General features: G+C 42.7%; 1 protein-coding gene across 1 annotated transcript; it reads left to right on the top strand.

Moving 5' to 3' along the window:
• The first annotated feature begins 19,630 nt into the window (after positions 1-19,630).
• Positions 19,631-129,583, top strand: LOC124545743 (hydroxyproline dehydrogenase-like). The gene is made up of 8 exons (XM_047124685.1): positions 19,631-19,815; positions 39,226-39,410; positions 63,513-63,636; positions 63,741-63,906; positions 79,121-79,272; positions 95,748-95,908; positions 116,134-116,327; positions 129,405-129,583. The coding sequence occupies exons 1-8, from the start codon at positions 19,648-19,650 to the stop codon at positions 129,581-129,583; spliced, it is 1,329 nt and encodes a 442-aa protein (XP_046980641.1). The 5' UTR covers positions 19,631-19,647.
• Positions 129,584-202,466: the final 72,883 nt, after the last annotated feature.

Here is a 202,466-nt window from a genome sequence, read left to right as displayed (position 1 = left end):
GGAGATTTAAACTAGCTATAAAGTGGGAGACTGAAGTGAATATGGCAGTTACCAGGAACAGCATTCATGTGATACTGTTTTACATGCATTATCTGAAAATTAGCTTCAGCATTTTGTCACATAGATGAAACATGATGGTAATGGCTTCGATCTCATGTTTACAAGCACGTATGAAATTTTTGGTTTGGTTAATGTACAATAAAGAATCAGTGGTCATGAGAACATATGGCATAGCTGTCTATGGGTGTCAATACAAATGTTAAGAACACTAGGAAGATATTTTTGTTTTGTGCATGTGAAAAGAAATGATTCCAGTTGCCTAAGCAGTCAACATGAAACATTCATCTCTGGTACTGAAATCATTGAGCACAAATGGATAAAATTCAAGGCTATTCACACAAGGATGGTGTTGATTGTGTCTTGCTCCTCATATGGTTTACATTTGATCAGAATTTCTTTGGATTTCCTGCCAGATTTCCAGGCATAATTTCTCTGTGAAATCTGTTATAATCATCTCGTATTGAAGTCTGTGCTAAGTATCAAGTATCTTATCTTGGAGATCCTGCAACCCTTTAAACATGGCATGCTTTCTTTTTTGGTTGCTTTTCCCACTGTGTCCTTGCACCACGAGAGCTCTATGCCATCTCTTATTAATTTACTTGGTATAAAACTGTCAGTGCCATCAACATTATTTCTTTGAAGCTATAGAGGCCTTGGGTGGGTGGCCTCTACAGTGGCAGAGTTGAGCTGAGACAGTGGGTTTACATCATGATGCTGACCACTGGTGGCTCAGGAAAACAGGAGCATTAACAGTAACATGTTTTTATTAGAAAACAAGGTACAACATTCAAAGCATTGTTCCATAGTAGTTGTGTCCTGTTGGCATGCACCAATAGCAATATGGATGGCAGTTTCTGATGCAATGGCTGACCAGTGGCCAGCTTGACATCAGCAGTGGAGCAGGACTGCCAACATAGTGTAAGTTCACCAACCTAATTTTCGCAGTCTCTTTTCCATCACTTCTTTAGTAACATGTCAGTCGGTCATCTTGAAGCTGATAATATTATTGAGTACTGGATGGTGCTTACTCAGTAATATACAGATCACCACAATTTTGATTTCACCTTCCCACACATTTATTGTCCGTGAAGTTCTGTTGTTGGGATGTTTGTCAGTTTTTCAACTTCATAAGATAAATAGCACAGCAATCACATTGCAGTTCACAGACAAACAAGAGCCAGTGGCATAGTTCATTGAATAAATTATAAAGTCGTTGAAGCACAAGTTAATAAAACACTGTCCAAGAATCAATGGTAGCTCTAAGCAATCACTAAACAAAGCAATTAAGTGTGGCACAGAACATACTTTATGTTTACACTAAACATTACAGTTCATGACAGTATTCTCTTCCAGTAATCCACAAGATAGGAGTACACTACAACAGTTTGCTTAGATCAGCCATTAATTAAAATCACCTCTTTCTCAACAATTACTCATTCCAATGACAATGATAGTTCAAGCCTCCTACCAACCACAACACAAGTCAGTCAAAATATTCATTAACTTGAGTTACAGAAAACATCAGCATCACTGAGTTTTTTTGGATGCTGATACAAGCATATTCGTGAACAAACTGTGCATAGCTGTCATATTGGCGAACACCAGGAGCAGACTCAACATAGGTTGTGACGTACCAATGGAGTGGTGGTGCTGGATTTTACAGGCATACATAATGACATTCCAACAAACAAAGTTTCATGCTTTTGCTACACACAAATATTTAAACAGAAAACTCAAGAGGTGAACCCCCAGTTAGTCATACAAGAGAACCGATAAAACAATTTTATCACACAATTTCTTTTAACACCACTTTTAAGATCAATGAGAAGATTAAGACAGCAATTAATGAACCAGCATGACATAAATGTACTTGGGGTCAACCTTTCAGATTATCTACTGGATTCACCTTCCTGCAGTTAGGATAAACAGTTTTAAAAGGGCCCACAGATAATCTTTATATAAAAAAAAGTCCAATCAACTAACATGCCAGACAGAAATTGCAAAAATCTCACTAGCAGTTAACAAGAAAGATTTAATTATTTATTTCAAGTTTCTGCTACCAGTCAAAGTTTCTGGTAGCAGAAACTTGAAATAAATAATTATCCCATACAGCCACGGTCCACAAACATAGCCATTATGGCTGAAAATAAGAAAGATTTAAATTCACACATTGGGTTCACCATCCCGCTTTTCAGAATGAATAATATTGAAATGGCCACAGGTAATCCTTACACAATAGGCAAGTCCATTACTACGTTGAAATGATAGCTCACATGTTAACATTACTCATATACAGATGTAGTTCCAAAATGTGAACACCACCTTTCTCAACAATAATCAAATGAATAACAGGATATTTCATACTCAATATAATGTAGCAAATATAGTTCTTGTCAGTATAAGCAGGTGCATCCAAAACCACATGGACTCAATACAATAACCACAATGTGCTCCAGTAACGTACTTCATTGCAACCAACTAAGTCATCCAATCATGTGAGCACTAAATGTGTCTTTTCAATCTGTTGAAGCCACCAAATCCACATAGACTAACAGTTGCAAACAGCCATCGCAACCAACATCACCTTTTTCTTATGTGGCTGTTTAGCGTTGGTCAGAGTCCACAACTTGACGAAAGGCAGTATGCAGCAGTTCCAACGGGGGCCTACATAAAATTTTTCATATCCACTCAATCCAGCAACAGCTTGAAACCTTCGGTTGACTGACCATGTGCCCTGACCAGTCCAATGGATCACCAGGGCATAGACTGCAGCCACTCTTCATCAGGCATCTCTGTCGCAGCGAGAAGTTTTCATCATACCCCTCTGGAAGTCTCTGCCCGCACTCTGCCACCAGCACAGATGTGACCAGTCCTGGAGTGCCCTCTCAGGCATTGTGGCCACTGGAGGCACCACTCAGTGGGAATTCAAGTGGCACCCTACTGGCACCGGAATCAAACCATCGCACCCTCCCCCCTCCTTAGACCACACATCCAGGTCATGCAGAAGGATGAAACTCGTACACTGGTATTAGTCACGTTGTCACGGCACTGTGGCATCATACTACCATCAAGATACTTTAAAGTTATTTCATAACCAAGGATATAAGATGAAGCATTTTTTAAAAAGCTTCACAGTGAGTATAACATTAAAGAAACTAGCTATTACTGGTGCATTACCATCTTCAAAAGGTTTAATTTGAAAAACATAGACCCTAATAATTCTCTAGGTCTGTGAGTTTTTAATGAGCAACGTGACAAGTGTTACAAAGCAAAGGATCTGGACAGGGCCCTCAAATCTGGGTAAGAGTTTCCCCACCACCCTATCTGCCTCCCAACTCACTGCCACAAAGTTTTTAATCCAAATCTTGTCACCCAGCCTTAATGAGACTGGCCTTCTCCCAGCATTATAGCGGCATCCTAACCTCTCATGTGTACCTCAAGATTTCTCTTGGCACACTTCCAGTTTGCCTGTATTCATGTGGAGGCAACTTTCTCTGGCAGTAGGTCATCCAATGCCCACAAATTAGATAATGGAGAATTGGGCTAAAACACAAACTTCATGGCCATCAGAGTTTGCTTGTGAGGCTCATGTATTAAAAGCATACCCCATCTGGGCCAGTAAGCTGCCCCACCGGGTATGGTCTGCATGATTGAGGCAATAATGGCCGCCCACAAGTTTCAGGTTACTCTCTTGGCAAATGACGGATTAGGGTAGTACGCCATTGTAGCAGTGTGACTACTTCCACTCTCAAAGTAGAAACTGCAGAAGGCCTCTGAAGTAAATTTAGGAGCATTGTCCATAACTAATTCACTACATATGCCCAAAGGTCCCAAATATCACCTGAAGGCATCTGATAGTAATCTGGGATGTCATACCATGCATCGGGATTAACCAACAAAAACACAAAAATGTGCACATGCATACAAGTGTGTAGTGGTTCCCACCTCGTGAGCACAGGAATGGCCCCACATGTACATCCTCTCCACAGGCTGATTCACCACATCAGATGTCAGGAACCCTGAGTGGGTGTTCAATACTGGTTTTCTAATGGCGCACTTCTACAACTTGCCACCAGAAACTTATCTCTTTATCCATAGACTTCCGAATAAAATGCTCCCTTATCTCCATTCTGGTCTTGAAAACGCCCAGATGATCACCCACCAGGCTTTCTTGAAAGTACTTAAAAACCAAAGGTACCAAATTCTTGGGAAAGACAATTTTATGGTCACTCCCTTGCACCATGTGACACAGAACATGCCCTTTCAGATAATATGGCTTATTTGAGTCACCTTTCCCAATTCTCTCCTTCAACTCTGGTAACTCTAGCTCAATATCCTGTAGTCAGTCAGTGTCTTTAAAGAGAAGCAGACAACCACTTAAGCTTGGACAAATTACATGAACTAAGCCATCTGATGCATTTGATCCACCTACTTCTTCAACCACGAGCCGATCTTGCTCATCTCAAAACATTCTGCTCAGACTGTCTGCAATGATATTCTCTGTGCCTCTGGGCCTTACTTTGCCTTACTTTGAACTGGAACACCGACATTCTCACTGCCCAACCAGCAATGCGCCTGGTATGCCTCGGTCTTGCCAACACTCAGCTAAGGGCCTGGTTATCCATTTCTAACATGAATTGACAGTGTTAAAGACAGATTCTAAATTTTTCAAATGTGAATAACACTGCCAGTGCCTCCAGCTCATACATGGAGTACTTCATTTCTAGTGAGGAGAGGGCACGTGAAGCGTACACAATATTGTGGCACTGCTCATTCTCCTCCTGCAAAAGAACAGCTGTGACACCTAACATCGAGGCATCAGCCAGCACGAAGAACTCGTTTTTAAGGTCAGGCATTGCCAAAATCAGAGTGCTCACCAAAATACTCTTCAGCACCTCAAATGTGGCTTCTTGGGATGGGTTCCACTCGAATTTTCTTCCTAAGATCATTTAAGGGAGCTGCTAACTGGGCAAAGTTAGGTATGAATTTCCCAAGAAGATTTAGCATCCTAATACACACATCAAAAAAATTTTGCATCACCCCGCTTCCCAGAACTCCTGAAGATAGTCGTTGACTGTGGATATAGTATCACAGACACAGTCCCTTTGACTGTTCAGAGATGTCACTAAACCTGCCCAAAGATGTAAACAGCCATGCATGAGAAGTGCCCCGACAGCCAATCAATTCTAGTCATTCCACCAGAAAGGAGGTACACGGCTCATGTTGTCTGTAGTTCAACCATGTCTAGATGGTCAATTCTGCAGTGCGATCATATCCACATTTTTACTTTGTGCCAGGAAGGGCTCTCAGCAAGGGAAGTGTCCAGGCGTCTCGGAGTGAACCAAAGTGATGTTGTTCGGACATGGATGAGATACAGAGAGACTGGAACTGTCGATTACATGCCTCGCTCAGGCCACCCAAGGGCTACTACAGCAGTGGATGACCACCACCTATGGCCTATGGATTATGGCTCAGAGGAACCCTGACAGCAACGCCACCATGTTGAATAATGCTTTTTGGGCAGGCACAGAATGTTGTGTTACGACTCAAACTGTGCACAGTAGGCTGCATGATGTGCAACTTCACTCTTGACATCCATGGCAAGGTCCATCTTTGCAACCACAACACCGTGCAGCGCGGTACAGATGGACCCAGCAACATGCCGAATGGACCACTCAGGATTGATATCATGTTCTCTCCGCCGATGAGTGTCGCATATGCCTTCAACCAGACAATCGTCAGAGACATGCTTGGAGGCAACCTGGAAAGGCTGAATGCCTTACACACACTGTCCAGAGAGTGTAGTAAGGTAGAGGTTCCCTGCTGTTTTGGGGGAGCATTATGTGGGGTTGACGTTCACCGCTGGTGATCATGGAAGGCGCTGTAACAGCTGTACGATACGTGAATGCCAACCTCTGACCAATAGTGCATCCATATCAGCAGCATATTGGTGAGGCATTCATCTTCATGGATGACAATTTGTGCCCCCATCATGCACATCTTGTGAATGACTTCTTTCAGGATTAAAACATCACTTGACTAGAGAGGCCAGCATGTTGTCCAGACATGAAGCCCCCCGAATATGCCTGGGATAGATTAAAAAGAGCTGTTTATGGATGACATGACCTACCAACCACTCTGAGGGATCTACCCTGAATCTCCGTTGAGGAGTGGGACTATCTGGACCACCAGTTCCTTGATGAAGTTGTGAATAGTATCCCACGAAAAATACAGGCATCCATCAATGCAAGAGGATGTGCTACTGTGTATTAGAGGTACCGGTGTGTAAAGCAATATGGACCACCACCCCTGAAGATCTCGCTGTATGGTGTTACAACAATCAATGTGTGGTTTTCATGAGCAATAAAAAGGGTGGAAATGATTATGTTGATCTCTATTCCAGTTTTCTATACAGGTTCCAGATGTCTCGGAACTGAGGCGATGGAAAACTTTTTTTTATGTGTATATAATGTACCACCCCTTTTGTATTCTTTGGAGGATGAAATGATGGATGGCCGTTGGTATGGCTTTGGTCTACCTTGCCCCCTAGGTTGACCTAAAAAGAAAATTTCAGGATGGGGAAACTTAGCTTTGGCAAGCTTAACTGTGAACCCGACCTTAAAACACTCCAAAACCTCTCTAATATGCTCAAGATGTTGTTTGAAATTCTTACTAATGATCACTAGGTCATCAAGGTAACGATAAATACATCTAAATTTTAACCCATAAAAAATATTATCTAAAATTCTAGACAGGACTGTGGCGCCGGTAGAAAGTCCAAACAGCACTGTTGAGATTCCAGTCAGTAATTTGGAACTGTCGATGACATGCCTCGCTAATGGAACCCGATAATAGGCCTGATTACGTGTGAGAGCTGTAAAAATCTTGGCATTCTTGTTGTTGTTGTTGCGGTCTTCAGTCCTGAGACTGGTTTGATGCAGCTCTCCATGCTACTCTATCCTGTGCAAGCTTCTTCATCTCCCAGTACCTACTGCAACCTACATCCTTCTGAATCTGCTTAGTGTATTCATCTCTTGGTCTCCCCCTATGATTTTTACCCTCCACGCTGCCCTCAAATACTAAATTGGTGATCCCTTGATGCCTCAGAACATGTCCTACCAACCGATCCCTTCTTCTGGTCAAGTTGTGCCACAAACTTCTCTTCTCCCCAATCCTATTCAATACTTCCTCATTAGTTATGTGATCTACCCATCTAATCTTCAGCATTCTTCTGTAGCACCACATTTCAAAAGCTTCTATTCTCTTCTTGTCCAAACTATTTACCGTCCATGTTTCACTTCCATACATGGCTACACTCCATACAAATACTTTCAGAAATAACTTCCTGACACTTAAATCTATACTCGATGTTAACAAATTTCTCTTCTTCAGAAACGCTTTCCTTGCCATTGCCAGTCTACATTTTATATCCTCTCTACTTTGTCCATCATCAGTTATTTTGCTCCCCAAATAGCAAAACTCCTTTACTACTTTAAGTGTCTCATTTCCTAATCTAATACCCTCAGCATCACCCGACTTAACTCAACTACATTCCATTATCCTCGTTTTGCTTTTGTTGATGTTCATCTTATATCCTCCCTTCAAGACACCATCCATTCTGTTCAACTGCTCTTCCAAGTCCTTTGCTGTCTCTGACAGAATTACAATGTCATCGGCGAACCTCAAAGTTTTTATTTCTTCTCCATGGATTTTAATACCTACTCCAATTCTTAAACCAGCGAAAACCCATATGCAGATCAACTAATGGTATTGACTGCAGAACTACCTTCTTATTCAAGGCTCTATAATCCACTACTGGGCATACCCCATCGTTTTCCTTAAGTACCACAAATATGGGGATGCATAGGTTGATGTAGACATCCTTACAACCCCCTCTATCAACATTTCGTCTATGCGTTTCTTGAGATACTTAATATGAGGTGGAGAGAGATGATATGGTGGGTGCCATACTGGTATGTTGTCAGTAACCTCAAGTTTGTTCTCCTCCCCTTTCACTGTACCCAAACGATCATCAATACATTGCCAAATTCATTACACAACTGGCATAACCCCACTGCCTGTTCAAGGGACAGATGTCTAAAATCACAACCATCCTTAACTCCCTCAATAGTAGCCACTCTAGACTGATTCTCGATACCACTTCCCTACCAGTGCTTACAAAATGGCCCTAAACCATATGACGCAGTATCTGATATAGTTGCAGGTCAGCTAAACCAAATATCTCCCCATGATCCTGCAGTACTAATAAAAAGTACAAGCACTGCTCAACATCCTCGCTACATTCCTTTTAGCAGGTTGGGGTGTTTATTGAAAAATCACTATCACAACTACTTAGCCCCTGCATTCTCGCAACTGTTTCCTTAACTGAGTCCTGCAACAGTTCACAGAGCACATCCATGGGCATGACATTGTGCAAATTCTGAACTCTATTATAATCTCTGCTAACACACACTGAATGCTGGTGATGACATCACTCACCTGGTCTGGCTGCAAGACCAGTGCGGTGACAGGCTTATTGACTACCTTCTTCATCCACTGTGCTAACTCAGCTGTGCTCCTGGCAGCATCGCCATTCCTAACAGCAATACAACTTTTTTAACCCTACTGAATGCAATTATGCACACCACCCACAATCCAGCACAACCACATTCTGCTACCAATGGTGCTGGGGTTTACAGGCATACATAATCACATTCCAATGAACAATATTTCATAGTTTTATTGAACAAGAATATTTAAACAGAAAACTCAAGAGGTGAACCCCCAGTTAGTCTTACAAGAGAATCAACAAAACAATTTTATCATATAATGTTTCTATTTTTTTTAATAACACCTTTTAAGATCAATGAGCAGGGAAAATTTGAATTTAAATCTTCATTCCCCTTTTACCCTTAATAAATAACCAAACAACTAATATTAAGACAGAGCTAATGAACCAGCATGACATAAACACAATTGGAATCAACCAAAACAACTTTCAAATTATCTACTGGGTTCATCTTCTTGCAGTGAGAATAAACAGTTTTAAAAGGGCCCACAGATAATCTTTACATTAAAAAACAAATTCAATCAATTAACATGACAGACAGAAATTGCACAAATCTCACTACCAATTAACAAGAAAGATTTAAATTTATGCACTAAGTTCACTGTCCTGCATTTCCATTACTACACTGAGTTGATAGCTCATATGTTAACATTACTCACATACAGCCCTCCTTCCAGAATGTGAATGACACCTTTTTCAACAATAATCAAATGAATAACAGGATATGCCACACTCAGCGTAATGTAACAAATATGGTCCTTGTCAAGGCAAGCATGAACATCCAAAACCATGTGGACTCAATACAATAACCACAATGTACACAAATAACATACTTCATTACAACCAACAAAGTTATTAAGTTGTATGAGCAGTAAAAAAAAACGTTTCTTTACAAGTTGTAACAGCCACACTAATCCACATAGGCTAACAGTTACAAATGGTCATCTCAACCAACATCACCCTTTTTTATGAGGCTGTTTAAGGTTGCTCAAGGTCCACAATTAGGCAAATGGCAATATGCAGCAGTTCCAGTGGTCCCCTTCATAGAATTCTTCATGTCCACCTATCCAACAAAGGCCCGTAGCCTCCGGTTGATGACCATGTGCTCCAACCAGTCCAATGTATCACCAGGGCAATGACTGCAGCCACTCTTCATCAGCCGTCTCTGTCACAGTGAGAAATTTTCATTGTCCCCATCCAGAAGGTTCTGCCCACATGCCACCAGCAGCATGGATACCACCAATCCCAGAGTTCCCTCTCAGTCATTGCAGCCACTGGAAGCACCACTCAGCAGGAATTCAAAGTGGCAGCCACTGGTGCCAGAATCAAACCACCACAAAGGTATTATTTGTTTGTTAGCTCCAGTGGAATTGGGTGCAGACTGATGGCTTTGGGTGATGTCTGACTAAAAAAAAATTAGAAAAGTTTATGGACACATTTTATGCATCTGCATTAGGAATACCCAACTTACAAATACAAAAGCCAATTGAAAATTACAGTAAATTATGCAAAAATCTTAATTAATCAATTAATGAAGCACATCATCATATGAATAAAATTTAGTTCTACAAATTATAATGGTGAACATCAGAATTTAACGAGCTTAGAGGCAAAATCTGCAATTGAAAATGTAGCTACTTCTGAAGGTGGATATTAATTATCTTGTAAATTAATTAGTTTCAAAGAATTTGAAATATGCTACTTGAAAGTTTAGTAGCCAATCTTTACAGCTAGTGATGTCACCATGCCTAGAAAGACATTCTACCTCACCAGGCTATTTTTATTATGTAATGAAGTGGAATTTTCATTTAGGTATAACTTTTAATTAACAGGTTTCCTAGTAGACTGAGTGCAATATTAGAATCAGCACATCAGAAATATTACACTGAATAATGAATCTAAGTGTTAAACAATTTTATTTATGTTTTGGAATATCAAAAACCTTCTACATGTATACTATTTGAATAATGTACAATAAAAACAAGCAAAGCAAAACAGATAAAAAGACAGTTATTAACAGGAGTTGAAATCATAACATGTGGAACAGCTCAACTTTCTATGTCACAGTGGGATACCTGTCGTACCACATGCACCATCTCAGTGCAACTCTGCAATTCAGGGCCAAAAGTGGCTGCAGATACGGAAGACCACCACAGTTCTTGTAGTAGAAGACAGCTTCCAGCAGTGATGTCCACCCTTGCAAGTGGAGGCATGCAATGTCAGTTTACCTGCATATACAGGCAGATGGGAGGCTGCATCACCCTGGGTTTATGAACACCTGCCCTCCACAACAGAAGTCCAACTGCACTGAAGTGAGCCTGAGGTGGCCACCAGTGGGACGGTTCCAAGCCCACAGGAGTGTGCTTACAAGCAGTAGACAGATCATCAGTGGTGTAGTCTGGGACTTGAGGTGGCAGCTTGCAAAACCATGTTGTTCTATCAGCTGGTTTGTACCTCAATTCTTAGTATGTTCTGCCAGATTGTGAATGTCTCTATTGAAAATGGTGGGTATTTATGCAGGTTCGGTGCCCAGTTGTTGTGCTGAGGAGGCATTGCCTCTGATCACAGACACCAAAACAGCGCAGAGAGTGGAGGTGTGGCAAATTGCCTGCCACTGCCATGGTCAGCCTGCAATTCTGTTGCATCATCAGTACTGCAAGCACTGACCCCTGGCACACAATGTGGAAATTGGCTGGGGATATCACTCCATCTGATGCAATGGAGTTTTGCTCTTCTCTGCATCCACTGGCATCTGCAGTCCATTAGTGAAGCAGCCACAGTGCTGCTATTTTACTTAATAGTGCTGAAAATTAGTGGCAGTGCTACAGTACCTCCCTCCCACAGTAGATCCAGTCCCTGTATCTTAGCTCTGGATAAATATGTAAAGACTCAGCACACAATTTCACACTGACAGTGATGTGGGGCGGGAGCCGCGCGAAGCATGGCAAGGCACCCCAGACGGCGCAGCTACATAAAATAAAATGTAATGTATTGAATATGTTTATTCACCTTCACAGTAGGTGCGGAAGTGTCCGTACTTCAGCACACGTGAGCACGTTTCAGGAGATTCATATATACCATTGTCAGTTCCTGTGTTGTGATGCTTGGATTTTCTGTCGACTAGTACCAGTTGTTCTGGAGATTTATGTGCTCAGACATATGGAACCACCCCTCGTCACTCATGATGAATCTTGGTGGGACCAAGACACTACTGGCAACTTCCCTCAACAGCTATGCATGGAAATGCACTCTCTTCTGCAGGTCAGGCTCCTTCAGCTGTTGCACAACACTTTTGCGGTACGGTTGTAATAACTTCAGTCCCCTTAAAACACCTCTGCAACTTCTCTCACTCACATGAACCTGTTCACTTAATCTCCTGGTTGACTTACGAGGACTTTTTGTCATTATCAAAATGGTTCAAATAGCTCTAAGGACTATGGGACTTAACATCTGAGGTCATCAGTCCCCTAGACCTTAGAACTACTTAAACCTAACTATCCTAAGGACATTACATACATCCATGCCAGAGGCAGGATTCGAACCTTCGACCGTAGTGGTCGCGCGGTTCCAGACTGAAGCACCTAGAACCACTTGGCCCCACCGACCGGCATTCTGTACTCCACAGGTAGACCAGTGTACTTGTAGTTCTGCCTCTCTTAACAAATTAGCCTTACCAAATCATTCTTAACAGTAAATGGTTCAACTTCATTAATCTATTATGTCTGGCATTTCTATTCAACTATCTGATGGCTTCTTTGCTCACCATTTTGGTACAACATTTGAAACTTAGTTTCTATGACCAAAGTTGCCCTTATGTTTTCACAGAAAACATACCCCTAAAATCGTGTTCACATATAAACCACATACAGTACTACCACAAAAAATACACTGAAAGGTAATTCTACTTACTTCCCTGCTGTAGTGCTAATCACAGACTGAATTCCTCTCATAGTACTAGGCTTTCCTGTAACCCCACTAACCCAAAGCAACTTTCCAATGTTATGCAAGATTACATCATGCAAATTACACCCTAGTGAGTTTATATGCAGTTCAACTGATTATTCCTTAACATAAAGGAGTCTTGTGATAGTATTTCAGTGCTAACAGCTTCCCCTGATTGAACAATTTCCCTTAGGTTACACCGTGTTTCACAGAAGGTCAGTTTTGGCATAATGCTTGACCCAAAACTCTAGCCCAAGTTGTGCAGTATCCTTCACGTAAGTTACATCTGTTTTGCACAGTGAACCATGGCTGCACTCTAAACAGCTCACTGTTTGCATCAGCAGCCTGTGCTGTCTGCCACTCCATGAGGCTGTGACCTAGTGTTTGTACTGCCATAACCTTCTGATCATCAGGCTCACATTCCTTGAAGGATTCTGCCATCTTGGAAAATGTAGCTACTTCTGAAGGTGGATATTAATAAATGTATCTGTATGTATTACTTTACTACTTGTAACATCTGCAAAACAATCAGCAACAATAAAAAGCTTCTGTGAATGCTCTGAATCTACAACAACATTACTGCCTGTAGTTCCACTCTGCATGACACAAAAATCATCATCACATGTACTTTCCTGTAGATCTGGCCCAGCCTCCCCAGCCTGGAAACAACACCCATTATCACACAATGGGGTAAATACTACTGCACTTAAATCACTCACGTTGTTATCTTCATACTTCTTTACTTTGGTATAGCTCAACTTGCTTCATCTAGTATGACAGCTACTTCAGCCTTCGTATTTTCACCAGATTCGGAACTGATTACTCTCTTTAACTTCTACAATATTACTGCTCTGTGCAACTTCTCTCTCCTTACTTTCTGCTTCCCTCTTCTTTCTTAATTTCCACAAAATCCTGTCATTCCTTACTGCTAGCAAATTGTGCTTCTTTCTAACTACCCAGTCATAAAATGTCTTCTGCTTCTCCTTCACATACTGTAGAGTAACTCTCCTGCATGAAGCTCTGTTTCTTTCTTCAGCCTTTATTTACGCATAGTCAGCTTGCAACCAAGCTACTTCAGCTGCTAAAATTCGTAATGTTTTATCCTGAATAGCCCTCTGAGGTGCTGTAAATGACATGATTAACCCTATACCAGCTATATGAACAACAAAAAATGATGAGAAAAAACAAAATGGTAACATTTAAATGTACTATTATCCTAACACTTCCCTCTATTTTTACATGTTTGCTTACCAAGCCATATTCAGCACTAAACAAACCACAAAATATGTTGTGTCTGTTCCCAACAGTGCAAACTAACATACATTTCCTACAATTCTTAGACTCTGGCAACATGAAAACTCTGTTCAATAAATATAACAAAACAGCAAACCAAAATAAAATTCTGAAAATGATACTTAACTTAAACAAGATCATTATACTTCTTACTGTACTGAGCTTCACTTCCTGAGCTGCTACACATACTTAACACCTTATACTCCTCCAGATAATGAGCCACCCCCTAACTCACATGTCAGTATAAGGGACAGTCAAATGAAAATAAGAGAGATGGAAAAATGTACATAAACTGTTAATTATTTCAAAAGGAATTGCCTTAGCTACTGACACATTTGTCCAACTGTGAAACAAGATGGTTAGTGCCTTTATGTAGAAATGTTTACAATTGCCTGTAGAACCATGATTGTACTCAGGCATGCACCTCTCTGTCCAAACAAACTGACAGCCATAAATGTTTTTCTCCAGGGCTCCAAAAACATGGAAATTGCTTGGGGGGAGATCAGGACCGTATAGAGGATGTGTAATGGCTTCCCAGTGAAATTTCTGCAGTGTACTCAAAAGAATCTTGGCAAAATGTGGGTGGTCCTGCATCAGTCTAAATAATAATAATAATAACCATAATATATTACCTCTGTCTTTTCTCATTCATATCAAAAATTTCCTGTTTAAAAATTTTTCTTGGATCTTTCATCATTTTTGCATTGAAACCCCCACATGCATAACTTATCACTTAGTCACATCATACATGTCATGATTTGCGTTTAAATGCTTCTGGTAAGGGGCAACTTATGACTAAGTGCCAGTGGAATCCAGTCTGAAAAAGAAGTATCTATCCTTTTCCAGTAATATTCAGTGTGTTCATTACACCTTTTTGGGCAAAATTTGTCCAAAAGACAAAGCTGCAAAATAAATATACACAGTCTTGTCACATTAATATGACCACCACCTACATTCAATGTCAATGTGTAATAACCACTCACAGATGGCAGGCGGCAGCACGAGCAGTGGAGGATATAGACTGAAGTGCCAAAGAAATTGGTATAGCCAGTGCTGTTTTTCTGGGGGAACGCTGAGGGATGCATACCCCCAAACTTTTTCGTCGACAAAGTAATTCTTTTACGATGCTGAGAACTTGGAAGAGTGCCAAAGATTTATTTCACGGATATAATTTTTGTATTTCATTTTTTCGTGTTGGTAATTGTAATATGAACGATACCAGTGCAGTTTTTGATGGGAAAAGCGATGTCATTGACTGTTTCAAGCATTTTGAAGCTGCAGCAACCGTTCTCGACAACTGAATCGCTGGCAGTCAGTTCGACAAGCATGTAGTGCCGTCGCCCGCTAATAGTGGGCGATGGTAGTACTAAACGGATATGTGTACACTCAAACACCAAGCTACCGACAGATGTCTCTACAGTCCCGCTACCATGATCCTTCGCGATTTCAAGCAAAAAACTTGGCTGCAGAATTTGCAAAGAAGTAGGAAGTTTAGGCATAGAAAGAAATAAACAAGGCATGAACATTACACAGCTTTGGGCTACAGTATCTGTGTCATCTTCAGGTGGTTCCAGAAAAGAAGAAATGGTTTCTTTGCGGGAAGTCAAATGAAGAGTCCGATACCTTTTTTTTTTTTTTTTTTTTTTTTTTTTTTTTTTTTTTTTTTTTTTTTTAGTTCGACATGTTGATGACGTCATGGCTGAAAGCAGATGGGCTGCATTATATCCAATATCGGAGTACCCTCAAACTTTTTTTTAGAAAAAAAGCACTGGGTATAGCCATGTGTATTCAAACACAGTGGTATGTAAACAGGCAGCACACAGCACTGCAGTCCATAAAAGACGAGTGTCTGGCACAGTTGTTACATTGGTTACTGCTGCTACAATGGGAGGTTATCAAGATTTAACTGAGTTTGAACATGGTGTTATAGTCAGTGCATGAGCGATGGAACAGAGCATATCCAAGGTAGTGATGAAGTGGAGATTTTCCCGTATGACCATTTTGCGAGTGTACTGTGAATATCAGAAATATGGTAAAACATCAAATCTCCAACATCACTGTGGCTGGACAAAAGATCCTGCTAGAACAGGACCAACAACGACTGAAGAGAACTGGGGCATTGAGATCAAAAAGGGGATATGTCACTCAACTGATGATCTGAGATACATTGAAAAAACTGTATAACTCTAAATAGTGTTATTCCCAAACCTTATAGTTAGTCCCACAGACTCGTGAGGAAGAATGCAATGTTATACTAACAATCTGTAATCATAGGATGAAGGCAACTAATAGAAAATGGTAATAGAAAATGACTGACATATCCCCTTTTTGATTTAAACAACAGTCATTGTACTGAAATGTTGTATAGTGAAACATGGTCATACACATGTAACATTGGAGAGTTAATTCCACATGTTTTACTTATTAAATAACCCCTTTTATATTGACAGAGATATATGTTCATAAATTTGTCACTCTTGGTCACTGTCCCAAACTTCACTTCCAGATTCATTGGCATTCTCTCCACTAGTCAGTTTATTAATGTCGCATTGCTTTAGAAGGCTATCAAAATACTCATGAGACTGCAAAGAGATAACATCAATCATGCGTGCAATATCCTTCAGTTTCTCAGGTTTCAGTGGAATGACGTCCATGTATGCTCTCGGCACATTATGGAAATGAGGGACTGTCCCAGCCTTAACCAGACGAAAGTCATATTTCACCATTCCACTGCTATTAGGTGAAACAGAGACAAATTTTTATTGGTCAGTGTACTCAAATTGTTTGTAACATGTAACAGCCCATTTTTCTCCTTTCACAGTTACAGACTTCTTAAAAAATGAATCTATATGTTTCTGATAGTCAAGAAATGTGTCCTGTGTGCATAGTTCAATATGCATGCTTTTCCTCGCTTTCTGTAGTACTGTGAACCATAGGTGGGGAATATACACTGTGTCCTGTTTCCTTTTCTGTAATTTCAGACTTGTTAAGTCCCTATCATAGGCATTGTAGGAATGCCCACGGGTTGCGAACATGCGGAAAACGTTAGAAAATTTACCACTATGAACTAAAGTGTACCAAAATTTAACCATTGCGTGACTCCTATTCTGTCCTAAGCAGGCATCTGAAAATCCATACAACGTTTTCACACTAGAGGCCACAGGTTTAGTTATGAAATCCATAAGGAGAGAAACCACTGCATTAGGACCCTTCTTAGCAGTTACTTCATCAACATATAAATTAAAGCTTTGTTATCAGAAAATCTATGAATACCAAATACAAATACCCATGGCTGCCGCAAATAGAACATATCAGTTATCAGTATGTGGGGAACAGGCATGTTCTGCATGAAATCGAATGTGATCATTTCTGATTTTCCCACCTCTTCTCCTTGTACAATTTTTTCACAACGTGCCCTTGACCTTCTTTTGTTTAATCACATTCTTCTTCCACAATTGGGGGCATCTTTTCTTCCTTCTAAATTCATGTAAATCGTCTTGGGACTCATCTGATGGTTCCATCGCCAAAGCCGTTTTGAAATCTCACAGCTGATTACTGCAAACCATTACAGTGCTGCCCTCACGCCTCACGTTCTTTTGTGCAATATAGGGACTTCTCTCTCTGACAAGTTCTCTTTCTGCACGAAACATAATTTCAACACTGGTTTTGACAGGGAAGAAAAAACTGAACAAGTCCCATTTTAGAACCAACACATGTGGAATCGTGTGAAAATACCAACTACAGTAATAACTCATACACCCCAAAAATGATGACAAGTCCCTTTTCTGATCTCAACGCCTCAATTGTTCAACATGACAGAAGTGCAGCCCTTCCACAAATTGCTCCAGATTTCAGTGCTGGGCCACCAACAGGTGGTAGCATGTGAACTATTCAATGAAACATCATCGATATGAGCTTTTGGAGCCAAAGACCCACTCATGTACCCTTGATGGCTGCATGACACAATGCTTTATGAATTGCATGGGCCTGTCAACACCAACATTAGACTGTTGGCAGGTTGGACGAGTCTTGTTTCAAATTTCATCAAGTGGGAGGATGTGTAGGGGTATGGAGGCAACCTCATGAATCCTGCTTGTCACCAGGGGACTGCTCAAGCTGGTAGAGGCTCTGTAATGATATGGGGCATGTGCAGTTGGAGTGATATGGGATCCCTGATAAGTCTAGATATGACTCTGACAGGTGAGTTTTATGTAAGCATCCTGTCTGATCACCTGCATTCATTCATGTCCATTGCACCTTCCAACGGACTTGTACAATTCCAGCAAGACAATGTGACACCCCACATGTCCAGGAACACTCTTGTGAGTTTAAACACATCTGCTCACCACCAGACTCCCCAGACATGAACATTACTGAGCATATCTGGGATGCCTTGCAACATGCAGTTCAGAAAAGAAACTCCACCCCCTTGTATTTTTATGGATTCATGGACAGTCCTGCAGGATTCATAGTTTCAATTCCCTCCAGCACTACTGCCACACCATTTTGCGGCACTTCTGTGTGCTCGCGGGGACCCTACACAATGTCAGGAGGGTGTACCAGTTCCTTTGGCTCTTCAGTGTATACAGTGTGTCAGGAGGGTGACATGGATCAGATTTTATGCTCCAACAGACAGGTGATCGTTGGTGTGTAGGGCGTGAAATTTTTGAAAGCCAAGGGTCCACAGGGGAAGAGAGAGTGTCATGGTCTGGGGGGTTGTTATCATGGTATTTCCTGCAGAATCTCATCATTCTGGAAGGCACCACAATGTATCAACGCGGGTATGCATCTATCCTTGAATACCACTTCCACCCAGATGCAGTTTGTTTTTCCTCAGAATGCTGATGCCTACCAGCAAGACAGTGCAACATGTCACACTGCTCACAGTGAACAAGCATGTTTCAAAGAACACCAGGACGAGTTTATTGTACTCCACTGGCCAACAAAGTTCCCAAATTGAAACTCAACTGAGAATATGTGGGGACACCTTGGTCAGGCAGTTCATGTCACAGACCCTCAACCAAGAAACCTAGCACAGCTGGCCATGGCAATGGAGTCAGCATGGCTCCACACCCCTGGCGGTACTTCCTGAGCCTCATTGACTCTCTTACTGCATGTCTCACAGTGGTCCACACTGCAAAAGGCGGTTGTTCAGGCTTTTTACATATGATCACAGTGTGACTGGACAGTATATCTGCACTTGAAACTTACTACTCATTAGCCACTCCATCTACAAACTATCTGAATATCTACATTCATGGACTGTAAAGTTCTGTTAGTTACATGGCAAGCAGCAGTGTTTGTTATAAATACGTGTGACAGGTAGTTGTCTACTGTAAATTTGAGTCGATATCTACAGATGCAAGAAAATATTTTCTTTGAAAAATATGATGGTAATCTAGTAAATATTGAGTTATTAATAGCAGGCAAATAGCAACTATATAGTAAAACTAAAAAGTAACAGTTTATTCCAAAATAGAAGCTTTCTTTCTAGTTTACTTGGTTAAATTTAGTTAGCACGAGCATGAGTAGCACTAAGCAGTAGGGTGATAGTTTACTGTTAATAGAGAATACAGATTATTAATATATACCTTGATTAAACAGATTATTAATGTATACCTTGGCTTGTTCCATATCCACAAAGGTTTTCCTTCATCATGGGGTCTATGGAACATGATGATTAAATGAATGAATGAATGAACTAATGAATGAATGAATAACAAATGAATGTAATCAGCTGATATTATAATTTTATTTTCAGCATACTGCACTCCGGGTAGAAGATGCATGTCAGTGGCAGATTATCACAGTTAGCCAAGCAGCTACTGGGGAAGCTTACTTTCGATGATCATCATGCTGTGTTCAGCCATAAGACTAACTGGGAACTCCTGCGAGCACTTAGTGTCCTGCTAGTGTGTGGTTCTGATCGACTGGTAGACAACAGTCTCCCGGTTTGTATATTGAACTTTTTATAAATCCTGTGTATGCTTTTAATATTCTGTAATTGAAGTTCAGCATAATTTGTGCATAGATGCACGAGAAAAAGCTGTTTCACTGATTTATCAAACTAACCTCTTATAAAAATGTGTAGACATAACAAGAACATAGAGGCTGATAAAACTGATCACCTTTGCCTGTGGCAATTTTAAGCTGAATGTTTGGGATGTGTGACTGTTTAATCAACTAAGGTGCTGTCATTAACTGTCTCTAAACTAGTATCTTATTGGAAATACAAGGTGTGCCAAGAAGTTTGAAGAATGGCACCCAGTAAATAAATTAAAAAGAAGAAGAGAAAATATCTTAATGCATCTTCAAAGTCATTTCTATTGACCAAATACATGTTTATCAATATTTGTAAGACTACTGGAAATTATCAGTGACTGCTTCTTTTGGAAGGGCTTGAAACATTGATTTGATATGTCTATAGAAGCCCATCAATATGTGATGCTGAAATGATGAGAACTTTCTGACATATTTGGTAAAAATTGATACTGAAGCTTTTCACCTCCCTTGATGATAATTTGCAGATGTATTGGTGAAATCTTCTGCAGTCTGCATTCCTGTTTACTTCTACTTGTTACTCAAACTGTGCAACATAACTTGAGAACAGATCTTCCACTTATTCAAATCTTTATTATATGGTGATATCAACACTGCTGTTGCTAAGTAGCAATTCACCCACCATCAACCTAATTTTTACCAGTAGCTGCTACAATAGCTCAGTGGTATCTATCATACTGCTTGTTAACAGTTGACCTGAATATGACTCATCAGCAACAGTTTCCTTTCTGTCTACAAAGCAAATAAATCAATCTTAAACATATTGTCTGACATGGCTTCTGTTTCACACACTTGGACCAACAGTGTATAACTCTCTGTATCTGGTTTTCTCAATTTGTAACCAAACTTGATGTTTAAGCATTGCCTCCTATATGAGTTAAATCAGTGTTCATCTTGGCACAACCTCAGTGTGTCCAGTACTAGAAGGCACTTCCCAAAATGCCTCTTGATGTGTAGGTGTTCACATGCCTCTTTAACACACATTGCCATTTAGATATCTGGCCACCCACTGAAATTTTATTTTAACTTTGTACGAAATTAATGTAGTAGACGGATCTTATGTACAAGTCCACCACTAAGGGAAAATAAGTCTTAATGTTGTTTATCAGAACATCATCCCATCAGCTGTTCAAAAGAATGTTACATGGTGTGTTGCAATGCAGCATAAATAACATTTGCCATTATGAATGAGCCTACAAGATGTTTTAAGACTTGCTTATGAAAGATCAGTACAGAAATTATGAATGCTTAGCATTTTAATTAACTGCAAATAGCAAAGCGCAATCAAAGCAATTTCAGTCTCCTGAACAAAAGTGTCATACACTGTCTTAGCTTCGAATGTTGGTCTTAAGACTGTGGGCAACAATTCCAAATGTCCTTGCATTCATTAACTGCTGTTATTTAATATGATAAGAGTTACATCTTTACAGACAGTATCACATGTACAGGATTAGACAGTCAACATAACACTGAACAGATTGACATCACTCATCAGTCATCACTTATCAGTCACCCAGTCTAAAGTGCTCTATTTCTTCACCAAACAATTTTATATAGTATCAATATTTTAACAAACAGGAGATTAACAGCTGGCATAAAAAGAGCTGAAATCTATATAAATAATACATCTCAAAATATTTTATAAAACTAAGAAAGCCAAGCTTGAGGAAGATCAGTTTGGGTTCCAGAGAGATGTAGGGATATGTGAGGCAATACTGACCCTACAACTTATCTTAGAAGATGTCCGACCCCGGTAGCTGCGTGGTCGGCGCGAGAGAATGTCAATCCTAAGGGCCTGGGTTCAATTCCTGGCTGAGTCGGAGATTTTCTCTGCTCAGCGACTGGGTGTTGTGTTGTCCTAATCATCAACATTTCATCCCCATCAACGTGCAAGTTGCCAAAGTGGTTTCATATTGAAAGACTTGCACCCGGCGAACTATCTACCCGATGAGAGGCCCTAGTCACACAACATTTACATCTTAGAAGATACGTTAACCCTTTTGTGATTGATGGGACACATATGTCCCACTAAAGTGATATACAGTTTTGAGGATTAGGATGTCTGTATCCCATATCTGTCTACTGCTACAATGTAGTAAGGAGCTTTCGAAAAAAAAAAACTATGGACCATTAGGTCCACATACGTAAGGCTGTGAGTGATTAAATTGGCTAGTGTATGTTTATAGCTAGCATACTGCATCTGTTTCACGAAAAACACATCAAATCATCATCTTCTCTGTATCAAGAAGGTCTGAAGTAACTAATTGTGTTTTTTATGATAATATACATTAGCCTGAAACATTATTACACTCCTTAGTGGTTCTGTTGGTTTGTACATAAACAGCAAGAGATTGGTATATGATATATCAAACCCACATCACAACATTTACTTGGTAAATTTGTGTGCAATGTTCACGTTTTTAACTGTCATGAGAGTAAATGAGTTTTGGCTTTGATTTGTAATACTTTCTCTATATTTTACATCCTGATAAAATCACTCTGCAAACAAAACTTTAAGTCTGAAAGTCCAAGATTCGTATGAAAGTATGGACCTAATTAGGTTCATAGAACACATGTCACACACCTCACTGATTTTAAGAATTGGTCGCCTCAAAATTATTTTGGTGGTGAAAGTGTATTATTGAACATAACGGAAGACAGTGGTGGCCCTATATTTTTCAAATATGTGTAAGAGAACTTTTACCCTTGTAAGGGTTACGCAATGTAAACTTGCATCCTTAACATCTGTACATTTAGACAAAGTCAGTGGGCAAGTGGCCGCTCCTTCAGCAGGGCCCAAGCAGGCACACGGGGGCAAACGCTTGCTGGTTATTGGGAGCTCCAACATTAGGCGGTTGATGAAGCCCCTTAGGGAAATAGTGTACAGGTCTGGAAAGAATTCAACGTCCACTCGGTTTGTCTGCCAGGGGGCCTCATCCACGATGTGGAGCCGGCCTTGCCTGCGGCTATCGAGCATAAGGGGTGCAGTCGTCTGCAAGTAGTTGCTCACGTCAGCACAGATGATGCCTGTCGCTTGGGTTCTGAGGCGGTCCTCACTTCATACAGGCGGCTGGCAGTTTTGGTGAAGACCACTGGCCTTGCACGCCGGGTGCAAGCAGAGCTCTCTATTTGCAGCATCGTTCCCAGAGTGGATTGGGGTCCTTTGGTTTGGAGCCGAGTGGAGGGTCTCAACCAGAGGCCTCGTCGACTCTGTGATTGTTTTGGCTGCAGATTTCTAGACATGCACTATTGGGTGGGGAATTGTCAGACAGCCCTAGATAGGTCAGGGGTGCACTACACAAAGGGAGCGGCTACTCGGTTAGTAGAGTACTTGTGGCGTGCACATGGGGTTTTTTTAGGCTAGGCAGTAGTGCGAGGTGTCCTGACGAACACTCACAAGTCGACATGCAGGCAGGGAAATCAGGACGCACTCAGTGTAAAGACACTTCATCTATCAAGATATTAGCAGTAAATTTTCAGAGTGTTTGGAATAAAGTTCCTGAATTTACTGCCCTCCAGGAAGCATGTGGCACGCAAATTATTCTCAGGACTGAGACCTGGCTGAACCCTGAGATAGGAAGTTCTGAAATATTTAGTGAGGATTGGAACGTGTATCAGAAAGACGTATTAGACACCGTAGGAGGTGGTGTCTTCATTGCAGTTGACAAAAATATTGTGTCTACTGACGTTGAAGAAGAGTGTGACTGTGAAGTTATCTGGACATGTTTAACAGGGCTAGGAGAAATAAAGTTAATTGTTGGGTGTTTTTACCGGCCACCAGGTTCCACTGTAACAGTTCCAGAATCATTCAAACGGAGTCTACACTCTGTATCGCAGAAGTACCTGGATCATGCTATATTAGTTGGAGGCGACTTCAACCTACCTAGTATAGACTGGGATGTGTATGGATTCATTACAGGTGGTACAGACAAGCCGTCGTGTGAATTACTTGTGAACACATTATCCGAAAACTGTCTTGAGCAGCTAAATTGACAGCCAATGCGTAATGGAAATATTTTAGATCTGGTAGCCACGAACAGACCAGACCTCATCGACGGTGTCAGTGTTGAGACAGGGATTAGTGATCATGATGTTGTCATTATGACTAGGGTTATGAAAGTTAGAAAGTCGGTCAAGAAGGCTAGGAGAGTATTCTTAATAGAAAGAGCAGATAAGCAGTTGTTAGCATCCCACTTAGTAAATGAATCGACTTCATTTACTTCCGGTACAATGGACGTGGAAGAATTATGGGCAAATTTTAAACACTTTGTAAATCACGTATTGGAGAAGTATGTGCCAAAAAAGTGGGTTACGGGCGGAAAAGACCCACCGTGGTTTAACAGCGCAATTCGGAGAATGCTCAGGAAGCAAAGACAGTTGCACTTGCGGTACAAGAAAGATTGGGAGAATGAGGACAGGCAAAAGTTAGTAGAGATTCGTGCTGCTGTAAAAAGAGTGATGCATGAAGCATACAACCACTACCACTGTCATACCTTGGCAAAAGATCTTGCTGAAAACCCAAGGAAATTCTGGTCTTACGTAAAATCGGTAAGTGCGTTGAAGGTTCCATCCAGTCACTCCCTGATCAGTCTGGCCTGGCAACAGAAGACAGCAAAACAAAAGCTGAAATTTTAAATTTAGCATTTGAGAAATCTTTCACGCAGGAGGATCGTACAAACATACTGCCGTTTGAGTCTCGTACACATTCCCGTATGGAGGACATAGTGGGGTTGTGAATCAGCTGAATGGGTTGAAAATAAATAAATCGCCAGGTCCACATGGGATTCTAATTCGGTTTTACAGAGAGTATTCTACTGCATTGGCTCCTTACTTAGCTTGCATTTATCGCGAATCTCTTGCCCAACGTAAAGTCCCAAGCAACTGGAAAAAAGCACAGGTGATGCCTGTATATAAAAAGGGTAGAAGGATCCTCTAAATTACAGCCCAATATCCTTAACATCGATTTGTTGCAGTATTCTCGAACATATTCTCAGTTCAAATATAATGAATTTCCTTGAGACAGAGACGTTGCAGTCCATGCATCAGCACGGCTTTAGAGAGCATTGCTCCTGTGAAATGCAACTCACCCTTTTTTCACATAATATCTTGTGAACCATGGATGAAGGGTATCAGACGGATGCCATATTCCTTGACTTCCGGAAAGCATTTGACTCGGTGCCCCTTCTGCAGACTCCTAAGTAAGGTACGAGCATATGGGATTGGTTCCCAAATATGTGAGTGGCTCGAAGACTTCTTAAGTAATAGAACCCAGTACATTGTCCTCAATGGTGAGTGTTCATCAGAAGTGAGGGTATCATCTGGAGTGCCCCAGGGAAGTGTGCTAGGTCCGCTGTTGTTTTCTATCTATATAAATGATCTTTTGGATAGGGTGAATAGCAATGTGCGGCTGTTTGCTGATGATGCTGTGGTGTACGGGGAGGTGTGACTGTAGGAGGATACAAGATGACTTGGACAGGATTTGTGATTGGTGTAGAGAATGGCAGCTAACTCTAAATATAGATAAATGTAAATTAATGCAGATGAATAGGAAAAAGAATCCCATAATGATTGAATACTCCATTAGTAATGTAGCGTTTGACACAGTCACGTCGATTAAATATTTGGGCGTAACATTACAGAGCAATATGAAGTGGGACAAGCATGTAATGGCAGCTGTGGGGAAGGCAGATAGTTGTCTTTGGTTCATTGGTAGAATTTTGGGAAGATGTCGTTAATCTGTAAAGGAGACCGCTTATAAAACACTAATACGACCTATTCCTGAGTACTGCTCGAGCGTTTGGGATCCCTATCAGGTCGGATTGAGGGAGGACATAGAAGCAATTCAGAGGCGGGCTGCTAGATTTGTTACTGGTAGGTTTGATCATCACGCAGGTGTTACGGGAATTCTTCAGGAACTCGGGTGGGAGTCTCTGGAGGAAAGGAGGCGTTCTTTTCGTGAATCGCTACTGAGGAAATTTAGAGAACCAGCATTTGAGGCTGACTGCAGTACAGTTTTACTGCCGCCAACTTATATTTCGCGGAAAGACCACAAAGATAAGATAAGAGAGATTAGGGCTCGTACAGAGGCATATAGGCAGTCATTTTTCCCTCATTCTGTTTGGGAGTGAAACAGGGAGAGAAGATGCTAGTTGTGGTACGAGGTACCCTCCGCCATGCACCGTATGGTGGATTGCGGAGTATGTATGTAGATGTAGATGTAGATGAAGTTTTAAGCAATGTTGACTGAAATATGCTCTGCAATTCTGGTGGTAGCAAGGATAAAATACAGGAAGAAAAAGGTTACCCACATCTTATAAAGAAACCAGACTGAAGTTATACAGGCGGAAGAACATGAACAGAAAATAGTTGTTAGAAGGGAGTGAGTAGGACTGTAATCCATTCCCAATGTTATTCAGTTTATACATTGAGCAAATAGCAAAGAAAACCAAGGAGAAGGGAGAAAAAACAAAAATATTGAGGTTCACCTATGATATTGTAACTGATGGCAGAGACAGCTAAGCACTTGGAAGAGCAGTTCAACATACCATCATGAAATAATATTATAAGAGGAACATCAACAAAATAGGCAATGCTGAGGGTATTAAGACTAGGAGATGAGACATCAAAAATAGTTGATGAATTTTGTTATTTGGGCAGCAAAATAACTGATGATGGCCAAAATAGAGACAATATAAAATGCAGACTGGCAACAGCAAGAAAACTATTTCTTTAAAAGAAAGATTTTTTTAGTATCTAATACAAATCCAAATGTCAGAAAGTCCTTCTTTAAGGTACAAGTGTGCAGTGTAGCCTTTCACAGAAGTGAAAAAGAACAACAAACAGTTCATACAAAAAGAGAATAGAAGCTTTTGAAATGTAGTGTTGCAGAAGAATGCCATAGATTAGATTTGTAGACTGAATAACTAATGAGGAGACGCTGAATCAAAATGAGCAGAAAAGAAACTGATGGCACAGCCGGACTAAAATAATGAATCCATTAACAGGCTTCATGCTTGTGCATCAAGAAATCAGCAACTGGTAAATGAAGGAAGTGTGGAACAAAAATTGTAGGCAGAGACTAACTCTTAATTATAATGGTAAGGTTCAAATGGATGTAGGCTGCAATAGTTATGCAGAGATGAAGAGACTTGCTCAGAACAGACTAGCATGAAGAGCTGCATCAAACTAGTCTTTCGATTGAAGACCACAGAAGGACAACAACAATAACAACAACATTATTTTATTGTTTAAAATTTTGTAAAATACAAGGTAACTTACAGTGCATCACTTTTAAGTGTTCAAACAGTAAAAATGTTATAAATGTTCAAATTGCAATTTACCCTGCAGCTGTAAATATACTTTGACATGACATACAAATATGGTTCTCAGGTTCGGCACTGGATAACATTGTGCAAATCCCACAATTTTTCATCAATATAATTGTACAACATCTTCAGGTGGTGGTAACTGCTGTTTTCAATGCTGCAAGATGTGATTGATGGTAACCACATGACAGCATTGAAATTTGTCAGGCTAGGAGCAGCAAATACACATGCATGAGAAAGCACCCAAAGTCGGACGAAAGCAGCACACAAAGCGCTCCCTGTCAGCAGCTGCAGAAAGGCCTTCTGCATGTGCACTGTGGGCAATGACTGTGTTCCTCAACACTTCTGAGGTTAAAAACTAAATTAAATCTCTACAGTGTGCTACATCCAATCATGAATCAGAGGTTCTTGTTTCTCCTATTTTAATTTAGTGGCAACCAGTGCTGACTTCCAGGCACAACTTACTTGAAAACCTGCATCCCTGTTGATAATACTGTCTGCTGTATGGATTAATTTGGCTTCCTTAAAAACCCTATCCAGAATGATGACACTGAGAATAAAATTGCTTCATGGTCAGGCAATGCGTTCTTGCATGGTCAACATGTATGCCCAATGTAAGATTCCACAGGTTGGCATGGGATCTTATATTCACCAGATTTTCTATCTCCAAGATTGTTTGTGACCAAACACAACAAATTCCTCCATTTTGATGGTGGATGAAAAACACTTGCTTAGAAAAGAAAACATGGAATATCTATCTGTCAGAATAACTGTTCGGTTGCAATAACTTTTATTAGGTGCTATTGGTATCTAGACCACATATCCTCTATGTACCAGAGAGCATGGGGCAGTAGTGCATTATGCAGGAGGGTGACAGCTTGTGACCTGCAAAAAATACTTTAGACCTTCTGAAGAATTCTATTCTGACTAATGTCATTGTGGGCCTGCTTCAACAGGCTGCAATTCCCTCACGACTGTATAGCCTACCAAGGAACCATAAATGAGTCACCTTATGGTAGATACTATGTCCCAAGGGACTGCAGACTTTTCTTCTAACCATGACATACAGGAATGGTAAGATGCCATCTTTTTCCCACTTCCATGATTTTCTTAATATTCGGATGGAGTGAGTTCAAATGCTGGAGAAAATGAGTAACGTCTTTGTTCAATGGGGCTACATTGCAAATGTATCATCTGTAAACCACCAGAAACAGGAAGGTTCAAGACTTGCCAATTGCAGTGCTTTTTCTTCAGAGTCCTCCATAAAACAGCTGACCTCCTTGGGAGGCAGAGAACTTCCCATGATGATACCACCCACTTGTTCAAAATACTGGTTATTAAATAAAATAAGCTGAGGAAAGTACACGGTTAAACAATGCCATAACATCTTTCTCAAACATACTGCTGATAAGCTCTAATGAGTTCTGTAGAGGTATTTTCATCGATAAAAATACTATATTAAAGCTAACCAAAAGATTTGTCAATTTTTGTTTAAATGCCTTAAGTCCCCTGAATTCTGGAGGTGATGGTCACATTTGCCTACAAAAGGTTCTAACAGCTAACTAAGATGTTTATCCAGGAAATAGATAGGATCTCAAATGTTGCTCACTACTGTACAAAGAGGAGACCCACCTTTATGAATCTTTGGTAGGCTGTATAGTCTTGGTGGAATTGCAGCCTGTTGGTGAAGGCCCTTGAGGACATCAGTCAGAATATAAATCTTCTTCAGAAGGCCTACAGTTTTTCTCTGAATCTCGCCAGTGGGATCTTCTCTTAGCTTCCAAGGTGCAGGGTTGTCAAGCAATGCCTTTATCCTGCCACTGCTCTCAGCTCATGAGAGAAGGACATTGACATTACTCTTGTCAGCAGGCAAAATAATGAGGCCTTTGTCTGCTCTCAAGTCTAGCAGAATCTGCCTTTCTGCTGAAGCGATACTACTCATTTTAGGCAGCTTCAGGTTAAATTTCAACTGGTGACCTTCCTGATCTCTTCTGCAATGTCACTAGGAAGTTTCAAAATTGCCTGTTCTGTCGCTGAATGAGTCTTCTCTTTGCCCATTAGGGAGCAACAGCAAAAACAATAACTTCCAATTCATGATCAGAAACAGTGTATTGCAGAGATTTAATTCAGCTTTTAACCTCAAAAGCATCCAGCAGCACAGTCTTTGCCCACAGCACACACGTGAAAGGACTCTCTGCAGCTTCTGGCAGTGGCTACTATGAATGTTACTTTCGTGAGTGCCTTCTCCCGCCAGCATATTTTCTGCCCCTAGCCTGATAAATTTCAATACCCCCATGGGATTATCAACAGTCACATACTGCAGCATTGACAACAGCAACTACAGCCTCCTGAAGATGTTGAACAATTGCATTGATGGAATATTGTGGGATTTGCACACTAGTATTTGGTGGTAAGCCCGAGAAATGTGCTTGCAACAAATCTGTTAGGGAAGCCTAAAAACTCATATTCTTTGACATATTCAATATCATTCAAAACAATGATCAAAGGATGAGTAAGTAAATAAATAAATCTATAGCAAATAGCACTAACAAGGAATACTGACTCTTTTTTTTTAAAAAAAAAAAAAGGGATGAATGGTCACAGATTCGTTTGACTCACAGAAGAGTGTCACAGAAATGGTGAAAAACCAGAATTGGCAAGCACTTTAATCTAGATAATCTAGATGTCAGCTGTGCCACATAACCCTGCTCACAAAGTTTCAAGAACAGATATTAACTAATGAATCTAGAGACACATCACCATGATTATCTGTCACTCCCGTATGATGTGTGATGAAAGGATTAGACTAATTACAGCATACACAGAGGCATTTGTGCAACTATTCCTAGATTGCTCCATATGCGAATGGAATGGAACGACACCTTAATATGCGCTGAAGTGGGAAGTACCTTCTACCAGGCAGTTCACACAGAATTGCAGAATATGGGTGTAAATTCTACTAAGACAAAGCAGACAAAGATTCATAGGCTCTTGACAAATCACATGACCTGGAGGAACACCAAAATTGTTTGTTCTAGTGTGTACTTTACTTGTAGGTGGAAATTTCTGACTGTATAATGGGCTTAACTAATATTCCCCCAATCTCAACACATATCAAAAGGAGCATAGTTTCATAATATATCTACACCTGCCAAGAGTCTGATGATTTAATGCTGAGGATACACTTGCTCTATAACCAATGGGGAAGACAGAACAAAAGCATGCAAAATCTCTTCTCTGGTTAGCAGACCATAAATGTCTACAATGAATGTAGGCAGGAACAATGTGACTGGAGACTTATCCCTCTCGGACAGTGTGATCCGCAATTTAGGCGGGAAGTGAGAGTGGTGAATAATTGGATCTTTGCATTTAGGAAAGTCAAAGCAAGAGTATCTGTGAATTCATTAATTGATTCACACACCATGTTCCAAAAATCCTAATATAAAGGAGAGCCGTCAGGGATATAGAATGAATCAAGTTATGCAACCAGAAGCAGATACTGCTGGCTACTTTTAAAAAGTACACTAAGAAAAATTAAAACCAGTCCTAAGCTACTCAAACTGATATTATGATAATTACCTCCATACTACTTAATATATGTGTGTTAGGAGAAAAACAGCTAGCTCTTCTGAAAAATCCACTGCTCCTCATCCTACACCACTGAGCTGCTGTTCTCATATAATACTTTAAATGCAACATTTATGCAACTTGACCCACTCTACTACCAGCTGTCAATGTACTGGTAATGTAGGTTTTACCTAATACAAATATTAGAATTTACGTTCCTGATTTCCAGTATTCTGAAACACTATCTGATCTAACTAGCAATATGCATCAAGAAAAAATATGATGCAGAATTGACCACTAGATGTCGCAAGAGGAGGAACTGATAATAGAAAAGAAGGCAGAAAACACTGTGTCATTTGTAGAGAAGCAGTAGCAGCAGAATGAGTCAGTCAGGAGAGCTCAATGATTTTAAACATGGACTAGTCACTGGATGTCACTTCAGTAGCAAATCCATCAGGAACATTTCAAACCTTCTAAAATTGCCCAAGTCAATGGTTAGTGATGTGATTGTGAAATAGAAATGCAAAGGAACAACCATAGCTAAACCTAGAATAGGCAGACCTCATGCACTGTTGGACAGGGGCCAATAAGCATAGTGGAGGATGGTTGTAAAAAAATCACATGGAATCAATGGAAGGAATCACTAGTTTTTTCCACTTTGCTACCAGCAGCCAGCTAACATAATGACTGTGTATAAGGAGTTGAAAAGAATTGGGTACAATGGTCGACAAGTTCCTCATCAGCCACTTATTTATGCGGTCAAGTGCTAAGTGAAATTTGAGGTGGCATAAAGTCTGACGTTACTGGACAGCAGATGACTGGACATGAGTGACTAGGAGTGATTAATCATGCTATACCCTGAGCCAGTCCAGTGGAAGGGAGTGGGTTTGACAAAAACCTGCATAACATCAGCTGCTATCATGTGTAATGCAAACAGATAAGTACAGAGAAGCTGGTGTCATGGTACAGGAGCATGGTCCCCATGTCATGCTTAAGAAAAAGCTAAATGCGGAAGAATATGAACACATTTTACAGTATTCTGCACTGCATACAGTAGAGGAACAATTAGGAGACAGTGATTTTATCAGCATGACACTGCACACTGTTATAAAGCAGCATCTGCAAGGCAATGGTTTGTGTACAATAACATTCCTGAAATGGATTGGTCTACCAAAGCTCCTGACCTGTACCCAATGAAACACTGTTGTGCAATGAGTTAGAACATCAGCTTCTTGCCTGACCCCAGTGCACATCATCACTACCTTCTCTTGTTTCAGTTCTTGAGAAAGAATAGTCCACCATTCCTCCATGACACTTCACTGAAGGTGTCCTCAGCAGTGTTCAAGCCATTATAAAGTGAAGAGTGGACACAACACAATACCATATATTAATGTACACTAATAGGTGTCCAGATACTTTCAGTCAGACAGTGTAACATGTAGGAGCAGCTAATGAGGTCTTATTTTACTTAGTTTTTAAATATTGGGGGATTTTCAATTTTCTGCAGATGTGATTGACTTTTGCATCAGAATATAAAATGCCATTTGAACCCTTGATAGTGATGAATGGCTTATCCAGAAATCAATTTTACTTCTTGTATTGTGATTGCAAATTGCTGAGTTCATCCTAAATTAACTTTTGTCATTAATCATAAATTCCATTAGGAAGTATATGTTTTGGCATGTAAGAGTAATAAACCCAAGGGCCATGAACAAGCCCAAACTCTTTGCCTCTGTATATGTCTGCTTGTGTTTGTATATGTGTGGATGGATATGTGTGTGTGTGCGCGAGTGTATACCCGTCCTTTTTTCCCCCTAAGGTAAGTCTTTCCGCTCCCGGGATTGGAATGACTCCTTACCCTCTCCCTTAAAACCCATATCCTTTCGTCTTTCCCTCTCCTTCCCTCTTTCCTGATGAGGCAACAGTTTGTTGCGAAAGCTTGAATTTTGTGTGTATGTTTGTGTTTGTTTGTGTGTTTATCGACATGCCAGCGCTTTCGTTTGGTAAGTCACATCATCTTTGTTTTTAGATATATTTTTCCCATGTGGAATGTTTCCCTCTATTAATTCAATACAAAGAGAGATATTTCTGAGCAGAAGCAGGCTTTTTGTTTAATTTATCCACATGCTGGTGCCACTTCAATTTATTATCCAGAAGCTGAGGAACTTCACACATGTGCCTGCTAATCACTGCTGCTGGTATATGTAAGTCTCTCCTTTTACCATGTACATGTGTCATCAGCACACATTACAGTTTATGCCAAGTCCTCCATGATGTAGGCAAATCATTTATATAGACCAAGAACAGGAGCAAGCCTAGGATCAAACCCTGCAGCACACCACATTTAATGTTTAACATTTTGGAAAATGGGTTAAAATGGTGTGTAATACCATATTCTACAAATACATCTACAAAACCTCCTGAAACATTGTTTTTCAGAGAATGAGAAAGTGAGTAAAATGTGGTTGCACTGTACTGGCAAATTGCCACCATGTTGATACACAAGTTCACTAACTTAATTCAAAATGTGTTGCACTGTGAAGTTAACATTAACTTACCTCCAAAACATGCTCTGCCAATGTTACAACCAAGGATAGCATCATTCAACGAAATTAAACTCCTAGTGCAAATCATTGTTTTACCCACCTACACCTCATTTGTTCAGTAGCTCAGTCATATTTGGTGCAGTTCTAGTGAACAACAATGTTCTTTTGATGTAAGATAGTATTTATATTTGCAAACACAGAGTATGGCTTTAGCAGCTGCCTGGAGTGGATGTGTTGTACTTCTAGCTGTGGAACACGTGAGCTTGTGTTTGTTTACATAGCGACTTAGTCCACGCGTGAGCATGCATTGAGGTCAAGGTTAATAAGTTCAGGAAATCGACATAATGTTTCAATGATCAACAACACTATGTGCAAGCATGTTTTGAACAAGACCAAACAGGGACTCAACATGCAGGATTAGGTGTTACAACTATTCACCTTTTCAAACTACCATGTGAGGTACCTACTGAGGCCATCTTAGTGGCTTTCTGTTCATGACCATAAGGCAGAATGGTGGACCCACTTTTGCATGTATTCTGTTCTTAATGGGGTGCATCAGATCACAACCAATCTGTGCAGCCATGTTCCATCTTATCTGACCATCAGCAGATGTCAGGTCATAATCATGTACAACAGACAGACGCACTCTTGTTATGGCTGTTGAAAAGAGGGGAACATCAGATCTGAATGTCTGCAGTGAGGGATAATGCAACTACCAACTAGAGGAGTGGTATTTCCCTCATCATCTATGGTACTTCCGAGCACATATGAGATGGTGCTTGAGTCGCCGCCACAGGCCACCTGGCAGCTCTCAGAATCATGTGAACAGCTGATGGGCAGTGTTCTGCTCCTTCCTGAACAGATTCCGGATGAGGTGACTGATTATGTGACTTCAGCCATGTTTCCAGTTTCGGTGGTTGTTCTGGCTGCACTCGTGGCCAATGCTGATATTGAACACGACTCCTTGATCGACTCTCTGGTTGTCCTGATGGCGGCCTTTCTGCCTGGCTGGCATGACTCCCTCCCATCTTTGGACATGGAAGGACAACTGCGTAAACAACACTCCCCTGAACGATGCAGGAGGTGCCATACGATGTTGGAATAGGTCTCGTAACCCCGGCCAAATGATACAATACCTGCTGAGGAAATCAATGTTTCAGCTTCTGAGAACTTGGACGATGACGTCTATTCATCTGTGGAATTGTGGCCCTCAATGGCTCTCGCATTGTTGGAATGGAATGTTCCTACTTTTGAAACCCCTACTGATGAAGGGATGATACCAGGCAATCTGGCAGTGTCAGCAGCCACTGAACATATGCATACCACTGCGACAGAGTCACCGTCGTCATGGAGCAAGAATTTTGAAGAAACAGCAGATCTCATACAGGAGTCTTCACCATTAGGGGGAGCAGCCTGCTGATGTCAACTTCTGTACTGTGTGAAGGGCAGCAGCAGACACTGGTGCCGAGTGCCCTCGCATCTTCACAGCAGTGACTTGCAGTGCCCCATGCTTGTAGGGCACGGTTCCATGCATACCGAATCATGACATTGAATGCTGACAGTGCTCATGCACCAGTTGAGATCCATCTTCTGAAAGAAATGATATTGGCTTCAGAACTAGGCATTACACTATTACAGGAGGTGCATTTAGCAGCGTTATCCCTGATAGCAGGATAGGAGTTCTATGTCTCTCACAGCGATCACCTTGGCTGTGGAGTGACAGTCTATGAATGTAAACACATCCTGATTGATGACATCATGTATCCCCAGTCTGCCAGGGATATGGCTTTTACGATTCACGCATGTCATTAACGCCTATGTGCCTTCTGGTAGTGGATGTCAGCATGAAAGAGCACGACTTTATGTGGCGGAGATTGCCCCACTGTTTTCAGGTCGACATGAACATATTCCCTTTCAAGGGGACTTTAAACGTATACTCGTCCGGAAAGATCGATACCCAAATTTTACTCCATGCCAGGAGTTGTGTCACATTGTTAGTGTTCTAGCCCTGGAATTACCTGGCAGGTGAGGTGCACAGATATCCTGGTCTTCATATTTCAAGCGAGTCATTTGGCTAGTCGGTTAGACTGCATTTATGTCTCTTATTGGCTGGTTGATGAGGTGCTCAATGTAGAGTGCTGGTCTGTGGTGTTCTCTGACCACTGCACATATATGAGTACATTGCTCCTTCCCTGTCAGGAAATTTGGAGGCGTCGAGCACCAACGAAACTCAACACTCAGCATCTGCAGGATCCTGACTGTCACCAACATATCACTGAGACATGGAAAAGATGGGAACAGCAGCTCCAATCCTACGCATCCATCATGGACTGGTGGCTGAAATATACCAAGCAGATACTCCGAAGCACATTCATCAGTTACGGCAGGGAGGCACCCGCTTGATTTAGGCACACTACTGACTTCTACTTCAGTGCTCTCCACGACCTTGATGGCCAGCCACCTTCCTCCAAAGTGATGGCCAGCCACCTTCCTCCAAAGTATAAACTGAATGCAGTGTGATTGAGGCAAAGCTACTGGCGATTACTTGATGGAAACTTCAGGGGGATGTGGAGAGCACCCGCAGACCTGATGTGGTGTGGCGAGAGAATCCCTCCATGCACAATATTGTGAACAATCACAGATAGTAGCCAAACTCATAGATCAGAGATCATCATGTGCAGTGGGTCACCTGCCAAGCAGACATAGTCGATTGCTTTGTTGAACATTATCATTAAGTCTACTGTGCCAATGATGGGGCCATCACGGACTACGATCCTGTTAGTGGACTTTCCATGCAACCTCACACTTGAATAAGGGATTGTTAATGCAACCTTTCACCTCCGAGGAGGTCACTACCACTATCTTCAGGGGTGCACTGTGCACGTCACCAGGCATAGATGGGGACCCTACTGAATTTGATCATACATTTTGTGGTCTCATGTCTACACAATGGATGGAGATGTGTAATGAATTGATCACATCTGCAGGTGTGATTCCTCCAGCTTTTGTCGGGGGCCTTATTGTTTCCATTCATAAACTGATGCCTGGAATTACTATGGATCACTATTGCCCTATCATCTTATTAAATAGTGATTACAAGATTATTGTGTGGTTATTGGTGGTACCCTGCAGACCCCTCTTACCACGTGTCCCCTCCACTGCACAAACTATGCCAGGTTGCACATTTAATGTCCAGACAGCAACCAGAGATTGTCATGACATGTTTGTACTGTAGAGAAGTGCAGACTTCATGCAGCGATGAATGCTGTAGATTTTGACAGTGCATTTGAAAGGGTGCACCATGTCCTCCTATATTCTCTTTTGGAACGGGTGGATTTCACTGCCTAATTCATCAGTGTCCTTCAGCGGCTCTTTAGTAGCACACATTCGTTGGTCCAGGTCAATGGGCATGTGGCAGATCCGATACAATTTCAATGGTCGATCTGACAAGGCTGCTCCCTGTCCATACCCCTTTATGCAGAGGTACTGGAGCCATTCATAAGCCTGCAGACAATCGAAGCTAAACTGAGCTGCTGTTTAAAGGCTACTCTTAGGAGGATGGTTCAGTATTCTACTGTAAGCCACCTTTCAATAATTTTTTCAGGGCAGCGGAAGCTGGGAGATTGGTCTTTAATTAGAGGTCAGTTGCACATCTCCAGTTTTGTATATTTTTAACAATTATATTTTGTATTTCTTATATCACTACAGCATACTTCAGTCTTTCTGGAAAAACACCTTGCCTCATCGAATGATCAGTCCTACCAGGCCAGCAAAAGATTTTAGTACTTTGGCCGAAATACTGTCATAGTCATATGAGTTACTACTTTTTAGTGGCCTAATCATTTTTATGATCTCTTTAAAAGATGAACTGGTAAAACTGATGTCTAGTGCAAGAGTATGCATTGCCTAAGTAAGTTTATTGGATCTGCTTCTGAGGTCAATGTTATTTGTCTTGTCAAGTTTATTCGTTTCTTGCCTAATAGTGCTCCAAACTGTTCTTGCCTTGTTCTTGGAAATCTGCATTTTCTGTGCACAGTACATGATTGTTGCCTTTTGAATTTTGGGATACGATTTTTCGTGCATTCTTGAGTCTTTAGTAGAGCTAGTCCTTTGCATTAAATAAAGCTCTCGGTTGCTGATGCAAAATATTTTGACCCCAACATGTTAGCCACTCTTTTCCATGACTGCCACTGTAAATATCTCATTGCTTCTAAAGCCAGGCCAGATTCATAGTGCTGTAAGAACATTTTTAGAAAAGAATTACATTTTTCATCTACTATATATCCTTGGCTAAACTTCTTCCCATTTTCCATCCTCTAAATTATCTCTGAACAGTTTAAATGAGGCAGCATTTATAGTTCTGTGAAATTTTACTTTTCCTTTCTTAGCTAAACCTGATTGATGGGGATGTTTTAATACTGCCCTTTGACAACCATAGTCAGATAACACAATTATTTTGGGGCTCACAGCTATTTCATTAAAGGCAGTTTGATTCAGGAATAAATTATCAGCTGCTGTTGCATACATGCTTCTGATCTTGTTGGGAATTTTACTGTGAGGCAAGTGCACTCATACCTGGGAACCGGGAACAAGGGGGAGCTGCAGTACCCCCCCCCCCCCCCCTCCCCCCCGTTTCCAGATCTCAGTGAACGAAAAATGTATTGCATGGTCAGGTGTTTTTCTTTCAAGAAAATGATTTGAAAGTCAGTATTATTCAGGTTTTTAATAGGTTTGTAACTAGAACTTTGCAGCTACTTACATGTGGAGTCAAACTATAGCTCAACATCAGCAATTTTAGGTGCCCTTGATCAAAAGTATCAGAAAAAAAATCTTCTGTGAAATTTACACATACAGTTACATCCTAGTTGTCTGTACTGTCTTATTAGTGCCTATTCTATCTGCCTAATGAAGTTTAAAACATTTCATGCTGGGGGCCTGCAGATTACCAGAACTTCCATCTTGTATATTTACAAGTCTGTTACTGAGGAACATCACTCAAACAGCTGTTCAGTGCACTGTTATCTGAGTCTACAGCTTTGGGCTTTATTCCACATTTTGTATCTAAAGCTGGTGCCCCATTCCTCAATTACACTACAGTAATGTAATACTAACTTACAATTATCTAGATGCATGTGTTCAATTTCTGTGACTTACAACAGATGTTTGTTACGCGTAGCATATGTGTAAAAATATCTTTCAAGAAGAGAGAGCAACTGACCATAAGAGTTGTAACTTTCAAGCCACCAACTATTAGTCAGAACACAAGAGCCTCACCAGCAAATATTAGGGCATACACAAGTAAAATATCTCTTCCTGCACCCACAGTGAAATACTACCAAGCATAACAGATATTGCAGAGTGGACATAACTGTGTCCACATAGTTGCTAATGACCGACGTTTGCATCTCAGTTGTATTATCAATGAGCACCAATTCTGATAACAAATCTGAGCAAGCCTCATTTTTTATTTGGTCTGGTTTTTACCCATTCTCCAGGTATTTGTTTTTCATTAAATTTTGTATTTCTTTTAATATATTCAAGTGTGTACCTCTGGTGCCCATAAACATAAAAGATATGTAGCCTTTCATAAGCCAGCCCATTATTTTTATCAGTGATTACAGTTAACACTTTACTTAACTTCAGTGTTTTAAGTTTTAGCTTCTCCATAGGATGGCAGAAAGAAAGTTCAGTACAACCTATCAGGAACTGAACTGAGATACAAGTTGCTGTGCATAGTAGAACAGTGGTTACCACAAATACTAGGTACCAGTAAATGATCATAATAATGTGATTTGATAGAGTTTCTTGACAAAACTGAGGTCTGTTAACATGATGTTAGAACACTAAAAATTATATATTGCAGCTGTTACGCTTGGCAGATCGACTGGGTCTCAGCAAACTGGTCTTGAAACCAACAGTGTATGCACAGTTTGTAGCAGGCAACACAGAGCAAGACCTTTCAAGAGCTGCAAGAGACCTGAAGGATCTCAACCTGAGGCTCATGGTGGCCCCCACTCTGGAAGAAGATAAAGGAGAGGCCAGTGACAAGTAAGCTGAATGCTCAAATCGTCGTAACTGCCGTCTGCTTCACGTCTGCTGTGTAGCGAGCTACCTTAATTTAAGTATTAACTGTATTTTTCTTACTTGTCACTTCTTCTTCCGTGTGTATTTGCTATTAGGAAGCTTTAATTGTCGGGTGCTATTAATAGTGTTCCATAGACTTCGTGTTTGTTTTGAATACAGTCAGAGAGAGTCCCTTTAGTCAGCCATAGTGCCAGTAGTGCTAGTGTCTGTTTTCAATACAGTCCGGAGACAGGTAGTGCTATTTTCATTGTTTTCTTCAAGAAGTGCCTAGCAACCACAGTTTAGTTAATAAACAGCAGCCTTTAGTGAATTAGCAGTCTAGTTAAAGGTTGATTAACTCTCTTCAGTAAATTGATTCCTTAGGATGGATAGGATGTGTGACTGCTGTGTACGGACGCAGGAGGAGCTGGCCACTGTTCGCGAACAGCTGAGCGTGTTGATGGCCGCGGTCAGCCGTCTTCAGGCTGCTGCCTCGGAGTGTAGCGGCAGTGGGGAGTCTGGTGCGTCGCAAGGTACACCCCAGGTGTTACATGCTTCACCCACTGTCCCTGCTGTCGAGATATCTTTGCGGGTACGGGGCGCGGTTGGGCCACCCTCTCCCCAAGGGGAGTGGCGGGTTCAGCGGCGTTCGCGGTGCACGAGGCGGAGGGTCAATGTGGAGGCTGGCCGTGTGGCATCGCCCGCTCTGCCTGTGAGTGGACATGTGGCTGCTCCTTCAGCAAGGTCCGAGCAGGCACACGGGGGGAGGGGTTTATTAGTTATTGGGAGCTCCAACGTTAGGCGGGTGATGGAGCCCCTTAGGGAAATAGCGGAAAGGTCGGGGAAGAAGGCCAGTGTTCACTCTGTCTGCTTGCCAGGGGGTCTCATCCGAGATGTGGAGGAGGCTCTGCCGGCGGCGATAGAGAGCACTGGGTGCACCCGACTGCAAATTGTTGCTCATGTCGGCACCAATGACTCCTGCCGTCTGGGTTTAGAGGTCATCCTCAGTTCGTACAGGCGGTTGGCGGAATTGGTGAAGGTGGAAAGCCTCGCTCGCGGGGTGAAATCAGAGCTAACTATTTGTAGTATCGTCCCCAGAACCGATCGCGGTCCTCTGGTTTGGAGCCGAGTGGAAGGCTTAAACCAGAGGCTCAGACGGTTCTGCGGAGATCTGGCGTGCAAATTTCTCGACCTCCGCTATCGGGTGGAGAAATGTAGGGTCCCCCTGAATAGGTCAGGCGTGCACTACACGCCGGAAGTGGCTACAAGGGTAGCGGAGTACGTGTGGAGTGCACATGGGGGTTTTTTAGGTTAGAGAATCCCCTCCCTAGGCCCGACAAGACACCTCCTGAGACGCAGCAAGGTAGGAGTAGGCAAAATGCAACAGGGAATAACAATATTAATGTGCTAATAGTAAACTGCAGGAGCGTCTACAGAAAGGTCCCAGAACTGCTCTCATTAATAAACGGTCACAACGCCCGTATAGTACTAGGGACAGAAAGTTGGCTGAAACCAGATGTAAATAGTAATGAAATCCTAAACTCAGATTGGAACGTATACCGCAGAGACAGGCTGGACAGTGAAGGGGGAGGCATGTTTATAGTGATAAGAAGTGCAATAGTATCGAAGGAAATTGACGGAGATCCGAAATGTGAAATGATTTGGGTGAAGGTCACGGTTAAAGCAGGCTCAGACATGGTAATTGGATGTCTCTATAGGCCCCCTGGCTCAGCAGCTGTTGTGGCTGAGCACCTGAAGGATAATTTGGAAAATATTTCAAGTAGATTTCCCCACCATGTTATAGTTCTGGGTGGAGATTTTAATTTACCGGATATAGACTGGGAGACTCAGACGTTCATAACGGGTGGCAGGGACAAAGAATCCAGTGAAATTTTTTTAAGTGCTTTATCTGAAAACTACCTTGAGCAGTTAAACAGAGAACCGACTCATGGCGATAACATATTAGACCTTCTGGTGACAAATAGACCCGAACTATTTGAAAAAGTTAACGCAGAACAGGGAATCAGCGATCATAAAGCAGTTACGGCATCGATGATTTCAGCCGTAAATAGGAATATTAAAAAGGGTAGGAAGATTTTTCTGTTTAGAAAAAGTGACAAAAAGCAGATTTCAGAGTACCTGTTGGCTCAACACAAAAGTTTTGTCTCAAGTACAGATAGTGTTGAGGATCAGTGGACAAAGTTCAAAACCGTCGTACATAATGCGTTAGATGAGTATGTGCCAAGCAAGATCGTAAGAGATGGAAAAGAGCCACCGTGGTACAACAACCGAGTTAGAAAACTGCTGCAGAAGCTAAGGGAACTTCACAGCAAACATAAACATAGCCAAAGCCTTGCAGACAAACAAAAATTACGCGAAGCGAACTGTAGTGTGAGGAGGGCTATGCGAGAGGCGTTCAATGAATTCGAAAGTAAAGTTCTATGTACTGACTTGGCAGAAAATCCTAAGAAATTTTGGTCTTATGTCAAAGTGGTAGGTGGATCAAAACAAAATGTCCAGACACTCTGTGATCAAAATGGTACTGAAACAAAGGATGACAGACTAAAGGCCGAAATACTAAATGTCTTTTTCCAAAGTTGTTTCACAGAGGAAGATTGCACTGTAGTTCCTTCTCTAGATTGTCGCACAGATGACAAAATGGTAGATATCGAAATAGACGACAGAGGGATAGAGAAACAATTAAAATCGCTCAAAAGAGGAAAGGCCTCTGGACCTGATGGAATACCAGTTCAATTTTACACAGAGTACGCGAAGGAACTTGCCCCCCTTCTTGCAGCGGTGTACCGTAGGTCTCTAGAAGAGCGTAGCGTTCCAAAGGATCGGAAAAGGGCACAGGTCATCGCCATTTTCAAGAAGGGACATCGAGCAGATGTGCAGAACTATAGACCTATATCTCTAACGTCGATCAGTTGTAGAATTTTGGAACACGTATTGTGTTCGAGTATAATGACTTTTCTGGAGACTAGAAATCTACTCTGTAGGAATCAGCATGGGTTTCGAAAAAGACGGTCATGTGAAACCCAGCTCGCGCTATTCGTCCACGAGACTCAGAGGGCCATAGATACGGGTTCACAGGTAGATGCCGTGTTTCTTGACTTCCGCAAGGCGTTCGATACAGTTCCCCACAGTCGTTTAATGAACAAAGTAAGAGCATATGGACTATCAGACCAATTGTGTGATTGGATTGAGGAGTTCCTAGATAACAGGACGCAGCATGTCATTCTCAATGGAGAGAAGTCTTCCGAAGTAAGAGTGATTTCAGGTGTGCCGCAGGGGAGTGTCATAGGACCGTTGCTATTCACAATATACATAAATGACCTTGTGGATGACATCGGAAGTTCACTGAGGCTTTTTGCAGATGATGCTGTGGTGTATCGAGAGGTTGTAACAATGGAAAATTGTACTGAAATGCAGGAGGATCTGCAGCGAATTGACGCATGGTGCAGGGAATGGCAATTGAATCTCAATGTAGACAAGTGTAATGTGCTGCGAATACACAGAAAGATAGATCCTTTATCATTTAGCTACAAAATAGCAGGTCAGCAACTGGAAGCAGTTAATACCATAAATTATCTGGGAGTACGTATTAGGAGTGATTTAAAATGGAATGATCATATAATGTTGATCGTCGGTAAAGCAGATGCCAGACTGAGATTCATTGGAAGAATCCTAAGGAAATGCAATCCGAAAAAAAAAGGAAGTAGGTTACAGTACGCTTGTTCGCCCACTGCTTGAATACTGCTCAGCAGTGTGGAATCCATACCAGATAGGGTTGATAGAAGATATAGAGAAGATCCAACGGAGAGCAGCGCGCTTCGTTACAGGCTCATTTAGTAATCGCGAAAGCGTTATGGAGATGATAGATAAATTCCAGTGGAAGACTCTGCAGGAGAGACGCTCAGTAGCTCGGTACGGGCTTTTGTCAAAGTTTCGAGAAGATACCTTCACCGAAGAGTCAAGCAGTATATTGCTCCCTCCTACGTATATCTCGCGAAGAGACCATGAGGATAAAATCAGAGAGATTAGAGACCACACAGAGGCATACAGACAATCCTTCTTTCCACAAACAATACAAGAATGGAATAGAAGGGAGAACCGATAGAGGTACTCAAGGTACCCTCCGCCAAACACCGTCAGGTGGCTTGCGGAGTATGGATGTAGATGTAGATGTAGATATCGGTGATGTGTTTCTCAAGGTGATAATGTGATTAATGTAATGAAATGAATAACATATAACTCATTTCCTTACAATGTCTTTTCTTAAATCCAAATTATTTCTCAACATACTCTCATTTTACTCCAATATGCACACTTCTCAACTAAGTAAGCCTAGCAAACTATACAATGTCCTAGGTCATGTATAATAACACTACGTTTCATACAGGACTTTTTTTTTTCGAGGTATTCTCTCAGCATATCATTCTAACCATCTCCACGCCTAGAATTGCTAAGGCATTTTAGTGCGGCAGCATTTGACAGAGAGATAACTGTAATTAACTTTGGTGTCGGAAAAAAATATCTCCCATTATTTGCCAGCAAGAGAAGGACACATGATGTGAAATGTTCCTGATGACCAGACCTTGCACTGTAGTTCTGGATTAAATCCTAAAGCTTCCAATAGTGTCCCACAGACTGAAGGCATATGTCAGTGTTGATGGAGATATTATCCTATGTAACCACTTGGTATTGTTTAAGATGAATAGGTCAGTGTTAGCACTGAGTTTCTACTCTCTTCCTTTGTTTCATTTACTCTTTCATAACAACATAAACACAACAGTACGTCGCACAAGCACTATTGTGGTCATTCAAAATATGAATTCCATATGACACAGATCCAAATTCTCTTCTTTGCAAGAGACCAGAGAAGGCCATGGCAAACCATCTCCACTAATACATTGTGCTATACAGCATTGCAAGTTTCCCACATTTCCCAACAACCATTATCAGATACAGATTTTGCATTAATAAGTAGTTGCTAAGGCAGAATCTTAAGTGTAAGGGCCATGAGACAACAGTTTCTAACAACAGTTTCTAGCTGTGAGACGTTTTCATCATGACAGTTCTACAAGAGTAACAAGATGTGAGGGCACTTTTCCTTGACAAATAGTCAATTTTTCATCCTTACAAGTAAAAAAGCTGAGTAATGAGGCTGAAATGGACTATTAATAATTTCTCCCATTTCTGTATAGTTCAGGTGGTGGAGAAGGAGTAGCAGTATCATCTGCCCTGATGACAGAGGTGACACATTTTGCCATGAGATCCATGAGGCATTGAAAGCACTGGGAGCCACATTTATCTATGAAATAGATGTCAGATCTTGATCCAATATGGGAAATATCAATATCTCTCAGTGTGATCCTCGATGTGCTCAATAGCTGGATTTGGATATCACACAAGCACCCTTATACCTGTTGAGTGATGCTCAAAACATTTTGGCACAGTTAGCAAGTGATGGGGGAGTGCACTGTCTTGCTTAAGATAAAGGCCACTTGGTGAATAAAGGCTCTTGGTGAACAAATAGATGCATATGGTTTGACAGTGGGTACTTGGTCCACCTCTGTAGTGCAGCGGTAGCGTTACCGCCTACCACGCAAGGGGGCCCGGGTTTGATTCCCCGCAGGGGACTGGCTGTTGTGTGTCCTTCACCATCATTTTCATCATCATTGGCACGCAAGTCGCCAAAGTGGGGTCAACTAAAAAGACTTGCAATATGACGGCCGCACCCTGAAGGGGATATCCCGGCCAATAAATGCCATATGATCATTTCATTTCAGTGAGTACTCATATTTTTTGCTAGTGAGAGACAATAGCAGACCCTGCAGGAGACTCACCTCACCTCGCTCCATATATAGACTGTTCACAACATTCTGAAAAAGCACTCCCAAGCTCTGGACTGGCTGAAGCCTGTGGTTGTCAGTAGGCTTTAGGCAACAAGCGTTTTGTGTCTGACTACTCCCCACTTCAATGAACTAACAATACAGTACCTGAGTGTCCTATAGCCCTTACGAGCACATGTGCAGTGCCAGAGCTGTGTGATGAAAGAGCAGATTGTTCACATCACATTGCCACTCTCCTCACAGATGTAAATGTGTACATTTTTCATACGGGGAGCTTGCTTTACCCTCTCCTGAAACCCCCTAGCAAACTTAGTCAGAATGTTGTGAACAAACTATAAACAAATTACACGATACAAGGACGTTCAGAAAGTAAGTGTATTATATTTTTATGTCTTTTTTTTTTTTTTTTTTTTTTTTTTTTTTTTTTTTTTTTTTTTTAGAAAAAGTATATTTTGAAAAAAAAGAATACAGGATATTGTTGATAAAGTTGGTGACTATTTTTCCACATAATTGCCATCCCATTCAACACATGTGGCGAAGTGAGCTGTAGCACCAGATTCCTTATGCCATCCACGTGCAACTCTCCCACCTGCTCCTTCCCCCACTTCACATTCCCCCACTTCACATTCCCCCACTTCACAACCTATTTCTGTACCTGCTCGTCGGTTGAAAATTTAATTCCACTCATGTGTGCCTTCTGGAGGTGAAAAGATGATAATCTGAAGATACCATATCAGTGGAATATAGGGGGATATACGGAGGGGGGGAGGGGTTCAAAACATCCCAACCAAATGAGTCCAAGAGTGCCTTGGGGACTAAGGCTGTATGAGGATGGGCATTTTCATGCAACAAGCACACTCTTTTAATCAGCCTTCCCTATTTTTGTTTTGAATATTCTTTTTGAATTTTTTAGGGTCTCAAAATATCACTGTGCATAGATGATCTCCCTGTGAGGCAAAAATTCGATCAAAATTATGCCTTTTTGGTCCCAAAATAATGAGACCACAACATTTTAGCTCAAAATTGTGCTTTCAAATTTTTTAGCAGAAGGGGAATTGGTACTACAGCACTGTGATAACTGTTTCAGGCATGTAATAAGCAAGCCAAGTATCATCTTCAGTCACATTAGAGCTCAAAAATATTCAACTTCCAGTGCCATAATCTGTACCACTTCAGGCAGCGGGGTTACCTTCATAGTCTCAGATGTTACTGAATTTAGAATAAAATTCACATGTAAGAAACATATATATTTTTTGTTTTCACCAAAACAATTCCTGCACTGAGATACAGGCCTCCAAAGATGACACTGTGAACACCATTTAGAAGATGTGAATTTCGGAAAATTTTTTAAACAGTTCAAGATATTTTGTTAGAGTTTTTTTTATTTGAAAGATAATTGCTTTATGATTACAATGGTATCCTCCACTGTCAAAGTTCTTTTACTGTTGCGTTTTGGATTTTTTTATAATTTACAGAAAATTTTTTTTTTTCAAAAATGCCAATCCAGAGAAGTTAGATTTTTTTCTGTTGATTAGTACCATGTAGTACCATATTCTCTGTAAAGGAGAGCTTCCACTTTTAAGTTGGTTAGGTTTTATTTTAAAAAATCATTTTTTTCCAACTTTCAATGGTGATGTATGTCTTCACTGAAGTTGTTTCTTACTAATTTCTTTGTTACAATGTTTATTTCTATTGTCTTTGTTGCAGTTACTTCTTATCACTTTCTTTGTTGCAGTTATTCCTTTTCACTTTCACTGTTGCAGATATTTCTTACACTTCGTTGTAGTTTCTTGTCAGTTTCTTTGTCGTGGTTCTTCACTGCAGGTTTCTGTATTGTTGTTGATCAGTGCTAGTTTGTTTACTGAAGAGGCTTCTACAAAATCTGAGATCACCCAGTGAGTTCTGTGTTTTCTTGAGGAATTTGCCAGTTAACACAGCTGCAGTGTGTTTTGTGAAAATGACTGTTTGAACCGTCTTCTAACTGGGGTCACAGGAGAGTGAAGTGTGCTCACTATTTGCATATCCATAAAAGAGTGATATATAAGACAAACGAAAAAATCAGACTATGTTGAGGTTGGGAATAAGTGTTCTCATTTGAAGACTCTGTTTCAAAGTAAAGATTTTTCCAGTGACGACTTTTTGTGCTCTAAATGTTTTGACAGAATAACAACAATGATAGTATTTGAACAAGGTGGTGCTTCCAATGGTGCAGATGATGCAGATTTTGCATCAATACAGGAAGAATTAAATACCCTGAATCAGTCAACTACAGAGGTAGGTGCCAGTCCTGTTAAGAAACTGTGGTCAGTGAAGTCTAGTCATGCGCTCTATGCATCAAGAAAGCACAGAGAAATTACTAACGCTATCGATGAATACGCCACAGCAAAACTGACCACACTATTTAAAGTAGAAATTCCATCTTCAGAAAAAAATGAACCAAAGCACTCTTGCACCTTTTGTCAGGAATTTATCACAAACATCAATTCAGCTGTTGAATATTGTGCATCCAACAGTGAAAAGGTGCAAGTTTTAACTATTATTCCAGAGACATTTGCACATAAAACGATTCTGAACCACATTCTATCAGTACCAAAGTACATGGTTGACAAATCAAGAAATGCGAGGTCTGTAAAAGGAGTCTTTGGAAGATCAGATCCCTGTTATAGTCATCCAGTAGAAGCAGCTCAAGTTCAAATAGTGCAGTCATTTTATCTGAAAGATAAATGGGACTGTCTTGCCAGAGTGCCAACATATAAGACACTATTACTGTAACAGTTGAAGGTCAAAAATTTGTGAAAGTGAGGAGGTACATGACTCGCAGTATTAAAGAAACTTTTGCAATGTATAAGAGCAACTATACAAGACAAAGTTTTATGCACTATGACCTAAGTGGGTAGTTCCACACCCACCTAGAGATGTACGTTTATGTGTGTACTGTGCGAATTTTGAACTTTGTGTGGTAACTTTGAAGAACTTACTGAAACACGTGACATATGACACCTTCGTTGGGCGTGTGAAGTCATTAGTAGTCTGTGGCGTAAAGTGAGAGACTTGTTTGTTTCAAGAATAATGAACTGTCATGGAATGGGAGGACTGTCTTTACAGACACTTGGCCTGGAAGACGTAGCAGATAACTCTGCAGAAATTACATATCTGACATGGGAGGAAAATAAACTAATAAGAAAACTGTTGCCTTTGACAGTTTCATTGATGAACTTGGTAAATGGTCAGTGAAAGCAGTAACACACCAGTGTCTGAAGAAATTGCAACAACAACACATAGCAGAAGTGAAAGGGTGTGTACAGGATGAAGAGCTATGTTGGATGCTTCACTGTGCTTTTGCTGAAAACTGGTCTGTAATTGTCCCACAAGAAGTACAAGGGTATCATTGGAGTAATGACCAGGTTTCAATTTTTACAGGAGTGACATATTTTCAAAACAAGACCACAAGTGTTGCACTTATAAGTGATGACACAAGACATGACAGCACATGCTTTGCTAGCAATGAGCAATATTCTTCAACTGTGAGCAGGGGCAGAGAAGATCACCATTATTTCTGTTGGTGCTCCTAGTCATTTTAAAAATCGTTATCAGCTGTTTGTATCGAGTAAGTCACTTGTACCAACTGATTGGGTACACAGTGATACTGGTCATGGGAAGGGGACTTGTGATGGTGGAGGAGGCCTGCTGATGCACCATGTTACGAAATACAGCTGCAGTTCAGAATACTGAGGATTTTACGAGAGTCGTGAAATCTTACACATCCACAGCCCTCTTTTGTCCAGAGAGGAAATCAAAGAATTCCATGAGCAGAAAAAAGAAGAATGGTCCAAATAAACTACTCCTGTGAAAAGAATTCAGAAGACACATTTTTGGACTCAAAGTGATGGACGAACTCATCTTGCATGCACCTTAAAGAGCAAGAAAGAAGAAATTTTGTTCGTTCAGCCAACACCTCAGAAACAGCAGGATAATATTCAGATTCACAACCTGAGGAGGAGGATATTTATGGCTTGTGTGCAGGGATCATAGACATCAGTTATGAGTTAAACAAAATTGTAGTGAACTTTAAGCTATCACATGGACCCCCTGCTGAGTATAGGTTTACAGCTGAAGGACAGCAACAACGCCATCAGTGCTCACTTCCTGTTCACAATGTACTGAAGATTGTAAGTGCTCCAGTTCCTATTGGTTCAACAGGAAGACGTCACTCTATATCAAAGGAAAATACTGAAGCAGTGGAACACATTTTTAGTTCATTGACTGGCTAATTTCAGTACAAAACAGAATGCACAGAAGTTGTATAAATTGAAGCCTTTAAGTCTTTGGACCTTTCACATACATTTTGCAACCATTTAATATGCTTGAAATATGAGTCTTTTACTCATCTTTCAAAACTAAAATTATGTTAAATAAGGCTAGGTTTTGATTTTTAAGAGCCTGTTATGTGATAATAAAACAGGTTTTATGAATGGCAAAAATTTCAATTGTTTATAAAACCTGTTCAATCTAAAAGTGGAAGCTCTCCTTCTCAGGGAATGTAGAATTACAGCAAAATTTCATGGATTGGCATTTTTGAAAAAAAAATTTCCATAAATTGTAAAAAAAGTTCAGAATGTTATGATAATAGAACTGTGGCAGATAAGTCCAAATGGAGGATTTCTTTGTAATCATAAAGCAATTATCTTTTAAATAAAAAAAACAACAAAATGCCTAGAACTGTTAGCATTTTAAAATTTTTTTCAAAATTCGCATCTTCAAATTGTACATGCAGTGTCATCTTTGGAGGGCTGCATCTCGGAGCAGAATTTTTTTTGGAGAAAACAAAAAAATACATGTTCCTTACTTAGTCCTTCATTTTAACATAGGCTAAATTCAATAACATCCAAGACTATGAAGGTAAGACTAAGAATTTTTCCTAGGTTGCCTGAATTGATATGGACTATGCCCAGTCCAAATCGCTCAAGAAATTCACAGGCACTACTAACCCAATTTTTCTTGTGCTGCTGTTTTGGATCCATTTTGCACACAGTCTGCAGTGTTCCTGCATTTCTGTGACAGTCTCATATAAGATAATTCTGGAGAGTTGTGGAAACTTTGCAGAAATTTCATCCACTGTCAACTAATAGTCTTCACGAACAGTTTCATCAATTTTTTCCACCAACTCATCAGTCAAAAATAAATAAATAAATAAATCAGTACATATGTTATTCCTACCATGAGTAGGATGCAGACCACAGCATGTAGCTCACACTTGATGGGATTTCTAACTGACATTTTTCATGCAACTGAACACTGCAATGTGAGTTTATGTACTACTGTGTTAATGCAATGCTCGCTCTGGTCAGGGGGTCCCTCTCTACCGCTCAGTGTTTCCAACCCTCAAAAAGCAATAATCGACAGCCCATTATGGTCACAGTACACTTACTTTATAAACATGCCTTGTAATACACCCACCATATGCTGAGTTGTGTCCTTGTTGGGAAATGTGGTGCCTCATCTACAGTGGTTTTCAGTGTACTGGTACTCTGCCATTGAGGGGTACCAGCATGTACTGTGATTCATCAGGCCAAGCTACATTTGTTCATGACTCTACGTCTACATCTGTACTTTGCAAATTACTGTGAAGTGAATGGCAGAAGGTACTTTCCATTGTATTACACACTATGGTTTAGTGTTGTTCCACTCACACACAGAGCACAAAAAAAATGACTGCTTAAATGCCTCTATGAGCACTGTAATTAGTCTACTAATGTCTATACCACCCCTATGAGAATGATACCTAAGAGATGTGAGCTCACAGCAAAAAATATTTGTCACCCCTTGAAAAAGCACACAGTTGCTTTGAAGTGCTGTAGGTTGTAAATAACATGTACCAAGCAGTCACAACATCCTCTGCTACTGACACAGATCAAATGTCAATGGTGTGGTGTGTATGTACCAGTCACTTGTACAGAATCAGCACAGTAAGGTTGGTTGCTTGAAGATTTGACGGAATGGCAGAACAGTGTTATTGCGGTTGGGTGTGTCCATGACCACACCATGAATGAAGTTGCCCGATTTGTTCATGTATCATTGCAGGTTGTCCAGTGTTCCCCCACAAACAACAGGGTACTACTCGCAGCCAAGTTACTGGGGGTAAGAATAATAGTCATAAAAAGATACAATTGGCACAGAACTGAGGCCAATGTCACACCTTGTCAATGGTAACTGGCTTCACACCAAACAGGAACTACTGTGGTCAACCAGTTTGTGAATTAACAGTGAGAAAAGAACTGCATGTAATGGCCATTTGGAGTCGGGCACCTTGCAAAAGACTACTGATCAAAGTGGCACATACAATTGCATGTACTGAATGGGTCAATAACACAGAAACTAGACAGTAGCTGACTGGAGGTGTGTTGTGTGGTTCCAATAGCTGTGGTTTTTCTTCTTTTCATATGAAGTAAGGCATAAGAGTGCACTTTCGTCCCAGTGAGGTATTTAACCTGTAGTGCGTGGAGGCTGTAGTTCGTTCCTGTACTGTTTTTTCATACCATGATTGGGGCCAGTCATTCAGGTTACCATGAACAAGAACTAGATTGATTGATTGGAGGATGTTGATTTCCACATTATCGATGACCGAGTGTTGTCCTTCCTTGTACACTTTTACATCTTCAAGATTAGCATGTTGTGTACACTCCCGTCTACTGAGATGACAAAACCTATGTTCAAATGGCTGCATGCATATGTTCCTGGTCTGATGAAGCACTGGTGGTTTCAGGTCAAGTTGAACCCATAACACTGATGGTTGTGGAAAACGCTGAGCACCTTCATTTTTGCACCGTTAACTGAGCAACGTAATCAACATTCAATCTTGTTAGCTGCATTTACATAGCAACTCGTTTTCGAGTTTGAATCATTGTGCAAAAGCTCTTCTAGAGGTCGTAACTTATATAAGAAACATGTAATCGATTAATGCGTCGCAGAAGCGACACAAAAGGTTGATGGCAAGTTGCTAGAAGGAACATGTACAGTCTCATGTTTGTAAATCGCATTAACGATTTCTACGCACACGGATCAACACTTTATTCGCAACGGTTACTTACTGTTAACGGCGCACAATACTATTACGTTGCTAAGGTTGGGATATAGCAGAAACATTCCGGAGCCACACGACATCAGCCGAATTCCGGGATCATAGGTAGGCTAAGTAAACGTGCGGCGACCTGTAGACCTACTGCTTATAACGTCTCCTACAGAATAAAATTTTTGAATCACTATGAATACATTGACGCTGATGAAGTACCAAGATGCTCCTACTCTTCTTTTTACTAAACTGGAAGTCTTAGGTATACACTGTTCAAATTTTTGCAGTCCCGCGAATTAACGGCGGGAACTGACAGTTGCCCACCATTGCACAGTCGCTAAAGCACGCTGATTGTCTCGAAACTGATAATAAATTATTACAGCTCAGGTTAAAAAGTAAAACACATCATGTTATAAATTATAAAATTTAGAACTCTGGATAAAAGAAAATTTCGTGACGCGCCCCGTAGAACTATGCCACACACTTATACATCACGACATACCGACAGGGAAAGCCGGATCTACGTTGAGTTTAGTGGTGGAAGTTGGAAATCTAACACTGCAACATACCGTCGCTGAGAATGAGCACAAAGGCGTATTTAACTGGATTAAATATCAAAGCAAGCATGAAAACTACTCTAGTGGTGTGAGTATGGTCTGCGTGTTATGTAGTATATTGGGTTCATTTGAGCGTCGTTGATCACAGTGTGAATTAATTTGTATTAACTGCGATTGAAGAAATGAAATTGGTTTCAGTGAGTTACCAGTTTTTTTGTTTATGTGATTGCCATGTCGATTGGTGTTGTTGGTTTGCTGTTTGTCGTGAGGTAAGGAGTTTATTTTGTGGCTCCTTTTGTTAGGTATGAATATGACAGTGAAATTTAACGGTTCGCGGTTGCATGCTGAGATGCGGGAGGACATGATGTCCCTCATAAAATTTTTTCAGGTGTTTGGACTGTTGACCGAAATAGTCAAGTACAGTGTTCGTAAAGAGAATATGCGGTTGGCGAGAGTTCCGGCGTCTCGGACCAGGGACTGCTACATGTGGCGGTGCCGAACGGATAACCTTTGGCGCTCCAATAGACGCAGTACCTGGTTCGAGAAGTGTAGGTTGTCCATGAGAGAGATTGTTTTGATAACTTATTATTTTTGTTATAGATCCTCCATCAGTTTTTGCCCGCAAAGTGAGTTGTTCTCGTATTGCGGAAACGTAGCGATTTTTTGACCTCCAAAAGGGCTTGGTCATTGGTTTTTGGGCCAAGGGTGGACTCATTAACATTACCAGATGCCAGGTTCGTTTTGTTTGCCGATGATACAAACATTGCAATAAATAGCAAATCAAGTGTAGTCTTAGAAAATCAGGTAATAAAATATTTTTGGACATTAATCACTGGTTCTTAGCCAATTCCTTGTCACTAAACTTTGAAAAAACACACTACATGCAGTTCAGAACTTGTAAGGGGTGTCCCACGAGTATATGCCTAACATATGATGACAAGCAGATAGAAGAAGTGGACAGTATTAAATTCTTGGGATGACAAAAATGGTTCAAATGGCTCTGAGCACTATGGGACTTAACATCTATGGTCATCAGTCCCCTAGAACTTAGAACTACTTAAACCTAACTAATCTAAGGACATCACACAACACCCAGTCATCACGAGGCAGAGAAAATCCCTGACCCCGCCGGGAATCGAAACCGGACGTGGGAAGCGAGAATGCTACCGCACGACCACGAGCTGCGGACTTGGGATTACAGCTTGATAACAAATTCAACTGGGAAAAGCACACCACAGAACTGCTGAAGCGTCTTAACAAATCTCTATTTGCAATGCGAATTGTGTCAGACATAGGGAACATAAAAATGAAAAAGCTGGCATACTACGCTTACTTTCATTCCATAGTGTGATATGGGATTATTTTTTGGGGTAATTCATCAAGCCAAGCTAAAGTTTTCCGGGCACAAAAACGTGCAGTAAGAGTTATATGTGGTGTGAACTCAAGAACATCCTGCTGAAGCCTGTTTGGGGAACTAGGGATACTAACTACTGCTTCCCAATATATTTATTCTTTAATGAAATATGTCATTAAAAATATATCGCTTTTTCAAACCAACAGCTCAATTCATGGAATCAATACTAGACATAAGAATAATCTTCACAAGGATTTAAAGTCACTTACAAGGGGAGGCCGCCAATTGTGAAATTCAGATTTGATTCATACTGCGCATAATAAAAGCTCATGGCCAGATGTGTAATGTGGCAAAGCACCAAGATGCACTTCTCAGCCGTTGTCGAGAAAATCGACAGTTAAAAGAAACAGTTGCGGTGAAATACTCTCAACGATAAATAATTTTCCAAAGCGTCGTGGCGCAGCGGTAAGCGCTCGGGTTTGAAATCCGAAGGTCGCCGGATCGAATCTCGCACCATACAACTTTTTTTTTAGTATTTGTTTTTTGTAATTCAGATGTGTATACATATATATATATATATATATATATATATATATATATATAATTATTTTTTTTTCAATCAGTTGCAACAATTATGCATATAATAAGTTGTTGAAAGTCGTTTGTCGTGGAAAAACTGGCGACTTCGAACATCATTATGTTTTCCGCAAACAAAGTTGTATTTCACAAATGTTATTAATTGTCTTCATAATGTTAACCACGTATAGTTAACGGAAGACGTAGAAACGATATTCCGAAACGAATACGTATAACGTAAGTCAAACGTTCGAATTAGAAATGAGACCCCACGAACACAAATTCGCTGTGGCAGGTATGAAATATAAACTCCGTTACTCGCTCGTTACACTTGAAGGACAGATGTTACATGGGCCGAAACGAGCCGCCGCATAACAGCGTAGTTGCCTGCTAACTTCGAAAGAAGGTAGATGCGGTCCCTAGCGCAACTTATAACATCGTCGAAAAGCAGTGCGGACGGGAGAGTTTTGGTACACCCTGTTAAAAAAACGGAAAAATGGAGGCGGTACAATTGGAGAGCGAGCCGCCTTCACCAACATGCATAAGCAATTCATTAATAGTTTGTTTATATATAATCGTAAAGAGTACTTCAGCGCAACGGTTTCTTTTAATTGTCGATTTTCTCGACAACGGCTGAGAAGTGCATCTTGGTGCTTTGCCACATTACACCTCTGGCCATGAGCTTTTATTATGTGCAGAATGAATCGAATCTGAATTTCACAATTGGCGGCCTCCCCTTGTTAGTCTTGTACAAAAAGGTGTGCATTATTCAGGAACGCACATTTTCAATAACTTGCCAGCAGCCATAAAAACCTTAACAACCAATGAAATTCAGTTTAAGAGAAGCCTATAGGATTTATTGGCGGCCAACCAACACCGACTAAATGGAAGGCCTCGGCGCTTATTCGTGACGTCACGTCAGCTAGGCACGACGAACGCCAGGTCCGTTGCAGGCAGAAACGCCTGGGCGTGCATATCACCGTAATCTCTTATTTTTGGACAAAATGTTTGGTATTGTTTTGGATTCTAAAGTTTTATTTAGATGAAAGATTTTCTTACTATCGTAAACCTACAAACGACGATCATAGTTCTGTATTACTGAATCCTGTCGAAACAAACGAAGATCAATATGAGAAGATGCTTTGCCCCATTGCAAGCTTCGGAAATTTTACATTCAAGTAACTATATTTACTTGATCCATTTTGTTGTCGAAACTTACCCCAACCCCCTTACGATGAACTCGTTTCTTTTATTTATTTATTTTCGTTTGACGTCGTCAGTGGAAATGTGAACTAATTTACACGTGTAAATGTCCAACTGTTGCCAGTCATTAGATTACAGTCGTTTTCAACGAAAGGAATTCTAAACAGGAAGCAAAATAGCTTCATACATCGAAAATACTGCTGAGCTTAAACTTTTTTAAACATGCACGTTAGAAAAGATAAATATTCCCCTCTTGCAACTGAAAGGAGAAACTTTATAAGATAAAAAAATTTTATTTGATGAAACAAGTATCTCTCTTTTGCCTCTTCTTCTGTCCCCCACCCCCTCCTCCAACGTGTACAATCGCAAGATATTTCATTAACATTCAGTGCTGCTCACCCCATAGTCAGCCAAGATACCTAAAGAAGAGCACAAATATGTTCACAGTTTCTTGTAAAAGCAACCCAGTACAAACGTAACTTCCTCAGATTTACAAATAAGGTAAAGGAGCACGAATTCTGTTGCTGCTGGACCATGAAGTTGTTTTTGTATGTCAATCCTTAAAACACGTGGAAATTTAAGTTCAGGAGTACACTATTTGTTAAGAAGTGTAATGAATTGCACAATTAATTGATTGCGGAATTCTCCCAGAACAATGTGTGTTGGTCAACTACCGCCAATAGTTTCACATTTTCCTGTGTCAGAGAGGGAGACACCACCATTATAAGTATGCCTGCAACAGACCTGGCGTTCGCCGTGCCTGGCTGAAGTGACGTCACGAACAAGCGCCGAGGCCTTCCTTTGAGTCGGTGTTGGGCCAACTCCGTTGACGAATTTCTCAGTCAGTAGAACCAAATGATTTGTATATATATATATATATATATATATATATATATATATATATATATACAATATAACTTCTAGACAATTTCAGTGCAGTAATGTGTTCATTGTAAAAAAGTGTGTGTGTGTGTGTGTGTGTGTGTGTGTGTGTGTGTGTGTGTGTGTAAGTACAATCTAACTTCTGCACCATTTCTGTGCAGTAATGTGTTCAATGTAAATAAGTATTATAGTAGTTGTATTACACGTTTATTACCTTATAAATAAATAAATAAACGTTTTTTATTTTAAATTCAGTGCATTAGTATTTGTAAAATGATTCTTTCATATAGTGTTCATTAAAAAATGACGATCATTCCACTTGGGACCTGTAGAATGGTACATTAGCTTATTTGTTTGAGTTGTAAATATTTGTCATGTATTGTCGTTTTTCTGACATGTTCCACACCCTGGAGGACCTCCTCACTACGGATCAATTGGAATGAAAGTAAATCTAATCTAATCTAATTTCCAAAATGGATAATTTAGTAAACTATGGTTAAAGTATGGCAAAATGATGCCATCCAAAACCAGCGCTGAGGCAACGTGGTGTACAATGGGTCATAGATGACAGGGGTGACTGACACCTGTGGAGAAGTGTACGGCTGAAGATACGTGCAACTGTTGAGCAACAGACCACCCAGATGAAGCAAAGGGCTACCAACAGTGTCTCGTTGACGACTGTTGCTGCGTATGGTTCTCTGCAGCAGGTGACTGGTTCATGCGCTCTTGCTGACTGGTGTTCATCAGCGACAAAGGCTGGAATTTGCACACCAATATCGCAACTGGCGTTCACAGAGTTGCGGCAGGTGGCCTTTTGAGATGAATTGCGTTTTATGCTCCAGTTGACAGATGGCCATTGGTGTGCACAGCCCTGCAACAATCGTCTGAAGGGCCCAGACTTGAGGATGGAGAGTTGTGGTCTCAGGAATGTTTTCGTTACATCTCCTGGGTGATCTCATCGTTCTGGAAGGAACAATGGATCGACACAAGTATACATCTATCTTTGGTGACCATGTCCACCCCTACGTGCAGTTTGTTCATCCTTGACATGAAGTCATCTACCAGCAGGACAATTCAAGAAGTCACACAACTCTTCAGTGTACGAGTATGGTTCTACCAGGTGTACCGGTATGAAATGAGCGCTAAGATACAAATGTGTCGGTAGGGAACATTAGTTGTGAATGAGCCTTAATTTTTTTTTTTTTTTTTTGTTTGGTTAGTATGACATCTGTCAAAGATATTTAATATACATCAAGTCATGGAACAAACAACATCATATGTTTTCATCGTGTTAACAATGTCGAATTTTGTACCAGAAAGTGATGATTTGCGGAAAGCATTAATTTTTTGTTTTCATCTAAAAAAAAAGTGCTGCAGAGTCGCATCGAATGCTTGTCGAGGCATATGGTAATCATGCTTTATCAGAAGCAACATGCAAAAGATGGTTTCAACGATTCAGAAATAATGATTTTGATGTAAGAAACGAAGAACGTGGAAGACCACCGAAAAAGTTCAAAGACGCCGAATAGCAAGCAATATTGGATGAAGATGATACTTTGAGTCAGAAGCAAATGGCAGCAATGCTAAATGTTGCACAACAAACAATTTTTGACCGTTTGAAAGCTGTGGGAAAGATACAAAAGTGTGGAAAATGGGTGCCACATGAATTGAATGAAAGACAGATGGAAAACCGAAAAACCATTTGTCAAAATTTGCTTCAAAGACATGGAAGAAAATCAATTTTGCATCGAACTGTGACAGGCGATGAAAAATGGATTTATTTTAAGAATCCTAAACGGGAAAAATCATGGGTTAATCCGGGACAACCATCAACATCGACTGCAAAACCAGATCGATTCGGCAAGAAGACAAAGCTCTGTGATTGGTGGGATCAGAAAGGTGTGGTGTATCATGAGCTTCTAAAACCCGGTGAAACTGTGAATACTAATCGCTACAGACAACAAATGATCAATCTGAACTATGCATTGATCGAAAAAAGACCAGAATGGGCCAGAAGACATGGCAAAGTAGTTTTTTTACACGACAATGCACCCGCACACAGGATACAATCAAAACACTTGGCTGGTAGCTGCTACCCCACCCGCCGTATTCACCAGACTTGGCCCCTTCCGACTATCATTTGTTTTCATCAATGGGACACGCATTGGCTGAGGAACGCTTCGATTCCTACGAAGAAGTCTAAAATTGGGTGTCTGACTGGTTTGCTTCAAAAGACGAACATTTATATTGGCGTGGTGTCCACAAATTGCCAGAAAGGTGGTCAAAATGTATAGAAATCAATGGTCAGTACCTTGAATAAAATGTTTTTAATTTTCAATTCAAAATTAGTGTTTCATTTTCACAAAAAAACGCTCATTTCATACCGGTACACCTGGTAAAAGCACCAGGATCAGTTTATCGGACTCCCCTGACCACCATAACCTAAATTTAAACCCAGTCGGGAATCTGTGGGACAACTTTGGCAGGGCTCTTTATGCCATGGATCCTCAACTGTGATATCTGGTGTAATTGGCCATGGCACTGGACGCAGCGAGGCTCGACATCCCTGTGTGTACCTCCAAGAGCCTCAATGACTTTCTTCTCGCACATCCGCACTGCGGATGATCGTTATTCAGCCTTTTGACAGGTGTTCATATTCATATGACTAACCATGTAGCTCCTAACGCAATGTTTGCTCAGGAACTGGTTGACATTGACCTCGATTCATTGACAGCAACAATTACTATTGAGTTTGAAATCCCAATGGCTGCAAATGGTACACCATTCCTCGTAGACACGTTGGACAATCCCTAATTGACACGCCAACAAATCGGACAACTTCATTCACGATGTGATCATGGGCAGTTCCAAACGTGATAGCTCATTCTTTCATGCCTCCATGTCAAGCGATCTTGCTGCGCTGATTCCATACAACCGAATGGCAGATACGCACCACTTCTCTGGCATGACCTACGCTCATATTGGTGGGTCACGTGACCTCATAATAACACTTCTACACCAATTGCATCACTCTAAGCCGACCAATGTGCGGTTTTAAGTTCAAAAATGGTTCAAATGGCTCTGAGCACTATGGGACTCAACTGCTGTGGTCATCAGTCCCCTAGAACTTAGAACTACTTAAACCTAACTAACCTAAGGACATCACACACATCCATGCCCGAGACAGGATTCGAACCTGCGACCGTAGCAGTCGCGCGGTTCCGGACTGCGCGCCTAGAACCGCGAGACCACCGCGGCCGGCACGGTTTTAAGTGGGTGGCTAAATTTTTTATCCCGTGAATTTAAATTTTTAATATACAAATTCTTTTCTGTGTATTCTTGTGGTATTTTTCTGAGGCAGAGGCAAGGCCGATAATCGCTGTTAACAGATGAGGAAACTTGGCGAGAGCCGGCCGAAGTGGCCGTGCGGTTAAAGGCGCTGCAGTCTGGAACCGCAAGACCGCTACGGTCGCAGGTTCGAATCCTGCCTCGGGCATGGATGTTTGTGACGTCCTTAGGTTAGTTAGGTTTAACTAGTTCTAAGTTCGCCGGCCGAAGTGGCCGTGCGGTTAAAGGCGCTGCAGTCTGGAACCGCAAGACCGCTGCGGTCGCAGGTTCGAATCCTGCCTCGGGCATGGATGTTTGTGATGTCCTTAGGTTAGTTAGGTTTAACTAGTTCTAAGTTCTAGGGGACTAATGACCTCAGCAGTTGAGTCCCATAGTGCTCAGAGCCATTTTTTTTTAGTTCTAAGTTCTAGGGGACTAATGACCTCAGCAGTTGAGTCCCATAGTACTCAGAGCCATTTGAACCATTTTTTGAAACTTGGCGAGAGGCGAATAGGTCTCGCGCTCTGGGGGGATTCCGTACAAACTTAATTATATGTTTCCATAACTCATTCATCCTGGAACTGAGAAACTCGAAGATTTTTGCCTACTGTCGGCATTGAGACTGGCAAGATTTTGGTTATGGGACTTCCAAGACATTTGAGAATGTTTTAATTTCAAGTTTGAAAACGGATAACGGAAAATATGATACTTTTTTCCTTGTGATATGATTGCAAATTAACAATTTCCAGATTTTTTACTTTACTTGTACTGTAAAACACTGCCCCTTCCAAGTTCCGTGATTCTAGGTGAATGGGAAGGACTGTATTGGCTTTAATGAGTGAGTATGCCAATATCACGTGACATAAATAGCCGTAGCTTTCCATTGCATTGAATTAGAAGATTAACCTTTTTATAGCACCAAGGGACAATGGACCTTAGAATGTGACATAAATTTCGGCTTGCTACCTCATCCTTTCCTGAGTAAAAGGGTTCTTGATAGACGGACAGACAGCCAGTCAGATAACAAATAACAACAACAAAAAAGTTTTCGTATGATATAGTTACAAATTAAGAGTTTTCGGATTTTTTCCCTTCTTCTACTGTGAAATTTACTTCTTCCAGATTTCATGGTTGTAGGTCAACGGTAAGTAATCTATAGGTCATGAGTCAGTTTGCGAATATCAAAATATGTTACGTAAATAGCTGTATCTGTTGACTGCTTTGGCTTAGAAGCTTAACTTTTTCATGGTGCCAAGGGGCTGTAGATCCTAGTATGTGACAAAAATTTCAACTTGATTCGTCTACCTGTTCCTGAGGAACAAGGTTTCTAACAGACAGACAGACAGATAGGGGGACTGCAAAGTCATCCTAAAAGGGTTCCACTTTTACTGACTGAGGCACTGAACACTAAAAATCTACCTGACCAAACGTATGCCGTACTCCGCACCACGCAGATCGTCAGCTAGATTGGGTGTAGATTCAAAGACTTACCGTTCGCTTTATAATATCAGTAAATATCTCGAAGTCTCACTACGGAACCTGTAAGAATCGGCGCCCTGGTATACTTGCAACATGCATGGCCGCCGCAAAGCAATCCACGTTGACCTATGTTATTACATTTGTGATACCCATGGAGCAATAATGACATAAAAATTCCAGCCATAGTTTCTCAGCAACTACTCAGCATCATTAAGTCAATTCCTTCAATATCTGTTAGGTTGTAACGTTTTCCGTCCTTTGATGTCCCAGACACGAAAAAGTAAAAGCTTGCAAAAATGTTCTTGGAAATGGAATACAACTTAGATATGAAGTTATTGATTCAGTTGTTGACATTTCAGATGGCTGACTATGATTTTGTATCGTGTAAATACCTCAGGGATTCATTTCCGTAAAGTGACCACAAGTTTCTGCACTGATAGCTTACTTAACTGATGGCAAAAGTAAGGTCACCTATTTTTTTTATAAGTACACAGACCTGTTTATTTCTATAATGGTTTACATCAGTTTACAGCTTGAACATTTAGCTATTTTTCGACATAATCACCATTTCTGTCGATGCATTTTTGTAGACTGTGGCAGTTTTTGTATGCCCATGTCATACCAACTCGACGCCATGCTGTTCAGAAAGTTATGAACCTCTTCTTTCACCTCGTCGTCGGAGCTGAATCGCATTCAGGCCAAATGTTCTTTCAACTTAGGGAACAGGTGATAGTCCCTGGGCGCCAAGTCAGGACTATAGGGTGGGTGGGTGATTATGTTCCACTGAAACTGTTGCAGGAGAGCAACGGTTTGCCGAGCGATGTGTGGGCGAGCGTTGTCATGGAGAATGTGTACGCCCTTGCACAACATTCCTCTTCTCCGGTTCTGAATTGCCCGTCTGAGTTTTTTCAGAGTCTCACAATACCTATCAGCGTTAATTGTGGTCCCAGTGGGCATAAAGTCGAGCAACAATACCCCTTTCCGATCCCAAAAACGGTTGTCATAACTTTACTGGCAGACTGTGTTTGAATTTTTGCGGCTTTGGCGAAGAAGGATGCCGCCACTGGCGTGACTGTTGCTTAGTTTCAGGTGTAAAATGGTATGCCCAGGTTTTGTCACCCGTTACAATTGAGTCCAGAAAGCTGTCCTGTTCGGCTGCAAGGCGGTGAAGAAATGCGCGGGAAGCATCAACTCGTTGCCGCATGTGGTCCTCAGTCAGGATACGTGGCACCTATATTGCGCAAACCTTCCGGTAGTTCAATGTTTCCGTTAAAGTTCTGTGAACGGTGCTTCGGGAAACCTCAGGAACCAACGTGCAGAGATCATCCAGGGTGATCCGCCGATCTTCACGCATGCTTTTTGTTCAACCCTCAACACCGTCTCCTCAGAAACTGACGGTCTCCCGCTCCTCTGTTCATCGTGAATTTCGGTCCGACCAGCTGCAAACTCTCTACACCACTTACGTACATTTTTGACGTCCATGAATGACTCACCATACACTTCCGTCAATTGGCGATGGATTTCAATCGGCGCAGTGGCCTTTGCCTTCAAAAACCGAATAACTGCGCGCAATTCGCATTTGGCGGTAACATCCAACGGGAGCTCCATTCTCAACGGCTGCCAAGCCAAGAATGAGCGCCTCAGCTGGGCGTGCGTATGTTTACACACAGCGCGTGAAGCACTCTTCATAACAGTGTGACCAACTGCCACACAAATAGAGTTCTGTACTTATAAAAAAATAGGAGACCTTACTTTTGGGATTACCCTCGTATCTTTTCACAGGCAGGAGAAGTATGATAGAAATTTAAGCGAACTGGTAAACTTGGCTGAAATGGTGTCAAAGCACGGTGGCCGAAACCCATGTCTGCAAACGAAGATAACATCCCTTCTCTCAGCCGACACTTTGGTAAGCACTTGCGATAAGCACAGACTTATATCGACGCTGCCACTCCTTGACTGGAGCACCGTTTGTTGTTCAAGTACCATTAAGTAACTTTCTCTTCACTGCAGGTCAGCTTAACGAGACAGTTCTACAGTGGAGACAGCAGCTGTACGTCAGTGGTCGAAAAAGTCGCAGCGGCGATATCCGACGATAGGAAATCTTGCGACATACAAGGCCTAACCGCAGAAGAGTCCAATAATCTTCGCCATGCTGTCCGAAGGCTATCCATTCTTGGTAAGGAAAAGAGAAGTTGCTTTCTCTCTCAATTAGTGATACCCAAAACAAAAGTGCTTCTAATGGCTCTGAGCACTATGGGACTTAACATCTGAGGTCATCAGTCCCCTAGACTTAGAACTACTTAAACCTAACTAATCTAAGGACATCACACAATCCATACCCGACGCAGGATTCGAACCTGCGACCGTAGCAGCAGCGCAGCTCCGGATTGAAGCGCCTAGAACTCCTCGGCCACAGCGCTCGGCTACGCAAAACAAAAAGCAAGACAAATAAAACATACAAGGATTAATTTTAACGTTTATGAAAGCTAGTAAAGTGTGAAAGAGGCAGGCATATTATGAGGAACGTTCAATATGTAATGCAAGGCATTTCTTTCTGAAAACAGGTTGGTTTCATTCAGAATACATCATATTATTCCCCACTGTTTTGGCTACAAAACTCCCATTTTTCAATATAATCTCCATTCAATGCGAAGGTCTTACACTGCCTTACTGGGTTCACCTGTATGCCTTCATGGTACCACTTTACTGGTCGACATCAGAGACAATGTCTTGCTGCATCAGTAACCTGCTCATCATCCATATATTACTTCCCACGGATTGCATTCTTCATTGACCGAGCGAGGTGGCGCAGTGGTTAGCACACTGGACTCGCATTCGGGAGGACGACGGTTCAATCCCGTCTCCGGCCATCCTGATTTAGGTTTTCCGTGATTTCCCTAAATCGCTTCAGGCAAATGCCGGGATGGTTCCTTTGAAAGGGCACGGCCGATTTCCTTCCCCATCCTTCCCTCACCCGAGCTTGCGCTCCGTCTCTAATGACCTCGTTGTCGACGGGACGTTAAACACTAATCTCCTCCTCCTCCTCATTCTTCATTGGGCCAAACAGTTGGAAGGTGCGAGATCCAGCCTGTATGTTGGATGAGGAAGAACAATCCAATGAAGTTTTGTGAGTTCTTTTCAGGTACTCAGACTTGTGTGAGGCCTTGCATTATCATGAAGGAGAAGTTAATTCGTATATTTGTGGCGACAAACACGCTGAAGTGGTTTCTTCAGTTTCCTGAGAGTGGCACGATGAACTTCAGAGATGATCCTCGCACCATGAGGGAGGACACCAAACAGAATAACCCCTTCGGAGTCCAGAAGACCGTCGTCAAGATTTTACCAGCTGAGGCTTTGAACTTTTCGTTTGGAGGAGAAATAGTATGACGCTATTCTATGGATTGCCGTTTTGTCTCCGGTTCGAAGCGATGAACCCATATTTCACTGCCTGTGACGATGTTCGACAAAAAATGTCAACGATCAGCCTGATAATGCGCAAGCAATTTCTCACAGAAGGTTCTTCATTGCGCTTTATGGTCTTCTGTTAGGCAGTGAGGGACCCAGAGGACAGACACCTTTGAATACTCCAATCAGTGGACGAATGTCTCACCACTACCAGAAGAGACATACAGTTGTGCAGCGAAGTGTTTGAGTGTGATCCATCCATCACCTCAAATGAGAGTATCCGCACATTCCAACATTGTAAAGCGTAGTTTGCACGAGGACATTAGGTTGCAGGCAACTGCGCTACCGGCCACTGCGCATGCGCGCCAGGCGCTTGCGCAACTCGTTGGTGAAACTAAACACTTTCGGCGTGTTCCAACTTTGGCGACACTATTTTTATTTATTTATTTATTTATTTATTTCGTATTCCATTAATCCGTGTTGTGATAAATCACAAGGATGTGGAATGAGTCATGATTACATACAACAGATATAATACACATATATAAAATGACAAAAATGTACCATAAGATTATGAATAAGTTTGTAGGTTAAAATCAAATCAAAGGTATAGCTCAAGTAATATAAAACAATACCTAAAAAGGAAATATAGTACATTTTCCAAATTAAACAAATAATACACATATATAAAATGACAAAAATGTACCATAAGATTATGAATAAGTTTGCAGGTTAAAATCAAATCAAAGGTATAGCTCAAGTAATATAAAACAATACCTAAAAAGGAAATATAGTACATTTTCCAAATTAAACAGTTAATGTGATCTATAGCAAACAAATTTTTATCAGTATAAAAAATCATTGCTTTATCTGTAGATACTCATCAAGAGAATAGAAGGAATTTACCATTAGGTATTCTCTCAATTTACATTTAAAAGTAGGTAAGACATTAATGTGATCTTTAATACCTGATGGAAGGGAGTTGAAAATTTTTGTGGCTGAATAATGAACACCTTTCTGAACAAGACTTAAATGTTTCAGATCCCTGTGTAGATCATTTTTAGACCTAGTATTATGATCATGACATTCACTATTAGTTTTAAAAAGAGATAGGTTGTTAGAAACAAAAATCATCAAAGAAAATATGAATTGAGAGGTAAGTGTTAATATTTGTAACTTATGAAACAGACTTCTGCAAGAATATCTTGAATGAACACCACTCATGATTCTAACAGCTCTCTTCTGTGCAGTAAATATTTTTTTGGCTAAAGGCTTGTTGCCCCAAAATATTATGCCATACGACATGATAGAATGAAAATAACCAAAGTAGGCAGCTTTAGTAGCGTCCTCATCACCAATGGGGGTGATTACACGCAGAGCATAAGTTGCCACACTGAGCCTTCTATGTAGGTCTAAGATATGCTCAGACCAGTTCAGCTTGCCATCAATTAGAATGCCCAAGAACTTAGATGATTCACAGTGTAGTATATTTTGGTTACCACAGTTTAAGTGGCATACTTCATTTTCTTGTTGAGATGTGTGAAATTGCATATACTGAGTTTTCTGAATGTTTAGAGTTAGTCCGTTAGTCCGTTAGTCAACGAGTACAGCATTACATTTATTTTCTAGGTCACTGTTAGTTCGACTTTCAAGCAGAATAGTGGTGTCATCGGCAAAAAGAGTAAATTTACACTCGGTGTCTGTGCAAAGTGGGAGATCATTGATGAAGATAAGGAAAAGCAAAGGTCCTAGGATGGACCCCTGAGGCACACCACACTTTAATGTGCCCCAATCAGAAGAAATGGGACTATCATTGGCACCATTAATTATCACCTTCTGTTTTCTGTTTTGCAGATATGATTCTATCCATCTACCAATGCTACCTCGCAAGCCATAAAAATTAGCCTCATGTAAGAGAATGTTGTGGTCCACACAGTCAAAGGCCTTAGACAAGTCACAAAAAATTCCAATAGGTGACATTTTATTATTTATTGACTCTAAAATTTCATTTGTGAGAGAAAAAATAGCCTGCTCAGTTGATCTACCTTTTTGGAAACCAAACTGGTTTCTGTTGAGTATGTTGTGGCTGTTAAGATGTTCTACAATTCTTGTATACATTAGTTTCTCTAATACTTTTGAGAAACTACTTAGTAGTGATATTGGACGGTAGTTAGATAAATTAGTTTTGTCACCCTTCTTGAAAAGTGGTTTCACAACGGCAAGCTTTAATCTCTCTGGGACAACACCTTGCTGGATAGACTCATTAAAAATGTGACACAGGACTTGACATATGTGGTCACTACAATGCTTCAGTATTTTTGGTGAAATGTTGTCAATACCAGTGGAATTTTTATTTTTTAAGGCCTTGATGGTATTTCTAACTTCAGTAATAGTAACTGGGGCAATACAAATTGGGTCATACGTGTTAGGGTTAGCTCTGTGTAATAAATGCGTAGCAGCATTTAAGGAACCGTTACAACCTACTTGTTCTGCTGCAGTTATGAAGTGATTGTTGAATATGTTGGAAACTGTTACAGGATTATGAATAACCTCATCCTTATAGCTTATCTCTGTGGTATTAACATTCTTGTTACTCTTGCCACACTCTCTCTTTATAACATTCCAAACTGCTTTTATTTTGTTCTCAGATTTATCAATTTCAGACTTAATATACAGGCTCTTGGATTTGTTTATCACCCTTTTTAAAATTTTACAATATAACTTAAAATGAGACCTTTCAAGGGGATCATCTGATACTCTTAGTGAGGCATGTAACTCCCTCTTAGTCCTGCAAGAAATTTTTATACCTCCAGTAATCCATGGTTTACTGGAAGAAACCTCATTGTTCTTTCTGACAGTTTTTTTTGGGAAAGCCATTTCAAATACAGATATAAATTCATTTAAAAAAAGGTTAAATTTATCATTAACATCTGATGTGCTGTACACTGGCTCCCAATCTATCTGTGACAAATAGTCGTTAAAGGCAGACACAGTTTCAGTGTTTATACATCTATAGGACCTATAGGTGTGGGAGATTTTATTGCACAAACTGATGTTATTTACTTTCAGAAGTTGTCCATCATGGTCAGACAGGCCATAAATTACTTTGCTCACACTAGCACTGTTGACTCTATTCTTGTCAATGAAAATATTATCTAGAAGGCTCTTGCAATTTTCTGTAACTCTAGTGGGCCAGGTAACCATCGCAGCCAAGTTGTAAGAATTCATTAAGTGGTCCAGGTCAGTTTTGAGGTTGTTATCAGTTAAGAAGTTGACATTAAAGTCACCTACAATTATTAAATTTCTAGTTTTAGAGAACAATTTGGTCAAAAGAGATTCTAACTTATTCATAAAGATGCAAAACTTCCCTGCTGGAGCTCTGTAAATTGCAAGCACAGTAAGTAACATGTCCTTTGCAGAAATTTCAGTCCCGCAAACTTCAAAATGTTGATCTACACAATACTTACTTAGATCTAAAGATTTATAAATGATTTTACTGTCTATATAAATTACAGCACCACCTTTCTCCTTACTTGTTCTGCAGTAATGGAGTTTGAGGTTATGTGTCTTCATAGAGTGTAGACAAACTGAAATAGGAAGTGGGGAACTGAGAATAATGTTCGCTCTTTGGATATCTATGTTTTGCATAAATGTTTGTGGGATTTCAGGGATGCTGATTACAAAAATAAACAACATATTGCTGTCGCTGAGACCGTCATGTACGATCATAACACAGATGATTTGACAATATCTGAGCAGCAGGGCAAAATATATTGAGTTAGGAGCACGTATACAACTGAATTAAGAAAACTACAAGCAATTCTAACTGTGGCAATGCTCTCGTCTACAAGATTAAAATCCCATCGTTTGAGCTGGCCAACTCTTTGTTAAGGAATATTGTTGACAGGAGGGAAGGCTATATAAATTCAAGAAGCTGCATTCTTTATTCAACATTCATTTATTTAAAGCGTCACATATGTTAGAATTTTGAAATATTGCCCCTGTACAGATCTATCTTCAAGAGAATAGTTTGCAAACCATTCTCTTCTTAATGCTGCCTGCTTCGAAAAATTATTATTGCTAATGTTAATAATTATTACTGTTAATGTTAATAATTATCATCACCAATCAAAACCATATATTATAGCATGCCGAGTGTCCTCGATTGTAATAATCGCAATATGATATGTAATTTAAATTCTGGCGACAGTACTTCATGCATTACAGTACCTTCATTCCTTATTGCATAATTAACTCTACTTAGAACAAACGTGAACAGTTCTGGTGACATTCTAAGATTATTAAAAGAGCTTATTGGAGCTTCTGTTAAAAATTATTCCAGCAAGTATGCTGAGCAACCGAGCTGACGTCATTTCTTCATCCAGTCACGAATCGAAACACGCTTCTTATTTTTCTTATGCAGCGATTCCACACAACAAGCTATATCTCCATCACAACTCGTGCAACGTGCTGCTGCCGAAACTTTCATTTCAGACACGACTCAGGGACCGACAAAACGACGAAACTGAGGTGTATACTGGTGTCGCCGTGTCGACATTCATATATGAAACCACTTGCGTGCAACTCATTCCACGTAACGAGTGGCGCAACCCAATGTCGTCGGGTAAACTAGGCTTAAGACGCACAACGGTGTGCGGCCGGCCGGCATATGAGAGATAGGACAGGTTTTTACGAATTTGTCGCGATGATTGCAGACACCTCGCCCATCGACTCATCGTGCTTTTGTTCACTGCCAGGTCTCTGTAGACATTCTACCAGCACCTATGAATATCTGCGATGCTCTGGTTTTCCGCCCAAAGAAACTCTGTGACTGCTCTCTGCTTGGAACGTACCTCCGTTACAGACGCCATTTTCAAAGCTACGTATAGTGTCGTCACCTATCGGAATTACGTGGAACTATCGCGGCTGGAGCGGGAACATTCCATGATGTCCCACAACAAATTCCGCATTTATTCATCCGAAATTGGCAGAGAAAAAAAAATGTGTTGCGTTACCTACTGATCGCCTCTCGTATATGAAACATACATTGCAGTCGAATTAAACCAGTTATTGCTGAGGGAATTCGATTAGTAAATGAGGCACTAGAAGTAATTGATGAGTTTTACTATTTGGACAGCAATTTAACAAACGATGGCCAAGACAGAAAAGATACAAAATGCACATTGCAATTGCAAGAATAGCATTTCTGAAAAAGACAAATCTACTAACACCGAAAATAAATGTAGGTGTTAAGAAGTCGTTTCTGATGTCTGGAGTGTAGCCTTGTACGGAAGCGAGACATAGGCAATAGACAGTTCAGATAAGAAGAAAATACACTACTGGCCATTAAAATTGCTACACCACGAAGATGAAATGCTACCTTGAACATTGGACGCTACATTTCAGATGTGTTACGACCCCTGGCTCTACCCTTCATTCGATCCCTGCGAAACCCTACATTTCAGCAGGATAACGCACGATCGCATGTTGCAGGTCCTGTACGGGCCTTTCTGGATACAGAAAATGTTCGACTGCTGCCCTAGCCAGCACATTCGCCAGATCTCTCACCAATTGAAAACGTCTGGTCAATGGTGGCTGAGCAACTGGTTCGTCACAATACGCCAGTCACTACTCTTGATGAACTGTGATATCATGTTGAATCTGCATGGGCAGCTGTACCTGTACATGCCATCCAAGCTCTGTTTGATTCAATGCCCGGGCGTATCAAGGCCGTTATTACAGCCAGAGGTGGTTGTTCTGGGTACTTATTTCTCAGGATCTTTGTAACCAAATTGCGTGAAAATGTAAAATCACATGTCAGTTCTAGTATAGTATATTTGTCCAATGAATACCCGTTTATCATCTGCATTTCTTTTTCGTGTAGCAATTTTAATGGCCAGTAGTGTAGAAACTGCTGGCACATGGCTCTAGCCGGCCGGGGTGGCCGAACGGTTCTAGGCGCTACAGTCTCGAACCGCGAGACCGCTACGGTCGCAGGTTCGAATCCTGCCTCGGGCATGGATGTGTGTGATGTCCTTAGGTTAGTTAGGTTTAAGTAGTTCTAAGTTCTAGGGGATTGATGACCACAGATATTAAGTCCCATTGTGCTCAGAGCCATTTGAACCTTTTGTAAAGTCAACGCACAAACAGAAAATGAAATTTTTGGTAAGTTCCTATGGGACCGAACTGCTGAGGTCATCGGTCCCTAGGCTTACACACTACTTAATCAAACTTAAACTAACTTACGCTAAGGACAACACACACACCCATGCCCAAGGGTGGGCTCCAGTCTCCGATGGGCGGATGGGCGGTGTGGGAGGGGGGGGGGGGGGGAGGGGGGGGCGCGAAGTGTAGCAAGGCGGCTTAGACGGCGCGGCTACATAAAATAAAATGTAATGTATTGAATATGATTATTCACCTTCACAGTAGGTGCGGAAGTGTCCTCCGCCCACTTCAGCACACATGTGAGCACGCCTCAGGAGATTCATATATACCCTTGTCAGTTCCTGTGTTGTGATTCTTGGATTTTCTGTCGACCAGTACCAGTTGTTCTGGAGATTTATGTACTCAGACATATGGAACCACCCCTCGTCACTCATGATGAGCCTTAGTGGGTGCAAGACACTACTGGCAACATTCCTCAATAGCCATGAACAGAAAAGCACTGTCTTCTGCAGGTCAGGCTCCTTCAACTGTTGAACAACACTTACGCGGTACGGTTTTAATAACTTTAGTCCCCTTAAAACACGTCTGCAACTTCTCTCACTCGCATGAACTTCTTGACTTAATCTCTTGGTTGACTTACGAGGACTTCCTGCCATTATCTCCTGCACCTGCCCTTTAATTCAGGTGGTCTGTTCCTGGAAGCATTTTGAACCGATCCTGTATGGCACCATTTTTCAATCAATTCCTATATGGTGCTTCTTGCTGGCACAGAACGTCCTGCAAACTTAGGCCTTTTCCTCAGCTGGTCTCGACAAGTTTCACTAGCTGTGGCTGCAGGTGTTTTACATAACAAAAAAGTTCCGCGCAGTGTTGGTACATGAGAGGAAATGATTACTTCGTGCGCGACTGCTTGGACGGCGTTGCTCGTTTTCCATTATTATTGACGCGCGTGGACATCCTGGAACATTATCATTGCGTAAGACGGGTCGGTTTTACGTGCCGCACCTTGTATTTCTGTTTCAACAATTTTTCATTGTTGTCGTAAGTGCATATTGACGCATTCTCAGCAGTGCTAGTTTGTAAGGTTTACATTTTATCAAGCAGTAATTTCTTCATTAGCTGGCAATACACTGAAACGCCAAAGAAACTAGTACAGGCATGCGTATCCAAATACAGAGATACGTAAACAGGCAGAATACGGCGCTGCGGTCGGCAACGCCTATATAAGACAACTGTCTGGCGCAGATGTTAGATTGGTTACTGCTGCTACAATGGCACGTTATCAGGATTTAAGTGAGTTTGAACGTGGTGTTATAGTCGGTCCACGAGCGATGGGACACAGCATCTCTGAGATAGCGATGAAGGGGGATTTTCCACTACGACCATTTCACGAGTGTACCGTGAATATCAGGAATCCGGCAAAGCATCAAATCTCCGACATGGCTGCGGCCGGAAAAAGATAATTCAAGAACGGGACTAACGACAACTGAAGAGAATCGTTCAACGTGACAGAAGTGCAAACCCTTCCGCAGACTGCTGCAGAATCCCGGGTCATCAACAAGTGGCAGCATGCGAACCATTGAAAGAAACATCATCGATATGTGCTTTCGGAGCCGAAGGTCCACTCGTGTACCCTTGAGGACTACATGACACAAAACTTTGCGCCTCGCCGGGGCCCTTCAACACCAACATTGGACTGTTGATGACTGGAAACTTGTTGCCTTGTCAGACGAGTCTCTTTTCAAATTGAATGGAGCAGATGGACGTGTAGGGGTACGGAGACAACCTCATTAATCCATGGACCCTGCATGTCAGCAGGGGCCGGCCGGAGTGGCCGAGCGGTTCTAGGCGCTACAGTCTGGAACCGCGCGACCGCTACGGTCGCAGGTTCGAGTCCTGTCTCGGGCATGGATGTGCGTGATGTCCTTAGGTTAGTTAGTTTAAGTAGTTCTAAGTTCTAGGGGACTGATGACCACAGCAGCTAAGTCCCATAGTGCTCAGAGCCATTTGAACCATTTTTTTGTCAGCAGGGGACTGTTCAAGCTGGTGGAGACTGTGTAATGGTGTGGGACGTGAGCAGTTGTAGTGATATGGGACCCCTGATACATATAGATACGTCTCTGGCAGGTGACACATACATTAGCATCCTGTCTGATCACTTGCATCCATTCATGTCCATTGTGCATTCCGACGGACTTGAGCAATTACAGCAGGACAATGCGACACCTCAAACGTCCAGAATTGATACAGAGTAGCTCCAGGATCACTCTTCTGAGTTTAAACGTTTCCGCTGGGCACCAAACTCTCCAGACATGAACGTTATTGAGCATATGCGAGATGCCTTGCAACGTGCTGTTCAGAAGAGATCTCCTCCCCCTCGTACTCTTATGCCTTTGTGGACAGCCCTGCAGGATTCATGGTGTCAGTTCCCTCCAGCACAACTTTAGACATTAGTCGAGTCCATGGCACGGCGTGCTGCGGCGCTTCTACGTGCTCGTGGTGGCCTACAAACAAGTGAGCATAACAGAATTACCTTTCCGGATCACCTTCGCACGTCTAAGCATAAAGTAGTAGACACGCTACAATATGGAAATTCTACAAGCTCCCAAAAGTTTAATATAGTGACAAACATACAAATTTACAGAAATAAAAAGAGATACCCAGATCACCTTGTTAATAACCAATTAGTCAGGTGAGCAATTTTTTTTTTAACATTTTCGATGCTGTATTGTAAGTATATGTAAGGAAATGTAAGAGATTGCAGGTTGCTAAGGTGGTTGGACTATTTATAAAGATCACACATACATACATATAGGCGCTTAGAACAGCCTTTAGGTGCCATGTCATTATCTCAAAACTTACAGGTAACCTATCACACGTGTAAATGTCTCGTTGTATAACGAATACACACATCAAAAAAAGTTTTGCATCATCTCGGTCCCGAGAGATCCGGACCTGTACAGAAAATTGGAATAGAGATCAACATAAACATCAATTCCGCCCTTTTTACTGCTCACGAAAGCCACACATTGCATGTTGTACCGCCATACAGCGAGTCCAGAGGTATGTATATGTGATTAGTGTTAACATTAATAAACGCATCATTATTTCAGTCCTACTCACGCAACTACACTGAAAACAAAGGGATTGTTTTCTGGCTACCAGTTTTTAAGTGGAAATTTGTGAACGGAGCAGAAGGAATTCTGCATGCGAAATGGTTTTTACACACATCAAAAAAAGTTTTGCATCTTTTCGGTACCGAGAGTTCCGGAGCCTGTACCGAAAATTGGAACAGAGATCAACATAAACATCATTCCATACAGCGAAATTTTCAGAGTGGTGCTGTACACACCGGTACCTCTGACACCCAGTAGCACGTCCTCTTGCATTGATGCATGCCTGTATTTGTCGTGGGATAATATCCACAAGTTCATCAAGGCACTGTTCGTCCAGATTGTCCCACTCCTCAACGGCGATTCAGCGTAGATCCCTCAGAGTGGTTGGTGGGTAACGTCGTCTGTAAACAGCCCTTTTCTATCTATCCCAGGCATGTTCCATAGGGTTCATGTCGGCAGAACATGCTGGCCACATTAGTCGAACGATGTCGTTATCCTGAAGGAAGTCATTCACAAGATGTGCATGATGGGGACGCGAATTGTTGTCCTTGAAGACGAATGTCTCGCCAATATGCTGCCGATATGGCTGCACTATCGGTCATAGGATGGCATTCATGTATTGTACAACCATTACGGCGCCTTCCGTGACAAGCAGCGGCGTACGTCGGCCCCACATTATGCCACCCCAAAATAGTAGGAAACCTCCACGTTGCTGCACTCGCTGTACAGTGTGTCGAAGGCGTTTAGCCTGACCAGGTTGCCTTCAAACCTATCTCCGACGATTGTCTGGTTGAAGGCATATGCGACACTCATCGATGAAGAGAGCGTGATGCAAATCGTTAGCGGTCCATTCAGCGTATTGCTGGGTCCATCTGTACCGCGCTGTATGGTGTCGTGGTTGCAAAGATGGCCTTGTCACGTACGTCGGGAGTGAAGTTGCGCATCATGCATCCTACTGCGCACAGTTTGAGTCGTAACACGATGTCCTGTTGCTGCACGAAAAGCATTATTCAACTTGGTGGCGTTGCTGCCAGGGTTCCTCTGACCCATAATCCATCAGCAGCGGTCATCCGCTGCAATAGTGGCCCTTGGGCGGCCTGAGCGAGGCATGTCATCGACAGTTCCTGTCTCTCTGTATCTCCTCCATGTCCGAACAACACCGCTTTGGTTCACTCCGAGACGCCTGGAGTTGAGAGCCCTTCCTGGCACGAAGTAACAATGCGGACGCGATCGGACCGCGGTATTGACCGTCTAGACATGGTTGAACTATAGACAACACGAGCCGTGTACCTCTTTCCTGGTGGAATGACTGGAACCGATCGGATGTCGGACCCCCTCCTTCTAATAGGCGCTGCTCATGCATGGTTGTTTACATCTTTGGGCGGATTTAGTGACATCTCTGAACAGTCAAAGGGACCGCGTCTGTAATACAATATCAACAGTCAACGTCTATCTTCAGGAGTCTGGGAACCGGGCTGATGCAAAACTTTTTGTGATGTATGTATATACTTTGCACCCAGCGGACAACGGATATCTGATATGACAGTCGTTTATTATTTGATCGTCTAGTGCATTAATTTGAAGCTTTATCATCATATTACCATGAGGGGCTGTGGCTGTAACAGGCTCCGTCTCATCTGTCAGACATAATGGTAATAAGGACCTAGGACTCAGTTCAGCTACTTCATCTTCGTCACTGCTATTTCCTTAAATGTCCCCGTTTATAATAGTTTGCTGACACACAACATGGATTGCAGAAATCCTTCTCGCGCTGTCATGACCTATTCACAAACATACACTCCTGGAAATGGAAAAAAGAACACATTGACACCGGTGTGTCAGACCCACCATACTTGCTCCGGACACTGCGAGAGGGCTGTACAAGCAATGATCACATGCACGGCACAGCGAACACACCAGGAACCGCGGTGTTGGCCGTCGAATGGCGCTAGCTGCGCAGCATTTGTGCACCGCCGCCGTCAGTATCAGCCAGTTTGCCGTGGCATACGGAGCTCCATCGCAGTCTTTAACACTGGTAGCATGCCGCGACAGCGTGGACGTGAACCCTATGTGCAGTTGACGGACTTTGAGCGAGGGCGTATAGTGGGCATGCGGGAGGCCGGGTGGACGTGCCGCCGAATTGCTCAACACGTGGGGCGTGAGGTCTCCACAGTACATCGATGTTGTCGCCAGTGGTCGGCGGAAGGTGCACGTGCCCGTCGACCTGGGACCGGACCGCAGCGACGCACGGATGCACGCCAAGACCGTAGGATCCTACGCAGTGCCGTAGGGGACCGCACCGCCACTTCCCAGCAAATTAGGGACACTGTTGCTCCTGGGGTATCGGCGAGGACCATTCGCAACCGTCTCCATGAAGCTGGGCTACGGTCCCGCACACCGTTAGGCCGTCTTCCGCTCACGCCCCAACATCGTGCAGCCCGCCTCCAGTGGTGTCGCGACAGGCGTGAATGGAGGGACGAATGGAGACGTGTCGTCTTCAGCGATGAGAGTCGCTTCTGCCTTGGTGCCAATGATGGTCGTATGCGTGTTTGGCGCCGTGCAGGTGAGCGCCACAATCAGGACTGCATACGACCGAGGCACACAGAGCCAACACCCGGCATCATGGTGTGGGGAGCGATCTCCTACACTGGCCGTACACCACTGGTGATCGTCGAGGGGACACTGAATAGTGCACGGTATATCCAAACCGTCATCGAACCCATCGTTCTACCATTCCTAGACCGGCAAGGGAACTTGCTGTTCCAACAGGACAATGCACGTCCGCATGTATCCCGTGCCACCCAACGTGCTCTAGAAGGTGTAAGTCAACTACCCTGGCCAGCAAGATCTCCGGATCTGTCCCCCATTGAGCATGTTTGGGACTGGATGAAGCGTCGTCTCACGCGGTCTGCACGTCCAGCACGAACGCTGGTCCAACTGAGGCGCCAGGTGGAAATGGCATGGCAAGCCGTTCCACAGGACTACATCCAGCATCTCTACGATCGTCTCCATGGGAGAATAGCAGCCTGCATTGCTGCGAAAGGTGGATATACACTGTACTAGTGCCGACATTGTGCATGCTCTGTTGCCTGTGTCTATGTGTCTGTGGTTCTGTCAGTGTGATCATGTGATGTGTCAATAAAGTTTCCCCTTCCTGGGACAATGAATTCACGGTGTTCTTATTTCAATTTCCAGGAGTGTATTTTCGGTTCATTTGTGCCTTTAATTTTATTGTAGTTGTCTACATTACTTTTTATAATACATACCATTTCCATTCGACTCTGTAGTAGACACCTCGCACCCAGTATGACTCGTATCTCAATTAGATTGTTCCTGAAGTAAGTTTACCTCTGTGTGGTTTTTCATGAGTGGTACTTTGCGGGACCCTTCCTAGGTCTGGCCGGCTTAGCATTCGCGCTCGCGCCATTGTGGTTTTCACTTTACTTCATGTTGCTTGGATAATTAAAGATATGGGTTACTTTTAAAAAATTTTTACTGTTACTGTAATTGCCTCACTGTGTCATAAGCAATCAGTATGTATGACTATATATTTTATATGGAGCATAAGCCCATGGTGATTTTAAAAGTAGGTCAGTTGGCATTCCGTTGTTATATCGGGCATTTTGAAAAATCCACCTTTACTTCTGGTGCACCGCTGTTCATTGCTTATAACCTCGGATGTGTTCATTTAGTGTGTACTACTTGCGGCACCCAATGGTGAGATGGCAACTTTATAGCAGATCTGCCGCCCCTATTTTAACACACCGCCCGTAGTGTAGTGCTGTGTGGCAAGCTTGAGAGTGTCTTGTTCGACGCCGATATGTATCGATGGCACGATGATGTCATTAACTATGTGCGTTTTCTCAGCTGTGTGTTTTTTATCGAGATATATATGTGTGAAGAGTGCCTTTTGTGCTTTGTAATGTAGCATGACACTTTTGTAAGACGTACGTGAAATTTTGTACTTTATATAATAAGTTAAATTAATCGAAGTCTTCCCTCCCCCCCCCCCCCCCCCACTCCTCATTATCTTCATGTTCTCTCCTTAGATCAAATGATGACAGCCGGCAGCATAAAACTGTTGAAACCGGTCATTTTGGAACAATGGAAGTTTCTATACTGCGATCGCGGCGTACGATGTGTGTTCCTCATTCTTCATTTCCAAATGTACTGATCCTTCCCACAGCACAACATGTATACTTTACACAGATATGAAGATGCCTGCACAGGATACACAGTGGCGTGGAGAGGTGCATCACAGCAGTAATTTGGCTGGAGACCACAACAAGCACGTTTTTATATTTTCTCCCTTTGTTATTTTAATATCCTGTGTGACATCTAAGAAACTGTTCTAGGGCTTGCCTTGTTGCTTGGTTTTACCCTTTCCTGCATTCATCTACTATATTATATTCCTTCCTCCTGTTTCAGTTGTTCATTGCATAATTATGCTTCAGAAACTCTCAATTACCTCTGGTGTTATTTTATACAGGTCTCATTTGCTAATTTTCCTATACCTTTTATTTGGCAGATTATAGGTCTGAATCTCGTTAACTTCCAGTTTTTTATAGTGTCACAGTTTTCACAAATAGTTGCGTAGCTAGTCAGAAAGGCATAATATTGCAAAGAATAGTTGTCTGGTGTGAAATTATGACTTTGATTTAACGGTTAAAATGTTATGACTTCATATGTAAACTACAATTCCAGGGAAAGCAGCTTCATCGAAATCCGTGCGGTTACTGGTTGATGCAGAGTACAGTTACGTCAATGGAGGCTGCAGTTTGATGACCCTTGCAATGATGACTGTTTTCAATCAGGTGTCACCAGTGATCGGATATACTTACCAGTGTTACTTTAAGGTATGTACTAAAACGAATCTAGTATGTAAATGGATTTCTTTTATTTCCATCAATGATCACAAAGCTTTTTGTCCTTAGACTACCAGTCCGGTCAGTAGTTTATTACCAATAGTAATAGAGCCAGTATGTCAGAACAGCGACCTAGTTTAAATCATATTTTAAATATGTGCGACGATGCTATGCTAATTTTGTGTATATTTTGTGACGATGCCACTATGGCTTTATTATTTTAGGACATGTTACAAGACAGATCTGAAGATGGTCATTGCTGACCGAAACTGGTAGTCTAAGCCCAAAAAATTTTGTGATCATTGGTGGAAAGAAATGAAAGTCGTTCTACACTTCCGGGATCATTACTTTAAACGGCGTCTATTTCGCAACTTGTGACATGTACATCTTTTTCAACATTTGAGAGAATAATCAGATGAGAAGGAAATGCATACCGTTACAGGACGTGGACAGTAGAATGCGAGTGTAGAAGTTGGTCCCGTTGCACCCATTGAATGATTCTGTACGGCGTAGAAATAGATTTTTGGGACACACTATAGTGGTGTGTACGTAAGATGGCTAGTGGTAGTGTGATGTGCAGTAGCAAGGGGCAGTGTGGTAGTGTACCACGTGACGCTCCAGCCAGTAGTGTCTATATGTCGCGTCTGTCTGTAGCGTGTGTTTGGGTTGCGCAGAAAATATTTAGCATTGACTTTTACGTTACTTCAGATATGTTGGAGGTTCTTAGCTCCTGCAGTATCCATTCTGGGTGGCCTGAAGGAAACATGACGTTAACAACAAGAGGGGGGGGGGGGGGGCAACAGTTTTCTGAGCAGAGGATTTTTTTCTACATCGACAAATCGCCATTCCAGCAGAACAATGACATAACTGTCAAAATGAAGACTTTACAGGAAAGGCAGAAAAGCAAACGACATTTTTTAAGAAGTTCGTAAAACAACGGCAAAATTATCTATGGAATTGGTAATTGACCTAATTGTGACACTAAGGTTCTCTACAAAATACAAAAATTATTTCCTTCAAACAGCATCTCACTCACGCCCTTGCAACCCTTTAAGTAATTGTGTCATTGTTCTTCCGACATTGTTATCGAATTTAACAAATACGACTAAAGAAGGTGTGTGGAAATTTTTGTTCACTCTTACAGTTTCATTGTTTTATTATCATTTTTATTATTGTCATCTTATAACTGACACAAAATAATATACTAAGTGAAATAATGAACTTCCAAATGACATAAAAGCAACAAATTACATTTATATGGAAAGAGAACTATAGAAGAAGGCCTTGTAATATTTAGGAATGATATTGCTGTTACTCAAATTGTTTAAATCTTTAATTTTGTTTCCTGAGAGGGTCATTTTGGTAGTATCAGCAGGTTTCAGATCCAAATTACTCCCCCCCCCCCCCCCTACATTCTCTGTTAAACGTCTCTGTCTCCCTTTGAATTGAACCTCCCACACTCAGACTGTTTGTAGCTGTTCTTATACTGAAACACATCACTTCCCTTTTCACATCGAAATAATTTAATTTCGGACACTTTGAAAATACTTCTGTCAACGTCCTTGGCCATGGAAAGAGCCATCCCATCATGCAAAGCTTTAATGTCATTTAAATCTGAAAAACCCATTTCTCTAAGATGTAGCGGATTTCCCTTCTTTTTTGCATTGATTGGGTTCATAAATTGGCCATGATTTCTCAGCACTCGTAACTGCTCTCTCTATGATGCTGTGAACTGCGTCTCCCTCCTTCTGGGTATGATCACGAATCAAATACTTGTGCGTAATGGACCAAATATCCAGCCTTTGTACTGTATACAAATACGTTGCAATCATGTATCTGAGATAGAAGAGAATGGACATTTTAATCGGTGTGACTTTTACAATAGAAACATTTTGTTACATGATTTCTGCGAATCACAGTCTGAGTTATGGTACTTACTTGTTTTTCTGTTGCCCCCCACAACTGTCGGAGTTAAATACGACATCCATACCGGGAAGGTTCTTGGATAACTCTTCAAGATATTGTAAGACACAAGTTGCTATTTCTAATTTAAAAAAAGCAGGTAGTTTTGTCGTTTCCAATCTCAGTGTCCTGCAACAAACAACAAACATAAGTAGAATAGACTTCGAGAGTAACAACAGATAGTGAAAAAAATGTATGTATGGACACTTGCTATGAAATTGTAACAGTTGAACCTCGACTTGTAGAAAAGGGCAGATGTGTGTCCCGTTGTTACCAGTAAGACAGCTTGTAAATCATAAACAGCCAGTTGTATCTTCTTATTTTGGGCCAACTCCTTATCCAAGTTTTTTTCTATGCGACTCAATTCTTTTTCTTCCTGATGTTCTTGAAATGCTTCTTATAGCTTTGCCTTGTCTTCATCTGTAGCGTTTTTGTAAGCTTCACCATGGTCACACTGATCCTTCTTTGGAACAAACAATCCTATGTTAAATTCGGTATTGAATATATGAGCGTAGGCGTCATAATTAGCAGCTGGCAGGTTAGCGGAAGATCGCTCTGAAGAGCAATTTCTGTGCATTTCTGCGATGGATAAGCCACCATCGATGAATACTCTTGTTGTGTCACTTCTTAAATAGTGACTCTCAACATGGGGAATTTAGTTTATGTGATTCCTAACTGACTCCAAGATTTCTGGATCAGTCTTACAGTGTTTTCCATAATTTCCTCTTTTGTCCACGGGTGATATCCCAGTTCCAGTCCGCTTTCTATAACAGTACAGATTTGCGTTTCGGTTATTCCCAAAGTGTTTATCAGAAATGTTTTGTACAAACAAATCTTCTGCTAATCTTTCACCAAGTAGAAAACGCAATTCTGCTTCATGCCGGCCGCAGTGGCCGTGCGGTTCTAGGCGCTACAGTCCGGAGCCGAGCGACCGCTCCGGTCGCAGGTTTCTAATCCTGCCTCGAGCATGGATGTGTGTGATGTCCTTGGGTTAGTTAGGTTTAATTAGTTCTAAGTTCTAGGCGACTGATGACCTCAGAAGTTAAGTCGCATAGTGCTCAGAGCCATTTGAACCTCGCAATTCGGCTTTCTAGGTTCTTGGGCAGTAATGCGACGATATTTGAGAATGAGCGTCTCATGCATGTATTTAGAAAATTCCATTGTCTTTGTACCGATCCCAGTGCCCAGTAATTCATGAACAGCTTACATCTATAGTCTTCTGTTACTTTCTTTGTACAAGAGAGGATACATTTATCAGTACACGGAGCACCCGTTTTCGAGCCTTGACAATTTTACCCCTACGTGATGTACAACTTTTCTCACTGTTTCTCAACGTTTTGGCTCTTACTCTGCCCCAGTTGCTAATATTTCGAATTCTTTTTTAGGCTTTTTAATGAGTGATTTTTCTTTAAGGACGACTGATTTTTCACTGGAATTAGACGATTCATCGCTGCTTGATGGATGATAATTGTCACTTGAGCCAGAGGACAAATCTGAACTGCTATCGGTATTGCTGCTCGGCAAAGAGGATGTTACTGGCACCCTTTTCAAAACTGATTTTGTCGCACTTGCCTTTCAACCACAACACATTTGAAGCTTCAGGCAACTGAGTTACCTTGGATTTATGTTTTGATGATGATGCCTGTGGTTCCACCTTGCTCACTTGCTTGTCTGTTATTTCACAGCGTGGGCTTGATAGTTGTTGCTCTATACTGCTCACCCGTGCTTGTGGTTTACTTATGGAACAGTTTACTTCTCTTGTCCGTTTGTTATCCTCCGCTAGCCCTTGAAGAGCAAGTTGCAAAATCTTTTTTGATGTGTTGCTCATTTTTACCCCTATAAAACGGAAATGAAATTGACCTAAATGTATTAAAAATCCATTTTGTTTACATTAACAATGACGCGAAGAACAGCTATGACAAAAAAGTTATTTAAAAGTTGAGGAAGCAATGAAGCTATGAAAAATTAGACGCAGAAGTTATTCAGACATCGGGAAAACAATGACACAATGTACAATTACATCGTTACAAGGATTTTAGTTGAAATGATTCTGAGTCCGCAGTATTCATAACGTGTCTTTATTTCACTGGATACATTACTACACTCACCAAATTGAAACACGCAACTAACAATTACGACTATGTTCTTCCCAACCCAAGTCACGACAATCGATATTTCCTCACAGACGCAGCTACCCTCTAGCGGCACTATGTGTAACTACAGGTCTGGCGATCTTTCACTGCATGCGCTACCTATTTCTGAGATGACTGGTACAATAACCTCGATTTGGTGAATTTTGCAGTTGTGGCATTGTTCTTACGGAACAGCGAAATACCGTTTCTGTCAGTTCTTCTTTCTAGCGTAAATTTTTCTGTAGGATTCTTTCATCGTATCGCCGTCTGCAATCTGTTTCTCCTACTTCTAGTTTTTTGTGGTTGTTACACACTTCAAGTCGCTATGGGCGCAACTTCTAAATTTGTTTCTGTTGTTCCTGTTTTCGGGGAGTGAACACTGTAATGAGTCCTTTCGCTTATTTGGGTGCAACATTTGTAAACTTGAGTGTCAGCTGCCTGTAATTGCACCAAACGTTGACCCTCGGCAAGTGTTTCTACATTTCGCAACTTACATTTATGCATTGATCACGTAAATTCCGTATATATAAGGGGTAGAAATGCAGATGTTTTTATATGTGGTACCTCAATATGTTCGCACGTCTGTGTGTCTGTTGCTTTTTCTCTGGGCCGAACAGTGCTACAAGCACGTCACCTACACAGTCATAACTACACAGTTAACTGGACTACATCTGTCAGTATAGAATAACCAGTTTGCGTCCACAATTCAACACCTGACCTGCTGCCCAGATGAAAGTATGAACTAATGGCTTGATGTTGCTACATCTACTTGGAGGTACTACCCAACCTAAAAACTCACGACCTGTAATTATCAGTCAGAAAATGACGTAAATACTGACGTAATCTTGTTCAGAACACAGCCCTCAGTCACTTAATCTGTTACACCCTGTATATACAGGATAAGTCGTCAGGCACTTTTTCTGTGGTGTTTTCGTTTTGGCTATGAGTTACTGGAGTCATAACAAACAAATACTGCTCTTGTCTCTCATGCGACTCCCAGTGCCCACGGAAATCGTCGGTCGGTTTGTGTGCTGTTACAAACAAAACGATTTTTAAAGCGGAAATTTGTGTTCCCTTCCAATAGAGCGGTCCCAGGTTAAATCTAGTACGATATTTGCTTTATCGCTGTGTATAAAGAGGGACATGCGAACGTAGAATTCCGCTTTAGAAATAATTTTGTTTGTAAGGCGAAACAGATTAATATTTTCTATCCACACTAGATGTCGCTTGAGACGTGATGAGCAGTATTTGTTTCGCTACACACTGAAAAAACGAAATTGCAGATATCTGCCGAAACACGAGAGAAAATGGATCTGACGACTGTAACGACAGGGAAAGAATAGTTTGCTACTCACCACTTGGAGGTGGTTAATTGGAGACAGGCCTAATGAAAAAGACTGATAAATTATTTAGGCATCTTTCCCAAAGCAGAAAATACATAAGCACAAGCTATAATATATCTGGCTTTACAGCCATCATTTCCCCATCTCCAGACGATCCAAGCCAAGGCTCGTTCCCGACTCCGTCTCCTCAAGCTCCTTTCCGGCCGCACGTGGGGTCTGGACCCCTCCACAATCCTCCACACCTATGAATCCCTCATCCGCCCTATCCTTTGTTACGCACATCCAGCCTGGATCTCCGCCCCCCCTACCTTCTATAAATCCCTCCAAATCCTTGAACGCCATGCTCTCCGCCTTGCCTATCGCATCCGTCTCCCCTCCCCCACGCGGATCCTGTATGATCTCATCCCCTTCCCCCACCTCCTCCTTTTCCTTGAAAGGATACGGATCCTGTACACCTCCCGTAAACTTGATCCTCCCCACCCGCTCATGTCCCCGATCCTCTCCCACCCCCGCCCGCTGCCGCGCCTGTATTCCCACGTCCCACCCGGTCTCCATCTCTCCACCCTCCTTACCCTCTCCCAAGGTGGCTTCCGCCAGCTCCCCCTCCCTGATGATGTCCTCGTCCCCTCCATCTACCCCTCTTATCAACTTTGATCCTCCCCCCCACCTCCTGTGTCCTCTCCTTTAGGCACCCTCCCTCCCTCCCTTCCCTTCCCTCCTCTTTCCTTTCCTCCCCCTCCCTCCTCCCCTCTCCACCGGGCTTCCCCTCCCCCTTCCTCCCTCCCCCTCTCTCCTTTGCCCATGGCATCTCTGCTCCCCCCTCTCCCATCTCCCATTCCCCTTCCCATTCCTCCTCCTCCACCTCCTCTCTTGGCAGGTCCCCGGACTTGTACACGCTCAGTGAACATTCGCGCGCCGGAGATCATCGCCGTCAGTGTTTCGTGTGTGTGCCTTCGTTTGTGTGTAGTGTTGTTCGCCGTCACGCCCCCACCGTTCACGTGCCGTCGCCATCATCCATGTTCTGTGCATCGTGTCGCCCAGTGTTAGTGATGTTTCTCGTCCAGCGTGAACGGCTACGTGTTTTTTCGATTTTTAGTGTCTACATTTTTTGCCCACCGTTTTTACTGTCTACTCTGTGCCACCTTTATGTACTACTTGTTGTAACTCTCAAGGCTGAAGAGCGGTGTATTGTGCTGCTGCCAGCCCGCCTTTGTATAAGGTGTTAAAATCACAATAAAGTAAAAAAAAAAAAAACAGCCATCATGTTGAGGTACAATAAGCTCCTCTTACAGAAGTTGAGAAGGCAGCAGTGGCAATACGATGTAATGCGCAGTTACCGACGACATTTGGTTTGTTCGATACGGTTATCGCGAGAAAGACCTTCTACATTGTGGTCCTTCTCTGCGACTGGCTGCTGCATTCAGAAGTTGCGCGCCAAATTTATAATCTTCTGTTATTAATATTAGGAAAACTGAACAGCGTATTTAGCTGCATTTCAGATTAAAGCATCTCTCAACAGCGTGCTATCATTCCATTATTTCACAAGTATTAATAACAGCAGAATGATAAACAACTGCTAAACGAAAAGGCAGACGAAGCACTTCAGTGATCTTCGGATCGTGCCTAACTTGGATGGTGGGCGAAGTGGTTCGGTTGTAAGATTAGAGCTGGTTGGGAAGCCTCGGAGGATAGTTGAGAAGAGTGAGACAGTAATTACGGAAATACGTAGTTCATTATTTTGTTGAAGAATGAAAATTATTTGTGATTATGAAGTGGAATGTAATTGTGCAGTTTCTCGTGTTCTGCCAATAAAAAGCAAATGGGATCCCATGTAAACAAACTAATTGGAAATTTAATTATTACATAATATCAATTCCTCGCTAAGAGTTTCTTACAGCCTCAAGATAACAGATTCACGACCTCGTTCTGTTTTCTGCGCAGGGGACAACTGCTGTAGAAACCTGCGGGTTGGTGGACAATTATTACAACTTACGCAATCCACTCAGGGCGGTGGAAGCAAATAGGCACTCGCGTGTACTGCAGTCTCAGTACAAATGAGATCAGTGATAACACAGAGGAGGTATGAAGGAGAGAAATTTTAAAGGGAAGGGGTTTATCATACGCGCGTGCGTATCTGCCTCTCTCCCTCATCCTCTCTTTTTCAGCTTGCCGCAACAAACTTTGTGTGGATGCCTAAATATTTTAGCAGTCTGTTTCAGTGTGCCCGTCCGTGACATCTATCCGATGAGTTGCAATGTATCCTTTCCTTTTTGCTGTTATTACATATTGGACTAATATATTAGTCCACTATGTAATATATATAATGTGTATTTGTGTTAGGCGTAATATAATTGGTTCTCGTATCTTGAAATGAGATACACGTCTTATACTGAATTTTTGATAATACAGAATGTTACGCGAAGGAAAACTATCTGTATGTTATCTTTGAACCCATTGTTTGTTGTTGTGGTCTTCAGTCCTGAGACTGGTTTGATGCAGCTCTCCATGCTACTCTATCCTGTGCAAGCTTTTTCATCTCCCAGTACCTACTGCAACCTACATCCTTCTGAATCTGCTTAGTGTATTCATCTCTTGGTCTCCCTCTACGATTTTTACCCTCCACGCTGCCCTCCAATACTAAATTGGTGATCCCTTGATGCCTCAGAACATGTCCTACCAACCGATCCCTTCTTCTGGTCAAGTTGTGCCACAAACTTCTCTTCTCCCCAATCCTATTCAATACTTCCTCATTAGTTATGTGATCTACCCATCTAATCTTCAGTATTCTTCTGTAGCACCACATTTCAAAAGCTTCTATTCTCTTCTTGTCCAAACTATTTATCGCCCATGTTTCACTTCCATACATGGCTACATTCCATACGAATACTTTCAGAAATGACTTCCTGACACTTAAATCAATACTGGATGTTAACAAATTTCTCTTCTTCAGAAACGCTTTCCTTGCCATTGCCAGCCTACATTTTATATCCTCTCTACTTCGACCATCATCAGTTATTTTGCTCCCCAAATAGCAAAACTCCTTTACTACTTTAAGTGCCTCATTTCCTAATCTAATTCCCTCAGCATCACCCGACTTAATTAGACTACATTCCATTATCCTTGTTTTGCTTTTGTTGATGTTCATCTTATACCCTCCTTTCAAGACACTGTCCATTCCGTTCAACTGCTCTTCCAAGTCCTTTGCTGTCTCTGACAGAATTACAATGTCATCGGCGAACCTCAAAGTTTTTATTTCTTCTCCATGAATTTTAATACCTACTCCGAATTTTTCTTTTGTTTCCTTTACTGCTTGCTCAATATACAGATTGAACAACATCGGGGAGAGGCTACAACCCTGTCTTACTCCCTTCCCAACCACTGCTTCCCTTTCATGTCCCTCGACTCTTATAACTGCCATCTGGTTTCTGTACAAATTGTAAATAGCCTTTCGTTCCCTGTATTTTACCCCTGCCACCTTTAGAATTTGAAAGAGAGTATTCCAGCCAACATTGTCAAAAGCTTTCTCTAAGTCTACAAATGCTAGAAACGTAGGTTTGTCTTTCCTTAATCTTTCTTCTAAGATAAGTCGTAAGGTCAGTATTGCCTCACGTGTTCCAGTGTTTCTACGGAATCCAAACTGATCTTCCCCGAGGTCGGCTTCTACTAGTTTTTCCATTCGTCTGTAAAGAATTCGCGTTAGTATTTTGCAGCTATGTCTTATTAAACTGATAGTTCGGTAATTTTCACATCTGTCAACACCTGCTTTCTTTGGGATTGGAATTATTATATTCTTCTTGAAGTCTGAGGGTATTTCGCCTGTTTCATACATCTTGCTCACCAGATGGTAGAGTTTTGTCAGGACTGGCTCTCCCAAGGCCGTCAGTAGTTCCAATGGAATGTTGTCTACTCCAGGGGCCTTGTTTCGACTCAGGCCTTTCAGTGCTCTGCCAAACTCTTCACGCAGTATCATATCTCCCATTTCATCTTCATCTACATCCTCTTCCATTTCCATAATATTGTCCTCAAGTACATCGCCCTTGTATAGAACCTCTATATACTCCTTCCACCTTTCTGCTTTCCCTTCTTTGCTTAGAACTGGGTTTCCAACTGAGCTCTTGGTATTCATACAAGTGGTTCTCTTATCTCCAAAGGTCTCTTTAATTTTCCTGTACGCAGTATCTATCTTACCCCTAGTGAGATAGGCCTCTACATCCTTACATTTGTCCTCTAGCCATCCATGTTTAGCCCTTTTCACTTCCTGTCGATCTCATTTTTAGACGTTTGTATTCCTTTTTGCCTGCTTCATTTACTGCATTTTTATATTTTCTCCTTTCATCAATTAAATTCAATATTTCTTCTGTTACCCAAGGACTGCTACTAGCCCTCGTCTTTTTACCTACTTGATCCTCTGCTGCCTTCGCTGCTTCATCCCTCAAGGCTACCCATTCTTCTTCTACTGTATTTCTTTCCCCCATTCCTGTCAATTGTTCCCTTATGCTCTCCCTGAAACTCTGTACAACCTCTGGTTCTTTCAGTTTATCCAGGTCCCATCTCCTTAAATTCCCACCTTTTTGCAGTTTCTTCAGTTTTAATCTACAGGTCATAACCAATAGATTGTGGTCAGAGTCCACATCTGGCCCCTGGAAATGTCTTACAATTTAAAACCTGGTTCCTAAATCTCTGTCTTACCATTATATAATCTATCTGACACCTTTTAGTATCTCCAGGGTTCTTCCATGTATACAACCTTCTTTCATGATTCTTAAACCAAGTGTTAGTTATGATTATGTTGTGCTCTGTGCAAAATTCTACCAGGCGGCTTCCTCTTTCATTTCTTAGCCCCAATCCATATTCACCTACTATGTTTCCTTCTCTCCCTTTTCCTACACTCGAATCCAGTCACCCATGACTATTAAATTTTCGTCTCCCTTCACAATCTGAATAATTTCTTTTATTTCATCATACATTTCTTCAATTTCTTCGTCATCTGCAGAGCCAGTTGGCATATAAACTTGTACTACTGTAGTAGGTGTGGGCTTCGTATCTATCTTGGCCACAATAATGCGTTCACTATGCTGTTTGTAGTAGCTTACCCGCATTCCTATTTTCCTATTCATTGTTAAACCTACTCCTGCATTACCCCTACTTGATTTTGTGTTTATAACCCCGTAGTCACCTGACCAGAAGTCTTGTTCCTCCTGCCACCGAACTTCACTAATTCCCACTATATCTAACTTCAACCTATCCATTTCCCTTTTTAAATTTTCTAACCTACCTGCCCGATTAAGGGATCTGACATTCCACGCTCCGATCCGTAGAACGCCAGTTTTCTTTCTCCTGATAACGACATCCTCTTGAGTAGTCCCCGCCCGGAGATCCGAATGGGGGACTATTTTACCTCCGGAATATTTTAACCAAGAGGACGCCATCATCATTTAATCATACAGTAAAGCTGCATGCCCTCGGGTAAAATTACGGCCGTAGTTTCCCCTTGCTTTCAGCCGTTCGCAGTACCAGCACAGCAAGGCCGTTTTGGTTATTGTTACAAGGCCAAATCAGTCTATCATCCAGACTGTTGCCCTTGCAACTACTGAAAAGGCTGCTGCCCCTCTTTAGGAACCACACGTATGTCTGGCCTCTCAACAGATACCCCTCCGTTGTGGTTGCACCTACGGTACGGCTATCTGTATCGCTGAGGCACGCAAGCCTCCCCACCAACGGCAAGGTCCATGGTTCATGGGGAGGGGGGGGGGGGGTTGAACCCATTATGAAATGAAAAAGGAACATTATCCGAAAAAACAAAGTTGCAATGTACCACAGCATAAAATGATGTGTTCAGTGCACTATTCAATAACGTGTAGGCCATCCACGAACACAGAGGCACTCTTGAATGCAAAGGGACCTGCTCAGTACCAACTCACTGCAGGCCCCCTGAGACATATTGTCCCACTCGTCAATGGCAGCAGTCCTGAGAGCTTCAATCGTTAATGTAGGATGTTGACGACTACAAATTGCTCCTTTGAGCAAGATCCATGTACACTCTATGCAGTCCATGTCCAGTGAATATGATGGCCAATCCTTTCTTCGGATCCAGCGTCCTGCCAGATACTGACACACACTGCGAGCACGATGAGGTCGGGTGTTATCATACTGGAGTGAACCCTTACCCTACAGCCTCTGTGAAATCACTGACTCTGGTCGGACAGTGTTGTTTTCATACACTGCTGCAGTCATGTTGCCTTCAATTGAAACGAGTGTGTGCGGCGGCCATACATGACACAGTATGTGAACAAAAGTATCTGGAAACTCCCAAAAGCATACGGTTGTCATTTTAGGTGCATTGTGCTGCTACCTACTGCCAGGTACTCCATATCAGCGACCTCAGTAGTCATTAGACATAGTGAGAGAGCAGAATGAGGAGCTCCACGGAACTCACGGATTTCGAACGTGGTCAGATCCCTAGGTCCACTGCTTCCGATGTGATAGTGAAGTGGAAACGTGAAGGGACACGTACAGCGCAAAATCGTACAGGCCGACCTCGTCTGTTGACTGACAGAGACTGCCGACAGTTGAAGAGGGTAAGAGGGTCGTAATGTGTAGTAGACAGACATCTGTCCAGACCATCACACAGGAACTTCAAAATGCATCAGGATCCACTGCAAGTACTGTGACAGATAGGCGGGAGGTGAGAAAACTTGGATTTCATGGACGAGCGGCTGCTCATAAGCCACGCATCACGCCGGTAAATGCCAAACGAAGCCTCGCTTGGTGTAAGGAGCGTAAACATTGGACGACTGGACAGTGGAAAAACGTTGTGTGGAGTGTCGAATCAAGGTACACAACGTGGCGATCCGATGGCAGGGTGTGGGTATGGCGAATGCCCGGTGAACGTCATCTGCCACCGTGTGTAGTGCCAACAGTAAAATTCGGAGGCGATGGTGTTATGGCGTGGGCGTGTTTTTTATGGAGGGGGCTAGCGCTCCTTGTTGTTTTGCGTGGTACTATCGCAGCACGGGCCTACATTAATGTTTTAAGCACCTTCTTGCTTCCCACTGTTGAAGAGCAATTCGGGGATGGCGAGTGCTTCTTTCAACACGATCCAGCACCTGTTCATAGTTCACGGCCTGTGGCGGAGTGGTTACACGACAATAACATCCCTGTAATGGACTGACCTGCACACAGTCCTGACTTGAATCCTACTGAACACCTCTGGGATGTTTTGGAACGCCGACTTCGTGCCAGGCCTCACCGACCAACATCGATACCTCTCCTCAGTGCGGCATCCGTAAAGAGTGGGCCGCCATTCCGCAAGAAACCTTCCAGCATCTGATTGAACATATGCCTGCGAGAGTGGAAGCTGTCATCAATAATAAGGGTTGGCCAACACCATATTGAATTCCAGCATTACTGATGGAGGGCGCCACGAACTTGCAAGTCATTTTCAGCCTGGTGTCCGGATACTTTTCATCACTTAGTGTATCTGGCCAGAATACGATTGAGCTACCGGATTGTTGGTGACGTTCCACAGTCACTGAGGGATGAATGCGTTCTCCTTTTCGCCTCCATATGCGAACAGAGTTGTCGGCAGGATGTAAACCTATTCGCACTTTGTGAACAGCGTTTTGGTAACCCCTGTGGCTTCTCGAAGCTCTTGGCGAAGAGCAGTCACTATCTTTGTATAGTGTCTCCGTGCAGATATCATTACGTACCGGTCCTGAGCTGCTGTCGCATCTAGGGCTTGCGTGATGCCGTTCTGATATTGAATGCGTTTCCTGGAACTTTTTCCACAGTCTGGAAACAACAATGTGAAAAATATTCGCAACGTCAACTTGTCTTATCTTTGTTCCATCAATGTGATGATTTTGATACAGTCTGGCATGGATGACCTGTTCCGAATTATTGTGCATCACTACGAGGGACGCGGACAACTGTGTATTCACAAGAACTCAGCCCTGGCGTACCGTCTTTATTTACAAGCTGTTCAAGTGGCTCTGAGCACTAAGGGACTTAACATCTGAGGTCATCAGCCTCCTAGACTTAGAACTACTTAAACCTTACTAACCTAAGGACATGACACACATCCATGCCCGAGGCAGGATTCGAACCTGCGGCCGTAGCAGCAGCGTGGTTTCGGACTGAAGCGCCTAGAACCGCTCGGCCACAGCGGCCGGCTTACAAGCCGTGGCTGTACGGCCCCTGATGAGGCAGAGTGGCATCGGCGAACGAGTTCGCGTTATGTGAAGGCCTTGCCGCCCCGGTTCCCGTAAGGTCACCGAAGTTATGCTGTGTAGGACATGGGCACTACTGCACAACAAGAGTGGTGCATTGTAAGAAGAGCGCCGGCCGGAGTGGCCAAGCGGTTCTAGGCACTACAGTCTGGAACCGCGCGACCGCTACGGTCACAGGTTCGAATCCTGCCTCGGGCATGGATGTGTGTGATGTCCTTAAGTTAGTTAAGTTTAAGTAGTTCTAAGTTCTAGGGGACTGATTACCTCAGCAGTTAAGTCCCATAGTGCTCACAGCCATTTGAACCATTTTATCAGAAGGGCGTCCATGTTCCGGGTTTATTGCAGACAGTTCTGCTGTGGTTTGGACAACATATACACTCCTGGAAATGGAAAAAAGAACACATTGACACCGGTGTGTCAGACCCACCATACTTGCTCCGGACACTGCGAGAGGGCTGTACAAGCAATGATCACACGCACGGCACAGCGGACACACCAGGAACCGCGGTGTTGGCCGTCGAATGGCGCTAGCTGCGCAGCATTTGTGAACCGCCGCCGTCAGTGTCAGCCAGTTTGCCGTGGCATACGGAGCTCCATCGCAGTCTTTAACACTGGTAGCATGCCGTGACAGCGTGGACGTGAACCGTATGTGCAGTTGACGGACTTTGAGCGAGGGCGTATAGTGGGCATGCGGGAGGCCGGGTGGACGTACCGCCGAATTGCTCAACACGTGGGGCGTGAGGTCTCCACAGTACATCGATGTTGTCGCCAGTGGTCGGCGGAAGGTGCACGTGCCCGTCGACCTGGGACCGGACCGCAGCGACGCACGGATGCACGCCAAGACCGTAGGATCCTACGCAGTGCCGTAGGGGACCGCACCGCCACTTCCCAGCAAATTAGGGACACTGTTGCTCCTGGGGTATCGGCGAGGACCATTCGCAACCGTCTCCATGAAGCTGGGCTACGGTCCCGCACACCGTTAGGCCGTCTTCCGCTCACGCCCCAACATCGTGCAGCCCGCCTCCAGTGGTGTCGCGACAGGCGTGAATGGTAGGGACGAATGGAGACGTGTCGTCTTCAGCGATGAGAGTCGCTTCTGCCTTGGTGCCAATGATGGTCGTATGCGTGTTTGGCGCCGTGCAGGTGAGCGCCACAATCAGGACTGCATACGACCGAGGCACACAGGGCCAACACCCGGCATCATGGTGTGGGGAGCGATCTCCTACACTGGCCGTACACCACTGGTGATCGTCGAGGGGACACTGAATAGTGCACGGTACATCCAAACCGTCATCGAACCCATCGTTCTACCATTCCTAGACCGGCAAGGGAACTTGCTGTTCCAACAGGACAATGCACGTCCGCATGTATCCCGTGCCACCCAACGTGCTCTAGAAGGTGTAAGTCAACTACCCTGGCCAGCAAGATCTCCGGATCTGTCCCCCATTGAGCATGTTTGGGACTGGATGAAGCGTCGTCTCACGTGGTCTGCACGTCCAGCACGAACGCTGGTCCAACTGAGGCGCCAGGTGGAAATGGCATGGCAAGCCGTTCCACAGGACTACATCCAGCATCTCTACGATCGTCTCCATGGGAGAATAGCAGCCTGCATTGCTGCGAAAGGTGGATATACACTGTACTAGTGCCGACATTGTGCATGCTCTGTTGCCTGTGTCTATGTGCCTGTGGTTCTGTCAGTGTGATCATGTGATGTATCTGACCCCAGGAATGTGTCAATAAAGTTTCCCCTTCCTGGGACAATGAATTCACGGTGTTCTTATTTCAATTTCCAGGAGTGTACATTACTGTGTATGTCAGACAGTGCAGCAACAGGAAACGTACTCCAAAGCTGATACACGCGAGACGGTATGAGACTGTATGACCTGTCGGCTAGTTAGAATGGTAAATAGCGGAAACTAATGATAAGTCCAATGCTGGATTTTCGGTGTACCAGTACCACTATTCTGGAACTCTTATTTCACAAGGATCGGAGGACATCACGTCGAACGGTCAAATACTAAGGGTGCGAAAGTAATTAGCCCATTGCTTTCGTGTCTCGTTATGTAAAAAAATCGACGAAAGAACGCCAAGAACTACTGTTACTGACATTCTCGCGTAAGTGAAAGACATCTTACCATATTTTCTCAGATAACGACAGAAAACTTTGAACATACCCTTAGTTATTCGTTCTTGCAGCAGAGGGCCCACCCATTTGCTTGGTCATTTTATTCTGCGCAGTTCCAAAAATTTCTACCACTGGAGTTCTGCGTCCATCTCGCAGCTGACTGAACAATAAAAGTGAAGAGCCCAGATCTGGCTGATCTCTGAAGTTGGCAGTCTTGTTGCTCTTAGTGCTTAGTGCTTAAGAGGCCATTTGCCCGATGTATCCCGATTCACGGCGAACCATAGAGAACAAGACATTTCTGTCGTCCGTACTACAGTTCTGCTATTGCTCCCGCCGTTTTCCATCTACTCTTACGCCTGAAGAAATTACTATCTGGTCAACATTTTAACAGTAGCTAAAAGGTACAGGCAGCTGTCACACAATAATTAAAATCAAAGGCAGCAGATTTCTAAGGCACCAAATTTTACTCCACGGTAATAAAAAATCTCATTACGTGCTGCGACTGTATAGAGAAACTGCCCAACGAGTGCTGTATAACGTTCGAATAAATCATTCTAGGCAGCTGTTTCTATTAACAGCACTAGGGAAACTTACGCTCTGGTTTACTCTAGTAACATGTCCGACCTGTTTCTCCCCACAATTTTCACATAAATCTTCTTCTTGTTGGAATTTAAAGGGCGCCTCTGACATGCTCTCACAAGAACTTAAAATACTGGAAGAGCTTGGAGCATGTTTTGCAGCAAAACTCGTCCGAGGCGCTTACTTGGAAAAGGAGAGGCAGCAACCTGTCCCATTAACCTGCGAATCATATGAGGCCACAGGAATCAATTACTGCAAGTAAGTACATTTTCCTTAGTACTCGATCTAATTTTTATATTGATACAGGCTGTAGTAGAATTATTTTTATTATTTTGTGCACACTGCTTTTGGGCACAGGGCTTCTGCAATTGTTGTTATTTTATATATATAATAAAGAGTTGATAATGGCGTATGGGTCGTATTCGATGTTGTTAATGAATACTTTTTAGTAAAACTGAATCTGCCTTTTGATACAATAAAAGAAACCGGACAAGTATAAGAAGAACAAGTGCACTGGGGGTTCTGCACAAACTTAATTACGTAAAATGTAAACTTTCACGGCCGGAATTGCCACAATCAATGAAATATTCCGGGCTATTATGCCGTGGTCGAAGGGATTTCACTTTAAAACCCGACATTTCGTCTCCACCTGCGGAGGACTTTCCAAGAAGGACCGGAGCTCTGTCGAATGTCCGATTCACACCCCGCTCGCTACTGACTACAGCAAAATTCCGCTTCCGCGAAGGTCCCGCGCAGTGGCGTGACGTCACTGGTTTTGAATACGCGATCGCAATTGGCCGTTGTCGACTGGTTGGAAGACTGATACACATCTTCTTCAGCACCTGAAACCAAATTCCATTCAATTTCACGCCCTCCTCCTTCCTACTGAAATTCCTGGCACGTTTCAAAGTCTCTATGGCGTCTCTGTACAGCCTTTCGTGGTATCCGCTTGTGGCTGCCAGTGCTTGAGTTTTATCAAAATGAATGTGTTGGCCTCCTGGCTGTAAAGCATGTTCCGCAACAGCTGATCTGTAAGTCTCCCCTCTCCTGCAATTGCCCTTGTGCTCTTCTAGTCGTTTTTTGACAGTTCTTTTTCAAGTACTCATGTACATCTCCCCACAGCTACACGGAATCCTATAAATTCCAGCTTTTCCCAGCGGTTGGCGAACATCTTTGGCCGATTTTAGATGGTCTTGTATCTTCCGTGTGGGTGTGTAAATTACCGCGATGTTCCGATTTTTCGAGACCTTTCCCACGCGGTCAGTCATGTCCTTAAAGAATGGCAGGAAAACTTTCGATTTCATCGGCGCTTGAGCATTACTATGAGTTCTACACGGTGGTCTTCACTGTCCTTTCAGCTCAACGAAGGAATAACCATCCTTAAGCTCTGAATACTACTGACAGCCTTGGGAGAGCCAGTCCTGACAAAACTCTACCACCTGGTGAGCAAGATGTATGAGACAGGCGAAATTCCCTCAGACTTCAAAAAGAATATAATCATTCCAATTCCAAAGAAAGCAGGTGTTGACAGATGTGAAAATTACCGAACTATCAGTTTAATAAGTCACAGCTGCAAAATACTAACGCGAATTCTTTACAGACGAATGGAAAAACTAATGGAGGGCGACCTCGGGGAAGATCAGTTTGGATTCCATAGAAATGTTGGAACACATGAGGCAGTACTGACCCTACGACTTATCTTAGAAGAAAGATTAAGGAAAGGCAAACCTACGTTTCTAGCATTTGTAGACTTAGAGAAAGCTTTTGACAATGTTGACTGGAATACTCTCTTTCAAATAATGAAGGTGGCAGGGGTAAAATAAAGGGAGCGGAAGGCTGTTTACCATTTGTACAGAAAGCAGATGGCAGTTATAAGAGTCGAGGGGCATGAAAGAGAAGCAGTGGTTGGGAAGGGAGTGAGACAGGGTTGTAGCCTCTCCCCGATGCTATTCAATCTGTATATTGAGCAAGCAGTAAAGGAAACACAAGAAAAGTTCGGAGTAGGTATTAAAATGCATGGAGAAGAAATAAAAACTTTGAGGTTCGCCGATGACATTGTAATTCTGTCAGAGACAGCAAAGGACTTGGAAGAGCAGTTGAACGGAATGGACAGTGTCTTGAAAGGAGGGTATACGATGAACATCAACAAAAGCAAAACGAGGATAATGGAATGTAGTCGAATTAATTCGGGTGATGCTGAGGGAATTAGATTAGGAAATGAGGCACTTAAAGTAGTAAAGGAGTTTTGCTATTTGGGGAGCAAAATGACTGATGATGGTCGAAGTAGAGAGGATATAAAATGTAGACTGCCAATGGCAAGGAAAGCGTTTCTGAAGAAGAGAAATTTGTTAACATCCAGTATTGATTTAAGTGTCAGGAAGTCGTTTCTCAAAGTATTTGTATGGAGTGTAGCCATCTATGGAAGTGAAACATGGACGATAAATAGTTTAGACAAGACGAGAATAGAAGCTTTTGAAATGTGGTGCTACAGAAGAATGCTGAAGATTAGATGGGTAGATCACATAACTAAGGAGGAGGTATTGAACAGAATTGGGGAGAAGAGGAGTTTGTGGCACAACTTGACTAGAAGAAGGGATCGGTTGGTAGGACATGTTCTGAGGCATCAAGGGATCACAAATTTAGTACTGGAGGGCAGCGTGGAGTGTAGAAACCGTAGAGGGAGACTAAGAGATGAATACACTAAGCAGATTCAGAAGGATGTAGGCTGCATTAAGTACTGGGAGATGAAGAAGCTTGCACGGGGTAGAGTATCATGGAGAGCTGCATCAAACCAGTCTCAGGACTGAAGACCACAACAACAACGCTATGTATTGCTGAGGTGTTTTAATTCTGCGTCAAGCAGCTCTGGTACACAGATTTTCCTTGCTCTATCCGACAACGTTTTTATGAAACTTAATTACGTTTACTAGTATCGCCTGTGGCCGAAATTAGACCAACTGTGTATATAGCACTCCGTCTTCAGGCCACATGTGGCCCATCGGTACCATCCGACCGCCGTATCATCCTCGGAGGAGGATGCGGATAGGAGGGGCGTGTGGTCACCACACCGCTCTCCCGATCGTCATGATGGTGTTCTTTGACCGGAGCCGCAACTAATCGGTCGAGTAGCTCCTCAATTGGCATTACGAGGCTGAGTGCACCCCGAAAAATGGCAACAGCGCATGGCAGCCTGGATGGTCACCCATCCAAGTGCAGGCCACGCCCGACAGCGCTGAACTTCGGTGATCTGACGGGAACCAGTGTATCCACTGCGACAAGGTCGTTGCCTAACTTTGTATATAATGTAACGAAATTCAGATTTTTATATAATTAATTGGAATTTATTCTTATGCATTTTCATAGTTCTTACATGAACACAGTGCGGATTTTTGGTTGTTACTCGAACGCTTTGAGGAAAAGAGAGTAAAGGACGAAGAGGAAGCAGGCGACTTTTAAAATTTGGGATTACGTCGGGGTGCACATTTAAATGTATCTTTCAAAACAGAATTGTTGTCAATGGCCACATTATTCCTGTTAATCTGTCAAGGACAAATTTCTCTCTCTAACTCTTCGTCTTCAATCCAACCCGTCAGCGCTCTTCTTCGAGGCATAACCCAAAGCAAATATCGTTTTCCGTATTTTGAGGGAAGCCATACCTATTCAAAATAAAGAAACTGCAAATCATGAACGTGCTTCAAATGTTGTGTTAATGGCAGCAAATGAATACAAATTTAGTTCCGTTTACCCTTACACAGAACTAACGAAGAAACGATTCCAGTAAACAATGTTAGGTACTCGTACAATCTATGTTGGCTCCGAAGGCTTCGTTACTATGGTGTTTTGTTTCCCACTGCTGACAACAACGGCCTAGCAGTTGTGTATTCGAGATGCGTTATTGCAGATAAGCCATCTGCAACATTTAAACATGAAAGTCCCTAGAATGAGACTTTACGAAACGTTGTTACTTTCACAGCTCGTTTCTACAATAGCACCAGATCGGTACGCGGGTTAGGAGTTGGTAGCAGAGCGAGAGAAAAGGGAAACTTTCATCATATGCGTTTTCTGATGTCTACTTTTCTTTGACCTCTCTCAGCGGTGCGTACACATTATTTCTTTGTTCACACCTATGGCTGTGAACCTTTCGAATTATGTAAGTTTCATTAGCTTCCTTGTATAATTAATGTTAAAAATTGGTACTTCAATTTTCGATGTTCAGGTGTTTAACATTATGACAGATAATTATTATTTCGTGTACTTTAGTGGCCAGGGGCAAGTCTTCCTATTGGATGCCACTTCAGCGACTTGCGTGTCCCCAACCTTCCCGAGTTATCTGACCTGGGAAAGTGGACCTATAATTTACTGTGAAATCGAACCCACGTGTTGCTTCTGGCGATTTCTCACATCGGTGAGAGGTGAAGGATAGGTTAAAACGAAGACTGGAGAATCTGTCGTCCGACCGAGGTTCGATCTCGCGAACTCACGGTTGACAGACAAATGTTTTACTGTTTTTTTCCCCTTCATTTTGTTTGTCATTGTCCTCTTCATTTGATCTGAGCGAACGTCACACGACACTCCTAGTTCATCGTTGAATACTTCTCTCAGTTTTTTTTTTCTTTTTTCTTTCTTTCTTTCTGGCCGAACAGGCTGAGCTATCGGGCCGGCTTAGACGGCCACGCGCGACACGCATGATCACTGAGTTTGCGAGTATCAAAACATGTGACGTATATAGCCGTATCGTTCGATTGCATCGACTTGAAAGCTTAAATTAGTTACACCTCCTCCAGGAGACCGTAGGATTTGACATAAATCTGAACTTGACGTACTTTAATAAGAATTACTTTTACATACTTTAGGAACGGATTGCTAAAGTCAAAACAATGAAAAAAACGTCCATACAAACTTACGCCCTAAAACCTTTAATTATAATCGCATATACACTCCTGGAAATGGAAAAAAGAACACATTGACACCGGTGTGTCAGACCCACCATACTTGCTCCGGACACTGCGAGAGGGCTATACAAGCAATGATCACATGCACGGCACAGCGAACACACCAGGAACCGCGCTGTTGGCCGTCGAATGGCGCTAGCTGCGCAGCATTTGTGCACCGCCGCCGTCAGTGTCAGCCAGTTTGCCGTGGCATACGGAGCTCCATCGCAGTCTTTAACACTGGTAGCATGCCGCGATAGCGTGGACGTGAACCGTATGTGCAGTTGACGGACTTTGAGCGAGGGCGTATAGTGGGCATGCGGGAGGCCGGGTGGACGTACCGCCGAATTGCTCAACACGTGGGGCGTGAGGTCTCCACAGTACATCAATGTTGTCGCCAGTGGTCGGCGGAAGGTGCACGTGCCCGTCGACCTGGGACCGGACCGCAGCGACGCACGGATGCGCGCCAAGACCGTAGGATCCTACGCAGTGCCGTAGGGGACCGCACCGCCGCTTCCCAGCAAATTAGGGACACTGTTGCTCCTGGGGTATCGGCGAGGACCATTCGCAACCGTCTCCATGAAGCTGGGCTACGGTCCCGCACACCGTTAGGCCGTCTTCCGCTCACGCCCCAACATCGTGCAGCCCGCCTCCAGTGGTGTCGCGACAGGCGTGAATGGTAGGGACGAATGGAGACGTGTCGTCTTCAGCGATGAGAGTCGCTTCTGCCTTGGTGCCAATGATGGTCGTATGCGTGTTTGGCGCCGTGCAGGTGAGCGCCACAATCAGGACTGCATACGACTGAGGCACACAGGGCCAACACCCGGCATCATGGTGTGGGGAGCGATCTCCTACACTGGCCGTACACCACTGGTGATCGTCGAGGGGACACTGAATAGTGCACGGTACATCCAAACCGTCATCGAACCCATCGTTCTACCATTCCTAGACCGGCAAGGGAACTTGCTGTTCCAACAGGACAATGCACGTCCGCATGTATCCCGTGCCACCCAACGTGCTCTAGAAGGTGTAAGTCAACTACCCTGGCCAGCAAGATCTCCGGATCTGTCCCCCATTGAGCATGTTTGGGACTGGATGAAGCGTCGTCTCACGCGGTCTGCACGTCCAGCACGAACGCTGGTCCAACTGAGGCGCCAGGTGGAAATGGCATGGCAAGCCGTTCCACAGGACTACATCCAGCATCTCTACGATCGTCTCCATGGGAGAATAGCAGCCTGCATTGCTGCGAAAGGTGGATATACACTGTACTAGTGCCGACATTGTGCATGCTCTGTTGCCTGTGTCTATGTGCCTGTGGTTCTGTCAGTGTGATCATGTGATGTATCTGACCCCAGGAATGTGTCAATAAAGTTTCCCCTTCCTGGGACAATGAATTCACGGTGTTCTTATTTCAATTTCCAGGAGTGTAGAAACAGATGTAAACGAGAGGAAACTTAATGTACATCCTGTGGTAGCTAATTTCGGCGAAATACCTCAAATAATAAACAGATAACTACAGGAAATCATCCAGCCTTGTAGCTTAAATAGTGAAGCAAACAGAGAGAGAATCTCTAAGCGTAATAAAAGCCTACAGGATCCCTTCGACGAGATACAACACTAAAAAACTAATAATATCCCAGAACATATAACTAAGACAGAACAACAAAGTAATGAGACCGCAAGCATAATACACTTCGTAAACTTGGATAATTAGACGCAGATCTTTAAATAAAAATATAAAAAACCTAGAAATAAATCTTCTCAAAAACATGTTTGATGAGTCTGCATAAGTGGAATTTGAAAGAACAGGAAATCTTAGAAATTATAACAGAATATTGAGAAATATTTCTGAGACTTTCCTGAAGAGATAATTGAAGTTTTACGGTCAAATTTTCAGGAAAAATTATGCCGGGATAGCCGCGCACCTCAGCACGCCGCTTCCGGGATTCGAGGAGGCGCGCCGGTCCCGATTCGAATCTACCGGGTGGTTTAATGACAAGTGCCTGTGTCAGCAAGCCTGAATGAGGTTTTCAGGCTGTTTCCTACACGCGAATATGTGAATACCGAGGTGGTACCAAGCGTCCCGCCTGTCGGTTGAACGACTGGCAAACATTTAGAAAACGTTCGCGCAATTTCACGCGGAGAACACTAGACCAAGGCAGATGGGGTATACAAATTCCGTCCTGGAAGGGGGAAAGGAGGGGGGGGGGGAACAGGAAGGGCATTTGGCCATCCTCTACCACTAACACTGCCAAATCGAAAAATTAACACCTGTAGGTACGAAACAAAGGTCAGTAAAAAGGTCAAATTTTCCAGAATGAATTGTCAAGCTGACCAGAACGATTGTCAGTTTATTCATCTCAAGGAATGTTACGAACAGTTGGCTGCTTGAATCTGAAAGAGGTCTCCAGGAAATTAGCATCACAGATGAAATGGGACAGGATAGACCTGTGTTCATAACACTTGGCGCGAATTATCAATGTTTTATTCACATCCACTTACATAGGGAAAAATGATCATTGTAACACAATAAGGAAAATAAATTCGCATGGAAATGCTTATGGGTTCGTTATCCCGGGCGCTGTTCGAGAGTGGAACGTTAGAGGAATTGTGTGAAAGTGGTTCGATAAATCTCTGCCAGGTATTTAAGTGTGAATCGCAGCATAGTCATGTAGATTTAGATGTAGACATCAATTTGGAGACAAACCGAGAATTGGAATCATAAGAGCATGGACATAAGAACGGATGTGAAACTTCAGATAAGATATGAAAGTACATATTTTAGAGAAGAAGAAATGAAACTCATAAGCTAAGCAAGTTTCTCGGTTGAAACTTTCTGGCAGATTAAAATTGTGTGCCGGGCCGAGACTCGAACTCGGGTCATTTGGTTTTCGCGGCCAAGTGCTTCACCGTCATTGTCTGGCACAAAGTTTTAACCTGCCAGGAAGTTTCTTATCAGCGCACATTTCGCTGCAGAGAGAAAATTTCATTCTGAGTTTCTCGGTTGTAAATATTCATGTAATAATAAATGTAAATATACTAATTCCTAATAAACGTTCAAAATGTACTCTTCATCCTTTCACACACGCAAGCGTTCGCACCCGCTCAAACACCGAAGGGTGTCATCGAATGCTTTCATAGATTTCCATGACACGTTGATGAGGCGGCGCCCCTGTGTTGTGGGCGTCTGCTGCATAAACCAACAGTTTAAGATGGCATCGCTTGTAATTATCCTATGGTTTGAGGTGGGAGGAATATGCAGGCAATGGAACTAGTCCATCCCTACACATCCATCTGCTATGGAAGATATCACACATTGCTTCTAGAAAAATGTGACTGAAATGTGTCAGTTTCATGACATCTGGATCAACTGCACAATGTATGCGCCCGCGCATTGTCGTGCAAAATGATGGATGGGTTGTGCAGAAAGTGTCACCGCTTCTTTCGCAAAGCTGGTCGCAGGTGTTGCTTCAAAAACGAACAGTAATACTGTGCACTGACGGTCTGCCGTGGAGGAACGTAATCCTTTAGGATAACACAATCATTTTGTTGACTGGAATACTCTCTTTCAAATTCTAAAGGTGGCAGGGGTAAAATACAGGGAGCGAAAGGCTATTTACAATTTGTACAGAAACCAGATGGCAGTTATAAGAGTCGAAGGACATGAAAGGGAAGCAGTGGTTGGGAAGGGAGTAAGACAGGGTTGTAGCCTCTCCCCGATGTTGTTCAATCTGTATATTGAGCAAGCAGTAAAGGAAACAAAAGAAAAATTCGAAGTAGGTATTAAAATTCATGGAGAAGAAATAAAAACGTTGAGGTTCGCCGATGACATTGTAATTCTGTCAGAGACAGCAAAGGACTTGGAAGAGCAGTTGAATGGAATGGACAGTGTCTTGAAAGGAGGATATAAGATGAACATCAACAAAAGCAAAACAAGGATAATGGAATGTAGTCTAATTAAGTCGGGTGATGCTGAGGGAATTAGATTAGGAAATGAGGCACTTAAAGTGGTAAAGGAGTTTTGCTATTTGGGGAGCAAAATAACTGATGATGGTCGAAGTAGAGAGGATATAAAATGTAGGCTGGCAATAGCAAGGAAAGCGTTTCTGAAGAAGAGAAATTTGTTAACATCCAGTATTGATTTAAGTGTCAGGAAGTCATTTCTGAAAGTATTCGTATGGAGTGTAGCCATGTATGGAAGTGAAACATGGACGATAAATAGTTTGGACAAGAAGAGAATAGAAGCTTTCGAAATGTGGTGCTACAGAAGAATGCTGAAGATTAGATGGGTAGATCACATAACTAATGAGGAAGTATTGAATAGGATTGGGGAGAAGAAAAGTTTGTGGCACAACTTGACCAGAAGAAGGGATCGGTTGGTAGGACATGTTCTGAGGCATCAAGGGATCACCAATTTAGTATTGGAGGGCAGCGTGGAGGGTAAAAATCGTAGATGGAGACCAAGAGATGAATACACTAAGCAGATTCAGAAGGATGTAGGTTGCAGTAGGTACTGGGAGATGAAAAAGCTTGCACAGGATAGAGTAGCATGGAGAGCTGGATCAAACCAGTCTCAGGACTGAAGACCACAACAACAAAACAGGGCTTTGACGCACTTTCGACTTTCGCGGCGACTCATAATGACGCCATTCGCTGGATTGGCGTTTCAGTTTTAGCTCATACGATGTGGCCCATGTCTCATCCAGTGTTACGATACGGCGTAAGAAAGCCTCTCCTTCGCGCTCATAGCGCTCCAATTGCGTCTGAGCAGCCTCGTAACGCATCCATTTCTACATTTCCGTCAAGGCATGCGGAACCCATAGTGATACAATTCTTCGCATGCCCAGGCGTTCCTTCAGGATTCGAAGCACAATCGTATGCTCTAATCCGGTATCGTGGGCAAGCTCACGAATCGTATGGCGTCGATCACTGTCTACTAACGCGGCAACAGCATGCACTTCTTCTTCAGAGACGCTAGGACGACCTGCCCGATGCATGTCCGCCACAGTTTGCCGACCTTCGTTGAAGGCTTTTATCCAACGTGCCACTGTTCTGTACGGCAAAGCCGATTCCCCGCACGCGTCTTGAAGACCTTGAGGACACTGTCGTGCTGTACGACCTCTGGCATTCAATCTTGATCCAACTCCGTTGTTCCTGTTTCGAAAACATAGTTACACCGTTACGTTAGATCGCTCGCTCACGAGAGACTGTTTTTCCTCGATTGTGCGCATGCCGGTGACGTGGGACGGGCGAGTCCATTTGCTCGGAGGTAAAGTAGGTATGTCAACAAAGTGTGCTATCAGCGACAATAGTAGTTTCCATTGCATAGAGTCTCCACAGCAGTGTTGCCACTATTTAAGTTCCAACTTACATATTCTTTCTACTGCAGAAACAACACTTCCAAAACCCCGTTCATAAAATTCATAAAACACCTATGAATTAAGGGGCAAATTAGTGGTCTGGCAAAAATGCGGCTTAGTTTGAAATTCCTCAGTAACGGAAAGTATTATAAAAATGTATTACTTCTTAAAATATATGCATGGAAAATGTGGCTGACAAGACACCCCGATGACACCCTGGATTTGTTGGACAAAGTCTATACGACCGATACAGAGCTCATTTGACATGGATGCTTCGTAAGAGCGAGTATAACTCACAGTATTCTGAATTTCCTTTAATTACTAGGTTTATAAACTCATGCTTCTCCAACGCAAACTACCTCAAACAAACAGACATAAACAGTCTAGATGGCTGGCACGCAAAATACAGCTACATTGAACGTAACTGTAGTATAGAAGACCTCCACATTCATTAAATGTACATGCCTTTGAGAGACTGTTACTTTTAAGAGATTGTTATGCGTCTGCAGAAAGGTACAGTCGATTTGAAGCCTGTGTTTGGGATGCCACTGATTGTCCGAACTCTGATATTTGTTTGCCTTACCTTCGGACTGCCGTCGTTGCTCCATGCTCCGACTGCATTTCCCGGTATCTTACCGGGCACAGGCACTTTCACGTTGCTCACCGGTCGCCACGTTTCAAACCAATGCTAAATAGTTTCGTTGGCCGCTGCCGAGACCTCTGTATTGTTTAAAACTGCGGCACATGGCGATGTGTTGTTTACTCTGAGAGATATACGGTAAATAATCGCCACACAATTAAGGAAACCAACCATCCAGCGATAATACACGCTAAAGGTACGTTTACACTGGGATACATGTATCGCGACATGTATGAGCGACATGTCAATTTGACATGTCGCGATACATCACCTCATACAAAAATTCACGGAACTTGTATGCGGACCCTCGAGCTCATACATGTCGCGTATACATTTTGTATATCGCTTTTTGGCCATATACGCGACATGTATGAGCGACATTTGAAGAACTCGCGCATGCGCAGTACTATCATTTCCTGTCGTCTTGTCGCCTGCCGCTTATTTCGACGATTAGCGCATGCGTAGTACCAGGCTCTTTGGCGGCTGTTTGAGTTTTGAAGGTGCCGACTGTCGTTTCGACGTTAATGTATCTGCATAAAATATCAAAAAGTGCCATATGCAACATTATTCTTCGTGTTTGCGAGGCCATTGTGCAAGTTTTATCCCAAGAAGTGAAGGTAAAAGTTTTATATATATCAGAGTATGTCATACATTAAATAATTTTTTCATGCATCTGGCACGTATATCAATGTTTTGCTGTTATTCCGGCGGCCTCGCGTGATAATGTTGACAACGGATGCCGACAATCGTGTGTGAGACGTCGGCATTAGCAATCGCGCGACAATGCAAATGTTTTGTCATGAAATCTTCGTTTTACGAGGAATCCCCAGTGGCTAAAAAACGGAGTGTTACTGGCAACTGATCCTCTGGTGGAATCGCTTCCCGAAAGTTTGTGTTGGTTTTGGACACAAGAAGAGCCACAAGTGATAACAAACCGCGGAAATCCTCCATACTCATCCTAACATAATTTCTAAAATATGGCGTTAATTCGCGAGAAACTCTCTGTGCCACCATCTACGCTTCCTCCGCTTTTTCTTCCTATCATCTTCCAAAAGAGCAAGTGTATCAGCACATAAAAATGTGAAAACTTCCAAATCGTCGTCGGAAGCTATCGCACAGTGATACATATCAACCAGTGTAAACGCACGCTCATACATGTATGAGGTTGATACTTGTCAACTCATACAAGTCGCGATACATGTCGCAAAGTCGTATATACATGTATCTCATACATGTGCCGATACAAATCGCAGTGTAAACGCACCTTAAGACATAAAAAAGCCGCATCACGAAGGAATTATCCGAATGGGACGGAAATCGATAGAAGTGATGTACATGTATAGACAAAGAATTTTAAGAAAAAGTGCACGTTTTATTCAAGAGGAAGAGCTTCACAAATTGAGCTGATTAATAAGGTCTTCCTCTGTCCCTTGCGCAAATGTGTATTCGGCTTGGCATTGATTGACAAATTCTATCCAGCTGACGCGTTAGTCAGATCGTCAAAATCCCGAGCTGATTATAGGGCTCTGCCCACAATGGTCCAAACGTTCTCTACTAAGGAGATATGCGGCGACCTTGCTGGCCAAGGCAGGATTTGACAAGCACGAAGACATTCTGCTGAAAATCTCGCCGTGTGAGAGCGGGCATTACTCGCTTAAATGTAACCCCGGATGGCATGCCATGAAGGGCAACAAAATGGAGCATAGAGTATTGTCTACGTACTGCTGTGCTGTAAGGGTGTCGCAGTTGACAACCAAAGAGGTCCCACTATGAAATTAAATGGTATCCCAGAGGGGACTGATGACCGTAGCTGTTAAGTCCCATAGTGCTCAGAGCCATTTGGTATCCCAGAACATCACTTCTGGTTGTCGGGCCATGTCTGTGGGCGACTCTCAGGTTGGTATTTATCAGAGCCGTCTCTAGACATGTCTTCGCTGGTCGTCTCTAGACATGTCTTCGCTGGTCGTCGGGGCTCAGTTCGAAGCGGGACTCATCTCTGAAGACAATTCTACTCCAGTCAGTGAGATTCCATGCCGAATGTGCCCGACACCAAAGCAAATGGGCTTGTTTGTATTCAGTGATCAGTGATAGTCAGCACCAGCAACGCTGAGTTCAGACCCCTTTTGTGAGTGGCATGTTAACGGTCAACACCAACTGCTCGACGGATCAATGATAATGATGAATCCAGGGCTGTGAGTGCCTCTCTCACGATTGCTCGGTCCTCTCGTTCTGCTGTCCCTCAGGGTGGACCGCTTCCTTCTTGATGCTGTACTCGATCCTGGGTCGCCCATTCCTGCCAGAACTGTCGAATTGCGGCATCGCTCCTATTCAAATGTCGAGCGATTCGCTATTAACTCCAACCGTGTTACGGCTTCTACATATTCCCTCTCAAATGCGGACATCTGTATAGCTATATTGCCCTTGCGCCTGTCTGCGAGGCATAGTTTCTGTGCGGCTGAGTGCACGCAGTGAAATTCGCGAAGACTTTATGCCGTGGTATCGACACGTCCCCTGTTTATCATCTTTGATAGCTGCGCGGTTAAATAGCTCTACAGCATAACACATGCATCCATCGGCTGCCAAAGTTTACAGTTTTGCATTTCCATCGATACTTGTATCATTATCAATTTGTGACCAATTTGCGTAACCGCTTCATGGTGCGTCGTTTTTATGTGCTTTAGTGTTGTAGGGTCGTACCTAGCTTGGGACGACCGAGGCGGTGCAGCTGAGGTTTTGTATTTACTTAAAATGTACATTGAGTTGTGTGCAGTATTTGTTATGCGCAATGATGCAGGGATGAATAGGTGTTGCAGGTATGGGTAAATTGGGGAAAAATTTTTAAGGTTATGTTTTGCTTCACCAAAATGTTGAAAATAAAATGCTGTTTTTAAGTTTTTCCTTATTTTAGTATTTGTATTCAAGTGAGAGGAGAGCGACAAGAGTAATGGTGTAATTTGGCGCTCATGTATGTCAGAGGAAAAGGAGTGGGGGACTGGCTGTGAAAGACGATGTGTGGGCGACGTTTTGTTGAAATGGGAATGTGATGAAGAGGGGTGGTTCTGTACGTGTGGTAGTGGACCCCAGTTTATATGTTGTACTTGCCTGGGTCCCCATGAATGTATTTAAGGCCCTGATGGCATGTTTCAATAAATTCCTCATAATATATGCTGGGAGAACTTATGACTTAACCATCAGCCAGCTGCAATTCCTGCCCAGATATTACTGTTCAACTGTTGCTGGCATCTACCCTGAGCTGTAGGAGGAGGATTTACACACACTCACAAAAGCCTTGGGAGTTCATGCAAATGCAGAAGCAATTGGAGAACATTATGAACATTTGTCATAATTTTCTGGCTTGATAACTTTGATCTTTATTTAATAACTGAAAAACGAGATTTCCAAATATGTTTTAATGCAGATTTTTTTCTTGCTTTAGTGCAAGAAATACACCTTGCCCTCCCTCATCCTTCCCCTCTCCACAGTTTCTAGAATAATTCCTGATATATTCCATACATTACCTGTCACATTCGTACGAAACCTGCTTTACTTGAGTGAATGTTCTTTCATTACCTGTTATAAAACGTATCATGTATTTGTTTTCCTGTAAAACAAAACGTACTTTGAATATGAAAATTCTTTATTAGTATTGTAAGCTAAGAATTAAAATTTAGCTATTGGTTCATTCTTTTTACGAGGGATCATAAATTGCTTACTGAATATATAAGGCTTTTACAAGTATAGTTTTTCAAGTTTATCGTTTTTACATCTATGCTGTTTGCTTGGGTGTAAATATTATAATAATAGCTGCAAAAATAGACGGTAATAACATTCAGGAAAAAAAAATTTTTGCAGCTTCAGTACTTTAGGAATGAAAAATGTAATGACAAAAATAAAGTTGGAATAAAATGATACCGAATATTAAGTGAGAGCCTTTTTGACAGAATGTTCCTCGGATAAGCCGATTGGAGCAGAACAGACAGAGAGAAAGAGTATTGCAGATTAACATCTTGTCCCTATTTTAGCCATTAGATATGTCATGTAGCTTAGTGGCAGAAAGGACATCGAATGTTTCGGTCGTGACCTGTTTAGGGAACAGACCTGGCAGTAACTTGAAGTGGTTTACGGATATCGCAACAGAACACGTCTAACTGCAGACTACATTATGGAAACGATCACTGCTAGACAATGTATAATTTATCTGTTACTGATGGAGCATATGTGAAATCATGAAACCTGTATGTGCCACTCTTGGATATTTTAACCATCAAGAGATTATGAATTTTCCAGTTTCGGCGAATACTGAACGGAAAACTAGCTGTGGTTTTCGTGCAGTATTCATAGACGAACTGGGAACATGCTTAAGCCTTTTGCTCAGTGCATTGTGGATGCACATGGCGAAACAGGAATTGTAACATATGACATTACACTCACAGTTAATTAAAAGGTTAGTTGGTTAGAAGGCGAGTAGGAAAGGCTGTATAGTTACTTGTTAGTTAATTTGAAGTTTTACATGTTTAATGTCGTAAAGTATATAAGTTTTTCACTTTTTCTTTTTTTACTTTCTTGTTTACGTTTTTTCCTCAAACCTCTACATCACTGACATAAGATCATAAAAATTATTAAATGTGGTGAACTTTCTAAAAGAAAAAATAATAAATCTCAGAATACTGAATCATAAAACGTCAAAGTGGAAATAACCAAGAAAATAGTAATACTAAGAAAAATTCAATGCAAGTATTCATTTTTTTCCAAAAGCATGAACAACAAAGAGGGAAGGTGCACAGTGCCGTAATTTCTGAGATTACATGTATAATGTGACTGAGGATTTTGTGTATTTTTATTGCGTTAAATGTAAATTTTTTGAATGGCTTTACAGTTAAGATTAATTTTAAATAGAACTATAGATTGTCCCCGTACTTCAGGACTCATCATTCGGCAGGAACACATGGAAACGTGAAGCAGAGTTACTATGTCCTGCACAAAACATAGCATCTTACTTTTTATTCAATTCGCAAACTATTCAGTGTAAAAATGTAGAATTGGGGTTAGTGTGTTTTGTTAGAGTTACACTACGTTTTCATTTCAGTTTTTTTGTAGCAAAAAATTATTAAGACAATGTACGGACGGTTAACGAACATGGGTTTTCTGTCGACGTTAGCGAATTTTCTACCATTTTATTGTTATTGAGTTTTGAAGAACGCATTATCTGAACGAAAGAATACATCACATTTTCATCTGCTCGAAACCAGAAATCGGTCGGAGTTTTCTGAAAAGAGATAATTTCAGCTAAATGTGATGCACAATGGTCAAATTTCGCGCACAGTACTAAGAGATCGCCTGTTTCGTTGTCTGATCATATCAGAAAGTAACCTATTTTCGCCGCGCTGCTCGTGTTGTAGTTGTGGATTTTGTGCTTTTGTATCATCTTATCCTTTATTTTGTTATTTTGCATTATTTTCATGGCAAACTGAATTGTATTATTTTTTCATTGAGTTTTCTTCCTTAAGCGATGCCAGATATCTGAAAAGGAAAAATGATTCACGTTTTACAATAACAGAATAGAGCTCATGCCTGTACTGTGCATAAGTAAGAACGTATGTTGATGAAGGTATTTTCATTGGATAACATATTTATGCAAAAAAGTCAGCTCTATTGCAGGAGAAAAATGCTGTTGTTTATGACGTTATGTGCTACGTAAAAACACAAGGCGTGAAGTAAACAGCTACTGGTTATAAATGTTGTTTGATGCGCCTGTGTTTTCGTTCTCCAAAAAGTCGTAATTCTTTAGCATAAAACATATTCCATAATTCTACAACAGATTGAAGTCAACGATGTAGGTCTATAATTATGTGCATCTGGCCTACAACTCTTCTTGAAAACGGCTATGGCCTACGCTTTTTTCCAGTCGCTAGGTACCCGTTGTTGTTCCAGCGAAAGAACTATGACAAACTCCCGCTAGAAGGGCAACAAGTACTTTCGCATAATCTTCATAGAATCTTACAGCTATTTCATCTGCTCCTGATACCTTTCCACTACTAAGCATTTATAGTTGCTTTTCTATTCTGTGATCGTATATCTCAAGTATCTACAATTCGTACGATGATTGGAAGGCGGGACCGTATTACCGTTTTCCACGGAGAAACAATTTCGGAATTTCTCTTCATTTCCTTCTGTTTCGCTACCTGTGCGGTCACTGGGTGACTGAATAGATGACTCTGAATCGCTTTTATGTAAGACTAAAACCTATTAGAGTTTTTAATCCGATCAGTCCAGATTCATTGAACGCTTCTCTAATTAGCCTCCTTATGTTCGTTTCCGCTTCGTTAAGCTTTTGTTTGTCTGCTCGGTTTAGACGTCTCTTGATTCTGTGATGCTCTCTTTGTTTACGTAGCAGTTTTGTAACACGTCTGTTAAACCACAGTAGGTCTTCTCCATTCCTTACGACATTGGTCAGAACACACTTGTGTAAAACATACTGAATGACGCTCCTGATTTTTTTTTACATTTCTGCACCATATCTTCGTCCTCAGGACTGAATATTTCTTGTTGACTATTCAGAGACTCTGCAGTTTGTATCTGTCACTCTTGTTTAACAAAAATATTTTCCTGCTTCTTAACATTCTTTGTAATACCCGTAGTCATTGTTGTTAGCGCAGCCATACGACCGCTGATATCTCTTTCTACGGTAACTGATTCGGTTAAGTTCAGGTCTGTCTGTAGATAGGAGATCTAAGATGTTTCCTTCTAAACTTGGTTCTCTAATTATCTGTTCGAAGTAATTTTCGGACAAGACGTTCAGAATAACAGACACGAATCGCTATCTCTGGCATCAGTTTTGATAGCATTTCTCTTCCAATCTATACATTGCAAGTTGAAGTCACCCCTTCTTACAGCAGTATGTTCAGGAAAGTTATTAACAATATTCTGCAAGTTCTCCCTGAAGTCCTCTACCACTGTATCTACTGACTCATGTGGTCTATAAAAGTATCGAAATACCACTTTTGACCGACCTTTGATTCTTATCTTCACCCAGATTACTCCACATTCTGAATCCTCGATAACCACATCAGATATTATCGAATTCCTTATTGAAGTCAATACGCCGCCACCACTGGCGACTAATCTATCCTCGCGATAAATATTCCAGCCTGAACTTAGGATTTCGTTGCTATTCACTTCCGGCTTCGATCAATTTTCTGTTCCTAACACTCTCTCTGCGTTATAACTTTTAATAGGCAACAGTTCTGGGACCTTCTCTTTTATTACTACCACATTAATCTTTTCTGTATCCGTTCTGCGAGGACGAGTATTCACTGAGAATGGAGGGTGTGATCACCATCTTCCCACACGACAACAACTGTATGCTGATCTCCAAATCTTTGAACATGGCGCGCTCAGCGATCAGCGTTATTGTGACACTACTCCTTCACCAAGTGCGTCTTTTTAGGGGTGCTTTTGGCCCTGACTTCATTTTTGTGGATGGCAGTGTGCGACCGCATCGAACTGCGCAGGTGGGGGAGGTCTTGGGACGGGAGGATATTCGGCGAATGGGCTGGTCTGCCCGTTCCCGAACCAAGCTCCCATCGAGCACGTGTGAGATACATTGGGGGATATACACTTCTGGCCATTAAAATTGCTACACCAAGAAGAAATGCAGATGATAAACGGGTATTCATTGCACAAATATGTTATACTAGAACTGACATGTGATTACATTTTCACGCAATTTGGATGAATAGATCCTGAGAAATCAGCACCCAGAACAACCACCTCTGGACGTAATAGCAGCCTTGGTACGACTGGGCATTGGGTCAAACAGAGCTTGGATGGCGTGTTCAGGTACAGCTGCCCATCCAGCTTCAACACGATTCCACAGTTCATCAAGAGTAGTGACTGGCGTATTGTGACGAGCCAGTTGCTCGGTCACCATTGACCATATGTTTTCAATTGGTGAGAGAGCTGGAGAATGTGCTGGCCAGGGCAGCAGTCGAACATTTACTGTATCCAGAAAGGCCCGTACAGGACCTGCAACATGCGGTCGTGCATTATCCTGCTAAAATGTAGGATTTCCCAGGGATCGAATGAGGGTAGAGCCACGGGTCGTAACACATCTGAAATGTAACGTCCACTGCTCAAAGTGCCGTCAATGCGAGCAAGAGGTGACCGAGACGTGTAACCAATGGCACCCCATACCATCACGCCGGATGATACGCCAGTATGGCGATGACGAATACACACTTCCAATGTGCGTTCACCGCGATGTCGCCAAACACGGATGCGACCATCATGATGTAAACAGAACCTGGATTCATCCGAAAAAAATTACGTTTTGCCATTGCGCACCCAGGTTCGTCGTTGAGAACACCATCGCAGGCGCTCCTGTCTGTGATGGAGCGTCAAGGGTAACCGCAGCCGTGGTCTCCGAGCTGATAGTCCACGCTGCTGCAAACGTCGTCGAACTGTTCGTGCAGATGGTTGTTACCTTGCAAACGTCCCCACCTGTTGACTCAGGGATCGAGGCGTGGCTTCACGATCCGTTACAGCCATGCGGATAACATGCCTCTCATCTCGACTGCTAGTGATACGAGGCCGTTGGGAACCAGCACGGCGTTCCGTATTACCCTCCTGAACCCATCGATTCGATATTCTGCTAACAGTCATTGGATCTCGACCAACGCGAGCAGCAATGTCGCGATACGATAAACCGCAATCGCGATAGGCTACAATCCGACCTTTATCAAAGTCGGAAACGTGATGGTATGCATTTCTCTTCCTTACACGAGGCATCACAACAACGTTTCACCAGGCAACGCCCGTCAACTGCTGTTTGTGTATGAGAAATCGGTTGGAAACTTTCCTCATGTCAGCACGTTGTAGGTGTCGCCACCGGCGCCAACCTTGTGTGAATGCTCTGAAAAGCTAATCATTTGCATATCACAGCATCTTCTTCCTGTCGGTTAAATTTCGCGTCTGTAGCAAGTCATCTTCGTGGTGTAGCCATTTTAATGGCCAGTAGTGTACTTCAGGACGTCCACATGCGCCAACGACCATCTAGCAGCTGTGAACCACGCTGGCGGAGGAATGGAACGGCCTGCTACAAGAACTTCTTGCCAAGAGTGTGGCCAGCATGGGACCAAGTTGCAGAGCATGTGTTGCGTCTATGGTCATCACGCACCATATTAAGTACTGCCTTTTGGAATGTCCAGGGTATCATAATGATTGCGCTGCCTTCAATGTAATCATTGTCTTTGAGTAAAAGTGTTATTTCTGCTCGTCTCATTATGTATTTCTTTGTTACCCTTTGTGCTATGTTGTTGCAGTTCTTTCTACTCGCAGACCAATTTTCATGCAAGTATGGTTCTTGGGAGTGACAGGTCAGGCGGAAGTTTCTGTCGCCCTTAAGGTTTGCACACCAGTGTAATTCCGCCGTAACTGACTTCAGACTAACGTAATTTTGAACAAACAGCGATTCCCGCATATTTTCTGCTGATATTTTTCTTTCTTGAGTTTTGGTGTGCTGGTACAGAACGATCTCATCCTGTATGTTCGCAGAGTGCTGGATCAGGCCCTGGACTACGTTGTTGAGAACCGGAAGAGACGCAGCTTTCTCGTGGTTGCGACCCACAACGAGAGCGCCATCCACCACGCTGTGGAGAAGCTGGGGCAGCTCGGAGTGCGACCTGACCAAGAGGACATAGCGTTCGCTCAGATCTACGGGATGGCCGAGCAGATATCCATACCACTCGGTAAATCCACTCCAACCATCGTGCTTTTTCGCCATAGCACACTTATCTCCAGAAGTACCTGAGCACATGTGACATACGAAGCTATTCCCTAGAGAGTGACTGACAACAGGACCGCGCCTACTCATCACCGATTTGTCCAAATTTATAGTACATGCCGGGCTTGGCCTGAAATGAAATGATAGAAGTACGGCCACTAGATGGTCAAGCGTCTAGAAAAAAAATAGGATTTTTGACGGGGGCCGAGCGAGAGATGATCCATTTTTGTTACCGTAGGTCCCAACCACCGTCTGGCGCTTCGAGAGAAGTAGGGAATACTAATTCGAGGATCGTATATTCGAGCCCCTCGTACTGCAAATAAACTGCAATAATGCTCACTATAGAAAGGAGGGGAAACTACAGCCGTAATTTTTTCGAGGGCATGTAGCTTCCCTGTATGGTTAAACGATGTTGGTGTCCTCTTGGATAAAATATTCCGGAGGTAAAGTAGTCCCCCAATCGGATCTCCGGGAGGGGACTACTCAGGAGGACGTTGTTATCAGTAGAAAGGAAACTGGCGTTCTACCGGTTGGAGCGTGGAATGTCAGATCCATCCCTTAATCGGGCAGGTAGGTTAGAAAATTTAAAAAGGGAAATGGATAGGTTAAAGTTAGATATAGTGGGATTTAGTGAAGTTCGGTGGCAGGAGGAACAAGACTTCTGATCAGGTGAATACCAGGGGTAATGCAGGATTAGATTTAATAATGAATAAATAAATAGGAATCCGGGTAAACGTACTACAAACAACGTAGTGAACGCATTATTGTGGCCAAAACAGATACGAAGCCCACACCTATCACAGTAGTACAAGTTTATATGCCAACTAGCTCCGCAGATGATGAAGAGATTGATGAAATGTATGACGAGATAAAAGACATTATTTAAATAGTGAAAGGAGACGAAAATTTAATAGTCATGGGTGACTGTAATTCGATAGTAGGAAAAGGAAGAGAAAGAAACGTAATAGGTGAATGGGGGTAAGGAATGAAAGAGGAAGCCGCCTGGTAGAATTTTGCACAGAGCATAACTTGGTTCAAGAATCATGAAAGAAGGTTGTATACATGGAAGAAACCTGGAGATACTGGAAGGCTTCAGATAAATTATATAATGGTAAGACAGAGATTTAGAAACCAGGTTTTAAATTGTAAGACATTTTCAGGGGCCAGATGTGGACTCTGACCACAATCTATTGGTTATGAACTGTAGATTAAAACTGAAGAAACTGCAAAAAGGTGGGAATTTAAGGAGATGGGATCTGGATCAACTGACAGAACCACAGGTTGTAGAGAGTTTCAGGGAGAGCATTAGGGAACGATTGACAAGAATGGGTGAAAGAAATACAGTAGAAGAAGAATGGGTAGATTTGAGAGATGAAATACTGAAGACAGCAGAGGATCAAGTAGGTAAAAATACGATGGCTAATAGAAATCCTTGGGTAACAGAAGAGATACTGAATTTAATTGATGAAAGGAGAAAATATAAAAATGCAGTAAGTGAAGCAGGCAAAAAGGAATACAAACGTCTCAAAAATGAGATCGACAGGAAGTGCAAAATGGCTAAGCAGGGATGGCTAGAGGTCAAATGTAAGGATGTAGAGGCTAATCTCATGAGGAGTAAGATAGATACTGCTTACAGGGAAATTAAAGAGACCTTTGGAGAAAAGAGAATCACTTGCATGAATATCAGATGGAAATCCAGTTCTAAGCAAAGAAGGGAAAGCAGAAAGGTGGAAGGAGTATACAGAGGGTCTATACAAGGGCGATGTTCCTGAGGACAATATTATGGAAATGGAAGAGGATGTAGATGAAGATGAAATGGGAGACATAATACTGCGTGAAGAGTTTGACAGAGCACTGAAACACCTAAGACGAAATAACATCCCGGGAGTAGACATCATTTCAATAGAACTACTGATAGCCTTGGGTGAGCCAGCCCTGACAAAACTCTACCATCTGGTGAGCAAGATGTATGAGACAGGCGAAATACCCTCAGACTTCAAGAAGAATATAATAATTCCAATCCCAAAGAAAGCAGGTGTTGACAGATGTGAAAATTACCGAAGTATCAGTTTAATAAGGCACGGCTGCAAAATACTAACACGAATTCTTTACAGACAAATGGAAAAACTGGTAGATGCCGACCTCGGGGAAGATCTGTTTGGATTCAATAGAAATGTTTGGACATGTGAGGCAATACTGACCCTACAACTTATCTTAGAAAATAGATTAAGGATAGGCAAACCCACGTTTCTAGTATTTGTAGACTTAGAGAAAGTTTTTGACAGTGTTGACTGGAATACTCTCTTTCACAACATGAAGGTGGCAGGGATAAAATATAGGGAACGAAAGGCTATTTACAAATTGTACAGAAACCAGATGGCCGTTAGAAGAGTCGAGGGGCATGAAAAGGAAGCTGTGGTTGGGAAGGGAGAGGGACAGGGTTGTAGTTTATCCCCGATGTTATTCAATCTGTATATTAAGCAAGCAGTAAAGGAAACAAAAGAAAAATTCGGAGTGAAATTAAAATCCATTGGGGAAGAAATAAAAACTTTGAGGTCTGTCCATTTCATTGTAATTCTATCAGAGGCAACAAAGGACCTGGACGAGCAATTGAATGTAATGGATAGTGTCTTGAAAGGAGAAGTATAAGATGAACATCAACAAAAGCAAAATGATGATAATGGAATGTAGCTTAATTAATTCAGGTGATGCTGAGGGAATTAGGTTAGGAAATGAGGCACTTAAAGTAGTAAAGGAGTTTTGCTATTTGGGGAGCAAAATAACTGACGATGGTCAAAGTAAAGAGGATATAAAATGTAGACTGGCAATGGCAAGGAAAGTATTTCTGAAGAAGAGAAATTTGTTAACATCGAGTATAGATTTAAGCGTCATGAAGTCGTTTCTGAAAGTATTTGTGTGGAGTGTAGCCATGTACGCAAGTGAAATGTGGACGATAAATAGACAAGAAGAGAATAGAAGCTTTCGAAATGTTGTGCGACATAAGAATGCTGAAAATCAGTTGGGTATATCACATAACTAATGAGGAGGTATTGAATAGAATTGGGGAGAAGAGGAATTTGTGGCACAACTTGACTAGAAGAAGGGATCGGTTGGTAGGAAGATATTCTGAGGCATCAAAGGATCACTAATTTAGTATTGGAGGGCAGCGTGGAGGGTAAAAATCGTAGAGGGAGACCAAGAGATGAATACACTAAACAGATTCAGAAGGACACAGGTTGCAGTAGATACAGGGAGATAAAGAAGCTTGCACAGGATAGAGTAGCATGGAGACTGCATCAAACCAGTCTCTGGACTGAAGACCACAATAACAACAACATCATATTGTATTTATTAATAGTCTCATAAAACGCACGAAAAGGAAAGGCAAGAAAAATTTGTGGTTGCAAGTATTTTTCCATGAAAGGATTGTACTTACAGCGCCGTCAAGGACTCTGTAAATAACTTTCCAAGAAGGGATTGTATTTAAAATGTCCTACCAGACAGATAAAGCCAATGGCCTTGCCGCAGTGGTTACACCAGTTTCCGTCAGATCACCGAAGTTAAGCGCTGGCAGGCAAGGCTAGCGCTTGGATGTGTGACCGTTCTGGTGTACTGTGCGCTGTTGCCAAGCGGGCTGCACTCGGCCCTCGTGACCCCAATTGAGGAGCTCTGACTGAAGCAGACAGCTGTCTCGAGAGCGGTGTGCTGACCACGTGCCCCTAGATATCCGCATCCAGCGACGCTTATAGGTTAGGATGACAAGGTGGTCGGTAGGTCCCCCTGGGCCTTCCGTGACCTGTTCGGACCGAGTTTAGTTTAGATCAAATAGGTAAATTCGAAAATTGTTCAGATGGCTCTGAGCACTATGGGACTTAACATCTGATGTCATCAGTCCCCTAGAAATTAGAACTACTAAAACCTAACTAACGTAAGGGCATCACACACATATATACCCGAGGCAGGATTCGAACCTGCGACCGTAGCGGTCGCGCGGTTCCAGACTGAAGCACCTAGAACCTCTCGGCCACACTGGCCGCCCAAATAGGTAAATCGACAATTCTCCTTAACTGGAGTCAATAGAAAAATCTTTTTATAGTCACTTACAATAAAGTATTTACGTTGTATCCTCTCCAGATTGCCAGTACCAATCGACTTATAACCGAGCCATGTACCACCGAGGGGCAAAAGAAGTTCTCGTGAAACGACGGGATATGAACCACTCGTATACAGCACAGTATACTCCAAATCTGAAACTTCCCCTTTATAATGTAAAGAATGACTGTGCTGGTAAAACTTCTACGTTACTTGATTTTCAGACTCCAGAGTGAAACTGAACGTACTGAGACAGTTTTCTCTTTACTTATTCTGATCATTTCTAAACTGACACACAATATTTTAGCGCAACGCAATCTGACTTTCAATGATCCCTACAAAAGAATAGCCCTGATCAACAATAACCTATGCCCTTCATGAATCACTTACCTCACATGAATCTTCGATACTCGAACTACTGCAATCCAGCGAGCGTCAATACTGCCAGCTAAATAAAAGATTATAACTACTGAAGGCAGTAACCACTGATAGACATAGTTAGCAAATGAGAGATTTTGATAGAGAACAAACAATGTATTTACCTTAATAGTGTTCAAAAGTCATTATATATATATATATATATATATATATATATATATATATATATATATATATAAATTCATGACATCCAGTTTAACAAATTTCCTTTTTCTGACGGACACACGTCCAGATCGTCCGCTCTCAAAACTCAGCCATCTCTCTCCCCACATCCACCACTGCTGGCGGCTCACCTCGAACGGCGCAACGCTACGCGCTGTTCACATCCAGTTGCCATCACTACAATAGCGAATATTCCAATAATGCCAACCAGCCACAGACTGCACACAGCACAGCCAGTGATTTTCATACAGAGCGCTACGTGACGTTACCAACATAAAAACCTAAACAGCCTACTTACATGTGTTATTCCAATAACAACAGTTTTTCGATGAAAGACTGTATTTTTTTAAGAGCCATCGATAGCTGGTGAAACGATAAGTGCTGTGGGTTGTGGAACAACATAAGTGAAGACATTACACGTTTATTTTTGTATCGACGACGTGTTTTTTCATAAGCTCTTGGACTTCTTCTTAGTTGCTCTCTGAATAAAACACTGTCTCAGATTTCTCTCGCAGTTGCGTCTGTACAACACGTTAGTGAGGTGACATTGCGCAAAGTCCGCTGCATTTTGGCAAAAGAAGAAAATTTTAACATGAGAGCAAGAGAAATGTAGGTTTTACTCAAAATTCGCTACTCTCGACGCATCTCTGAATGTTACAAATGGTTAATTATCCAGACGAAAATAAATCGCTGTTTTTTTTTCTCTAGTGGTATTCTTTTTAGATACTAACGAAAGTAGAGGTACTGTAGATCTTTTTTGAAAGACCGCCATGCAAGTGCCGGCCTCTGTGGCCGATCGGTTCTAGACGCTACAGTCCGGAACCGCGCTGCTGCTACGGTCGCAGGTTCGAATCCTGCCTGGGGCATGGATGTGTGTGATGTCCTTAGGTTAGTTAGGTTTAAGTAGTTCTAAGTCTAGGAGACTGATGATCTCCGATGTTAAATCCCATAGTGCTTAGAGCCATTTGAACCATCACCATGCAAGTGTAGCTGTGGACGGGCATCTCAGAACTCTGGCATCTGTCTCCCCACATCCACCACTGCTGGCGGCTCACCTCCAACTGCCCAACGCTATACGGGCTGTTCACATCCAACTGCCCAACACTCCACTGGCGAATAACTTCCAACAACGAGTCCAACCAGCCACAGTGCCGGGATGGTTCCTTTGAAAGGGCACGGCCGACTTCCTTCCCCACCCTTCCCTAATCCGATGAGACCGATGACCTCGCTGTTTGGTCTCTTCCCCCAAATAACCCAAACCAGCCACAAACTGCACACAGCACAGTCGGCGATTTTAATACAGAGTGATGCATCGCGCTACCAACATAAAAACCTAAACAGCCTACTTACAACCCTTTCTACAAAATTATTACCAACGGTCTACGTTACGCCTACCGACTCTTTTGGACTGAAGATGCAAAAACCAGTGGATGTGTTTGCGGCAAAGTATAGGAATGTCGTCTTTGTTCCACCAAAATCTGGAAAACTCACAAGTGTTATACAACAAAATTTTTGACTGATGTGATAAAGTCCCACGAACAGGAGAACAAATTTCCTCGTAACTAACTCGTGGGGAGGATACACAAATCCACAATCATACGATGAAATTTTTCGAGATGAAAAGTGATTCCCCTCAAATTCATTTCACTAGAGGAACCCCAAAATGTCAGTTGTTATGGTTATGTAAAGAATTATTCGAAAATACTCAAAACTGCTTTTATTTGAGCAAGAGAGAAAAAGAAATCACATCCCGAGAAGACTGCATCAAACTACGTTCCATTTACATCAGAAGCTGTACTCGCCAATATTTGGCATGGTTTGCTGCCAGACTGTACGATGAGAGAGAACCTTTTATGAATGTGAACAGTTTTTTCCCTCTTGAAACTTTAAAACAACCAGGTCTCTGTATAAATTTGACTTTTATAATGTGTGCAAGGCGCCGAGAAAATTATTGCTTTCCCCATTTTTACTACGACTGTCACCCCAGCTTTTGTAAAACATAAACTGTAAAATGAGAAAAGTTATTTTACAGATAAAATTTTCTTCGCCGCATTACGATCTGTTCCTGGAAATTTATTTGCCATGACACATTTTCGTATGCCTTTCCTTTTCAAGCCGGTTGCGGTGGCCGAGCGGTTCTAAGCACTTCAGTCCGGAACTACGCGATTGCTACGGTCGCAGGTTCGAATCCTGCCTCGGGCATGGACGTGTGTGATGTCCTTAGGTTAGTTAGGTTTAAGTAGTTCTACGTTCTAGGGGACTGATGACCTCAGATGTTAAGTCCCATAGTGCTCAGAGCCATTAGAACCATTTCCTTTTCAAGGATTTTATGAAAATATTAATTAATGCAATATACTGGACAATATTACGGCTTATTTACAGTGTAAGCAACGTAAAATATAAAAGGAAAATTGGTTTCGCCACGGTAACTCGGACCTGCGATCTTAAGTTTACCGTTCTCTACTCTTTCCGCTGCTTCAACCGCTGCCTCGAAACCACGCTGAGATAAATGACTCATCCCCCGCACGATCCGCACCGTAAATGCTATCTTTTTCCCAAACTCTTGGGCGCCTGGAAGTCCCACTTGTCATTGTCACATTCACTTCTGGTCAAGCCCTGCATATACCATAAATGCGGACGAAAGCGGTGATGACGAGTATGTGCGGTCCCTTTGTAAGTCTACGTTTTTCCCACAACTTGCAAACGGAGTTACACATCTCTCTCTCTCTCTCTCTCTCCTCTCCTCTCCTCTCCTCTCCTCTTTTTGAGCTTATTTAGAGTAGTTATCAATAACAAAAATGAATCGTCACTGACCATTCGCACGACAAAACTACACTGTTGCGTAATAAAATCGCAACATTGGGAAGTACAGCAAGTAACGAAAATTTGGCTATTGTGCCTATTCAGTATAGTAAAAAGAATGAACGCTCAACGTTTCAGTGATGTTTGGATGTAAAGGGTGCGAAATTTAGTAAGCAGAGCAGCCCTTTCTAGCAGCAACAGTGGCTCCAACCCAGCGGGCTGTAGAGTTAAACTGAACTCGGATCACAGATATGGGGACGACGTTCCACGCTGCAGCAAAGCTATCCCAGAGATCATCAGTCACAGCGGTGGGCGAGTGGTCGCGTGGCAGTATATCGCAACCCATGATAAGCTTTCCTCGGCTGACAGGTCTGGAGAACGTACTAGTCAGGCCAACGGCTGAACACCCTCTGCATGGAGGTAGGTCAGGACAGTATGAAGAACCTGTAGTTTTGCGTCGCTATGTTGAGAGATAAAGTCACGGAGAGCTTGACGAAGAGGCACAACCGTCGGGCTTAACACGTCTGAAATGGAAAGCCAGCTTTCCATGTTACTGGCTATGCGAACCAGAAGGGATCCTGTTGCGTATTCAACGGAACCACATACCATCAGGCTATATGGTGAACCTGTATGATGATGAATGCAACCTAGAAACGTGCGTTCTGGTCGGATCCTCCACACGCGAACATGTCCAACGTGATGCTACATGCAGAACCGGGATTCGTCTGGAATTAGGACGCGGTGCCACTCTTGCGTCGACTGTTGCCGTTGAATGCACAACTGTCAATGCGTCTATCTACCGCCGCATCAAAGGATAGTCATCGTGCTGACTGTCCATTGTGTTCCAGAGGTCGCATGTCCGTGTGGGTAATTGTGCCGCTGCAAACATGCACTTTTCTTGAAGCAAGATAAGCAACATGGCTGTACAGTCCTGAACGGCCAGGCAAGCAGTATGCCAGTCCTAGAAATCCGGTATGACGCTGATTGTGACCCTCCTTAACCCACAGATTCCATATTAGTTATTCAGTCGTCGGGTCGTGGTCAAATGAGCAGCAATAGCACAAGACAATATACTACAGCCCTAATAGGCCACGGCTGCTGTCGAATTCCGACGCATGCTGACAAATGTTTGTCCAAATTACATGATTCTCTCTCTCTCTCCTCTCCCTCTCCTCTCTCTGTGCATCTATCTCTCTCACACACATATACACTACTGAAATGTGATTTCTCAACAAGGAAGTAGATGCATAACGTCTTCTCGTGCACAGGATGAAAGTTATGTTACGCCTACCTACTCTGTGCGGCTGCTTTGAAATGCAAATTATATGCATATCCAACCATGTAGTACGCTTGATGCAAATTTGTCATTTGCCCTCATCGTGGTGAAGTTGCAGTTATAATTCCCAGCAATGAATAATAATGTAATGGTGCTCGACCTGCATATCAAATCCAGATGGAGGAAAGTATTCACCCATAAAGGAGACTATAGGGGTTGCAGCACAGTTCCTGATCATCAGATCTTAGTCTGCGCCCTGTGTAGTGGTGGTAAAATTGAACGTTCAGTTCAACTGAGAACATCGCGTCTCCAATCAGTAAAGGACGTAGTTGGGTCTGTCAAAATGTCATGAAGTGTCATTTCAAGCATAGGTTGTGCTCGCATTGTCACTTAACGACAAAGATGATTTGTCAACGCAATGAAATGGCGTACAGTGACCCCCATTTTGAGTCACAGACCACTGAAGACCTACTTCTTAACTGTCACCTGCTACCAACGCACCAGCTAGTGAACAGTATGGTTCAAATGGCTCTGAGCACTATGGGACTCAACTGCTGAGGTCATTAGTCCTCTAGAACTTAGAACTAGTTAAACCTAACTAACCTAAGGACATCACAAACATCCATGCCCGAGGCAGGATTCGAACCTGCGACCGTAGCGGTCTTGCGGTTCCAGACTGCAGCGCCTTTAACCGCACGGCCACTTCGGCCGGCCAGTGAACAGTACTTACATATTATAATTCGTAGGTACACCAAAGAGAACGCTGCGAAACTGTGCGGTCCCTTTTTGGAGACTGCTGAAAAGGCTATCTCGTCCCAGATAGTACACAACCGCCTCTTACAATTAATTTGACCTTGAACGTCCATTACGAACAACAGCATAACCTCTCCCCCTCAACCCACCGCAACAGCAGCGAGCTGAGGAGGTGAGGGAAGGAGGTACCCACCTCACTGCAACACTGCAAAACCCCACGTGCGTAGAATGTAACGACCTGCGCCAGAAACTGAGGCACACACCCTTGAGACGCAAGCGAAATGTCGTTATGGACTTTCACGCCTCGTTAAAAGTGACACTAGCAGAGTTGAAGCCGTCATAAAGACGAAAGAGGGGCACAACCCTATTAATGTCCAGTAACAAGTTATCGATACTTCTGATCACATAGCGTGCTTCCCCACGGCGCAGCTAAAATTACTTTTAAGTCTATAGACATGTTTCTATGCACGTCTGCTTCCATGCCATGAACAATCCAGTCACAAATGTCTTTGGATATCGCCATATGATCGTGTTTTAGTTAATAAGCATTGGTGTGGTTCTGAATGGTTACAAATTAAGTGCAGCTACTCGTAGCCGTCCAGCGTGTGCTGTTATAATCGTACGGCAGCGAAACTTGGTAGACACGCTAATGTGTTAATGCGGAACCTATTTATGTTGGAAAAAAATAGTTCCAGTTTTGGCCACCAGGAGCAAATTTGGCGCTGTACACAGTATGACATCCACGTCGCCATTTTAAAGCCATCGAACTGTATGGCTATCGAGAAGAGAAACCGTGCACTGTTTGTGAAACTGTCTTGTGTGAACGGCAGCAATTACAGTACTCTATTTGGAGTGTATCGTCGTGTGAAGGGTCTGAGGAGAGGCCTGATCTCTTTAAACGGTTTAAAGAAGATGATAACGAAATTCAAAAACACGGGTCAGTTTGTTGTCGCATGTGGAAGAGGAAGGCGTCCTATCCTGGTAGAAGTTACTGACGAGGTTCCCCTTGCTATTGACTGACCAAGCAGCAAGTACCCCAGGTAGTGTTAGCGCAGTGTCGCGAGAATTGTCCATCCCATGGTCAACAGTACGGAAAGTTTTGTTGTCTACATTACACTGGTACCCGTACAAGACCCAGAAGGTGCAGCAACTGAAACATCATGACCTGCAACAACATTCTGAACTTACTCTTCTGTTTCTGGCACGAATCGAAGTTGGTGACATGTGTGTGGCCAATATTCCATGGAGTGACGAGGCACATTTTGCACTACGGAGTGCAGAGAACAGACAGAACTGCCGAATATGGGGTCCAGTTAAACTTCGTGTTGTGCACGAGGAGCACTTTCACTCACTGTATGAGATTCACAAGCTCCTTTATTGCCTGTCCGTTCATCTTTAACAGAATACACCCACAGGGTCCGTCAGGTGTACCGCGACAACTGCACGTAATCGAGTCCATCTTGTACAGCCTATGATTCCTGCTTTGGAAGAGCGTGGTTACGTGGCAAGCACTGTTTTCATGCGAGATGGCCAGTCGCCCAATGAAAGATCTGCATAATGCAATATTCCATGAACGTGTTATCTCCAGAGCTTTTTCCTGATGCATTGCCTGCAAGACCACTTGACCTGAATCCATGTGACTTTTGGCTCTGATAATTTCTAAAAGTATGCGTTTACCGGTGACAAGTTCAGCCTCTACCTCATCTGATGGCTAGCGTGCAGAAACTCGTTGCTCAGATTCCAATGGAATCGCTGCGAGCAACTGTTGATCACGTCGTTTACGGTTGCGGCATCTCATCGTCATCTCCGGTGCTCATGTTGAACAAACCATGTAAGTGGCAGTTAGGAATACTACGAGGGTAGTCCCAAAAGTAAGGTCTCCTATTTTTTTATAAGTACAAAGACCTGGTCTACAATGGTTTACATCAGTTTACAGCTTGAACATTTAGCTATTTTTCGACATAATCAACATTTTTGTCGATTCATTTTTGTAGACGCTGTGGAAGTTTTTGTATGCCCATGTCATACCAACACGCCGCCATGCTGTTTGGAAAGTTATGGACCTCTTCTTTTACCTCGTCGTCGGAGCTGAATCGCTTTCCCGCCAAATGTTCTTTTAACCTAGGGAACAGGTCATAGACACTGGGTGCCAAGTCAGGACTATAGGGTGGGTGGGTGATTATGTTCCACTGGAACTGTTGCAGGAGAGCAACGGTTTGCCGAGCGATGTTTGGGTGAGCGTTGTCATGGAGAATGCGTACGCCCTTGCTCAACATTCCTCTTCTCCGGTTCTGAATTGCCCGTTTGAGTTTTTTCAGAGTCTCACAGTATCTGTCAGCGTTAATTGTAGTCCCAGTGGGCAAAAAATTGACCAACAATACCCCTTTCCGAACCCCAAGAACGGTCGTCATGACTTTACCGGCAAACTGTTTTTGTTTGAATTTCCACTGCTTTGGTGAAGAAGGATGCCGCTACTGGCGTGATTGTTGCTTGGTCTCAGGTGTAAACTGGTATTCCCAGGTTTCGTCACCCGTGACAACTGAGTCCAGAAAGTTGTCCTGTTGGGCTGCAAGGCGGCGAAGAAATGCGCGGGAAGCATCAACTTGTTGCCACATGTGGTCCTCAGTCAGCATGCGTGGCACTCATCTTGCGCACACCTTCTGGTCGTTCACTGTTTCCGTTAAAATTCTGTGAGCGGTGCTTCGGGAAACCTCAGGAACCAACGTGCAGAGATCATCCAGGGTGATCCGCCGATCTTCACGTGTGCTTTGCTCAACCTTCAACACTGTCTCCTCAGAAATTGACGGTCTCCCGCTTCTTTGTACGTCGTGAATTTCGGTCCGACCAGCTGCTAACTCTCTACACCACTTACGAACATTTTTGACATCCATGCACGACTCACCATACACTTCCGTCAATTGGCGATGGATTTCAATCGGCGCAGTGCCCTTTGCGTTCAAAAACCGAATAACTGCGCACAATTCGCACTTTGCGGTAACATCCAACGGGAGCTCCATTCTCAACGGCTGGCAAGCCAAGACGAGCGCCTCAGCACGACGTGCGCATGTTTACACGCAGAGCGTGAAGCACTCTTCATAACAGTGTGACCAACTGCCTCACAAACAGAGTTCTGTACTTATAAAAAAATAGGAGACCTTACTTTTGGGATTACCCTCGTATTTGTTTGATGCTGTTCACCTCCCATTCCTGATCCATTACATTTGGAAGCTTTTCTCTAGATCTTTGTAGCATTCGCAGCGCCAACTTTGCACCTGGTGGCCAAAATTGGAACTAATTTTTTTCCATTATAAATCAGTTCCGCATTTACGCATTAGCATATCTACCAAGCTTTGCTGTCATACTATAATTACAGCCGGCACTGGAACTCGATGAATAGCTGTACTTTAATGATAACCACCCAGTATGAGTTACACTCCTTTTGGAAATGTTTCTTGCTTCGACTTACGGAGATCGGCGGCAGGAACAAAACGGAATGAAGGCGGTGCGGTGTGTTCGCAGCCGCTGCGGGCTACACGGTGTACAAGTCGGTCCCCGTGGGCGGCCTGGGACAGGCGCTGCCCTACCTGGCTCGCCGCCTGGCGGAGAACCGATCCGTGCTGGCCGGCGCCCGCCACGAGCGCCAGCTGCTGCAGAGGGAGCTGCGACGTCGGCTCCGGCCTGCTGGCGCCACCCACTGACCGCAGCGGAACGTCGCCGCCGCCGCCGCCGCCTCTCGCACTTTTGCCTCTATTGCCTGTGAAACATGTGAATAAATACTTGCAATCGTAATGAAAGTACCCTGCCTGGAAAAAAAGTGAACCAACCAATCGGATGCCAATTTGATTTCGTACGCTTTCAAACCATAGGCGGGTACGCTAATGATCAGACTTTCCTGTCTGTGATAGGAAGAACGTCCACCAGGGTGTGTTAGTGCTGTTAGGGTTTAGTGTAATTACCCAGCAACCACAACACAGCATGCTGTTCTCAATGGAGAGACGTCTACAGACGTTAAAGTAACCTCTGGCGTGCCACAGGGGAGTCTTATGGGACCATTGCTTTTCACATTATATATAAATGACCTAGTAGATAGTGTCGGAAGTTCCATGCGCCTTATCGCGGATGATGCTGTAGTATACAGAAAAGTTGCAGCATTAGAAAATTGCAGCGAAATGCAGGAAGATCTGCAGCGGATAGGCACTTGGTGCAGGGAGTGGCAACTGACCCTTAACATAGACAAATGTAATGTATTGCGAATACATAGAAAGAAGACTCCTTTATTGTATGATTGTATGATAGCGGAACAAACACTGGTAGCAGTTACTTCTGTAAAATATCTGGGAGTATGCGTGCGGAACGATTTGCAGTGGAATGATCATATAAAATTAATTGTTGGCAAGGCGGGTTCCAGGTTGAGATTCATTGGGAGAGTCCTTAGAAAATGTAGTCCATCAACAAAGGAGGTGGCTTACAAAACACTCGTTCTTCCCATACAGAGGAGATAGAGAAGATCCAAAGAAGAGCGGCGCGTTTCGTCACAGGGTTATTTGGTAAGCGTGATAGCTTTACGGAGATGTTTAGCAAGCTCAAGTGGCAGACTTTGCAAGAGAGGCGCTGTGCATCGCGGTGTAGCTTGCTGTCCAGGTTTCGAGAGAGTGCGTTTCTGGATGAGGTATCGAATATATTGCTTCCCCCTACTTATACCTCCCGAGGAGATCACGAATGTAAAATTAGAGAGATTCGAGGGCGCACGGAGGCTTTCCGGTAGTCGTTCTTCCCGCGAACCATACGCGACTGAAACAGGAAAGGGAGGTAATGATAGTGGCACGTAAAGTGCCCTCCGCGACACACCGTTCGGTGACTTGCGGATTATGAATGTAGATGTAGATGTAGATGTAGGGTACAAACGGGGTGCGAACAGTGTCAGACGTTGAATGACCACTGTGAAGGACACAGAAGTAGCTCGTGCTCTCGTGAGACAGTGTTATCAGTACATGGCACAGTAGTTTGAGAGGGCCCTCTTTCTGGGTCTCCATTTGGCCAGCTGCTAGATTCGTGCAATTTCCAGATTTTGTGGGGCATTCAGACAGTCGCCGGGTGTTGGGCTGCATAGGAACCTCAGGTGAGGCGTAATCGACCTCAGGTTTGTTGTCCACATCTGACCATCATAATGGAGCCTTTCCATATAGTGCACCAAGCACATCGTAACCATTTCACATATTGTACGCTTGCCATCCGAGCCAAGTAATGGATAGCCTGCAACATTGGTCGGAGAGCAGACGGACTGGGGCATTACTATCCCACACTTAGCCTGCCGTTAACACAACACAAACGGCTGCGTGTGGAGTGATGCCATGGCTGGGAGCATGATCTGCTGATGAATGGCATCACTTTGTGTTCAGTGATGAGACGCGATCTAGCACTAACACGGATGACCATCTTCAGCGAGTATGACGGCGATCTGGAGAGATGTCACCTGGAGAAAGGTCACATTCTTCTACTATTGTGGAGTCCGCCTCGACAGCTGAGTAGTCAGCGCGACGGAATGCCATGCAAAGAGGCCCGGGTTCGATCCCCAGCTGGGTCGAAGAGTTTCTCCGCTCAGGGACTGGGTGTTGTGTGTCTTCATCATCATCATATCATCCCCATCGACACACAAATCGCCGGAGTGGCGTCATCTAAAAAGACTGACACCAGGCGACTGCTCTACCTGACGCGAGGCCCTAGCCACACGACATTTCATATCAATATTGTGGAAACGGACAGCGGTGTTCGACCAAGCGTCATGCTATGTGTAGGGAGCCATTAGGTACGACTTCAGATGGCTGGTAGTGACTCAGAGAAATCTCGTGGCACAATGATGTCACGGACATCCTGCGTCCTCGTGTGTTATCTCTCATGCAACAGTACTGTCATGCCATTTTTCAACAAGACATTGCTCGTCGACGCAAACCACGTGTGTCTATAGACTGTTTGCGTGACGATGAGATACTTCTTCGGACAGCAAGATCCTCAGATCTGTCCCCGATTGAACATTTGTGAGACCAGCTGGGATGGGGACTCTGTCCCAGTACCTGTACCCGGGACATCCCCAGTTATGGGTCTCCTTGCCTCAGGAGAGAATACGACACCTTTATGACACCCTTCCCAACCGAATCAGCGCATGAATACAGGACACAGCGGTGCATTGTTAAACTCATAAGTGGGCTCATACTGCCAAGGTCATTGTAGATTTAAATGGATTTTTGTAATCAGTGCAGTAACATCACATATCCTCTCAGCCCGTGAAGTTTCGTTTCGTCCCCTTTTCTATGAGCTTCACTTTTTTGTCATGCAGTGTACTATTTGTTTCATTTATTTTCTCTGCTTTCCTTACATTAGTGCACAAAAACAACTGATGCACATAAAGAAACTGGGTTTCTGTACGCCCAAAACTGACATGTTGGTCCTGCTGCGTAATATTATTCCAGTGTGGAGACTGTTTCATTTGTTGATAGTTGGTCCGTAAGAATTTACAGTAGTGCTATTTCATTATTGACAGCTGCACATAGCAATTATCGTTCTTGTATTTAAAATGAGTTTCATTAAATTTTTAAGATCAAGTCTTTCGCACAAACTTCATTCAGCAAACCCGTTGGGATGCTCAACAGGCATTGATATGTATTAAAAATCAGTTCACATGAAACATATAATGCTTTTGAAAAGCTTGTCACGGCACGATGTAGGCCGATGGTAGCCCAAAATTGAGTCATACATACTATCACAACAGTCTGTTTCATGAAACAAGTAACAAGAGTAGAATTATGCAAAAGAATGACTGTGTTATTGACTTTACTTAGATTAAAACTCATACAGCCACATACTGAAATGAACTGCCAAACTGGCTGGTCAAAAACACATCTGGATCTCGGAACGATATTAACTGTACCAAACGTTCCAAAACTTTTCTGAAGCAAATGTTCCGAAAAGCGTCTCTGGCAGAACGGGAGAAATTATAGTAAGACATTACAAATGGTACCATCATAAAACTATTTTCCAACAGTGCATTAAACACTAGCGATTAAGTAACGGGGTACGGAAAACAGAGATGTTACTGTTATTGATTTAGAATAACCAACGACGATAGGTGTCCGTCCACTGCAAGCAATCAAAATTTTAACAATCAGTTGCAAAGCGAAATACGAATTAATTGAGGGCAACAACTACTCTAAGAGGAATTACGCAGATTCAGTTCTCTGTTGTGTGCCTACAACAAAGCTCGTAATTTAGTGAACCAAGACATGGATCATCCTATGCAAGTAAACCACTAATTAAAACAGTACAGAACATCAAAAGGTCTTATAGTTGCAAATTAAATTACACTCAGAGTGAAACAGTAAAATTGCTTTACCATACAAATTCAATGACTGCTGTAAGGACTTGTACATTGTTCTCATTAAAAAGTAAATGAGCGTTCTGTGTGAACTGGGTAAGTAATGAACTCCAACGGTGCATACATATTCCCTCAAAAATTCATACTTGCAAGAAAAAGACAGCAGATGGCTTAGATGCCCCACACAGGCTGATTGTCACGGTCACAAAATGGCGGTGCACTGGTAGTGGTTCTGTACGGGTGAGGCAGAAAACTTCCAAGACCAAATCTTATCCCGCAAATCGTGTTAACGGTTCGGTTTGGCAAATGACGATCTGTAGATCAGATCTTTCGGGGTGACAGGTGTTACCTCTGCACCCCAAAACGCATTTAGACGCGTTCCACTATTCTTTTCACTCGATCGTAATTCTCGGTGGCGAACAGACATAGAATTCTTTTGATGGTGAGCATAATATCAAGACATAACTAATTAGGCATTGCCACTTTACCAGCTTTTCAGCCGCCTCTTTATTGGCTATAATTATGCTGCTTCTAACCCACGCTACATCTACTGCCTGATTTCGGTTTCTTCGTTTTATAAGCTCCTACATTATTTTAAGAATGAAGCGTCTTTCTGTCCTGGGCCAGGGTGAGTAACTTTAAACGCTTTTTTTCTGACAAAACTGATGAGAAAATTTTGATGTTATTGGTTACCATTTTTAGCAAAAAAAAAATTCAACTACATGACAACAACTGTTAGAATTTCAGAAGTTGCACTAGAAGTGACACTAGTTTGTTTTGTCTCAGTATTTTTCCTCCAAGAATAACATGGGAAACTTTTACGTGTGTGGTCCAGGACGAAATGACAAAAACCCGAAACTTCACTCGTTTCAATCGCATAGTTCCTTGTACTGTGTTAATTAAGAGTTAGATTGCATTTTAATAATGAAACCGAATAGTTTTGTCGCGACTGACTACCGTCTATTCTGGGAGCCTTGGTTTGACTTAGGCCAATTTAGTGCTCTGCCAAATTCTTTTAACAGTACCTTCTCTCTCATTTAATCACCTATTTCCACTTCTCTTTCTTCAAAATTGTCTTCATATTTGTTTTTCTTCTATAAATCGCCTGTGTGTTCCTTCCACATTTCAGTCTTCTCTTGTTTGTTTAGTACTGGCGTGCCATCTGTGCTCTTAAAATCCCACGTATGCTCCTTTTTTTCTATCCAAAGATCACTTTAATGATCCTATAGGCGGCATTTATCTTCCTTATAAGCATTCAGGCTTCTACAGCCTTCTATTACGTATTTAGCCATTTTTGGTTCACCATTTTGCACTTTGGCGTCTCATTTTTAGTCGTCTGTATTCTCATGTGCTGCATTTTTCTCCTTTTGTCAATTAATTTCAACATCTCATGTGTTCAAGGATGTCTGCTGGCCCTTTATTTTTGCCTGTTGGATCCTCTGCTGCCTTCATTATTTCTCTTTCAAAGCTACCCATTCGTTTAGTCAATCCCTTTCAAACCCTCACCGGCCTCTCATTCGTTGAACTTATCCAGGTCTTGTCTCGTTAATTTCATACCTCTGATATTTCTTCAGTTTTGACCTGCAGTTCATGGCCATTAAATTACGGAGAGTCCACTTCTGCCCCTACAAATTTTAATATTTTTTTTGTGTGGGATCTAAAATTTTCCAAACCTCTCTCACACCGGCCTGATTTAGCTTCACTGATCAGGATAGTAAAAACATGCGTATATTAAGGGAATTTTCATTCACAAAGCAGGCTTATCACATTCACACAGTTCAATACTGTTCTATTCTGATTAAATTGAGCTTAACTTAAATTCCATAAGGCAGTGAAGCAATTTCGAAGTCTCGGTGCGACGAAAATTGTCAGTCGATCTCCTGGAAACATTTGTAATAATTATTAACTTTCGGTGATCACATGGGGAAGACCAGAGATCTGCTGGTAAGACCGTGTTAGCCTATTTATTTGAAATAACTGGATATCTTCAGCATACAAAACGGCAGGTTCGTCCAGTGTAAATCAGACGTTCCCCACTGATCCCGTGCAACACAGCGTAGTAAGCAGATACTGTCAATAATAATCAGTTAAATAATACGCGAACACACTTACTTTAGTTTAGTTCATGTATTAAATTCCTTCTCACACAGAATCTCATCAAGATAGCGACTAGCTCAATAATACATACATATACATCCTCCTTCTTTCACGACTAATCGGCAAGAAGAAGTCCTTCATTCTTTTCATAAGAGAAAACATAGAGATCAGAGAAGCTATTCCATGGAGTAAATGGACGCTCCAAGGAATAATTGGGCTTGAAACTACTTTGCATTGATAATCGGTAAGATAAGAAAAGATATTTCGAGATATGTAGTGAGTTATACACTCCTGGAAATGGAAAAAAGAACACATTGACACCGGTGTGTCAGACCCACCATACTTGCTCCGGACACTGCGAGAGGGCTGTACAAGCAATGATCACACGCACGACACAGCGGACACACCAGGAACCGCGGTATTGGCCGTCGAATGGCGCTAGCTGCGCAGCATTTGTGCACCGCCGCCGTCAGTGTCAGCCAGTTTGCCGTGGCATACGGAGCTCCATCGCAGTCTTTAACACTGGTAGCATGCCGCGACAGCGTGGACGTGAACCGTATGTGCAGTTGACGGACTTTGAGTGAGGGCGTATAGTGGGCATGCGGGAGGCCGGGTGGACGTACCGCCGAATTGCTCAACACGTGGGGCGTGAGGTCTCCACAGTACATCGATGTTGTCGCCAGTGGTCGGCGGAAGGTGTACGTGCCCGTCGACCTGGGACCGGACCGCAGCGACGCACGGATGCACGCCAAGACCGTAGGATCCTACGCAGTGCCGTAGGGGACCGCACCGCCACTTCCCAGCAAATTACGGACACTGTTGCTCCTGGGGTATCGGCGAGGACCATTCGCAACCGTCTCCATGAAGCTGGGCTACGGTCCCGCACACCGTTAGGCCGTCTTCCGCTCACGCCCCAACATCGTGCAGCCCGCCTCCAGTGGTGTCGCGACAGGCGTGAATGGAGGGACGAATGGAGACGTGTCGTCTTCAGCGATGAGAGTCGCTTCTGCCTTGGTGCCAATGATGGTCGTATGCGTGTTTGGCGCCCTGCAGGTGAGCGCCACAATCAGGACGGCATACGACCGAGGCACACAGGGCCAACACCCGGCATCATGGTGTGGGGAGCGATCTCCTACACTGTCCGTACACCACTGGTGATCGTCGAGGGGACACTGAATAGTGCACGGTACATCCAAACCGTCATCGAACCCATCGTTCTACCATTCCTAGACCGGCAAGGGAACTTGCTGTTCCAACAGGACAATGCACGTCCGCATGTATCCCGTGCCACCCAACGTGCTCTAGAAGGTGTAAGTCAACTACCCTGGCCAGCAAGATCTCCGGATCTGTCCCCCATTGAGCATGTTTGGGACTGGATGAAGCGTCGTCTCACGCGGTCTGCACGTCCAGCACGAACTCTGGTCCAACTGAGGCGCCAGGTGGAAATGGCATGGCAAGCCGTTCCACAGGACTACATCCAGCATCTCTACGATCGTCTCCATGGGAGAATAGCAGCCTGCATTGCTGCGAAAGGTGGATATACACTGTACTAGTGCCGACATTGTGCATGCTCTGTTGCCTGTGTCTATGTGCCTGTGGTTCTGTCAGTGCGATCATGTGATGTATCTGACCCCAGGAATGTGTCAATAAAGTTTCCCCTTCCTGGGACAATGAATTCACGGTGTTTTTATTTCAATTTCCAGGAGTGTATAATTTATAAAATTTCTGAAAATATCGCGGAGAGACTGCTGCAAGAGACATTACAAAATGTTTTCGTTTTAAAATATGGCTCCGTAATCTTAGTCTTACCATTATATAACCTATCTAACACCTGCTAGTGTCTTTAGATCTCTTCCATATATAAAATCTCCTTTCGTATTACTGTTGATTTGATGAAAGAGTCTGAGAAAGCTTTAGTTTTGGTTTATGGTAACGATTTAATGGAACTTGGAGCAATTGAACTAGGATCTGATGACGGCTGAATCCGTCAGTGACGTAGAAACTGGAAAATTTCCTCATAAATCATTATATTATACACTGCAAGAAAAGAGTCTTGATGACTTTGTGACTTAGTTACAAAGGAGAAACATGTCAATGGATTGTTAAGAATCATATTCTGATGACACAAAAGGACTTGATGGAAAAAGGCTGCGTGGGAAACTTTAGGAGAAACAGAAATGGCTTTCAGGAGGTGGTTATCGTCCCTATTTTTAAAAAATGTTTTATTGTTATTTTCTTTTTTTAAGTTAGGTTCTACCATTCTTTGAATTTGATTTCTATGTTCGTTTCATAATATTTTCAGTGAATATTCATCCAGCTGTATCTGAGACAAGCGTAACATTATTTCTGGTAAGAACAATCATCTCTAAATACAGTTGGTAAGTAAAACATGGACCAAAGCCACCCGAAGTTAGGGTGAAACGGTTTCACAAATTTCGGGCTGTGCATTGCAAAGTTTATTTAAAAAATTCTAGGATAAAGGCGAAAGACCCAACTTCGAGCTCTGCTGCGACACAAAGTCTTAATCCGCCAAGAGGTTTCAGACCAGCACACACTCCGCTGAAAAGTGAAAACTCATTCAGAAAACAATCCCCTAGGCTCTGGCTAAGCTATGTCTTCGCAATACACTTTCTTACGTAAGTGCTAGTCCCGCAGGATATACGGGAGAACTTTTCTGAAGTTTCGAAGGAAAGACATGACAGGTACTGACAGAGGTACGGTTGTGAGGGTAAAATGTGGACTATGCTTGGTTTATTAACTCTTTGGTTAATACATACATTTTTAACGATATAAAAGTAATTGTTAAGCTGTATACCGACATTTTTAAAGGGCTCGTAAAATATTTTGTTAAAAAAACATATCTCAGTCGGTAGAGCACTTGCCTGCAAAAGGCAAAGAACCCAGGTTCGAGAACCGTTCTGGGACACAGTTTTAATCTGGCAGGAACTAAATTATTTTGTTCGTAAAATAATCAGGTCGTTCCTCATTATTTAGAAACATATCAATGAATTTTTAAAGGACGTCTTACTCGCCAAAATTCCAATTGATTGAGAACACCAATCACAAAAAGTTTATATATATATATATATATATATATATATATATATATATATATATATATATATATATATATATGTTCCTCAAACCAAGTAACCGATACAGAACTGAAATGTTAAAGAAATCGCAAAGAAACGACCAACCCGACCCTAATCTCGTGTTGCAGTGACGCTCTTAGCTGTCGTTTCCGCGTGTTACAGCCAAATTCTAGTGGCTCAGTTTTCAACCAGTAAACCCCCGTTTCGTTAGACTCGAACTGCCATGTTTAAAACAGCTCCATTCGTATGCATGCATATGAGTCACTCTGTTAAATATTTGACCCTAGGGAAAAGTTTAGAAAGCGTTTGAATTTATGTTTTAAGTTAGTTGGAAGTCACTAAGTGTTCCCATTACGAAAAACGCTGGTTGAATATAGTCTGGGAAATTTGTGCTCCATTTTAAGCAAAAGCTAATTTTTCACTCATCGCGTGAACTACGTATCATACAAAGTTATAATTTTGCAAGTGTGGTATATTAGGGTATCGTCTGCAAAATGAGTTGCAGATAGTGTGGGTAGTAAAGAAATTATAAATTAAAACCCCATGCCTGATGTTTTATTGCAAGGACAGCGAAAACGTAGTGAGCGATAAGTTTTTCTTTTTCCTCTTACCATTTTGTGAAGGTTGTCAGTGAGAAAAAGTTTCATCAAGGTTAAAATTTATGTTTAAAGTTTGTCGGAAGTCACTAGGTGCTCTCATTCTCAAATACTTGTCCATTAAACATGGGCTCCAATGTGCGTGCTTCAAGAGCTACGAACACTTCATCTTCGCTGCTGTGAAATGTCTCTTCTATTGAAAAATTGTTCATAGCTCTTCAGTTAAGCGTTTTAGAGCCCATATTTACTAGAATTTTTTGCTTCAAATGATCGTTCCTGTCAAACGTTTGAACATTGACCATTCCTCTTGGGACACCCTGTATAAAAGACAACTTTCAAGATCTAGCACAAATTCGTCTCAAGAACTATTTTCCGAGAGTATTTATTAAGGGTGTAGCCTTTTATGAAGGTTGAGTACAGTAAGTAGGTTCAAATGGATGCGGTTTACGCTGAGGTGACCAAATTCATGGGATACCTCCAAATATCGGGTCGGACCTCCCTTTGCCCGGCTCAGTAAGGCATCTCGACCTGGCATGGACTCAACGTCACTGAATTCCCCTGCTGAAATATTGAGCCATGAACCCTCTGTAGCTGTCAGTAACCGCGAAAGTGTTTCCGGTGCAGGATTTTGTGTACGAACTGATCTCTCGATTATGTACTATAAATGTTCGATGTGATTCATGTCGGTTGATCTGGGTGGCAAAATCATTTACTCGAAATGTCCAGAATGGCTCGGTGACACGGCGCATTACCATCCACAAAAATTCCATCATTGTTTGGGAACATGAATTCCATGAGTGGCTGCAAATGGCCTTCAAGTAGCCGAACATAACCATTCCTAGTCAACGTTCTGTTCAGTTGGACCAGAAGACCCAGTCCATTCCATGAAAATACAGCCCATGTATGGAGCCACCATCAGCTTGCACAGTGCCTTGTTGAGAACATAGCTCTGCCACACTCGAACCCTTCTATCAGTTCTCACCAGCTGAAATCGGGACTCATATGATCAGGCCACGATATTCCAGTCATCTAGGCTCCAACAGATATGGTTACGAGTCCAGGAGACGCGCTGCAGGCGATGTCGTGCTGTTAGCAAAGGTACTCGCGTCGGTCGTCTGCTGCCATAGCCCATTAACGCCAAGTTTCAACACGTTGTCATGACGTATACGTTTGTTGTACGCCCCACATTGATTTCTGCAGTTATTTCACGCAGTGTTGCTTGTCTGTTAACACTGACAATTCTGCACAATCGCCATTGCTCTCGGTCGTTAAATGAAAGCCGTCGCCAACTGCATCGTCCGTGGTGAGAGGTAATGCCTGAAATTTTGTATTCTTGGCACACTCTTGTCACTGTGGATCTCGGAATACTGAATTACCTAATGATTTCCGAAATGGAATGTCCTATGCATCTACGAGGGTAATCCCAAAAGTATGGTCTATAAGTACATAGACCTGTTTGTTTCTACAATGGTTTACATAAGTAAACAGCTTGAACATTTAGCTGTTTTTCGACATAAGCACCTTTTCTGTCGATGCATTTTTGTAGACGCTGTGACAGTTTTTGTATGCCCATGTCATACCAGCTCGCTGCCATCGTGTTCAGAAAGTTATGAACCTCTTCTTTCACCTCGTCGTCGGAGCTGAATCGCTTTCCGGCCAAAGTGGTATGCCCAGGTTTCGTCACCCGTGACAATTGAGTCCAGAAAGTTGTCCTGTTCGGCTGCAAAGCGGTGAAGAAATGCGCGGGAAGTATCAACTCGTTGCCGCATGTGGTCCTCAGTCAGCATGCGTGGCACCCATCTTATGCACACCTTCCGGTAGTTCAATTTCCGAAAAAATTCTGTGAGCGGTGCTTCGGGAAACCTCAGGAACCAACGTGCAGAGATCATCCAGGTTGACCCGCCGATCTTCACGCATGCTTTGCTCAACCTTCAACATTGTCTCAGAAATTGATGGTCTCCAGCTCCTTTGTTCGTCGTGAATTTCGATCCGACCAGCTGCTAACTCTCTACACCACTTACGAACATTTTTGACATCTATGTACGACTCGCCATACATTTCCGTCAATTGGCGATGGATTTTAATCGGCGCAGTGCCCTTTGCGTTCAAAAACCGAATAACTGCGAGTAATTCGCATTTGGCGGTAACATCCAACGGGTGCTCCATTCTCAACGGCTGCCGAGCCAAGACTGAGTGCCTCAGCGCGGCGTGCGCATGTTTACACACAGCGCGTGAAGCACTCTTCATAACAGTGTGACCAACTGCCACACAAACAGAGTTCTGTACTTATAAAGAAATAGGAGACCTTCCTTTGGGATTACACTCAAAGCTCTAACTATCATTCCGCGTTAAACGTCTGTTAGTTTCTGTCGCGCGGCTTTAATCACGTCGGATACCTTTCCTTATGGATCGCCTGAGTATAAATGACAGTTACCCCAATGCACTGTGCTTTTATACCCTCTGTACGCGATGCCATCTGTACATTTGATTATCGCTATCCCGCAGCTTTTGTCACTTCATTGTGTATTAGTTAAGCAGAGACGAAGAGACCTGTTCAGGATCGACTAGCATCGAGAGCTGTACCAAACCAGTCTGGTTTGAAAACAACAACAACACCATATCCATTGAGTTTTGGACATCGTCTAACACCTGACACAGCTGGTGCAGCTTCAGTCAATGGATCCTTTTGGTAGACGTCTGTGAGCAGATGTTTTGTTAGAGACTGAGAAGGCAGTGTCTGTATTTCATCCCAAAGCAAGACAACCCGACAAGCAAAAACAATGTCTCTCCCTGTGCGGAAATCATACGATTTGTATGTGACCACTACGGTATGTTGAAACTAGACATATGGAAGTTTGGGTTTAGGCACTAGTCATGCACAGACAGCCAAAGTGCTTAAGCTGACCACTCGCTTAAAGTGGGAAATCCGGGTTCGAGTCCAGGTCCGGAATACATTTTCATATACTATTAGTAAATCGTATAGCCGGTGTACACTCATATTTCCAGTTAGCGAATGTGCTCGATAATTTAATACGGCAATCATCAGCAGTGTCTGTTCCTTCGGATGTGTATGCATGTAAGTCCGAAGGAACATTACATCGAACTATGGAGACACTATAAAATACAGGCACTGTCCTACTGAGTTCGCTGACATTTTCCAACAGCTTTACAACCAAAGTAAAATGTATTTTGTAAGTAATGGTAATCACTTTGAAGGCCAGGAAAGGTATTTCGTTTGTAACCCTTGTTTTATTTATTTCCTGGGACCATTCACTGAACTTTTCAGACGCACCTTGTACATCACCTCTATTTTTCATAGTTCTCTGTTCTTACGACCAGATCTTTTGTGGATCTATGTTACATGCTCTGGATCATTGTTCTTCCTTTAAATCATGGATGTGTCTGCTCTCGGCTGGAGTTTAAATTTTCCAGGCAACTGAGTTACGACAATAAAGAAGTTTTTCTATGGTTCCTTTTGGTCTATTTTTACTTTCATTCTTGATGTTACATGGCACAAGTGAATCTGTTGGGTTCCCCTTCGTATTATGGATTAACTTTCTTGTTTTCTTAGACTTACACACAGCCCTTAAGGTCCCATTTGCAATCTAAAACTGCGTAATTCGAGAAATGAGATGATCGTCCATACGCTGAGTTACATACTTACAACTTCAGCTAAAGGTGAAGCTGCCCTAAACCTGCGGTTTAGTTGGAACACACATTGCTTTACTAGACATGGACTTAATGGGTATGGTAGCCATTATATTCATCAGACCTCGAAATTGAGTTATCAGTTACAGGTTGACCTAAACGTGGGCTCCAAAACACAGTGCATCTTAGTTTTTTCAACACATACAAATTAAAAACCTCATAAAAGATATTGTCAGTGAAGTCTCTAATTGAAATGGACGTAACAGATACTCCAGATACACTGACGGAGAAAAAATCGCAACACCAAAAGATAATTAATGTACAGTAATGAAATTTCGTGAATAGATTCGTCTAGGTAATATAATTAAGTGATTAACATTGGAAGATCATAAGTTAGTGTACGAGCGAGATAAGCCACTGCAAATTTGAAATGCTAGTAGTTTAATAACTGGAGTAATCGCCAGAACGTTGAAGGCAAGCATGTTTACGTGCATGCATTGTGTTGTACAGGTGCTGGATCTCAGTTTGTGGGATGGAGTTCCATGCCTGTTGCTTGCACTTGGTCGGTCAATGCAGGGACGATTAGTGCTGTTGGTAGATGACGCTGAAGTTGTCATCCGATGATGTCTCGTATGTGCTCGCTTGGAGACAGAGCTGGTGATCGAGTAGGCCAAGGCTATGTGTCGACACTCTGTAGAGCATGTTGGGCTACAACAGCAACTTGTGAGCGAGCGTTATCATGTTGGAAAATACCACCTGGAATGAAAGGTCCCGAGTTCGAGTCTCGGTCAGGCACACAGTTTTAATCTGCCAGTAAGTTACATATTAGCGCACACTCCGCTGCAGAGTGAGAATCTCATTCTGGAAACATCCCCTAGGCTGTGGCTAAGCCATGTCTCAGCAATATCCTTTCTTTCAGGAGTGCTAGTCCTGGAGAGTTTCTGTAAAGTTTGGAAGGTAGGAGACGAGTTACTGGCGGAAGTAAAGCTGTGAGGACGGGGCGTGAGTTGTGCTTGGGTAGCTCAGATGTTAGAGCGCTTGCCCGCGAAAGGCAAAGGTCCCGTGTTCGAGTCTCGGTCCGGCACACAGTTTTAATCTGCCAGGAAGTTTCATATCAGCGCACACTCCGCTGCAGAGTGAGAATCTCATTCTGGACCACCTGGAATGCTGTTCATGAATGGTAGTCCAACAGGTCGGAGCACCAGACTGACGTAACAATTTTTAATCAGGGTGCATGGGATAAACTTGAGAGTATTCCTGCTTTCATACGAAATCGTAGCCCTCGCCATAACGCCAGATGTACATAGGTCCAGTGAGTGTAGAACGCAAACAGGTTGGTAGCAGGCCTCAGCTGACTTCCTCTTCTAACAACACATGGCCATAAATGGCAAGGAGATTGTTTTCCCTCTCGACAGTGTCACGTGGCCGTCCGGAGTCCAGCCTTCTTGTGACTGTACAGTCTCATCACTACGGCTAGCAGCTACCAAGTACACTGGCTACACCTCTGTTAAGTTCCTCTGCAATATCGCAGAAGGAACATCCAACTCCTCGTTGGTATTACAAAACCTCGTTTAAACTCTGAGGTTGTTAATAATAGCGTCTTTCTCGCCTTAAAGGCATTCTTGACTAACATCAACTCGCCACGCCCCATCTCTAAGGTAAGTAAAGCTTAAGACCATATTGAAAACAAATCTGATTTGCATATCTTCTCTTGCGACGGGCGCGAAATTTTAACAGACATCATCTTTCAGATGTAGAAACACGCTTACCAACGTTCGTTTATGTCGCTCAACTCTTTGTTGGTATTGTGGTTTTTCTTCCATTAGTGTAAGACTGTTGGACCATGAGGACTATTTAATTTGTCGCGTACCACCCATATCTAGGAGGCATTACCCAAGCTATCTCGAAAGGCCTACAGCCACCTGGAAGTTATTATTAGTATATTAACTGTATCATTATTTTCGATTATACCCTTTTAAGAGAGCGATTGAACTTGAGTAGTCATGATTTCTTCTTCTTTCTTCGTTCTTCCCAAATTCTCTTCATACGTTCACTGAGTTCTCTCTTGTTTCCTTCCGACCATCTTTTTCCCGTTCTGTTCTCCGTGTGTTCTTGTTTCAGTGTGTGTTTCTTCAAGTTGTTTCTAAACTGTTCTCTAATGTTCATGTTGTCTTGTGTGATCCCCAGTTCTTTAATGTCTTCTTCTGTTTCAGTGATCCACTTTGTCTTGGTTTTGCTCTTGTTTACTATCTCAAAGAATTGCCTTGTGAGCCTGTTTGTATTCATCCTACTGATATGTCCATAAAATTGCACCCTTCTCTTTCTAATGGTGTCTGTTATTGTTTCTATGTCTTTGTAAATCTGTCTAGTTGGTGTCTTCATCCAAATTCCTTCTCGAAACACTGGTCCATATATTTTCCTCCGAATTTTTCTTTCTTGCTTTTCAGTCTCTGTGGTCTTCATATTACCATGAATCACTGTTGTTTCTGCAGCATAAAGGGCTTCTGGTAGGACTACTGTGTTGTAGTGCCTTAGTTTGACGCAGACAGAAATAGATTTCTTATTATAGTGATTCCAAGTGAGCTTATATGCTTTTTGTAATCTGGAGATTCTTTTATTGGCTACTGAGTTCAGTCCTGATAGTTGGATTATCTCTCCCACATATCTGAAGTGGGCAACTTGTGCCACTTTCCCGTACAGGGTAGTAATGGGGAGATTATCTACAGGGTTGTTTTCCATATACTGTGTTTTCTCATAGGAGAAAAAAATGGCTCAAATGGGTCTAAGCACTATGGGACTTAACATCTGAGGTCATCAGTCCCCTAGATTTAGAACTACTTAAACCTAACTAACCTAAGGACATCACACACATCCATGCCCGAGGCAGGATTCGAACCTGCGACCGTAGCAGCACCGCGGTACCGGACTGAAGCGCCTAGAACCGCTCGCTCGTAGGAGATTTGTAGCCCAGTTTTCTGTGAGATTTCGTGTAGTTTTTCCAATGCAAGTTTGGCTTCCCCTCTATTGTTCGTTAGAATGGCAAGATCGTCCGCGAAAGCCAGACGCTTCACCCTGATTCTCCGCTCTTTTTTAATCCCAAGCTGAATTCCTTTTATTTCTTTTCCGCATCCTCACAATTTTTTCCAGACCCATGTTAAATAGAAGGGGGGACATTCCATCTCCTTGGCGAACACCAGTATGGATATGAAATGCTTCTGATGATCTCCCATGAATTCACTGTATTATTATTATTATTATTATTATTATTATTATTATTAATCGTATGGCAGATACACATCACTCTAGAAATAAAAATACAGTATAAATATAATACAATACATAATTTACAAATGAACAGACATATTATTTATGTAATTTATCACATTTGCTACGAATTTTGAGAGTGTTCTTCGACAATGTGTGGGAATCCACGGATGTACTTTGCATGGTAGTCTTTCCCAAAATGTAGACTATGTCATCGCATCTGCTGTGGTTGGTCTGGATCCCGTCAAGCGTATTCTATGTCCTCCGGGACAGATCACGTAGCCATGGTTTGTTATTGGCATAGGGAAAGCTATGGAACTATGGTGAAGTATTATACTGAGAGGACAAATAAGATGGTGTAGCGATATGCACATATACGGATGGCGGTATTATCTCGTGCACGAGGTATAAAAGGGTAGTGCATTGGCGGAGCTGTCATTTGTACTCAAGTAATTCATGTGGAAAGGTTTCCGACGTGATTATGGTCGCACGAAGGGAATTAACATACTTTGAAATTGGAATGGTAGCTGGTGCTAGGCGCACGAGAAATTCCATTTCGGTAATCGTTAAAGAAATCCATAATCGAAGATCCACAGTATCAAGAGTGTGCGGAGAATACATTTCAGGCATAACGTCTCACCACGGACAACGCAATGGTCGATGGCCTTCACTTAACGACCGAGAGCAGTGGCATTTGTGTAAAGTTGTCATTGCTAACAGAGACGCAACACTGTGTGAAATAACCGAGAAACCAATCCGGGACGTTCAACGAACGTTTCCGTTAAGACATTGCGGCGAAATTTGGCGTTAATGAGCTATATCAGCGGACGACCGCAGCTAATGCCTTTGCTAACAGCACGACGTCGCCTGTAGAGCCTTTCCTGGGCTAATGACCATATCGGTTGGACCCTATACGATTTGAAAACCGATTTCAGTTGTAAGAGCTTATAGTAGGGTTCAAGTGTGGCGCTGACCTCATGACGTCAACAAGGTACTGTGAAAGCTGGTGGTGGCTCAATAATGGTGTGTTTACATGGTATGCAGAGAGTTCTCTGGGTATTCGGCTACTTGGAGACTATTTGCGGTCATTCATGAACGTCATGTTCCCAAACAACGATGGCATGTCTGCAACTTACAAGCTAAATTGTAGCAGAGCTACACCTTGAGGTAGGCCATTGTTGAAAGTCTTCTGGACACTTGTGGTGTTGGCCTACAATTACCTGAAACGATCTGTCACTCAGCATACTGTTAAGAAATTGTGCTATTCTTCTGCAGGGTACTGCACGGAGCAAGGCTGACAGACAACACCCTGCTCCTACACGGTATATTATGCTGCTAGCAGGTCAATCAATACATCAGAAGCCCTACGAGGGCAGTTCAATAAGTAATGCAACACTTTTTTTCTGAAACAGGGGTTGTTTTATTCAGCATTGAAATACACCAGGTTATTCCCCGATCTTTTAGCTACACAACGCTATTTTTCAACGCAATCTCCATTCAATGCTACGGCCTTACGCCACCTTGAAATGAGGGCCTGTATGCCTGCACGGTACCATTCCACTGGTCGATGCCGGAGCCAGCGTCGTACTGCATCAATAACTTCTTCATCATCCGCGTAGTGCCTCCCACGGATTGCGTCCTTCATTGGGCCAAACATATGGAAATCCGACGGTGCGAGATCGGGGCTGTAGGGTGCATGAGGAAGAACAGTCCACTGAAGTTTTGTGAGCTCCTCTCGGGTGCGAAGACTTGTGTGAGGTCTTGCGTTGTCATGAAGAAGGAGAAGTTCGTTCAGATTTTTGTGCCTACGAACACGCTGAAGTCGTTTCTTCAACTTCTGAACAGTAGCACAATACACTTCAGAGTTGATCGTTTGACCATGGGGAAGGACATCGAACAGAATAACCCCTTCAGCGTCCCAGAACACGGTAACCATGACTTTACCGGCTGAAGGTATGGCTTTAAACTTTTTCTTGGTACGGGAGTGGGCGTGGCGCCACTCCATTGATTGCCGTTTTGTTTCAGGTTCGAAGTGATGAACCCATGTTTCATCGCCTGTAACAATCTTTGACAAGAAATTGTCACCCTCAGCCACATGACGAGCAAGCAATTCCGCACAGATGGTTCTCCTTTGCTCTTTATGGTGTTCGGTTAGACAACGAGGGACCCAGCGGGAACAAACCTTTGAATATCCCAACTGGTGAATAATTGTGACAGCACTACCAACAGAGATGTCAAGTTGAGCACTGAGTTGTTTGATGGTGATCCGTCGATCATCTCGAACGAGTGTGTTCGCACGCTCCGCCATTGCAGGAGTCACAGCTGTGCACGGCCGGCCCGCACGCGGGAGATCAGACAGTCTTGCTTGGCCTTGCGGCGATGATGACACACGCTTTGCTCAACGACTCACCGCGCTTTTGTCCACTGCCAGATCACCGTAGACATTCTGCAAGCGCCTATGAATATCTGAGATGCCCTGGTTTTCCGCCAAAAGAAACTCGATCACTGCCCGTTGTTTGCAACGCACATCCGTTACAGACGCCATTTTAACAGCTCCGTACAGCGCTGCCACCTGTCGGAAGTCAATGAAACTATACGAGACGAAGCGGGAATGTTTGAAAATATTCCACAAGAAATTTCCGGTTTTTTCAACGAAAATTGGCCGAGAAAAAAAATGTGTTGCATTACTTATTGAACTGCCCTCGTATTTCTGAAAGCCATATTCTATGTAAGTTGTCAGTGAAAGTAATTGATCGACAGAGTCATGTTCGCCCGGAATCCGGCCTAGTCAACAGGAATCTTTCCAAGTATCTCGGTACGTATTCTGCTACACAGCCATCTCTTAAGTAATTTGTACATGATACTGAGAAAGGCAGAAGGACGATAACTTTGAGGTTTGTCGTTGGGTTTACCTGGTTTGAAGATGGCAGTGATCTTCGTCTGTTTCATAGCTCGTGAAATGAATGCTTCAAATGGCTCTAAGCATTATGGGACTTAACATCCGAGGTCATCAGACCCCTAGACTTAGAACTATTTAAACCTAACCAACTTAAGGACACCACACACATCCATGCCCGAGGCAGGATTCGAACCTGCGGCCGCAGCAGCAGCGCGGTTCCGCACTGAAGCGCCTAGAACCACTCGACGACAGTGGCCGGCTCTTGAAATGAACACTGACTCCATAATGTTGGAGAAAAATTAAGCTAGCCATGTTTTATCATAGTACAGGAGGAATTCTGTACATGTATGTCATCAAAACACAGAGCTTCATCTGATTTAGTGTCTTGTAAAGCTTTTGAGATTTATTCGGGAATGAATGGGACAGAATATGGGCTATGATGTGACAATTCTGCCATCATGGTTCTCAGATCTCGTTTACTTGAATACCGTGAGGACGTGATTAATTATTATTCGCTATACATCTGACGTGGTTGTATGTTTATGATCGCGTGGCAAAGTTATACTAGTGCTACGAAATAAAATTTGACATAAGCTAAAGGAAAGAAATAATACATATTCTCGCTGAAGAACACACGTGGTGTGTACGGCTTCGTAGCGCAGTGCTGGTTCTAGTGGAATAAATTATTTCCGATCGCCAGAAGCGGCACGCGACGTTGTGCTCTCGTTTTTCCGCAGTGGTCGCGTAACTGCTGCATTCTTACATAAGCACGACATTTTCTCCGGCCTCTCAGTTTTATACACATGATTGAAGAGCGGAGCTTTGCCTGTACAGGGAAAATTGAAAATCATGGAAATTCGCAACCTACCGTGTGCTGAGGAGGTGCTATTGTGTCTACTTCATCCCTAATGATGGACAGAAGTCCATACCGTATCTACATGGGTAAACTACATGACCGCCAGTGTCGAGCCGGAATGCAAGAAGATCAACTGGGAGACCTAGGGAATACGCACTAACAAGGGGCAGCGGAAACATGCACAACCTAACTCTACATCTACATCTACATCTACGTGATTACTCTGCTATTCACAATAAAGTGCCTGGCAGAGGGTTCAATGAACGACGTTCATGCTGTCTCTCTACCGTTCCACCCTCGAACGGCACGCGGGAAAAACGAGCACTTAAATTTTTCCGTGCGAGCCCTGATTTCTCTTATTTTATCGTGATGATCAGTTCTCTCTTTGTAGGTGGGTGCCAACAGAATGTTTTCGCAATCGGAGGAGAAAACTGGTGATTGAAATTTCATGAGAAGATCCCGTCGCAAAGAAAAACGCCTTCGTTTTAATGATTGCCACTCCAATTCACGTATCATGTCTGTGACACTATCTCCCCTATTTCACTATAATACAAAACGAGCTGCCCTTCTTTGTACTTTTCCTATGTCATCCGTCAGTCCCACCTGATGCTGATCCCACATTGCACAGCAGTACTCCAGAATAGGGCGGACAAGCGTAGTGTAAGCAGTCTCTTTGGTAGACCTGTTGCAACTTCTAAGTGTTCTGCCAGTGAATCGCAGTCTTTCGTTTGCTCTCCCCACAATATTATCTATGTGATCGTTCCAATTTAGGTTACTTGTAATTGTAATCCCTAAGTATTTAGTTGAATTTACAGCCCTCAGATTTGTGTGACCTATCGCGTAATCGAAATTTAGCTGCTTTCTTTTAGTACTCATGTGAATAACTTTTCACTTTTCTTTATTCAGGGTCAATTGCCACTTTTCACACCATACAGATATCTTATCTAAATCATTTTGCAATTCGTTTTGATCATCTGATGACTTTACAAGACTGTAAATGACAGCATCATCTGCAAACAATCTAAGACAGCTTCTAAGATTGTCCCCTATGTCGTTAATATAGATCAGAAACAATAGAGTGCCTATAACATTCCTTGGGGAACGCCGGATATTACATCTGTTTTACTCGATGACTTTCCGTCTGTCACCACGAACTGTGACCTTTCTGACAGAAAATCACGAATCCAGTCGCACAACTGAGGCGACACTCCGTAGGCACGAAGTTTGATTAGAAGAAGCTTGTGAGGAACGGTGTCGAAAGCCTTCTGGAAATCTAAAAATATGGAAGCAATTTGACATCCCCTGTCGATAGCACTTATTACTTCATGAGTATAAAGAGCTAGTTGCGTTTCACAAGAACGATATTTTCTGAATCCGTGCTGACTATATGTCAATAAATCGTTTTCTTCGAGGTACTTCATAATGTTCGAATACAGTATATGTCCTAAAACCCTACTGAATAGCCGGACGAGTATTTAAAAACTGACGTCATCGCGAATACGAGCGCATTGTGCTACCAGAGCGTTACCTTGCTCGATTCAGTTTTGAAGTATCGATTGCTTTTGGGGAGGAGGGGAGAGAGGATGGTAACCTTTCATTATTACGAAATATTCAGAAATCTCGAATAGGGTATTACATCAGCTGTGTGGTTCTATAGACACGTAAAAATTATCGCGAGCGGTCGCCTTAACCAATTTTGTGTGTGTGCATATGCGTTTGTGGAACAGGAGAGCGGATTAAACAAACACTAGTTATTCGTACAATTGTGCCCTTCTAGGGGTAAAGAAAGTATCTAAACAGCAAAAGCAAAATTAAAGCCTAAGCACAACGCGAAGGTCGCCCTTCCAGCGGAACTGACATTAGACATTACACCGCCGGCTATTAGCGAAAAGACGTCCGCCGGTTCTTCCCATTCACCACTTGGACAGGTCACGTCTTCACAGAGAAGTGGTCCATTTTGTTCTGCCACTTGTTCTGATCCGTAAAACTGACATGCACTTAACGTTAACGTCTCATACCCGGCACACCCCAACTGCGGGGAGAGTCTTAGAGTGAATCATTCCAACAGGAAGTTCCAAAAATCGAGAAAGTGCTTGTCAGCATTCTGGTAAAGATACAATATGGTCAAACTCTTCATCCACGTCATTGCATGCACGTGGATAAAATGTCTTATCCGGGGAAAGAAGGGACGTCAGCCTCACTGCTGTAGACGTCATTCCCAGAATTTGGGCCAACATCTGTCTCGTCAACATCCACACCTCCATGGCGGAACCACATTCCACTTGGTATTCATCCGTGTCCGGTAGACAGGACTGGAGACATATCGGAAAGTCTCCCATTTGTATGGAGTGGAGTCTATTCGTGGTGGGCCATCAAATACCAGGGCGCTCTGGCGTCCGAATCGAGGAGAGCGCCGTTCACTGACTGCCCGCCAAGTCACCAAGCGAGAATGGCTTTCAGTCCGATTTCGGGTATTACCTCTCATCATCCGGCAATAATCGGTCACGGACCCTCTTTAGTCGCTCACTCGGCTAAAGTGCGCGTCATTTATGTTGGCGGCTGAGTTCAGGTTCGTTCTGCGCATCTGACGTCACAAAACACAGTCAGCCAATGAACAGAGAACGACGTTGCCAGATCTCGACGCAGAGCAGAGCACGACGAGTGTCTTCAGTTTTAGAAACGTTCAGTCGTAAATAAAGTAATAGAACAAAAGCAATGTCTTGATAGCAGATTTTCTTTTATAGAAAGTTTGGAAAAAGCATTCTTTATACCAATTGCTTCATATTCTATTAATTAATTAAACCAAACAAGCAATAAGACTCCTAATTCAGGCGATAGCAAGGAAAGGTGTTTGTATCAATCTGACGAACAGCTTTTTCGGAATAAAGAATAGCGGTAATTGTTTATTTCCTATTGTACTTCGACGAAGTGTCAGAAATTCATAATCATACCAACAGTGCTTGTCAGTATTTTGCGTGACCTGTTAGTGTTCTCATGAAATTACATTGTAGTATGAGGTGTGTTAGTGTAACGGTTAAGGTGTTGGGTTCGTAAGTGAAAGGTGAAGAGTTCAAGCCTTGTGTGGTGCATAATATTTTCTTTATTTAAAAACAATATCGAAGTGTCTTACTTCACGAATTTTATTCGTTTGAATGCAATTTTTTGAAATTTCTAATGGTTTGTCTCTTCATTAACCCTTTCGCTACTGCAGACACGTGCTCCCCGCACTCCGCGCTGTGCGCGATTTTGTCATGTACCTATGTGGTACTTAAATTAAATAAGATATTGTTATACAGTAAATTTTATATGAAATTTAGGTATCTTGTCCACATTTCATTCTCAACATTGTGGCAACTAAAATTGACCATACGGAAAGTATACGCTATGGACTTTTACCTCTGCAAACTCTTCAAAATTTCGTGCAAAGGTTTACTACATTTAATGCAGCACAATAACTGGGTTGAACATCGACACAAAATTAAGTCATTTATGGGGGGAAGGTATCAGTCAAGAAGATGTGTAAAAATCTAATTTTTGGGCCAAGTAGTTTTTGTGGAATCGAAATGATAAGAGTGTCAAAGCAGTCGGAACACCATGTGTCAGCACAAACGAGCAGTGCAGTGACAAAATCGCGCACAGCGCGGAATGCGGGGAGCACGTCTCTGTAGCAGCGAAAGGGTTAATGCGGCCGTGGTGGCTTTACTTCATGAACTGAGCGCTACCCCCTAAACGTAAGCTTGCGAACTATGCTATACCAGGGCGCTGCTTCTCTTGGCGTGTGCATCGTGTGCAACTGGCAACGCAGCAATCTCCCGCGTTTGGGCGGGCATGCGCGAGCCGCCGAGATAAAAGAATTGAACTATAGTCGACGTTGACTTAACTGAACGCCACAAAAAACTCCTTAAGGTGAGACTTTCGGGGAAATATGCACCACTGCAATCGGCGGTTCGTGAGAGACGGGAGTTAGTTCTTCGAACCACTTAGGCTATCGGTCCGAACTTCCTTAAGTCGTACTGTCTCTCTCTAGGTCCCATAGAGCTCGTCTCTCTCTATGTCCCACAGAGCTCGCACACCACTCGTGTAATGCCTGCATAGAGTGAGACAATGTTTTTCTCGGCGGTTCGCCTTGTTCTGACACCAGATACAGTCAGTGCAGTGTCTGTATTTCACAGTGTCTGGATGGTTCGATGCAAATGCCCTTCAGTGATGCAGGCGACTACGCGCAATAAACAGGAAATCAGTGTTCGAGTCCTGGTCCGGCACAAATTTTCATGTGTCTATAGTGAACCATACAGCTGATGTAATATCCTATTACCAGTTTGCGAACATGAGTACATTTCATAATTTAATGCTGTTGTAGATCTACAGCAGTATCTGTTCGTTCAGACATTCATGCATGTCCGAAGGACATTTGCATCGACTATATAGACACTGCCAAACATAGACTCTTCATTAACAGTATTTCATGCCAAAGCCAAGACAAACTGACGAAAAAACATTGTCTCTCCCTACGCAGAAAGCACACGAAAAGTGTGAGAGCGCTGTGGGTTGTAGATTCTACGTCATATGAAAGTTTGAATCGGTCCGCAAAGAGTCTGCGGCTAGCCGATGTGGTTAAAGCATCCGTGCGTAATAAGCGACAAATGCAGGTTAGGATCCCGGTTCGACACAAATTTTCATACGTCCATAGTATAACATACAGCTGATACAGTTGATGTAATACCGTATTCCCAATTTGCGAATACATTTCATAATTGAATATGGCTGTAGATTGTCAGCAGTATCTGGGTATTTGCATCGAACTATACAGACACTGTCAAACACAGACTTTGCACTATCTTTCATTATTAATTTTTTGAGAATTAAAACATATGTAGCACCTACGTGATATAGTAACAACACAAGCGTATAGTAAAAAACAGATTTCATTCTAAGCTTATAACGACTGTACCAGATACCAGCAACAACAATCTATAATATTTCATAACATGTACCACTATCTAGCATTATACAAATAGGCAAGAATTCGTTTACTCCACATGGCACAGTAAAATAAATAATTGTGACTGCATATTTAAATATTGATGCCACCTCATTAGCGATTAATAATTCTAAACGTTTATTGATTCTTTTAACAAAAAAAAAAAAAAAAAAAAAACGGTTCAAATGGCTCTGAGCACTATGGGACTCAACTGCTGAGGTCATTAGTCCCCTAGAACTTAGAACTAGTTAAACCTAACTAACCTAAGGACACCACAAACATCCATGCCCGAGGCAGGATTCGAACCAGCGACCGTAGCGGTCTTGCGGTTCCAGACTGCAGCGCCTTTAACCGCACGGCCACTTCGGCCGGCGATTCTTTTAACATATAGGAACGAATATGTGTCTAGGTTTGTGCGTCTACCTACCGTAAGCTATATCTTTGTTAAATATACCACATTTAGATTTACTCATAATCACATGAAGCCCGCAAAAAACCGCTAATCAAATCGTTCTTCCTCATAAAGAAATATTATAATGGACTATTGGCGCTAAACCATTCTTTATCGATATTCGTTCTTACCACAACAAAAGAAACTAAACACCTTTCCTTATCTGAACTTCTGGAAGAAGACTGTAATGTAAGAGTCTTCGTAATATTTAATTATTACAAACATTAGTGACTATCGCCATAAATGCAATATTGATCAGTTTAACATATTATTTTTTCTTTTTTTTACTCTCTGGAAATAATAATTTTTAATATGCAATCGCACCTTGCTTTCGCTTAAAGAAGCAACTTCACCAAGTGGGAAATCTCGGAGAGATAATTCAACCTGGTCTCTGCAAGACGTCACTCAGAATGTTTACATGGGGCTCCAAAAACCGATTTCATAAACCGATTTCGCTACACCGTTTCCAGCTGCTCGTGTAAACACTCCGATATTGATTCCTGAAATGCGGTTCTATCTGCTGGATTTCCGCTTCCACAACTGATTTTCGCTCCCATAGAAAGGCAGACCATTTTTAAAACGGGCCCGGGTTGTGAGGTTACGTCTTGGTTTTTTTTAAAAAAAAATTGGCTAATCTGGACGGAATAACTTGTAAAGTGAAGCAAAAGAAGAAATATTGGACTGAGCATGAAGCTGTTAGCCACTAATGTTTAACTGAAGAGAAACAACCACTATGTTGACTAAATCAGAAACTGGAATAGCTCATTTCCAGACGCAATTTGCGTGAAACAACATGCGATCGGAAACCCAATATTTGATCAGTCTAGCAAAACCCCTTCAGACAGTAGCAAGTAAACACGAAAACTGACGTCGCTTTCATAGCCAGCAGCTCGAAATACCATTTTTTTGTTAAAGAAAATAAATCAAAATGTAATAAAGATGGTCATACGTTAACATTCTAATGTATTCTTTAGCATAGGAGAAACAAAGAGCTGATAATATAACGAAAGATAAAAGAAAAAATTACGTACTCGTTTCGCAAAAAGAAAATTTAGGAAAATGACCAAAGTGTTCCCAAACAACGAGAAAATGTCTGCTTACGTTCGTTATGTTAGACTACTTCATTTGCATCCAGCTGCTTTCTTACGTGGTAATTCGTGTTACGATACGGAACTTTCACGGCCTGTTACTTAGGCGTTCTATTTTAACTCAGCTAAAAGAGTATAATTAGAAATTGGAATAGCTAAGAAAAGTTTAACACACGGTGTTTCTAAAAAGCCGTTGAAATATTAAATTTCATATACGTTTATTAAAACGACTTACAGACTAAGCTCTATTGTAATTTTGGAGACAAACAGCTCGACTTTTGACACTCTGCAGAATCGACGAAGGAAGGAACATTCGGAAAACAAGAGAAAGGTGGGACAAGGCGATAGGACATTTGTTAAGGCATCAGGGAAAAACCTCCGAGGTACTAGATGGGAACTTCAGAGCGTAAAACAAGTGGGGGAAGACAGAGATTGGAATACATCCAGCATACAACTGAGGACGTAGGGCGCAAGTGCTGCTCTGAAATGAATAGATTGGTGCAGGAGAGGAATTCGTATCGAGCTGCACCAAAGCATTCAGAAGACTGATGACATAAAAAAGACTTTCTTTTTTACAATCTCTTCCAGAGGAGTTATCTCATCTAGAACCCCACTGTTTATTCATTTCTCGGCACCAATCACAGCACACATTACTTTATAGCGTAAAAAGCTTGTTCTACACTGTTCATTAATTTATATTGTTTCGAGCTTCTCAGCTTCGTCCACTTCCCTTTTTAGATAACTGCTCACAAATACAGTACTTAAATTTTTACGCGCGTGATATTCATATGCATAACAACATCAGCATCAGCCTTTTTACATCCGCCACAGTGTTAATACCACCTTTAAGAATATTCACGTATTGCGGTCTTCAGCTAAGTACCAATATTTATGCCGCCTTTTTCCCTATGTCACCTACTCACCTTCCATTTGATCATCGTTTACGTCTTTTCTTATTTCACAGAAACCGTGGTCCATATACCACTATTTGCATGCCTATACAGGTTAAATGTAAATGTCGTGTGGCTAGGGCCTCCCGTCGGGTAGACCGTTCGCCTGGTGCAAGTCTTTCAATTTGACGCCACTTCGGTGACTTGCGCGTCGATGGGGATGAAATGATGATGATTAGGACAACACAACACCCAGTCCCCCAGAGGAGAAAATCTCCAACCCAGTCGGGAATCGAACCCGGCCCTGAGGACTGACATTCTGTCTCGCTGACCACTCGGCTACCGGGGATGGACCCTATACAGGGTGAGTCGCTAACTATTGCCACCGAGCATAACTCCCAAAGTATGACAGGAGCTGAAAAGTTCGTGGAACAAAAGTTGCATGGGACAACTGGGGCCATAATATGATGTTGGTTTTTTGTTGCTAGATGGGGTCGCTTCAGAGATATGAAGGTCAACTCTGTTTTTCTAAATGGGGTGCTATAGTCTGGTACTTATTTTCTGATACTGGCTATCGGGACGAACCCAATGATGTAAGGTCTTTGAAGGTCAACGAAGGTCACAAAGGTGGCATGAACGTCCATTTATAGAAGGTGTTCGAAGTGATGACCATTGGTGTCAATGCAGTACAGCAATCTTCTTATCATGGATTGAGTGGTATTCCTCATCACATCGCCACTTATCGAAGCACATGCTCTGACAGTTCTCTCTCGCATATCTTCAGGTGTAGTTGGAACGTCTTTATAAACAATGTCTTTTACGAATCCCCACAATAAAAAATGCAGAGGCGTCAAGTCTGACGAACCAACCGTCCACGACACATCGTGTCCAATCCAACGATTTGGGGATTATCTCTACGATACATTTCTAGCCACCAGCGAAAAATGTGCGGGACGTCCATCGTGTTGATACCACATTCTGTTCCTTGTTCCTAAAGGTATTTCTTGCAATAACAGACCTAATGTTTCTTGCAGGAATGTGGTGTACTTCCTACCATTAAGATTCCCTTCGATGAAATAGAGGCCTATAATTCTGTCCTCTAGAACCCCACACGACTGTGCGGCTGGTCCCGGCGGAGGTTCGAGTCCTCCCTCGGGCATGGGTGTGTGTGTTTGTCCTTAGGATAATTTAGGTTAAGTAGTGTGAAAGCTTAGGGACTGATGACCTTAGCAGTTAAGTTTCATAAGATTTCACACACATTTGAACATTTTTTTGAATCCCACACCATACATTCACCGACCTCGGTTTTTGGTGTGCAACTTTCCGCGGCCAACATGGATTTTCAGTTGCCCGATAGCGCATGTTATGCAAATTAACATTTCCATGGTTCGTGAATGCAGCCTCGTCAGTAAATAAAATCAGATTAATAAATGTGTCATCCCTCTTAATCTGAAGTTGAGCCCATTGGCAGAATTCAATGGGACGCATACAATCCGTACCAGTTAATTCTTGGTTGTGACTGATATGGTGATGAAGAACACGAACAACACTACTCTGGCTCCCGCCAGATTCCCTTGCCATTTGACGCGAGTAATACAAGAATCTCGAACCACAGTGGCAAGAGCACCAATTTCCCTTTCTTCGTTAATAACGTTCCCTTGCCGGATATGTTTCTGATACATTAAAGATCTAGTTGTTCTCAATTTCTCACACACATATTTAAATGTACGACGTTTGGGTGATTAGGTTGAGGATATCTTTCAGCGTAAATGTCTCTAGTCCTCACTGAATTTCGTTAGCATTCTCCGTAAATGAGTAGCATATCGACTCGTTCTTCGAAGAAATACGTCATTCACATTCGCTTGATACGACGATACTAGTATTACCATTCCTGTTAGTGTTCTGTTGCGAAACCGTCGAACGGTGCTTACATGTCAATGGCACGTTAGATGCATACGCCGTATTCAGTGAATATTTACTATTTGCGCTATATACGGCAGAGAACTGTCAGAGCGTGTGCTTCGATAAGTGCCGAAGTGATACGGAATACCACTCAATCCATGATACGAAGATTGCAGCACTGCACTGATACCAATGGTCATCACTTCGAACACCTGTAAAAGGACGTTCATGCCACCTTTTTGACCTCCGTTGACCTTCAAAGACCTTATTGTTACACATCATTGGATTTGTCTCGATAGCCGCTGTCAAAAAGTAAATACCAAACTATAGCATCCCACTTAAAAAAACAAAGTTGACCTTCATATCTCTGACGCGATCCCACCTAGCAACAAAAAACCAACGTCACATTATGGCCCCCTCTGTCCCATGCAACATTTGTCCCACAAACTTTTCAGCTGCCATCATACTTTCGGAGTTACTCTAGGTGGCAGTAGTTAGTGACTCACCTTGTATATCTAACCTGTCTCCATTTCATTTGCATTACGGCTGTCATTATGTCTGCCAATGTAGTTTGTTCGCTGATCCATTAATTAGTGTTTCTGTTTCTCCTGGCATATTCCCTACAAACATCTTTCCCTTGAATCTCAACAGAACTCAAAATATTTTTGATGTCTCCCCCAGAACTGCTATTGTGATGCAGTGTGAATGTACTAATAAATCTGTAAGGCCAGTTTTATCAATTTTTTAGGGGGGAGGGAGAACGGTGCAAATTTCTTCCTCCCAGGTGGTGTTACCACGGAGTATGTCCGGAATGGATGTGATAATTCTCTTCAAGGGTGACGTAGTGGACGCACCAACGATTTTAAGCGGGGGTGTTATTTTCCAGACAGAAAGACGTCTTTGTAACTAGTCACCAGTGGACGTTAAACGTGACGTGTAATACAACGGAGGTGTCGAACGAAATACGAAGATTGGAATGAACTTTTGCGGGACTGCATCTCGAAGCCATGAGGGAAGGAATAGAGGCACACTGTGAGAATGTCAGGGGTTGCGACTTTCGTATGAAGAGATTAAGGGATCATTTACGTCAAGTAATGGATTTAGCGCCACAAACATTGTTATGATGGAAGAAAAAAATGGTTGAAATGGCTCTGAGCACTATGGGACTTAACATCTGTGGTCATCAGTCCCCTAGAACTTAGAACTACTTAAACCTTGCTAACCTAAGGACATCACACACATCCATGCCCGAGGCAGGATTCGAACCTGCGACCGTAGCGGTCACGCGGTTCCAGACTGAAGCGCCTAGAACCGCACGGCCACACCGGCCGGCTATGATGGAAGAGGCTATGCTTAGATGCAGGAGGGGAGGGGAGGGGGGAAGACTTATTAAGGACTGTGCTTGGTACGACGAATGATGATGACGACGTCCATGAGTTGAACAGTACATTTGTACAAGTGCAGGGGGTAGAGGATACTACTATGCAGTAAGCAAATTTGGTGCGAGATATGCTGAATAACACCAGGATCGTATGGAAATCGACTGCAGAGTTAACAGGGTATAGAAGACATATGTGGGAACAGTTAACAAAGATTCTGGTAAAGTGCAGACTGGACTGAACTTGCTGGATGAGAGAATGGCCTTAGCAAGGTTGCTGAGATTACTGACAGACGGCTTAAGTGTGGTGGTGTAAGCATTGGAGGAGGCAGTCCATCACGTGATGCATCGACAATTGAGTCCTACGTAATTGCAACCACATTAGTTCTTAGCTGGACTATGAAAGGTGCAACAAGAATTAACGCCAGAGTTACATATTACAATTAACGGAATAGGGTTCCCCACTGTTTTATGATGTATCAGCAGTTGAAATCAACACGTAAAACATGTCCGTCCATTAGAGTCTGTCAGTTAACTGCCAGAATGGCTTCATATTATACTACTTACGTGACCCTGATAGAGAAGGCATAAGAATAGTCATCATAAGCGACATAAACGATTGTAAGAATAAATGAATAATGCCTCCTGCATTCTCCCACCTTAGTTGTAAGGCAATGGTTAGACAATTTAAATGAAACGTAAAGAAAAATGTTTTTGTCCCTTTGTTAAATTTTTCGTATGTACACGTTTCAGGAAGTGTATTGAGGCACATACTAGCAGAGTAACGGCACAGACAAGACACAGCTGGGAGGACCTTTTCGTAGTCAGTTCACAACAGCGTCTTTAGAAAGACAATGGACTGCAGCGCGCGTGCGGGCTGAGTCGGCAACGTGTGTCGCTGGATGCTCAGTAAACACGCCCACTTGTTTACCTCTCCGTGGTGGAGCCACTTATCGAACGAATGTTTGTATAAGAACGGCGCGCCGGGCTGGCGCAAAGTAATAATCTCTCAAGGGGTGCTTTCTATTGTCTAGCTTCAGTCGTTTTGGTCACGATCTGACACATGGAGTGAGAATGGAGCTCTTGTTCCCTGGCCTTAATTATTCTCTCGGAGTTACACTGTGTGATCAAAAGTATCCGGACACCTGGCCGAAAATGACTTACAAGTTCATGGCGCCCTCAATCGGTAATGCTGGAATTCGATATGATGTTGGTCCACCCTTAGCCTCGATGACAGCTTCCACTCTCGCAGCCATACGTTCAATCGGGTGCTGGAAGGTTTCTTGGGGAATGGCAGCCCATTCTTCAGGGAATCCTGCACTGAGGAGAGGTATCGATGTCGTTCGGTGAGGCCCGGCACGAAGTCGGCGTTCCAAAACATCCCAAAGGTGTTCTGTAGGATTCAGGTCAGGACTCTGTGCAGGTCAGTCCATTACAGGGATGTTATTGTCGTGTAATCACTCCGCCACAGTCCGTACATTACGAAAAGGTGATCGATCATGTTGAAAGATGCAATCGCCATCCCCGAATTGCGTTTCAACAATGGGGAGCAAGAAGGTGCTTAGAACATCAATGTAGGCCTGTACTGTGATAGTACCACGCAAAACAATAAGGGGTGCAAGCTCTCTCCATGAAAAACACGACCACACCATAACACCATCGCCTACGAATTTTACTGTTGGCACTACACATTCTGGCAGATGACGTTAGCCGGGCATTCGCCATAGTCACACGATATCATCGGATCGCCACATTGTGTACCGTGATTTGTCACCCCACACAACATTTTTCCACTGTTGAATCGTCCATTGTTTACGCTTCTTACACAAAGTTAGGCGTCGTTTGACATTTACCGGCGCGATGTGGGGCTTAGGACCAGCTGCTCGAAAATGAAATCCAATTTCTCTCACCTCCCGCCTAACTGTCATAGTACTTGCAGTGGATCCTGATGCAGCTTGGAATTCCTCTGTGATGGTCTGGATAGATGTCTGCCTATCACACATTACGACCGTCTTGAACTGTAGGCGGTCTCTGTCAGTCAACATACGAGATCGGTCTGTACGCTTTTGTGCTGTACGTGTCCTTTCACGTTTACACTTCATTATCACATCGGAAACAGTAGACCTAGGGATGTTTAGGAGTGTAGAAATTTCGCGTACAGACGTATGACACAAGTGACACCCAATCACCTGACCACGTTAGAAGTCCGTGAGTTCCGCGAAGCGTCCCATTCTGCTCTCTCACGATATCTAATGACTACTGAGGTCGCTGACATGGAGTACCTGGCAGGCGCGAAGCGTCCAGTTCTGCTCTCTCACGATGTCTAATGACCACTGAGGTCGCTGATATGGAGTACCTGGCAGTAGGTGGCAGCACAATGCACCTAATATGGAAAGTGTATGTTTTTGGGTATGTCCGGATACTTTTGATCACAGTGTATGTCTCCATATGCCTTTCTGACGCCAACAGGGCTGCAGGAATGCCTGCATTCGGTATTGTGGTGGGAGGATGCTAGTGGTCGGATTACAACGTCCGTTACATAAGTTATCATCACGGCATGATGGTGCCACATAGTTTGGTCAAGTTCCCATCTACAGGTGGTACAATCTGATTGGCCATCAACCAAACTTCATGTGAGAAGGGACAGTAACTTCACGTTGATTTGTGGACCAGTTGTTGTACGATTTTGACTGGATGAAGCATGCTACGCATTTTTTCTTAGGAAAGACTAAGTGAAACTCAGATGCGAAGCACGAACAACATTCTTGGAGCAGAAGTTGATCAATTCTGGAAGCTGATCCTGAGTGGTCTGCAAGCAGAGTCCAACGGATGCTGGTGCTGGCTTCACCAGCAACTGCAGTCGTTGTAATTTATAATAGTGCCATCGCGAAATAGGGCGTTAGGTCCGAGCCGAATTTGACAAGCTTTACGGAGCCAAGTATTCCACATAGATTCGTTCCATTTATTCAATTAGGCGCTTCTCTTTAACTCATGAGTGAACGTTACATATGTAGCTGCTTATCCATTGCCGGCGAATGTAATTTCACCTCATGCATGCTTAACTAACATTTATGTAGTACAACATTGTCAAAGCAGTTGGATTTGTACGGTCGCACAGCGAAGATATTTGTCCAAACTCATTTCTTCCGTTAGGTCCTGCCGGTTTTCCTTGTGGCCCAACGTAGGGTACCATGCCCATTTCTTATGTTTCTTTAAAGACGTTAATTAATATGCTGACGTTCCATTTAAGACGTTAAAAACTTTTGTAATTGTGATGTTAATAAGAAGTAATAAATGCATCGATCATAATTAGGATCTACAGATTCCTTTTCTTAATTATTCTCCATTACAATCTACTCCCATTTAATTGATCCTGTCTGAATTAATTATTCACAAGTAGTAGGTATTTTCCAGTTAGCTTACCCTGCCAGGATAGTTCTATTTTATATAGACCTCCCAATCCATAGCTCCGTTTTATATAGCTCATCCTACCAGGATTAATTATCCGCCATTAGCAGAAACGTTTTGGATGGATAGAACCCGGCAGCCAAAGTGAAAATATCAAATGGACAGCAGGAAGGCAGAGCCAGTGCAGTGGTGATGGCCCGTTTACTTCACATCCAAGCCACAAACTTGTGGTTTACATGCGTAAAACCGATGTGGTAGCAAAACAAAGACAGGTTAAGTCCTTACAAATATTTCTCATTTTTAGACAAAGATATCGCAGTTTTCCAGACACCAGTCCCGAGGAGGGACTTAGTCGGTCCAATGTGTCTACGAGTCTACAAGTGTACAGGGCTGAACCAGTCACCCTCTTCAAATTCTGCCTGTGCTAGCGGTAATTCTGCTGTCTATGCGAAGTCCGATGTTGTGGATTTAGCACCCTCCAGCTGGCGGGTCACCTTGAAAGTTAATAAATAAAAAAGGTAATAAAGATTATGTGAATGTGCACATGTTTGCTTTAGTTCTGGATACTCTCTTTCTCAAAGTATACAGAGTGGTCCATTGATAGTGACCGGGCCAAATATCTCACGAAATAAGCATCAAACGAAAAAACTACGAAGAACGAAACTCGTCTAGCTTGAAGGGGGAAACCAGATGGTGCTACGGTTGGCCCGCTAGATGGCGCTGACATAGGTCAAATGGATATCAACTGCGTTTTTTTTAAAATAGGAACCCCCATTTTTTATTACATATTCGTGTAGTACGCAAAGAAATATGAGTGTTTTAGTTGGACCACTTTCTTCGCTTTGTGATAGATGCCGCTGTAATAGTCACAAACATATGGCTCACAATTTTAGACGAACACTTGGTAACAGGTAGGTTTTTTAAATTAAAATACAGAACGTAGGTACGTTTGAACATTTTATTTCGGTTGTTCCAATGCGATACATGTACCTTTGTGAACTTATTATTTCTGAGAGCGCATGCTGTTACAGCGTGATTACCTGTAAATACCACATTAATGCAATAAATGCTCAAAATTATGTCCGTCAACATTTGGCAATACGTGTAACGACATTCCCCTCAACAGCGAGTAGATCAATAGACCGCGAAACCCTGTGTGAAACTATGGAAGAATTCGGAATCGACCGAAAGACCCGAAAAATCATGGAATAGGCACTTACAAGAACAACTTCCAAAGTGAAATTTATGGGTGAGATATCGGAACTCTTTGAAATTAGAACGAGAGTATGGCAGGGTGACGGACTATTCCCGATTATTTTCAACGTTGTTCTAGAAAAGATCGTAAGAGAATGGGAACCTCATGCAAAAGTGTCCAAATTGGTATCAGAAAAAAAAACTGTACAAAGTAAAATGCCCTGCCTTCGCGGACGATACTGCGATCATCACAAAGAACAGGACACAAGCGATTCACACAGTTGAAAAACTACATAAAATTGCACAGGAAACTGGACTGCAAATTTCGTATGGAAAAAAAACAGTATATGGAAAGACGGCCAGAAAATAAGTTTCCGCTAATCACAAAACACGATAACATCACACAAGTCAGCCACTTTAAATATCTTGGCGAAACTATAGAGTCATCAGGACTAAACAGAATAAAAAAATGGCTCTGAGCACTATGGGCCTTAACATCTGAGGTCATCAGTCCCCGAGAACTTAGAACTACTTAAACCTAACTAACCTAAGGACATCACATACATCGATGCCCGAGGCAGGATTTGAACCTGCGACCATAGCGGTGGCGCGGTTCCAGACTGAAACGCCTAGAACCGCTCGGCCACACCGGCCAGCTAAACAGAACCGCCAATGAATAAAGGATCAGCAAAAGGCATATAAATTAATATGAGTCTTCTCCAACAAGTAATGCATTTCGACAGATGCAAATTTGAGACATTACAAAACTGTGATTCTTCCAGAAGTAAAATACGCAGCTGAAACAATGGTAATTCGCGGTTACTCCAAAATTAGGGAAATAGAGAAACAGGAATGAAAAATTCTGAGGAAGATTTACGGAGCAATCAACAATGACATTTGGATGAAGAGACCTCTGAACGAACTCTGTCAAAAGACCAACACAATAACAGAAGAAATCAGGAACTGCCCAACAAAATTCTGCACACATCTATAACATAGAAAATCACGAAGACCGCAACGAGTGCCGGAGTAAAATCATGAATGTGAAGTTCGAGCAAAGAATAACGCAACTACCTGGTAAACAGTGGACAGACGAACGGAAGAGGTAAAATTCTGAGAGGATGAAGAGTTTCTGGAAGAGGAAGGGGGAAAACATCAAAAAAATTGTGAATTCAAGTTCAATCAGTCCTCTAAAGGGAAATAATAGATAAAATAAATAAATAAATAATACACACTCAGTTTGTCCTGGAGGACCTACTTTAGCTTATGCCGCCTTCCACCCTGTAGATCACCGGTTCCCATCCGGGGAAGTGCAGTCCCTCGTCCACCATCGCCCTTCAAACTTCTTTCTGCTGGCCTCTGCTCTTGGCAGGCTCTTCCGTTGTGAACTGCCCCACTGGCGCCAGGTCTCCAGCGTGGTTATGCTCGCCTTCGTCGTCCTCCCCTGGAACTGTCAATGGCTTCTCGTCAGAGTGGTTGACACGGTGCTGCCACAGTCTAACAGTCACGACACTTCGCCTCGATTTTGTTGCCTATCGCACCAGCAGCTCCCCAAGCGGCCAATAACTTAAACTGTGAGTTTGGCGCGATCGAGAAAGCGAATAGTGGTTGTTTATTTTGATTTCTACAATGGTTTTTACAAGCTGGTGCGTTTGTAGCGCAATAAATTGCAGCAACAACAGGAAGAAGACACCACAGCTGTCTTTTCTACATTTCCTAAGAATCCTGAGAGGTATATACCATCATGTTACTAAACTGTATCGTCAGGATTCACTTGCAAACTACATGTGTACTATCGATTAATGTTTCGTTTTAGGACCAGAAAATGGTTAGTTAGTAGCAGATGAGAAGACCTTAGGAAAAAAGACCCAGTTTACCTGTATAATAATATTAGGTTTTGTTCGCTACATTTCGAACAAAACCAGTTCATGAATGCAGACAGTAATGAACAGTTGCTTGTCCCACTTAGAATAATACAAAAAGGTACGGCCAAACTTTAAGGAAACATTCCGCACACACAAAGAAAGAAAATATGTTATGTGGACATGTGTCCGGAAACGCTTACTTTCCATGTTAGAGCTCATTTTATTACTTCTCTTCAAATCACATTAATCATGGAATGGAAACACACAGCAACAGAACGCACCAGCGTGTCTTCAAACACTTTGTTACAGGAAATGTTCAAAATGTCCTCCGTTAGCGAGGATACATGCATCCACCGTCCGTCGCATGGAATCCCTGATGCGCTGATGAAGCCCTGGAGAATGGCGTATTGTATCACAGCCGTCCACAATACGAGCACGGAGAGTCTACATTTGGTACCGGGGTTGCGTAGACAAGAGCTTTCAAATGTCCCCATAAATGAAAGTCAAGAGGGTTGAGGTCAGGAGAGCGTGGAGGCCAAGGAATTGGTCCGCCTCTACCAATCCATCGGTCACCGAATCTGTTGTTGAGAAGCGTACGAACACTTCCACTGAAATGTGCAGGATCTCCAACGTGCATGAAACACATATTGTGTCGTACTTGTAAAGGCACATATTCTAGCAGTACAGGTAGAGTATCCCGTATTAAATCATGAGAACATGCTCCGTTGAGCGCAGGTGGAAGAACATGGGGCCCAATCAAGACATCACCAACAATGCCTGCCCAAACGTTCACAGAAAATCTGTGTTGATGACGTGATTGCACAATTGCGTGCGGATTCTCGTCCGCCCACACATGTTGATTGTGAAAATTTACAATTTGATCACGTTGGAATGAAGCCTCATTAAAGAGAACATTTGCACTGAAATGAGGATTGACACATTGTTGGATGAACCATTCGCAGAAGTGTACCCGTGGCGGCCAATCAGTTGCTGATAGTGCCTGCACACGCTGTACGTGGTACGGAAACAACTGGTTCTTCCGTAGCACTCTCCATACAGTGACGTGGTCAACGCTACCTTGTACAGCAGCAACTTCTCTGACACTGACATTAGGGTTATCGTCAACTGCACGAAGAATTACCTCGTCCATTGCAGGTGTCCTCGTCGTTCTAGGTCTTCCCCAGTCGCAAATCATAGGCTGGAATGTTCCGTGCTCCCTAAGACGCCGATCAATTGCTTCGAACGTCTTCCTGTCGGGACACCTTCGTTCTGGAAATCTGTCTCGATACAAACGTATCGCGCCATGGCTATTGCCACGTGCTAATCCATACATCAAATGGGCATCTGCCAACTCCGCATTTGTAAACATTGCACTGACTGCAAAACCACGTTCGTGATGAACACTAACCTGTTGATGCTACGTCCTGATGTGCTTGATGCTAGTACTGTAGAGCAATGAGTCGCATGTCAACACAAGCACCGAAGTCAACATTACCTTCCTTCAATTGGGCCAACTGGCGGTGAACCGAGGAAGTACAGTACATACTGACGAAACAAAAATGATCTCTAACATGGAAATTAAGCGTTTCCGGACACATGTCCACATAACATCTTTTCTTGATTTGTGTGTGAGGAATGTTTCCTGAAAGTTTGGCCGTACCTTTTTGTAACACCCTGTATAAAGATGAAGGTCGTACTTGTGGCAACAGGCGACAACAATGACAAACACAGTAGACCTACAGAACGATAAATGAGCTGCCGATCGCTTTTGCATGTAGAGGTACATGTATGTGCTTCTTACGTGTGAATCTGTGTGTTTATATTCTTTTGATATCAACGTGGTAAACTGCAGTTCTATCCAATGTCACAAGTGTTTCTTCACGAATGTGTTGTAGCTTGCCACTCGATTCACTGTTTTTGTCCATTCTTGCGTTTATTTTAGAATCATTTTTAGAAACATATATGCCTTCTGATACTACACAAATCCTTAGAGGAAAGAAAATTACTCAAATATTTTGTAAATTACGTAGGAAATGGATGCAAAACAAACTTTATGCTTACGACACGTCTGACGTTCATCTTACTCGCCGCGTGGAGCGCTAGTGTCGCTCCATCTGTCAAACGGTAACAACTTCTGCAGCAGTGAGTGCCACGACTGTTATGTTAGACTGTGGTGCTGCACACCTGCACTGCTCTGGCATCGCCTCCGCGCTACATACTGGTGGCAACGCACCGCGAGCAGACTCCAGCGCCTTCTTCGACAGTGCCCACTGTTCACGTCCCCTTCGGACTGTCAGTGACGCACCGGATGTACTTTGAGTTGGTTGGTTCTCTAGTTCTGTTTCTGTGACATCTCACTGGGCGTCTAACAGGCAACCTTCACCTGTTGTTGTTGTTGTGGTCTTCAGTCCTGAGACTGGTTTGATGCAGCTCTCCATGCTACTCTATCCTGTGCAAGCTTCTTCATCTCCCAGTACCTACTGCAACCTACATCTTTCTGAATATGTTTAGTGCATTCATCTCTTGGTTTCCCTCTACGATTTTTACCCTCCACGCTGCCCTCCAATACTAAACTGGTGATCCCTTGATGCCTCAGAACATGTCATACCAATCGATCACTTCTTTTAGTCAAGTTGTGCCACAAAGTTCTCTTCTCCCCAATCCTATTCAGTACCTCCTCATTAGTTATGTGATCTACCCATCTAATCTTCAGCATTCTTCTGTAGCACCACATTTCGAAAGCTTCTACTCTCGTCTTGTCTAAACTATTTATCACCATGTTTCACTTCCATACATGGCTACACTCCATACAAATATTTTCAGAAACGACTTCCTGACACTTAAATCTATACTCGATGTTAACAAATTTCTCTTCTTCAGAAATGCTTTCCTTGCCATTGCCAGTCTACATTTTATATCCTCTCTGCTTCAACCATCATCAGTTATTTTGCCCCCCAAATAGCAAAACCTTTACTACTTTAAGTGTCTCATTTCCTAATCTAATTCCCTCAGCATCACCCGACTTAATTCGACTACATTCCATTATCCTCGTTTTGCTTTTGTTGATGTTCATCTTATATCCTCCTTTCAAGACACTATCCATTCTGTTCAACTGCTCTTCCAAGTCCTTTGCTGTCTCTGACATAATTACAATGTCATCGGCGAACCTCTAAGTTTTTACCTCTTCTCCATGGATTCTAATACCTACACCGAGGCCGGCCGAAGTGGCCGTGCGGTTAAAGGCGCTGGAGTCTGGAACCGCAAGACCGCTACGGTCGCAGATTCGAATCCTGCCTCGGGCATGGATGTGTGTGATGTCCTTAGGTTAGTTAGGTTTAAGTAGTTCTAAGTTCTAGGGGACTGATGACCACAGCAGTTAAGTCCCATAGTGCTCAGAGCCATTTGAACCACTTGAGCTGTATAGGGAGCATGGAATCCGGAGACACTGGCCTGCATCTTTGGCCACCAAGATTGCCAGACATGAGTCCATGCTATTTTTTCTTGTGGGGTTATGTGAATGAAAGGGTGTTCATCACCCCATTACCTCATGACACAGAAGAGAAGCTGATGCTGCTGGACATAAAGAGCATTTGTAGCAGCACAGTTAATTTTTTTAGATTTTGTAAGTATTTTGCAATTAATCTCATCTTTGTGGTATGTTTTTATCAATAAATATGGAGTTTTGAAAAAAGTTCATTCTTTTTGAAACCCCATGTAATACACGCTCATTAAAAACCTTCCATTTTAGACACGTGGAAACTATTTAGCTTATCAAAAGCACTACTGGCAACTTTTACTATTACGTGTATTTCGTTTTCTAGCCATCAACCAGTTGTTGTCAACTTGTAATATTATATTTATTTTATTAGGGAATTGAGTTATAAATTAAAATAAAAACCTTGCCTCCCGATTTTCTAGTTGCCCCTGCGACCAGAGTGAGATGGGAATTAGATACAACCATTCTCTCTCTGTTCTGGGGTAGTTTTTGGCCAGAGAGATTTTAATGTAACACCTTTCAATCTGTAATTATTGGTATATGAAGATTGCATCTGTTCATTCGGACATCTCCGAGAGAACAGATACCATCGGTGACCACGCAGCTTTCTTAGAATGAAATGATTATTAAATCAGGACCCTAAGCTGTCGACAAGCGTTGATATACATCAATGGAGACAGTTGAAAACGTGTGCCCCGACCGGGACTCGATCACGGGATCTCCTGCTTACATGGCAGATGCTCTATCCATCTGAGCTTAGGGTCTTGATGTCATTTGTAATTATTGGTGGTCACCAAGACGGCAGTGACCAGTAGAGAGACTCCTTGGTTTGAAGCAGAACGTCGGGAGCCCAGGGATGCCTAATAGGGTAATTGGCGGTTCCGGCCAGCCAGGTAATGGCAGCCTGGCAAGTCTGAAGAGTTCCCTCAGAACTCTCTTGTAAAGCTTTTTGTAGATGGGATGGTCAGCGTGGCGATAGAAGGTAATGACCTACCATGAAACTCTGCTTCTATTTATGGGACCGAGTATTACTGCTTTCAGTACTTGTAAACTTATAAGCAATTACGAAAGATAGGAAATAGTTTAGATTTATAGAAGTAGTACTTCAGAATGACACTGAGTCTCCCGCCATCCGCGGGCGAGAAGCTCAGCCCGCCCTCAGATGCCGTCATCCTAAACCTAGGTTAGGTACCTTTTTATGTTTACTAGCGTATCATAGCGTGTGCTGATGTGTGTAAATGTTTCTAACATCTGTTAACTATTACTATTCGTTACAAGTTTTGAGAGCTTTATGCAGGACGCAGCCATTATACTGATGGTGTAATTCATGGGCGTAGCCATAGGGGACGGGTTGGGGGTGGGGTGGGGGGGGGCGGGGGGGGGGGGGGAGCTGAGAGTTCAACCCTCTCACCCCACCACCCTGTACCCCGAAATGTTGGTAAATCTAAAAAAAGAAAAGAGAGAATTGATTTTAAAATCTGTTCCAATATAATCATTGTTACAAAATTTCTACGTTTTCAAATCGCGGCTATTGCCAGCATGGCGTAGTGTGGCGAGGGAAAAACGGCAGCAATGAGACGGCGTTGTGACAACATTGGTATCAATGTATAGACTCAGCCTCAATGAAATGTGATTTGTCTGGAGAGTCCAGATAGTACTGTCCCAGTGTGAGAGTTACCCTTCTGTGGTGAGCGTCTTTTAAAATCTTTTAAGTAGTGCTATATAGGAGAGAGGAACGGCTAATGTGCACTATGATAAATAAAGTACAAAACTTTGTTCACATGGGTACTGGTTATGTTTATTATTAATTTTGTCAATATGGCCGTCTACGTAGCTTAACACAACTGGACAACGAATTGTTTTGAGAGATTTATATATATATATATTTTTTTTTATATTTGGTACTTCAGACTGTCTGATATCAGTATAAGGTTCATTCAGAAGCTGATAACACATTTAGAAGATCTCGTGAGCCATACTTTTTATATATCATTTGTTCAAAACCTAGGTCTGTACTAGAAACGAAGAATCTCGATCTTCCACCTGAAATAACAGAATGTCAAAGGCAGTAGATTTTCGTCTTTGTCATCGAACGGTTCCCTTCTTTTTTGAACAAACGCTCATTCTAAGAAGTAATTTAAGTGACTCCTGGTGCCACTTTAAACTTTATCCAAAAACGTGTGTTAAGAGAGATACAGGCCCACTTTATAAACTAGTGATCTAATATCCTTCAGGATTACAGCAGTAGTTTCAGCAATTCAGATGTGTTCCTTTTATTGGTCTTTGCTTCTGGCCTCGTACCACATGACAGATACGAATACCCTGTGTTTTGAAAGCATAACATGGTTTTCTTCTGATTTGTTTTTCCAACGAATAACAAATCTTCACAGAACTTTTAAAACAGCTGTTTTTGTATGATCACGATCTTTGAGGATTATCCACAGTAATTCATCAGAACATCTTAAAGTGCGAACTATCATTCATCTTTATTTACTTCCAAACGCTTACGAATGAAATTCACCCAGGCAGCTACCTCATCATCTTTTGGCCATCCGACGAATTGCAACATCTGAGTCAAAAACCTTTTTGCACCTTCGACAAAAAAGTTAATATTCAATGTGCACCACTCAAAATTTCACTTGAATTCCCAAGTTATTGTTCCGTTTTGTCACCATGTCTGTGACTGACATTGAAAATGCCTTTGTAACGTCACGAACAACATTTTTTCTAAAAATTCAGCTCCTTCACCTCGTTTTTCTTGCAATCCTGTGATGCGTTATCTCCGCCAAAGAAAGTCTCTTTTAATGTAAATTTTTTGAATTGACCGTCTATAAATGTTGGACTCATTCTACACTTTACCCGTTCTAGCATAAAGATCCGTCTAACAAGATTTCCTGCACTTTTTTTAAACAACTACAACAACGGTACAATACACCAAAACAATGTTTCCCATCATTTCTCGTCTTAACCCTTTCAATAAACGTTTGAAAGCCTTCTTTAGACTCTTCGCATCCATAACACTTTCTCCACAAATAATTCAAACGTCGTGCTCACTTTCACCGACGAACGTTAACTCAAAAGCAGTCAGTTGGCGCCTGACTCCTCCTTCACTGCCAGATTTAGCAATGGCGGAAAGAGAGCTGGCAGAACGCACCTTTTCAACAGCATAGGCACAAAATCCACGGAATGATTGTACTGATAAATAAATGAAACAACAGGAATGAATAATGAAAAAAATCGGCCGGAAACTAAAAAAATGATGGTCATTAACAAAGCGAATGCCATAAAACTGATAAATGGTGACATTTGATAACCAGCTAGGCTTTTCGACACTTTCTTTGACTTTTTAAACATTTTACTGCTATACAACTTTTCCTCTAGAATTTTTTTCCACGCGTATGCCAGTTATCAGATATTGCATATTTCATAGTGACGAAAGAAGTTGTTATCGAAAGGTGAAAAACGAGTCTTTTCTGATGTAGCAAGGAAGCAACTGTGTTTCGTGAAAGCGCATTATTGATACATTCACGTTCAGATGTAGTACTTATTTTTGGCAATGAGGATGAAAATAAATTAATCCTCTTCAAAAATTTCCAATTATTCAGTTGCTTGCTAAGGCTGGAAGAGAAATGAAGCAGAACACGACTTCTAGCAGGAAGTACAGATCCGAAAAGGGGGGGGGGGGGGGGAACTGCGAAGAAAACTTTCACAAGCTATAGTCCTAATCAATAGGCCCTTGTGCTGGGAAAAGTCGGTGAAATTCGTGTAGTAGCCGGCCATGTCGACCGTAGCAATCTAGCATTGTTACAACATGCTTAATTTAATTTCATATTCATTAATATTAATAAAGTTTGGACATAAACGCTCCTATTCTGCACTTTCACGAAACCTTATAATTTTCATCTGCCATCTCTGCCACAGCACTGAATGCGGCGACGTAGTGCCTAATGCACTAGAAGCGCATTTGCCAGACATGTGCTCGACCCTAGAGTCAGCCATCCAAATTTCGGTTTTTCGTGGTTTTCCAGTTCACTGTAGGGAGTGCTAGGATGGTTCCTTGAAAAGGCTACGTCGCTTCTTTTTACTCCGATAATAATAATAATAAAAATCCGTGTAAAGCTCAATCCCTAATGACCTTAGCTGTAAAACATCGTCCCGTAAATTCTCTTGTGCTCAGTGGCAGATCTGTACACGACGTTCAAAGTCGTCGCCATGCAATTCCTGGTGCATAGAAATATGGTACGTGTGCAATCGATGTTGATGCAGTATTCTCAACACCGACGTTTTTGAGATTCCCGCTTCTCGCGTATTTTGTCTGCTACTGATGTGCGGATTAGCCGCGACAGCAGCTAAAAAACCTACTTGGGCATCATCATTTGTTGCAGGTCGTGGTTGACGTTTCACATGTGGCTGAACACTTCCTGTTTCCTTAAATAACGTAACTATCCGCCGAATGGTACGGACACTTGGATAATGTCGTCCAGGATACCGAGCAGCATACATAGCACACGGCCGTTGGTCATTTTGATCACAATAGCCATACATCAACACGATATCGACCTTTTCCGCAATTGGTAAACGGTCCATTTTTTTCCTTTATTGTAATTTTTATACCTTTACATCAGGTAGGCTGGCAGCAGCATCCTACGCTGCTCTTCAGCCTTAGAGTCGACAATGAGAAAACATAAAGAAGATAGATAATAGACAAATTGACGGGCAAAAAACAGTAGACACAGAAATACAATAACACGGGGCCGTTCACACTCGACGATAAATACACTGAAACACGTGGGCACGGCGCACAAACACTGATGATTTCAACGGCACAAGTGAACGTTGTAGCGTGACGGCGAACACTAAACACAAAACACGATGGCACACACACGAGAAAACGGATGGCGATGATCTCCAGCGCGCGAATGTCCACGTAACATGTACGAGTCTGGGGAACTGCCAAGAGGGGTAGGGGGAAGGGGAGGGGGAGAGGGGAGAGCAAAGATGCCAATGGCAGAGGAGATGGGAGGAGGAATGGAGGTATGGGGGTAGGTGAAGCCCGGGGGAGGAGGGAGGAGAAAGGGAGGAGGGAGGGAGGGGGGGAGAGAAGGGAGAGAGGGTGCCCAAGGGAAAAAACATAGGAAGAGGGAGGGAGGATCAAAATTGGTAGGAGGGGTAGATGGAGGGGAGGAGGGCATCATCAGGGAGGGAGAGCTGGCGGAAGCCACCTTAGGAGAGGGTGTGGAGAGCGGAGAGATGGAGAGCAGGTGGGACGTGGAAGTACAGGTGTGACAGCAGACGGGGGCGGGAGAGGATGGGAGAGACCAGCGGGTGAGGAGGATCGAGTTTGCGGGAGGTGTAGAAGATCTGTATCTGTTCGAGGAAAAGGAGGAGGTGGGGGAAGGGAATAAGGTCGTACGGGATCTGCATGGGGGAGGGGAGACGGATGCGATATGCGAGCATGGCGTTCTAGGATTTGAAGGGATTTGTAAAAGGTTGGGGGAGCGGAGATCCAGGCAGGGTGGGCGTAGCAAAGGATAGGGCGAATGAGGGATTTATATGTATGGAGGATGGTGGAGGGGTCCAGACCCCAAGTACAGCCGGAAAGGAGTTTGAGGAGACATACTCGGGAGCGTGCCATGGCTTGGATCATCCGGAGGTGGGGGGTCCGGGAGAGGCAACGGTCGAGGGTGACACCAAGGTACTTAAGGGCAGGGGTGAGGGTGATAGGATGGCCATAGATGGTGATGTAGAAATCGAGGAGGCGGAAGGAAGGGGTGGTTTTACCTACTATGATTGCCTGGGTTTTGGCAGGATTGACCTTAAGCAACTACTGGTTGCACCAAGCGGTGAACTGATCAAGATGGGATTGGAGAAGGTGTTGGGAGCGCTGCAGGGTGGGGGCAAGGGCAAGGAAGGCGGTGTCATTGGCGTACTGGAGAAGGTGGATGGGGGGGGGGGGGGTGAAGGCGGTGGCATGTCCGCCGTATACAACAGGTACAGAAGAAGGGAGAGGATGGAACCCTGGGGCACACCGGCGGAGGCGAAAAAGGTGTAGGAATCCGTGTTGTGGATGGTGACGTAGGAAGGACGTTGGGAAAGATAGGAGCCGATCAGACGGACGTAGTTAATAGGAAGGGCGAAGGTTTGAAGCTTGAAGAGGAGACTGGAATGCCACACACGGCCATAGGCTCGTTCAAGGGCAAGGGAGAGGAAGATAGCGGAACGACGGGAATTTAGCTGCTCGGAGACGAGATGAGGTGAAGGAGAAGGTCATCGGTAGAGAAGGACGGCCGAAAGCCACACTGGGTAACGGGAAGGAGGCGGTGCTGGTGGGGATGCTGGTGGATGCGTCGGGTGAGGATGGATTCCAGGACCTTGCTGAAGACCGAGGTAAGGCTGATGGGATGGTAGGAGGAGACAGCGAATGGCGGTTTACCGGGTTTAAGGAACATCAGGATATGGGAGGTTTTCCACAGGTTGGGGTAGAAGCCGGTGGACAGGACTACATTGTACAGCCTGGCCAGGGTGGAGAGGAAAGAGGCAGGAGCTTCACGAAGGTGGCGATAGGTGACACGATCGTGACCAGGAGCGGGTCCGCAGCTCGTGGTCGTGCGGTAACGTTCTCGCTTCCCTCGCCCGGGTTCCCGGGTTCGATTCCCGGCGGGGTCAGGGCTTTTGTCTGCCTCGTGATGACTGGGTGTTGTGTGATGTCCTTAGGTTAGTTAGGTTTAAGTAGTTCTAAGTTCTAGGAAACTGATGACCATAGATGTTAAGTCCCATAGTGCTCAGAGCCACCAGGAGCGGTGTTGCGTTTCGTGCGGAGTGTAGCGATGAGAGCCTGTGTAGTGATAGGGGCATTGAGTTCTGTGCGTGCAATGTTGTCCAAGTACTGAAAACCAGGTGCGAGGGGAGGGACAGAGGTGTCAGTTCGATCGCGGACATCTGGGAAGAGGGAGTAATCGAACTGGGGATCGTCTGGGACGGTAAAGACATCGGAGAGGTAGGAGGCAAAGTGATTGGCCTTACTAATGTTGTCAGGGAAGGTTGGTTGTCATGAAGGAGAGGATAGTAGGGGAGGGGGGGTGTTAGATCCGGTAAGGCGGCGGAAGGCTGACCAGTACTTGGACGAGTTGATAGGAAGGGTAGCGTTTAAATGGGTGCATGTCTGTCTCCAGTCCCGGCGTTTCTTAGCCGCGAGCAAGTTACGGATGTGTCTCTGGAGTTGGCGTCGTAGTGTGTCCAGGTCACGCGTGCGGAGGAATGCACGGTAGAGACGGCGGGATTCACGGAGGAGGAGGACGGCCTGTGGAGGTAAGGTAGGACGGTGGGGGTGGATACGGTCCATTTTAACACGGGTAATGTATCACGAAGCAAATACCGTCCGCACAGGCGGAATGTTACGTGACACCACGTACTTATTTATACGTTTGTGACTTACAGCGCGAAAAAAGTGGTCAACTAAAATATTGATATTTCTTTACGTACTACACGAATATGTAATAAAAAAATGGGGGTTCCTATTTTTAAAAAAAACGCAGTTGATATGTATTTGACCTATGGCAGCGCCATCTAGCGGGCCAACCATAGCGCCATCTGGTTTCCCCCTTCAAGCTAGACGTGTTTCGTTCTTTGTAGTTTTTTGTTTGATGCTTATTTCGTGAGATATTTGGCCCTGTCACTATCAATGGACCACCCTGCATATGTACTTGCGTTCTATTACAAGTGCACTTTATTACGATGCCCATTTGTTGAACCTCCCCGTCCCCACCCCCCAATCAAATCTTGCCTACGCCTAAGTAAACCTCTGATTGTTATAGTGCCTTCCTCGTGTTTTATGCTGAGCAAAGCTGACTGTACCTTCTTTCTCAAACGTCATATTAGTTTTATGCATATAGTTGCTGTATAGATACAATATTGATTGTTCTGTATTTATAATCCTTAATATTATCTTATGTCTTAATATTATGTTACCTCTACATCGTTGTGTATCCATCATATCGCATCGTTGTCCGGGTCTGCTTGGCATCTGAGTCAGAGTGTGAGTCATTTGACGTGTTCAGTTGTCGTATTTCTTGTGTGTCCACTGACTCTTGCGTATGGTCGTTCTTGTGTGTATGCTTCGTCAAATGTATTACTCAGTACACACCAATAAACCGGTCTTCGTTTTATTTTTCCAATTTTTTTGAAAATTGGGTATGATATTTACCATTAGCGAGACGCAAGTGATCCACGTGATTAAGAAACAACCGCCGGACGTTGTCTGTTTCATCTGACGAGATGCTACGGCCTACAGATTGGGCTGACGCGCCATCATGCTGTTGCTCCTCATTGATAATCTCTCTTTCATTTCAGCCATATAGTTGTTTCCTTGACATCTTTTGCAGCTTGTATTTTAATTTAATTAAAACCAAATCGATTTTATACTGGTAGAAGAAAGATACAGGAATGGAATCAAGAAGGTGCACACATTACCAGGTGCAGATATTAATAGTGACCACAACTTACTTATGGCAGAAATAGAAATAAGAATAAAAAAACTGAAAAGGCGACAATGATGAAGAAGTGGGATCTAGAGAAGATAAGGTCCAACAAAGAACAAATTACAGAAATGCTGTTTCGGGACTTTCTAAACACATTACGAGACAAAGAAGCACCTGATAATGCCAACGAGTACTGGAATATGCTGAAAGAAGGAATCATTAAAGCAGGACAGCAAAATATAGGATATGTAAAAGGGAAAAGGTCAAAAAAACCATGGGTCACACAAGAAATGATTTCCAAGATGGAGGAGAGAAGAAAATTGAAAAACAAGAACACTGAAGATGCAAGAAAGATATACCGAAGGTTAAATAACGAACTGCGAAGAGAAACAGAGCAGGCTAGGAAAAAATGGCTAAAAGAGGAATGTGATGAAATTGAAGAACTGGACGGGAAGGGAAGATACGACTTACTATACAACAGAGTAAAGACTATGACATGGGAACAAAACAGAGCAGGAAGTGCTACTATGGAAATTTTGAGTAAAGACGAAGAGGTAGTGTACAAAGATCGTGACGATGTCCTCCAGAGATGGGAAGAATATATAAAAGAGCTATATGACACAAATAGCAAACCAGAAACTCTGGAACTTGAATCACACAACAGTGTAAGTGATGAAGAGAAAGGACCGACCATCATAATGGAAGAAGTAAAGTCTGCCATTGCTGCAATGAAAAATGGCAAAGCAGTAGGTACAGATACAATACCGGGAGAAATACTAAAATGCTTGAACCACAATGGAATAAGAGAAATATTGAGGTTATGTAATAAAATATATGACAGTGGTGAATGGCCTGAGGACTTTTTGACAACAGTAATGATTCCATTACCGAAAAAACAAGGAACCAAGAAATGCAGCGAGCACAGGACAATCAGCCTCATTTCACATGCAGCCAAAGTGATGTTAAGAATAATTAATAAAATACTTGAAAAAGTAATAGAGGAGAATCTCGGCGAGGATCAGTTTGGCTTTAGACGGAATACGGGCACCAGAGATGCAATAGGGCTCCTACGAATCTTGGGAGAAAGGTTTATTGAAAAAGGAAGAGACCTATATATGTGCTTCATCGATTTAGAAAAGGCATTTGACAATGTGGTTTGGGACAAGCTGGCGACTATTATGAGGGAAAAGAGAGTGGACTGGAAAACCAGAAGACTTATAAACTCATTGTACCTTAATCAAAAAGTTTCAGTTAAAGTGAGAGGAGAAAGTACAAACTGGATCAGACTAGGGAAAGGAGTAAGACAAGGATGCTGTTTATCACCTACTCTTTTCAACCTGTACTTGGAAAATATGATTGACCAATGCTCATTAGATGACAAAGGAGTAGAAATTGGAGGAAGAAGAGTAGGGTGCTTGAGATTTGCTGATGACATGGTCCTTCTAGCCACAGGGGAAAAAGAATTACAGGATTTGGTGGACACCATTGCAACTAACGGAAAAAAATATGGAATGAAAATTAACACAAATAAAACAAAAGTATTGGCAATAGGAGGAAATAAGGAAATAAAAATTGTGCTGAATGGAGAAACACAGGAACAGGTGCAAAATTTTAAGTATCTTGGAAGCAGGATAGACACCGACTGGAAGTGCACCACAGAAATTAAAACAAGGATAGCAATGGCAAAAGAGTCGTTTTATAAGAAAAGGAGAATCTTCTGCAGAGGTCTGGACAGAGAACTCAGAAAGAGACTCATAAAATGTCTTGTATGGAGTGTTCTTCTATATGGCGCTGAAACATGGACTATGAGGAAAAAAGACAGAGAAAGGCTGGAGGCTTTTGAGATCTGGACATGGCGGAAGATGGAAAGAATAAGTTGGATGGACAGAGTAAAACATGAAGAGGTACTGAGAAGAGTGGGAGAGAAAAGACAGTTACTAGATGTAATAAAGAGAAGAAAAAGAAATTGGATTGGGCATATATTAAGAAAGAATGACGGACTGATAAAAACAGTTTTAGAAGGTTATGTAGAAGGGAAAAAGAAGCGAGGAAGGAAGAGATTCCAGATACTGGATGACATGATGGACGGTACAACATACAGCAGCCTTAAGAAGGAAGCAATGGATCGCAGAAAATGGAGAGGCAAAGGACCTGCTAATATAGCAGATAAATGATGATGATGATTTTAATTTATACTTGATGGCGTGACAAACCTGATACTGAATACTAGTGCACGCTTTCTTCCCCGTTTCAGTGCTTAGTATTCGATTTTTTCTGTTTGTCTGTGAATGTTAGCCGACCGTCGTGGCCGAGCGGATCTAGGCGCTTCAGTGTGGAACCGCGCCACCGCTACGGTCGGAGGTTCGAATCCTGCCCGGGCGTGGATGCGTGTCGTGTCCTTAGGTTAGTTAGGTTTAAGTAGTTCTAAGTTCTAGGGGACTGATGACCACAGATATTAAGTCCCATAGTGCTCAGAGCCATTTTTAAAGTCAATACCGCCATTAGACTGTTGTTTATTTACAGTGTTACATTTACATTTGCACAATCATGATTTCTGCTTCAAAGTGCCATTATCAAGTGTTTTAAGTGCAATAAATTGCCTAAGATGGCATACTGTCGTATTAAAATGGAACATTGTGTCTAATAGCGTATTTTAATACGATAGTATGCCATCTTAGGCAATTTGTAACACTTTGAAGCCGAAATCATGAATGTGCAAATGTAAATGTAACACTGTAAATAAACAAGTCTAATGGCGATTTTAAAGGCATTAGTTAAACTTTCTGTGCCAGACTGTAACGTATATTTTACACCATGTACTTTCGGCGCATCGCCGTACAACTACAGTATGCTTGAAACAGTATCCACCATAAAATATTTTGGAGTAACTATCCAGAGTGACCTTAAGTGGTATGAGTACGTAAAACAAATAGTAGGAAAAGCAGTTACCAGACAGCGATTCATAGAAAGGAGTAGTCACAATCAAGCTACAGTAACCCATTGCAAACAGTATTGTAAGGTGCTTAAAAACGTTATTAGGGAGGCGAAGAGTATGTGGTACGCAAAAAGAATAGCTAATTCACAGGATAAAATTAAAACCATATGGTCAGTTGTGAAGGAAGTGTCTGGTCAGCAGCACAAGGTCGACGATATAAAGTCAGTTCGTAGTAAGAATATTTCTGTTACTGATAAATCAGATATATGTACAGTACTTAACAATCATTTTCTGAGCATTGCTGATGAATTAAATAAAAATTTGATTTCTACAAGGAGTCATATAACACTCTTCGAAAATGCCTTTCCGAGACTGATGTCTGAAATACTCCTCTGTGATACTGACAGGGGGAGATTGAGTCAATAATTAAATCACTGAAGACTAAGGACTCTCTTGGACATGATGGAGTGCCTAGCAGAATATTAAAGTACTGTGCTCCACATGTTAGCCCTGTACTCAGCCATATTTGTAATGTTTCCTTTGGGAATGGTCCGTTTACTGAATGATTAAAGTACTCAGTAGTAAAGCCGCTTTATAAAAAGGGAGAAAGAGATAAGGTAGACAATTTTAGACATATTTCTATGCCATCGGTGTTTGCTAAAGTTATTGAAAAGGCTATGTATGTAAGGATAATTGATCATTTTATATCACATAATTTGCTATTAAATGTACAGTTCGGCTTTAGAAGTCGTTTGACAACCGAAAATGCTATATTCTCTTTTTTCTGAATGGGTTATACAGAAGGTTTCGAACGCTAAGGATATTTTTTTATTTAACTAAGGCGTTTGACTGTGGTGATCACAAAATATTACTCCAAGATATTGCTCCAGAAGTTGGACCATTATGGAGTATGGGGAGTAACTCACAATTGGTTCACCTCTTACTTTAGCAACAGATAGCAAAAGGTCATTATTCACAGTGTTAAGAATGGCTGTGATGTGGGATCAGAGTGGAGTACTGTCAAGGGGGGAGGGGTGCCCTAGGGATCAGTGTTGGGACCACTCCTGTTCCTTATTTGTGTAAATGATATGCCCTCTAGTATTACAGGTAACTCTAAAATATTACTGTTTGCTGATGACACTAGCTTGGTAGTAAAGGATGTTGTGTGCAACATTGGCTCGGTTTCAAATAGTGCGGTTCATGACCTACGTTTGTGGCTTTTAGAAAATAAACTAACGCTAAATGACATTAAGACTCAGTTTTTACAGTTTCTAACACATAGGTCAACAAAACCCGACGTTTTAATTTCACAGAATGGGCATATGATTACTGAAACTGAACAGTTCAAATTTCTGGGTGTTTAGATAGATAGTAAACTGTCATGGAAAGCCTACGTTCAGGATCTTGTTCAAAGACTTAATCCTGCAATTTTTGCTATTCGAATGGTGTCTGAAGTGAGTGATCTTTTGACACGAAAATTAGTCTACTTTGCTTATTTTCATTCACTTATGTCGTCTGGTATTATGTTTCAGGGTAACTCTTCCCATTATAAAAGGATATTTTTGGCTGGGGTGGTGTGAGTGGTGTGAGTTCGCGAACCTCTTGTCGACCACTGTTCACTAGTGTTGGTATTTTGACATTGGCCTCTCAATATATGTATGCTTTACTGTCGTTTCTTGTTAACAACATCAGTTTATTCCCAAGAATAAGCAGCTTTCACTCAGTTAATACTCGGCAGAAATTCAATTTGCATTTGGATCGGACTTCCTTAACTCTTGTACAGAAATGTGTGCAGCATAGGGCTGCTTCCTTTCTCAATAAGTTACGACAAGAATTCAAACATCGTAGCAGTAATCCACGCACTTTCAAATCGAAACTGAAGAGTTTCCTTACGGTCACTCCTGTTCTGTTGAGGAGTTCCTTAAAAAATTAAGCTCATTCTTGTGTTATATTGTTGACTGCGTTTACTGAAACTTATGGCTTGACTTTTTTTTGGGTTCATAAACATTTTGTTTTTATGTGTTATTACTCTTGTGTTGTAATTTCATGTACTGACACGTTCCACAACCTTGGAGATTTGCTCCTCAATTTGGTCATACGTAACTTGAGGTGCAAATAAAATAAAAACAAACAAACACCATCCGAATAGGCTTTGAATGCTCAAAGGAACCGACCGGCCACCGTGTCATCCTCAACCCGTAGGTTTCACCAGATGCGGATACGGAGGGCATGCGGTGAGCACACCGCACTCCCGGCTGTTGCCAGTTATTGTGACCGATGTCGCTACTTCTCAGTCAAGTAGTTCCTCAATTGGCCTCACAAGTGCTGAATGCATCCCACTTGCCAACAGCACTCGGCAGATCCGGACTGTGGCTTGTCGAGTATGGTGTAGACATAGATGTTGACGTTTCTGCAAGCTCACAGCAAGTTTCAGCATCTGCTTGACGAAAACTGTTTATCACAGCATCAGCATCTTTTCGAGAAATAAAGGTAATTTCGGAACTCGAACTCAGGACCTTTGCATTTTGCGGGCAAGTGTTCTACCATCTGAGCTACCCAAGCACGACTCACGCCCCGTCCTCACAGCTTTACTTCTGCCAGTACCTTGTCTCCTACTTCCCTAATTTCACAGAAGCTCTCCTGCGAACGTTGCAGAATTCATACCAGCGCACACTCCGCTTCAGAGTGAAAATCTCATTCTGGAAACATCCCCCAGGATGTGGCTAAGCCATGTCTCCGCAATATCCTTTCTTCCAGGAGTGCTAATTCTGCAAGGTTCGCAGTAGAGCTTCTGTGAAGTTTGGAAAGTAGGAGACGAGGTACTGGCGGAAGTAAAGCTGTGAGGACGGGGCGTGAGTCGTGCGTGGGTAGCTCATATGGTACAGCACTTGCCCGCGAAAGGCGAAGGTCCCGTGTTCGAGTCTCGGTCAGGCACACAGTTTTAATCTACTAGGAAGTGTCGCATCCACTGCAGAGTGAAAATCTCTTTCTGGAAAGGTAATTCCGTTTTTTGTAATTTTGAACGAGAATGTTGTTTAGAATTGCTGTAATATACTAATACACTCTACAGTATCGAATAAGTGATTGCTTATTCCATCGCTTTTTTTTTTGTGTAACCGTAAGTGTACATTCGGCAACTACCTATACTTTCACATTCAGTGGAGGAATGCAAGAGGAAGAAGAGGAGGAATGTAACGACAAATATGTTGCAGTCCCATTGAGGAAGCACCCCCGAATACCAAAGACTGTGCCCTCACCAGCAGCAAAGATGTTCCATGCCATCACCTAGCTAAGATGATGAATAATACCCAAAAACTCTTTTCACACCTATGTTGCCTGCATGTAAGGGTTTCATAATTGTGGTGTGCACCAGACGCAAAATACCTCTCCGTCTCACCGAAAACAGGAACGGTTATTTGCAACTCCATAAAAATTGTAGAATTACAAGTTATTTTCTGGCCATATTTTCACGCATAATAATAAAACAACATTTTGTGACAGTTACATAAATATGCAAGGTGCGACAGCATAATTTCATGATTTCAAAACGAAATAAAACCCATTTTATTAATCAGATTTTTTTTAATTTTTTAAATAATGTGGGTACATATCTAAGGTTTTGGTTTACACAGTTCTGAAAATCTTATAGGTAGATGACGCCCTCAATTGCCCACACACTGAATAAGCCGATTTCCGGCATTCTCATGACCCTTACCAGCATAGGAGAGGGGACGTTGGCAATTTCTACTCGGATGTTTGCCTTCAGGTCTTGTAGGTTCCTTAGACGGTTCACATAAATGCGGGATTTCAAAAATCTCTACAAAAAATGGCAAAGGGACAAAATCGGAGAGAAATCAGGAAGCTATGCTGCTGCATCCGTATTTATGTATTTTTCTTGTAAGTATATAAATGTTCAAATGTGTGTGAAATCTAATGGGACTTAACTGCTAAGGTCATCAGTCCCTAAGCGTACACACTATTAACCTAAATTATCGTAAGGACAAACACACACAACCATGCCCGAGGGAGGACTCGAACCTACGCCGGGACCAGCCGCACAGTCTATGACTGCAGCGCCTTAGATCGCTTGGCTAATCCCGCGCGGCAAGTGTATAAATAAAATCCATCAAAGCAACCCCTGAAAACATTTCATTCCTAGGATAAAATACACAGTTGAGTCCAGATGTAGCATATATGCGACATGTCCTAATACCGGGTGGTTATAATCAAAGTGCAGCTATTCACAGAGGTCCAGCATGGACTGCAATTATCGTATGTCTGCGAAAATTGGCACATATTGTGCGTTAATGTGGAACTGATTTTTGTTGAATAGAAATTAGTTCCAATTTGAGTACCCAGTGCAAATCAGGTGCTGTGAATGCAAGAAAGACATATGTAGTGGGTTAGGAACAGGACTTGGGCAGAAGAGGTCAAACAAGTCAGAAGACATAAAGTTAATTTTATGATTAAGCGCTGATTACACAATTTGCTCAATATGAGCGCTGGAGGCATTGACGAGATGCTGTGCAGTGTCAGAATTGAACCTGGTGGCCAAAGCTGGAATTAATTTTTTTCCAGCGTAAATCGGTTCCAAATTGATGTATTAGCATATCTAGAACGTTTCGCTGCCATACGGTAATTACTGCCCACTCTCCACCTCCGTTAACAGATGCACTTTAATTGTAACCGACCGCTATTTTGGTGAATCAAGGCAATTTTTTGAAATTTAGCATTTTGGTCATATTTTGTCCCATAACAACGCATTGACCAACAGTATAAACTTTTCAGAATGAGATTTTCACTCTGCAGCGGAGTGTGCGCTGATATGAAACTTCCTGGCAGATTAAAACTGTGTGCCCGCGAAAGGCAAAGGTCCCGAGTTCGAGTCTCGGTCGGGCACACAGTTTTAATCTGCCAGGAAGTATAAACTTTTCATTCATAAAATGTAAGCTCAGGACTGAGTGTGTTCAGGAGATCATTGTAGGCAAAACCACCCCTTCCTTCCGTCTCCTCGACTTCTATATCACAATTTATGGACATCCTATCACCCTCACTCCCATCCTCAAGTATCTTGGCGTCACCCTTGCCCATCGCTTCTCCTAGACCTCCCATCTCTGGACTATCCAAGCCAAGGCACGCTCCCAACTCCATCTCCTCAAGCTCCTTTCTGGTCACACATGGGGTCTGGACCTCTCCACCACATCTATAAATCCCTTATCCACCCTATCCTCTTCTATGCTCATCCTGCCTGGATCTCCGCCCCTCCTACCTTCTACAAATCCATTCAAATTCTAGAATGCCATGCACTCTGCCTCGCCTATCGCATCCGCCTCCCAACCCCCATGCGGATCCTATATGACCTCATCCCGTTCCCACGCCTCCTCCTTTTCCTCGAAAGGATACGGATCCACGACATATCCCGCAAACTTGATCCCCCTCACCCGCTTGTCTCTCCCATCCTCTCCCACCCCTGTCCACTACCATGCCTGCATTCCCACATCCCATCTCTCCGCACTCGATATCCTTGCCCAAGGTGGCTTCCACCAACTCCCCCTCCCTGATGATGCCCTCCTCCCCTCCATCTACCCCTCCTACCAACTTTAATCCTCCTCTACCACACCCTGTGTCTTTTTCCCACAGGCACCCTCTCTCCCCTCTCCCTTCCTTCCTCCTTCCTCCCCCCAGGCTTCCCCTACCCCCCTACCTTCTTTCCTCCCCCTTCTATCTCCACTGCCATTGGCATCTACACTCTCCCCTCTCCCTCCTCCCCCACCTTTTCCCGTTTTTGGCGTGTCCCCAGGCTCGTACACGTATAGTGAAATTTCGCGCGCCGGAGATCATCGCCTAGTGTTTGTGTGTGCCGTTATGTTCGTGTTCCAATGTTTCATCGTTTCTGCTCCATCTTTTGCATGTGTGTGCTGTCCTTAGGTTAGTTAGGTTTAAGTAGTTCTAAGTTCTAGGGGACTGATGACCATCGATGTTAAGTCCCATAGTGCTCAGAGCCATTTGAACCATTTTTTTGCATGTGTCATCTCTGTGCGTGTCCACGTTTCTGAAAGTTTTTAGTTTGGACACTGCGCCCGTGAACGGCTCCGTGTGATTTAATTTTGTATGTTTACATTTGTATGTCCGCCATGCCTGTTTTTCGATTGTCTCCTTTTGTATCATTAGTTATATCTGTGGCCGAAGAGCGGCGTAGTATGCCGCTGCTGGCCTACCTGTATCAGGTGTGAAAATGACAATAAAGAAAAAAACTGAGCGTATTAATCGAATCTGTACGTTGAAACACACTGAGAACATCGCTGTAGAGTTTCGCAACGCTAAGGAACAAAGTTAATCACGGCCCTACAAGCTGTGAGCCACATTGACAGTCCTGTCTATCGTACAAAATTGGGGAATGGAACGGCTCGGAAAAGCGGTCGAATTCTTTGTTGACATTGAAGAGCAGCTGTATTCGTCGAGGTCACGATCGATAGACACCTGCGCCATAAGAAACCTTTGCGTGCGGTCTGTCGCCTGAAAGTTACACCGTCGCGCCGCAGCGTCGGCGCAACGGTCGATACTCGCGCCCCAGCGCTCGCTGCTTAATTACCGTCTCCTAACAGGCGAAAACCCCAGCAGTCTGGTTGAGCGTATGCGCGCTACGCTGAACAACAGCTTAACCGACGAAAAAATCTGCAAGTTTTGCGTTAATTCGGAGATGACACCGTCAAAAAGACTGTATTCTCACCCACTAACGTCTTACGGTATTATCTACTGGGGCAGGTCAACATTTCGGAAGAAACTAATCCTGTGATAGAAGGAGGGACGGATGATTGATGTTTAACGCCCCGTCGATAACAAGGTCATTAGGGCTGAACGGTCATCTGGCTATTAGCCAGATGGTCACTGGTTCAAATCCAGTAGGATCCACCATTTAAAATTAATTTCTTTCAAGAATATTATTGGAAGATTACCTAAGTCTGATAGAAGGGCGAGGAAAGAAATATTGAAAACATAATGTATGTGGAAGGAAATCGGCCATGTCCTTGTCGCAGCAACCATCACGAAATTTGGATTAAGTCATGTAGGTCCAAATGGCTCTAACAAGGGAACCTCCCCATCGCACCCCCCTCAGATTTAGTTATAAGTTGGCACAGGGATAGGTCTTGAAAAACTGAACACGGATCAATCGAGAAAACAGGAAGAAGTTGTGTGGAACTATGAAAAAAATAAGCAAAATATTAAAACTGAGTAGTCCATGCGCAAGATATGCAACATCAAGGAAAGTGTAAGCTCAGGAGTGCCGTGGTCCCGTGGTTAGCGTGAGCAGCTGTAGAACGACAGGTCCTTCGTTCAAATCTTCTATCGGGTGAAAATTTTAATTTTTTATTTTCAGATAATTATCAAAGTTCAGGCACTCACACATAATCAACTTCGCTCTCCAAAATTCCAGGACATGTTCATATTTGCTTGGACATATACAGAATTTGACGGTCTACGCACGTGTTTTGACAGAGCACAGGGAAAACTGTGCGACTCTGAAACTGTTGCATTCATTTGATGCAGTTTATGTGACAAACTCTTATGTTTTCATCACTTTTTTTGGAGTGATTATCACATCCACAAGAAAACCTAAATCGGGCAAGGTAGAAGAATCTTTTTACCCATTCGCCAAGTGTGCAAGTTAGGTGGGTCGACAACATATTCCTGTCATGTGACGCACATGCCGTCACCAGTGACGTATAGAATATATCAGACGTGTTTTCCTGTGGAGGAATCGGTTGACCTATGACCTTGCGATCAAATGTTTTCGGTTCCTATTGGAGTGGCACGTCCTTTCGTCTACCAATCGCACGGTTTTGCGGTGCGGTCGCAAAACACAGACACTAAACTTATTACAGTGAACAGAGACGTCAATGAATGAACGGACAGATCGTAACTTTGCGAAAATAAAGAAAGTAAAATTTTCGCTCGAGGGAGGAGTCGAACCACGGACGTTTCGTTCCGCAGTTGCTCACTCTAACCACGAGACCACGGCGCTCATCAGCTATCATTGTCCTTTATGTTGCCTATCTTGCACATGGACTACTCAGTTTGTGTATTTTGCTTATTTTTTCATAGTTCCACACAACTTTTTCCTGTTTTCTCGATTGATCTGTGTTCAGTTTTTCAAGGCCTATCCACTGTGTCAATTTATAACTAAATCTGAGGGGGATGCGATGGGGAGGTTCCCTTGTAAGCACTATGGGACTTAACATCGGAGGTCATCAATCCCCTAAGAACTACTTAAACCTAACTAAGGCTATCACACACATCCATGCCCGAGGCAGGATTCGAACATGCGACCGTAGCAGCAGTGCGGATCCAAACTGAAGCGTCTAGAACCGCTCGGCCACAGCGGCTGGCTATGTCATGTAGGGAAATCACTTTGAAACACAAATCTGAATCGCAGCCGTCAGCCAGAATGAGACCATTGTCGTACCACTGTGCGACGTCGTACAGTAACATTACGTAGAAGTGTGCAACCAGTGTAACAGATGTGTCCACTCTAGAAACTTGTTTAGAGAGTTCTTCAAATAGCTACTCCCTTATGGAATACTCTCTTTCAAATTCTAAAGGTGGCAGGGGTAAAATACAGGGAGCGAAAGGCTATTTACAATTTGTACAGAAACCAGATGGCAGTCATAAGAGGCGTGGGGCACGAAATGGAAGCAGTGGTTGAGAAGGGAGTGCGGCAGGGTTGTAACCTATCCTCAGTGTTATTCAATCTGTACATTGAGTAAGCAGTAAAGGAAACAAAAGAAAAATGTGGAGTAGGAATTAAAGTTCAGGTAGAAGAAATAAATACTTTGAGGTTTGCCGAGGACATACTAATTCTGCCAGTGACAGCAAAGGAGTTAGAAGAGTAGTTGAATGGAACGGACAGTGCGTGAAAGGAGGATATAAAATCAGCATCAAGAAAAGCAAAACGAGGATAATGGAATGTTAAATCAGGTCATGCTGAGGGAATTAGATTAGGAAATGAAACGCTTGTAGATGAGTTTTACTATTTGGGAATCAAAATAACTGATGACAGTCAGAGTAGGGAGGATAAAAAATGTAGACTGGCAATGGTAAGAAAAGCGTTTCTGAAGAAGAGAAATTTGGTAACATCGAGTATAGATTTAAGTGTCAGGGAGTCGTTTCTCAGAGTACTTGTAGAGAATGATGAACAGTTTCGACAAGAAAAGAACAGAAGCTTTTCAGATGTGGTGCTACAGAGGAATGCTGAAGAGTAGATGGGTAGATCATGTAACTAAGAAGGAGGTACTGAAAAAGATTGGGGAGAAGAGAAATTCATGGTAAGCTGGCGCGCTGCCAAGATGGCTTTGAGCCGCCTTATCGGCGGGGTCAAAGGTCACGCGCTCAGAGAGCTGACGTAACATGCTGTTGCATACTCTATGTCGACAGATCCTAGATGTACCCTTGTCCGTTTTTAAGCTACGCTACAGATCACTTTATTTGTGAAAATACAATGTACAATCTCCAACAAATTTAACATATTCACAGGTACCTTTACCTTTAATCCATATAAAAACAGTTTCATTAACTGATATCTTACGTCTACTACGTGTATACACGTATACTACGTGTATATAGTAGAGAGTGTGCAGCGACAGATTTGATGGTATTCTTTTTCTTGTCGGCGACAGATGTGGTCATTTCGACGTCTTCAATAGTTTTATATATTGTCTGTCTTGCACGACGACGGGATCTTCTGTATGGCATCTTGGCAGCGTTCAATGCAGTTGCCTGTGCAGCAGCAGCAGCGCGAATGATCCGCTCCGCGGCCAGCGCTCGCTTCTATAGCCGCGCACTGACGCTGATAAGGGACTTTCCAGTGCTAGTGCCCGCGTCCGGGAGAACTCTCGGCTGGCACTGGAAATATTCTAAGTCCCTTATCAGCGTCGCGCCAGTGCGCGGCTATAGAAGCGAGCGCTGCCCGCGGAGCGGATCATTCGCGCTGCTGCTGCAAACACAGGCAACTGCATTGAACGCTGCCAAGATGCCATTCAGAAGATCCCGTCGTCGTGCAAGACAGACAATATATAGAACTATTGAAGACGTCGAAATGACCACATCTGTCGCCGACAAGAAAAAGAATACCATCAAATCTGTCGCTGCACACTCTCTACTGGATGGACCTGCAGTGTTTTGTGGTTGCAGACTGAACTTCAGCATTGACATCAATGATTCGTTTACCCACGGTAAGAAGTGATCGGTTGGTAGGAAATATTCTGAGGCACCAAGGGATCACGAATTTGGTACTGAAGGGAAGCTTGGGGGATAAAAATCGTAGAAGGAGATCAAGAGAGGAATACAGTAAGCATATTCAGTGGGATGTAGGTTGCAGTAGTTATTTGGAGATGAAAAAGCTTGCACAGGATAGAGTAGCATGGACAGCTGCATCAATAAAGTCTTTGGACTGAAGACCACAACAACAACAACAACATGTAGCTTGTTGCCACCAAGCAGCCCCAGCTCGAGAACAATATACTACACTGGTGTCGAAAACTTAAGAAGAAAGTAACTTTCGCATAACGTGTCACTGCCAGGTAATATAGCTCTATCAGATTTGGTCCATACATAGAAAGAGCTGCTACAGTACAGGGTGTGCGAAAAAGAGCTGCCGGGCGCTGGTGGCCGAGCGCTTCTAGGCGCTTCAGTCTGGCACCGCGCGACCGCTACGACCGCAGGTTCGAATCCTCTCTCGGGCGTGGGTGTGTGTGTGTCGCCCTTATCGTAAGTTAGAGTTTAAGTTAGATTAAGCAGTGTGTAAGAACCGATGATCCTAAATTATGCAGTTACGACGATTAACTGTTCCACTGACATGAAATGTGGTGTCACCACAAAACAATCTTTTTTTGAAAAAATTACATCATCATCAATCTGTGTAGAAAGTCCACAGCAAACCCACAGCTTTCGATTTTATCAGTAAGTTTTATTTCATGTAACAGCTTCAACTTTTAGGCACGCAACTTAAGTCTTTTATGCACAGCATCTTACACAGTACCTTTACGCACTCCTAACTGTAGACTACCTCTGGTCAATGACTTCAGGCTCCGAACACACGAAACACGGCTCTCTTCAATAACATCTTCAGAAGTTTCGGTCTCCCTGGCGATTTTGCTGTTGGAACACTACCAGTTTCCTTGAGAGACTTTAACCAATGACGGATAGTTTTTGCAGTAGGTGCTTCACCACCATACTGACGTCTAAAATTACGTTACACTGTTATAACTGACTCAGTTTTCACTAGGCAAATAACACACTGCGCTTTCTGTTGCGGAGTACACATTGTTGATGTGTTGCTCTGCACTGCACTGCGCGCACGTCTGGACTGAACTGAGGGAACCGAGGAAAAGAAACAGCATTGATGCCGTCTCAAGGTCAAGCAGACCTGCCAACAGCAGGGGAGCCGAATTTGGAGAGTTGATGAATCAACTTAATCTTAATAGCGTGAGTGATCACCACAGACGACATTCCGTGCCTTGCTGCGTGCTTCAGTGTTGGCCTTTAGCTTAGTAAGAAGTTCTGCTCCTCCACCACAACTCTAGGATGGCCGTTTGTGCATGTGGACGTGCAACAGTATGTCTTACCAATGCATTCCATACGTGCTCGATAAGATTAAACTTGGGAGATGGGCGCCGCGGAATTATCACCCATAAGAATGAAGTCAGGGTCGAACTCAACGTTAAAAAGACATGCAACGGGAAGGAGTGTCAAAATAATGTCGATCGGTGAGTGTACTGTTTCCAAAAATTTGGAGGTCAGTGCATCTTTTCAGAGACGCATTCGGCCATGATTTCATTTATACGGATGACAACGCAGACCTGTGTACGCCTGGACTGAACTGAGGGAACAGAGGAAATGAAACAGCATTGATGCCGTCAAGCAGACCTGCCAACAGCAGGGGAGCCAAATTTGGAGAGCTGATTAATCAAACACCACAAACTAGAGTAGTGTTTGTCACTTTGTACAGATTGTGGGACACATTAAAACTAGGAAGTCCTTTTCCAGACACACTGTATAATGTAGAAGGTAACTGATTGAAATACAGAGGAAGTGGAAGAGTTCTTGGAACGAGAGGATATCGTCCCCCGACGTTGATCCTAACGCACGTGTGGAATGCGTTGACTGGACGTATTGCAGCTCCTTCATGTGCACCACCGACCATTCAGCAGTCGTCAGCCGCGATGTTGGAAGATTGGGGTGCCCTACCACAAGAGCTTTTTACCAACCTTGTAGTCAGCATAGGAGCATGTACGTGGTGAACGTACACCCTGTTAAGAACTATGTCCTACCTTTTGAAATGTCCAATGGACCGACATAAATCGCAATGACTTCAGTGTGATTACTGTCTTTGAATAGAAATGCTATTCTTGCTTGTCTCATTGCATACTTTTTCCTCAGTTACCTTCTGTACTGTACTGCATTGTGCTCTAGCAGTTCCTTCTGTATATGATCCATGTTTCATAGAGACATGTTACTTGGGAGCGCATATCACGCGAAAATTACTTTCGTTCTTAATTTTCTGCACCTGTGTGGAAAGTGTGATTCGATTGCTAAGCGAAACGCTGTAGGAGCAAACACGCACACGAAAATAATGAGCTGCTAGATGAAGTTGCTTGAATACAATTTTTTTAGAAAGTTAGGCAAAAAATAGCTCTGAGCACTATGGGACTTAACTGCTGAGGTCATCAGTCCCCTAGAACTTAGAACTACTTAAACCTAACTAACCTAAGGACATCACACACATCCACGCCCGAGGCAGTATTCGAACCTGCGACCGTAGCGTTCGTGCGGTTCCAGACTGTAGCGCCTAGAACCGCTCGGCCACCTCGGCCGGCTCTAAGGCAAAAGAAGAATATATATGACGTACCACAAAGGAATTACGCGAATGGGGTGGATATCGGCACACGTGATGTACGAATAGAGACAAACAAATGATTATAATTTCAAAAAAATTGGATGCTTTATGCAAGAGGAACCGCTTCACAAATTTAGAAAGTAAATAACGCGTTGTTCTACATGTTGTGCTTATACAATCAGTTATTCGGCTTGGCACTGATTGACAGAGTTGTTGGTTGCCCTTCTGAGGGATATCGTGCCAAATACTGCCCAATCATCGCGTTTGATCGTCGAGATCCAGCATTTCCGGTCAAAGTACGGTTTGGCAAGAACCAGTAAAAACTCTCGCTGTTTGCGGGAGGGCATTATCTTGCTGAAATGTAAGTCCAGGCTGGTTTGCAATGAAGGGCAACAAAACGGGGCGTAGAATATCGTGGGCATACCGCTGTGCTGGCAGGGTGCCGCGGGTGATAAACAAAGCGGTCCTGCTATGAAAAGAAATGGCACCCCAGATCACCACTCCTGGCTGTGAGGACGTATTGCGGGCGACTGTCAGATTGGTATGCCACCTCTGTTTCTAGACGTCTTTACTGGTCATCGCAGTTCAGTTCGAAGCGGCACTCATCACTGAAGACAATTCTACTCCAGTCTATGAGATTCCAAGCCGACGAGGTATCTGGAGAGGCCCCAGACAGCGACGGGATAACAACTTGACAGCCGTCCGCCATACGGCCCTACAACCAGGAGTTAATGCTAACGCAAAACTTGTAAATATCAATACCATAGGCCTTTTACATTTTGTTTAGAACGTTGCTCTCTCTTTCAAATAGCGTATTTGTAAACTTTTAGATAAAATGTTTGCTTTTTAGGTCGGTTTGGTCGTTTAAAATATTATTCGGATCTTTTTTCATGTCAATTAAAATTACTAGTTCCTCAGTATTGTTTACATATTTGCTATTATCGACCGTTTGTAAAATTTACGTGTAATGTGATATGAATATCGTTTCGTGATTTTACTCTCTCAAATATGTACTGAATACTGATGGATTGTTTTCACTGTTGTTCATGTGTCCTCGGAACCTTCTTTTTAAACACCTCGCCGAGAAACCAAATGAAACTCTCAAGGAAGTTTATGATTGGTCAATAAGCAATAAAGTGACATTGAACATGAAGAAAACTAATGCGATGAATTCCAGTTTGAAGAGGAAAAATGACAATGTTAAATTAAATGTAGATGGCACCTCTATAGACTGTGTAACAAATGCAAAATTTCTAGGAATGAATATTGATTCTCAGTTGCAGTGGTGTGAACACACAAAGGTACTTGCAAACAGAATGCCATCAGCATGTTATACCCTTAGAATCCTACCATTGGTATGTAACATGCATTGTCTTTTAGTTACATATTATTCGTATGTACATTCGATTCTTAGCTACGGCATTTTTGTATGTGTGTGTGGGGGGGGGGGGGGGGGGGGTAACAAATGCACAAAATATGAAGGCAATTTCCAAACTCCAGAAAAGAGCCATAAGAATAATAACCAAAAATAGTAATCGAGCTCATTGTAAAGATCTGTTCAAAACACTGGGGATTTTAATTGCTCCATGTGAATACATTTATCAGTCAGCTGTACACATAAAAAATAACATTGCTAATTACAGCACATACAGCTCTGTCCATGACCATGCAACAAGTGATAGACTCAACTTACATTTACCAAGAAAAAATAAACATAAAACTCAAAACAGCATTTTCTACCAAGGTCTAAAACTGTACAATAAATTACCAAAAGAAATTAAAGTAACTGCAAAAATACACTTATTTAAAAAGACAGCTAAAAAGTACCTGTTATGCAATACATTTTATACATTAAAGGATTACTTAGCTAAAACAGAGTATGGGTTTGATAAAAAATGTTATACAAATTAATAATAATGATTATAAAATAACCAACATTCCATATAATGCATCACTTTATGTTTTTTTCCTTCTTTTATCCTTTCTAGAAATACCTTCTCCCAAGCTATGCGTAGCTCAATACTAACACCTCTTCCTCTTTCTGTGCTCAACATCTCACTCATTATGGAGGGATGCTGATTCAGTTTTTCAGGATAGCAAATGGGAAGTTGCGGTACAGAAAATGGCCCAGAAATCACCAGTGTGTGTGTGTGTGTGTGTGTGTGTGTGTGTGTGTGTGTGTGTGTGTGTGTGTGTAGTGAGTGAAGTGTTATAAAACGATATGTGTATAGTGTCTGCAGTGACTGATAGTGAGATATGAGTGAACAGTGTGGCATTACATTATTTAATAAGTTATTTGTAAAAAAAAGTATTGTATACCAGGAGTAAGTCTAATGATTATCTCTAACTAGAAGCCTGTAAATATATGTGTACACGAATTAGCTTATTTTAAATTGATCTAAATTTGTAAATACTTTGACATGTACTATATCCTTGTAAAAAGAGATCTACAGATGAATAAAGCTACTACTACCACTACTACTACTGCTACTACTACTACTAAAATGCCTCCCTGTTTGGCTGATGTACGTATGTTTTTTATTATATTTTATTTATAAATTCCAGATCTGTAAATTTTTTTGTTGTTCTAGTTACTGGTGTGCTCATATTCTTCTGTATTCTCTGATTTGAATCCAAGGTTTAGATTGGTTGCTGAATTTATGTGATATTCGTCCCCAGTACGGTAAAACAATGTATTTGGCTGTCTCTTTATTTTGAATTCGTCTGTCAAGGAGAGGCCTCGACGCTCGGATCACGGATTTAATTCAAACTTTGTACACATTTAGTAGCCCATTAGGACGACATAATGTGCAATTAGTAAGGCGTAGTACATAGGCGAATTCGAGAAAATTGCAAGAGAAGTTTCACGCGTCAAGTGAGGTACACTTGCGTTGCGACCCTGAGCACTAGATGACGGCTGTGATGTAATTAGCATTCAATTTCCCATACTCGCTGAATTTTTTTAATTTGTATTATTATTGCAGCACTAGTCATATTATTTCATGCAAATTACATTTCAAAGGTAATATGATGAAGAGAGATGTGTATTTGCATGAAATTTATTGAATTTGCTATGTTATTTGGCTGTATGCTAATTTTTCCTATCGACAAAAAATACTACATTTATAACTGTCGACCAGTAAATAATCAAATGCATAAAGCTTTCTTGAAAACATATTCCTGTCGTGATTTCCGAACTCCCTTATACTTGCAATCGGGTAAGGCACCGAGGGCTGCTTTGCCTCTGGACACTTCGATCTGTAGACATAGGTTTCAAGGACGAGGGACAAGCTTGGAAAGTTCCAGTCAAACATCGATAATTAAAGGTACAAATAACTTTATTCAATAACACAATGAGTTACAATATGCCGGAGGATGAGGGCAATGTACGATTAATCGTCGGATGTTCTTTCGGCGTTACAAGTCGCAGGATATAATCGTTAACTGTGGCCCTGAAAAGGGCTCGGGTATATATGTTTCTGGTGTAAAAGGATGAGCCGTCAGATTATTTTGAATCATATTCTCACGTTGACCAGAGTACGCCCTATTGCTTTTATCATTCTGATCGCAGACCATCGCATTCTTCTCGGAGGCTCCTTTCGTGTACCCCACAGGAATGGACGACTTGGAAGTCCCTGAAAAGACTGACATTCGGAGTTGAAAGATCAAAAGTTAACCTGGCAAAATGGGGATACACTGATCCAAATGATATTCGGTGTGACTGTGGAGAAGAACAGACAGTCCGGCACATGCTTCGTTGTCGATTGTGTGCAGTCTCCTGTACAGAAGATGACCTTCAACGAGCAACATAAAACGCACTGGAAGTGGCCATGTATTGGTCAAAAGTAATTTAATCATAACTGTGTAGAAAGTATTTACATGTACTTGTATGTTTCTGACACGAGAATAATAATAATAAGTCGCAGGATTATATTTTTCATCCAGACACGGAAAACATAAATTAAAACGTCATATACTACATCGAATGAGTGCAGTTTTCCCGGATCCACAAGGAATCTCCAGGTTTCCTAAGGAAAACAAAGCTCGTTGACATTTTGAAAAATTTCTCATCCTTCTGACAATTTGGATGCAAACCAAGCGTAACGCAACGATTTCGTAAACATCGGAGCCAAAAATTGGAGATGTACGATTGAATGTATTTTAATATCATCTTCACAAGCAACAAATTCTCTTTCGCTAATAAGCCAAATATGAACAGATTTGCAGGCACTTAATAAAATATCTATAGAAATAAAAGTTGCAAATATTTTTTCTAATAATAAAAATTAATAAACAGCAAAATAAAATTGGAAATTCAATAAAAAATTCATGTGTCTTTCCATCATGTTACCTTCCAAAAGTAATATGTATAAAATAATATGACTAGTATTGAATAAACTTATAAATTAAAAAAAAACATGAGCAAGACGCAATCAAGCGATTCACAGATTGACCGCTAACATGACCGCCGCCATTTCGTGCTCATGGTCGCAAGTCATCGGCACATCACTGACGCCTAAAATTTCTCTTGCGATTTTCTCGAAATCGCCTAAGTAGTACACCTAACTACTTGCACATTTTGTTACCCTAAAGGACTATTAAAAGTTTACAACGTTTGAAGCAAATCCGTCAGCCGAATATTGTGGCCTCCCGTTGTATATGTAATTTCTATTTCTTAATTTACTTTTATTTGTTTTGTTTATTTTGCAAAGAATTTTGTCAGATTTGTAGGATTATATCCATTGTTGTGTGTCATGAGTTAAAATGTGGCCGTTTCTTATTTAATATTTTCTTGACTTAGACTTAGTGTATATTTGTGGGCTACATTCTCTTAATGCAAGCTCTAAAATAGGCTTCTTTGTTGCTACTATGATAGTTGTTGTGTTTCACCGTATTCGCAATTGCAGGTTTCCTGAAAATGTTAAAGGCATGTGCTGAATATTATTGTCCAATTTTTAGATATAGAATTTATTTTGTTGTTCTCCTCACGTTTTGCTGTGAATGTGATGGATGGGTTGAAGTTAGCTGAATTGTGAATGGAATGTATCTATCCATTGATTAGAACTATATCAACATATCACCAGTCATCAATATATCTTTGGCGTATTATCATTCCCCTTATTGTGCTTATTGAAGAAATCATTCTCAAATTTTGTCAAGAAGTACAGGGTGAGCACCAAGTCTTGCCCTGATTATAGCAATTTATTACAGAATAACCGTTTGACATAATTTACATTTGATGCCGTTACATAGGTTAGTGTTATTAGTTATTTTTTAAGACCACTTACGTTAGTAAACCTCAACGTGTGCTCCCTTGGTAGCTCGGAGAACGTCGAGGCGGTATTCCAGTTCCCGCCAGGTGTTTCGTAACATGTGTTCTGTCACAGTACCCACAGCAGCTTGTATCCTAGCCTTCAGTTCGTCGACGTCAGCAACTGGTGTGACGAAGACTTTGTCCTTGATGTTGTTGTTGTTGTGGTCTTCAGTCCAGAGATTGGTTTGATGCAGCTCTTAATGCTACTCTATCCTGTACAAGCTTCATCTCCCAGTACCTACTGCGACCTACATCCTTCTGAATCTGCTTAGTGTATTCATCTCTTGGTCTCCCTCTACGATTTTTGCCCTCCACGCTGCCCTCCAGTACTAAATTGGTGATCCCTTGATGCCTCAGAATATGTCCTGCCAACCGATCCTTTCCTCTAGTCAAGTGGTACCACAAATTCTGTGATATATTGATAAATCCCCATAAAAAAAAAAGTTAAGGGGCGTAATGTCTCGAGAGCGGGGTGGCCATGGTGTTGGACCGTTCCTTCCAATCCACCGATCGGGATCGGGAAATGTTTCATCCGGGAAATCACGCACTGTAAAAGCCCAGTGATCGAGAGGGGGAGGGGGGGGGAGGTTGCTCCATCTTGCTGGAAAATTATCCATGGTTGATATTCTTCTAACTGTGGGGCAATGAACTGTTGCAACTCGTGTAAGTAAATGTTTGCGGTAATGGATTTTTCCGCGAAGAAAAACCTTGTTATGCGTGAGGCCGCACCAGACATTAACTTTTTCGCTATCTCGCTGTACGGTAGCATGAGGAGACTCTGAACCCCATATACGGACATTTTGCCTATTTACCATTCTACAGAGATGAAAGGTGGATTCATCGCTAACGCATATTCGATTTAAGTAATCGTTAGCGCCATCAACCCTGTTGAGAATCTCAGTTGCAAATTCAGCACGTGTCTGAAAATCATTCGGTTGCAAGGCCTGCACGATTTGCACTTTGTAAGCGTGCAACCTAAGCCTTTCCTGAAGAATCTTCACCACACTTGCTTGCGGTATGTGAAGTTTACGTGATGCTTGACTAGTTGATTTAGACGGACTCCGTTGAAACGCTCAACAGTTGCATCACTCACACGAGGCCTGCCACTCCGAGAACAATCTTCAACGCTGCCTCCAGAATGAGATTTTCACTCTGCAGCGGAGTGTGCGCTGATATGAAACTTCCTGGCAGATTAAAACTGTGTGCCCGACCGAGACTCGAACTCGGGACCTTTGCCTTTCGCGCGCAAAGAAGCTTCTGTAAAGTTTGGAAGGTAGGAAGCGAGATACTGGCAGAAGTAAAGCTGTGAGGGCCGGGCGTGAGTCGTGCTTTGGTAGCTCAGATGGTAGAGCACTTGCCCGCGAAAGGCAAAGGTCCCGAGTTCGAGTCTCGGTCGGGCACACAGTTTTAATCTGCCAGGAAGTTTCAACGCTGCCTGTTTCGTAAAACTTTGCATACCATCACTTTACTGATTTAACGTTAGGAGGGCTGCATCCATAAGAAGCCTGAAATTTACGCTGAATACTGATGGGCGATTTCGTTTCGTGAAACCAAAGCACACATTGCGCTTTCTCCTGCTTCAACGCCATTTCGCCAGCAACTAACGTGACCTAACAGACCGTGTCGGCGTTGTGGAGCACTAGCGCCATCTATTGGTCACAACAATTAGTAACACTAACCTATGCAACGGCATCAAATGTAACTTATTACGTTAAACGGTTGTTCTGTTATAAAATTTTATAATCAGGGCAAGACTTTGTGCTCAACCTGTATATTTACTAGATTGCCAGCAAGACAAATTCCCATTGCAACACCTGTCTTGGCTGCAGTATTGGTTAACATCTTTGACGGCCGGCCGGTGTAGCCGTGCGGTTCTAGGCGCTTCAGTCTGGAACCCCGTGACCGCTACGGTCGCAGGTTCGAATCCTGCCTCGGGCATGGATGTGTGTGATGTTTTAGGTTAGTTCGGTTTAAGTAGTTCTAAGTTCTAGGGGACTGATGACCACAGATGTTAAGTCCCATAGTCCTCAGAGCCATTTGAACCATTTTTGACATCTTTGACAACAACATAATATGTCATATACATTATAAACCCCGATTAATCTCATTTATGTTAATTTGAGGGAGTCTTAGAAACCATACAAAATTAACAGAACATCACCAAAAACTTCTGTGAAGGCCTCGACGTAAAACGCGATTGCATACTGAAAGTAATATCTCCGATTTTTTTAAAGAAAACAAACATTATTAGTATTATACATCCATTCTTCATATCTACATATTTGTAGCGTCCTACCGCTAGAGAACTCCGAATTATAGCATGTAACATGGCGATGTCTAACGTAACAACGTCGGTGAGTGAGGAACAGCGTGCTGTAATCGAGTTTCGAATTGAAGATTTCGCCCGCATACAAGTACTGATTGTACAAATGCGAGAAGAAAGAATAAATGTGATGCCTGCCCACAGACGTCATATAGGTATCTCT

Source organism: Schistocerca americana, chromosome 8, assembly GCF_021461395.2.
Source record: "Schistocerca americana isolate TAMUIC-IGC-003095 chromosome 8, iqSchAmer2.1, whole genome shotgun sequence".
Lineage (NCBI taxonomy): Eukaryota > Metazoa > Arthropoda > Insecta > Orthoptera > Acrididae > Schistocerca > Schistocerca americana.
This window is presented reverse-complemented; position numbering and strand designations above follow the sequence as displayed.

Bases quoted from the DNA above. Each gene is read 5' to 3' on its own strand.
- LOC124545743 (XM_047124685.1), top strand. From the start codon at position 19,648: ATGCATGTCAGTGGCAGATTATCACAGTTAGCCAAGCAGCTACTGGGG. The intron at 39,411-63,512 runs GTAAGCTGAATG...ATCTTTTCACAG, and splicing joins AAAGGAGAGGCCAGTGACAA to GCAGGAGAAGTATGATAGAA. The intron at 79,273-95,747 runs GTATGTACTAAA...TGGAATTTAAAG, and splicing joins CTTACCAGTGTTACTTTAAG to GGCGCCTCTGACATGCTCTC.